The sequence below is a fragment of the Ambystoma mexicanum genome, chromosome 6q (assembly GCF_040938575.1).
Source record: "Ambystoma mexicanum isolate Mex_15411 chromosome 6q, UKY_AmexF1_1, whole genome shotgun sequence".
Classification (NCBI taxonomy): Eukaryota; Metazoa; Chordata; class Amphibia; order Caudata; family Ambystomatidae; genus Ambystoma; species Ambystoma mexicanum.
Window position 1 is genome coordinate 1,542,509,062 of NC_090937.1, and position 288,358 is coordinate 1,542,797,419.

Below are 288,358 nucleotides of genomic sequence, written 5' to 3' on the forward strand. Positions count from 1 at the left end.
TCCGCCAGCAACCTTTCAGTGGGAACTTTCTTCTAGGAGCCCTGCCCACAGGTTACGTTTACAACAGACCACTCCTTCTTAGGGTGGGGTGCAATGCTGCGTCACATCAGGTGTATGATCTATGGATGCCCCAGGACAGAATGTCTCATATCAATTACCTAGAGCTCCCAGCAGTTTTTCTGGCATTGAAAGCTTTTCAGCCCACTACCATCAACAAAGTGGTGCGAATATGCACAGACAATTCTGTAGCTATGTTCTACATCAACAAGCAGGGTGGCACCAGGGCTCCTCCTCTGGTGCGTCTAGCTATCCAGATTTGGCATTGGGCAGACCCGCACAATGTCTGGCTACAGGCCATGCACATTCCGGGCCAGATCAATGTTGCGGCAGATTCCCTGAGCCACCAGTCTGTGGCGAATAAGGAGTGGGAAATGAACAGCAATATTCTTACCAAGCTTTTCCAGCAATGGGGTACTGCTATGGTGCACCTCTTTGTGATGGCAACGAACAGAAAACTACCACTTTATGCTTTCAGGGACAATCTTGGAGCATCATCCTTGGGACAACATGAAGGCGTATGCCTTCCTGCCTTTGAACACGCAGGATTGCCTCCAACTGCACTCTCCACTTCATAGCCCCTTGTTGGCAAGCCAGGTTCCGGCTTTTGGAGCTGCAGCATATATCGATATGCAACCCGATCAGGTTGCCACAGATTCCCAACCTCCTTCACCTAGTGGCACCCCTCCCTGCAATCCTTCAGCTTGGGGGCCTGGTACCGGAGTTCAGGTCCTTAGCGTATTAACCTTTCAGAGGATAATATGTGCATAATTCAGGCGGCACATAAGCCTTCTAAGAGGGCTGAGCACAAAAGTAAATGGCTTCATTTTTGTAATTGGTTTCTAGCAAAACAGTTTGATCCTTGACAAGCTTCTGTTGACCGTGTCTTGGCTTTTATATCAGACCTTGCGGCCTCTAGCACGTCTTATCATGCAGAACATGTATATCAGCCAATGGCAGCTTATTTATCTAATGACAGTTGCTCTTTTTCACTAGAAACCCCAGTAATCAAGAGGCACTTCACACGTCTTCTTCACCTCTTTCCGCCGGTCAGGTGGTCCTCAACACTTTGTGTCACAAGCCATTTGTATCTATGGCCACTACCGAGCTCAAGTTACTTTCTTGATTTTGGTAACATCTGCAAATAGAATAAGTGAGCTTCAAGCTCTCTCTGTCGAACACATGTTCCTAACTTTCCACAAGGATAAGGTTGTGCTTTGCACGCATCCTTCGTTCCTTCCAAAAATTGTCGCAGAGTTCCACATAAATCAATCAATATCCTTACCGGTTTTCTTTCCGCATCCAGTCCCAGCTGCAGAAAGGGTGCTACATAACCTAGACGTCAGAAGAGCTCTGAGGTTTTACCTCGACAGAACAAGTTCTTCACAACTCTTTGTTACTCTTGGTGACCCAAAAGGGAAACTGGCTTCGAAAGCGTCGATCTCACGCTGGATCGCTTCGTGCATCTCAGAGACTTACAAAATTCAAGGCCTTCAACCCCCAAAGGGCATTCATGCACATTTGGTCCGTTGAAAAGCGGCTGCTGTTGCCTTCCACAAATATGTCCCTTGGGAGTCCATAGCCAAGGTGGCTACGTGGACTTCCCCTTTGGCTTTTTGCAGACAGTGTTGTCTTGACCTGAGCTCCCGTGCTGATGCCCAGTTTGGCCAGGCAATTATTAAGAACCTGTTCCAGTAAGAGAAATGTCCATCCTCCCGTTTCTTTGGTCAGGGCTTGGGAATCACCCAAAAGTATGGAGGAAAGAGGACAGGATGTAGGAGTATAACAAAGTTACTTGCCCTAGTGACTACCTTTCTGCTAGCCTTAGTCCTCTTTCCTCTCTATGCTCGACTTCCCCTCTAATATGTATCTGTCATGACCCACAGAACGCGCCCCTTCTGGACTTCCTGGTCCTTATCGCGACAAGGCTTGTATTCATTGTTTCTTCCAACATGGCCGTATCACATGACATGCCTCGCACCAGCCTTCACGGCGGATGTTGTATGTCCCATAAATGTGCCACGCCCCTGCGGCCCCGCGCGTCTCAATGCTATTGCGAAGTAGCGATCAGACGTGTGCTCCGTAGCTCGTGGTATTGTATCCTTTGCTTCTTCCAGCTTCCCCATCCTAGTCCCTTTCCTTCTTTTCTCGGTTACTGGACTCGTGTGCTTGTTGCGCACCCTGTTACTTTCCCGGACTCCTGGATCCCTGCATCCCGGAACCTTGAACGCACGCTGGAGTCGGAAGAGACTTGTGCAGCTTTATTCAAGACTCGATCAGTTCGCAAGAAGGCATCGACCAAGAAATCCAGCAAAGATCGAACTCAGGTGAGAAGGGGGGAACTCCTTGACAGTATCCTCTATTTTTCTAACGATCCTTTGACATTTGGCAATCAAAAAGGACTGAAGGGTGATGCGCGGGGTGGAGCTCAGGAAGGCGGGGTTAAGGTCACGTGCGATGGCCCCACGTAAAAAATAAAAGAAGGACAAACAATTATTTTTGATGCTTCAAAAGTTCTCCTGTCCCGCCCCGAAGGACGTAATGTCCCAAAAGTATGGAGGAAAGGGGACTAAGGACTAGTAAGGTAGTCACTCCGGTGAGTAACTTTAATAATATGAGACATAATGTGATGTAAAAAGAGATTACCCACAGAATGGCCTACTCAAACAAAATACAATTTTATTTTTATTACTAATGTGTTACAGTTTATAAATACATTTCTTACATCTTACAAATTATATGTATACATTATCCACTGAAAAAAGCCAAATTACAAATTCATAAAAACATGCTAAGAACCATATACAAATGCCTAAAATGTAATCAGTAAAATCATTTCTAAAACATTCTTTTATTTACAACCATGAATAACCAATCTGTATTTCTACCTCTAGGTATATACATAAGTTGTTTCATTACCTTTCGTTACTCTTAACTCAGATGGAGATATCCAGTCTTTTCTCAATCTCTAACCAAACATTGTACATTGCTATTAAACCTTTCAATTTTGTGGAATTCAAGATACGCCACCAGAAGATTTCCTCCCTAATGTGTTCAATCCTGTGCACAAAATCCCCATAGTATCTGGAATAGATATTTATCATTTTTGAGCAGCAAGTCAGAACATGTAGCCCCGTCTCAATTATTACTTTGTCCTCACATAATCGACAGCATCGCTCCTCTATCCTTACTTATTTATTACCCCAGTGTTTTCAAGTACTGGTAAATAATTAATCCTAACAAGTAATATAAATCTTCGAAGTCTGATGCTTGGACATAGATTTAGATAATGTTGAGGTTTTTTATATGTATATAAAATGTATTTTACAAATTGGTATTTTCTCAGCTGTTCTAGATGAGTGTAGTTGTTAATCCAATCAGCCAAGTCAACTTTCTTTGACAGAGCAGATTTAGCTGCTGGGGTAAATATCTCCTGGCTACATTTCCAGTTTATCATATGCATACCATTTCCAGTACTGGTTTTTAAGATCAATCTCTTCGCCTCCATACGCAATTCTTGCCACAATGAGACCAGCAATTGATTACTAGAGGTACTGTTGAGCTTCAAATAAAATTCTGTCCTTTTCTTAACTACCATTGATTTCAGGGAAAACAACCCCAACTCCAGTCTGATAATGGCCATAGGAATACAAGATGGGAGTCCCAGCACTTTTCTCCAAAATGTACCCTCCACAACCTGTAACCACTTTAAATCAATTTTTTGAAGGGCCTCAAGGCCATATATCATCATCGGTGTAAACACCTGTTGGAACAAATGCCGTGCAGCCCAAATGCTAAATCCCCCATGAGTTATAGTGAAATGATAGACTAAGGCTGTTATTTGAGCTGCCCTTATTTTACGTACTTGAACACAATGCACGTAGTCATTAGTCATCTCAAACTCAATGCCTAGATATCTATAGGAAGGAGTATAGCATATGATCGATTCCAGGACCTCAAGTCTTACACGTGCAAACTTTTTGTTAGCGAAGACCATAACTTGAGTCTTTTCCAGGTTAATTTCCAACTCATTATTTTTACAATATACCCAGAGAGCTTCCGCCGATCGTCGCAGACCACTGAATGTGTGGTCAAGGATGACAAGATCGTCAGCGTAGGCGAGTACCGGGCATCTGTCCACACCAATTCGCGGGGCACAATTATTGACCTTATCAAAAACTAAAGGGAGATCATACACAAATAAGTTATATAGCGTTGGTGCAGTGACACACCCCTGTTTGACCCCCCGATTTTGAACAACTTGAGCAGTCATATTACCCTGTGTATCAAGTTTTAAGCAGATCATGTAAGAGTCTAAGATAATACATTAGACCTTCAGGGCATCCCAACAGTTCTAATTTAGCCCAAAGCAGCTCTCTTCTTACTCTGTCAAAAGCTGCTTTAAAATCCACAAATAAAGCATATATCGGGGGGTTCCCCTTACTTCTAGCATTCATACACAGGGTATCAAGAATAAATAAATTATGCGTAGTTGAGTAGCCTTGCCTAAAACCACTCTGGAATTGGTAGAAAAGTCCTTTCTGATCGATCAGTTTGAAGTTCTTTTAATAGGACACTGGCTAAAATTTTGCTAGTGCAATCTAACATGGACAGTAATCTATAATTCGTTGGCTCTAGCTTGTCTCCCTTTTTATGTATGGGGATCAGTATTGCCTTACACCATGAATCAGGAATTTTACCTTCACGGACGACTTTGTCAAATAAGATCTTTAAAAGCTCTGCCCAGAACCTCGGCTTGCTTTTCAAGGTTATATTTGCCAAGCCGTTCGGCCCCGGGGCTCTGGATGTATTTAATACTTTTATTTTGTCAATAAGTTGATTAATCGAAATCGAGAAAGGAGGCACAGGAGGTATAATCTTACTTATAGGGTTGACTCTGTCATCCGTCTCGATGTTGCGCTCTAACAGAAATGTTTCCCATCTCAGGGCACTAATAGGATTAATCATAGAGATTGTCCTGTTGCCCCGAGCCTCCCCAAGGATAGCCCAGATATTGCGCGTATTCTTAGTGCAGAATATACGCACCGTGTCCTGCCACTGCTTAAGTTTATTTAAGTGTCTTTTTGTTTGATCCAGCTTTTATACTTATTCTTAAGCAATCTACTCGATATAAGGAAGGACTGCATATTGGGAGAAGAGATCTTAGCTTTGCGAATTCCTATTCTAAGTACTCTCTTAGCATCCCTAATTTCTGAGTCATACCCATTTATCATCTTATGCTTGGACCATGCTAGTCCCATGTTTACAGAAGCGTATTTAGTTGAAAAAGTTGCTATCCAGGCCTCAATATTGTTTATCTCTGTTATATGGAGAGCAGCTTTAGCTATATTTTTCTCAGACCAGCTTATACGTGTGGCAGCATGATTCACCCTCAGAGTACCCAGCGATTTAAATGCATGTTTACTTATATACAGGGTAATTGTTAATGAGAGTGAAGCATTGTCACTCCACTCATTCTCTAATACAAGGAAGTCTCTAACCAAGATAGCCAGTGCAGGGGTAACAAAAATATAATTATGGGTACTCTTACTTATACTGTTCCCCCAGGTTTCTTTACCTGGATTGTCCCCCATCGATCTTCCATTAATCATTTCCATATCCCAGAATTTGAAAAAGCTCAAGCACTGCAATCCCTCCATATCAGTTCTCAGCTGGTGCATATTGCTCTCAACCCTTAATAAAGGATTACTCGTAGACCACTTACCACCCCCCATGCGACAATTAAAGTCCCCCATAATTGCAATCAGTTTGTTTCCCTGCTTAATAGACCATTTAATCATAGTCTCATGCAAGGATTCTTGGATTGCTTCGGTGTGGGTCGCACCAGGTGGGGAGTACAAAGTGATTATCAAGATGTTTACTATGTGATCCACAGACCATAATTCAAATTCTACGGCAAGCACAAATTCACCTAAATTAGTCTCAATCTGGCGGGATTTTACATTATGCTTAATTCCCACGATCAAGCCCCCGTAAGGTCTTCCCCTAGCCCCTTATTCACAAAAGATTGATAAACTGCATATCCATTTATCACAACTTGAGAGGTTAACCATGTTTCCTGTAGACAAAAACAGGGGAATGTAGTCATTAAAGTTAATGAGCCTCCTGTTTGAAAAAGATGGTTAAAACCCCTACAATTCCACGACATAATAGCAAAATTTCAATCTTTGTTGAGGACCCCCGGTAATGCTTCCACCAACCACTTCAAAGCGTTCTGAATATCCTCTATCTGCGGAGGTCTCTCTTTCGTTACCACAGGAATTGGGGTGTTACTCTTTGTCTCCACAATCTTCTTTCTGGGACATTTATGGTCTTCTTTTCCGGGATCAGCGTCCAATTGTACATCCACCTCCACTAGGTTGTCTTTATAAGATCTCAATAGCTGTATAGTAGCATGGAATTTGCAGTGAATAGCAGAAACGTTAGTATTCACACAGGTCAGAGGTTCAATAAATTCAAAGTCCTCAGATCTAAGAACTCTCAATTGAGGAATTGAATGTAGTCTAGTAAGTAACTCTGTTCTTGTGAGCCAATCTGATTCATTCTTTTGATAGAGGTTCTTGATTATACATATATTCCTCTTGCTTCCCTCCTGACTCATCTCAGCCTCTTTCATAGATAAGCTGTCATTCTCTCTTCTCGGAGAGATCATACTTCTGCTTCGCGGAGTGGAGGAGATCTTGTCGGGGTCTTCTTCCATAAATGAATCTGGTAAGACAATAGAGTTTTCTACAACACTATTAACTTCATTGGGCTTTTCCGGAATCAACCAGCTGGTTAGGCGGCCCTCTGTCATCAGCTTGCGTTTCTTTTCCCGTGTCACTTTTTTTCTAGCTTTTTTTGTGATCTTAGTAGGTGCAGGAGATAGAGTTATTGAGGCTGGAACACATGGTCTCTTCTTCATGGGTGCCCTTCTGGCCATTCTCTTCTGCTTTCGGGAGAAAAAGATCTCAGAATTAGTCGGCTCCTCTATATCATGCACCGAGTTCGCATTATTTTCTGGTTCTGCTTCCACCGTAGCCATCGCAGCTGACAAATTATTCTCTGCGTTGTCGTTCACATCGCGGTTAGCTTCATTTACCGTAGTCATATTATTGGTATTTTCCAAAATGTGTCCACACATTTTTAATAATATTTTAAGGGCAAATTGCAGTGACGCCACCGATGCTTGTAACTCTTTCAACCCACACGTCGAGGTGTAGGAGTCATTCAATGGGTCCACTTCAGACTGGTCCACTAGTGCTTCTAGATTCGGTGATGCGGATAACCTAGCTGCCCCATTTGGTGATTGCGTCAAATTTGATAACTGGATATTCACAGCCTGTGCTTCTGCAATATTCATGACTGCTGGAGTCATCTGCCTTTGTATTGAGATGCACATATCCAGTAAGGAGTTATTGTCTATCTCCTCGTTTAAAGTCTGTTCCAGAGAATGATTCTCCAGATCGATCTGTGGAACAACAGATTGTTCTTGTGGAGGGTTTCCCTCAGCTGAGAGATTGGGATGAAAAAAGGAAGCAATCCCTCCCGTTGATACCGGGAGTAGTTTTTTGCCTTTACCCATCTTGTTATCAATTCCCAGCAATGGACCTTCCTCTTTAGTCTTGCGCAGATTATATCCAGGGCCCATAGAATAGGTAGTCATTCTCTCTCAGTCTGTTTCTTTGCGCAGTCCCACAAGGTATAGTAGGTATCACTTCTATCAGTGATATACCGTAGATCTCACTTGTTAATTATATAGAATCAACTAGCTTCACACCGTGGGATGAGAAACCTCGTCTACACAGACAGTAGTCAGTAATATGCAGCGTTCTCGCCTGTACTGTTTAGTCCCGGGGATCAAAGGATTTTTTCCTGCAGTCTCCCCATCATATCACAGTTTTGTCTCCTTTACCTCAGTTCACAGTTACCTATAACACCTTGTCAGTTTTATCTAGAATGATTTGGTGAAAGATAAACAGTAAGTGTTTACGATATAGAAATACTATCCACTCAGGGCACTCACCCTGTGATGTGAATGTAGTAATATAAGTAGTAGTAGTAGCTTTGGCCAGGCACAACTCGAGGCAGCCATGAGATCTGTCTCACTTCACCTCACCTTCCGCCCAGATTTTCTCAATACCTCCCCCTGGTCATCATCAATAAGTACCAGTGATGAAGTGCTTGTGCCCATGGAGCGGAAAACACCCTAAGTCCAGCTCAATAAGCTTATGGTCGCCTATCAAGCAGAGCGTAGTACTCAGGATGCAGGGCAATCACTATTCTCTTACCCGTCACTCCTGACAGTCTGATTATCAGGTCAGCAGGGTCACGCCGCATGCATCAAGCACGGCACTATTCAGCGCCCCTTAATCTACCTTTGCCGCCCCTCATGGGGTGAATTCCTCGGCAGAGCGGTGTCCTCCGCGGAGCGGTATACCGCGTCCCAGGTTTCGCGTCCGCATTTGGCACAGTAAGCCGCCGCAGCTCTGCCGATTTGAGGAAAGGACCTCTCAACGTCCCTCACCAGCGTACTACGGCAGGAAACAGGGAGGAAGGAGGAATCAAGCCGCACCTCGTACACGCCCCCTAGTCACAGGATCGTAGGATCACAGAGGCCACTTCCGATTCCGATGTATCCAATTCTGTCAATACACAGAGCCCCCAGAGCTCTTACGGAAAGCAAATCCTATTCAATCCTATTCAAACTACAATTGAAAATACACATCCATCTGAAGGATTACACTACAGAGAGGTGGTTACTCAATGGAATAAAACAATTGTAACATAGCCTATACATTTAGAGGAGTGAGAAACAAATTACTTAACAAATCTAATGCAAGCAAAAAGGAGGCTATAACCCAACCATACGGGCTCATACTGGTGCACACAAACATGTATCAACAGATTAGGGCAGGCCCATGAATCTCTTCATTGAGGCCATTGGTGTGTGTAGAAAGCCTGTGGATCCAAATCTGTTCAAGTCTAAAAAACCTACTTGAAATGGATAATGATGAAGGTCTGGTATGAGCTTGTCTATAACCGTCCACGGTAGGTCTTAATCCATATGTCGAGACTCAATTAAATGTTTGACCAGTGGGGCTGCAGTTTAGATCTGTGTTCCCCAATAAGGACACCAACTGGTCTGGCTGTCAATCCAATGTACAGTATATTGCGCGAGCAACAGATGGAATAAGTCGCACATTTATATTGACAATTAGTATGATTTTTAAGCACCCACATGAACTCGTGTTCAAACACCAAATTTTGGGTAAAAGGACATGCTGCACATTGCCCACATGGGTGATGCCCAGAGACAGGGTTATTTGGTAAATTCCAAGCTCTAGTAATGGTGTTTTCAATATAGGTAGATTGGTGTCTGAAATAAGCAACCCCGATACCGAATGTTATGCCCCCTCTATAGGGCAAACAGTGGTAAATGTTGAAATATTGCAACAGCAACAGGTCTGAATAAGGTGCCAATGTTTTTTAACAATTGTTTGACCTGGTTAGTGTGCTGTGAAAATGTAGTCACACACACAATACAGTCCCCTCCATTCTGTCTCCTCTTTGCGGTAAAAAGTGCACAAATATCAGTATACCAGGACCTCTTTGTGGCCCATTTAAGTAATTTAAATGGGTAACTCCTCTGCCGAAGTCTATCAATCAAGTTTTTGGCATGTTCGGCATAGTCTAATTTAAAAGTACATGTATGCCTAATTCTCAAAAATTGGCTGTAGGGGAGATTATTCTGTAATGCTTGTGGATGATTACTGAAATATAACAACATAGAGTTACGGTCAGTCCACTTTCGATATAACTTTGTGAACAGCATCAGTCCCAATGTTTCCCAATGATAATATCCAGAAATGAAATTGATTGACTGATTGATTGATTACTTGATTGAGAATGTATATTGTGCATATCCTTCCGGAAGCAAGCAGGAGCCTGCATCTATGTGCAGTTGTTACAATCCTTTCCAACTAGCATAGTGAAAACTCACTGGAAAATGAGAGAAGTGGACAGACAGCAGATTTTTTCCAGATGAACGCAGTAGGATTTTATTTTAGATATCAAGTACTTAGGGGCTGTTTCAAAGATGCATCTGTGTATGAGGAGCAGTGATCTAAACTCAGTTCTCTTGTAGACTGGCAGCCATGGTAGTCTCCTCCGATGGATAGAAATAGGGGACATTTTTGGGAGATTATATAACAGTCTGATAGAAGTATTCTGGGCCACCTGTATTCATTGAAGTTCACTATCACTATCAGGTGCTCCCAAAAGGAGCGTGCCACAGTAATCTAGCCTGGAGTTAATCATTGTACCCACAACCACAGTCCGAGCTGAGTCGGGAATAAGTTGCGAAATGGGTTTGAGGAGCCTAATTTGATAGAACACAGACATGACCACTTATGAAACATGGGCATTATAGCCCAATGATGCTTGCCAGATGCATCCGAAATTTTTTACCTTGTCTGAGAAGGATGTTGTTGTGTCAAAAGTGCTGAAAAAGATGTATTTTCGTGATAGTTTCTAAGATGATGTGTTGACCTAAACACTATTACCTCTGTTTTGGAGGGATTGAGCTGAAGGTTGTACTTGCTTCATCCAATATTTAATCTTGTTAGCACAGGCCAAAACACGTTCAATCACATCCGGTACAGATTTTTCAACCTTGTTGGCCGTTACTACCGTTAATCACCAGCTCCAGGGACTAGTGATCATAACCAATTCAGACTATGTCCGAGATGGATTTGTAGAGCATTTAGTGAACTGGAACATCAGAAGTGTGCTTTGTACTGACAAAAAGCCCCTGAAACATGGGAAGCTTATCCAAAAAATAGACGATTTAGTAACATCAAATAATATGAAAATAAAGGGGGACACCAAAGTTGAAGGTCCTGATAAAACAGTAAACGATGTCGCCGAAGAACTCACCAAATCTGGAGAAAATCAGGGTGTATACAATAACATCGAAGATCTCCTTTGGGAAATACAATTGCAAGCAGTGACTTGATCACAAACCCAAGATGAAAATGAGCCTTCTATTCTGCAGTGGAGTAGAGATGCTCCAGACCAAGATTTAACTTCATACAAAAAGAAGATCCAACTATAGGATGATTCTATCAATATCTAGAGGACCCTGAAAAAGTTCCCTTATGTGAACTTGACTGGAAAGGGAAGGCGGATCTCAAGTTTTTAGGAGATTTGAAAAGATGCTCAAAATTCAAGACAGACTTTTGATTAGGAAATGCTATTCTGGTTATGATCACTGGATGATACCTACATCAGTCAAAAGCATAATGATTAATTACGCCCATGACGCAGTAACGGCTGGTTATCTGGGATTTCGAAAAAGACAATGGAAATCCTATGTGAGATCGCTTGTTGGCCACACATGGGTCGAGCATTGACTATTTATTTAAAGGGGTGTCTAGTGTGTGCTCAGTTCCAACCGAGTTCTCCCACTCACTGGGCTCTTCTTTAAAAGAGAGCAAAGACCCTACCATGTTCTGATTTTCAGATCCACTTTAATGGTCCATTGATGCACCCTTCATGTGTCAATACATTTCAAAGCAAAAGTTATTAACAAACCACAAATTCTCTCATTTCAGCCTCCCTCAGAAAATTGAGTCTGACTGAAGTAGTCACTTCATCAGTGAAGTAATGACAAAAATGTTGGAAATTCTCAAAGTGAAGAGAACATTTAATATCTCTACCATCCAGCATCTAGTGGTCATTGGAGCGATACAATAAACCCATAGTAGGAATCTTAAAGACGTTAGTTGTAGATTCTGACCCCAGCTAGAACATATGGTCATCATTTGTCCTGGTGACTCTAAGATCTACACCCACTTTTGCCACAAAAAATGTCCTTATTTGAACTCATGACTGGTAGGAAAATGGGTGGGCAGTCATAATTTCGAAAAAAAAATGTCGACAGACAAAAATGTCGACAAAAAAATGTCGAAAAAAAAAATGTCGACTTTCGTTTTTTTAAATTATATATTTATTTTAGGGGTTCGGGAGTTAAAAAAAAGGGAAAAATTTTAAAAAAAAAATTAAAAAAGGGGGGTTGGGGGGGAACCCCCCCCATTTCGAAAAAAAAATGCATTGAAAAAAAAGTCGACATTTTTTTTTTCGACATTTTTTTTTCTAAATTTTGACTTTCGACATTTTTGTAGTCGAAATTATCACTATGAACCAGGAAAATGGTCTTGCTTCAACATCTCTTATACCGAACACATACAGACATTGATCAACGCCTCTACCACTCATGAATACATAATAAAACAGAGAAAACACCTCCAAAATGCTATGCCCAGAGTAACCTTGAAAGAGCTGCAGTACGTACCAAAACCTACCATGACCAGTGGATTGCCAGAAAAGAGTACCAAGTATGTGATAAAGTTTATCTTTATAATTACAAAAAAATAAGTCTAAGGAATGAAAATGACTTGCCACTTGGCAGGGATCATATGCGATCATAGAGAAGATCTCCCCCATTGCCTATAAAATCAGAATCTTAAAGGGGGAACAGGCTGAAGAATGTTGGATTCATGTGAACCAGCTAGAAGCCTGCCACCCATGAAATGCTCTTCATCAGATCGAGGAATCACTTCGTCCTCCTGATCACATTTATTCTGACCATACCATGGAATCTCCTATAAAGAGGTACGTATGAATGATTAGACTGAAAGGAAGAATGTTTGAAAATTAACAAAAATTGATAAAAAATGATCATTACTTGCATTCATAACTTGTATGTTGTATAGTCGACAGAGTACGATAGCTGAGAACAGGGAATCATAAAAGTGTAGACAAATAAAATACTGTGCTTCTGTCACACAAAGCCAGCCTTTCTACCCCTCTAAAAGTCAGATTGACATCTGGGATTCCAGCCTCCTGGACCCCAGGAAAAGAAGCGGGTAAAACAAAGGAAATGGGCATTGAGTGACCACATGACCCAATGAAGGAAATGTTGGTGGCAGCCATAGTGCCCCTCTCTGAAGAGAAGAACATCGAACTCCCACCGTGGAGGAGAAAGCAAGGACGGTAGGACAACAACAAACAGGTGTATTTTGCAAGATTATGTTTTTATTTAATTTATTTATTGGAAATTTTTATGGCGCCTACACACACATGTTTCCAGGCAATACAACACAAAAAGGGGGGGCTGGCATAGGGAAAAACAACAGTGACGGTCGTACTAGGCCTTGTGACGTTCTTACCGAGAAATTGCATAGAGCAAAAAGTTCAAGGGAGGGAATGGGAGTAGGTGGCAAGGCTGGGGAGCAGGCATTGGGAGTAGAAGTGCAGGATGGGGGGCCCAGGGGTCTGAGCAAGTACAAGTGAGGCCACAAGGGAAATGTGCAAGGGAAGTGGGAAGGGAAAAGTGTGAACGATGGGGTGGACCAGAATCAGGCAGGTCCAGGAAGGGTGCCCAATGGCAATTGCTGTAGGGATGCTCGGGGTATTGGTCAAGGTGGTCCTGGCCCACTATACAACTCATAAGGATCCAAACGCCGGTCGCAGCAGCAGAGGGACGTAAGCATTGGAGGGGAGAGAAGGAGGAGAAAAGGAGAGTCTTGAGCAGTTTCTGGAACTTAAAAAGATCCGACTCAAGTCTGAGGGAAGCAGGAAGACCATTCCAGAGGGAGTGTCCTGCTGAGGAAAGAGATCCTCTGCTTGTAGATGCATCTGGCCTCCAGAGAGTTGTAGCTAGAGGACAGAAGAACTCTACCAGGGAAGTATTTAGGGAGGGCAAGCTGGATGTAGAGAAATCTCCAGACCCAGACAGCTTGTGGATGATGCAAAGGGTCTTGAATTTGATCCTTGCAATCACCTGGATACAGTGGAGAGATTTTCGGGATGGAGAGAAGCGGCCCCTGGGCTTGAGGCCAATGATAAGTCTTGCAGCCCTATTCTGGATTATTTGGAGAGGGTGATGGGAGGAAAGAGGCAGATTGAGGAAGAGGCTGTTGCACTAGTCCAGCCTAGTGATAACCAGAGCTCTGGAGACATTTAACTGAACTGGAAGACCCCAGCCCTTTAAGACAAGGTAGCAATACCCTTGAGATGGATGGGGTTGCAGAAGTTACTCAAACATCAATAAATGAAACGACTCAGGTAGTTGGCAAAAAGAGAACTGTTTTAATATCAATTATCTAAAACAGGGAGTACAACAGACATCAACGGACGTCTCAGCGTAAGATCTCTCATTGCATCTTAAAAAAAGCATTCTTTTATAGCAAAAAATCATCATTGATAATGTCAACCTACGTATTTACTAACGTCATCCTATGTGGCAAACTACAAAAACCTATTGGCTATTGTGATAGGTTCTTGAGGCACATCTAAGCATATGATCCATACTAGTCTAAGAGAGTGAGAGAAAGTGATTGGTTTCTTAACATCAGATGGGGCAACTAAGCCCTCCCCTTAAACAGGTCCCTATAAACGTCACTAAATACACAATGTCCCATTGGCTACACAAACTACAGGACCCTTAATCACGCGGGTCCCTACAGTTGGTTGGCACTCTAACCTCTGTCAGTACTTTTCCAACTACGTTAGCAGCACGCAGGCTGGTCTTCCAGGTGCTGGTGAGCTAGTCTTAACCATAGCTTCCCACCAATTAGCATAATCATCTATCATCACCTCAGTGGTCTGCTGTTGATTAAAGCTTTGAACTTGTCCTTGAGAGTGTTTTTTGCACTAGAGAATCCAGGTTAAGTGAAGGCATGCTCTGCCCTCATGAGTAGGTGTGGTCGTTATGTTCATCCAACTTCATCCTTCCACGTGACTGAAGACCACAAAATCGAGCTCCAGTGCATTAAAAATACTATTTTCTAATAGACCTCTGACGTCTTCCTTGTTTTTGTCCATGTTTTATGAACAAGAATTTCGTTCTTTTACACGATTTGTATCCAATATCAGCTCACCCAAGCCTGATAAGACCTTGGCTTCCTGAGGCTCATCCAGCCTCGCCTTTCTGAGATCTGCTTCTGTAATTCAATTGCTTTTTCAACTGCAACACACTGGAAAAGAGGCCTTCCTTTTTAAGTCGAGCTCTGCTATAGTATGTAGTGGAAACATCAATTCCTTACTCATTTCAATAAATGTATATGTTGGTGCATGCCGCAATCTATTCACTATAAAGTTAGCCACAAGAATATTTTGTCTGCGTGCGTTTCTTTGCATCTGTATACAAGTAAAATAACTTGATATCTTATTCGTTTCTGTAGCATTAGTTTCTTCACATATCTTTGATACTTTCTTGATGCCTTACAGACTATCTGCATTCTCTTGTTCCTGCATCTCTTGCATGTATGTCAGCTTGCTTCATGTAACGGTGATGGTAGTGACGTCACCATTCTTCCCTTCCATTCATTGGTCCTGCTTCTTCTGGAATTTCATTCAAATGGCCATCATACTGTCGTGTATGCAGGTATGGCTTTCTCAATGGGAACCTTGCTTTCAGGATTCTCTTCGGTATCAGTATTTTCACTGGTACAACACGTGTCTCAAACACTGGTTCGCAACATATAGGCAATAGGGGCGGTTGAGGTGGGGGTACTTGGCTCCTTCTCTACAGAACTTCTGGGGGAAGGCAAGGAAAGGGAGAATGCATCTGAGGAGCTGAAGCTGAAAGTTGGACTTCTTGACAAGTTCTGTGATGTGCAGAGAGGAGAGAGAGGAGTCAAATATGACCCCAAGATGTTTAGCCTCACAGGAGGGTGAGGGGAAGGGACCAGGGCGGGTGGCCAGCGATTGGGTGGAAACAGAGAGCAGGTGTCCCAATAAGCAGGTGTCCCAATGAGAAGGATCTAAGTCTTGGTAGCATTAAGACAGATATCGTTAGCAGAACACCAAGCTTGAATAGCAGTCAGGCAGTCAGGTATGAGAGAGGAAGGGGAAGAGGTAGGGGATGGACGCTTAAGGGAAAACTGAGTGTCATCAGCATAGCAGTGGAACTGAGGAGAGAAGGTCGAGATCAAATAGGTCTGGGGGGCAAGGCAGATGTTGAAAAGCCAAGGCGATAGGATAGAGCCCTGAGGGACGCCTCAGGTAGAGATTGTGGTGGAGGAAAGGAAAGGTCCCAATTGCACTTGGGAAGTATGGTTTGAGAGGAAGGAGGTCAGCCATGCCAGTGCCTGGTCCATGATGCCAAGGGTTTCACAGAGACGATTTATGAGGATGGCATGATTGACAGTGTCAACGGCAGAGGAAAGTTCGAGAAGCATTAGAAGACAGGGAGCGTTTTATTCAAGGTTTAGGAGCAGGTCTTCACAAGTGTTCAGGAGAGCAGTTTCCATGCCCCTGCCTTATAAAGTCCCAGATGTTACGCCCTTCTCTTGGAAATGTAAATTCCAGAAGAGGGAGGTAGAAGATTTTATAGATAATACATTTGAGGCCTAGAATAAATAAAATGGGAAAAGGTCCTACTGGTAAAAACCAGGGAAATATAATGTACCAACATTGCCATCTATTAGGGATTTCATCCTCTTGGTTGCTGTCAGGCTGAAAGGGGAAACCTGTCAAATTTCAGATTGTTCTAAAATGTTGGGTTATTATTGTGAAAGTAATTTATTTCAAAGCCCGACTTAATAATACCAATGTATATAGGCACATTTTCTTTCAGCCATTGTGCAACTCACACAATATGTATAAAGTGTATTTCCAGCAATGCCATGTTGAAAATGTGTTGTGCAGTGCACAGGACTTCTTGGCAATGCATATCTCTCCCATGTGTGAAATCCTGTGCTCAAGATTTCAAGCTCAAGGGGTCATTTATATCCGGATTCAGGTTTGAGTAGAGAAAACAGTAATGTTTTAAGGGTTCCAAGAATGAACCATGCAACATGTGAAAGGCAGTCCCAGAATTAAAGTAGCAATTTTGCTGGGATTACTACAGGGAATATTATAAGCCATTTAATCAAAGGTTTACAATTGGATTTCTTCAAATGTCTTTACAATTTGAATAGCACATGTGAAGATAATGACATTACAGCAACAGTTGTATTCCAGTCAATTATTCTGCCATGTTAATAATTAATTCAAACTATTTAAAACTCAAATAGTGGATATGCTATTGAATTTCATTTAGCTGTGTGATGTACATTGAAAAGATAGGTCTGCATTTACAAATGAAGAAATTAAACCCAAAAGAGAAGGAATGAAAGAGCAGGGTGGAATTGCATTTTAAGTTTCTCTTCTCACATGTAGACATACCTGAAAGTTCTTGGCCTCCAGATCAGTTGGAACAAGATAGAAAATAATTACACTCTCGTCCACTGCATTCAACACATGCTGTCAGAATAGGAAAACGCCATAAATTGTCAAATTATCTTCAGGCATGCACTGATGGGACCAAGCCTTGCTTTCAAAGAGATGTCTCATGTTTTACATCACATAAACTCATGGGCCAAATCCATTAGTAAGGAGAGGTCAGTAGAGAAGGTAACAGGCAGCCAGATGTCTAGCATTATTATTCATTTATGTTTTTATATACAGGAGGATTAATGCTCTTTTGATCATAAAAGAACGTGCAATAGATATATCAGATTTGATGGAAGCAGTGAGCTTCTTACAATGGGGTGAGTTTGAGGGACATTCTGACTTGGTTGTGGAGGGTTGTAAATGGAAGAGTCACACTGGGGACAATATATAACTAGGCATACATAGATTAAGGAAAACCAACATTGGACATTTCTAAGTGCAGGTAGGCGGTATGGCCAGCTGTGCTTGGGATGAGACCATGCTGGGTGAAGTGCTAGATTGGAGGCAGAGGAAGTGAGGTACAGAGGCATGTTAGAGGCGAGGGAAAAAATACAGCTAGCAGGTAGATGAGAGGTAGGATAAGAGGGTAACTCAGAGGCCGAGGAGGTAAGTTTTAGTTTGGTTTTGATCAAATCCATGTGGACTGTTTCTCAAATGTCCGGGGGAAGAGAATTCCATTCAAGTGGAGCAAGAATAGACAAAGAGCGGAAGTGAGAGGAAGCACAGGGAGGGCAAGGAGCCACAAGGGTAGTCGAGGAGGCAGAGTGGAGATTACGAGAAGGCTTATAGAGTTGGATAGAGGAGGATAGATACAGTCGAGCCTTACCATGGATAGATTTAGGTACCAAGAGAAGACATTTAAATCTGGCCCTGCTTTGCCTCGTCAGCCATCCATCCTAGTGGTTGTATGAGGAAGTAGGTGCCAAGTGAGAGATTCAAAGAGAGTCCTGGTAGTGAAGTTAATGATCTTGTCGGGAATACAGAAAGCATAGTTGGGGAGACTAAAGAGGATGCTGGCGCAGTAGTTCAGTTTAGAGCAGACAGGAGTGGTTAAGAAATGCTTGGCATGTTGAAAGGAAGGAGGTGTCTGATTTTCCAAATAGTTAGGCAGATAAGGCGGGCTGCTATTACAGTTTTGGAGATGAAAGCAGAGAAGTTGTTTTGGATGACGCTGAGGTTTCTAGCTGAAGAATAGTAGGGGACTGTGTCAGGTGGAAACTGCATTGGCAGAGGAAGAGATGAGTCAGTTTTTGGCATGGAAGAAGAGAACCTGTGTTTTGGCATAGTTTAATATCAGCAAGTGCAAAGCCATCTAATATTTAATGGCAAAGAGATAGTTGGACATTTTGGTAGAGAGATCAGAGGAGAATTCAGGAAAAGAGACAATGGCCCTCATTACGACCCTGGCGGTAAGGGGTTTACGCCAGCGTTAGCTGCGCCGACCCCTTACCGCCAACTACGAGTTCCCATAGCGCCATGGTCATTTTTCCGCCCGCTTTTTGCGGGCGTAAAAATCCATGGCGCTATGGGACCTTGATGTTAATTACGCCACCGTAATTTACGGTGGCGTAATTAACGCCTTCCCCACTCCCATTGAGCCCTATGGGGCCGAAATGGGAATGGGGAAGGGTAAATGGGTCAATGGGGACTTACCGCCCCGCCGACCTCGGAATGGGGCGGTAAGTCCGCCATCCGCCATGGCGTAAAGGGACTTTACGCCATGGCGGAAAAGTCCGCCGATGGCGGAAAAAATCCGCCAGGGTCGTAATGAGGGCCAATGATTTGGGTGTTGTCCATGAAGAGTTGGTACGAGAACCCAAAGTAGGAGATTAGTGCCCTAAGAGCAGAGGTATAGAGTGTAACGAGGAGCGGGCCCAAGAGAGAGCCTTGTGGAACACCAACAGTTAGAGGAGTGAGTTGGGAGGTGTTGTTGCTCCAAGAGACAGAGAATTTGTGAGGTGTGAGCTAGGAATCAATCCAGACAAGGGCTCGATTGTGTATCCCAAGAAGAAATAGAGTATTCAGGAGATCAGAATGATCGATAATGTCAAAGGCAGCAGACAGGTCAAGGAGAATTAGGATAGAGGAGAGGTTGGAGTGATTAGCAGAAGCAATGAAGTTGGACACGTTCATGAGAGCAGTTTCTGTGGAGTGACAGGAGCGGAAGCCGGCTTGTAGTGGGTCACAAAGGTTGTGGATATCTAAGAAATTGGTAAGACGGTTGAACACAACCCTCTCACACATTTTAGAGTAGTGCGGAAGGAGAGAGACAGGACGAAAGTTAGCCGGTAAGTTTGGATCAGCCCCTTGCTTTTTTAGGAGAGGAATGACTGTTGTTGTTTTGAGAACAGAGGGAAAGCAAGTAGAGTCAAAGGACACGTTGAAGAGATCAGCGAGGTGAGAGCCCACTAAAGGGGCAATAGGCCTGACTATCTGAGGAGCAAGAGGGTCTGATAAGCCAAAAGAGGGGTTAACCTTCATCAATAGCAATAGGACTTTGTCAGTATTAGTGTGACTAAAGTGGGATATAGAGGCAGAAGATGATGGTAGAGTAGGCGGAGTGTAAAATGTAGGAGGGAGTGTGAGGAAGGTCAGGAGAGAGTCTCTAATTTTTGAAATTTTTGCTGCAAAGTATTCAGCTAGGTCATTATCTGTGGGAATGGAGTTGATAGTCATAGACTTAGGAGGAGTGATTTTAGGGTGCGATGTAGCCAGCGAGGATGGTTGGAGAGAGAGTAAATGATGGATAGCTAGAATTACCTTTTTGCTCTGTCAAGAGTAGACTTAAGAGAGTTGAAGGCAGAGAGGTAGACTTAGGAGGAGTGAGTTGAGGGTGCGCTGTAGCCGGCGAGGATGGTTGGAGTGAGAGTAAATGATGGATAGGTAGAATTCCCTTTCTGCTCTATCAAGAGTGGACCTGAGAGAGTTCAGGGCAGAGAGGTAGAGCTGCAGGTCCTCATGTAAGTGGGTGTGCCTCCATTTACACAGAGGCCGATGCATATCTGTACGGAGAGAACATATGAATAGAGTTGTCCATGGTTGAGGAGGCTGTGACTTAGGGGTGAAAGTAAGCAGTAGGAAGTGAGAGGAGAATGAGTCATATAGTAGGGATTGGAAGCTGGAGAAGGCAGTGTTGTTGGAAGAGGCATTGGGTGTGAAGGAGGAGAATGATAACTGTAGGTCAGAGAGAAAGTGGGGAATGGAAGACTATTTCCATGTCCTTTTAGTAATAGGTGAATCAAGTGGTGGAAAGGTCCGAGGCTGGAAAGGAGATGGTAGTGGAAACAATTGAGTGATCAGATAGCGATGGTGTGACAATAGTATTAGTGGCTGAGAGAGAGGTGGAGATGAATAAGAGGTCCAAAAAGAGTTATCCCCTGTGTGTGTAGGTACGTTATAGAGTGGAGTGGAGAGTGTGGTCACTAAGAAAAGACTGAAGTTCAGATGTCTGAGAAGTGATTGGAGAGGGAAGGTTAAAGTCACCTAAGAGAATGAGGTGATGTTTAGTGATAAGAGAATCAAGGAGTGACACAAGATCATCAAAGAAGTGTCCACTGGGACCAGGAGGGTGATAGATGGAGATGATGTGAGCTGAGTGAGGCAGAGCAATAAACGATGGTGAATTCAAAAGAGGTAGGAGAGGACGTCACATTAGAGATATGTGAGTCATCGATGCGGGAAGAGAGTAGGTGTCCAATACCTCCACCGAAGCCAGTCAGTCGGTGATAATTTGAAATTGTATAGGGACGCCAGAGTGACAGTGTCAGATGGAGAAATCCAGGTTTCAGTGATCTGAATGACACCTGGCCTAGTAGGATTGTTGTCTGTCTTCCCTCTGTTCCCCCTTTCTTGCCTTGTCTCGCCTTGAAACACTTGTATAAAGGCACGTTACAAATGCCATATCATATCATATCATAGCAAGGCCTAAGGGAGAAGAGCTGGAGTGAAGGTAGTCAGTAATAAAGGAAGTTGTGTTGCATACAGACGTAGCATTTCAGAGTGCAATGATTAGTTAATGAGGGAAGGAAGAGTAGAGAAGCAAAATCTCAGAGGAAGATCGGCGAGGTGGATAGGTGTAAGAGGAGGTATGGTTAGCTCATTGGCTTTGTTTGTTGGAAGAGAGATGGAGTAGTGGCTATTTCAAGTTGTGAGTTTTATATTAGGGATAGGAAACGAGTTGTAGCGTGATTGGAGAAAGCATATGGAGAGGTGAGCAGCAGGAGCAGCAGTGAATACATTATAGGTGAGTAGCACAGTGTGGAGTGACAGTACAGTAAATAGGAAGCTTGGAGTACTCACAGGCTCAACTGAGAGAAAGGCAAAAGCAAAGGCTCCTAGGCCAAGAGGCAAAGAGGCCAGTCAACAGCTAGTCTTCCTCCGTCAATGTTACGCACCTAACGGGGATGCCCCTGGCTGGATGCCCCTCCCTAGGGAGTTCAGAAGGGACGACACATGCTCTTGTCACCTGATCACCTAGTCCAGCAGTGGCTGGTCTCTCTGATATTGTCCCTGGTGTTGCTGGAATGAGGTGATGTCTTCCTGATTGGTATTCCAAGAGGAGCATCTTGGGGCCTTCAACTGAAAAAATTGGGTTCATCCATTAGCCAGTTGCCATGGATTAGTCAGGATATGGTAAATGAAGGTATGTACAACCAAGAAATGTAACTTTCAATAAGTTGTGACATAAATAGCAAACATTTAGGAAGTATGTCAACTCTGCCCTCTTCTAGGAACTGCTGCACTTTCCCATGAAAGCAAACTCAATGTATTCACATGAACAAAATAATGCATCAAATGTGCAAAAAGGAAATTATGCCTTGTATCATCATGCAATATTAGCTTTATATGAACCTTTGATATATTTTACTTCAAAGAAAGCTCTATCAGAATATTGAAACAAATTAAATATTGTAATTTTGAAAGTGGCTCAAAATTGCAAAAACTTGTAAAATCATCCAAAATGATCAGAATTCCATCATTTCATATGTCAAAATGTTCACCTCAATGAAATATATGTTTCATTAAGTTAGCAAAGATATCAGAAATGAGAGCATAAAAAACTAAATTAACTTCTCTGAAGAAAGAATAAGACCCCTCCCACCTTTTTGGTCATGTGGAAGACAAACCACTCTGTGACAAAAAGCAAGGGTTGGATTGAGAGGGAAATATAATGTGATGCTCGTAAGAATGAAAGGGCGAAGACTGGATTATTGAATATTGAGAAAGAAAGAGACAGGAGGGGAACAAACTGGAGTTTGGAGAGAACAATGGCAGATTCCACTCTGAGGTGGGAGACTGGCCCATTGAGTAAGGGAATCCAGAGCAGCCCATAGAAGGATTTCCAGCCCAAGCAGGAGAATTGACTTACAAACAAGCCCCCTAAAATGAGGGTTTTGTTGATGGAATGGTGCCTACCCGACGGGGTCCCTGGCAGGTTAACCCAAAATCAGAAGCTACAGCTTGAAAAGTAAATCAAAAGAAACCCATTCCCCAAAAGGGACAACATTTAATCAGGGTAAATTCTGGGAAGGGAAAAGGGTGAGGAATGCCAATGGGGCATACTATAAAAACTGGAACACTGGTGTTGATAAATGCATGCACTGTGTTTCTTCATTTAGATAAAAAATAGGATTTGAGGTGTGGTTTGTTTTAGACTCATTCCCCTTTGCAATGAAAAACACAATTCAAAACTGAAAACATGTTGGCTGCCACTTTAAAGTGGGATTGTCTTGGTGAAGTTACATTTTAGATGAGAATATAGGTAGGGGTTTAAACTGGTACAGAATCACCAGTTGGTTATAGTGCCATGCAAGTGCTTTCACCTGGAATATCATGCAGTTAATGCCACCAGCGGAGATCATAGTATAGACTGGCCAAAATGTATGCTCAAAGAATTAATCTTTTTAGCAGTCAGGTGTAGTGGAGGAGGGGAGAATTGGAAGTACATATCTCGAGCCCATAAATATTGAGAGACCGAAAGCCTTACGTGCAGGCCCCTTTGAAAACCATGCATGTTTCCAGATAGAATGGAATCCATTAATGTGCAAGGAAAGTCATGTATACACACATTCATGTTTAGTAAAAGCCACATACACACAGATATAGAAAACTGCACCCACACTTTCAGCAAACATAATATACATGTGGCTTCAGAATAGAAAATATCTTGATTCCCTGGGACAGTATTTATGAATGCAAACTTACATGAGCCAATGCAAACAAGTCACTTTTTCCATGTAAATGGCGTAACGCATAGCCCTATGTTAGCTAGTCCTTGCTTATGTCAACTGGCATCAACATGATTAATATATTCACTATCCCTCACATGCACAGGGGAGTTGGTGCGTATCTATACTCTGTTTATTGGCGTAATTTTCTCCAGTGCCACACATTTGGTATCAGTATAAAGTGTCTAATTCAGAAATCTGAGGCAGAAATGAATGAGTTATTTAATTCGCATTATACTTTAATGTCGAGAATACTGAAGAAGGTCCCTTTTGCTCTATTTAAGCAAACCACTACTATAATTAATGTTTATTTTATATATTTAACAATATAACATTATTTCTACCTTTGTCTCGTATGTTTGCCGATATCTTCTGGTTTTCCTTTTTATTTCATACTTGAACACTGGTAAGCTCAATTATTGATATTTTATTTGACATTTATAGAGAATAGATTGTGAGATCTTTTGGCTACTTCAATAATAACACATATTTATATTTTATCATAATAGGTACTGAAGCAAAAATGGTGAAAGCAACATATATTGGGCCTCACTAGAGCAGAAACCAGCTTAACCATCATGGTTTTCTTTATAATTTGGAGCAATATAAAAAAACAAATCCTAGTGGAAATGCATTAATTATTCTAAAGGTGAACGTAGGGGAAGAGCTTGTCTGCTAATGATTTGATCATTTTTGTAAGGGATCATAACCACAAACCAATCACTTGCAAGATAGAAATAAAAAAAAAGAATCTGCTAAAAAGGAAGGCATCTACTGAGGCAAGCACAAGTGGCCAAGTGGTCAGACAAATAGCGAAGTACCACCACATTTTGCTGCTGAAATGCCTTGCACCGATTTACTGAAATGTCAAGTAATTTATCAAAGAATGTTGGAAACTGATGTACCAAAAATCCCCCAAACTACCAAAGAGTTTATCATTGCAGAAAATGTAAAAGTTATACTACAGAGAGACAATTTCTTATACTTTGACTGCATGGATGTTCTGAACAGGTTTCTATTTTTTTTAACAAAACATAACTTGGACAGATTAGGAAATAGTCAAAACTGGTTGATGGATGGTACTTTTAAAAATTGCCCAAAACGTTTCACACAATTATATACTATTCATGGCGATCTTGACGATGAGTTTTTTCCATTTATTTATGTCCCAATGTCCAAAACAAATAAAAAAGGATACCGGGAGCCATTCAGGATAATAAGAGAAAGCATCCAGAAACATTTGGGGGGTAATTCATAGAATTCAGCGCACATGTGGCGCACGCGGCTGGCGCACAGTGTGCGCGTGCGAATCCCTGCGCCAGCCGCGTGCGCTAAAATCCAATTCCGTGCACAGCGTATTCATGGATTCCAGCCACCAAAACCAGCCGTGGCGCACAGTGGCGCAGCGACCCTGCAGCAGCGCCAGTTACGCCCCCAAGAACGCCTCTCGTGCAGGGAAAAGCCATCAATATACCCTGGACCAGCACAGCAAGCGGGCTACGTGTATCACTGGGGTGCGCGGGAAGTACCTCACGCGATTGGCCCCGTGCGAGCAGGGTACGCGTATTTCAGGGGTGCGCTGGAAGTTCCACACGCGATTTCATCATGGTACGTGTATTTCAGGGGTGCGCGGGAATTTCCACACGCGATTGGGCCCGTGCAAGCAGGGTACGCGTATCTCAGGTGTGCACGGGAAGTTCCACACGCGATATCAGCAGGGTACATGTATTTCAGGGTGCAGGGGAAGTTACACACGCGATTCCAGCAGGCTACGTGTATTTCAGGGGTGCGTGGGAATTTCCTCACGCGATTGGGCCCGTGCGAGCAGGGCACGCGTATCTCAGGGGTGGCCGGGAAGTTCCACACGCGATTCCATCAGGGTACGTGTATTTCAGGGTGCGGGGGAAGTTTCACACGTGAAATCAGCAGGGTATGTGTATTCCAGGTATGCGCGTGAAGTTCCACACGCGATTCCATCAGGGTACGTGTATTTCGGGGTGCGCGTGAAGTTCCACACGCGATATCAGCAGGGTACGTGTATTTCGGGGCGCGCGTGAAGTTCCACACGCGATATGAGCAGGGTACGTGTATTTCAGGGTGCAGGGGAAGTTACACACGCGAAATCAGCAGGGTACGTGTATTCCAGGGGTGCGCGGGAAGTTCCACACGCGATTCCATCAGGGTACGTGTATTTCGGGGTGCGGGGGAAGTTCGACACGTGATTCCATCAGGGTACGTGTATTACAGGAGTGCGCGGGGAGCACCACACGTGAATTGCACGTGTGGGCCCTCCCAGGTGTTCCCTCTACACCCTCCACGGCCCCTGCAGGTGGCTCACACCACAGGGGCGTACCCTGCACATGTCCTGCAGGAACCCCATCCACCATGGCCATGCACCCCAGCCAACCCACATGTCAACTTGCACAACTGCCCACCAACGCATGTCCACCTGCACCCCCAGCCACCAGGGGCACCCTCCACAGGCCCCCACCCATGTCTCCCACCCCTCCACCCCCCAGCAGTGCAGGGGCTTCCAACACCAGGCCCCCACCGATGTCTACCACCACCCCCAACCCCCAGCCACCAGGGGCAGTCTCCACCAGGCCCCCACCCATGTCTCCCACCACCCCCTCCCCCCAGCAGTGCAGGGGCACCCTCCACCAGGCCCCCACCCATGTCTACCACCACCCCCACCCCCCAGCCACCAGGGGCAGCCTCCACCAGGCCCCCACCCATGTCTCCCAGCACCCCCACCCCCCAGCAGTGCAGGGGCACCCTCCACCAGGCCCCCACCCATGTCTCCCACCACCCCCACCCCCCAGCACTGTGGGGCACCTGCCACCAGGCCCCCACCCATGTCTTCCACCACCCCCACTACCCAGCCACCAGGGGCAGCCTCCACCAGGCCCCCACCCATGTCTCCCACCACCCCCACCCCCCAGCAGTGCAGGGGCACCGTCCACCAGGCAACCACCCATGTCTACCACCACCCCCACCCCCCCAGCCACCAGGGGCAGCCTCCACCAGGCACCCACACATGTCTCCCAGCACCCCCACCCCCCAGCAGTGCAGGGGCACCCTCCACCAGGCCCCCACCCATGTCTCCCACCACCCCCACCCCCCAGCACTGTGGGGCACCTGCCACCAGGCCCCCACCCATGTCTCCCACCACCCCCACCCCCCAGCCACCAGGGGCAGCCTCCACCAGGCCCCCACCCATGTCTCCCAGCACCCCCACCCCCAGCAGTGCAGGGGCACCCTCCACCAGGCCCCCACCCATGTCTACCACCACCCCCACCCCCCAGCCACCAGGGGCAGCCTCCGCCAGGCCCACACCCATGTCTCCCACCCCCACCCCCCAGCAGTGCAGGGGCACCCTCCACCAGGCCCCCACCCATGTCTCCCACCACCCCCACCCCCCAGCCACCAGGGGCAGCCTCTACCAGGCCCCCACCCATGTCTCCCAGCACCCCCACCCCCCAGCAGTGCAGGGGCACCCTCCACCAGGCCCCCACCCATGTCTCCCACCACCCCCACCCTCCAGCACTGTGGGGCACCTGCCACCAGGCCCCCACCCATGTCTCCCACCACCCCCACCCCCCAGCCACCAGGGGCAGCCTCCACCAGGCCCCCACCCATGTCTCCCACCCCCCACCCCCCAGCAGTGCAGGGGCACCCACCACCAGGCCCCCACCCATGTCTACCACCATCCCCACCCCCCAGCCACCAGGGGCAGCCTCCACCAGGCCCCCACCCATGTCTCCCAGCACCCCCACCCCCCAGCAGTGCAGGGGCACCCTCCACCAGGCCCCCACCCATGTCTCCCACCACCCCCACCCCCCAGCACTGTGGGGCACCTGCCACCAGGCCCCCACCCATGTCTCCCACCACCCCCACCCCCCAGCCACCAGGGGCAGCCTCCACCAGGCCCCCACCCATGTCTCCCAGCAGTGCAGGGGCACCCTCCACCAGAACCCCACCCATGTCTACCACCACCCCCACCCCCCAGCCACCAGGGGCAGCCTCCACCAGGCCCCCACCCATGTCTCCCACCCCTCCACCCCCCAGCAGTGCAGGGGCACCCACCACCAGGCCCCCACCCATGTCTACCACCACCCCCACCCCCCAGCCACCAGGGGCAGCCTCCACCAGGCCCCCACCCATGTCTCCCACCACCCCCACCCCCCAGCAGTGCAGGGGCACCCTCCACCAGGCCCCCACCCATGTCTACCACCACCCCCACCCCCCAGCCACCAGGGGCAGCCTCCACTAGGCCCCCACCCATGTCTCCCAGCACCCCCACCCCCCAGCAGTGCAGGGGCACCCTCCACCAGGCCCCCACCCATGTCTCCCACCACCCCCACCCCCCAGCACTGTGGGGCACCTGCCACCAGGCCCCCACCCATGTCTCCCACCACCCCCACCCCCCAGCCACCAGGGGCAGCCTCCACCAGGCCCCCACCCATGTCTCCCACCACCCCTACCCCCCAGCAGTGCAGGGGCACCGTCCACCAGGCAACCACCCATGTCTACCACAACCCCCACCCCCCAGCCACCAGGGGCAGCCTCCACCAGGCACCCACACATGTCTCCCAGCACCCCCACCCCCCAGCAGTGCAGGGGCACCCTCCACCAGGCCCCCACCCATGTCTCCCACCACCCCCACCCCCCAGCACTGTGGGGCACCTGCCACCAGGCCCCCACCCATGTCTCCCACCACCCCCACCCCCCAGCCACCAGGGGCAGCCTCCACCAGGCCCCCACCCATGTCTCCCAGCACCCCCACCCCCAGCAGTGCAGGGGCACCCTCCACCAGGCCACCACCCATGTCTACCACCACCCCCACCCCCCAGCCACCAGGGGCAGCCTCCGCCAGGCCCACACCCATGTCTCCCACCCCCCACCCCCCAGCAGTGCAGGGGCACCCTCCACCAGGCCCCCACCCATGTCTCCCAACTCCCCCACCCCCCCAGCCACCAGGGGCAGCCTCTACCAGGCCCCCACCCATGTCTCCCAGCACCCCCACCCCCCAGCAGTGCAGGGGCACCCTCCACCAGGCCCCCACCCATGTCTCCCACCACCCCCACCCCCCAGCACTGTGGGGCACCTGCCACCAGGCCCCCACCCATGTCTCCCACCACCCCCACCCCCCAGCCACCAGGGGCAGCCTCCACCAGGCCCCCACCCATGTCTCCCACCACCCCCACCCCCCAGCAGTGCAGGGGCACCGTCCACCAGGCAACCACCCATGTCTACCACCACCCCCACCCCCCAGCCACCAGGGGCAGCCTCCACTAGGCCCCCACCCATGTCTCCCAGCACCCCCACCCCCCAGCAGTGCAGGGGCACCCTCCACCAGGCCCCCACCCATGTCTCCCACCACCCCCACCCCCCAGCACTGTGGGGCACCTGCCACCAGGCCCCCACCCATGTCTCCCACCACCCCCACCCCCCAGCCACCAGGGGCAGCCTCCACCAGGCCCCCACCCATGTCTCCCACCACCCCCACCCCCCAGCAGTGCAGGGGCACCGTCCACCAGGCAACCACCCATGTCTACCACAACCCCCACCCCCCAGCCACCAGGGGCAGCATCCACCAGGCACCCACACATGTCTCCCAGCACCCCCACCCCCCAGCAGTGCAGGGGCACCCTCCACCAGGCCCCCACCCATGTCTCCCACCACCCCCACCCCCCAGCACTGTGGGGCACCTGCCACCAGGCCCCCACCCATGTCTCCCACCACCCCCACCCCCCAGCCACCAGGGGCAGCCTCCACCAGGCCCCCACCCATGTCTCCCAGCACCCCCACCCCCAGCAGTGCAGGGGCACCCTCCACCAGGCCACCACCCATGTCTACCACCACCCCCACCCCCCAGCCACCAGGGGCAGCCTCCGCCAGGCCCACACCCATGTCTCCCACCCCCCACCCCCCAGCAGTGCAGGGGCACCCTCCACCAGGCCCCCACCCATGTCTCCCAACTCCCCCACCCCCCAGCCACCAGGGGCAGCCTCTACCAGGCCCCCACCCATGTCTCCCAGCACCCCCACCCCCCAGCAGTGCAGGGGCACCCTCCACCAGGCCCCCACCCATGTCTCCCACCACCCCCACCCCCCAGCACTGTGGGGAACCTGCCACCAGGCCCCCACCCATGTCTCCCACCACCCCCACCCCCCAGCCACCAGGGGCAGCCTCCACCAGGCCCCCACCCATGTCTCCCGCCCCCCCACCCCCCAGCAGTGCAGGGGCACCCACCACCAGGCCCCCACCCATGTCTACCCCACCCCCCAGCCACCAGGGGCAGCCTCCACCAGGCCCCCACCCATGTCTCCCAGCACCCCCACCCCCCAGCAGTGCAGGGGCACCCTCCACCAGGCCCCCACCCATGTCTCCCACCACCCCCACCCCCCAGCAGTGCAGGGGCACCCTCCACCAGGCCCCCACCCATGTCTCCCACCACCCCCACCCCCCAGCACTGTGGGGCACCTGCCACCAGGCCCCCACCCATGTCTCCCACCACCCCCACCCCCCAGCCACCAGGGGCAGCCTCCACCAGGCCCCCACCCATGTCTCCCAGCAGTGCAGGGGCACCCTACACCAGGCCCCCACCCATGTCTACCACCACCCCCCAGCCACCAGGGGCAGCCTCCACCAGGCCCACACCCATGTCTCCCACCCCCCCACCCCCCAGCAGTGCAGGGGCACCCTCCACCAGGCCCCCACCCATGTCTCCCACCACCCCCACCCCCCAGCCACCAGGGGCAGCCTCCACCAGGCCCCCACCCATGTCTCCCAGCACCCCCACCCCCCAGCAGTGCAGGGGCACCCTCCACCAGGCCCCCACCCATGTCTCCCACCACCCCCACCCCCCAGCACTGTGGGGCACCTGCCACCAGGCCCCCACCCATGTCTCCCACCACCCCCACCCCCCAGCCACCAGGGGCAGCCTCCACCAGGCCCCCACCCATGTCTCCCACCCCCCCACCCCCCAGCAGTGCAGGGGCACCCACCACCAGGCCCCCACCCACGTCTCCCAGCACCCCCACCCCCCAGCAGTGCAGGGGCACCCTCCACCAGGCCCCCACCCATGTCGACCACCCCCCCACCCCCCAGCAGTGCAGGGGCACCCTCCACCAGGCCCCCACCCATGTCTCCCACCACCCCCACCCCCCAGTCACCAGGGGCACCTGCCAGCAGGCCCCCACTCATGTCCAACTCATGTACCCCTGCACCCCCACCCCCCAGCACTGTGGGGCACCTGCCAGCAGGCCCCCACTCATGTCCAACTCATGTACCACTGCACCCCCACCCCCCAGCACTGTGGGGCACCTGCCAGCAGGCCCCCACCCATGTGCAACTCATGTTCCCCACCACCCCCACCCCCCAGCACTGTGGGGCACCTGCCAGCAGGCCCCCACTCATGTCCAACTCATGTACCCCTGCACCCCCACCCCCCAGCACTGTGGGGCACCTGCCAGCAGGCCCCCACTCATGTCCAACTCATGTACCCCTGCACCCCCACCCCCCAGCACTGTGGGGCACCTGCCAGCAGACCCCCACCCATGTGCATCTCATGTTCCCCACCACCCCCACCCCCCAGCACTGTGGGGCACCTGCCAGCAGGCCCCCACTCATGTCTAAATCATGTACCCCTGCACCCCCAGCACTGTGGGGCACCTGCCAGCAGGCCCCCACCCATGTCTCCCACTACCCCCACCCCCCAGCACTGTGGGGCACCTGCCACCAGGCCCCCACCCATGTCTCCCACCACCCCCACCCCCCAGCAGTGCAGGGGCACCCTCCACCAGGCCCTCGCCCATGTCCCATCCATGCCCCCCTGCACCTGGGTCCCACCAATCCCCAATCATGTCCGTAATGGCCATCCTCCCCTGCCAAAAGGCCCAACGAACTATCACATCCACCCACATATCAAAGGCAATTACATGTTACACACCCAATGTAAATAATGCAAATGAACACATGTCTGTCACACACAATGGCTGCAAGTGAATGTCAAAACACCCAATATGACATGCATGAAAGCAATGAGATGATACGACACATTGAAGGATGAAAATATAAATGTATTCAAAATCAACTAGAATGGAAATGAAATGAGAAAACCCACAAAGCAAAACAACCAAAAGAAGATGAATGTCCATGAAAAAAATCATAAATGGTGTCCAAAGTCACAGTCAGAAAAGAAATCCAAGGGTAAATGATAAACAAAAACCATTGCTCCATGGCGATGAAAAAACTCCATAAAAAAGAAAAATCCATTGAAGAACTATTTACAAGATAATCCCGGGTCCATGAGCCCAACCAAATGAAACCTAACTATGACAACTAACTAAAAACTGAACTACATACAAAAACGTGGCGCATTGTCCAATCGCAACCAAATAAAAACAAAAATAAAGGAAACCTAACGCTAACTATATAACTATATACAAAGGCGGCAGGCAAGTCCAGCGGCTCACTCCGTGGTGTTCTGGGCCAGGGCATCATCGAACTCCTGTTCGATGTCCCGGAGGCGGTCCTGTTCCATGGCCCCGAGGGTCCGCAGGGACGACGCCGTCTCCTCCTCCAACCCCCTGCGGATTGCCTCGAGGCACTCGGCCCGCCTCAGGGCCCTCCGCATGGAGTTCTCCGCCCTGACCATTGTGAGCCGCGCCTCTTCCGCCCGCCGCCGCTCCGCACCTATCTGCTGGCCCAACCGCTGCCACACAGAAGACACACCCCGTCCTGGGTCCACCTGCCCTCCGGCCGATGCCTTCCCCTCCGATGTTGAAGGCCCCGAGCCTTCATGGCTCCCACCACGTTGCTGCTGCTGCTGTGCCTCTGCCCGTGCACTGCCTCCTGCTGCCTGCACATCCTCCGCCGGCTGGGGTGCAGTTGTTGATGTGGCCACCCCTGCTGGATGTCCGACTCCCGACTGTGGCAGGGATGCCTCCTCCACCAGCCTGGCCGCACCATCAGAGACAGCTCCACAGGGCACCCAGGTGACAGATGGGTGGGAAGATGGCACAGAGGACGACTGGCGCGTAGGGGGTCCAGTTGAGGAGGGGGTCGGAGCAAGCCCCATCAGACGGAGGAATCCGGCCTGTGTGACCTGTCCCAGCAGGCTGACGTGGTCAACGAGCCATTCGAGATGACGTGCAGTCTCTTCATGAAAAGACTGCAGGTCACCTCGCATGGCCCGTTGACGCAACGCCACACCAGCCAGGACAGGCTCAACCCGGACCTGGATAGCCACGTCCGCAGGCAGAGGAAGGCCAGTTGACGTGAGCTCATCCCCTGCCTGAAAACGGGTCTGGACGTAAGCATCCCTGCTGGTGCAAGATGATGCAGGGACAGGATCGGGGACAGGATTGCACACAGGCACCTCCGCGGCGGCCTGTGCTGCCTCCTGTCCCTGGTCCTGCACTGCACCACTAGCACCAGTGGGATCCCCACCTCCAGACCCCGTCTGTGGTGCTTGCACGGCCTCCTCCTCCACCCAACCCCCCACCAACCTGGATGACTCCGTGCCATCTTCCCCTGTTGGGCCCTGTGGGGTCCCAGCTGCCCCTTCTGCTGCCGAGGAGTCCAACTCCAACCTCCGCCTCTTGGACCTCCCCCCGGCAGCTGCGGCCTGGGACGCGGCACCGGACTCCTCACTCCCCGACGAGATGACAACCTGGGAGGGGAGCCGGGCCTTGCGTCTCTGGCTGGCGGTGGGATCCCCGCCGCTGTGCTCCACAGCACCTTCTCCGCCCTCTTCATCAGTTGACGCTGCAGACAGGGAGAAACAAAACACAGGCCTCAGGGCACTGTACAATGGACACATAAACACATGACAGTTGTACATGAGTGGCATTGGCAAACCTCAGACATGTTATCACAATCCCAACACACATGTCATTACAACTCGCACACATGAGCCATACCACAGCCATATCGCAACTGCCACCACCATCCATACACATACAACAGCATGAGCAGCCAAAGGTGAGCCAGACATCACATGCAACACAGGAAGTGCACCACCCATGTACACACACCACCACACTTGCATGCATGTGTACACCTCTGCCAAGTGTCGCACTGTTCAGACGGGCATCCATGTCACATCTGCCAATCAGGCTTCCACATACCGCTGTCACATGCATCCATGTTGCATCACTGTTGCACCCTTGTCAAATAAACACACATGCACATGTACACAGTGCTGATACATGCAGCCAAAAACAACATACATGCGTGACATCACGGACATGTCTACTTACATACACATTCATCCAAACATGTGTGCCCACACAACTGCATTTGGCATGCAAGCCTACACACACAAGCACCATCCATGTCTCACACATTACAGCCCTTGCATGTGTCAGCCCCACGGCCCTGTACACCCCCACCCATACTCGACCCCATACAAACAGATGTGCAACCTGCACAATACTGAATAATCACCACACGCACTGCTCACAATCAGGATGCATGTACACTCACCTCTCGACTCCAGACGGGTCTGCTTCTCTAGGACCTGGACGTGGAGCGCTGGGGATATGTGTTCCAGGACCCTCATCTGTTCTTCTGACAAGTGGCCCCGGCTCCCCTTGGCATCCGCTGCCTTCAAGAGGCGCCGGGCCTTGTTCAGGGTCCTGGACCTGAAGTCCTCCCAGCGCTTCCTGACATGTTGTAAGTCGCGGACTGCCACCCCCTCCGCGTTGATGGCAGTCACGGTGTCAGTCCAGATCCGAGTCCGTCCTTCCTTGTCGGCGCGGGAACTTCCGAAGAGGGCATCATACTACCCCAGGACTTGCTCCACCAGGACACCAACTTCGGTGGAACTGAAGCTGGTTCCCCTCCGCCTCTCTGGCCGGGGGTTGTCAGTGGTCACAGATGGTGTTTGCCCCGACATGACAACCCCAGAGGCAGGAGTGGGTGGGCAACTGGGTCCTGGGGCTGGGCTGTGGAGCGATGGAATCCCAGTCGGGAGTCTTCGGTTCCAGCAGGGGTGGTCACAGCAACAGCACCCCTGGCTGATGTGCAGGCAGCAAATGGCAGTGCACGTGGGCAGCAGGCAGTCAGGCAGCAGCAGATGGCAGGTGGGAGCGTGGCCAGCTTGATACGGAGTGATTTGGCACGTGAAAAATCTGCACATCAGCGTGTAATTCGAGGAAAGGCCCTTAGCGCGTAAGCGCGTCTGCACGCATACGCATTTTAATTGGACAGAAGGCCCCTCAAGCGCAAGCGCCCCTGTGACGTGACGCGTACAGACGTGCATGGGCATTTCAGCGCGCGTGAAAAACTGCACGTCCGCGTGTAATACGAGGAAAGGCCCTTAGCGCGTATGCACGGCAGCACGCATATGCAATTTCATTGGACCAAAGGCCCTTAGCGCGTGAGCGCGTCTGTGACGTGACGCGCGCAGGTGTTTCCCTCATTGCACGTGATGACAGAACACACGTGGATTTCCACCAATCGCGTGTGAAAGTTCCCGGCACCCCGGAACACACGTACCCAGGCTAATTGCGTGTGGAACTTCCCACGCACCCCGAAACACACGTACCCAGGCCAGTTGCGTGTACGCTCACTCCCCTCCGATCACACGCGATGACACTCGGACCGTATCCGAATACGGGAAACCCGCGCACGGCAAAAGACGTGCACAGGCGTCAACGCGTCTGGCACATGAAGGCAGGCGGAAGCGTCCCCGCGCACATCATAAAAGTGCGCGCAAACAACAAACGCGTATATACAGCTACGATGAATGCCCCATTTGTCGCTGCACTGATCGTGGGACACCGCAGGAGGAGGAGAATAGACAGGGCACGCATTTTCACACCACGGACGAGCCTTTTTGGGATGCCTGACGACCAGGTCTATGGCAGGTATAGGTTTCCACCCCATATCATCCTAGACCTGGTCAGGGAGGGGGAAGATGACCTCACATCCCCCACCCTTTGCTCCCAAGCATTGAGCCCCTTGGAGAAGCTGCTCAATGTCCTGCATTTTTTGGCCACTGGGTCATTTCAGCTGACCACTGCCATAGTGGGGGGGGTCTCACAGGCCACGCAGTCACGCTGCCTACACCAGGTACTGGCAATCATGACAGCGCGCCCCTCAGTCCGCAGGCACATATACATGCCCAGAACACCCGCAGAAAGGTAGGCCGTTGTCCTGGATTTTTTCAGGGTGGCACACTTCCCAAAAGTGCTCGGTGCCATAGATTGCACCCACGTGGCCCTACGTCCACCTAGGGCCATTGAGCACATCTACCGAAACCACAAGCACTGGCATTCCATCAATGTACAGGTGGTATGTGATGCAAAGGGAATCATCACCTCTGTCTATGCAAACTACCCTGGCTCCACCCATGACAGTTTCATATACAGAATGTCCGCCCTGAGCCGGGCCCTGGAAGCTGGGCAGCATGGCGACACATGGCTCCTAGGTCAGTACAAATGCCCTTGCACATGCATGCAAGTCACACACAGACAAATATCCAAACCCTAATAATCTCAACTATTATCACCTCCACAGGGGACAGTGCCTACCCTCTGAGCAACCACATGATGACACCAATCCGGAACCCCACCACACCACCCCAGGTAAGATACAACGCCGCCCATATTGCAACCAGGGGCATAGTGGAGCGCACATTCGGATTGCTCAAGTCACGTTTCCGCTCCCTTGACCGCTCTGGCGGGCAGCTACTCTATGCACCACCAGTAGTGTGCAGGATCATTGTGGCAGCATTTGTCCTGCACAATGTTGCAACATGGCAGGGCGTCCCGGTGGACATGGTGGTGCCCCCACATCCCCAACCACAGGCACAGGCGCTGCCCATGGGAGGGGACAGGGCACGTGGCGAGGAAGCCCGGACCCAGCTTGTGGCCACATTTTTTCACCTAAACTCCCACCCCTGCGGAGTGCACACAGGCCTGGCACATACCAGGTGACAATCGATGATGACAAAGAGACAGTTAACTGTCACAACCCTACCACCCTGAGAAAGTTGCCATGGAAGTGCCACATCGTCTGCATCCCTAGCTACTTAAACACAGCTATCCTGTGTGACCAAAAGGCACACATATGACATATGACATGATATGGGCCATACACAAGTATTCCAAGGCGCAATGAGGCAGGGAGGGGGGAACAAGGGAACACAGAGAACGCTACTACTAGGCCAGGTGTCATTGGGATCGTGCAAGTGCAGGGGTAGGGGGAATGGGAAAAGTGCAAGGGGAAGGGTGGGGGCGAGTCCAGTACAGGGGAAGTAGCCCAAAAAAATAATACATAGGTCGCCTGGTGGCAACTACAAAGGTAAGTGCAGACAAGTGCTGGGAAGGGAGGGCTGTAGGGATAGAGAGACAGTACTGCAGTGCAGGGGTTGCCAGGGAGGCAGTGCAAGTGGAGAGTGGCTGAGCCAGGGACCGAGGTCGGTGAGAGTGGCCCAGTTGCAGCTCCTGTGCAGTTCCGGTGGAGAATTCTGCAAGGGAGAGGCAGACAGTAAGCAGAAGCAAAGAGGAAGGTCTTGAGGTGCTTCCAGAACTGGAGATGATTCCCCTCAAGTTCAAGTCAGGCCGGAAGTCTGTTCCAGGGGGAGGGTCCTGCTGCGGAGAGAAATCTACCCCCAGCTAGTTGCTCTGAGAAGCGGATGACCCGGACATGCAAGGTGTGCATCACACACACCTGCAAACCAGGCCATGGCCATCACTGTCATGTCACTCAAACCCTCCCAAACATCAACATGACATGGCACGCAATACCCATACACCAATGCAGTAACGATAAGGTACACATTGCCATGTCCTAAATGCACAGTGGCATCGGACACTGCTGCCTGACCCGGAATCAGATGAAATGACAGACCAACAACCTCCCACCCAAAATAAGTCATTTCCAAATGCATTACAACAGTCGTAGACGTAACATCACAATGAATGCCTGTCTACATGCACATTATGCATTGCAAAATCAACACTGCAGCTCATGTGTGCAGTGTCCTACTCCTGCATCACACTGCTCAGCGCACAGCTCAGTGAACAGCCATTGTGTGTGATGCACACCCTGAGCATCACATCTAAGTGACAGACCACGTCAAACATCAAATTAGGCATGTACTGGATCCATGATCGGTCACAGAACATGTGCTGCCAGGACACAGTGGGCACCAGAAGGCAAACAGTGTACACCTGGATATGCAAGGGTGGGAGTACATGTAGTGCATCAGAGTGCAAGTGTGTGGTTCTGCAAGGACATGCACTGAACATATGCATGTGCACTCAAGTGACCATCAGTCTTCCCTACACATCACATGTGAACATCCACCATGTGTACACCCCAGCATGTCAAACCACAACTATCCCCTCGCACCTGAAAGGAAAACACAACACATGAACAGGCATTGATCAGCAGAACACAACATGTACATAGGATACCACCATTACTATGTCAGAGTTCCCATCACACTGCAGGGCAAGGCAACTATCAACAACAACCCCCCCTCCCTCACAAATGACCATGACCCACTGAACAACTGCACCTGGGTCATGGAGCCTCCAAACCTCAATTCCACCTGGCCACAGGATCACCTTTACCCTTCGTCACCATCTCCCACCTTGTGTGTAAAAAGATGCCTGAACCCTCAGAATCCACACTCATTTCCAAAATCACAAAATCGAAGGCATAAAAACGAACCCGAACACCCTCCAGTAGATGACTTGACGTAGCAGTACCTCACAAAGGCCAAGTACTACCACAATGATGCAACAACCAAGGTAGCACAGCAAAACAATGTCACGACAGGATGTGAGACATGTGTGGTACATAACATAGGATGATGCACCATGAATGGATGTGTACTGTCAGAGGTCCCCTGTACAGGCGCGGGAGTGTCACGAAACAACCACCCCCACCATGTCCCGGGTGCCTGCAAGGTCAAACTCACACAGGCCCCTGAGACCCTGGTGGGGAAGGAGGTTCAGGGATATGCAGTCGGGACAGGTGTTGACACACTGGATGACTGGAATGAGCGGCAGGAGAGGGGAGGAGGAATGACACATGAAACTAGGGAATGCACGAAATGTACAACCTGCATGAACACATACACAATCCAAACAGACTTGGACATCATTGTCATGGCCTTCTGTAGTCCAGGCTCAGGAGTGGTACGAACCAACCACCCCCTCTAGGGTTTTGGCGCCTGCAAGTTCGGGGCTTACACAGGCATCCGCAACCCCAGTGGGGAAAGGGGGTCAGGGAACGTTGCTTGGATAGGCACGGGAAGCAGGAACACTGGGTAGAGGGTACAGGTTTCAAAATGGCATAGTATCACGGGTGATTAGGGAGAAAAAAACATACCAAATTGAACCACACATACATCCATGCATCAGTACACTCCCCAGCAAGCCTATGCAGAGCAGTTCGTAAGATAAACAACAAGGCACTTAGCTCTGGTTTTGAGTGCTGGCCTCCTGCCTGCGCACTCTCAGGTCCGGTTACAGGAGCACTGAAATGCTGCAAAGAGAGACACAGTCAACAACCTGTATGTGCCAATTGCACAAAAACACAACACCAAACATGCCCCATAGCAACAGACTACTCTACAAACAGACAATCTGTGGTTGATTCTTCGTACCCATATATAACATAACCCCTGTGATGGGTCATACAGAGTCAATGCAGTAAGGCAGCCGCTGCTGGATGCGTGGCAAATGGAACACCAATGTGTCACAATTCACACAACATGCAATGTTCCCTGGGTAAGCAGACAGACCCATATAGCAAGCCATGACTACAGAGGAAGTTGCGTACAACCATGACCGAAACAAAGTTGGCAGTGCATTTATCATGAAGTACGTGGAAAAGACATGCACTGCACCCGAGTATGTCCCTTGCTGTATGTCCCTGTGAGCTGCCCCTTTCCATGTCTCGGAAGGCTACATGGTTGATACAAGTGGCTCAATGGACCTTGGTGTACCGGAGGGTATGTGCCACTGCCCCTGCATGTGTCCCAGACAACCCTACTATCAGCAGCCATCAGTCCACAAACACATCTGAGCTGCATTGTGTGCTTCAACACCAATATTCGTCTAAGCTCACCTTCAGTGCTGTGACTAAGCCTGCATGTGCAACTCGCCTGGTGCAAGCTTTGCTGTGTCGTGGCCCCCCTGTGATGCTCACCTTGCCTGGAGTTCCTTGGAACATGTCAGCAGTTCTAGGATGTGGGTCTGCAATCACTGTGCCTCTGCTTCTGCACACATGTGCATGTGGGCACCAACAAACGGGTCCAGAATTCCGTCGTCCAATGGGACATGTCTGCTGGCAAAGGTGCTCTGGAGGCTCATCCCCCTGCAGAAAGGGCATGAAACACATGATTAATGCTTCAAAGTCAACAGTGGATGCCTTCAAAAGCCACAAAGCACCGCACCGTCACATGAAAGCACAATAGACTAGCAATTTTAAACTAAATCAACTATTAACTAATTACACTAACTATGGAAAACCTACATTGCCTATTTAAACTAACTATCAAACAGAAACTTAACTAACTAAACTAAAAGAAAAATCAAAAATGGCCACATACGACCCGGGGGGGAGGGGAGGCACCCAGGAGGGGGGAGGTACAGGGTGCTGCTCAATATCCACATGCGATGATGCTGAGCCAAAAAAAAATCCTCCATGGGCTCAACGCCTGCACAGCACGACCTATGTGGGAGATAGTTGGTCGTCCGAGTCTGGCTCATCCTGGAAAGGAGGACGTGGCACAGTAGCCTGGCCACGCCTAGCCGCAGCTTGCCCCTCGTCGGCAGCAAGTCTACCGGACGGGTGAGCCTGGTTCTGTGTGGCGATGTGACGTAGGTCTGCATGCAGAACCTCCCGTGATACACGTGCTTCCTCTTGCAAGGTAGCACGTGTAACACAGAGTTCCTCCTGCAAGGCCTGGCTGGACAACCGCTGCACCTCCCGGCAAGCCTGTAGCTCAACCGAGATGGTACACTCAAGCTGTGCAAACCTCTCCTCTGCCTGCTGCCTCTGGGACATCATAAGGACACCCAGAGTAGATCTGAGGGAAGCATACTCCTCCCTCAGGGCATCCATGTGCGCCTCTGCGTGAGCAGCAATTGCTTGACGCAGAGACGACATTTCAGCCTGGCGTGCCCTGTCTGAGGCCGCCATGCCCAGCCTGAGCGAGTGGGCCGTGGACCGTGCCGCCTGCTGCTGGAGAAGCACCTGCCTAGCAGTGGGGAGCACAGATTGAGCCACACGCTCCATGCTCTCAGCTATGTTCTCCATTGCTGCCCCCTGCCGTTCGGAATTGGCAGTCATGTCTTGCTCCCACTCAGTATACAGCGGTTGCGCGTGGCGACCGCGTTGCCGGGCTTGACACCTGCGGGACCCAAGGACCGGGGGACCTCGCTGTGTTGGCACCGCCTGCGGCTGCACGACTACATTCCCCCGTCGACGTGATGTCCCAGGCACATCAGTGACTGGTGTGGAGGGTGACCCTGCGTCCCGATCCACCACGGGCGGAGGAACCAAGACTGTCTGATCCCTCAGTGCAGGGGTCGCAGACAGAGGAGTGTCCACATCAGAATCACTCACCCCTGACACATGGACTTGATGGTCATCCAACTCAACATGGACGTCAGAGTCGTCATCAATGCTGGAATCATAGGCAGCCAGAGACAAGATGGACTGCAGCACTTGGGGGTTTTCGTGGCCTACCACCCCACGACCCCCACTAGTGCCGGGTTGATGTGGCGTTACCAACCCTGTGTCTGGCATGACAACACCATCCTCTGCCTCCATTGCGTCATCACCTGAAAAATAGAGAGGAAAAGGTCAATACACATGTCAGAAGCACACGACACACACACACACCGACAGCAAAGGCATCAGGCAGACATGTGACACACAACATATGACCTGGCATGCATGCTGGGTCTACTTTGAATAGCTTCTGTGATCAGACCTGTTGAAAGGTGGCAGTTTCCATAGAAGTGGGTCTATGCAGTGCAGAAAATGTGTACGCAACTCACTACCTACATGTACAAGCACTACATGGTGTGTGCCAGGAAATGTGAAGGCAGTGCAATGTCAAATTCAGACATCACGTGCATTGTGCATTCAATGTGTACCATGTCTAGAAGCCAAGCACCCCTCCACCCCAGTACCAAAGCAGGGATGCCTAGCATGGTATCAAAAGGCTGACCATACACCTGTGTATTGACAGGCAGTGTTGACTGGCATCAACAGCTTAATGTGATTCAAATTACAACACTGCAAATGATGCTGGGACAGTGGGCAGGACACATGATGGAAACTCCGGAGGCCGCCCACGTGTGAAGAAGACACAACAAGAGTTGGACAGAGTCATTGGCCATTGAACAGGCTGAGGCCTGTGAGCCACACAGATTGTCAGAGCCTAAATATGTGTGCAACGCAGGACTGAGGCACAGTTGACATGGGAAGGCTGATGAGATGGCAGGCAATCTATGTAACCAAGGACTTATATTACAGTGATCATCCAGTCAAGGACACATAGGGGCATGCGTGCAATGCACATGTAGCATGAATGGGCACTTATCTCCCTGCGGGACATCTGACCCATGCACAGTACAAGTGAGATACCCTGCATCGAGTACTAAGGCTGTACACCACGGCATATGTCTGGCAGATTCTACGCTGGAAGTTAGCATCTACACAGGACACATGAACAAGAAAGTACACATTGGCAAGATTGAAGCAGACCAGTGCAAAGGTGGAACTGGGGTGCAGAGTGGCGGAGGAGGGGCAAGGGAGCATGCCTACATGGAGTCCCGCATGCAGGCAGAGGAGACATGCATGACGGTAGCATTGCATTACTTACACATCAGAACCATGTACACGTCACATGTAGCAGCAATCATGCACAACACATCCCACAAGTGAAACACACACGTCCTCAACAAACACGCATCAACACTCACTGGACTGGGCATCAAAGTCCAGCTTCTCTCCCACTCCTTCGACCAATTCAGGTGGTATGAACTCGGCAACGAGAGCCTCATGTGGAGTGAGTTCTTCCTCCTCTGGTGCAGGCCCACCGCCAGTCACCAAAGTCAAGTTGTAATTTGAGGCATGCTTGGCCTTAGTGCTGCGCTTGATGTCATTCCAACGCTTTTTGCACTCCTGCGCCGTGCGCACCTCATGGCCGAATGAACTGACATGTTCCGCAACATGCTTCCAGTGGGTGTCACGTTGGGCAGCCGTGTTCTGGCTATTGGCACCCACTAGCATGTGATGGCTGTGGCCCCGCACGTAGTACACGAGGAAGTCCAGTTCCTGCTTACAGAAAGGCTTCTTCCTCGACGTGCAGGAGGTTGTGGCTGTGTGTGGGGTCCCAGCCTGTGCTGCAGGTGCAACCTTCCTCCTCTTGGACTGTGGCGCAGACCCTGGCTGGCTAATGCCGCCCTGACCAGTATGGCCAGTGGGTTCGGTGGATTGAGCCAAGGGAGTGGCAGGTGGAGGGATGACCAGAGGCCTGACTTGTGTCAGTGGCAGCTGGGTGCCCACTAATGGACCCTGCGCAGCAACATCAGCTGTGGCAGGGTCGTTGGCCGCAACGGTCCTGGTTGGCAGACTCACACCCGGGGTGCTGTTGGGTGCATCTGCCCCTGCACTTGCCAACACCCGGCTGTTCGGGGCATCAGATGACATGACCGCCCCAGGGACACGTGTCTTGGTCTGAGCAGCCCGGCCTGCCCCTATGGTTTCCCCCCTGGCCTGTTGGAGATCTACCAAGGGCTCTTCAAGTGCCAACGCACCCTGCGCTGGCAGACCCTGAGCCTGGGTGGCGGTGTCCACAGCTGCACCTGCAGCTACCACTACCCTTGGGCCCGTGGCAGTCGATGGAACGGACTGCCGGGTCATATGGGTGCCAGTGCCAGATGCAGGAGCTGCATCCCCCGGAACCACAGGGGGTGGTGGCATTGCTGCACCGACACATGGCACAACATTGTGCTCAAGTGGCGCACCCCTGCCTCTTCCCCCTCTGTGGCTGCCCTGGACACCCTGGAGTCCCCCTACTCCCTGGTCACCATGGCCACGTCCCCGACCACGCCCGCCACGAGGAGTACGCCCAGCTGAGGCGCCCCTCACCTTTGGTGGCCTCCCAACCATGGCACAGATGTAGTAGTGCTGGCACAGATGGAGTGGTGCCAATGGGAGGTGTACACCACAATTGACCTGGGCAATTGGGGTGAAGGGGGTGGGAAGCAAGATGTTAACAGCCCCCCTGCACCTGCAAGGCTGTATGTGACCCCGGTGATGTGGTGACGGGTCACGCAATGCTCAGGCACCCCAAAACTGCAGTAAAACTGTGCACGCAACCCTGCAGCCTACGTGCATGGATTCAACCTCCCGCAGTACGCGGTGGCACCCAGTAACACGAATAACGCGTACGCGTGGGACACGCAGGCTACTATGACATCGAAAATGGGTGCGATACACAGGGGCACCCGCAGTGGGAAAAAGAGCGTGTGTGACTCACCGTTTGACTAGAGCGATGCAGAAAAACACGCGTAGCCAATACCCCCGCCAAAAGAAGAGATATGTCCTTGATAGCTGTGAAGTTGTGATGGCGCGCGAAACAACAGGAAGCAGCAACACACGTCGGTCTCCACGAAAGGCACGTACAGCGAACTGCTGGGCCCGCTCACCTTTAACCCGTGCTGAGGGAAACGTATTACACGCGGACTTGCAGTTTTTCACGCGCGCGTTACGCGCATGGGCCTTTCCTCGTATTACACGCGGACGTGCAGTTTTTCACGCGCGCGTAACGCGCATGGCCCTTTCCTCGTATTACACGCGGACATGCAGTTTTTCAAACGCGCTGAAATGCCCATGCACGTCTGTACGCGTCACGTCACAGGGGCGCTAGCGCTTGAGGGGCCTTCTGTCCAATGAAAATGCGTATGCGTGCAGACACGCTTACGCGCTAAGGGCCTTTCCTCGAATTACACGCTGACGTGCAGATTTTTCACGTGCCAAATCACTCCGTATCAAGCTGGCCACGCGTAAACACACAGAAGACCACGCTCCTGCCCAGAAGGCCGAACTACTGCCCCCCAGAGCCCCGAGCACGCTCCCACCTGCCATCTGCTGCTGCCTGACTGCCTGCTGCCCACGTGCACTGCCATTTGCTGCCTGCACATCAGCCAGAGGTGCTGTTGCTGTGACCACCCCTGCTGGAACCGAAGACTCCCGACTGGGATTCCATCGCTCCACAGCCCAGCCCCAGGACCCAGTTGCCCACCCACTCCTGCCTCTGGGGTTGTCATGTCGGGGCAAACACCATCTGTGACCACTGACAACCCCCGGCCAGAGAGGCAGAGGGGCACCAGCTTCAGTGCCACCGAAGTTGGTGTCCTGGTGGAGCAAGTCCTGGAGCAGTATGATGCCCTCTTCGGATGTTCTCACGCCGACAAGGAAGGACGGACTCGGATCTGGACTGACATTGTGACTGCCATCAACGCGGAGGGGGTGGCAGTCCGCGACTTACAACATGTCAGGAAGCGCTGGGAGGACTTCAGGTCCAGGACCCTGAACAAGGCCCGGCGCCTCTTGAAGGCAGCGGATGCCAAGGGGCGCCGGGGCCACTTGTCGGAAGAACAGATGAGGGTCCTGGAACGCATATCCCCAGCGCTCCACGTCCAGGTCCTAGAGAAGCAGACCCGTGTGGAGTCGAGCGGTGAGTGTACATGCATCCTGATTGTGAGCAGTGCGTGTGGTGATTATTCAGTATTGTGCAGGTTGCACATCTGTTTGTATGGGGTTGAGTATGGGTGGGGGTGTACAGGGCCGTGGGGCTGACACATGCGAGAGCTGTAATGTGTGAGACATGGATGGTGCTTTTGTGTGTAGGCTTGCATGCCAAATGCAGTTGTGTGGGCACACATGTTTGGATGAATGTGTATGTAAGTAGAAATGTCCGTGATGCCACGCATGTATGTTGTTTTCGGCTGCATGTATCAGCACTGTGTACATGTGAATGTGTGTGTATTTGACAAGGGTGCAACAGTGATGCAACATGGATGCATGTGACAGCGGTATGTGGAAGCCTGATTGGCAGATGTGACATGGATGCCCGTCTGAACAGTGCGACACTTGGCAGAGGTGTACACATGCATGCAAGTGTGGTGGTGTGTGTACATGTGTGGTGCACTTCCAGTGTTGCATGTGATGTCTGGCTCACCTTTGGCTGCTCATGCTGTTGTATGTGTATGGATGGTGGTGGCAGTTGCGATATATGGCTGTGGTATGGCTCATGTGTGCGAGTTGTAATGACATGTGTTTTGGGGATTGTGATGACATGTCTGAGGTTTGCCAATGCCACTCATGTACAACTGTCATGTGTGTATGTGTCCATTGTACAGACCTGCAGTCTTTTCATGGAGAGACTGCACGTCATCTCGAATGGCTCGTTGACCACGTCAGCCTGCTGGGACAGGTCACCCAGGCCGGATTCCTCCGTCTGATGGGGCTTGCCACTCATGTACAACTGTCATGTGTGTATGTGTCCATTGTACAGTGCCCTGATGCCTGTGTTTTGTTTCTCCCTGTCTGCAGCGTCAACTGATGAAGAGGGCGGAGAAGGTGCTGTGGAGCACAGCGGCGGGGATCCCACCGCCAGCTGGAGACGCAAGGCCCGGCTCCCCTCCCAGGCTGTCATCTCGTCGGGGAGTGAGGAGTCCGGTGCCGCGTCCCAGGCCGCAGCTGCCGGGGGGAGGTCCAAGAGGCGGAGGTTGGAGTTGGACTCCTCGGCAGCAGAAGGGGCAGCTGGGACCCCACTGGGCCCAACAGGGGAAGATGGCACGGAGTCATCCAAGTTGGTGGGGGGTTTGGTGGAGGAGGAGGCCGTGCAAGCACCACAGACGGGGTCTGGAGGTGGGGATCCCACTGGTGCTAGTGGTGCAGTGCAGGACCAGGGACAGGAGGCAGCACAGGCCGCCGCGGAGGTGCCTGTGTGCAATCCTGTCCCCAATCCTGTCCCTGCATCATCTTGCACCAGCAGGGATGCTTACGTCCAGACCCGTTTTCAGGCAGGGGATGAGCTCACGTCAACTGGCCTTCCTCTGCCTGCGGACGTGGCTATCCAGGTCCGGGTTGAGCCTGTCCTGGCTGGTGTGGCGTTGCGTCAACGGGCCATGCGAGGTGACCTGCAGTCTTTTCATGGAGAGACTGCACGTCATCTCGAATGGCTCGTTGACCACGTCAGCCTGCTGGGACAGGTCACCCAGGCCGGATTCCTCCGTCTGATGGGGCTTGCTCCGACCCCCTCCTCAACTGGACCCCCTACGCGCCAGTCGTCCTCTGTGCCATCTTCCCACCCATCAGTCACCTGGGTGCCCTGTGGAGCTGCCTCTGACGGTGCGGCCAGGCTGGTGGAGGAGGCATCCCTGCCACAGTCAGGAGTCGGACGTCCAGCAGGGGTGGCCACATCTACGACTGCACCCCAGCTGGCGGAGGATGTGCAGGCAGCAGGAGGTAGTGCACGGGCAGAGGCACAGCAGCAGCAGCAACGTGGTGGGAGGCATGAAGGCTCGGGGCCTTCGACATCGGAGGGGCAGGCATCGGCCGGAGGGCAGGAGGACCCAGGACAGAGAGTGTCTTCCGTGTGGCAGCGGTTGGGCCACGCCATAGATGCGGAGCGGCAGCGGGCGGAAGAGGCACGGCTCACAATGGTCAGGACGGAGAACTCCATACGGAGGGCCCTGAGGCGGGCCGAGTGCCTCGAGGCAATCCGCAGGGGTTTGGAGGTGGAGACGTCGACGGCCCTGCGGACCCTCAGGGCCATGGAGGAGGACCGCCTCCGGGACATTGAGGAGGAGTTCGATGATGCCCTGGCCGGTAACATCCACAAGTGAGCCGTGAAACTAGCCCGCTGCCCTTGTACATAGTTTCTAGGTAGTGTTAGGTTTCATTTTTGTTTTTATTTTATTTGGACCTTTCGGACATTGGCCACATTTTTGTGTATAGTTTATTTTATTAGTTAGTGTAGTTAGATAGGTTTCCTTTATTTTGTTGGGATAATGGACCCTGGATTGTTCCCATGTACATAGTTGACAGTTGGATTGTATTTTTTTTTCTATTTTTGACCATGGAGCAATGGCTTTCTTTTTCATTTCCCATTGGATTTTGTTTTGTGGACATCGACTTAGGACAATACTTTGGATTTTTATTTTTGGTTTTGCTTTTTTTGACGGACATGCTTCTTTTCATTTTTGTACATTCACGTTTCTGTTTCTTCTTTTTTAATTCTATTGATGTTTCCTTTAATACATATTATTTTTGGTGAACTTCAATGTGTGGTATCTCATTGGTTTCATGCATTTCATGATATGTGTTTTGAGATTCACTGACACCCATTGGGTGTATGTGAGGGAAATGTGTTTGTTTCGGAACTTGCAATTGGTGTTCTGTGATGTAATTGCAAATTATGAGTGGGTGGATGCAATACTCGGGTGGGTGTTTTGCATTTGGAGGCTGACCATAGGGACCAGGGATCTAGATTGTGATGACATGTTGGCTGGGGAACATGAGTTGCACATGGGTGGGGGCCTGCTGGCAGGTGCCCCGCAGTGCTGGGGGGTGGGGGTGGTGGGGAACATGATTTGGACATGGGTGGGAGCCTGCTGGCAGGTGCCCCTGGTGACTGGGGGGTGGGGGTGGTGGGAGACATGAGTGGGGGCCTGGTGGAGGCTGCCCCTGGTGGCTGGGGGTGGTGGGAGACATGGGTGGGGGCCTGGTGGAGGCTGCCCCTGGTGGCTGGGGGATGGGGGTGGTGGGAGACATGGGTGGGGGCCTGGTGGAGGCTGCCCCTGGTGGCTGGGGGATGGGGGTGGTGGGAGACATGAATGGGGGCCTGGTGGAGGCTGCCCCTGGTAGCTGGGGGGTGGGGGTGGTGGGGAACATGAGTTGGACATGGGTGGGGGCCTGCTGGCAGGTGCCCCTGGTGACTGGGGGGTGGGGGTGGTGGGAGACATGAGTGGGGGCCTGGTGGAGGCTGCCCCTGGTGGCTGGGGGATGGGGGTGGTGGGAGACATGGGTGGGGGCCTGCTGGCTGGTGCCCCTGGTGGCTGGGGGGTGGGGGTGGTGGGAGACATGGGTGGGGGCCTGGTGGAAGCTTCCCCTGGTGACTGGGGGGTGGGGGTGGTGGGAGACATGGGTGGGGGCCTGGTGGAGGCTGCCCCTGCACTGCTGGGGGGATGGGGGTGGTGGGAGACATGGGTGGGGGCCTGGTGGAGGCTGCCCCTGGTGACTGGGGGATGGGGGTGGTGGGAGACATGGGTGGGGACCTGGTGGAGGGTGCCCCTGGTGACTGGGGGGTGGGGGTGGTGGGAGACATGAATGGGGGCCTGGTGGAGGCTGCACCTGGTGGCTGGGGGGTGGGGGTGGTGGGAGACATGAGTGGGGGCCTGGTGGAGGGTGCCCCTGGGGGCTGGGGGGTGGGGGTGGTGGGAGACATGGGTGGGGGCCTGGTGGAGGCTGTCCCTGGTGGCTGGGGGATGGGGGTGGTGGGAGACATGGGTGGGGGCCTGGTGGAGGCTGCCCCTGGTGGCTGAGGGGTGGGGGTGGTGGGAGACATGAGTGGGGGCCTGGTGGAGGGTGCCCCTGGTGGCTGGGGGGTGGGGGTGGTGGGGAACATGAGTTGGACATGGGTGGGGGCCTGCTGGCAGGTGCCCCTGGTGACTGGGGGGTGGGGGTGGTGGGAGACATGAATGGGGCCCTGGTGGAGGCTGCCCCTGGTGGCTGGGGGGTGGGGGTGGTGGGAGACATGAGTGGGGGCCTGGTGGAGGGTGCCCCTGGTGGCTGGGGGGTGGGGGTGGTGGGAGACATGGGTGGGGGCCTGTTGGAGGCTGCCCCTGGTGGCTGGGGGATGGGGGTGGTGGGAGACATGGGTGAGGGCCTGCTGGCAGGTGCCCCTGGTGACTGGGGGGTGGGGGTGGTGGGAGACATGGGTGGGGGCCTGGTGGAGGCTGCCCCTGCACTGCTGGGGGGATGGGGGTTTTGGGAGACATGGGTGGGTGCCTGGTGGAGGCTGCCCCTGCACTGCTGGGGGGCTGGGGGTGATGGGAGACATGGGTGGGGGCCTGGTGGAGGCTGCACCTGGTGACTGGGGGATGGGGGTGGTGGGAGACATGGGTGGGGGCCTGGTGGAGGCTGCCCCTGGTGGCTGGGGGGTGGGGGTGGTAGTAGACATGGGTGGGGGCCTGGTGGAGGCTGCCCCTGGTGGCTGGGGGGTGGGGGTGGTGGGAGACATGGGTGGGGGCCTGGTGGAGGCTGCCCCTGGTGGCTGGGGGATGGGGGTGGTGGGAAACATGGGTGGGGGCCTGCTGGCAGGTGCCCCTGGTGACTGGGGGGTGGGGGTGGTGGGAGACATGGGTGGGGGCCTGGTGGTGGCTGCCCCTACACTGCTGGGGGGGGGTGGGGGTGGTGTGAGACATGGGTGGGGGCCTGGTGGAGGCTGCCCCTGGTGGCTGGGGGATGGGGGTGGTGTGAGACATGGGTGGGGGCCTGGTGGAGGCTGCCCCTGGTGGCTGGGGGATGGGGGTGGTGGGAGACATGGGTGGGGGCCTGGTGGAGGGTGCCCCTGGTGGCTGGGGGTGCAGGGGGACATGCGTTGGTGGGCAGTTGTGCAAGTTGACATGTGGGTTGGCTGGGGTGCATGGCCATGGTGGATGGGGTGCCTGCATGACATGTGCTGGGTAGGCCCCTGTGGTGTGAGCCACCTGCAGGGGCCGTGGAGGGTGTAGAGGGAACACCTGGGAGGACCCACACGTGCAATACACGTGTGCTGCTCCCCGCGCACCCCTGTAATACACGTACCCTGTTGATATCGCGCACCCCTGTACTACACGTACTCTGATGGAATTGCGTGGGATACTTCCCCCGCACCCTGAAATACACGTACCCTGATGAGATCGCGTGTGTGACTTCCCGCGCACCCCAGGAATACACGTACCCCGCTCAATCGCATGTGTAACTTCCCGTGCAACCCCGAAATACATGTACCCCGCTCAATCACGTGTGTAACTACCCGCGCACCCCCGATATACACGTACCCCGCTCAATCGCGTGTGTCACTTCCCTCGCGCCCCCGAAATACACGCACCCCGCTCCCCCAGGCCCGATCGCGTGAAAATGTTCACGCAAACCCCTGAAATACACGTAGCCCGCTCCCCCAGGCCCGATCGCGTGAAAATGTTCACGCGAACCCCTGAAATACACGTAGCCCGCTCCCCCAGGCACAATCGCGTGTAAATGTTCACGCGAACCCCTGAAATACACGTAGCCCGCTCCCCAGGCCAGATCGCGTGTGTGACTTCCCGCGAACCCCCGGAATACACGTACCCCGCTCAATCGCGTGTGTAACTTCCCGCGCAACCCCGAAATACACGTGCCCCGCTCGCACAATTGCTGTATGTTGCCACTTTTGTAATGCGCAGGGACGCTACCGCCTGCCTTCGTGTGGCGGACGTGTTTCGGCTTGTGCGTGTCTTTCGCTGTGCGTGGCTTTGCCCTATTCGATTCCATGAATACGTGTGGTTCGGGTGCGTGTGGGCGTTCTGTCTGCTTCCCTGCAGTACATCCCCAGTTGCGCCCTTGTTTTCGCGAGTTGTTCCCCATTCCGCGAGTTACGCCCCGTGTTCCGCCCACTTTCTAGTGTATGCGCCGAGGTTGTGCGCTTTCACTGTGCGCGTCGCGCACGTCTTTCGGGATTTTGCAGTGACGTGTGCGCCATGCACGGGTTTGGCGCACATCCCGAGGACAACACGCGCAGGGCCTTCCATGAATCGCACGCGTGCGCGTGCGCCTGTTTTTTTGCGCTTGCGCCTGCTTGCGCAAAGATTTTCGGCGCACGTTTGTTCCATGAATTGGCCCCTTAATGATGCCAAATCTTGCTGCATGTATTTTGAATTGCCTACAAATAAAGCTGTCAAGCAAATATGTCCTTCCATTGACATCTAAGGGTGTTATTTTCATTATTGTCAGGCGTTGTGTAGAAACATATAGAAACATGGACTTCACAATAAATATTGAACCGATAGTGAGTTCCAACAATATGTCCGTAAGTTTTGTGCACTAAACCTTTTACCTACTCAAGAGGTAATTACTGACTACATTTCCATTATACAAGAAAGCTATTACCAGAGAAATGGAAGTGAATTATTTTGAATATACGTGGATCGGATCGCAAACTAGATTCAGTAGAAAAATTGAGATTTGGAACTGTTCAGATCCAAATTTGAGTGGTTCTCCCAAGACAAATAATACACTTGAAGGGTGGAATAACATTCTCAATGTTGCCATGGAACACTCCAAGCCATCCATTTGGAAATGTGTACAGGTATTACAAATTGAACAAGGTATGCAGGAGAAGAGTATTATAAAAAAATGAGTGGACAAAAACTGCACAACAGAAAAACAAAACTATTCAGAGTATTGAAGGAGATTGCAGAGAAATACTCCACATTAAGTTTATCAGACTATAAATTGAGCATGGCTTTCAATGCAAACTTCATTGATTTATAAATGACTGTAGATCAAGTAGATCAAGAACTGAAAAAAAACTGTTGTTCTTATTTGCTTGTTTATTCGTTATCCAGTTACAATCTATACATGCCAAATCAGTTTAAATGTGCTCAAGTTATAATTTTATGATTAATCCTTTTTTGTATATTTTTGTGTTCAACTCATAGAACTTGTACAATAAAAACTGCCTTTATTTGCAAAATAACTTTTGAAGAAAATAACTGTGGGAAAAGAAACAAGAAAATAGAATGTGTAATGATACAGATCAAAATAACAGCAACGCATACAGTATATAAGTATGTTAACAAAACATGCAGTTCTTAAAGAAAAGGTAAGTATATTTGTGTGCATAATGTGGTGTGCTGAACATGATTATGAAATGCATTAATTTCTTAAAATAATTTTGAATTTAACATTTAGATGTGGGCATTTGCTTCGTGAACAATGCTGCACAAGTTACTAATTATAACAATTTAGTATGGGTTTTTGTCGTCATTCATAAAACGTTACTAATTGTAGTTTGATGCCGGTTTACACGTTTTGCTGATTTTATTTACTTTTCCGATGTTGCATACTGTGTTCAAATCGTGCCGCCAATGTCAATGAAAGGTTCCTTTCATTTCAAAAGGCAGAGTGTAATTGCAAAATCCCAACGTAATATTGTTTTGTGTTCCCGTATAATAGTATTTTCCACATTGCATTCTTGCTCTCATATTGTTTGTTCCCTCATTAAAGTCAAAGACTAATTGCGGGTTAAATACTAACATCTTACTGCCTTTTTGAAATGGCTGTTTATATACACGCGTTTGTGATGGCACAACTTTGTGTTCAATAAGTAATTTTTCTTTCAAAACAATGCTTATTAAAAGTGTAATTAATGTGTGTGTTTTTAGTATGGAATAAATGTTTGAAATTTCCTGCCGTACATGATTTTCGTAAAGTTGAAATTTGATTTGTCCCTATGTACTTTTTTCCCGACATTTTCACGTCCATCCAGAATATTTTAGTGAGACCGTGGTGATGTTCAGAGAAGGGAGCAGTGCTAAACAGAAATGTCACTAGGTATTGTGTTGACTAGAATATAGCATATTTATATGGAGATTTCTATGATTAAAAGTGAATGCCTCTGTGTATCATGGTAAGATTCATATAGGCAGTTACAATTCAGTTTTTATATATCATATTGTAGTTGGCTCCAGGGTAAAACTGAAGACCCAGTTCTCTGAAAATAACTATTCTTTTAAATAAATGACGATTTACGAATACCTCACTGTCTGCTCTTTATCACAAATTGTGTGGTGGGATTGCGTGAGACAATATTAAAATATATGAATATCGTCAACATAGAGGTGGGGCTCATAAGCCGGGATCTTACTTTGATGACATCGTCGATGTACTTTCATTAATGTAGTGCATAATACAGAATGTGAACAGAGAGCACACAGTTTGAGAGTTTCCACTGGGGCATGGAATTAGATGGTTCCTTTTTGTATAGTCCCATAGAATGTGCAGACAGTGTTGGTTATTTTGCACAGCTAAAATTTATGGTTTTTTAAAGAAAAGGTTATATTGTCTATGCTTATTGAGTAGCCATGATATCACAGCGCACAGAGCAGACTTGGATGCAGATATTGACCATGCAATAAGCAGATATTTCATGCACAGAAAATAGTAGACACTTGATTTCAAAACTTTGAGGTCAGACATGAGACAGATTATTGAAAGCGAGGACCCAGATGTTTGGGGCACAATAAGGCCCACTAGATGAAGCCCTCCCAAAATTGTACAGGACCTCCACAAAAGCTGAGAAAAAAAAGAATCTTGTGAATCTTTCTTCCCTCCTTTTTACCTTCAAATGGTGGAAAATAGATTGTCGATAATTAATTGCACCATGTGACACAAAAAACACACGCACTTCTGCAGATTTAGCATTGGTGCAAGAAGTCAAACAGTGCTTAGAGGCCAAACACACAGGCCGTAATGATGTTCATAATGCAGAGTACCCTAGCTAAGCAAGCCAAATAAATGATCATCTTGAGAGGTGAAATAACTATGCACATAAGTAAACATAGCTGCTGCTTGACAAAACAGTCATACGTGGGCTCACTTGAACGTACGAACCAGAGCTTGCTTTGTTGACTGTGAAGTCAGGAATAGTTTTACGATAGTGGAATATGACTTCCTATGGATCATCAACCAGCATAACAGTTACATTATTTTATATGCATTTTAACATGCCAGATCCTTTAGCCGATCCTTGGGCCTTAGTAAAACAATGTTATATATAACTTAAGGACACAATCCCACTGAACATAAACATTGTTTACCCCTTACATCTTAATATTTCGATGAAGAATGATACCAGCTCACTAAATGGCAGGTTCCAATGGGCAGAGATATTTGGTCCTTGTTTCTTGCACCCAGAGCCAAAATAGATTGAGAAGAGAAAACATACTCTGCAACAAATTGGCATTCAATACATATCCGGGGTCATTAAATGGTGGAATTTGATTCTATGACCTTACATGCGGCATCATGATAACAGAATTATCAAGATTAGATAATTTACGCTAAAGAGGCATTTACAGAATACCATTTTGTATCATTGTGTAACTGATTACAGAGCTCCCTAGTCAGAAAATCAATTACATAAATTGAGTGGAGCACAAAACATAGGCATACCTGTTCCAGACCTTGCTCAAATCTATGTGATGGACATACCTCTAGAGTAAATTCGCCAGTTAACACATTGAAAGCCATCAACAAATAGTGTATTGTTAGGAAAGATTTCATTTATGTGTAATTTTCTCTCCATTTGTGGATCTCCCAAACTTTTTGCTTTTGTTTGGATATCCTATCCTGACCTTTTCCAGTGGAGACACAGCCTTCAGCTGCGCTCCCCTGAGCTTTTGCTAACTTGTTATTGGGAAAATGACACGTCTTTCAGACTGTCAGTACTGGGAAACTATGTTTCCCTTAGTCTTTGACTATGCTGCCATTTCTTAGTAACTTTTAAACAGTGCACAATGTACCTTCCAGTACCGTGCACTGTTTTATGGCACTAGACACCCTTGAAGGATTTTGTTTTGGTGATTGTACAAGTGTGCCTGGGACTAACTGGTGGCAGCAGTTACTTTTTATAAGTGTTTTACTTCTTTTTACTGACTCACATTGCGTTTAGTGCGTTTGGTTCAAAACTGTGGTCTGGTCCGAAAATGGCCGAGTTGCAATGTCTTTTGTTCTGTCCTATGGGCATTTTGTCCCTTGCCTTCACCCAGGTCGAGAAAACCCGGGTTTTCCTTATTTGGGCATGCAGCCTCCTGCGAAAACCGATCTCTTTCGGTGGCTTATGCCTGTCACGTGTGTGTGTGGCCAGGAAGCGGGCTGGGACTGTCTACACTACTGGTGCCAGGATGTCTGGAGTACCTCAATGACTGGGACCACCATGGACCATGACTGGTCCATGACTGGGATGCCTGCAGGAGAGCAGATCTTCGATTGGAAGTCCTCGATTTTGTTGCAAATCTAATCTTTGATAAGAGAAGGGGCTCTGCATCCATTCCAGGTTGATCATCTGAGTTCTCCCCAAACTACAGAAGGAACCAAGCCTCCTGCATGCAGAAACAGACTTGTGAAACCGCTGCAGACGCTTCGGAAGGTTTTGGCACCCTTCACCCTCTGCTGTCCGGTTGGACCCTTGCTTTCTTCCTCAAACTAGAAGGCCTGCAAAGGCACTTTACCACTTTGGAGAGGTGGGAACAACTACTATCGGCACCCCCTTCCTACCCACTGAACGAGCCCCTTGGGAACTGTTCCTTGGCAATCCAGTGCACTGTCCAGCTCTATCACAAGGTATCCCACAGAATCGCTGCTCTCTCGAATGGAAGCTCGAAACTAGGGCCATTGTTTGCTTGTAGTTCTGTGCCCTCTCCTGCCAAATTTGGCAGGCCTAGCTTCTCTATGTCCCGAAAGAGTGCGTAACGCTGCCCGCATCTGTGATTCCCGTGTCACTACCTGTTGGTGACAGTTGCTGTAAGTGCATTGCTGTTCTGCTCTCCTGTGCCCTGAAGCTTGCTGCACCAGAATTTTCTTCATACCGCCTTTGGAAGATGAGAAAAGGCAACTGTCCCATCACGGATGATCATTCTATCCCACAGCCCTTGAGGTCCAGAGTGCCGCAAATCTGCAGGACTCAAACCTACTAGCAACCTCGACTAAACTGGCAAAGTTTGGTCTGGAATGTGCGGAGGGTCGGTGAGTACTCGCATCACTTACCAGTGGCCCCCTGGCACAACCGATCCCTTTTACGCATGAATATCCCCTTAATGTATTCGATCTTAGCGAGGGTAGCCTGCGCTCTCTAGCTATTATCCCCATTTCAAAACTGGTCTGCCGCCAAGGGCAGAACTGTCATGATCTCTGCTTCCAAAAGGTCAGGGTTTTCCCAACTCCCTTGGAAGCAGATCCATAACCCAGGTTCCGAGTGCCAACCAGTCCCAATTGGGACCTTTTGGACCCAGTCCTGGCGCCAGTGGCACCAGGCTCATAAATATGCCAAGTCCCAGCGCTGGAAGCGCCGGGCTCATAATTCTTGGGTGGACTTACCTGCAGCAGACCATGCTGCTTACTTGCCTGCCAGTTGAGCCTCTGATCCTCTTCTGTTTGGAACTACTTTTCCTGTTGGGTGGGGCAGGAGCCACTCCCTAGATTCAGAACACTGGAACTCTTCTGGAAAGCAGGAACTCTTTTCTTACCTAGGCGTGGCTGTGGAAGGAGACACCTAAGCACTACAGGAGGCTATTTAAACCACACCCGATGGATGAATCTTGCTTTGCGTTATTCTGCATCCTCTGCAGCAGAACGCTCATCGTGTCTTCTGTATCTGATCCTGGGCCTAAGGAAAAAGGCTTACCATCCTGAATCCAGTCTTCAGCAACACCTATAAAGACAAGAAAGAACAGGTTAGCATTACGGTCTTCAGTGACAGCTCTTCGCTTACCTGGTCCATCGGCTGTCACCAACGCCTCGCGCTGCATTCCGGCATCTGAAAGACAAAGGCTTACCTACTCTTCGTGCGCTCCGGAGGTCTTCACACTGCATTCCGGCATCTGAAAGACAAAAGCTTACCAACTCTTCGCACGCTCCGGAGGCCTTCGGCGCTGCATCCCGCATCTGAAAGACAAAACAAGGTGCGTTTAAAGACATTGGGAACTTTAATACTCACGTGCCATTACTCCTTTCCACATCTAACCCAGTGGGTATTCCGGCACCCTGCAGCCGCTCCGAACTTGTACCTGCAAAATAAAAAGACAGTTAGAGCGCATCGTGAAGCAGGCAACAAGCGCTTACTTACGTGCTTTCAGGCGCTTCTATTCATCACACAGGCTCCATCTTCAACTCACTTCAGCCCGTCATCCGCCATCGTCGGAACCCTGCAAAACAAGAGACATCATTACTAAAGACTTTAAAGACATTAGAATTACTCGAAACTTACCGTTCGTGCAGTAAACGACGGACAGCAGTCCTCTGAAGTCAAGAGGCCTGCTCCCCTTATCCAGTGAAGAAACTGCTTACAGCACCCTGCCCCGAGGCAGATGGAGAGCACAGCGTTCACTTACCTAAGGTGAGAGCGTTAACCTTTGGGGTTCTACAGGAGAAGAGAAGGGGAAGAAGAGAGAGACATTCAATAACCCAGTTCCTTAATCCCATATTTTCTATCTGCAGACATCTTACCCTTCGAGTCAGACATACAGTGCACAGAGGTCCAGCCCAAAGAGCCAGCCGTGTGTTACACATCACCTTTGAAGATACGGTATACGCCCAGTCAAGACCGGCGCCTCTACGGGAATCAGGTGAGCGTTACAAGAACCTACTCGAATAGAGGGAATCAATTCTTCATCGCCTCAAGCCCCTTCCTGACTTGCTGCAGCCCTCCCAAGATGACCCACTTTTTGTTTCAACTGCGCGAATGTGCGCTTTTATGCACAACTGGACTGTTGAGCACAAGGGTCCCCACTTCTTAGGGCTGGACTCAAAGTTAGGGAACGACTCCAAAGAATTGTCTAATGCTCCTAGTGTGTTAACTCGGTACAGCGTCCTTTCATCGCCTGCCTGTACATCCCCAGGCTTTTTAACGTGCACATTCCATTGAATGTGCTCATTGAATTTTTTAGGGGGGTGGGAAAGGGCAGATAAGGGTTTGGGCAGGTGGGCAAAATCAAAAAATAAGTGTGGGAGCAGAGCTTGGCGGGGTGCCCCTCTCTCGCCCCCCAATAAAACGAAAAAAAGAACGATGAGCACATTCGATGGAATGTGCACGTTAAAAAGCCTGGGGATGAACAGGCAGGCGATGAAATGACATGGAACCATTAACTCAACCCTCTCTTTACAGGTTGTGGATGTGTTGTACTGCTGTGTCGAATTAGGAAACGTAATGTATATATGTTATTTAGTATAAGGATTTTGTGTGATAACTGTTTTACTTACATAACTAAAGTTTACTTGTGCTGACAATAAATGCATAGATATTTTTTCATATACACTTGTCTAAGAGTAATTTGTGGTTTGTTACTGTGTGTGCTCATTGTGGGCTGCTGATCACTCTCACCTCTCCGGAGATTTAGGGGGTCATTACGACCTGGGCGGTAAGGGATACCGCCCGGTGCTGGTAATTCCTTACTGCCCTATTCCGAGGTCCCTTGGCGGGGACCGTAAGGAATGTGTGGTCTGACCACACGTCCCTTACGGGTCCCGGTAAGGGACCAGGGCGCTAATAATGGCCTTGCAAGTTGCGAGCCCGTTATTAGCGCCCTCCCCATTCCCATTGAGCCCTATGAAAGCTCAAATGGGAATGGGGAATGGTTTGTTCAAAGGGGATTTACCGGTCCCGCCAGGGTCAGACTACACCGGTAAGTCCCCATTGAACAACACCGGACACGGGCACGGTATGGGAGGCAGCCATGGAGCTAATAGCTCCATGGCTACCGCCTAGGTCGTAATGACCCCCTTAGTCTTGACCGCCTGCCAAGTTACCTAGATTGGTCTGGCTTGTCCAGGAGGTTCCCCTGTTTCACTAAACCGAGGGTGGCCTCTTAGACTTCTGCCCACCAGGTCAGAGTTTAAAAATCCATCTTAACATCACATAAGAAATTAAAGTCTACCCTGATCAAGACTGGACCAATATAAGAGAAGTGCTTTGACCCAGTGGCGAAACTGGTTGGGTTTCTTTGTGTAAAAGGCAAAAGAGGCTATTGTTAATAAACATTAACTAATACATGTGGATTTGTACCAGATCTATTTGAAGAAATGAACTATACCCATAGTTTCAACAGAGGATAGAAACACAGTTGAATGGAATAACTGCATGATCCTCGTTTCCCAAAACAGTGTATATTTGACTGATGGCATGACTGCTGCATGTGGGATCACTATCACTGGCTGTTTGATTATATAGTGATGCTTTAAACCACACATTTAGCTGATTGTTAGTCAAATATAATTGTGGTACAATTCATGGTGGTGATAGTGTTACACAACCTTATATAACTGTCTTGGTGGATTATAAATTCTATGGAAAAGGAAAAAAGGGGAGAAATTGTTGTGGACTGTTTAGGGTTGTAATCGTGCAATGCCTCTAGTGGCAGGTTTGTGACAGCCCAAATATAAATTTACAGATGAACATATTGAACGACAGAGCATGTTTAGAATGTGGCATATCACCACTCTTTATTTCAAAGTACTTAATGTATCAATTCTTCTAAGGCAGATTGCCAAACTTTTTGTTTGTCAATGTTTACATTAGTTAGTAAACACAGCAGGTATGACGCTTCCTGTGTAGCCCATCACTTCCTGCCGGGCCCAACCCAGGAAGTGTCTCATCTGCATTTGATGGCAACCCCCTCGCTGATAATCTGGGAGTCCTAGGCACAATGCAAGAGGGGCTGAGGAAAGGGTTCATGGATTCTGGTATCAACTAGGGAGTCCTGGTTGCACTCCCTCTTTTTTGATATAATATGAGAGTATTGGTAGGGGGCCGCCTCCTTTACTACACACTGTGGTTAGTGAGATGAATAGTGATGGTGGGTCCGTTTCTGGAGGAAAGTGAGGTAGTGACTTTCCAGTCCCAGGCCTCGGGGCCACTGAAAATCTATGGTATGATATGATATGATATGGCATTTGTAACGCGCCTATACACAAGTGTTTCAGGGCGCGACGAGGCAGGGAGGGGGGAACAAAGGGGAGACAGACAACGATCCTACTAGGCCAGGTGTCATTCAGATCGTGCAAGTGCAAGGGTAGAGGGGAAGGGAAAAGTGCAAGGGGGAAGGGAGAGGGGAAAGTGCAGTACAGGGTTAGTAGAATACAACATAAATAATAAGGGCCAGCTGGTGGCAAGTGCAAGATAAGTGCAGATAAGTGCTGGGAGGAGGGGCTGTAGGGATACAGAGACAGTCACGAAGTGCAGGTGTTGCCAGGCAGGCAGTGCAGGGCAGAGAGGCTGGGCCAAGGACCGAGATCGGTGAGTGGCCCAGTTGCAGATTCAGTGCAGTTTCAGTAATTTAGCATGGGAGAGGGGTAGAGAAAGCAGAAGCAAAGAGGAAGGTTTTGAGGTGCTTCCGGAACCGGAGATGGTTCTCTTCAAGTTTCAGGGAGGCAGGAAGGCTGTTCCAGAGGCAGGCCCCTGCTGCGGAGAGAGATCTACCCCCAACTCGTTGCTTGGAGAAGTGGCTGACCCTGAGGGAGTTGGAGGCGGATGAGCGAAGAGCTCGAGAAGGAAGATATTTAGGAAGAGAGAGCTGAAGGTATTTTGGACCCAGGCCCCAGAAGGCATTGTGGACAATGCAGAGTGTTTTGAACTTTATCCTCGCAGCCACTGGGAGCCAGTGTAGCAATTTCAGTCCTGGAGAGATACGGTCCCTGGGCTTGAGGCCAAGGACAAGTCTCGCAGTCCTGTTCTGGATGAGTTGCAGAGGGGGGAGAGTAGAGGGAGGCAGATTTAGATAGAGGCTGTTACAGTAGTCCAGCTTCGAGAGAACCAGGGCTCTGGAGACAGTGAGCTTCTGGGGGAAGGAGAGGAAAGGAAGGATACCTCTGAGGAGGTGCAGCTGGTAGTGTGACTTCTTAGAGACATCAGATATGTGAGGAGAGAAGGAGAGTGTGGAGTCGAAGATGACCCCGTGGTTTTTTGCCTTGCAGGTAGGAGCAGGAAGAGGGCCAAGAGAGGCCGGCCAGAGAGCTGCAGGGAAGGAGGGAGTGGGTGTGCCGATGAGTAGAATCTCAGTCTCACTGGCATTAAGTCATTGGCAGCACACCATTCCTGGATAGCAGAAGGACAGTCAGAGATGAAGGAAGGAGAAGAGGAGGCCGAGGGTAGCCTGAAAATGAGCTGGGTATCATCCGCAGAGCACTGAAAGTTGGGTCAGAGAGCTGCGATGCGGTGGGCAAGGAGTGCCAGGTACTGGTTGAACAGCCAGGGAGAGAGGTTAGATCCCTGGGGGACACCACAGGTAGAGAAAAAGATGTCAGAGAGGGAGGACCCCAGTTGGACCCGGGAGGGTCGATTGGAGAGGAAAGAGGTCAGCCACGCCAGAGCCTAACCAGTGATACCCAGGTTATCACGGAGACAGTTGAGCAGGATGGCATGGTTGACAGTATCAAAGGCAGAAGAGAGATCGAGAAAAATGAGAACACATGGAGTGTTAGAGTCAAGGTTCGAGAGCAGGTCCTCAAGGATGTTCAGGAGAGCAGTTTCTGTGCTTCTGGCAGCTCTGAAGCAAGACTGGTGGTCATGAAGACTACCAACAGATTCAGCATGGAGATTAAGCTGGGAGATGGCCAGTTTCTCCAGGAGCTTGCCCAGGAAGGGAGTGATGGAGATTGGGCGATAGTTAGCCGGGCAGGAGGGGTCAGAAGAGGGTTTCTTAAGAAGAAGGTGCACAAGGGAGTGCTTAAAGGGGGATGGGAAGCCTCCATAGGGAAATATTGTTGGGAAATATTGTGGAAGTAATTTATTTCAAAGCAGACTTCTTAACACAAATGTATAGTAACATATTTTCTTTCAGCCACAGAAAATGTATAAAATGTATTTCCATCGTCGCCATCTTGAAAATGTGTTGTGTAGTACACAGGCCTTCTTGGCAATGCATATCTCTGCCATGTGTGAAATCCTGTGCCAAAAATATCAAGCTCAAGAGGTAATTCATTTGGGGTTGCAGCTTTGATTTGAGAAAACTGTAAAGTTTAAAGTGTTCCAAGAATGAACCATGTAACATGTGAAAGGCAGTCCAGAATTAAAGTAGTTATTTTGCAGGGATTACCACAGGGACTATCATAAACCAGGTATACAACTGGATTTCTTCAAATGTTTTTCCACTGTGAATAGCACACATAAATATGAGGACATTAAAGCAAAAGTTGTATTCCAGTCAATTATTCTACCATGTTAGTAATTAATTAAAACTTTATTGTTTAAAATTCAAGAACAGGAGTGGAAATGCTATTTCATTTAACGTGTCTTTGTGATGTTTATTGAAAAGATAGGTCTCCATTTATAAATGAGGAAATTAACAGAAACAAGAGCAGAATGAAAGAACAGAAGGAAATTGCATTTTAAGTGTAGAATACTTGAAGAGTTCAGGGCCTACAGTCCAGTTGGAACTGGATAGAAAATAATTACAGGTTGGGGGGGGCGTTGTTGAGCAGCCCAGGAAATGGCTGCTTAGTCTATGTGCTCCGTTGTTGCCCACCAGATTCTGCCGAAATCGGCACTCATCCTATATATTCCTTACCAACTGTGCCACGATTTGTCTTTCGAAAACCTCCTTTCCGTGTGTCCGTGGTTTCTAGAAGAATCGGGGCCTGGATACTGAGAAACGGCTATCCGACTCTGCAGCGGATTGCGGCCTCCCCTCTGGCCATCGCCATTGGCGTCACGCGGCCGCCTGCTGCGTCTCCCCGCCTGGTGGCGCCGAGTTGCCGGATGCTCGGAGCCGCTTGCCACATATACCTCGAGGCACTCGGTGGTCGCGGGAATCTGGTTCCCTGCTCGCATCGGAGATGCGGGCGGACTAGCTCAGCGACCATAAATGCTGCCCCTGTAACTGAGGGGGCGGGCGCCGGCTCAGTTGCCGCCGCTGGGCTTCATCGTGAGCGGCCTGCTGCGGAATAAGGGGGAGAAGAGAGCAGAGCCACTGTACACACACTAGCTCTCCCTTCCCAGCAAACCAAGTGCATGGGCGGCGGTGTCGGCGATCTGCTTCGGCCGCAGAATACAGGAGGTGGCCCCCCCGTGTCTCTCTGCGGCGCTGTCCTACGGCTACCGAGGATCCTCCAGCACGGCCCCCGGTGGCACGCTTCACCTGGGGAGGCGCACGGCCTCCGTCGCGTACATCTGCTGTGGGACGACGGCGTTGTCCTGCCTCCAGCTGCCAACCTTCCCATCAGCCCTGGGTCCGGGCCCGACCTCGCCTGGTGCACTATCCTGAATCGGTGGACACGCTGGTCCAGCCGCCCCAAAGGCTGCAAGGTGGGTGCTGGGGGTGCTGGGGGCCTTATTGTCCCTCTCTGTTTCACCCCGCTGGACCCCCCTCACCTACCCAGCTACTCGTACTTCGCCCAGTGAGCCCTGATACAGCTGAGGCGAGACTGCTTACCCAGGGCCCGCCCTGCTCCTCCCAGCCCTCCTGCCCACAGTGCCTGGTGGCCAACTGCCAGAGCCAGACATTGCACAAAACCCTTGACCGCTCTCTGAATACTGTGCCTCGCTGATTGTGAGCCTATCAAACCAACGAAGTGGGCAACTGTGACAGCGGACTGAACTGCCGCCGCTAGGCTCCAATTGGCATCTCCTGCGGCCTACCCCACTTCGAGGGGCTCACCATATCCTGGAGCTGCGAAACTCCCATGACTGAACTAGGTCTGGAGGGGTGACATCGAGAGGGGAAACGCCCCATTCTATCAATATACATAGCTGTAAACAATGCCATCTCTTCGCCTTGGTGTGCACCCCCACCCAACCTGCTAACAGCTCAAGCTCAGCGCGCCCTAACATACCTCGAGGCGACACTGCCACACAGAAGCTTGCTTGATCCCCCCAGCTCTCTTAACCCATTGGGCCTGCGACTACAACAGTGCGCCTGCGGAGGCCATCACTACATAGCCCGCCGGGCTGCCCCTGACCCACGGTCGCTCCGCTTTCACTGTCCATCCACAGATTGCTCACTTCCAACTCTTGGGGGTAAATACCAGTACCACCAAACGTGGGCTACCTACACGGTGCACCGTCTGGCCTGTTACCGCTCCCCGTGCGGGTCGCCGGAAACGCAGCCGCCACCAACCCATCAAGCTAGGCGCTGCTCCCCACCACAGCAATGTCCAACAGATCGCGAGGGGTTGGCAAGGTAGGTGCCATGGACAAGTTCACCAAGGAGGCTCCCAGGGCTTCCCCCTCCACAACACAAGAGGATGGCGATGTTATGCCGGACCCCCCACACCCGGACTTGACTGCGATGATGGAGTCCATGGCCAAAAACTTTGCGGCTTTCCATGAAAAACTGGATGATATTAATGCGAATGTAGCCTCCTTAAGAGCTAAACTCTACCAACATGGGTCCAGGATTGCCGACGCGGAGCAAAGAATAGGAACCGATGAGGATAATGTTCATACCCTACAAAACACAGTCACTGAGGTTGTCCGCGACATGAAACAGGTCAAAGCTAAGTGCGATGAGCTTGAATTAAGATCTTATAGAAACAACATTCGTATAGTGGGGGTCCCTGAATCCGCCCTAAAAGGTCGTATGGAACTTGCGGTCGAACAACTTATCAAAGACCTCCTGGACAACCCCGAGCTCTCACCTTTCTTCACAATCAAAAGAGCACATCGCTCACTGGCACCCCGGCCTAAGCAAGGTGACTTCCCTAGACCAATAATTGCTAAATTGCTGAGTTATAAAGACAGGGACCACATACTCCGCCTGGCCAGAGAGAAAGGGAAGTTAAGGCTGGACTCACAAATCATCAGGATTTTTCCAGACCTTTCAAATGGAGCGACGCCAATTCGGAGGGGTGAAAAAAATGCTAAGAGACAGGAAAATTGATTATGCTATGCTCTTTCCGGCTCGCCTAAAATTCACCCACCGCAATAAACTGTACTTTTTCACAGTCCCAGAAGAGGCGGTCAAATTTATAGAGGCGCATATCCCATTGGTGGATCCCCAAGAGGAACCTAAGGATGACGACTAACACCAGGACCCCTGGCCCCCAACTGCTGACCTCAGCGGCTCTGGCCATCCTACTAACTCCCTCCCCGTTGGGTCGATGACCCCCCCCTCTCCGTTCTTCTCTGGGCCTTACTGTGCCCATACAAGAGCGCATCAAGAACTCAACTTTTGTGAGGGGACACATTCTCAATTCTCCAGACTATAGTACTGTACGCTGTGCCCGAACATCAATACAGTGGCCTATGGCAATATCTGCTTAGCTTGCTTTACCTAAGAACGTAATGTTTTGCCTTGTAACCTCAGTTTCATCAGCCGTTCAAACTTTACTGTGGTTTCACCATATTATGTCAATGCTTTTCCCTGCCTGCCTAAAATTCACCTATTGTAACAAGCTCTACTTAGTATCCTCGCTTTGCAACCTTACTTTCATCTGCTGATCTTCAGATTTATGTGGTATTATCGAAACTTGTATTACTACATGTGGGCAGAACGGCAACTACAGCCCCCACTGCAGCTGCAATTCCCTCTGAGTCTAAATGTTTGTGTTTTAGCCCCGGTTGGGCGATTTCCCCTGCGTTGTGAAGTTGGGGATGGCACGCAGGTGTTCACTCTAAGGGTGGGTATCTACACACTGCTGGTTGGGCCAGGGCGGTGAGGGTGGGGGGTGACGAAGTTGGGGTAGGTTGTATACAAAATGGCGGGAAGTTTGAGACCGGTTCTAAAAAGAGGCACTCTTATGCCATTGCAGCACACATGGCGTCTGTCAGTTGCAGATCCTTTGCCTGGATGTCCCGTAAGTTGTCTATATGGCGATCAAAATGATGACATGGAATGTTTGGGGGCTGACAAATTTCTCGAAGTCTCGTAGGATCGCGTATTATGCACAAAGGCACAGGCTCAAGGTCCTCCTACTACAGGAGACACACGCTCTGAAACACTTTTCATCTACAATAGCACAGACCTGGGGTCTCAATAGATACTATACCCAATACTCCACCCAAGCTAGGGGAGTTCTGACCCTTATCCATAAGTCCGTAAACTTCATACTCCACACATCCCACATCGACACGGAAGGCAGATATGTGATCCTACACTGCACTTTGGCGCACGAAGAATGTTTGCTGGTCAATTTATATGCGCCCAATACTGACTCCCCCGAGTTTATTGACTTTGTGACCGCCATTCTTATGAGATATCTAGACGTCCCCATCATATGGGGGGGGACATGAATCTGATACTTGATAATGTCCTAGACAGAACAACGACCACTCGCAGAACCACAACTCGAGCGGCCAAGCGACTCCTCATACACATGGAATCTCTGAATTTACACGATATATGGAGAACGCTCCACCCCCATGAAAGGCTCTATACTTTCTATTCAACGGTTCATGACAGCTCCTCAAGAATAGATTTGTTCCTATTGTCTGGCAACTTTGTGGGTAGGGTCTCAGATGTCAGGATCCTCGCACGCACGCCATCTGACCATTCCCCTGTGCTCCTGCAGATCCAACTCGGCAACACAAAGCCGACACGACCCGCCTGGCGCTTTAAATCCGCGACCCTGTCTGACATTGTCTTCAAAGCTGAGATCCTAGCGGACATAACCACATTCTTTGAAAATAACAGAGCATCTGACACACCTAAAGGGATCAGATGGGAGGCATTTAAGGTTTACATAAGAGGGATGTGCATCGCTAGGGAAGCTGGAGTCCTGAAAGATATAAGGCAAGCCCTAAACAATTCTGAAACTAAGCTTAAAGCCCTAGAACAGGAATACCTCTCCACTCCGACCCCGATAACCCTAGCTGGGATCAGATCAGAACTGGAACAGTTTGAGTCACATGCCATGAGAGAGGTGCAATACCATGCTCGCCCTATTGCTGCCCGCAGATATGGAGAAGGAGACAGACCGGGTAGAACCCTGGCCAGGCTGGTGCGTGCGGAGGGTGGTAAGACCCATATTGATAGCATTATAGATGAGAATGGGGTGAAGCACTGGTCAGACCAATCCATTCTAGACACATTCGCTAGCGTTTATGCCAATCTATATGGTCCCCAGCCTGAACACTCAGCTCAGGACTTGGACGACCTGCTGGAAAGCATTCCTATGACCCTTATCTCCCAGGACACCAGGGAAAGACTAGACACTCCGTTCACCTTGGATGAGATAGTCCAGGTGATATCAGACCTCCCCAAAAACAAGGCTCCTGGCCCAGATGGGCTCACCTCTGAGTTCTACCAGGAGCACGTGGCCATATTGGCACCAGTGCTACACGGAGTCTGGGCAGAATCGCTTCGATTAAACATCCTCCCCCCTCCTTAAGGGAAGCCTTAATAATAGTCCTCCCCAAGCCAGGAAAACCCCCAGATGAGTGCGGGTCCTACAGGCCCCTATCCCTTATTAACACTGACATGAAAATCTTTGCCAAGATAATCGCAAACAGGTTTCTCCCTTTCATGTCCCACATGGTCCATGCGGACCAGAGTGGATTCATTCCCGGTCGATCCACGGCACTCAACATCCGCCGCCTATTTAATGTGATGTCCAGAATTGACCCGAACGCTGATGCTATGGCGGTAACACTAGATGCCCAAAAGGCTGTTGATATGGTCTCATGGCAATATCTATGGGTCGTGCTGGAAAAAATGGGTTTGGGGCCAAATATGATCTCTTACATAAAGCTCTTATACACGGGTCCACTAGCTAGGGTCCTGGTAAACTCTGTTCCCTCCTCTCCATTCACACTACACCGTGGTACTCACCAGGGTTGTCCATTCTCCCCCCTCCTTTTTGCGCTCGCTATCGAACCCATGGCTGACCATGTAAGAGGGCGTCACACCAATAAAGGCATTCGGTTACTCTATACACCGGAAATCATCTCACTTTACGCGGATGACATGCTCTTGTATATTAGAAACCCCTCCACATATCTGGACCCGATCATCCGTGACATTACCAAAATAGGCACGTACACCGGTTTCACAATCAACTATTCTAAATCTGAAATTTTCCCTCTCACTATAGCAACTCAACAACCGGCATGAGAGTACCCCCTACGCTGGTGCCCGGGTGGAGTCAGGTATCTGGGGATACAGGTGTCACTGACCAAAACTTCCCTACTAACAGACAACTCCGAGGCTATGGCTCAGCTCGTCGTCTCCAAGTTCTCCAGATGGCGCAATCTACCACTATCCCTGGCGGGCAGACTCTCTCTAATAAAGATGATAGTGGTCCCAAAGCTCCTCTACGTCTTCACTAACGTACCAGTCTGGCCCGGGATGACTTTAAGAGGCTCCATTCGGAGTGCGCCCAATTTCTATGGCACTCGGGTTCGGTCCGCAAGAAGGGGAAACACATGACTTTACCCTATGATAAAGGGGGACTCACAGCCCCAGACCTCCGTCTGTACTGGAACGCGGCACAGGCCCAACACACCTCTCATTGGTTCACTTTCCAGAATCCGCCCCCGCATGTAAAACTTGAGAAACTAGCGGGGGGAGGGACCAACATCATGACCCTAGTTTTGCACCGCACGTTCCAAACAGACGCCCAGGCAGACCCGGTGGCCACCACAATCAGGGCTTGGAGTGGTATCCTCTGCTCTGAGCATCGAGCAACACCTATAGTATTAGTGGCTTCCTATATGGCATTTTCCCGGACTCTCCCCCACACATGACCAACACCTCTCATGACACTGGGAGAATCTGGGCTACTGAGCACTTGCTGACCTCTTCCCTGATGGTACATTTGTCACCCCTCAAACATGGTGAACAGAACACCCCAACTCTTTACTCGAGACGTTACAGTACTACAGGCTTAGAGCAGCGGTACAAGCAATGTGGCCCTCATACCCAGACGAACCCCCAGACTCGCCCGAACTCCAATATATAGCAAACTCTGCAGGCGCCAAGGGTATAATATCCAATTTGTACAAAATACAGCTGGAGAAAATGGTGGATAAGTCTCTCAAACCAGGTGAAGCATGAGCTAGGGAGCTTGAAACCGAAATAACCGATGAACTGTGGGGCAAAATGTGCGCACACACGCGCAGGGTCTCCCTTAGCGCCAGATTCCGCTGCATACAATTCAAACTCCTCAACAGGCTCTATTATACACCGTACAGAGTGGCGAAATTCACACGTACCCCGACTCATATATGCCCTAAATGCAAATCCTGCGAAGCAGATCACATACACATGTTCTGGTCCTGTGCTGCAATCAACACGTTCTGGGTGGCTGTGACGGAGGCGCTGTCCAAAATAATTGGTTCCCCGGTGGATATGGACCCACTTGCTCTGTTGTTTGGTATCTGGGAAGGGGAAAATGTAAGGAAAATGTCAAAATGTTTAAATGTAAGCGCCATTGTTGCCAAAAGATGTATATTGCAATGCTGGAAGCGCCATAATCCCCCCACCCTTATGATGTGGCTGAAAGCCCTTACCTGGATACAAATGTGCGAAGAAGAATACATTGGATCCCTGCCAATCTCATCACGGCCAAAAAACGTGTGGACAGAATTCTGTGGCTACCTGAACAATAGAGACGAAGTGGAAGGGAGGTCTACTCCCCCAACTGTACAGCCCAACACGCCATGTGTAGAATAACTCTCCTTCCCTTTTTTTCTTTTGGCGCCTCTCCAAGACATCAAACGTCCCTATCCTGAGATGCTGAATTAAGTCATGTTGCGCTGCCTTTTGTGATGATATGTTGCTAGATTATTGGTATGTAATCTGTGCTGTGCCTGTCTTATCTTTCTGCCAATAAACAAAAGTTTTAAAAAAAAAGAAAATAATTACAGGTTATAGTCGTTCCAGATCGTTTTTATGATTATCTGAGATTCCCCTCCATTGTATTCAACACAGGCATTCAGAGTATGAAAACACCATGGCACTAGACCTTGGTTTCATGCTTTACTTCACATAACTCATGGGCTGAATCCATCAAAGTAAAGTATAAGCAATTGCTCTGAGCTAGCAAGTCCCCATATTACTCCCCATGAGTTAATTTATCTACTAACCCTTTCTAGCCCCACCCCAACTAATGACCACAAGGGTGTGCAATCCTATGTCTGTTCTGGTCATTTCTTATGAATATGCTATATTGGCTTCATGTAGGGTTGGGCATATATGGGAACTTTATTTCTTTTCCTTTCCATTAAGGTTAGTTACATCGTGTTACGTCAAAGGCTTGGGGGTCAATTCATGGAGCAAGCGTGCGCCGAAAATCCCAGCGCAAGCAGGCGCAAGGTAGCGCAAGCGTGAGAAACGCAGCGCACGGGCACACGTGCGATTCAAGGAAGACGATGCGCGTGTTTCCCCGCTGTCCGTGCGCCCAATCTTGCAATGGCGCACGCAGGCACACACGGCGTGCGCTACGCGCACAGCAAAAGCACACATAGCGCGGCGCACACAACCAAAGTGGGCGGAACAGTGGGCGTAACACGCGGAATGGGGAATAACGCGTGAAAAAGAAGGCGTAACTGGGGAAGTACTGCAGGGAACTTCACGGAACGCCCACACGCACGCCAACAACCCGTATTCATGGATTCGAATACGGGAAACCCGCGCACGGCAAATGACGCACACAGGCGTCAACGCGTCCGCCACACGAAGGCAGGCGGAAGCGCCCCGCGCACAGAATAAAAGTGCGCGCAAACAACAAACACGTATATACAGCTACGATGAATGCCCCATTTGTCGCAGCACTGATCGTGGGACACCGCAGGAGGAGGAGAATAGCCAGGGCACGCATTTTCGCACCGTGGACAAGCCTGTTTGGGATGCCTGATGACCAGGTCTACGGCAGGTATAGGTTTCCACCCCATATCATCCTAGACCTGGTCAGGGAGTGGGAAGATGACCTTACATCCCCCACCCTTTGCTCCCAAGCATTGAGCCCCTTGGAGAAGGTGCTCAATGTCCTGCATTTTTTGGCCACTGGGTCATTTCAGCGGACTACTGCCATAGTGGGGGGGGGTCTCACAGGCCACGCAGTCACGCTGCCTACACCAGGTACTGGCAATCATGACAGCGCGCCCCTCAGTCCGCAGGCACATATACATGCCCAGAACATCCGCAGAAAGGCAGGCCGTTGTCCTGGATTTTTTCAGGGTGGCACACTTGCCCAAAGTGCTCGGTGCCATAGATTGCACCCATGTGGCCCTACGTCCACCTAGGGCCACTGAGCACATCTACCGAAACCGCAAGCACTGGCATTCCATCAATGTACAGGTGGTATGCGATGCAATGGGAATCATCACCTCTGTCTATGCAAACTACCCTGATTCCACCCATGACAGTTTCATATACAGAATGTCCTCCCTGAGCCGGGCCCTGGAAGCTGGGCAGCATGGCGACACCTGGCTCCTAGGCGAGTACAAATGCCCTTGCACATGCATGCATGTCACACACACACACACACATAAATACACAAACCCCAATAATCACAACCATTTACACCTCCCCAGGGGACAGTGCCTACCCTCTGAGCAACCACATGATGACGCCAATCCGGAACCCCACCACACCACCCCAGGTAAGATACAACGCCGCCCATATTGCACCAGGGCCATAGTGGAGCGCACATTCGGAGTGCTCAAGTCATGTTTCCGCTCCTTTGACCGCTCTGGCGGGCAGCTACTCTATGCACCACCAGTAGTGTGCAGGATCATTGTGGCAGCATGTGTCCTGCACAATGTTGCAACACGGCAGGGCGTACCGGTGGACATGGTGGTGCCCCCACATCACCAACCACAGGCACAGGCGCTGCCCATGGGAGGAGACAGGGCACGTGGCGAGGAAGCCCGGACCCAGCTTGTGGCCACATTTTTCACCTAAACTCCCACCCCTGCGGAGTTCACACAGGCCTGGCACATACCAGGTGACAATTGATGATGACAAAGAGACAATCAACTGTCACAACCCTAACACCCTGAGATAGTTGCCATGGAAGTGCCACATTGTCTGCATCCCTAGCTACTTAAACACAAGCTATCCTGTGTGACCAAAAGGCACACATATGACATGACATGATATGGCCTATACACAAGTATTTCAAGGTGCGATGAGGCAGGGAGGGGGGAACAAGGGAAGACAGACAACGATACTACTAGGCCAGGTGTCATTTAGATTGTGCAAGTGCTGGGGTTGGGGGGAAGGGAAAAGTGCAAGGGGAAGGGGGGGGTGCAGTACAGGGTAAGTAGACTAAAAAACAAATACATAGGCCAGCTGGTGGCAACTGCAAAGGTAAGTGCAGACAAGTGCTGGGAAGGGGGGGCTGAAGGGATAGAGAGACAGTCCCGCAGTGCAGGGGTTGCCAGGGAGGCAGTGCAAGTGGAGAGTGGCTGGGCCAGGGACCGAGGTCGGTGAGAGTGGCCCAGTTGCAGATCCAGGGCAGTTCCAGTGAAGAATTTAGCAAGGGAGAGGGAGAGAAAAAGCAGAAGCAAAGAGGAAGGTCTTGAGGTGCTTCCGGAACCGGAGATGGTTCTCCTCAAGTTCCAGTGAGGCAAGAAGGCTGTTCCAGAGGGAGGCCCCTGCCGCGGAGAGAGATCTACCCCCAGCTAGTTGCTTTGAGAAGCGGATGACCCTGACATGCAAGATGTGAATCACACACACCTGCAAAACAGGCCATGGCCATCACTGTTATGTCACTCAAAGCCTCCCAAAGCACAACATGACATGGCAAGCAATACCCATACACCAACACAGTAACAATAAGGTACACATTGCCATGTCGAAAATGTACAGTGGCATCAGACAATGATGCCTGACATGGAATCAGATGAAATGACTGACCAACAACCTCCCACCCAAAATAAGTCATTTCCAAATGCATTACAAGAGTTAAAGACGTAACATAACAATGAATGCCTGTCTACATGCACATTGTGCATTGCAAAATCAACACTGCAGCTTCTGTGTGCTGTGTCCAACTCCTGCAACACACTGCTCAGCGCACAGCACAGTGAACAGCCATTGTGTGTGATACACATCCTGAGCATCACATCTAAGCGACAGACCACATCAAAAAGCAAATTAGGCATGTACAGAATCCATAATTGGTCACAGAACATGTGCTGCTGGGACACAGTGGGCACCAGAAGGCAAACAGTGTACACGTGGATATGCAAGGGTGGTTGTACATGTAGTGCATCAGAGTGCAAGTGTGTGGGTCAGTAAGGACATGCACTCAACATATGCATGTGCAATCAAGTGATATCAGTGTCCTCTACACATCACATGTGAACATTCACCATGTGTACACCCCAGCATGTCAAACAACTATCCCCTCGCACCTGAAAGGTAAACACAACACATGAACAGGCATTGATCAGCAGAACACAACATGTACATAGGATACCACCATTACAATGTCAGGGTTCCCATCACATTGCAGGGCAAGTCAACTATAAACAACAACCCCCCCCTCCCTCACAAATGACCATGACCCACTGAACAACTGCAACCCTCAATTCCACCTGGCCACAGGATCACCTTTCCCCTTCGTCACCATCTCCCATCTTGTGTGTAAAAAGGTGCCTGCACCCTCAGAGTCCACACTCATTTCCAAAATCACAAAATCCAAGCCAGAAAAACTAACCAGAACACCCTCCAGTAGATGACTTGACGTAGCAGTACCTCACAAAGGCCAAGTACTACCACAATGATGTAACAACCAAGGCAGCACAGTAAAACAATGTCACAACAGGATGTGAACCATGTGTGGTACATAACATAGAATGATGCACCATGAACGGATGTGTACTGTCACAGGTCCCGTGTACAGGCACGGGAGTGTCATGAAACAACCACCCCCACCGTGTCCCGGGTGCCTGCAAGGTCAAACTCACACAAGCCTCTGAGACCCTGGTGGGGAAGGAGGGTCAGGGATATGCAGTCGGGACCGGTTTTGGCACACTGGATAACTGGAATGAGTGGCAGGAGAGGGGAGGAGGAATGACACATGAAAGTAGGGAATGCACGAAAATGTACTACCTGGATGAACACATACACAATCCGAACAAATTTGGACATCATTGTCATGGCCTTCTGTAGTCCAGGCTTAGGAGTGGCACGAACCAACCACTCCCTCTAGGGTTTTGGCGCCTGCAAGTTTGGGGCTTACACAGGCATCCACAACCCCAGCGGGGAAAGAGGGTTAGGGAACGTTGCTTGGATAGGTACGGGAAGCAGGAACACCGGGTAGAGGGTACAGGGTTCAAAATTGCATAGGATTCCGGGTGATTAGGGGGAAAAAACATACCAAATTGAATTACACATTCATCCATGCATTAGTGCACCCCCCAGCAAGCCTATGCAGAGCAGTTTGAAAGAAAAACAACAAGACACTTAGCTCTGGTTTTGAGTGCTGGCCTCCTGCCTGCGCACTCTCAGGTCCGATTACAGGAGCACTGCAATGCTGCAAAGAGAGCCACAGTCAACAACCTGTACGTGCCCATTACACAAAAACACACCACTAAACATGCCCCATAGCAACAAACTACTCTACAAACAGACAATCTGGTGTAGATGCTTCGTACCCATATATAACATTACCCCTGTGATGGGTCATACACAGTCAATGCAGTAAGTCAGCCGCCAGTGGGTGCGTGGAAAATGGAACACCAATGTGTCACAATTCACACAACATGCAATGTTCCCTGGGTAAGCAGACAGACCCATATAGCAAGGCATGACTTCAGAGCAAGTTGTGTACCACCATGACCGAAACAAAGTTGGCAGTGCATTTATCAAAATGTACATGGAAATGAAATGCACTGCACCCGAGTATGTCCCTTGCTGTATGTCCCTATGAGCTGCCCCTTTCCATGTCTCGGAAGGCTACATGGTTGATACAAGTGCCTCAATGGTTTTGGTGTACCGGAGGGTATGCGCCACTGCCCCTGCAGGTGTCCCAGAAAACCTTACAATCAACAGCCATCAGTCCACCAACACTCTGAGCTGCATTGTGTGCTTCAACACCAATATTCGTCCAAGCTCACCCTCAGTGCTTTGACTAAGCCTGCATGTGCAACTCGCCTGGTGCAAGCTTTGCTGTGTTGTGGCCCCCCTGTGCTGCTCACCTTGCCTGGAGTTCCTTTGAACAAGTCTGCAGTTCTAGGATGTAGGTCTGCAATCCCTGTGCCTCTGCTTGTGCACACATGTGCATGTGGGCACCAACAAACGTGTCCAGAATTCCGACGTCCCATGGCCATGTCTGCTGGCAAAGGTGCTCTGGAGGCTCATCCCCCTGCAGAAAGGGCATGAAACACATGATTAATGCTTTAGAGTCATCTGTGTGTGTCTCTTCAGGCATCTCATTACTTGACCATGTCAGAGAGTTACATCAGAAATCACACCATCAGTCCGTCTTTCACATCCAAAGTGTGGAACACACTATCTACGGCATGAATTGCAAAAAGCACGTGTACAGTAAAGATAAGAAACATATTACACAATGCATAGCAATGAATGTACACATTAATCATGAAACACCCCATCTAGCAAAAGCTGAACAGTGGACAATAACACCGAAATCATCCCCACTAGGGGTGTAAACACAAGTCACACAGCACCAGACATGCCACAGATATGACAGTCCAAAGCCCTTGTGTAATAGGTTGTGACACCGAACCATCCTTGCGAACCCATGGATAAGGGAGGCAGGAGTGGCATATGTGAGTCAAGGACCCCAAGCAGCAAACACATACACAAGACAAGCCTGAAGGGCCCAGCTGGAACAGACAGTGGATGCCTTCAAAAGCCACAAAGCACTGCACCGTCACATGAAAGCACAATAGACAAGCAATTTTAAACTATATTAACTAATTACACTAACTATGGAAAACCTACATTACCTAATTAAACTAACTATCAAACAGAAACTTAACTAACTAAACTAAAAGAAAAATCAAAAATGGCCACATACGACCCGGGGGGGAGGGGAGGCTCAGCATCATCCACATGCGATGATGCTGAGCCAAAAAAAAAACTTCCATAGGCTCAACGCCTGCACAGCCCGACCTATGTGAGAGATAGATGGTCGTCCGAGTATGGCTCATCCTGGAAAGGAGGACGTGGCACAGTAGCCTGGCCACGCCTAGCCGCAGCTTGCCCCTCGTCGGCAGCAAGTCTGCCGGACGGGTGAGCCTGGTTCTGTGTGGCGATGTGACGTAGGTCTGCATGCAGAACCTCACGTGATACACGTGCTTCCTCTTGCAAGGTAGCACGTGTAACACGGAGTTCCTCCTGCAAGGCCTGGCTGGACAACCGCTGCACCTCCCGGCAAGCCTGTAGCTCAGCCGAGATGGTACGCTCAAGCTGTGCAAACCTCTCCTCTGCCCGCTGCCTCTGGGACATCATAAGGACACCCAGAGTGGATTTGAGGGAAGCATACTCCTCCCTCAGGGCATCCATGTGCGCCTCTGCGTGAGCAGCAATTGCTTGACGCAGAGACGACATTTCAGCCTGGCGTGCCCTGTCTGAAGCCACCATGCCCGGCCTGAGCGAGCAGGCCGTGGACCGTGCCGCCTGCTGCTGGAGAAGCACCTGCCAAGCAGGGGGAGCACAGATCGGGCCACACGCTCCATGCTCTCAGCGATGTTCTCCATTGCTGTCCCCTGCCGTTCTGAATTGGCAGTCATGTCTTGCTCCCACTCAGTATACTGCGGTTGCACGCGGCGACCGCGTTGCTGGGCTTGACCCCTGCGGGACCCAAGGACCGGGGGTCCTCGCTGTGTTGGCATCGCCCGCGGCTGCACGACTACATGCCCCCGTCAACGTGATGTCCCAGGCACATCAGTGACTGGTGTGGAGGGTGACCCTGCGTCCCGATCCACCACGGGTGGAGGAACCAAGACTGTCTGATCCCTCAGTGCAGGTGTCGCAGACAGAGGAGTGTCCACATCAGAATCACTCACCCCTGACACATGGACTTGATGCTTATCCAACTCAACATGGACGTCAGATTCGTCATAAAGGCTGGACTCATAGGCAGCCAGAGACAAGATGGACTGTAGCACTTGGGGGTTTTCGTGGCCTACCACCCCACAGCCCCCACTAGTGCCGGGTTGATGTAGTGGTAACAACCCTGTATCTGGCATGACAACACCATCCTCCGCCTCCATTGCGTCATCACCTAAAAATAGAGAGAAAAAAGGTCACTACACATGTCAGAAGCACACAACACACACACACACCGACAGCAAACGCATAAGGCAGACATGTGACACACAACATATAATCTGGCATGCATGCTGGGTCAACTTTGAATTGCTTCTGTTATCAGACCTGTTGAAAGGTGGCAGTTTCCATGGAAGTGGGTCTATGCAGTGCAGAAAATGTGTACGCAACTCACTACATACATGTACAAGGACTCCATGGTGTGTGCCAGGAAATGTGAAGGCAGTGCAATGTGAAATTCAGGCATCACGTTCATTGTGCATTCAATGTGTACCATATCTAGAAGCCAAGCACCCCTCCACCCCAGTACCAAAGCAGGGATGCCTAGCATGGTATCAAAAGGCTGACCATACACCTGTGTATTGACAGGCAGTGTTGACTGGCATCAACAGCTTAATGTGATTCAAGTGAAAACACTGCAAATAATGATGGGACAGTAAGCAGGACACATGATGAAAACTCTGGATGCCGCCCATGTGTGAAGAAGACACAACAACAGTTGGACAGAGTCATTGGCCATTGAACAGGCTGAGGCCTGTGAGCCACACAGATTGTCAGACCCTAAACATGTGTGTAACGCAGTACTGAGCCACAGTTGACATGGGAAGGCTGATGAGATGCCATGCAATGTATGTAACCAAGGACTTGTATTACAGTGATCATCCAGTCAAGGACACATAGGGGCATGCGTGCAATGCACATGGAGCATGAATGGGCATTCATGTCCCTGCGGGACATCTGACCTATGCACAGTACAAGTGAGATACCCTGCATTAAGTACTAAGGCTGTACCACACGGCATATGTCTGGCAGATTCTGCGCTGGAAGTTAGCATCTACACAGGACGCATGAACAAGAAAGTACACATTGGCAAGATTGAAGCAGACCAGTGCAAAGGTGGAACTGGGGTGCAGAGTGGCGGAGGAGGGGCAAGGGAGCATGCCTACATGGAGTCCCCGCATGCAGGCAGAGGAGACATGCATCACGGAAGCATTGCATTACTTACACATCAGAACAATGTACACGTCACATGTAGTGGCAATCATGCACAACACATCCCACAAGTGAAACACACACGTCCTCAACAAACACGCATCAACACTCACTGGACTGGGCATCAAAGTCCAGCATCTCTCCCACTCCTTCGACCAATTCAGGTGGTATGAACTCTGCAACGAGTGCCTCATGCAGAGTGAGCTCTTCCTCCTCTGGTGCAGGCCCACCACCAGTCACCAGAGTCAAGTTGTAATTAGAGGCACGCTTAGCCTTAGTGCTGCGTTTGATGTCATTCCAAAAAAGGATCACATTATTTCATCGAGGTCTGCGCCGAGAACTTACAGACATGCTAGCCCAAATAGTAAATCCACCCCAAGTCTGCGCGGAGTACATAGACCTTGTGGTCCAACTTGATCACAGACTTCAAAATAGAAAAGCAGATCGATCCAAGTTTGAAACCAGAGTGTTGATCAAAACTCACGCTAACCCCAAGAGTACCGACGTTTCAGAACCTATGCAAATCGGTGGAGTTAAAGGACCGTTAACGCAGAAGGAACGGGAGAGAAGGCGGCAAAATCAATTATGTCTCTATTGCGGGGCTTCTGGTCACTTTCTACGAGATTGTCCGGTAAAACCACCTAAGAAGGTGGTTGGAGCCACTGACAACAATTTAACAGAACCTGATTCGGGAAACGACCAAGCCCGACAAGCGTAGAGGTCCGCTTGCCGAGCTTGAAAACAAACTCTTTGACCTCGCATTTCATCATGCCAATGGTCCTCGTGGATCCGAAACAGCCTCGGTGGTTGCATGCTATAAAGGCATACATCGACAGTGGAGCTATTGGAAACTATGTAGATTGTGAATTGGCCTCCAGGATTAATCTCCCTCTCCGTCCGAAAACTAACAAGGATGTCATTACTACAGTTGATGGAACCGAAATAGCCTCAGGGCCGGTAACTCATTCCACTACAGAAGTGACACTAGTGGGTCAGGATGGACATCGGGAAGCTATTGTGTTTGACGTAATCAAGGCCCCACAGTTTCAAGTAATTCTAGGAATTCCTTGGTTAGAAACACATAATCCTCAAATAGACTGGCGAGCTAAGAGAATAACCTTTCCTGATTGTGAACAAACTTGTTATCCAAGAAATCCAAATATGGGCCTGGCCTCAGTAACTTCCGCCACTATACAACTACCGACGTTTTCCAAAAAGAACAGGCCAACGCGTTACCTCCCCACCGGTCGTACGATTGTCAAATCGATCTGGTACCCAATGCTCAACCGCCTTGTAGTAGGATTTATGCTCTTACTGAACCTGAGAACCTTCATTTGCGTCAGTATTTAGATCAGTACCTTGCCAATGGTTTTATTCGCCCGTCAAAGTCTCCTGTTTCCTCAGCTCTGTTCTTCGTGCCGAAAAAAGAAGGTGACCTTAGAACATGTATTGACTACCGCGCCCTAAATCAAATAACGATTAAGAATCGTTATCCTCTGCCTCTGATCCCTGAACTTCTCGACCAGGTAAAAGATGCTTGTATGTACACCAAGTTAGATCTCCGCAGAGCTTATCACCTGGTGCGCATAAAAGAAGGTGACGAATGGAAGACTGCATTCCGCACCAAATATGGGCTCTTTGAATATCAGGTGATGCCCTTCGGATTGTGCAACGCACCTGCCGCCTTTCAATACTTTATGAATGATGTTCTTCGGGAACTTATCGATGTTGTGTCGTATATATCGACGACATCCTGGTGTACTCCTCTTCGGAATACGATCACAGAAAACATGTCAGGGCAGTTCTTGAAAAATTGCACCAGCACAAACTGTTTGCAAAACTCGAAAAATGCGTTTTTCATACCACAGAAGTCGAGTTTCTCGGATTCATCCTGACACCTAAAGGAGTCCGAATGAACTCGCGAAAGGTGGACGCCATCCTCAAATGGCCATCTCCTAGCTCTATGAAGGGGGTTCAGAGCATGCTTGGTTTTGCCAATTTTTATCGAAGATTCATCCCGGAATTTTCTCGAGTGGTCCAACCCATCACAGCTCTCTTACAGAAGAATAAACGCTTCGAATGGACTCATGAGGCAGAACAGGCCTTTCAAGACCTAAAGACTAAATTCACCTCTGCACCTGTGCTGAAGCATCCACGCCCAGATCTCCCTTACATTGTTGAAACCGACGCATCCAGCTTAGCCATGGGAGCTGTCCTGTCTCAAAGGGATCCAATAACTAACCAACTACACCCTGTAGCCTTTTGGTCCAGAAAATTCTCGGCTCCTGAAATTAATTACGCAATCACTGACAAGGAGTTACTAGCTATTAAGTCCGCCTTCAAAGCTTGGCGTCATTACCTCCTCGGCGCAAGACACACCATCACGGTAGATTACAGATCACAGAAATTTGCAATATTTAAAGACGGCCAAAGCCCAATCATCTCGTCAACTCCGATGGGCTTTATTCTTTGTGGAATTTGATTTTGTAATCACATATCGCCCTGGTTGCAAGAATGACAAAGCGGACGCTTTGTCCCGGATTGGGATGGAAGAAACAAATTCGAGCTTAGAACCTGTACCGATTATACCTGAACAGAGAATTTTGGGTTTGACCTCTTTACAAACTATTGAGGACGTTCAAACTCGAGTTAAACAACTATTAGACTCCACAGCCTTACAAGAATGGAGCCAAAGGGGTCACACTTTTCCGTTAATAACGATTTACCGTACTTCCAGGGGCGATTATTTCTGCCTAACAAAGAACTGCAAGAACTCGTTATTGCCCATTATCATGATACATTAATGGAAGGACATCCTGGTATCGCTAAAACTGAGGAAAAGATCAAACGACAATTCTGGTGGCCATCCTGGAGAAAAGACATAAAATCTTTTGTGATGTCTTGTGGAGTTTGCGCCCAAAATAAAGGTCAAAAGAAAAGACCAGCCGGTCTTCTACAACCTTTGGATATTCCACCGGCACCTTGGGACACCTTGTCGATGGACTTTATTACCGACCTGCCTCCTTGCTATGGATACAATACTATCTTGGTGATTGTGGATCTCTTCTCCAAAATGGCCCATTTTATCCCTTTAAAAGGGTTACCCTCAGCCTTCATCTTGGCCAAGGAATTTCTGGAGAACATAGTTCGTATGCATGGTTTTCCATCCATATTAGTCTCAGATCGAGGAAGCCAGTTTATTTCCCATTTTTTGAGGAAATGTTGTCAACTGGCGCAAATTGATGTATGACTATCCATCAGTCACCATCCCCAAACCGATGGCCAAACTGAGAGAACTAACCAAACCCTTGAACAATATCTTCGGTGTATGTTGCACCAATCTGAATGCAATTGGAAAGACATTCTTTGGATCGCAGAATATGCATATAACAATTCTGTATATTCTGGAACAGGACAAACCCCTTTTTACACCTTGTATGGTCATCATCCTCGAACCTCAGACCTGGACCCTCCTCAAAACCTGGAAATGCCTACGGTAGATCATTTGCATTCCACGATAACCCGAGCTTTCAAAGAAGCTACGACTGATCTTCAGCAAGCCAAGAGAAAGTACAAAGAAAATGCTGATTTACATCGAAGTGAAGCACCTCCGTACCAAATAGGGGACCAGGTGTGGCTAGCAACTAGACATTTACCTCTCAAAGGATCGCAGACTTTCAACCCCAGATACATAGGACCCTATCCCATCAAAGCTATAATCAACCCGGTGGCCTTTAAACTCGATATACCAGCGAACATGCAAATTCATCCTGTTTTTCACGCCTCACTGTTGAAACCGGTGCAACCAGGAACCAGACTGATGAAACCACCAGAACCAATTCAGATTGATGGGGAATTAGAATTTGAAGTTAAATACATATTGGATTCCAAGGTGTTAAAGTCAAAACTCTTCTATCTAGTTGATTGGAAGGGGTATGGACCTCAGGAGAGATCTTGGTAACCAAGTGACCATGTACACGCGCCGCGATTAATACAAAAATTCCACCGAAAATTCCCAAACAAGCTAAAACCCCCGGAGAGAACAACCTTGGGAGGGGCCTTGGGAGGGGGTACTGTCATGATGCCTACCTCCAAGGAGCCAGACCAGGCCCAGCTACCCCAGAGGCAGACATCATGTCCCCGAGGGAAGTCTCAGCAGCCCCGAGTAGGGGCCCTTTGGACTCAGTCCTGGCGCCTTTGGCGCCAGGCTCATATTGGACAACAGTCCTGGTGCCATAGGCGCCAGGTTCATAAAAGATGACTTTGTGTTTAAAGGTGCTTGTGTGTAAACTTACCTGATGCAGACCATGCTGCAACTTCCGGGCCATCTAGAGGCCTGAATGGGACTACTTTATCTTTGGGGACTACTTAACCACACGGGTGTGGCCGGAGGAAGAATACATACCTGAGAGGAAGGATACATACCTGGAACTACTTTGAAGGCTATTTAAGCCACGCCCAAGCAGCAACTCACGCTTCGCGTTGTTTTGCATCTAGCAGCTGGATGCTCACCCTGTCTGCTCCTGCATCCTGACTTCTGCCACGCCCGCCAGCATCCTGGAACACCTGCAAAGGGAGAAGAGAAGAGAATAGGTGAAAGAAGAGTCCTTACCTGCTAAATCCGCATTCCGGAGACATTTCGCCGACAATCCTGAAAAGGAAGACATTCATTTTAAAAGCACATCGCATCGATTGCTGCAGCGCCGCATTCCACTCACCTTTACTAGGCGCCTCCATGTTCATCAGCGACCATCTGGATCCGCAGCCACATTTCAGCGCCTAGGGAGAAAAAGACAAGAACAAAGGTGAGCTAGGGAAGAGAATAAGAAAACCTTAATTTGCCATCATAAGACTTACCTGTTGGGTCATTCCCACTTCATTTCGGGTCGGTCCTGCATCCTGGCATTTCCGGACCCCGGCCCCTAAGGGGAAAAAAGAGACATCAGCGTTAGTGAGCGAATGCTAAGATATTACCTGAACGCTCATTAAAGACTTACCTGATATCTACTGGAACTGCACCTCTCACTTCGGGTCGGTGCCATATCTCCGGCATTTCCGAACCCCGGCCCCTATGGGGAAAAAAGACACAAGCATTAGTGCATTAATGCAAGGACACTAAAGGAACCTCTCATCAAACAACTCACCTGAGTTTCCTTCGTCGGTTCCATTGCTCATCTCGGAATCTTTGTTCAGCACCTGAAATAGAGACAACGGACAATTATTATTTCGGGCTCATACTTATAAACAGAATTCTCACCGTACTTTACCGGGAAGGTCAAGCAAACTTGAACTCTCTACTATCCATGATCCAGTGAAGTAACTGGATTACAACGCGCCCCTGCATCAGAAGCAGGATGGAGAGCTCATCCTTTCAGACCCTAAGGTGAGACTTCACGGGGAATCGCAGAAGGGTTTCGTGGAGGGTGAGAAGGGAGTGGGAGGCTTACACATTATCCCGCAGATTGTTAATACTCACTTTTCACACACAGAAGGATATTTCTGTGAGCCAGACAAGCCAGATTTGAGGGTCCGGTCCTGTCCATCTTCCGAGTCCTGCGCTTCACCATAGAAGAGGCAACAGCACTCCAAACCAGGCCTGCGCCTCCGTGGGAGTCAGGTGAGCGTAACAGACAGGTCACCCAGGCCGGATTCCTCCGTTTGATGGGGCTTGCTGCGACCCCATCCTCAACTGAACCCCCTTTGCGCTAGTCGTCCTCCGTGCCATCTTCCCACCCATCAGTCACCTGGGTGCCCTGTGGAGCTGCCTCTGACGGTGCGGCCAGGCTGGTGGAGGAGACATCCCTGCCACAGTCGGGAGTCGGACGTCCAGCAGGGGTGGCCACATCAACGACTGCACCCCAGCCAGCGGAGGATGTGCAGGCAGCAGGAGGCAGTGCACAGGCAGAGGCCCAGCAGCAACGTGGTGGGAGCCATGATGGCTCGGGGCCTTCGACATCAGAGGGGCAAGCATCGGCCAGGACAGAAAGTGTCTTCCGTGTGGCAGCGGTTGGGCCACGCCATAGTTGGGGAGCGGCAGCGGGCGGAAGAGGCACGGCTCACGATGGTCAGGGCGGAGAACTCCATGCGGAGGGCCCTGAGGCGGGCCGAGTGCCTCGAGGCAATCTGCAGGGGGTTGGAGGTGGACACGTCGACGGCCCTGCGGACCCTCGGGGCCATGGAGGAGGACCGCCTCCGGGACATTGAGCAGGAGTTCGATGATGCCCTGGCCCGGGACATCCAAAAGTGAGCCGTCGGACTAGCCCGCTGCCCTTGTAAATAGTTCTGTAGTTAGTGCTAGGTTTCCTTTGGTTTTGCATTTTTTTTGGACCTTTTGGACAATGGGCCACATTTTTGTATATAGTTTGTTTTTATTAGGTAGTGTTATTAGATAGGTTTCATTTCTTTTGTTGGGATCATGGACCCTGGCTTGTTCATCTGTATATAGTTGACTGTTGGATTTTTTTTTTTTTTTACAATTTACCCATGGAGCAATGGCTTTCAATTATAATTTTCCATTGGATTTTCTTTTGTGGACTTTGACTTATGATTTTTGGTTTTGCATTATTTCACGGACATGCTGCTTTTTTTTTTTTTTAATTCCCATTTCTGTTTGTTTATTTTTGATTCAATTTATGTTTCCTTTAATACATATTTTTTGTTCAAACTTCAATGTGTAGTATCATCTCATTGGTTTCATGCATATCATGATATGGGTTTTGAGATTCACTGACACCCATTGGGTGTATGTGAGGGACATGTGTTCATTTCCAAACTTTCAATTGGGGTTCTATCATGTTATTGCCATTTCTAAGTGGGTGGATGCAATACTCGGGTGGGTGTTTGGCATTTGGAGGCTGACCATAGGTACCAGGGATCTAGATTGTGATGACATGGTGGCTGGGGAACATGAGTTGGGGCCTGGTGGCGGGTGCCCCACAGTGCTGGGGGGTGGGGGTGCAGGGAAACATGAGTTGGACATGAGTGGGGGCCTGCTGGCAGGTGCCCCACAGTGCTGGGGGGTGGGGGTGCAGGGGAACATGAGTTGGACATGAGTGGGGGCCTGCTGGCAGGTGCCCCACAGTGCTGGGGGGTGAGGGTGCAGGAGAACATGAGTTGGGGGCCTGGTGGAGGGTGCCCCACAGTGCTGGGGGGTGGGGGTGCAGGGGAACATGAGTTGGGGGCCTGGTGGAGGGTGCCCCACAGTGCTGGGGGGTGGGGGTGCAGGGGAACATGAGTTGGACATGAGTGGGGGCCTGCTGGCAGGTGCCCCACAGTGCTGGGGGGTGGGGGTGCAGGGGAACATGAGTTGGGGGCCTGGTGGAGGGTGCCCCACAGTGCTGGGGGGTGGGGGTGCAGGGGAACATGAGTTGGGGGCCTGGTGGAGGGTGCCCCACAGTGCTGGGGGGTGGGGGTTCAGGGGGACCTGAGTTGGACATGAGTGCGGGCCTGGTGGAGGGTGCCCCACAGTGCTGGGGGGGTGGGGGTGCAGGGGAACATGAGTTGGGGGCCTGGTGGAGGGTGCCCCACAGTGCTGGGGGGTGGGGGTGCAGGGGAACATGAGTTGGACATGAGTGGGGGCCTGCTGGCAGGTGCCCCACAGTGCTGGGGGGTGGGGGTGCAGGGGAACATGAGTTGGACATGAGTGGGGGCCTGCTGGCAGGTGCCCCACAGTGCTGGGGGGTGGGGGTGCAGGGGAACATGAGTTGGGGGCCTGCTGGCAGGTGCCCCACAGTGCTGGGGGGTGGGGGTGCAGGGGAACATGAGTTGGGGCCTGATGGCAGGTGCCCCACAGTGCTGGGGGGTGGGGGTGCAGGGGAACATGAGTTGGGGGCCTGGTGGAGGGTGCCCCACAGTGCTGGGGGCTGGGGGTGCAGGGAAACATGAGTTGGGGGCCTGGTAGAGGGTGCCCCACAGTGCTGGGGGGTTGGGGGTGCAGGGGGACATGAGTTGGACATGAGTGGGGGCCTGGTGGAGGGTGCCCCACAGTGCTGTGGGGTGGTGGTGCAGGGGGACATGAGTTGGACATGAGTGGGGGCCTGCTGGCAGGTGCCCCACAGTGCTGGGGGGTGGGGGTGCAGGGGGACATGAGTTGGACATGAGTGGGGGCCTGGTGGAGGGTGCCCCACAGTGCTGGGGGTGGGGGTGCTGGGGGACATGAGTGGGGGTGCAGGCTATTCCCCTGTGGTGTGGGCTGCCTGCAGGGGCCATGGAGGTTGTGGAGCGAACACCTGGGAGGACCCACAAGGCCAATTCACGTGTAGTACTCCACAGAACCCCTGAAATACACGTACCCTGCTGATATCGCGTGTGAAACTTCCCACGCACCCCAAGATACACGTACCCAGGACATTCGCGTGTGGAACTTCCAGCGCACCCCAGTAATACACGTACCCTGCTGATATCGCGTGTGAAACTTCCCGCGCACCCCGAGATACACGTACCCAGGACATTCGCGTGTGAAACTTCCCGTGCACCCCAAAATACACGTACCCAGGACATTCGCGTGTGGAACTTCCAGCGCACCCCTGATATACACGTACCCTGCTGAATTCACGTGTGAAACTTCCCGCGCACCCCTAATGTACACGTACCCTGATGGAATCGCATGTGGAACTTCCCGCGCACCCCTGAAATACACGTACCCAACTGAAATAACGTGAGGTACTTCCCGCGTACCCCAGTGATACACGTACCCCGCTTGCCGTGCTGGTACAGGGTTAGCGCAGCCCTTTGCGCTGGATTGGGGATTTTGATGCCTTTTTTCCTGCGCAAGGGGCGTTCTTGGGGGCGTAACTGGCGCTGCTGCAGGGTCGCTGCGCCACTGTGCGCCACGGCTGGTTTTGGGGCTGGAATCCATGAATACGCTGTGCGCGGAAATGTATTTTGGCGCACGCGGCTGGCGCAGGGATTCGCACGCGCACACTGTGCGCCAGCCGCGTGCCCCACTTGTGCGCTGAATTCTATGAATTACCCCCTTGGAAACCAAGTATTCCCTCCTCATCTGTTAGCATTCCTAGTTTTCATAACTGTAGCACCTTTATATTAACTGCATGAAACCAGCACCTTATTTCATATTGCTGCAATTTATTTCAGAATTATTATGCAGTTAATGGTTCAGTCTGTATTGTGTGGCCTCCATTAGTCTATAAGGTAATGCAAAAAGAAGCAGAGCTGATACGAAAGCTCAGGGGGTGAGCACTCCCTGCTGAGATCTGAGTCTTAGCATGCAAATCACAGCAAGCTCCTTTTAGACTTGTATGGAACCATCATTTTATTCAAATTTTCCATCAAACAAGTAAACAAACAATTACTTCAACATAAACAAACAAAACCTCCTAAAATTCAACGATAATTAAACCATAACCCTCCCCACAATCAATCAAACATCAATATAAAGTCCAAACCTAAGATCTAGGGATAAAAAAAAAAAATAGTACATATTTCCTTATACCTTATAAAACACAATAGACCGATATTAATAATTTCAGGTAATATATACATACACACGCATAAATATAAATATACAGGAAATTGAAAATGTACTTATCTTATGTTCTAACTTCTCCTTGTGACATATGCTCAGTCCAGATCCAAATTCAAAAAGGCACCCCACATTTTCTGAAACAGGGCTTCTGCATTGTAAGGACCAATTTTTCAATATTGCAAATTGAGAACATTTCTTCCACCCAAGAGTTCAATGTCAGAAATCCATTCTGTTATAAGAGGCGTCACGAGATCGCTAGTTACCTTTTCTTCCTGGGGAGCGAGGAGACGAGGCTGCCAGTCTGTCGATGGATCTTCGCAAAGATGAAAGAGCAACGCGGGGAACCGACCCAACACCCTCCTGACAATGAATGACAGGATTGAGCTGAACCAGCTCCCAACGTCACGGGTAGCACTTCTCTGTATTTGCGTGACGTCAGGACAGTGAAAACACTGACAGAGAAGGCCAGGTGAAGTCCTCTTCGGTACCAGCAGTTCGAGGGACGGATCTTCGGTAATTCCTCGGTGGTAGTAATGGCACAGATACCGGCAGGGCACAAGACCAGTAGAAAAGGAAATGGGGAGGCAGACCCTTCAAGGAGGAAGAAGGAGTTGGGGAAGAGAACGAACACCCCAGGACCGGACCCCTTCCCAACCAAGGAATGGAGCAGGACTAGAGAGGAACCCAGGCAGGGACCTACCTAACCCCAAGGACCAAGTACCAGACTGGAACCCAAAGGGGCAAGTAACAAGGCAGGGCAGGGCACAAGGAACACAGCAAAGGTAGAAATAGGAACAGGACAGGAGCAGAAAAGAGACTCAGGCAGGATTGGGCTCCTGGAGCGTGTACACGGAACAAACCGCGTTGAGACGCGTTGTTTCCGTGTCTGCGAAGGCTATTTATAGCCTGGGACCAAAGTGAGGCCTGGAACGCAAGCCGCTGTCACTGCGCATGCGCGAAACGTCGGATACTGACGTTCCGCGCATGCGCAGGACATTCAAGATGGCCGCGCCCAGGGAGCCGGGAGCCCGGACCGCGGTACGCCAAGGAGAAAGGCGCCAACGCGGATACAATCTCCAGGAGGGAGACCGCCGCAGCTGAGGACCGCGACCCCCAGACCAGGTGAGTGGCGCGCGCTGCGTGACACATTCGAATTCAATTTTTTGCCACTAAAGTCCCTTTTAAATCCAGGTTACGTGATGGTGACATAAGTCCTCCAATATCATTTCTTCTCCCAGGATCTATGTCTCAAAGTCAAAATGCAAATCTTCATTCACTACTCAGTCTGGTAATTCCTCTTCAACAATCTCTCACCTTGTAACATTCCCAGAATATATGCCCATTTTACCTCGAGCATGGCCACACCCCAACAAGTGTCTGTCAGAATCAAACCTTGCTTATGCATTCAGACCAGTGTCCAAAATACTCTGTTCAAGATCTTTACTTGACGTGCTCTCCCTTCTATATTTAATGACATCCTCTTGATGTTTCCACACTGAGCTTCCTTCTTCCGTGCGTCATTTTCTCATTTAGACATGCCGACCATGCTGCCAAGACCTTTTTTATTTCCTTCTGTATACCTACTTAACAGGTTGTACATCTTAGATACCATCTTAGATGCCATTTTCTCATGACTGTCTATTTTCTTAATAATATTCATTAAATCTGAATTGTCTAATTTTGGCAGATTCACTGCACGTTTCCAACTCCTATATTCGCCATAAGTGCAGTCAGATAAGTTGTATTCTACTTTTATTTCTTGAAATGTTTTCTATCTTTCTCCTTCAAATAAATCTTTGTTTTTTTTAATTCCTCATACATACCAATTTATCGAGAATATTGTTTTGTTCTTTATTTTAATTACTGGATTCAACCATATTGAAAAAGTGTTCATTAGACCTGCCCTCACTTTCAATGCTACTTCAAACGCCCTCCATGTAGTTCTCAAAAACTCAGTCAAAGCAGAGCGATTCCCACAATCTGCACTGGAAGTTGATAGGACTGCCCATGTGTACGACGGTCCTACCATGCAAGCCTCTCTGATTGCCCATTCATCCCCTGCTTCTACAATGAACGGCATAATATGTCACAACATGAATGCTTGTTGGTAACGCTCAAGGTTTGGGATGTTTAATCCCCCCCCCCTATCGTTCTGTAGTTGTAGCTTCCACAGCTTCAGTTTCGGTATCTTTTTATCCCACAAAAATTATTCGATTAGACTATCCAACTTCTTCAACATTGATTTCTTCACTGGTAGAAGGATCATACGCATGACATAGGTCATATTTGGTGTTAAAATCATCTTAATAGCATTTACTTTGCCTCCAATGACAGTTTAAGTGAATCCCAGCCCTCTATTTCCAATGTTATTTTTTGTATTATCAAGTCCATGTTTAGGCCCATCATTTTATTGATATTCTTTGTGATCCAAATTCCCAAATATTTCATCTTAACCGGGCACCATCTGAAGCCATAGCTCTTTATCAACTTTCCATTGGTCTACTGAGTACAAGGCAGAGTGTCCGATTTGAACCAATTTATCTTATAGTTTGACACCAAACCAAATTCCTCAATCAATTTCATCAGCCAGTGGTTACATTGAAATCACAAAGAGCAAAGGGGATAGTGGCCATCCTTGGCGTGTCCCACACTACAAGTCAAATTTGCCTGATATTCTTCTGTTCGTGTTAATCTCTGCTGTGAGATTTGTAGAAAGCACTCTAATCCAACTCAGGTATTCAGTACTGAAATTCATCTTCTCCATTGTTCTCAGCAGAAACTCCGAGCGAACTCGATCGAAAGCTTTTTCTGTGTCTTGGGACAAAGCCACTGAATCCATTTGCAGTTTGTGGGACTCTTCCAAGGAAAATAACAACTTTCGCATGTTAGAAGCCGAAACTCTTCCTTTTATAAAAACCTGCTTGGTTTGGAGGTATAAATTCAGGAGAATCTTTTCCAATCTATTTGCTAGGATTTTGGATAATATTTTTCTATCTGAGTTAATCAAACTAATAGGTCTATAACTACCTGGGTCCAACCCCGGAAGATCTGGTTTTAGTATGAATGATATTGTAGCATGTCTAAGTGTAGGCGGTAAAATACCAATTTTTTTACAATTTGTAAACATGTCTCTGAGCAGAGTTAGACCATCCGGCCCTGGGCATTTTCCTAAATTCAAGCTTCAAATTGCCTTCTTAACTTCTTCCAAAGTTATTTCCATGTCTACAATGTCTTTCTCTTCTGCTGATGAAAATGGATCCACCCGATCTAGGTCAACGCTCTTGGATTCACTATATAAATGTGTATAGAAGTGTTTAAATACTTCATTTATTTCTCTTGGATCCCGAGTCACCCTTTGATCCCCTTTTATTGCACCTATTCCTCTGTTTGTCTCTCTTACCCTCAAACAATGAGCCAGTAACCGCCCGCATTTCTCGCCTCCTTTACAATATCTACATTTTGTTCTGAAGATTGCAAACTTTGCCTTCTCACTTATAATTTTGTTCACATCATATTTGAACCTCATTAACCTTACCTGTTTCCCTTTATCTGCCAAACCCATCAGTACCTTCTCTAATTCTTAAATTGAGACACTTAGTGATCGCATTTCTTCGTCTCTTTTTCTCTTTTTAATTCCAGACACTCTCCTGGCTACCCCTCGCATCACACACTTAAAACCCTCCCACACAGTATCAATCCCCACGTCACCATTCACATTCGCTTTAAAATATTGTTCTGCTTTCTTCACTAAAATATTCCTCAGTTCCTCATCTCTCAAAACTGTGGTGTTCATTCTCCAAATCCTTGTTGTTCCTGACGAATGATTGAGTGGAAGTTCCAATCTAATGGGTGCATGGTCTGAAATGACGATACTCTCAATCTCACAACTTTTAAAGTTTTGTGCCACCACCCCTAAGGCCAACAGATTGTTTATTCTTGAATAGATAATATGAACCCCCTGAGTGGAAAGTATACTCCCTCCCTATCCGATGTTATAATCTCCAAACATCTGTCAGTCCTAAATCCTGCATTAATAACTCCAACGCATCTCTATCTTTTTTTCCTTCCATCCCTTAAAATCTGACTACTTCTATCCAAAACTGGGTCCACCACCAGATTAAAATCCCCCCCCCCGCCAACAGGTTATTCCCCCATATGTCTAATAGAAGAAGACCCAATCCAGTAATAAATGGCCCACTGTTAATGTTAGGAGCATAGATGTTACATATTGTAAAATCCAATTCCTGGATTTGAATCAAAACTGATAGCCAGCGACCGTCCTTATCTGTCTTAGATCCTGTAATAGTTCCCGCAAAGTTCTTATTAAATAATGTTGAAACTACTCTTGAATTTGAAGAGTACGTTGAATGGTACATCTGCCTTGCCCAACATCTCTCAAACTTACAGCCTCTGCCTCTGTTAAATGTGTTTCCAGTAAAAAAATTAATATCTGCTTTTAAATGTTTTAAATGCAATACTATTGTTTCCTTTTAATTGGGTTATTCAAGCCATTTATGTTCCATGACACAATATGCAAAGAATCAATAATATTTTTCCTAGGAACTGCCATAACCAAAGTAATGTCCCTGGCCGAACTTAAACCAAATAATGATACAAAAAGAAAACAAAATAAAAATATTAACGAAAGCAAAACATGTGTAAAATTAGAATTAACTAGACTTAACTAGGCTTAACTTAAAAACATAACTCGGGGCTGAACTGAGATTGAGAACAAATCTTGTAACTGTGTTCACCTTTACCTAACCAAGCTTGCCTCTCCCCAAATCCCTAAAACAATTATCATATTTTCAAAATCTATTCCAAAAAGGATTATTTTGTTATCTCTTTTCCAAACTCTTCTTTTTCAAATGGTAACGCTAACTCCATTAACTATGTACAAATATTTAGTCACAATAGTTATCTTCTCATATCTTTGGACAAATATTATTCTCTCCTCTACTTCTGACATTGTTTGCTTAGTTGGAGAATGTAATAAAACGAATATGTCTATAATCCCTTAACCCCATAGGGAATCATCTAAAATAGCCAACACGTAACGATCAAAACCCGTATGTAGAACAAACCATCCTTCCAAATTTGATTTGAAGGACCCTTAACGCGTGCAATATTGTGATTGGTTTTAAATATTACCAATCAGATTCAACCACAAATGGGTACACATGTTGACCTTTGTATGTTGCTGTGTATACATGTTTTGAACTGTGTGTCTATTATTCATGCATAGTGATTTTGTTTTATGCAGCAAAGTGTTTCAAGTGCCAACCCAGATACCTTATATTTAGGGTTTATAAGAAGCCACAAAACCTATGTCCCCATTGCCATAAAGTAATTCCAATTGGGACTTGCAGTAGAGGTCAGCATCATAATAGAAACATCTAAGCAGACAGGAATATGTAAACATGCATGTCAATTACACGATTTCAAATCCGAAAAAGCAGGAAGTGTAACTGTGAGCAGAGAAATATTTTGCACTCATTCTAAACCTGCTGACATAATGTGACAAGGGTGCCGCAGAGCAATTGCATGGAGTAACTGCGACTACTAAAATTAGGATTTTCCAAGTTTCACTGGAACTGGCTTTAAATCAAAGATCATACCCAGAAAGCATTTATTTCCCTGACAAACTGCTTTTTGCAATAGTATTGCAGATATTTAGCACCTGAACAGTTTATCCTATGAACTATTATATCGCTCCACAATTTCTCCCTTAAAAGCTGTGTGTCGTCGGAGGAACAATTATAAGTGGTGCAGCACCATTTCTTTTGATATATCGTAGACTTACTTGGTGGAAAGTTTAACAGATGCTGTGGAGATACAAACAGGGTAATTCATAGAATTTCGCAGAAAAGTGTCGCAAGTGGCTGGCGCAGAGTGTCCGTGTGCGATTGTCTGCGCCAGGCGCGTGCGCTAAAACCGATTTCCGCGCACAGCGTATTCATGGATTTTAGGCTCCCAAACCAGTCGTGGCGCTGAGTATCGCAGCAACCCTGCAGCAGCGCCAGTAACGCCCCCAAGAACGCCCTCGCGCAAGGAAAAGCCATCAAAATCGATAAATCATCGCAAAGGGCTGCGCTAACCCTGGACCAGTTTACAGGGCTGCCAAACAAGGAACGCAAAGCGGGTAACGTTTATATCAGGGGTACGTGGGAAGTTTTACACGCGATTAGCCAGGGTACGTGTATTACAGGGGTACGCGGGAAGTTTTACACGCGATTGGCCAGGGTACGTGTATTACAGGGGTACGCGTGAAGTTTTACACGCGATTAGCCAGGGTACGTGTATTACAGGGGTACGCGGGAATTATCACACGCGATTTGGCTGGGTACGTGTATTACAGGGGTACGTGGGAAGTTTTACACGCGATTTGGCTGGGTACGTGTATTACAGGGGTGCGCGGGAATTATCACACGCGATTTGGCCAGGTACGTGTATTACAGGGGTGCGCGGGAATTATCACACGCGATTTGGCTGGGTACGTGTATTACAGGGGTGCGCGGGAAGTTACACACGCGATTAGGCTGGGTGGGTCCTCACAGGTGTTCCCTGTACACCCTCCACGGCCCCTGCAGGCAGCCCACAAAACAGGGGACTACCCTGCACACCTGCTCATGTCCCCCAGCACCCCCACCCCCCAGCACTGTGGGCCACCCTCCACCAGGCCCCCACTCATGTCCCCTTGCACCCCCACCCCCCAGCAGTCATGGGGCAGCCTCCACCAGGCCCCCACTCATGTCCCCTTGCACCCCCACCCTCCAGCAGTCATGGGGCACCCTCCACCAGGCCACCACTCATGTCCCCCATCACCCCCACCCCCCAGCCACCAGGGTCAGCCTCCACCAGGCCCCCACTCATGTCCCCTATCACCCCCACCCCCCAGCAGTGCAGGGGCAGCCTCCACCAGGCCCCCACTCATGTCTTGCACCACCCCCACCCCCCAGCAGTGCAGGGGCAGCCTCCACCAGGCCCCCACTCATGTCCAACTCATGTCCCCCTGCACCCCCACCCCCAGCAGTGCAGGGGCACCCTCCACCAGGCCCCCACTCATGTCTCCCACCACCCCCACCCCCCCAGCAGTGTGGGGCAGCCTCCACCAGGCTCCCACCCATGTCTCCCACCACCCCCACCCCCCAGCCACCAGGGGCAGCCTCCACCAGGCCCCCACTCATGTCTCCCACCACCCCCACCCCCCAGCAGTGCAGGGGCACCCTCCACCAGGCCCCCACTCATGTCTCCCAGCACCCCCACCCCCCAGCATCCAGGGGCACCCTCCACCAGGGCCCCACTCATGTCTCCCACCACCCCCACCCCCCAGCAGTGCAGGGGCAGCCTCCACCAGGCCCCCACTCATGTCCCCCTGCCCACAGGCCCTGACAATCCTCAAGCATGTGCCTCATGGCCAGCCACCACAGCCCAAAGACACAACCAAGTATTACATGTGCCCATGTGTCATGATGCCTACCCCCGGAGCATCAGGCCAGGCCCAGCACCCCCGGAAGCAGGCATCATGCCCTCGGGTAAAAGCCCAGCGGCCCCTTATAGGGACTCTTTGGACTCAGTCCTGGCGCCTTTGGCGCCAGGCTCATGTTGGACATCAGTCCTGGTGCCATAGGCGCCAGGCTCATAAATGGAGGTGTTTTGTGCACTTACCTGATGCAGACCATGCTGCACGCTTCAGGCCTCCCTGAGACCTGAAAGGGACTATTTTTTCATAGGGACTATTTTTTCACTCGGGCGTAGCCAGGGAAGGATACATACCTAGTTGGGGAAGGATACATACCTGGGACTTCTTTGGAGGCTATTTAAGCCACGCCCAGACAGCAGCTCATGCTTCGCGTTGTTCTGCTTCCTGCAGCTTAACGCTCACCGTGTCTGCTCCTGCTCCTGGACTACAGCCACGCCCGTCTTGAACCTGGAAGACCTGCAAGGAAGGAAGAGAAGAGAAAGGTGAAAACCAAGGATTATTTCAAGCTTCTTACCTGCATCCGGAATCTTCTCGCCAGCATCCCTGAAGGAACACTTCAATTTAAAAGCATCGCGTTGCTCGCTGCAGCGCCACGCTTCACTCACCTGTCCTGTCCTCGAGACATCTCCCGGCTCCATCGCGGCTGTCAGCATCGGACGCCACATCTCTGCACCTAGGGGAGAGAGGAAGAAACAAAAGGTGAGCAGAAGGACACACAGAAGGAAAGCCTGATTAACAGCCATAATACTTACCGGCTTTTCTTCCACATTTCGGGTCGGCGCCGCCCCGTTGGCAGGTACCGTACCCCGGCCCCTATGGGGAAAGGACTAGAGACATTTCAGAGGAATGATAAGGACATCTAGAGGGATCGCCCTCATTACTACTCACCTCGGCAGGTTAACCCCTCGACGCATCGCCTCCATTCTGCACCTGAAATAAAGGACAGATCACAGGTGAGAAAGACAGCATAAAGGGGGCCTCACTTGAACTTTGAACTTTCATACTTACGGCGCATCGCTCAGGAAAGTCAAGTGGATTTTTCCAGCGCCATTCTGAAAACCAGTGAAGTAACTGGACGAACGCGCGCCCCTGCACCAGAAGCAGGATGGAGAGTTCAACCTTCCAAACCATAAGGTGAGCTTAAACCGGGTTTGGAGGAATAGAGAGGAACTGAGGGGGGACGGGGGGCGCTAGCACACCATTCTGCAGACTGTTAATCCCCTTTCTCATCTGCAGAAGGATATTCCTACGGGCCAAGGAAGCACGATTTGGAGGTTCTGTCCAATCGGTGTTCTGGGTCCTGCGCATCACGCTAGAAGAGGCCGCAGTAATCCAGACTAGATCAGCGCCCCATTGGGAACCAGGTGGGCGTTACAGAACGCGAAGCCTCCCTACAAATTCCCACCCAGGCGCTATGGAAACTTCTGAGACTGACCAACTGGCCCAACTACTGGGGGAATTACGGGCCGAGGTACACGCCGCTCGTCAAGAGACTAATGCCCTCAGAAGAGAAGTGATTGTAACAAGGGAAAGGACTGATGACCTGGCTAGACAGCTTTTGCAAGGTCAAGCTGGACAAACTCCTTTACCCGGTTCCGGGGGGAACCCCACTCCTGTGGTTTCCAGTAGCCCTGTGCTGATTAATCTACCTGCAAACATGCCGCTGGCCCCACCCGAACGCTTTGCTGGGGACCCCAAACAATTTGCCGTATTCATGAATCAGTGTCGTTTGCACTTCCTATGCAGACCCGGGGCCTTCCCTAACGATCAGACCAAGGTAGCCTTTGTGTTGTCATATCTCAGCGGCTGTGCTGCCGATTGGTCAGTCCCACTGGTAACTCAAGATGACCCGATTCTTCGTGATTTTCAAGGATTTCAAACAAGCATGGAAAGGTTATTTGCTCGACATTCCCAGGGACAGGCTCTGGATGACGAACTTCTATCTCTGCGACAGGGTAATCAAGATCTTCTATCCTACATTGCAACCTTCAATAGACTAATTGTGGAAACAGGTTGGCCAGAGGATAAACGAATCACGTTATTCTATCGAGGTCTACGCGGAGAACTTAAAGATGTCCTGGCAAAAGTTGTAAATCCGCCCCAAGAATGCACTGAATATATAGACTTAGTGGTCCAGTTGGATCACAGGCTGCAAAACAGAAAAACAGATCGGTCCAAGTTTGAAACCCGGGTGTGGGCCAAAACCCACGCTAACCCCAAGGGGGCTGATGCCTCGGAGCCTATGCAAATCGGAGGAGTTAAAGGACCCCTAACTCAAAAAGAACAGGAAAGAAGACGACAGATGCAATTATGCCTTTATTGTGGGTCCTCAGGACACTTTCTACGAGATTGCCCGGTTAAGCCGCCCAAGAAGGTGGTAGGAGCCGCTGATAAAATCCATGGAAACTCTGTATCGGGAAACGACCACGCCCGGCAAGCGTAGGGGTCCGCTTGCCGAGCTTGAAAACTAACTCAGACCTCGCATTTCATTGTGCCAATGGTCCTCATAGATCCGGAACAGCCAAAACGGTTGCATGCTATAAAGGCATACATCGATAGCGGGGCTATAGGAAACTATGTGGATCGAGAATTGGTCTCTAGGATAAACCTCCCTCTGCGTCCTAAAACCAGCAAAGATGTCATCACCACTGTAGATGGAACCGAAATTGCCTCTGGACCGGTAACACATTCCACAGCTGAGGTGACACTTGTAGGTCCGGATGGCCATCGGGAGGCAGTTATGTTTGATGTGATCAAGGCTCCACAGTTTCAGCTTATTCTCGGAGTCCCTTGGTTAGAGACACATAATCCTGGAATTGATTGGCGAGCGAAGAGAATAACCTTCCCGGATTGTGCACAAACCTGCTACCCAGAAAATCCAAAGATTAATCTAGCATCAGTAACCTCTGTCCCCGTGCAACTACCTCCAGAGTACCAAGACTTTCAGGACGTCTTCCAAAAGGAACAGGCCAACACGTTACCTCCCCACAGATCGTACGATTGCCAAATCGATCTGGTGCCCGGTGCAAAACCCCCTTGTAGCAGGATTTACGCCCTTACTGAACCTGAGAATCTGCATTTGAGACAATATTTAGATCAATACCTCGCCAATGGTTTCATTCGCCCGTCAAAGTCCCCGGCATCTTCAGCTTTGTTCTTCGTGCGTAAAAAAGAGGGCGACCTTAGGACTTGTATCGATTACCGCGCATTGAACAAGATAACTGTTAAAAATCGTTACCCTCTGCCTCTGATCCCTGAACTCCTTGACCAGGTGAAGGACGCTTGCATATACACCAAGTTAGATCTCCGGGGGGCTTATCATCTGGTACGAGTAAAAGAAGGCGACGAATGGAAAACGGCCTTCCGTACAAAATATGGACTATTCGAATACCAGGTGATGCCTTTCGGGTTGTGCAACGCGCCTGCTGCCTTCCAATTCTTCATGAATGATGTCCTTCGGGAACTCATCGATGTCTGTGTTATCGTGTATATTGATGACATTCTTGTGTACTCCTCTTCGGAATCTGATCACAGAAAACATGTCAGGGCCGTCCTAGAGAAACTGCCCCAGCACAAACTGTTTGCCAAGCTGGAAAAATGTGTTTTCCATACCACCGAGGTTGAGTTTCTCGGATTCATCCTGACACCTAAAGGGGTCCGAATGGATTCACGGAAAGTGGATGCCATCCTCAAATGGCCATCAGCTAGTTCAGTGAAAGGTGTCCAAAGCATGCTTGGTTTTGCCAACTTTTATCGCAGGTTTATCCCGGAGTTTTCACGTGTGGTGCAACCCATCACTGCACTCTTGCGAAAAAAATAAACGTTTTGAATGGACCGAGGAAGCCGAACAGGCCTTTCAGGAGTTGAAAACTAAGTTCACGTCCGCACCTATTTTGAAGCACCCGCGTCCTGATCTCCCATATATAGTCGAAACCGACGCGTCCAGCTTAGCCATGGGAGCTGTCCTGTCTCAGAGAGACCCTGAAACCAACCAACTGCACCCCGTAGCATTTTGGTCCAGAAAGATCTCACCGCCGTAGATAAATTATGCGATTACCGATAAGGAACTATTAGCCATTAAGTCTGCCTTTAAGGCTTGGCGGCATTATCTCCTCGGCGCCCGGCATACCTTCACCGTGATCACTGATCACCGAAATTTACAATATTTAATAACTGCCAAGGCCCAATCGTCTCGACAGCTCCGATGGGCTTTGTTCTTTGCTGAGTTTGATTTTGTAATCACCTACCGCCCCGGTTCAAAGAATGGTAAGGCGGACGCTCTATCCCGAATTGGAATGGAAGAAATAGACACAAACTCAGAACCTGTGCCGATAATTCCCGAACAAAGAATTTTGGGAATAACCACTTTACAAACCCTTGAAGACATTCAAGCACGAGTAAAACAAGTCCTGGACTCTTCAGCCTTGCAGGATTGGATCAAAAAGGGGTCTAACTTTTCAGTCAAGGATGGCTTACCTTACTTCCAAGGACGCTTATTTTTGCCAGAAAAGGAATTGCAAGAACTGGTTATTTCCCGTCATCATGACACCCTGATGGAAGGACATCCTGGCATTGCCAAAACTGAGGAAAAGGTTAGACGACAATTCTGGTGGCCTTCCTGGCGAAAGGATATTAAATCTTTCGTGATGTCCTGTGGAGTTTGTGCCCAAAACAAAGGTCAAAAGACAAATCCCGTCGGTCTTCTTCAGCCCTTAGACATTCCACCAGCACCTTGGCACACCCTGTCACTAGATTTTATCACGGACCTGCCCTCTTGTAATGGTTACAATACTATTCTGGTCGTGGTGGATTTATTTTCCAAAATGGCCCACTTTATTCCGTTGAAAGGATTACCTTCAGCCTTTGTTCTTGCCAAGGAATTCCTCGAGAATATCATCCGTTTGCATGGATTCCCGTCCATACTAGTCTCCGATCGGGGAAGCCAGTTTATTTCTCATTTTTGGAAAAAGTGTTGTCAGCTGGCACAAATCGACGTAAGACTCTCGACCAGCCACCACCCACAGACCAATGGTCAGACGGAGAGAACGAACCAAACCCTTGAACAATTTCTACGATGTATGTTGCACCAATCGGAGGGTAATTGGAAGGATATTCTGTGGGTAGCTGAATATGCTTATAATAACTCGATACACTCTAGAACGGGTCAAAGCCCCTTTTTTACCCTATATGGACATCACCCTCGTACTTCAGACTTGGACTCACCTTCGAGCCTTGAAATGCCCGCAGTGGATCATTTGCATTCTACGATAACTCAAGCCTTCAAGGATGCAACTGCACATTTGCAACATGCGAAAGAGAAATACAAAAAGAATGCGGATCTACATCGAAAGGAGGCGCCTCCGTACCAAATTGGGGATCAAGTATGGTTGGCTACCAAACACTTATCGCTCAAGGGACCTCGAACTGTTAATCCAAGGTATTTAGGCCCTTACTCAATCAAAGCTATAATTAACCCAGTAGCAGTCAAGCTCGATCTACCAGCCAACATGCGGATTCACCCCGTTTTTCATGTGTCACTTTTGAAACCAGTACAACCAGGAACCAGATTAATAAAGCCACCAGACCCAATCCTGATAGATGGAGAGCCAGAATTCGAAGTAAAGAACATTTTGGATTCCAAAATCTTAAAATCAAAGCTTTTCTATCTAATTGATTGGAAAGGGTACGGGCCTCAGGAAAGGTCTTGGGAACCCAGTGGTCACGTACATGCACCTCGGCTGGTAAAAAGGTTCCATCTGAATTTCCCAAACAAACCGAAACCTCCAGAAGGAACGACCTTGGGAGGGGCCTTGGGGGGGAGTGCTGTCATGATCCCTCCCCCCGGAGCATCAGGCCAGGCCCAGCACCCCCGGAAGCAGGCATCATGCCCTCGGGTAAAAGCCCAGCGGCCCCTTGTAGGGACTCTTTGGATTCATTCCTGGCGCCTTTGGCGCCAGGCTCATGTTGGACATCAGTCCTGGTGCCATAGGCGCCAGGCTCATAAAGGGAGGTGTTTTGTGCACTTACCTGATGCAGACCATGCTGCACGCTTCAGGCCTCCCTGAGACCTGAAAGGGACTATTTTTTCAAAGGGACTATTTTTTCACTCGGGCGTGGCCAGGGAAGGATACATACCTAGTTGGGGAAGGATACATACCTGGGACTTCTTTGGAGGCTATTTAAGCCACGCCCAGACAGCAGCTCATGCTTCACGTTGTTCTGCTTCCTGCAGCTTAACGCTCACCGTGACTGCTCCTGCTCCTGGACTACAGCCACGCCCGTCTTGAACCTGGAAGACCTGCAAGGAAGGAAGAGAAGAGAAAGGTGAAAACCAAGGATTATTTCAAGCTTCTTACCTGCATCCGGAATCTTCTCGCCAGCATCCCTGAAGGAAGACTTCAATTTAAAAGCATCGCGTTGCTCGCTGCAGCGCCACGCTTCACTCACCTGTCCTGTCCTCGAGACATCTCCCGGCTCCATCGCGGCTGTCAGCATCGGACGCCACATCTCTGCACCTAGGGGAGAGAGGAAGAAACAAAAGGTGAGCAGAAGGACACACAGAAGGAAAGCCTGATTAACAGCCATAATACTTACCGGCTTTTCTTCCACATTTCGGGTCGGCGCCGCCCCGTTGGCAGGTACCGTACCCCGGCCCCTATGGGGAAAGGACTAGAGACATTTCAGAGGAATGATAAGGACATCTAGAGGGATCGCCCTCATTACTACTCACCTCGGCAGGTTAACCCCTCGACGCATCGCCTTCATTCTGCACCTGAAATAAAGGACAGATCACAGGTGAGAAAGACAGCATAAAGGGGGCCTCACTTGAACTTTGAACTTTCATACTTACGGCGCATCGCTCAGGAAAGTCAAGTGGATTTTGCCAGCGCCATTCTGAAAACCAGTGAAGTAACTGGACGAACGCGCGCCCCTGCACCAGAAGCAGGATGGAGAGTTCAACCTTCCAAACCATAAGGTGAGCTTAAACCGGGTTTGGAGGAATAGAGAGGAACTGAGGGGGGCGGGGGGAGCTAGCACACCATTCTGCAGACTGTTAATCCCCTTTCTCATCTGCAGAAGGATATTCCTACGGGCCAAGGAAGCACGATTTGGAGGTCCTGTCCAATCGGTGTTCCGGGTCCTGCGCATCACGCTAGCAGAGGCCGCAGTAATCCAGACTAGATCAGCGCCCCTGTGGGAACCAGGTGGGCGTTACACCATGATACTACTCCAATGGAAACAATGTAAATCAACACATGTGTCTCACACACACACAATGGTTGCAAGTGAACCTGAAAACCCATATCATGACATGCATGAAAACAATTAGATGAAACCACACATTGAGGAATGAAAAAGTCCAAATAATGTATTAAAAACAACAGCAATGGCAATCAAAATTAACCAAAATACACAAGTAAAAAAATAACAAAATTAAGCTGGCTGTCCCTTTTCAAATTAAAATCAATAAATGATAATCCAAAAAAATATCTTCCAAAGTTCAAGTCCATGAAAAGGAAATGAAGGGAAAAAAGAAATATAAAACCATTGCTCCATGGGAACAAATATTCATAGTAAAAAAAATATCCAAATCCAAAGTCCAACTATGTACAAAGTATTCAGGGTCCATCATCCCAAGAGAAGAAATGAAACCTACCAAAAAACCTATCTAAAATGGAACTATATACAAAAGGTGGAGCAGTGTCCGTCGACTCCAAATAAAAATAAACTACAAAGGAAACCTATCACTAAATAACTATATACAATGGCGGCGGGCCAGTCCAGCGGCTCACTTAGTGGTGTTCCAGGCCAGGGCATCATCGAACTCCTCGTCTATGTCCCGGAGGCGGTCCTGTTCCATGGCCCCGAGGGTCCGCAGGGACGCCGACATGTTCACCTCCAACTCCCTGCGGATTGCCTCGAGGCACTCGGCCCGCCTCAGGGAGTTCTCCGCCCTGACCATCGTGAGCCGCACCTCTTCCGCCTGCCGCCGCTCCGCATCTATGGCGTGGCCCAACCGCTGCCACACGGAAGACACTTCCCGTCCAGGGTCCTCCTGCCCTCTGGCCGATGCCTGCTCCTCCGATGTTGAAGGCCCCGAGCTATCGTGGCTCCCACCTACAGCCTCCTGCTGCTGCAGCTGCTGCTGTCCATGTGCCCTGTCCGATGGTGCCTGCACATCCTCCTCCAGCTGGGGTGCAGTCGTTGATGTGGCCACCCCTGCTGGACGTCCGACTCCCGACTGTGGCAGGGATCTGTTGTCCACCAGCCTGGCCGCACGGTCGGAGGCAGCTCCACAGGGCACCCAGGTGACACATGGGTGGGAAGATGGCATGGAGGACGACTGGGGCATAGGGGGTTCTGTGGAGAAGGGGGTCGGAACAAGGTCCAGGAAACGGAGGAATCCAGCCCTGGTGAGTTGTCCCAGTGGGTCAACGCGGTCAACGAGCCATGCGAGAAGACGTGCAGACTCATCATGAAAAGACTGCAGGTCAGCTCGCATGGCCCGTTGACGCAACGCCACCCCACCCTGGACAGGCTCAACCTGGTGCAGGATAGCCACATCCGCAGGGAGAGGAAGGCTAGGTGTTGTAAGCCAATCCTCTCCCTGAGAACGGGTCTGGAGGTAGGCATCCCCGCTGGTGCAAGATGATGCAGTGACAGGAGCAGGGACAGGATTGCACACAGGCACCTCCGCGGCGGCCTGTGCTGCCTCCTTTCCCTGATCCTGCACTGCACCACTAGCACCAGTGGAATCCCCACCTCCAGGCCCCGCCACTGTCGCTTGCATGGCCTCCTCCTCCACCAAACCCCCCACCAACCTGGATGACTCCGTGCCATCTTCCTCCGTTGGGCCCTGTGGGGTCCCAGCTGCCCCTTCTGCTGCCGAGGAGTCCAACTCCAACCTCCGCCTCTTGGACCTCCCCTTGGCAGCTGCGGCTTGGGACGCGGCACCGGACTCCTCACTCCCCGATGAGATCACAACCTGGGAGGGGATCCGGGCCTTGCGTCTCAAGCTGGTGGTGCGACCCCTTCCGCTGTGCTCCACAGCACCTTCTCCGCCCTCTTCATCAGTTGACGCTGCAGACAGGGAGAAAGAAAACACAGGCATCAGGGCACTGTAAAATGGACTCATACACACATGACAGTTATACATGAGTGGCATTGGTAAACCTCAGACATGGCATCACAATCCCCAACACACATGTCATTTCAACTTGCACACATGAGCCATACCACAGCCATATTGCAACAGCCAGCACCATCCATTCACATACAACAGCATGAGCAGCCAAAGGTCATCCACACATCACATGCAACATAGGGAGTACACTACACATGCACACACAACACCAAACTTGCATGCATGTGTACACCTCCGCCAACTGTCGCAGTGTTTTGATCGACATCCATGTCACACCTGACAATCATTCCTCCACATCCTGTGCCATGCAAGCCCACACACACAAGCACCATCCATGTGTCACACATGAGACCCCTCGCATGTGTCACCCTCACGGCCCTGTACACCCCCCCCTACTTGGCCACATAAAAATACATGTTCAACCTGCACACTCCTGGCACACCACCACACGCACAGCTTACAATCAGTATGCATGTATACTTACCGCTCGACTCCAGATGGGTCTGCTTCTCAAGGACCTGGATGTGGAGCGCTGGGGATATGCGTTCCAGGACCCTCATCTGATCTTCCGACAAGCGGCCCCGGCGCCCCTTAGCATCCGCTGCCTTCAGGAGGCGCCGGGCCTTGTTGAGGGTCCTGGACCTGAAGTCCTCCCAGCGCTTCCTGACACGTTCGTAGTCGCGGACTGCCACCTCCTCCGCGTTGATGGCAGTCACGATGTCCATCCAGATCCGAGTCCGTCCTTCCTTGTCGGCGCGCAACCTTCCGAAGAGGGCATCATACTGCCCCAGGACATGCTCCACCAGGACACCAACTTCGGTGGCAGTGAAGCTGGTGCCCCTCTGCCTCCTTGGCCGGGGGTTGCCACTGGTGCCAGATGTTGCAGTGCCCGACATGGCAACCCCAGAGGCAGGAGTGGGTGGGCAACTGGGTCCTGGGGCTGGGCTTTGGGGCGATGGAAAAGCAGTCGGGAGTCTTCGGTTCCAGCAGGGGTGGTCACAGCAACAGCACCCCTGGCTGATGTGCAGGCAGCAAATGGCAGGGCACGTGGGCAGCAGGCAGTCAGGCAGCAGCAGATGGCAGGTGGGAGCGTGCTCAGGGCTCTGGGGGGCAGTAATTTGGCCTTCTGGGCAGGAGCGTGGTCTTCCGTGTGTGAACGCGTGGCCAGCTTGATACGGAGTGATTTTGCACGTGAAAATCCAACACGTCTGCGTGTAATTCGAGGAAAGGCCCTTAGCGCGTAAAAGCGTCACCAGCGTATGCGCGTCTATGAAGTCACGTGCACGTTGAATAGGGCACACGTTGGAAATGTTGCGTGTTAAAAAAATGAAAGACACGTCCGAGTGTCAAAGCGTGTAATTGGTGGAAATGGCCTTAGCCCGTACACGCGGAAGTGACAAAGCGTGTAATTGGTGGAAATGGCCCTACACGCAGAAGTGACAAAGCGTGCAATTGGTGGAAATGGCCTTAGAGCGTACACGCGGCAGTGACAAAGCGTGTAATTGGTGGAAATGGCCCTACACGCAGAAGTGAGAAAGCGTGTAACTGGTGGAAATGGCCCTAGCCTGTACACGCCGCGTAAGTGACGCTGGACGTGTGGGCCTGCATAAAAGAACACCATTTCCTTGTACGTGCTTTTCGTGGAGAGCGAGTGGGTGAATTCTGTACTTCATGTCGTTTCACACGCGATTTACTTCACGGCGTTTCAAGTTCGTACTCCCTGTTACCTCTGACAGCTTTTTCTCTTTTTTCTCTTTTTCTGGTTTTCCTGGGCCTGTTCCCTCAAACAGTGTTCCCTTCTACTGTTGTCCTGTCTCCTCAGACAGCATACAAATCTTCTTTTGGCGGGGGTGTTGCCAACCAAACGCGCTTCTTTTTCACGCTCTTTTTCCTGGCAGACGGTGAGTCACGCACGTATCTAACATCTGTGCTTGCCCCGTGTGTTTCCTACCCCTTCAGAGGTCATTCTGGACTGCGTGTGACACGCATACATTCATTCTTGTGTTACTGGGTGCCACAGCGTAGTGCAGGTTTTTTTTTCCGCACACGTGGTCTAGGAGGGGTTGCGTGCACGTCATATCCCTTTTTTGGGCTTCCTGTGCGTTGCGTGACCCGTCATCTTTCCCCAGGGGTCACATTCAGCCTTGCCAGAGCACTAGGGTACAATTACCATCTGGTACCCAACCCCTTAGACCCCCAATTGCCCAGGACAATAGTTTACAGCCACTCCCATACGCACATTAACATCAGTGCCATGGTTGGGAGGCGAGGAATCCGTAAGGGTGGCAAAGGTGGACGAGCCACAAGTGGTGGCCGTGGTGGATCCGGTAGGGGACGTGGTCGTTACTTGCAGGGTGACCCTGTCCCCCCATGTGTGGAGGACCAGTCAAGGGCACCCATAATCCCCCCCCCCTGGTTGAGGCTGATGTGGCTGACACCATCCATGCTCAGCCCTTGTTGGACCAGCCCATTATGGCACCAGACCTGGCTGACTCCATGGCTGACTTCCAGGTCAGCAGGCCTATGACACGTGCGCCGGTGCACGTTGATGTCATCAGGCCACGTGGATCAGGGGCAGCAAGGTCATCTGCTGCCCCAAGTAGGCAGGGTGGAGAGGCTGCAGGGGCAGCTGCGGCTCCATCCACCCCAGCTCTCACACACCCAGCCAGGACAGTGTCGGTCCTAGTCCATCCTGCTGACATTCCCCCTGGCACCATTACACTTGAGCCAATGCCTGCACCAACCCCCATGCTGAGTGTGCAATCCCACACTCCTGATACAGAGTCCACCAGGGCTCCTGCCCCTAGTGTCCAGAGCGGCGTAGGACACTCAGGATCACCACCACCTTCCAAGCGGAAGAGGAAGAGTGCTCGTCCGGCACAGGCTGATGCCCCAGACACGGCTACACAGTCCGGCCCGTCGAGGAAGCCCAGCTTCACGGATGCCGAACTGAATGCACTTGTCGAGTATGTGTCCGCACATGATAACGAGATGGTCATTGTTGCAGGATCCAAGACCACACCTGCACAACGCCAGGCACACTGGCAGAACGTTGCGGACATCGTAAGTGCCCTTGGAATCGTGAGGAGCACAGCCAATGATAGCTATAAGCGCTGGAATGACCTAAAGCGCAGGGCAAACAATAAGCTGGCCTCAAGTCATGCCGCAACTCTAGTGACTGGAGGTGGGTCTCCAGTAGAAGACATGGAACTCACTCCACATGAGTCAGTCGCTGGGACCTACGTCACAGCGGAACAGATCCAAGGCGTGGGAGATCTGCCTGATTATGAGGCATTGTCCGGTGAGTGCACATGCATGTGTGTGTCATCCATGTGCATGGTGTGTGTGTGAGGGCTTCTGTTTGTGTGCCAGGTGAGGGTGTGTACACCTGAGTCGTTTGGGTCACCCATGTGCTTCATGCAATACATTCTGCGCAGCAGCATTTGGCCATAGCAGTATCCCTTCTGCCAACAGTAGACATATAGCCCAACAGCACGCCAGTTGCCCTTGAAGTGTCACCTTGCACCAACATTGTTGCTTATTTTTCACTGTTCATTCAGGCAGATTGTTTGCATTCCACCACTTTTACTAGGCATTTCTCAGTCCTCTAGTCACATGTCTGACATTGCTATGGTAAAGTGGAGTGACTTTGTTACCTGGATATCATTTGTTTAGACATGTCCCTGTGCAATCGGACCATTTTGGACTGGCAGCTCCAGGTGAAAAATCAGACCTGTTTGAATTAGAAAAGCTATTACATGAGGGAACCGGACTGAATGAATAAGTGCTGCCCTCCTCTCCATCTTCACTCAATAGCAATGGTACATGCCATCTGTGTGATGGCATGTGTATTTCACCTGGCAATCACAGGCCAATGTGTGATGCCACTGCTAGGCAGCATGCAGCAAATGTGTTCATCTTCCATCTTGGTGTCATCAATGTGTGCCATTTGCCTCCCCTTCATACGCAGTGAGGGTGCATGCATGGGAGGGTTTTAGTCATGTGGGACATATGTCAATCAAGTACTGGTTCTGTTGCTTCTCAGCCCTCATTATGTGCCATGGTGCTAATGCCTGTTTCCATTTGTTTGCTTTTATGTCTTTGCAGGGGAAGACGCACCTGATACTGCTGGGGTTGTGGAGATGGTGCAGACCCAGGAGGGGTCCGGGGGCCGACCGACCACCAGTGAGGGACGTGGTGTGGTGGTGGGTGAGAACACACAACTGCTGCAGGTCGTGCTCTCAAGGGATGTCTCTGGCTGCACCTCCCCCGAGCTGTACTCAGGTGTTGATTCGGATGATGAGACCTACGTGCCGTCGCAGGTGAGTGTTCCTGGGAGGGATTCTGTTCTGTCCCACCCACCTGCACCAGGGTCAGAACCCTCAATGGGGATGTCAGTGTTGGCAGCTACGCCTTTGGTGGTTACGGATGCAGGGTCACACTCCGCGACATCTGATCCTGTTCCTGGGCCAGCAGATCAGAGGGGGAATGCAGTCCTGCAGCCTCAGGCAGTGCCGGCACAGCAAGGCGCAGTTCGCCTTGCCCCAGACAGTTGTGGTGCCCGCCGACGTGGTGGCCGTACGCCACCTGGCAATACCGCATGGGAGCAATCCATTTACGGTATGGCAACCCAACAGGCAGCATCATCAGAGATGATGGCTCAGGCCATGGATAGGGTGGCCAATTCCATTGTCCCCCCCGAAAGGCTGATGGAGCGACTACAGCAGGCAACCGACTCCATCTGCCAGTCACACAGGGAGGACATGTTGGCGTCCAACAGGGACAGGCGGGCGGCACTGGCGACTCTGCAGGAAGCCATCTCCATAGAGTCCCAGGGCCACAGGGAAGCCCTGAGGCTGGAACTCCTTCACCTCAGGACGACTCTTGTTGAGCTTGAGGCTTCAACAAACCGAAGGACAGAACAGCAGCTGGAGCGTCTCACCAGTACGCTCTCAGCTGAGATGCAGGCAACTAGGGCGGAGGTCCAGGCATCCCGTGAGTTGTTGCATGGGGACCTCCGCACACTCATCCTCCAGAACAAGACCTACCACACCCGCATGCTTGCAGCCATGGAGGAACAGACTAGGGCCTTGCATGGGCTGCCTCCCATAGTGCAACCACCTCCGGATGCAGCTGCACAGGGTGATAATAGCGACAGCAGTGATACTCCCACAATAGGGTAGCCGTGTGGGCCATGAGCCCATGGAGGTGTTTTTTCTTTGCAAGATCCACACAGGTGGGTTTTGGTGTGCACCCTGTCCTCGGACCTCCTGGGTGGGCTCCCCAACCCCCCCGGGCCCATTAATGGCCATTTTTGATTTTTTTTTTTCTTTTTTTAATTTATTTGGGACAATGTGTTGCCTTGTGTGGCTCCCGTGGGCATACGCTGCATTGTGGCTGGGCACATGCAGGCTTGTCATGTATTTGGTTCAGATGCTTGGGTTTATGTCACATACACCCCTCCTGCTTCCCGTTTCCATGGGCTTGCAAAGGGTGTGCCCAAGTGACATTGACGTACATGGTGACATTGGACTCCCACTACATGTGTGGGCAGTCTAGTCAATACTGTGTATACATTACTAGTGCATATTGCTGTTGTGTTGTACACTGCATGTTGCATTGATGTGTAACTCATCATCCGTGTCTACCTCCTAATTTGCAGGTCCTTTCCTCATGTCTACACAAGACCCTCTAAATTGGAGATGGGGTACATGTTGTCAGCAGTGCACCTACTACTCTACATGGCGGCAACACCATACAGTTGGAAGTGGTGGGAGTGCAGGCATTTCCAGGTGGTGAGACTACTAATTCCTTACATTCGTAATTTCATGTTAATGGTAGTTTTGAGGGTCAGTAGATGATAAGTGTTTTTGCGAAATACCTGCTCAAGTGTGTTGTTGGTCCTGCATTACTGTGAGCATTTCAGGTGTCGCGAGTTTCAATTAGGGACACTGTACATTGTGACACTTGTGTCATGTTGTGGGGATTACTTTGTTTACCTGCACATAGCATGACATGGCACGGTGTGTCGTGTGGCGGTGCTGGGGATGGGTTGGGTGACATGGCACTGTCCTCATGTTGCATTTTGCAAGTGGGTGTTCATTTTAGCTGCATGAATGTGTTTTTTCACGAAACTGCATTGGTGGTGTCTGTGTAGGTAGGGATGTACACATTGTAACACTTCCAGGTGAACAATCTCAGGCTGATATGGTTTTGACGGTTGATTCTCCAGACATTCAGGATCAGTGTCAGGTTGAGTCATCATTGATTATCAGATGGTATGTGCCAGGGCAGTGTGCACTCCACAGGGGTGTGATTTCTATGTGAAGTAATTAGCCACTAGCTGTGTACGGGCTGCCTCCCCCGTGCCCTTTCCCCTCCCATGCGCAGCGGGCGTGCATGTGGTTGGGGATGTGGGGGCACCATCATGTCCACAGGCAGGCCCCGGCGTGTTGCAACGTTGTGCAGGACACATGCTGCCACTATGATCCTGCACACTACTGGGGGAGCGTATAACAGCTGCCCGCCAGAACGGTCAAGGGAGCGAAAGCGTGACTTAAGCACTCTGAATGTGCGCTCCACTATGCCCCGGGTTGCAATGTGGGCTGTGTTATATCTTACCTCCGGTGGCGTGGTGGGGTTCCGAATTGGCGTCATCATGTGGGGGCTGAGAGGGTAGGCACTGTCCCCTGTGGAGGTGGTGATTGGTATCATTGGTGGGGTTGTGACCTTGCTCAGTATCTGACATGCATGCATGTGCAGTGGCATTCATACTCACCAAGCAGCCATGTATTGCCATGCCGCCCAGCTTCTAGGTCCCGGCTTAGGGTGGACATTCGGTAAATGAAGCTGTCGTGGGTGGACCCGGGATAGTTGGCATATACTGAGGTGATGATTCCCTTGGCATTACATACTACCTGCACGTTGATGGAATGCCAGTGCTTGCGGTTCCTATAGATGTGCTCAGATGCCCTGGGGGGACGTAGAGCCACATGGGTGCAGTCAATGGCACCTAGCACTTTGGGGAATCGTGCCACACCGTAAAAATCCAGGGCGGCAGCATGCCTTTCTGCATGTGTTCTGGGCAGGTATATGTGCCTGCGGACTGATGGGCGTGCAGTGATGATGTTCAAGACCTGGTGTAGGCTGCGTGACTGCGTGGCCTGTGACACCCCACCCACTATGGCGCTTGTCCGCTGAAATGACCCAGTGGCTAAGAAGTGCAGTACATTGAGGACCTTCTCCAGGGGGCTGAGTGCTTGGGAGCACAGGGTGGGTGATGTGAGGTCATCCTCCCACTCACTCACCAGGTCCAGTATTATGTGTGGTGGAAACCTGTACCTCCCATACACCTGGTCATCAGGCATCCAGAAAAGGCTGGTTCTGGTTGTGAATATTCTGGCCCTGACTATCCTCCTCCTCCTCCTCTGGTAGCCCACGGCCACTGCTGCTAGGAACGGTATATTCATCCTGGCGTCTGAGCTTTTTTTTTATTTTTGCGCGCAAATTTATGCGTCGCGGGTCGACGTATGCCTGCTTCCTACTGGCGTACGTGTTTCTTTGCGCGTGTTGTAGGCAAGCGTGTGAAACTTCCCGCGCACCCCGGAATACACGTGCACTGATGTACTCGCGTGTGAAACTTCCCGCGCACCCCTGAAATCCAGTACCCAGGCCAATTACGTGTGGAAATTCCTGCGCACCCCGGAATACACGTGCGCTGATGTACTCGCGTGTGAAACTTCCCGCACACCCCTGAAATCCAGTACCCAGGCCAATAGCGTGTGGAATTTCCCGCGCACCCCGGAATACACGTGCGCTGATGTACTCGCGTGTGTAAGTGCCCGCGCACCCCTGAAATACACTTACATAGGCCAATCGTGTGTACGCGCACTTTTGTCCAATTACACGCAATGACACTCTGACGTGCAGTCTTTCCACGTATGCTCCGTCATCATGTGCTATGAGGGAAACACCCGTGCGGGTCACGTCATAGAATCGCGTATCGCCAAATCACTCCGTATCAAGCTGGCCACGCGAAAACAGACGGAAGACCACGCTCCTCCCCAGAAGGCCGAATTACTGCCCCCCAGTGCCCCAAGCAGCCTCCCACGTGCCATCTGCTGCTGCTGCCTGCCTGCCTGCCTGCTGCCACCGTGCCCTGCCATTTGGTGCCTGCACATCAGCCATCTGCAGGGGTCCAGTTGCTGTGTCCACCCCTGCTGGAACTGAAGACTCCCGACTAGGATAACATTGCTCCACAGCCCAGCCTCAGGACCCAGTTGCCCACCCACTCCTGCCTCTGGGGTTGCCATGTCGGGCACTTCCACATCTGGCACCAGTGTCAACCCCAGGCCAGAGGGGCAGAGGGGCACCAGCTTCACTGCCACCGAAGTTGGTGTCCTGGTGGAGCATGTCCTGGGGCAGTATGATGCCCTCTTTGGATCGTCCCGCGCCAGCAAGGAAGGACGGGAGAGGATCTGGGACGACGTAGTGGTTGCCATCAACGCGGAGGGGGTGGCAACCCGCGACGTCCAGAAGATCAAGAAGCGCTGGGAGGACTTGAGGTCCAGGACCCTCGTGAAGGCCTGGCGCCTTGTGGAGGGGGGCCGGGGCCGCATGAGTTCCATCCAGATGAGGGTCCTGGAACGCGTACGCCCAGCGCTCCACGCCCAGATCCTTGAGAGGGAGACCCGTCTGGAGTTGAGCGGTAAGTGGCCAAGTATTGCTGTGTGAGACAGGGCATGTTGCGGTGTGCTGGTTGTCTGATACTTGCCTGTATGTGTGACATAGGCCATGTATGCATGTATGTGTGCAGGGACATCATGGTAATGCATTTGCGACCAGTGATGTGTGAACCACATGGTTGTTGCATGTGTTTAAATGCGACATGGGGAGCCCGATGCAGATTTTACACATGAGGGCATGCCAGTCTCTGTTCCTGGACATGGGTGGGGGTGAGGGATGGGTGCTGATGCCAGGTACATATATGGTAGCCATGTCTGTGTGCCTGACCTGCATGTCTGTGACTTGTGAATGCCATGGATGCATGACACATGTGTGTGACAATGCACAGATTCACTGATGCAGCCTAGTTATCCTTGTATCCGCTGTGTTTGGGGTGTCTGAGGTGAAGTGTGTGCATGTGATAGGCATGACCCATGATGCATGTGAGTTCCATATCATTGTATGTTTCAAGAGTCCATTGGACATGTATGGAAATGTCCATGGCATGCACCATGCCTGTTACTGTGTGTGTTTTGCCTGGACTGACCCATGTGTTGTGGAGGGACATGATGGAAGTGTACTTTGACAGTGGTACTCATCTGCTATTGCTTCCTGTCTAGGGGACCATTGAACAGTACCCTGATGCTTGTGTTCTATGTCTCCCTCTATGGAGCGGCTAGTGAAGAAGAGTGCGGAGACGGCGCTGTGGAGCAAGGCGGCGGGGATGCCCCCACGGCTGCAGCGGAAGGGGTGGGTGAGCCCCCACAGGGGCCTGCTACGGCGGAAGACGGTGAGGAGCCATCCAGGTTGGTGGTTTCCACAGAGGAGGAGGAGGCCGCCACTGAGGCACACATGGGGCCTGGTGGGGGCATTCCTGCTGGTGCAAGTGGTGCAGTCCAGGGATAGGGCCAGGAGGCAGCACAGGTCACCGTGGAGGGGCCTGTGCATGTCGCTGTCCCTGACCCTGTGAGTGCACCACCATGCACCAGCAGGGATGCCCCGTCCCAGGCCCATCCGCAGGTAGAGGGGATGTCCATGTCACCTGACTCCCCTCCACCTGCGGACGAGGGGACCCATGGCCGTATGGAGAAGGTCCTGATTGGGGTCACGAAGCGCGCGGGTGCAATTCGTGATGACGTGCGTGCTTCCCGGGAGGAGCACGCACGTCATCGCAAAGAGCACCGTGCCAACGTGGCCCAATTGGGATCTTCCATGTTCGGGGGTTTCCTGCATGCGGCAGCGAATCTGGCGGCCCTCTCCTCCTCTGGAGGCTATACGCCGGTCGTTCTCCTTGCCGTCTTCCGGCCCAGATGCCACCAGGGCCCCCTGTGGACCTGCCCTGACCAATGCAGCCAGCTCGGTGGGGATCCCATCCCTGCCACAGTCGGGAGTCGGAGGTCCAGCAGGGGTGGACACCACAGCAACTGTACCCCAGCAGATGGAGGATGTGCCGGCATCATCAGGCAGGGCACGTGCACGACGGCGTCAGTGGATTCCATCAGCCTGGATGCCATCGTGCTGGCAGAGGCAGTTGCGTCGGAGGCAGCAGCAGAGTCAACGTGGGAGGCATCATGGCTCGGGGCCATCAACATCGGAGGGGCAGGCATCGGCCGGAGGGCAGGAGGACCCAGGACAGGAAGTGTCTTCCGTGTGGCTGCGGTTGGGCCAGCAGATAGGTGCGGAGCGGCGGCGGGCGGAAGAGGCGCGGCTCACGATGGTCAGGGCGGAGAACTCCATGCGGAGGGCCCTGAGGCGGGCCGAGTGCCTCGAGGCAATCCGCAGGGGGTTGGAGAAGCAGATGGCGTCGTCCCTGCGGACCCTTGGGGCCATGGAACAGGACCGCCTCCGGGACATAGACGAGGAGTTTGATGATGCCCTGGCCCGGAACACCACGGAGTGAGCCGCTGGACTTGCCCGCCGCCTTTGTATATAGTTCTTTAGTTTTAGGTTTCCTTTGTTTCTTCTTATGATTTGGAGTCGACAGACACTGATCCACTTTTTGTATATAGTTGCATTTTAGTTAGGGATTTTTGTAGGTTTCTTTTGTTCAGTTGGGCTCATGGACCCTTGGATGTTTTGTACATAGTTCTTCATTGGATTGTTTGATTATTTTTTCTTTTTATTTATTCACCATGGAGCAATGGTCTTTGCATTTATTTTTCTCTCTCTGATTGATTTTATTTTTAATGTGACTTTGGACAACATTTTTTTGGATTTGGATTTGTATTTTTTACTTTTTTGGATGGACATGCAGCTTATCTTTTTTTCATTGCCATTGTAGTTTGTTTCATTTCATTTGCATTCAATTTTTTTTAATACAAATTTTTGTTTTCATACTTCACTGTGTGGTATCATCTCATTGGTTTCATGCATGTCATGTTGGGTGTTTTCCCATTCAATTGCAACCATTGTGTGTGATGGACATGGGTTCATTTGCTTTATGAACAATGGGGGTGTAACATGTAATTTCCATTTCCATGTGGGTGAATGGGTTACTTGGTAGGGCCTTTGGGCTATGGAGGCTGACCATAACGCACATGTTTGGGGATTGTGAGGACCTGGGTGCAAGGGGACATGGGTGGGGGCCTGGTGGAGGGTGCCCCACACTGCTGGGAGGGTGGGGGTGGTGGGAGACATGAGTGGGGGCCTGGTGTAGGCTGCCCATGGTGGGTGAGGGGTGGGGGTGGTGGGAGAAATGGGTGGGGGCCTGGTGGAGGCTGCCCCACACTGCTGGGGGGTGGGGGTGGTGGGAGACATGAGTGGGGGCCTGGTGGAGGGTGCCCCTGGATGCTGGGGGGTGGGGGTGGTGGGAGACATGAGTGGGGGCCTGGTGGAGGCTGCCCCACACTACTGGGGGGGTGGGGGTGGTGGGAGACATGAGTGGGGGCCTGGTTGAGGGTGCCCCTGCACTGCTGGGGGGTGTGGGTGGTGGGAGACATGAGTTGGACATGAGTGGGGGCCTGGTGGAGGGTGCCCCTGCACTGCTGGGGGGTGGGGGTGGTGGGAGAAATGAGTGGGCGCCTGGTGGAGGGTGCCCCTGGATGCTGGGGGGTCGGGGTGGTGGGAGACATGAGTGGGGGCCTGGTGGAGGCTGCCCCACACTGCTGGGGGGGTGGGGGTGGTGGGAGACATGAGTGGGGGCCTGGTGGAGGGTGCCCCTGCACTGCTGGGGGGTAGGGGTGCAGGGGGACATGAGTGGGGGCCTGGTGGAGGGTGCCCCACACTGCTGGGGGGTGGGGGTGGTGGGAGACATGAGTGGGGGCCTGGTGGAGGGGCCCCTGCACTGCTGGGGGGTGTGGGTGCAGGGGGACATGAGTGGGGGCCTGGTGGAGGGTGCCCCTGCACTGCTGGGGGGTGGGGGTGGTGGGAGACATGAGTGGGGGCCTGGTGGAGGGTGCCCCTGCACTGCTGGGGGGTGGGGGTGGTGGGAGACATGAGTGGGGGCCTGGTGGAGGGTGCCCCTGGATGCTGGGGGGTGTGGGTGGTGGGAGACATGAGTTGGACATGAGTGGGGGCCTGGTGGAGGGTGCCCCTGGATGCTGGGGGGTGTGGGTGGTGGGAGACATGAGTGGGGGCTTGGTGGAGGGTGCCCCTGCACTGCTGGGGGTGGGGTTTGTGGGAGACATGAGTTGGACATGAGTGGGGGCCTGGTGGAGGCTACCCCTGCACTGCTGGGGGGTGGGGGTGGTGGGAGACATGAGTGGGGGCCTGGTGGAGGCTGCCCCTGGATGCTGGGGGGTGGGGGTGGTGGGAGACATGAGTGGGGCCTGGTGGAGGGTGCCCCACACTGCTGGGGGGGTGGGGGTGGTGGGAGACATGAGTGGGGCCAGGTGGAGGGTGCCCCACACTGCTGGGGGGGGTGGGGGTGGTGGGAGACATGAGTGGGGGCCTGGTGGAGGCTGCCCCTGCACTGCTGGGGGGTGGGGGCGGTGGGAGACATGAGTGGGGCCCTGGTGGAGGCTGACCCTGCACTGCTGGGGGGTGGGGGTGGTGGAAGACATGAGTTGGACATGAGTGGGGGCCTGGTGGGGGCTGCCCATGGTGGCTGGGGGGTGGGGATGATGGTAGACATGGGTGGGAGCCTGGTGGATGGTGCCCCACACTGCTGGGGGGGGTGGGGGTGGTGGGAGACATGAGTGGGGGCCTGGTAGAGGCTGCCCCTGCACTGCTGGGGGGTGGGGGTGGTGGGAGACATGAGTAGGGCCCTGGTGGAGGATGCCCCTGCACTGTTGGGGGGTGGGGGTGGTGGAAGACATGAGTTGGACATGAGTGGGGGCCTGGTGGGTGCTGCCCATGGTGGCTGGGGCGTGGGGATGGTGGTAGACATGGGTGGGAGCCTGGCGGAGGCTGCCCCACACTGCTGGGGGGGTGGGGGTGGGTGGGAGACATGAGTGGGGGCCTGGTGGAGGGTGCCCATGCACTGCTGGGGGGTGGGGGTGGTGGGAGACATGAGTGGGGGCCTGGTGGAGGCTGCCCCTGCACTGCTGGGGGGTGGGGGTGGTGGGAGACATGAGTGGGGGCCTGGTGGAGGGTGCCCCTGGATGCTGGGGGGTGGGGGTGGTGGGAGACATGAGTGGGTGCCTGGTGGAGGGTGCCCCACACTGCTGGGGGGGTGGGGGTGGTGGGAGACATGAGTGGGTGCCTGGTGGAGGGTGCCCCTGGATGCTGGGGGGTGTGGGTGGTGGGAGACACGAGTGGGGGCCTGGCGGAGGCTGCCCATGGTGGGTGGGGGGTGGGGGTGGTGGGAGACATGGGTGGGGGCTGGTGGAGGGTGCCCCTGCACTGCTGGGGGTGGGGGTGGTGGGAGACATGAGTGGGGGCCTGGTGGAGGCTGCCCCTGCACTGCTGGGGGGTGGGGGTGGTGGGAGACATGAGTGGGGGCCTGGTGGGGGCTGCCCCTGCACTGCTGGGGGGTGGGGGTGGTGGAAGACATGAGTTGGACATGAGTGGGGGCCTGGTGGGGGCTTCCCATGGTGGCTGGGGGGTGGGGATGGTGGTAGACATGGGTGGGAGCCTGGTGGAGGCTGCCCCACACTGCTGGGGGGTGGGGGTGGGTGGGAGACATGAGTGGGGGCCTGGTGGAGGGTGCCCCTGGATGCTGGGGGGTGGGGGTGGTGGGAGACATGAGTGGGGGCCTGGTGGAGGCTGCCCCACACTGCTGGGGGGGTGGGGGTGGTGGGAGACATGAGAGGGGGCCTGGTGGAGGCTGCCCATGGTGGGTGGGGGGTGAGGGTGGTGGGAGACATGGGTGGGGGCCTGGTGGAGGCTGCCCCTGCACTGCTGGGGGGTGGGGGTGGTGGGAGACATGAGTGGGGGCCTGGTGGAGGGTGCCCCTGGATGCTGGGGGATGGGGGTGGTGGGAGACATGAGTGGGGGCCTGGTGGAGGCTGCCCCACACTGCTGGGGAGGGTGGGGGTGGTGGGAGACATGAGTGGGGGCCTGGTGGAGGGTGCCCATGCACTGCTGGGGGGTGGGGGTGACGGGGGACATGAGTGGGGGCCTGGTGGAGGGTGCCCCTGCACTGCTGGGGGTGGGGGTGGTGGGAGACATGAGTGGGGGCCTGGTGGAGGGTGCCCCTGCACTGCTGGGGGGTGGGGGTGGTGGGAGACATGAGTGGGGGCCTGGTGAGGGTGCCCCTGGATGCTGGGGGGTGGGGGTGGTGGGAGACATGAGTTGGACATGGGTGGGGGCCTGGTGGAGGGTGCCCCTGGATGCTGGGGGGTGGGGGTGGTGTGAGACATGAGTGGGTGCCTGGTGGAGGGTGCCCCTGGATGCTGGGGGGTGGGGGTGGTGGGAGACATGGGTGGGGGCCTGGTGGAGGGTGCCCCTGCACTGCTGGGGGGTGGGGGTGGTGGGAGACATGAGTGGGGGCCTGGTGGAGGCTGCCCCTGCACTGCTGGGGGGTGGGGGTGGTGGGAGACATGAGTGGGGGCCTGATGGAGGCTGCCCCTGCACTGCTGGGGGGTGGGGGTGGTGGGAGACATGAGTGGAGGCCTGGTGGAGGGTGCCCCTGGATGCTGGGGGGTGGGGGTGGTGGGAGACATGAGTGGGGGCCTGGCGGAGGCTGCCCATGGTGGGTGGGGGGTGGGGGTGGTGGGAGACATGAGTGGGGGCCTGGTGGAGGCTGCCCATGGGTGGGGGCCTGGTGGAGGCTGCCCCACACTGCTGGGGGGGTGGGGGTGGTGGGAGACATGAGAGGGGGCCTGGTGGAGGCTGCCCATGGTGGGTGGGGGGTGGGGGAGGTGGGCGACATGGGTGGGGGCCTGGTGGAGGCTGCCCCTGCACTGCTGGGGGGTGGGGGTGGTGGAAGACATGAGTTGGACATGAGTGGGGGCCTGGTGGGGGCTGCCCATGGTGGCTGGGGGGTGGGGATGGTGGTAGACATGGGTGGGGGCCTGGTGGAGGCTGCCCCACACTGCTGGAGGGGTGGGGGTGGTGGGAGACATGAGAGGGGGCCTGGTGGAGGCTGCCCATGGTGGATGGGGGTGGTGGTGGTGAGAGACATGGGTGGGGGCTTGGTGGAGGCTGCCCCTGCACTGCTGGGGGGTGGGGGTGGTGGGAGACATGAGTGGGGGCCTGGTGGAGGGTGCCCCACACTGCTGGGGAGGGTGGAGGTGGTGGGAGACATGAGTGGGGGCCTGGTGGAGGGTGCCCCTGCACTGCTGGGGCGTGGGGGCGCAGGGGGACATGATTGGGGGCCTGGTGGAGGGTGCCCCTGCACTGCTGGGGGGTGGGGGTGGTGGGAGACATGAGTGGGGTCCTGGTGGAGGGTGCCCCTGCACTGCTGGGGGGTGGGGGTGGTGGGAGACATGAGTGGGGGCCTGGTGGAGGGTGCCCCTGGATGCTGGGGGGTGGGGGTGGTGGGAGACATGAGTTGGACATGGGTGGGGGCCTGGTGGAGGGTGCCCCTGGATGCTGGGGGGTGGGGGTGGTGGGAGACATGAGTGGGTGCCTGGTGGAGGGTGCCCCTGGATGCTGGGGGTGGGGGTGGTGGGAGACATGAGTGGGGGCCTGGCGGAGGCTGCCCATGGTGGGTGGGGGGTGGGGGTAGTGGGAGACATGGGTGGGGGCCTGGTGGAGGGTGCCCCTGCACTGCTGGGGGGTGGGGGTGGTGGGAGACATGAGTGGGGGCCTGGTGGAGGCTGCCCCTGCACTGCTGGGGGGGTGGGGTGGTGGGAGACATGAGTGGGGGCCTGGTGGAGGGTGCCCCTGGATGCTGGGGGGTAGGGGTGGTGGGAGACATGAGTGGGGGCCTGGCGGAGGCTGCCCATGGTGGGTGGGGGGTGGGGGTGGTGGGAGACATGAGTGGGGGCCTGGTGGAGGCTGCCCCTGCACTGCTGGGGGGTGGGGTCGTGGGAGACATGAGTGGGGGCCTGGTGGAGGGTGCCCCTGGATGCTGGGGGGTGGGGGTGGTGGGAGACATGAGTTGTGCATGAGTGGGGGCCTGGTGGAGGGTGCCCCTGGATGCTGGGGGGGTGGGGGTGGTGGGAGACATGAGTGGGGGCCTGGTGGAGGGTGCCCCACACTGCTGGGGGGGTGGGGGTGGTGGGAGACATGAGTGGGGGCCTGGTGGAGGCTGCCCATGGTGGGTGGGGGGTGGGGGTGGTGGGAGACATGGGTGGGGGCCTGGTGGAGGCTGCCCCTGGTGGCTGGGGGGTGGGGGTGGTGGGAGACATGAGTTGGACATGAGTGGGGGCCTGGTGGAGGCTGCCCCTGCACTGCTGGGGGGTGGGGGTGGTGGGAGACATGAGTGGGGGCCTGGTGGAGGGTGCCCCTGGATGCTGGGGGGTGGGGTGGTGGGAGACATGAGTGGGGGCCTGGCGGAGGCTGCCCATGGTGGGTGGGGGGTGGGGGTGGTGGGAGACATGGGTGGGGGCCTGGTGGAGGCTGCCCCTGGATGCTGGGTGGTGGGGGTGGTGGGAGACATGAGTGGAGGCCTGGTGGATGGTGCCCCTGGATGCTGGGGGTTGGGGGTGGTGGGAGACATGAGTTGGGCATGAGTGGGGGCCTGGTGGAGGGTGCCCCACACTGCTGGGGGGGTGGGGGTGGTGGGAGACATGAGTGGGGGCCAGGTGGAGGGTGCCCCTGGATGCTGGGGGGTGGGGGTGCTGGGTGACATGAGCAGGTGTGCAGGGTAGTCCCCTGTGGTGCCGGCTGCCTGCAGGGGCCGTGGAGGGTGTACAGGGAATACCTGGGAGCACACAGCCAAATCGTGTGTAGAAAATTTCCTGCGTACCCCTGTCATACACGTACCCAGCCCAATCGCGTGTGGAAATTCACGCGCACGTACCCTGCCAAATCGCGTGTGGTACGTCCCGCGCACCCCTGAAATCCACGTACCTTGCCAAATCGCGTGAGACTTCCCGCACACCCCTGAAATCCACGTACCCTGCCAAATCGCGTGTGAGACTTCCCGCGCACCCCTGAGATCCACATACCCAGACAAATCGCGTGTGGAAATTCCGCACACGTACCCGGCCAAATCGCGTGTGGAACTTCCCGCGCACCCCTGAAATCCACGTACCCTGCCAAATCGCGTGTGAGACTTCCCGCGCACCCCTGAGATCCACGTACCCAGACAAATTGCGTGTGGAAATTCCCGCGCACGTACCCGGCCAAATCGCGTGTGGAACTTCCTGCGCACCCCTGAAATCCACGTACCCTGCCAAATCGCGTGTGAGACTTCCCGCGCACCCCGGAATACACGCACACGTTATTTTTCAGTCAGCGGGTGCCCGTGTTTGTGGGTACCCCTTTGCACGTCATTTGTCCTGGAGGGCCACAGTATAGTACATTCATCATGGCTGTATATAGGTGCTATTTGTTGGCGCACTTTTGGCGCACATTTATTACAGGCGCAGAGACGCTACCACCTGCTTTCTTGTGGCGGTCGTGTTTGTGCCTGTGCGCTGGTTTGACCGTGCGCTTTTTTGCCCTATTCGATTCCATGAATACGGGTAGTAGGCGAGCGTGTGGGCGTTCCGCGCACTTGCACCCTGTACTTCCCCCGTGACGCCCACATTTTGGCAAGTTGTTACCCATTCCGAGTGTTACGCCCCGTGTTCCACCTACTTTTGTTGTGTGCGCTGCGCTATGTGCGATTTTCGCTGCGGCCTGTGCGATTTTCGCTGTGACCTGGCGCACGCCGTTAGATGGCCTGTGCGCCAACGTGCGCCGCGCACTTTTTTAGCGCACATCCGATGGTTTTCTCGCGCACGGCCTTCCATGAATCGATGTGCGCTGCTTTTCGTGCGATTTTCGCACTTGCACTGCGATTTTCGCTATTCCACTGCGAATCGCATGTTTTTGGCCACTTGCACCGCGCTAATTATTCCATGAATCGGCCTGAAAATCTGTAATTGTCGTTTGGATAATAATAGTTGCATATAGAAAAATGTTCAATGTACAGCACTTTGTGAAAAAGCCTTAAATAAATAGCAGTAGTAGTATTTATTATGTAGGATGGGAGGACTGGAGGGAAAATGTTGGTTGATCGAATTACGTTTCCCTTCGATGGTATCTTGCTAGATACATTAATTGCTTTTCATAATGCACGATTGTGTTGTTTTTTAACAAGCATTAATTCCGATAAAAGAATTACAAAAAACACTTTTGAAGACCGCAGGACAGATAAAGCTGCTAACGCGATTCACACCTGCTAAACCCCCCAGCAGGCCCCAAGAGCTTAGGTGAGCTCTTAACTTGATGAGCAATCTTCCAGCTTGACGTTTTAACGACCAGGCAGGACGTAAAGCTGGGTCAGCACCATTCATACCCCGTAAATAACATGCTGGTAGTGTATCCCATTTAACTGGTATCAGGCCAAAATACTGACTAGAAAATGCTGTGCATTATGCATTTTCAAAAATCGAAAAATTGAGCGGGGGACAAGAAATGTTATTAAAAAGGAGATTTATTTTGGCCCTGCAACGCCATCTTCAACCCACGGAAGTGAGAGGAAGTGACACCACGTGGACAGAGATGAGTCGCAGCACACATAGGCCCTCATTACGACCCTGGCGGAAAGGGGAAAACGATGGCGGAAATGCAATACCGCCATCGAAAAGCGCTCGGTGCGACTATGACCCGTCACCGCAAAGTACGAAGCCATTAGCGACACCGTAGTGAACGCCAACGCTAACTGCACTAAGCACGCGCGCGCGCACCATGCCAAACCGCAAACACCACCATGGTGCAACGGTACGGCAATTCCGACCCTAGCGGACATGTACCTAACGCCATCAGGCATGGCGGAATGGACCATTCCGCCATGGCTAGAAATACGGCATCGTGAACCAACCGTAAATGGCCCACTGAGTGCCTGTACTCCACTCCCTGGCCACATTGCACAACTCCTGGCAGGCGCAATGTACTCACACCATGCAACCAGTGAAATCTACAATTCACCCATGCATGCCAACGTAGAAATGCATGCAGGTGTTCGAAGCGCCCCGTGAGTGGGCATCCATGTACGGCATTTCACCATAGCCGTACTGATGCAGCACAGGCATGTGAAGGTACAAGACATCAAAATGGAAATCAAGAACACATGACACAAAACAACAGTAGTCCCCCATCGCTTGCCACCAGCGCAAGGCAACATCCAAAACAGCATCCTGAGGGGGATTGCACCAGACCTGTACTCTTGCCAGTAAACAAACCAACCATCAGCAGAAGCATGTACCACACAAGTTGGCAGAGTGACTGAGCAGCCAGGCACATCCCAAGAGGGGCCGATGGGAGCTGCAGGGCACAGATGGCATGAATACAGAAGCTATTCCAATGGACATGACCCCAGTCCCCCTCCAACAAACGCACGCAAACACAGGCACCTGTGACCAGCCACATTCTGAACATCCCATCATACCATCAATCGACCTGGCTGACAGGCACCAGTCGGCCAAAAGCCAATCCCCCGCCCCTGAACAGCACATCATGTAAACAGTCACAATGGCAGCCCCTATCCGTGACCACACTGTGCTACGTAGGCAAAAGCGGCCAGTACTGTACCACACAACTCAACTCAGAAGGCGGAACACAATGCAGATCATCTCGCAATACATACCGCCACAAATCGAAAATCGCCACATCACCTGCAAAGAATAACGCAACACGCCAAATATCGGAATACAATTTAAATGCACATCCAAATGACAAAGGCCTCACAGCAATTTGTAAAATAACACCAAAACATCCATCATCACCGAGGGCTGCATCTGCAATAATTGACCAGCTTCCACTTGTGTGACGCCCTGTACCATCATGGCACACAGGGCCAACATCAACGTTCCAAAAGGCAACATGGAAGCGGCAAGAACCGCAGGTCCGTCCCATGAGGCAGGCACTAGTCCAGCTGAAAGGCCGAAATGTTGCACCTAGCCACCAGAACAGCGTAAGGGCATGTGGCCCATTGGCGATCGTCCCATAAGATCGTAATGCTGCTCCACTGATTCACCCGAAGCTGCAGGTGTCGAGAGTAAAAACCATCTGGAGGAGTGGCGTACAGATGGCATCTGCAATAGGGCAGGAGATACCTGTCACCAAAATGAAACACAAATTAACCGATTGCACTACATGACACATGATGCATCACTATCTTCATTCAACACACCAAATCCACACCCATATGCATGCTAGGCCACTCCAAAGGAATATACACACCCCTAAATCAGTATCGATACATAACGAAACCAATCGAGGTTAATACACCATTGGCAACGCCGGTTACTGTGCATGCGTCCGTCAAGATAGAACCCATGACATGGGATTAGTAACGTGCCTAGACACAAGTGTATGAAGGCGCGTCGAGACAGGGAGGATCCGACAAGGGCAGATAGACGTAAGTCCCACTATGGCAGCCTTGCATCACATAGCGCAGGGGAAGGGGATTGAATCAAAAAACACATGTACATGGCAGACCCTAAATGGAATCATCTGTCCATGCATCCATTCATCATTCCCTCATCCCGCAATGAAAACGCATGAACATTCACTCACATAATATGTGAAACTTCCATCGCGTCTGTGCGTAATGCAGTCTGCAAAAACCACTGTGCTCCTGGCCGGATCTGTAGTGTCGTGAAGCTAGATGGACTTGGGAACGTCCTGCCTTATCGTCCACTACGCTATTGCGCATCCCATTCAATTCATGTCATTCATTGCTTGCTCGTTATGGGCCCTGTCCCAAGGACATTCAACAATAGAACGTTACATTTCCAGGCAGACCTGTGGGCGTCTCCTCACCGCTACTTCGCAACCAAAAATCCTGGCCTTCGAATTCCACACTTGCAACATTACGTCGAAAAGGCTTCTGTGAACGCTTGCATTCACAATTACATCAATGTAGTGCGGCTGTGTGTCATAATGCTAACTGGCTGCAATCACAAATGGGACGCCACGCCCGTCGGTGAAGTACGATACTGTGCTGCATGAGGGTCGGCCATCGATCGAGCCCTACATACCACTGACTCTTCACAGGTATGTAAGCGGCTGCAATCATAGCATGTGTAACAATGGGAGCATAGCATGAAAATCAGTCAAAGTACATCACACTGCCATCGGGATTTGATACATGATTCCAACCCCAAGATGCCATGCGGCCAAATGCAGCCTTACGTGCGGGACGTGCTCGGCCAGAAGGGATTGCATCTGCCACAGATTCATTCAATCAGCACAGGTGGAGGCCATACAGGCCGACAGCACATATATAGCAGACCCAAACCCCTCCCACAACCACTCCCACTCCAAAATGCTACCGGCAGGACTAGCGATGTTGGGCCTGGGGCACCAGATAGCACTGCAAGTGCTACAACTACAAGAAGACGACGAACAACAACAGGTACAACAACCGGGCGCACAGGGGAGACGGAGGAGAAGGAGGAGGAGGAGGGCAAGGCAGGGTCAGCAAGGCCCACAAGCACTGCCACTACCACCACGCAGGCGGCCCGCAATCCCACGCCTCCGAGCTGATCCGTTCAACCTCACTGCTGAGCAGATCCACACCCTCTACCGTTTGGACCGGGACACCATAATCGCCATTGTGGACATGACACATGCTGACCTCGTGAGCATGATAGATAGCCCAACCGCCATCCCACCCCTACTGAAGGTGGTGTCTGTACTCCACTTCCTGGCCACAGGCACCTACCAGCACACAGTGGGACAGTTGCATGGCATTTCACAGCCACTGTTCTCACGGACACTCTCCCAAGTGCACGATGCCCTCCTGAAGCACGCCGACGACCACATCACACTACCACGCACGTACCAGGAGATTACCAACGCAAAGGTGGGATTCCATGCACTTGGCGGCATCCCGGGTTGCATTGGTGCCATCGACTGCACCCATGTTGAATTGGTTGTCCCACATGCCATGGAGGTCCAGTACCGCAACCGGAAACAATTTCATTCAATCAATGTGCAAATGGTGTGTGACTCCAACAAGATCTTTACGCATTGTTGTGCCAGATTTCCAGGATCTACCCATGATTCTATGGTCCTGAGGAACACAAGAATACCACGCTACATGGAGCGACACGCAGGGCACAGATCCTGGCTACTCGGTGAGTCTCATTCCATGCATGACATCGTGGCCCATTTGATGCGTCAATGACCTTGCAGGAGGGGGGGGGGGCTACTTAGCACTATCATTCCACTGACACCCTTTATTCGTCCCATACAGGTGATGCCGGGTATCCACTGAAGAGATGGCTCCTTACACCAATCCGGAACCCACAGAACCAGCATGAGGAGGACTACAACCATGCCCACTCACGTAGCCGTGTGGTCATTGAACAGGCATTCGGCCTACTGAAGGCTCGTTTCCGCAGCCTCAGCAGGTCTGGCGGGGCACTCATGTACAGCCATGAGAGGGTTTCTAAGATGGTCATGGCATGTGTCATGCTGCACAACATGTGCATACGTAGGAATGTGCCCATGCCCCCTGACGCTGTACTGCATGCACCTGAAGATGATGATGATGAGGGTGGGGATGTGGAGGGACGCCAGGGAGTCCATGAGGCACAGGATGCACGTGCAATCCGACAGAGCATCATAGATGCATGCTTCTAGCAACCACGCATGGTGCCTATTACACGGAAAGGGGACCTGTGGCACTGTGTGTGTGTAGTACACGCACATAGTGGACTGTACGCCTATGAAGGCCTCGTACGCAAATATCAATGTCCACACATGTCATTGGATGATAATGAAGTGCTGTATTGTTAATGTGATTTGATTCATACACCCTATGGACCCGCCACCCAGTGAAGCCCAACACACCCCCTCCACCCTACTTCCTCCCCCCCCAACACCAGTGTCCAGATATGCATGCTGCCCGTGGGTAGACGCTATTGCAAGCCCCCTCTACGGGTATCAGGGGCACCCCTGCCCGTGGAGCGCAGGTTCCTGCCAGATCTGCGTTGGGGGCTGCCCTGGACGGAACTTGCCACGGATGACGTCTCTGCCTGCTCGCGTCCATGCATGTCTCTGAGGGTTTGTGAGAGCTCCGAGAGCACACGGCGCACAGCAGCAAGTTCAGCACAAACGTCTTTGGACGTCGCATGCAGTTCCCCCCTCAGGCTCTCGGTGCTTTTCTCCATTTGTGCTCTCAGGCTCTCGGTGCTTCTCTCCATTTCTCCCCTGAGGCTCTCACTACTTTTCTCTATTTGTGCCCTGAGTGTCTCGGTGGATGTTTCCATGGCTGCCCTGGAACCCCCGCATTCATTTGCATGGTCCTTGAGTAGCGTGGACGCTTCCTGCTGTTGCTCGATCAGCAGGTCGAGGGACTGTTGCCTCTGCTGGGCCATGGACATTTGCGGTGGTGTGACAGGGGGGCTGCTCAACACATGTTGCCTTGGCACAGGACTTGTGGGGGTTGGCCAGTCGTCGTCTTCAGGGTGCCCCTGCGTGGTTTCGTCATGGTGTAGGGGATGGAACATGCAGGGGGATTGGGAAAGGTCATGGATGGTACCTACGTCGCCAGCACTGTTTTCCGTGTCGGAGCATGCTGGCATGACAGCTGTGTCACCTATGGTGCTGCTACCACCAGAGGCAGTGCCATCAGATACGTTCTTTGGGGGGACCTGTGGTGCTGGGGTTGTGGACTTGCTGGCTGCTGGGGTGCCTGTTGCAGTCCCCTCCAGTGTGCTGGCACTTGATTCCTGCTGCTGCCGTGTCTTGATCCTTGCACCTGAGGTGGAGGCTCTTGGGACGTTGGTCCTGGCCCTCTTTGCAGGCGTGCTGGTAGGGGTGTCCTGCAGCTCGTCGTTGGTATCGGACCCTGTGGTGGAGTAAAGAGGGGCGAGCGTTAGTTATGGGTCTGTCGGATTTGGAATGGCAACGTGTCAAATGCATTGGGGTGGTACATGAGGCTGATATGGGACTGGGCCTTGGAGGTGGTCTCATTTTCGTGTGGATTGAGGATGCATTCATTTGGCTGCCTGCAGTTAGGGGGTGCATGCTGCACATGTAGGGGTTGTTTATGGCATCTTGATTAATTTGTTTATTCATTCTGACTTTTAGAGGGCGCTGTCAGGGCAAAGTATGTATTGCACTATGGGGTCACATGGTACTGCACATGTTCGTGGTTTGTGGATTTCGCATTGTTTCTCTTGGCAAACCTACCTGATTCTCCGGATGTCGGCACTCCTTTCTCCATCCCTCCGACTCCCTCTATGCTCTCCACTCCTATGGTGGAGGCGCAGATCTCCTCCCAGGGGGTCAACTTGATGGGCGACTCTGATCCCCCCCCGGTAGCTGTGGCGATGTTCCTGTTCGCAGAAAGTATGCTGCGTACGCGGATCCGCAGGTCGTCCCACCGCTTGCGACATTGCTGTGGCGTGCGGGGTGTTGTCCCCACCGCACTTACGCGCTGTGCCACAAGGGCCCATATGGCCTTCTTGTTGGCAAGGGCCGTCCTGGTCATTTGACTGGAGAAGACGACGGCGCCATTTTCCTGCAGGGTCTCGGTCAGCACGGTCAGTTCCTCTCGGGAGAAGTGGACCTGCCGCTTGCGATCACACGCTTTCTTGGCTACCTTTCCCATATTTATTTTTTGAACTGGGGTTGCTAACGGGTTGGGATGTGTGTCAGGGTCGGATTTTTAATGGTTGTGTTGGGATTCGGATTTTATAGTTGTGCGGCGTGCTGTTTCCCGTTCCGGCCACATGCTTTTACTTCCGTTTCCGTATATTTATGGTGCCCGTAATTTGCGGTGCCCGCTCATTACGGTGCCCGCTCATTACGGTGACCGCTAAGATGGGTGGCGGTATTGCACCTGGTGCAGCGTACGGCGGCGGTAAGGGCCGTTTTGGGGTCATTTCCGCCATCGCAGCCTTTCGGATTCCGCCATGGCGTAATGCTCGTGCCCGATGGGTCGTAATTAGCCGCACTTTGCTCCTTCGTGCAATGGCGGAAACGCTATTTACGCTGTTGCGGTCCGGTCAGTCAATTTCCGCAAGGGTCGTAATGAGGGCCATAGAAGTGTGCCGCAGAAAGGTAGGGAATGAAGGTACAGACAGGTTTCAACTGCGGGGCAAAGTGATCTATGTGATCACTGTGCTGTAATTATTTATTTATTATTTATTTATACATTTATATTGCGCCGAAGCATACAGATATCAGGGGGCACCCAAAAAGACAAGAGAGCAGTATAAAACAGGACGCATGATCAGCTTAACTAGGAATATGATAGACTGGATCATTAACGATCACTTGAAAAGGTGCGTTTTCAGCATTTACCCCAAAAATGTGTAGTTCCTTTCGAGCCTTAGTTCGATTGGAAGTCTATTCCAATTTTGGACTGCTTTCCCAGGGAAAGCCCTGCCCAGACCATTAGACCATTTAAAAATCGGGCACTTGATCTGACCCAGAGCCTCTTGTTTTAAGGATGTTGTTGGGACATATTAGGTGTTCCTTTCTTTGAGGTAGGCTGGGGCATGCCCAAACAAACATCTGTGTACTAGTGCCATGCTTTTGAAGTGTATCCTATCCTTGAGAGTGAGCCAGTGGAGAGCTGTTCTGTCATTGGTAATATGCCCTCTCCTTGTTTTCCTCTTTATTATTCCAACAGCATGGTTTAGAATAATCTGGCGTTTGGTTAAGCAACCCTTGCTTGCACCTAACATCGGTGTATTTCCATGATCTAGCCGAGATAGAATTGTTGCTCTAACTATGGTAGCACAGTTCTCCTCACTTAAGTGGGGTCGAATAGATTTAAAGAGGCGGAGATAGTACTGACAATTCTTGTGTAGATGCGTGACTTGTGCTTCGGCACCCATCGAGGCCTCTAAGAATAAGCCAAGGGTTTTCACTTTCTCACTCACAGTAATGGAGGAGCCTTTGATGGTGAAAGACTAAAACTCTGGCCTAAGTTTAGCTCTAGCTTGGAGTGAGCCAAAGATCACCATCTCTGTCTTCCTCCCATTCAAACACATCCAGTTCCTCTCTATCCAAGCTTCAATGATGTTATAAATGGCTGCTAACTTGGCACTCTCATTGATGTAGCAACCGCTTAGTTCCACCACCAACTGGGTGGCATCTGCCTAGTTCGTGAAATAAGCTCTGATGTTATCGAGGACTGTGCCCAGACACGTCAGGTAGAGGTTGAACAAAAGCAGGGATAGACTAGAGCCTTGCGGAATGCCACAATTTATGGGTGTTTTGCTAGAGAATGTTTCCCCCCAATGGATCTTAGACTTCCTACCTGATATGATAGAAACTACCCATTTAGTGGCTTCAGGGAAGCAGTTAGTCACATTTTCCAGAACCCACTCGAGCTGTCTGTGATCTAACAGATCAAAGGCTCTGCTCAGATCTAATAGCACAAGTATACCCGTTTTGCCTTTGTCCATAATGCTCAACATATGGGTTTGGATGGCGACATTATGGGCGGCGCAGAGATACACATTTTTTTTTATTTTTATTTTTATATTTATTTGTAAAGCGCAACCTAGCCCTGGAGCAAATGAACGCTAGTCTTACAAGTTACACAGGCATGAAATATACAGGCAATACATAAGCCATAGATATGGCATACAGTATGCATGATTTACAAGTAATCTTACAAATTACACAGGCATGAAATATACAGGCAGTACATAAGCCATAGATATGGCACACAATTTACATGATTTACAGGCAAGAATTTGCAGGTTGTATAGGCAGGAGTAATACATATGGGCATCGGTAAGGCAAGGATTATGTAGCAGATATATTGTATATAAATGAATACAGTCTATAGTATAGAGCAGATCTTTACAGAGGTGTTGAGTGAGGGTGGGATGTTGAGAGAATTATTTTAGGAGAGCGGACTGGTTGATGTCCTGCTCACAGAACCAATTTTTTACCTTCAAGCAGAATTGCGCGAAGGATGGTTCTTCTCTAATGGAGATAGGGAGAGCATTCCAGTTCTTTGCCGCAAGAATTGGGAAGCTGCCTCCACCTGCACGTTGTTGGTAAAATCGTGGGATGGAGACACAATGCATTTGTGCGGTTCTGGTAGGTCGAGGTGTGGTGTGAGAAAGTGTCAGAAAGGTAGGTGGGTGCCTAGTTGTAGAGACACTTGAGAGTGAGGGAGAGTGACTTCAAATCTATCCTTTGCTTGATATTAAGCCACTTTATAGTCTCTCTGGTAGTTGTGATATTCTGTTTTCTAGGAATGTTGCATGCCGATCTGACGCCATTATTTTGCATGACTTGCATTTTGTTGATATTCTGTTGAGATGTGCCTAGGTAGAGCGCATTGCAATAGTCAAGTTTTGATAAGACTAATGCTCTTGCTACTGAGGTGTAGTTAGTCGATGTTAGGTAGGGCCGGCAGGCCATGATAAGCTTACAAGTATAAGCCGTAACACACATACATTTAACTTACATAGTCAACTTTACTTAGAGAAACCATTTTGTCTTGTGTTCAAACTATGATGTCCCTTCTAGCGAAAGGGCGACTTCTTCTATTGATTCGTGATAGGGGTACCAGAAACATTAAGATGGCTGGTTGGTTCCTATAGCGCAGCGGTCTGCAACCTTTGACTTTCTAGATGTTTCAAACTACAACTCCCATTAACCCTAGCTAGCATAGTGAATGGTTAGGCATGCTGGGGAGCATAGTCCAGAACATCTGCAAAGCTACAGGATGCAGATCCCTGCTTTGGGACATCGGGTACTGCGACAACCATGATGTAATAAGCCGACTCTGACATTTAAATTATTATGCTGTAGGATATCAAACTATTGTGTGTGCACACAATGTTTTTTTGTACTATGTAAATACAAAACCCATTCTGCAGAGTGTATCCTTTTATCCTTTGTCAATTAATTCCTTCAGTTGTGAATGCCATCATTGTCAATCTAACATTTAAAAAGGCCCCATATTGAGACTAAACGCTGAGTACTGCCTTCGTGTTTGAAATTCACTGTGCCCATTCTCAGCCCTTTTTACGCTGATTAAGAGCAAATTGCTGAGTCCTAATCACAACCAATTACCTGTCTTATAATAATAACTTGGATTCAGAATATGATGATACGTTCAGCGCAAAAATAATGAAAATAAAGCTGCGTTCTGGTCGTTAGACTTTCAAAAACAAGTCCCCTGCGGCACAAAAAATGCGTATTTTCTAGCCAAAAGTTTCAGTTTTATGCAAATCTGACTCAAGAGTTTGCGGCTCTATCGAAGTTTAGTCTAGTGTGTGTCTTACAAGAGCAAATAGTTTCTGTTACATGGTTCACGATGCGCCTTGAAACACTTGTGTATAGGCGCGTTATAAATGCCATATCATATCAATATAATGACTTTTTAGGGGCGCCAATAAAAAGACACGGGCTAAAATGTATATCTTGTCCACAGTTGCATGTAGATCTCTTTTTCTTCGTTAATCCTATTTGTTTTTTAATTCATGATTTATTGATTTTATGTTGTTGCTGTCAAGCATTGGAAATAGCTATGAAACTAGAGGTGTACCTTCACTGGATTTTGGTAACCACTAGGTATTCAAGAGAGACAAGCCATGCAGCTGCTAGGCCTGTTTTCTTGAATTACTTGTAACAACAGAAAATGTGTTGCCTAATTATAGGTAATCACGGAGTGAATCTGTCTGTGGGTATACATTATTACAGTCTCTAAACATGAAAATAATGCGATGTACATAAAGAGTGTTTTACTGCTTTGTAAAATGAGTGACTGAAGAGAGTCAGTGCAGAAAAAATAACATATGGCTCTCATGATTAGTTATTTATAATTAACAAAAGACAATCAACAAAATGACTGAAGCAGATTTTCCAGCAATTACTGTAAATGAAACAATGAAACAATAGACATATACAAACAACACTTTGTGTGATAATTCAAGTTCATTATTCTGGGATGAAAGAAATTTCAGCATTTGTCCATGAATAAGTTTATATAGTGCATATGATTTTGCTAATCGATCAAATGCAACGGGGGTCCTTTCTTAAAAAGGTCCATAAGTTGTGCAGGGTCTTTTTGGACAAGATATCTGGTTGTTAGCCAACGTGATCCAAAGTTGGTAGGTAGGAATGGCTTTACAGGTAAGTTACTGTTCCCTGTAGTTGTCACGTTTCGGCGGTAGTGGTTAGGGGTTGGGTCCGCCTTCATCAGGGCTGTGAATCTGAGACCCTGTAGGGGGGACATAGATTGTGGTGAGATTGATTGTATACCCTTAATGTCCCTATTATTGGGACCGGAATTGTGGTTAAATTTGTTCTCCTAGCGACCGGGTTACAAACTTACTTGCCGGTACGCATTTTCTCAAGCGTTTGGTGTGGTCATATGTCGTGAAGAGGAGGAAGCCGTGATAACTCCGGAACAGGGATATAGTTGCTAGACTATGATTTGCTAGTTTGTCAATGTGCCGAGTTTTCAAAAGCGGTCTCGTAGCTGTTGAAAATGAACAAGTAATGCCATCAGGACATTTTCGATCCTGAATAATCAACGTTTTGATTGTTATTTATTTTTACATGGGTTAAGGTTTCCAGCATGCAAGAATAAAAGTTGACCTATCTTGTTTCATTGTATTTCCCGTGATCAAGTTGGGTAAAGAATAGTGATTTAAAAGGGGTACGTGATAGTTTGTGTGGAAACATTAATGGAAGGGTAGTGCACGTTAGTGCTGGTGTTGTACTGCCTACATCACATCTCATTTTGTTCACAATGGTGATTCGCCGTGATTCATGCGTGTTAGGCATTAGTTGTAAATGCAATTCAGACAGACGGAGGACGTCTGTTGTGTGATGCCGTAGCTACGAGCTCACCTTGTTAGTCTGCTTTAAGTGACGAATGAGGCAGCATCAAGATGGGGGATGGTAGTTAAATTGTCACTGCTGTGTTTATTAATTTGATGAATTTAGTAATCCTCATATGCGTGGCTCAATTGGATTTGTTGGGAGATGTGGTAACTGGTCCAAAAGACCCAGTTAGCCATAAACCATGTTATGGAGGTGCATATAGGTAGTCACAAAATGAGAGAGTATCTGGTCCACATCATTGGTCATTAGGTGATGGGTTGGAAGACTTCGTTCAGGCCGTGATGGTAGGTATCCAGCCTGTGAATCCATCGGGCTTCCTTTTTATTGAGACTATGTTGGATATCTGGTCCACCCTTGACTTTTTCAATCACCCACCGTAGGATGTCATTGGGGGTATGGTTAAAGTTGAGGAAATGTTCAACCAAGGGTGCAGTCGTATTTTTACATCTGATTTTGGATCTGTGTTCAGATATTCTTATATTAATGGCTCGGGATGTTTGGCCGATATATCTGAGAGCACATGGGCATTCTATGCAGTACACTACATTCTGACTTTTACAGTTCGTCAAATCTCGGAGTGTCCAAGTGCGGGTGCCAATTTGGAAGGAACTCATTTTTTTGGTAAATTTACATGCTACACAGTTGCCACATGGGTGGTGTCCTTGCAAGGGTCGAAGGGTTCGAGTAGTGTTTGCAACAGGTTGAAAGAGTTAATGTACAAGGTGCTCTTTCAAGTTCTTTCCTCTTCTATATGCGAATCTTGGGGCAGGATCCCCAGGCATATTCAGGCGTGCAATGTGCCAGTGTTTATTGATAATTTGTTTGATTTTTGAAGTATGTGCTCCAAATGTGACAACACATGTTAGTTGTGACTCCTGAGAAGCTACGTTCTCTTGTTCTGTTTGGAGAAGATTTTCGTGAGTACAATTGCGGGCTCTCCTATTGGCTATATGTAGTTGTTTCTTAGGATATCCCCTGGCTAGAGGCGTGTGGTCAGGTTCTGGGCATGATGTTTGTAATCGTCTATAGAAGAGCTGTTTCGGCGTATTCTTAGGTATTGTCCATAGGGTAAGTTATTTCTGGTGTGTGCCGGATGGTTGCTGGTATAGTGAAGAAGAGTATTTCGGGCAGTTGTTTTTCTGTACAAGTTACATAGTAACATTCCATTCTCCGAACGGATCGAAAGGTCCAAGAATTTGATCTCCTTGTTACTTTTTTCCATCGTGAATTGAATATGTGGATTACATGTATTCAACCAATTCCAAAAGTTGTTAAGTTCAATTGAGCTGCCGGTCCAGATGAAGATCACATCATCGATATAACGATGCCAATGGCCGATGTTGGTTAGCCAGTTATTTCGGTGGGAGAGTACAAAGTCCTTCTCAAATTTCGCCATAAACAAAATGGCTAGACTGGGTGCAAAGGCTGCGCCCATAGCTGTGCCTTTAGTTTGAAGATAGATGGTGTTGTCGAAGGTGAAAAAATTCCGTTGTAATGCAATCGTCATGATTTCTACGATGAAGTTCACCGGGGTCCTGGTGCTGGGGGGATTTAGGGTAAACCATTCCCTTATACTTTCAATCGCATCTTCTTGAGGGATACTGGTATAAAGTGATTTGATGTCCATAGTGACCAATATTTGTTCTTGAGGGTTAAAGTCCAGAGCTTCAAAGATAGTTATTGTGTGGGTAGTGTCTTGGAGATAGGTATGGGTTTGCATGCTGATCGGTTGCAGAAAGGTGTCTACGAACTTGCATAATGGTTCAATTATTGAGCCACATCCAGAGACTATCGGGCGTCCGGGTGGGTTGATGGAATCTTTATGTATTTTGGGTAGTGAATAGAAACAAGGGGTCCTGCCTGTTGGTCTGATGAGGTATTCTGCTTCCTTATCTGAGATCCATTCACGTTGTCGTGCAAAGTTCACAGCTTCTAAGATCTCTTGGGAAATTTCTCGGGTAGGATCTTTTCTGAGTATTGAGTAACTTTCTCGGTCATTAAGTAGTGCTAAGGCCATGTTTTTATATTGGTCTATGCTCATGATCACTAATCCTCCTCCTTTGTCCGCAGGCTTTATGATGATATTTTTATTTGTCTGTAGTAATGTTAGAGCTTGTTTTTCTGCTAGAGACATGTTGTGTTTGGTTTTGATGGTTTTCTTTTTTAAGCGATCCAGATCTTCCAACACACATCTTTCAAAAGTTAGGATCTCTGGTGGTATTTGGCCATCAGTTGGAGTGAATGACGATGGGTTGTGTAGTCCAGTGTCTTCATCTGTTTCTCCAGGTTCCAAATTATGGTCCTTGAATTCTTAAAAATGTTCGGACTTCCATTTCGGAGTTGTACCAGTCCGTTTGTGCTGTGGGCACAAAAGATAGGCCCTTCGTAAGGACTGTATACTCTGCTTTCGTTAGTGGAATATTTGCCAAGTTAAAGACAGGAATTTTTTCATGGTCTTGAGATATATCTAATATCGTTGTCTGCGGCGTCTGGGATGCTGGTTTATTCTTCCGCCGCGCGGTTGGATCCCCCATTGTGGCAGACCCCATTGGAAATAGAGCTACAGTGATTAGATCATTCACAATCATTGTAGGGGAAAAGCAACTGGAGAGAGAGATACGTGCATACTTAGGCCGAATACAATGGGATCGAAGTGTAAGGATTAATGAAGTTTAAAATCCCCTAAAATATTACCATACATAGGTTTAGAATATGTAACAATACCATAGTGATTACAGTAGAGTGCTCTTAAAAGGGATAGAGGAAATGAATTTAAAGCACAAGGGTTGTCACCATCTATTGATATGAAACCTTGATCCATTGACTTTCCCAAGGGACTGATCACGAGTTGGGCGGTAATCTGGTTGGGTTACCGCCCAACTTTATTAGCGTTAGTGCCCACCCGTATCACGGGTTGGGTGCTAACTGTTAATCCCCATTCCCCATACATTTTTGGCACAATTACTGCGTGGTAATACCGCTGGCGGTAATTGCCCCGAAAATTAGCTTTTTCTGCATGTTTAACCCCAGCTCTGAACTGGTGGTAACGCACCAGACTCGCGATTGGGCAGACCCTTAAATGCGGCGGTAACAGAGTTACTGCCGCATCTAAGGGCTACCGCCCAACTCATGATCAGGCCAAGAGACCAATAACGTTTTACTAGTTGACTGGATCAGCCTGAATATTTCCAAAAGTGTTATCTGCCCAATAGTAAAAACACTGGGAAGACTAGTGCAAATCCGTCCAGCAGTTCAAAGGTTATGAAGTGTGCAAAAAAGGTGCGTTTTTTTACTTTTTGCATTGATTTTCTTATTGGACATGTGTGTTGGTAAAATAGGGTGAGTGGTGTGGGTGTCTGTGCATGCGAAAGTTTTTATGTGTGTCCCCGCATGTACACAAGTGTAGGTGCATGTGATTAACCGTGGAAGTGCCCATGGGCAAGGGCGGCTATGTTGGCACATATTCTGGGCACAGGTATTATGAACCTTATAAGCACCAGTAATATATAATGGGGCACCAGTGTCCAACTTGGACAAGTGCCTATTAGGCCATGCTGACAGTCCTAATGTGTGTTAAAGTGTCATGATGGGCTATATTTGGGCACAGCCCACATGGCCATATCTCTTTGAACTGGCCATGTTGCTAGGCATTGTGGGAATAGGTATTATTGATATTATAAGTACAGGTGCTGTATATGTTACGCACCAGCATCCAGTTTGAATAAGCCGTCTAGGCATATGATGGGGAAAGAGGCCTCATGTATTTTAAAGTGGCTTGCTGCTATATATTTTGGTACAGCCAGCAAGACCACTTGTTTTACAGGGCCACGTTGGTATATATTGTGGACGCAGGTGTCATGAACCTTTCAGTGGCATGCTAGCACATATTTTAGCACATGTGAAAACAAAGGTAAAAACCCTTCAGTGTATACCTGGGTCTAATTTATGATCTAGACATTCTTTAGAAATACTTTTTGAATGGCAGAGTTGGCCTTGTGAAAGGCACCTCTACCAAGTACCTCTTACTGGCTGGCTTCAATGTGAAAAGAGTACACTAAGGGCACATTTGCGCATCAGCATCAAGTTAAATGGCTTGAAATCCTGTGGTTCTGATCAGTGTTGGTTCACAGATTACTCCATTTGATTATATTGACACCTCGTTCTAAACAAATTATGAGCTCTAATACATCTTAGTTCATAGATATTATAGTGTGGCGGTTGCCGCACAATAGTTGAGTATTCTGATACATAGGAATCCAGTAAAATTAATTGCTAATAACTTTTGACTAGCATGATGGATTTGGCTGAAATTTTCAAAACAAACAATTAAAAAATGAAAAGGTTATTAAGAAAGTAAAAAAATACTGTTTCGGCTTACTCCCATTCATTTTCTCATAGAGAAAATGTAAAAATGTCTGCGCAGTGGACCAGGTATAAAACAACTTGGGCATGAGACATTGACTCGATTTTCGGGAGGGGTCTGGGGTTTTTGCATCCAGTGGTTTTTTAACCATTTGACGGAGAAGAAAGTCCCCACTTCTCCCAAAATTATAGCTATATCTCCTATGGTGCTTTGCAGAAATGAAAAGTCGGCCATTTTGTTTTTGTTTGATGCAAGAGATAACTGCTGTTATAATGGGAATAGCCGCGACTAGCCGAAAATAAAAATAGCAAAAAATATCATTTGAAGGAGGAAAAAGAATGCAGTGGCATCATGATAGAGGTTGGGAGCTGGAAGAGGACACCATGTGAAATTGGGAGGTTTGGGAAGGTCTGGGGACAAAGTTCAGAGCACGAAGGTTTTCGTACCGGGGTCATTTGTAGTACATTGCTTATATAACCGCTGTTATGGCAAAAACAGTTTTTTTAAAAAGAGAGAGCGTTAAAAAAATTTTATTAATACAAACAAAGTGGAATTTTACAGTTACAGTGAGGTGGCGTTATTGGGTGTGGCTTAAGGATATAGCTACTGAGTTACTTTAAGGAACTGAATGGTGCAATAAGGCCATGGCTGGTAGCCCATTAGTGTTTTAGAATATAAAGTCGGCACGAACAAAGGCTGGGCTCACTGGACAGGTCCAAAGACCCTGGCTCGTGGACCCGAATGGCATGTGTAATAGCCACATCCAAAGGGTGTGGCCGTCTAGTGGGCCCAAAAGAAACAAATTGGGGGAACATGCACAGTGGACATAGCCATGGCTGTTGGACTGGTAGTGTTTTGAAATATACAGTGGGCACGGCCAAAGACCGTGCTCACTGGCTAGTGGTCCTGAAACACATGTTTAGTGGCCATGGACACCTAGCGGGTCCAAAGAAAACATATTGGGGGGAACTTGTACCATGGACAAGGCCGAAGGCCATGGCAAGCCGCCTGTGCAAAAACTATGGTAAAACTTTAGTTAAGGTGTAGTTCAGTTGAGCAGATTTCACGCAATGAAACCCTTGAAATCCAGCGGATGTGGGAAGTCATGACCAGCTTAGCCTGGCGCATTTCCATTGAAAAGCCCATAAGCACATACATATTATAAGAGAAGGGATTCACAATGACATATAAAATGGCATTAGGGGGAATATAGCATTATGGGAGACATCAATGGGAACATGCTGAGTTAAGCTGGTCATGACTTCCCACATTGAAGAATTTACCAATCTGCTCAAATTAACTACACCTTAACTAAAGTTTTTTCAGTGAATATATATATATATATATATATATATATATATATATATATATATATATATATATATATATATTCAGTGAAAAAACTTTGTTAAAGAGACGCTATGGTTAAATTGCACTAATTAAAACCTATCAAATTCAGTGAAAAAACTGTTTTAAAGGGATAGTATGGTTACAAGTAAAACTGAAAAACCTCAGATATTTGCCAGTTATGGTAAGCGAAGCAACCATAACTCATGCCACTACAGTGCACTGCTAAGACTAACCCCCAGGATATCAATGATGACATCTCAAATGTCATTGATGACATCATTGTTAAAGTCGTGATATACTTTAATTAATTTGGGATTCCCACCCCTGAATGGCATGCACCTGGATGCATGAGCATCTGATCCCCTGTGCCCTCAGAACACTGCTTCTGTCCGCAGATGTCCATAAACGTGAGATGCACTTTTAATTAGTTTGAGGGTCCCACTCATGTCCTGCGGAAACATGGGCGCGTGCGCATCTGCTCCCCTTTGCCCTCCGAACATCGCACCTGCCTGGAACTGTCTGCTTGCACGTGTCACACTTTTAATTAGTTTAGGGGTCCCAACCCTGCCTTACAGACACCTGGGCGCATGGGCACACTGCATCCCACACAATAGGTGACCTACAGACAGCCCCGTCCTATCCACGGATGTCTGGGGACATCAACATGTGACTGCACCCACACTGAGCATCAGGACTATCCGCGGACACTGTACTTACCCCCAGACAGTTTAAAAGTGCATTTATGCCCAATCCAGGGTGTTTTAAGCAGAATCTACACCCTTGCAGAGGTCCCAGACCATGCCCCGGTCTATCTAGAGAATATTTGTAACTTTTTTAGACCTGTCTGGGGCTCAAAGTGTATGCAGAGTGCGCAACTGTCAGCGGAGCGTACTCCTATAAAAGGCCACACCCCACTGCTGCTCCTAATTGTGTTTTTTGCTGACCAAGCCAGAACACTGCTACAGATTGCTGTTTCTGGTGTGCTGCTTTTGGTGTGCTGCTTTTGAGCTGCAATGGCATCCATGGCTGCTGCATCAGCACTACCTCCACCACAACCACCATTACCATCTGGAGGGCCTGGAGAGGGGAACAGGCGTGGTGATGCAGAGGGCGATCAAGAAGATGAAGAGGATGAGGAAAACCATGTTACCAGCTGCCAGCATGAGTCTTGGGTGTGGAGGCTCTTTACCACTTTTCCATTGTTGGAGGGTACCCAAAGTGCATGCGGCCAAGGTTCGATGCACTGAGTGCAATGTTGTACTCAGTCGTGGAAAGCCTGGGCTGTATAGCTATGGGTCCACCGCCATGCGGCAACACCTAAGGTCAACAGCAGTTTGGAGGGTGGTCCATTTTGAAGGCGGTAGCAGGTTGATATCCTCTGTTGAATCCTCAACATCTGCTCCTGCTACCACAAGAGACACTCCTGTGGGGCAGCGGATCCCTGAACGTGCCTCGCAGGTCATACTTGACACAGTGAATCCTTACCTTTTGAGTGTCAATGTACTCTGTATGCACTGTTATGCAGTACTCTGCAGGGGGGAGCGGTTTTGAAGTGCTTTTGAGGCTACAGTCTGAGAGCATGAGAAATAGAAGTACCAAAAGAAGGTGCAGGGCCCTGCGCAGCCTCTGAAGCCTGCAGACATCCCAAAAAGTGGCTGGTGGTGCCATCAAAAACATTGCACTCTTTTGCGTGAAAGTGGTGGCTCTGAAAAGAGCCTTTTTTTATTTTTTATTTTGAAAGTGTTTTCGAAGTTGTAAAGTAGGCAACAGCTACTGCAAAATGCTTGCAACATTTGCAAAAAGGGCTGCAAAGATGGAGTCCATCTCTGTGAAAAATATTGGTGCTATGAAATGTAGTGTTTTCATTATCGATGGACGACATGCCAACATCTCTCAAAAATGCACAAACATCTTTGTTGAGATTGCACCTCGCTTTCTCCATTTGCGGACAAAATGAACTGGAGCTCAGCCACGTATGTCTCTGGGCAATGCGAGAAAAAATAACTCGGGAGTTCGGGAACATGTCCATGATTTTCACAAAGGCCTCCTTCATCACAATCTGGAGTGAAATTCCAGTGACATGGCCTAAACTGTTTCTTCCAAAATGAACAATGATAATGTTCGGATGTTGGAGCGTGACCGAATTGCCATAAAATGGGAGCAAGTCCACCCACTTCATGCTGCACATGCCATACCGTTTACATCAACATGAGGAAATCCAAGTTGTTCAGCCACTCCACACTGCTCTGCATACACCTTCAACCAATGGATCCACGAATCCCCCAAAATCCACACACTCTGCCTCCTGAAAAATACAGCCAAAGCCATAGGCATTACCACTCGTCTCAGCAAACAGACCTTCAGCCACACTCTCTCCTTGCATAGCACACCCAGGAAACCTTATTGGCCAATCCCGTGGGCTCCCGAGACCCATTTCCATGCATGGCATCCTCCAGAGCCCTGGATGTAGCACGTGCTATCTGCGGTCTACCGCAAGGTCCACAGACAGATTGTCAAATTCATGGGGGTGGGGTGAGAAATTAAACCCAAGGCAAGGTATGTTCTCTTTAGTGTTGGCTCTGAAAAGAGCCTTTTTTGTAAGGGGCTTGTAAACAAATACCTTTTTAAAAAAAATGTTTTGGCTTCTCTCTTCTTTTCTTCCTGACAGACTTGCATGAACCTCTTTAAACCATCTCTTACATTGTAAAGGAAAATGGCATTTCCACTGTCGAACAAAGAAATGCCATCTGCAGTAAAAAAAAGTTCACAATTAATGTTCTCATTCTCAAAAGAGAGCACCCCATCAATACACAAAAATGAAGGCATGCCTCTGTTCACAACACACCTTCCCACATCTTGCTGAGGACAGAAGACATTGTGTGAAAATACAAACTTTGCACATGGAAAAAGCAGCATCAGTGCCTTCACCAAGTCCTTCAGTGCACTCAGCAAACTTACTGCACTGATATAACCCAAATGCAGTCCTCCACAGTGCACCACAAGAACATCTGGAGTATTGAAAGTGGCCATATCTCAACAAAGTGTAAGCACTCCTTGCACATTGCAGCCAGGCATACCACACCACAAAGCCTCCACTCTCTGAAAGCCAAGATTGGCAGAAATTCCACTTTTCTCTGCATACCTCTGCAGATCACTCACAAAGCAATCTCCTATCATCCGCACACTGACTCTCTCCATCCCTGCAACCACTGCCATCTTCACTACACACAACAATGATAAAAGGTATTACCCTCTCTACCTAAACAGCACAACCAGAATACCTGACTGGCTTATCCCCACAGTCCACTTTCAATACCAGACATTCTGAAAAGACCTCAATGTGGCACGCCCTGTCCGCGGACTACCGCGGTGTCCACGGACCCCGTAACACAGTGACCCCGGATGACGGGTCCTTTAAGACGAAGTAACAGTATCTGAGATGGATGGGCATGCAGATCTTACTCAAACATCAATAATTATATTTTATTTTATTTTTTTATTTTATAACTGTGTTTTACCAGTTTTTACAAAAATGTCTCACCATGTTATCCACTGATTATTTCTTTAAGTTTCTGATTAAAAAGTTCTAAACCCTTCATTTGGTTAGGATTTATTTTGATACAATGAATTCAGGTCAAGGCTCTCCAAAAAGTTTCCAACCGTGATCACCGGCTTTCGGTTTACCCCATCCATCGAGTAAGCCCACCAATAATCTTCATCCAGCATGCAAAAATTTGAGTATAGGTGATCTAGGTGGGTTTTTCTATTAGAGGCTAGTGCCGGGCATTTAAGGAAGAGATGCTTCAGGTTTTCAATTGAGTGCATATCTGTACAAAAGCGGCAAGCATTTGCGCCCATTTTTTCCCTGATTCCCAAGATTTAATTTGTTTTTAAGGTGTTTAATCTTGCTCTCAAGAAAATGTAACAGGTTTTCTTGTTTGGGAACTTTAGTAGGTAGTTGATGGGCTCATTCAGTTTTTGGGCATATGGCAGCAAGTGCGCAATGCACTTTTAGCTCATGGCCTTCTCCAACGTGCTACACCAATCTGTTTCCTTAAATTTTTTGGCAGTTTTTCTTGGATATGTCAGAAGTTCCTCTTCCAAACTTCCTATTTCTCCCAGAATTGCACGATTTTTGTTAGTACAATTTATCAGCATTTTATTGGATCTTTTCTCAATTACTTTGTGTGTAAGAGCATAGATATTTTACTTGGAAGATTGTATTTTCTTGTATAACATCAGACCGTTGAGATCTACATTTTCTTTAAGAGATGTAAGACTTAGCTCTCTTCTAATCAGAGCCACCGGTGTAGATGGAGGGAGGCGTAGCAGTTTCCTCCACAAAGAGCCTCCCAGCTTGTTCCAAATGTTGTCAGGAATCATCGGCATTGCTTCCCCTCCAAAGGTAAGTGCTGGGACCACTTTAGCTTTATAGAATGTAATTGCTGCTTTCAGCAAAAAGCGCCCAAACTTTTGTCCATCCAAATCATCTGGTTTGTCAAGCCTTTGTTTTTGAGGATCAACGTTTCTTACGTCAGTGATTCATGCACTTTATTACTGAAGGTGACTCCAAGGAATCTGAAAGTTCAGACTTTTTCTAGGCAATCTTTTGCTAGGAACCACGCACTGTTCTTTTCGCCTCGTGGGTTTTTCTAGACACATTACTTTGGTCTTTCCCGTGTTACTCTCTAGGTTGTTAATCTTGAGGTATTCATGTAGATTATCCAGTTTTCTTTGTAACCCAATCTTGGTTTGATCAATTAGGATGATATCATCCGCATATAGCAACCTGCTAACTTTTTCAGTACCCAGAGTAGGCGGGAAAGCTTTAACACTTTATTCTGTGTTCTGATAATCTCCTGTATAAGCGTTGTACAGCGCTGATGCCAGAGGGCATCCTAGCTTGACTCCACGATAGGTGTCGATGTTTGTTGAGAGTAGTCCTGCACCATTAAGACGAACTCTCATTGAGGTCTGCGAGTAAAGTTCTTTTGATCGGTGCCAACAGGGATTTTGGACAGTTCCAATTGAGAAGTTTCCTCCACAGTTTGTCTCTATTGACTTTGTCAAATGCTTTTGACAGATTGATAGAAGCCAAGAACACATGAGGTGAGCCTTCCAGTACTTTAGCCTTAAAAATACTGAGTATGAATATGTTGGCCGTTGTTCCAAGGTTTTTTGTAAAACCTGTGTGAAAGGGATGATCTGATCCTTCGGATGACAAAACCCATGCTTTGAAGTTATCCAAGAGGAAGGAACCAAAAAGGTTCCCAATACTATCAAGCAGGGCGATGGGACGGTAGTTTTTTGGGTCACATCTGTCCCCTGATTTGTATATCGGTACCACATTAGCAGTTTTACAAGGAAGGGGTATTAATCTTGTTGACAAACAAAATTAAAATATTTCGGTCACAAGTAGGGACCATAGACAAGGGTTTGTCTTCAAGTCCATATTTGACAGTCCGTCTGGTCCTGGGGCACGAGATGTTTTAAGTTTTTTAATTTTTTCTTCGATGTTGGTTCTATCAAGGTCAATGTCCCATTTGTCAGTATCCCCAACGGGTTCCGAAGGTGAGTAAGGAAGTGCACCGAAGAGATTTGAAAAGTGTGTAGTCCATGTCTTTTCGGTCACAATGCTCACTAAGGCATCTTGGGTTAACTCTCCTGTGGTTGATATTAATGACCAAGTGCTTTTCTTTTGGCTCGTCTCAGGGTTAGTCTCTTTTCCTTGAGGGTCAAATTATTATTATGATGAGTTTATGTCGATGCTTTACCGCCCATTTTTGGCACTTGATAGAGTAGCAAAAGAGGGCGGTAATCCGTGAGGGTTGGATCCTCTTTTTGCTTTTCAAACTTCTTAGCTTGACAGTATCGCTTAGCTATATCGGTGATTGCTGTGGCTTTGATCCGCAAACAAGTTCCCTTGATGTTAGTCTCCATGTTAGCCAACATTGAAGGACAAGGAGGGTTGCTGGTAGGGGAAGTAGTTTTCCATGTTGTTAGCAAAATGTTGTGGTCGCTATGCAACGTGCGGATGATCCTAAAGAGAGTAACCTTAATTAAGAGATCTTGGGAGATGTATATGTGATCTAAGACTGCCTGATGTCCTGCTAATTCCAAGGTTGAGATGTCAGGTTCGGTAGGTTTTTTTAGGCAATGTAAACTGTGCATGTCATAGGCTTCCATGACTGTTGCCCACTTGTTTCCTCTGATTATGGCTTCTGGGATTATTAAGCCTTTTCTTGGCTGAAGTTGAGTTTTTGGCAGGTGTGTTTTTGTATCTTTTCAGTGCAATTTTAGAATTCAAATCTCCGCATATAATCGTACTATCTATTGTGTGGTCACTTCCCGCCTTGTCTAAGATTCCTTCAATCTTAGGATTAATGTTTCTGCAGAGAATTCTTTCGGGTTCCAATAGATATTTATCACGAGATATGTGATTCCTTTCCATGAGTTGGTAGTGGGTTGAGTTAGAAATCATCTCATTAAGGTGGCCAGTATATGAGGTTCATTTTTTAGTACTTTCTCTAGTTGGAGATCGCAGCCTATTCGGATTGCTGTGGGTAGCCCTGCCCTTGGTCTGTCGGCTGGTCCTTGCAAAGCTTGGGAAAAGGCGATCTCAAAACCATCGATCAAAGGCTTGTTTAGCATCCATATTTCTTGGAGACAGAAAATGTCAAATGACCCTAGGTTGATATCAGAGGTGTTCGCCAAGTGTGAAAAGCCTTGGGTGTTCCATGAACCTAGGGTCAGACGGTTGGCATCATCCATTTTGGGCAAAATTGTGGTGTTATAATCGTCTCCCAGCCTAGCTGCTGGTTGCTAGGATCTTGGCTCTGCTGCTAAGGCTCTTGGGAGCCAGGCCCAGTGTTTTAGTTCTTCTTCTATGTGAGTCTCTTTCAGGGCGTTCGTGGAGTCCATATGTCTCTGCTTTGATTTGTCCTGGTCAATCGTTGTATTCCAGTTTTTGTGTGGGCCTTCCAGCACCCGTTAATTTCCAGTGAATTGGTGCATGATTGGCTTCTTTGGACCATCAAAGGGGGAGTTTGTTTGCTCTTGGTAACTCCCAATGTACTGTTATGGTCTCCGTTTTGACTCTTTCTCGTCGGTCTCTAGTCCTGCTACGGTCCCTTCTCTTTTCAACGAACCGACTTGAGGAGTATTTACTTTTGTTCTGTAAACAGGGTCTCCAATTTACATGCTCCTTGGTTTGAAGAGTATACAAGTCATGAGTTCTACATCTTTGACCGGAGGTTGGTCTATTTGTCTTATACCTACGATCTGATACTTTCTGTTTCGGAATTTGCTGGTTTTCATGAGAGGTAGCTCGGTTCCTTGAATCATGGTTCTTGCATTCTTTGAGATCATAGCCCAGTGATCTTAATTTGTTTTTGACCTCAATTAGCAGGGTCTTCGTAATTGGAGAGTTTATGTGGACATAAATACTGTCTATGAAGTCAACATCTGTAAATTCTATGATGGTGATCTCCTCTGACGAAAGGTTTCGGAGTGATGAAATGGTCAAAATGGTTTTTCTATTTATAATGAAAAAGGGATCTTCTTTGCAAATGCATTCTAGCGAGAAGGTACAGGTATTTGTGGTTCTTTCTGAATTAAGTAATGTTGCTCTTTCTTTTCTTCTATCGTCGCTATTTTCCCTTGCAGTATGCTGATGTGTGGATCTTCTTGATGTCCTTGAGCTTGTGGCTCTTTGTATTCTGGGAGGTTTTTCTCATCTCCCACTATTATTAGCTTTGGATCGAGTTTGAGGTAGAGGTCTGTTTGAAATAGAGCGACTTTTTGATCTTTGATTTGTGTGCACTCTGGAGCTCCATCTCGAAGGAATCCTTTTTGGAGAGTTGGGCTTGGGCTTATGCTTTTCTCCTCTCAGCAATGTCACTCTATCTGGCAGACAGGGGTGAAGCTTTGACTGTTCTTTTTTCGTTAAACATTGAGCTGGGGGATATTTGTTTAATCTGGGGTCCTTTTTCTTTGCAAGAAGTTTTGTAACTCGGGGGCATATGCCTCAATTTGCTTTCCTTTTGCCTCTTAGTAGATCTCTGGATTCCAAGTCATTTGTGTCCTTAGGGACTGTATCAGAATTTAGAGCAGCTTCCATGAGTTCACTTTCCGTAGGTGATGATATGCTGCTTTCTAAGTCCAAGGCATTATCAGCGTGGGTAAGTGGTGCCCTGTCTTGAGTACATCAGGTGTTAGAGGCGAGTCTTTTCTCAAAAGTCGAGCAAGTTTGTTTTAATGTTGACACTACTTTGATGTTGGTGGTTGTTGTTCGGCCACCTTGGCCTCGTGATTTAGCGAATGGAATATCTGAGGGTCTCTCATTATCTTTTAGAATTGAGAAGTAGGTTGTCCAGACAATGCAGCCATTTTTTCCTAGTAGGCTCTTTTTTTCCATTAGATGTTGCTGCGCAGGCTCAGTCAGGCGAGTCTCCTTTGGTTTTGATAAAAGTGATTTTGAAGAACTAGGACCCGAAAGTTTTCTTGGGTCCGGCAGCTGAGCTGGACTTGCTACTATAGGATGGACCTTGAGTTTGGATTCTGACAAAGAACCTCCTGTAAACAGAAAAGATTTAGTAGGAATCTCTTCTGTTTGTGTGGCCATTGAAGATCTTGCTAGGTGTTTGGGCTACTCAGTCTGTGAGGAAACTTCCCTCGTAATAAGTTTGCTACTTTTGTTTTGAGGTAATATATCCTTCAAGAAATGTTAATCTTGTTTGTAGGTATGCGATTAAGGTCAGTTGGTCTTTTGATGTATTGCTGAGGGCTTCATAAAGCTTTGTAAAAGCGGCCAGTGCAATTGTCAGGGTTGACATGATGGAGAATAGATCTGTTCTTTTGGAAGGAGTAACAAGGCCAGTTTCCCCCGCGATTTCATTCATTCTTGAGGGCTTCCTCAGAGTTTTTGTGGCAGGAAAAATGGTTTGAGATTCTCAGTTGGCCGTGGTGTTATCTGGTCTTAAAGGGTCGGGTTTGGTGGAGAGCTCACAAACCGGGTTTTGGAGATGGTTGGATTCTAATGGTTTGGAACACTCCTTCATCTCCTCTTGAGGTAGGTTATGTTCAGCCGGAGTGTTAACCTTCTCAGAGTTTGGGGTCTCTTGGGCAGTTTCTAACGTCCTCGGTTTTAGGTTTAGATGGGCTATGGGAGTCTTCATAGCTGGTTGGCCGACAGGTTTGTTGCTGGTTTGCATTGAGGCAGTGGCCCCCAAACCAGGGTGGAGACTTTACCTTCCTTTAACGGCCAAGGATTCATGTGCCATTTTTTCAGAAATGGCATTTTACTCAGTAAATAATTTTTGTCATTTTGTTTTTGTCATGACCCAGGATGAGAAGGAGTTCTAAAGTCAGATTCGATAGTCAACTCATGACACGTACCCAGTAATTCTGGTTCCGACATCTCATCCTTTTCTGTTGCCTGGATTTTTCTTTTTTCGAAACAAATAATTTAGAGAGTGTTTCTGTGGTGAGAGCACCAGGTGAAAAAGTTCAGTTTCTTTTTCTCTTTACGTTTTTTATGGATCGATGGTCGCAGATGTTTAATGCATTGTTTTATTTGTCTTTGAGGTCTTTCCACTTTCGGTAGAGATGATTTGTTAAACCTTGTGGAATTGGCAACTGTTGGTGTCGAGTATTGACCCTTCTTGTTGATGGTATGTTGAACGGTGATCTGTGAGTCACTGTTAATAGTGGGTGTCTCAATGTCTTCGTCCGAGTATTCTATAGTGGAGTATGAGCAGTCGTCAATTGCAGATTCCTTGTCATTTATGTATCTGTTGAGGGACTAGACAAGTCAGCCTGGGCGGAGACAGGATGGATGTCGATTATGGTTGTCCCCCTTGATATAGGGACAACGGTCTGGCCCTCTGGTAAGTTTTCAGAGGGAGAAGAGCACCCGTCCTCCACGCCCAATATTGCTGGCCACCCGAAAGCCAATTCACGGGTTTGGGGGAGCCGGGTGCCAAAGGCATCCTGCCTGATGTTAATACCCCCTGGACTGGATTTTGTTTGCGATCCAGCGTAGCCCCCTGGACCACTTGAGTGGCGGGTTCGGTCTCCGGATGGACCGGAACGCTGCCAAATTCCCTCCGCTCCCGTCCAGAGGCTTTGCCTCCACCTCCAGTACCAGACCCATGACAGCGATGCCTCTCGTCGCCTATGTGGCAGGCTGCAGACTGGGGGACCGGTGTCTGTTTGACTGGAGGGCCTCCAATGTCAGGACAGTGAGTGATGGAACAGGATAGGAAATATTTTCGACAATCGCCTGATCAAATGTTCCAAGCATCGGCATAGATTTTTCTGGCGAGTGCTCCTCTAGGCTGGAGACTATCGTATCAGTCAGCTTCATGCTGTGTTTACAAGTGCTGGAGGGAGGCGCTTCTTCCTTTTTCCACAGGGTCGTCTAGATGCTTGCTCAGTGTCGGTGTCAACTCGTAGTAAGGCATTTCTTGAAATTAGATGACTAAGCCTGCAGTAATATAAGGGTTGGGATGCAGGTCCTCTGCCTCCGGCAGCATAGCTGTACTTTAACCGAAGGGGTCACTGCTGGCATCCATTAACTTGGCTGTGGTGGAAGTTGTGGCTAACACACTAAACAGGCTGTTTGGCTACTAGGCTTTGTCCTTTGAGTTTGCTGGTGCCTTTTTCTGGCGAGATAGCGACATCAACAGGCTGCGGTGTTCTAAGCCGCTGTTTTCGCTACACGTCCATTGTATCAGCCAGTGGCCTTTTATTCGCCAAGCAGCCGGGTGGACATTTTCTTTGCCAGTGGGCCACGGGGTAGCCACGGACTGCCACAGACTGCGAGCACCTCAGCGGGCACCTCAGTAAGCAGCTCTGTGGCCGCTGCGCATGAAGTTAGAAAACAGACTGCTCTGAGTGAGGTTTCCCACAGACTGCAAGCACCTAAAAAAAATAATACATCAATAATCAGACCGACTCAAGAAGTTGGCAAAAGGATAAGCTGTTTTAATAACAGGTCTTTAAAACAGGAAGTACAACGGGCATCAACAGACGCTGCACAGACTTATCTCAAAGTATTTTATAAAAAACAACACTTATATACTAAATATTCGTAATGAGTGGTGTCAGGATACGTGGCAAAATAAGAAAACCCACTCAGGATTATAGTTGGTCAACGGGGAACATCTACATATACTTTCTGTGGGCTATGAATCTCTAAGGTCAGGTGGGCAACTAAACCCATGCCAAGTGCAAGTTACCTTCCGTGTCATTAACATATACGACATGTCATTGGCTTTTCAAACTACAGGGTTCCTTAATACGTGGCACTCTATAATTGGTGGGCACGCAAGTAGCCTTCTGGAAGATTCCACAACTGGGACTCCAGGTGCTGGGGGGTTTGGCCTCGTCATCCCTCCCCACCCAATTAGCCCAACATCCATCATCACTCCTGCGGTCTGCCATTCAATAAATATGCTCACTGCACCTGGGAAAAAAAGGGACTGCAGCATGGTCTTATCTTCTGGTCTCGGTGTAGCTCGACCTATAGTCTATTCTCTTCAACACTCAGTCTATTCTCATCTGATCACATGACTTGAGACCACATTTTTTATCTCTTTGTTACATTTCAATACCTTTAAATGTAGACATCTTGGCACCCTCAATGGTTTTCATTATACCTCAAACAGAAGCTAAGCTTGCGTCTCACGTTTTTGTTTCTTCTAAAGTACATGGCTAGGTTCTTGGCGGCCCCAACTCTCGGCACTGGGCAGGCAAGCCTTTCTTGAATCTTCTTTCAAGTCAGCTATTATTCTGCTGTGCCAAGCTCCCAATTCCTCCATTCATGGGTTCCAAGTTTGCTAAACGTGCGTTTTGGAACATCCAGATTCTATACATTCCTACGTATATACAATCTATTCACTAACTAGCCAGCCTCACGATTACTTCCGTTACTACGTCTGTACAATTGTAAAATGGTTTTGCATTTTCTTCATTGTTTCTCCGCACATGCAATCTTTATTTCAGGGGTGAAATGTTACATACTTCATTACTTCGCCATCAGATTCTATAGGGTCTATATCCTTGCTTCATTTATATCTCTTCTGTGTGCGTCACCTCAGCTTCATGTGACGTCACCACTTCTTTCTTCTTTCATTTTCACACTTCTTCCAGAACTTCCTTCAGAAGGTCACCATTTCTTTGTGGATACATATAGGGTTTTCTCAATGGATACTTTGTTTCAAGGAATTTTCGCGGTATTGGTATTCTCACTGGTACTGCACATGTCGCAATTTCCGGTTGCCAACATATAGGCAAAGTAGGGGCAGAACTTCTTGTAGAGGTACTTGGCTCCTCCTCTACAACAGGACAGCACTTCTTCCCTTTCTACTCTCTTTTTGCAGTACTCCCTCATTGGCTACTGTGTGTGGTCGGGTCTGTGGCTCAGTGGACTAATGCATCCACTTGAGGGACTTGTGTTTGACCTCATGGTTACAGTTCAAATCGAGACAGCCACTCAGCCCTTCATCCTTCCGAGGTCGATAAAATGACTACCATTAAGTTGGGTAACAATACAAATCTGTTATTAGCGCCCAGATGCCCCTTCGGGGTAAACGGGCGCTTTACAAATACGCCTGTTATGTCATGTTATGTTATGTTATGTTACTGTTAAGCAGTCACATACCCATCACAGCCAAGAACTCTACATCTAACTCTGTCATCTCAGTTCAACAATGCAGATGTACTGTTCAACACTCAGAGAACAGGTCTCCTGTGATTCCCAAGCACCTGCATAAAAAAGTACTGTAAAAGAATTCTACTTCCAGATTTATCCACATCTGCATCTAGCAACACAAAATACAGGTATTCAAATATTTTGTAAAGTTAATTTCCAACTCTTTTTCAAATGCATATAAACAGGGTTCCTGCCACTTACCCTGCATAACCTACTCAATAAACATACTCTAATTTATCTCATCTCCTGACATCCAGTGGCAGTTACTCACAATGTTGTGTACTGAGAAAGTTTTCTTTTAATGAGCACTTTCATAACAGTTTCAAAACACACATTTCAATTTCAGCAACAATCTCTGTGATTGTTTTACAACAGAAAGTGGCCTCTCAAGTGGCCTGTTTAACCTGGAAACGCTCATCCCTGCTTCCATGAACCACGAGTGAACAGAACAGAAGAAATTCATCTCTGAATAAGGGGTCTACTGTCAATTACATTTGGCCACGCCCACCAAAGGGGAGGACCTTATATAAACCAGTGGCCGTGTGCCATCAGTGCGCGCGCCTCAGCAAGTGACCTCTCAAGTGGCCTGTTAAACCTGGAAGCGCTGGTCCCTGCTGTCTGTGATCCACGAGTGAACAGAACAGAAGAAATGTGTCTCTGAATACGAGGTCTACTGTCAATTACATTTGGTGAATGTTAATAACCTTAGAGTTATCTTACTTGTGGTCCAAATAACGTTATATATAATGTTAATATAGCGTTCCTTTTGTGTAATCCTAGGCCACGGCCACAAAAGGGGAGGACCTTATATAAACCGGAGGCCACGCGCCATCAGCGCGCGCCTCTGCAAGCGGCCTCTCAAGTGGCCTGTTTAGCCTGTTTGGTCTGTGCGGGCTAGTGGGTATTATCTAGGATTAAGTGCACTCTGTTTAACAATGCATTATGTGTGTCTAGAGCATGTTCAATGTACCACAAAGTAGTAGATTGTTGATACAATTTTGTCGAGTGAAATATAACTTAGAGTCAAAGAACTTACACAAAGTGGTATGCAAGGCATTTGTATAAGCAATGAGCTCGAGGAACGTTAAGAAAAAAAACATCAACCTATTACCAAATCTAACCATTACTACCCGTAGAGCTGGCATGGTGCATGCAGCAGCAGTTGTAACGCCTATACCTGGGCAAAATGATACAGATGATGAGATACTACAATGCGCTCAAGCATGCTCGGCAGGAGATGGATACTTTAAAAAGGTGAGATGGAGGCGAATATCGGCCCCTCGCAATCACTGTTTTGTGAAGGGGAGGAAGACACTTCCATTAACAAGGTGAATTCCCATGACTCTAAGAGCATGTCAGCAAGCGATCTGTTTACAGATGCTCCCCCATTTTTGGAACAGATGAAATCTCCCTACTTTGTCTTACACAGCATTTAGAAACCATAGAAGAATGTCCCAATAACTGCGATTGTAACGCCTCAAGTGAGAAATATAAGTTCGATATTATGGTTGCTGAACTTAAAATGCATTCAGGTATCCTTAAAGAAATAGTCATGGCTTTAACAGCTTTGCCTGACTTATGTAGAAGGTTGATGGCGGAATGGCGTATCAAACCCAATCAAGATGAAAATGCTGGGTTAAAAGATACATCACCGCCCTTGGATGGTTTATTAGGTAAAACCAAAACAAACGATGCTCAGGAAGTAATAGAAGGGGCTTCACCCAACTTAATTCAGAAAGAGGATGGGAGGCTAAGTGTCCCTCAGACAGTTATTGACTGTGGAAATTCAAACAACAGCAAGAGCGTACTAAGTGAAAATCTGAATCTCCCAGAATCAAAAACATCTAAGAAAAAAGAAGAAAAAAAAAAGAGGCGCTGAGGAAGAAAAATATGAATGCCATCAAGAATCTAATCATGTCTTCCAGGAAGTTTATGCGTGGCATGGACTTGAGGAAAGACTTGGCAATGTTTAATAAAGAAAGAGAAGCTCAAAAAGCGAGCAAGGAATGGGTGGAGGATAAGGCGTCAGCAGTTGACTCGATGAACAATAAGTCCAAAAGTAGAGAAAATGTCATAGAGGTGAATGATGATGGTACTTATACAGAGGCCACTGTTAATCTATTTGATGCAATGAAGCAGAACAGGATGGAGACGCAAATAGAAAGGAATCTAAATAAACTGGAACGAGGGATGCCAGATATATTTGATATTTTTAAAAACCCAGAGGTGAAGTCCCAACCCAATACACCAATATCGGCAAAAATGACATCACCTTTAACACCAAAAAATCAAAATGGTAAAATTATAACTTTGGCAGATGACCCCCCTCTAGATGAGGTTGAAGTTAGAAAGCCTGAGAAGGGGGGGTTCAAAAGACATCTGTTACGCTCACCTGGCTCCTACAGGGGCGTCGATCTGAATTGGACAGCTGCGGTCTCCACCAATGTGACGCGTAGTGTCGAGATGACGGACTGGGTCGCCTACCTAGCTTCGTTTGCTTGGCCCGTAGGAATATTCTTCTGCAAGTGGAGAAAGGGAATTAACCACCCGTGGAGTTGAGCGTTAACCCCACCCCCCACTCCCGCTGTTCTCCCCACTGATCACCTTTGATGTCCCCTCTAATAGTCTCACCTGATGGTTTGGAAAGATGAGCTCTCCATCCTGCATTGAGCGCAGTGGCGCGTCGATAACCAGTTGCTTCACTGTCTCGAAGGAATTGGTGAGTTCCAGAACAATATTGACTCTGAGATTCCAGCCAAGACACCGTAAGTATGTAGTTCGTAAGAGTTCAAATGTCTGATTTTCACTCTTGTCCGATTCCTTGCAGGTTGCAGCTTGAACCTAGCGAAGAGTTCACCGTGGCAACCGGTAATATTCAGGTAAGAATTTGTATTATCCAACACAGTTCGATAAAATAATGTCAATATGTAACCTGTTGCTTTCTCCCTTATTCAGGCGCTGAGAGAAAGTATGAAGTCTCGGGGAATAATGCCTCCGGTGTTAAAATCAGGTAAGTCTATTGAGGTGAGGAGGTTTCCCCTTGTTTGTCCCTTTGTTTCACCTTGCTGTCCTTTTGTTTCCCCTTAAGGGCCAGGGTTCGGCAAAGATGCAGTGGAAGCTGCGCTGACCCGTGAAGAGGAATAGTACCCCCGGTGGTAAAATCAGGTAAGTCTATGGGGGGTAACTAATATTGCCTCTGTGTATTCCCTTGGCCCACCTTGCTGTTCTTGTCTTCCCCTTAGGTGCCGGAGTGCGGCGGGAACATGCAGAAGGATGCGGTGGAATGTGAAGATGCTGGGAAGGCCGGTGAGTTCAGAGCGGCGCTGCAGCAGGCGAGGCGACGCGCATAAAATAACTTCTTTCTTCCAGCTCGAAGGCGCGATGGATCGGGAATTCAGGTAAGGATCAAAGGTATTGCTCTTGTTCTAACCTTTTCTCCTTCTTTCTCCCTTTTTCTAGGAGTTCCAGACTCGAGGTGGGCGTGGCAGAAGACTGGATGCAGACTTGCAGGCACGGTGAGCGTTACGCTGCTGGATGCAGAATAACGCGAAGCGTGTGCTGCTCTTCGGCCGAGGTTTAAATAGCCTCTTAAGTAGTCCCAAGGTAATTATTACTCCCCAGCCCCACCCGAGTAAAAAATAGTCCCTAGTAAAGTAGTCCCTTCCAAGCCTCTTTTGGCTTCGAGTTCTTGTAGTATGGTCTGCCTCAGGTAAGTTTGCAGCATGGTCTGCATCAGGTAAGTTTTAATCTATGAGCCTGGCGCCTACGGCACCAGGACTGACGCTCCATATGAGCCTGGTGCCATAGACGCCAGGACTACACCCAAATAGCCCCTAGCAGGGGTTGTTGGGCTTGAATGGGATAACTTGATGCCTGCTTCCGGGGTTGCTGGACTTGGTCTAGGTCCCCGGGGGTAGGCATCATGACAGCACTCTCCCCCAAGGCCCCTCCTAAAGTCGTTCTTCCCTGTGGTTCGGTTTGTCTGGTTGAATTTCGGTGGAATTTTGGTGGAATTTCTTCACCAATCGGGGTGCATGAACATGGTCACTAGGTTCCCATGACCTTTCCTGTGGTCCGTAACCTTTCCAGTCGATTGAATAAAAAAGTTTTGACTTCATCAGCTTGGAGTCCAGGATGTTCTTAACTTCAAATATCGGTTCCCCGTTGTGATGCTGGAAATGCATCTGAGGGACAGGGCCTCTGAATCCTTGTCCTTTTTCTGTTTCTACCTTGTGTTCTGTCATGTTTTCTGCCCCGGAGTCCATGTGGGACTCCTGGCAGTGCAGCTCTCTCTTTTGGTTTGGTGAACAGACCCATGGGATACCCTTATGGCACCCATGGGTAGGGGGTACAACCCTGTGCCCCTAGTGTATGTTTTTGGGCACCTGTGGGTGGCCCACAGAGCAGGGTATGGGCTGGTGGCAGCTCCATGCTGAATCTGCCAGGTGCTCTGAGTGTCCTCCATTTTGGGACACCCAGGCCCTGCCATTGGGATCAGTTGATTCCTGATAGAAACAAGATGGCCCCTGTGGCCTCTTGCTTTCTATTGCCTGTTGTCTTGTTTTTCCCAAAGTCCTGGGAAGCCCTGTCTCTGTCCCTTCCCCCTGACTGGCTGTTGGGTGGAAGTTCCATGTATGGTATTGTGGTGAAGGCCCAGCTAGACTGGCTGGAGCCTTCCCAGTGTCTGTATGTTGTGGGTACCTCCTGTGGGTGGGACCTGGGTGAATGGAGTGTGTGACCAATATGCACTCCTTGTTGTGGTTGTCTGGTTTCTGGCATGTGAGACAAAGACTGAGACAGCCCTGCCCGAAACTGGCCTGAATGCAGTGTGTAGTGTTGAATGGCTGGGTACTTGTCCCAATCCACATTCCTTGTTGTGAGTGTCTGGAAGGGAGGAGTGTGGCCTGAATGCACTGTGTGCCTGATTGGCTGACTGACTGCATGAATGGCCTGCAGTATGATTGGCTGCTGAGTGTGTGCCAGCAGCGTGGATGAGAGTGAGGATAGTATATCTGGGGACCTCTCACCACTGGAGATGTGTTCAGTTCAGAAGTGTTCAGAAGCTGAGTCTCCACTCAAGAGTAACTGGAACTGCTGATCCTCGACGTCCAGCTGGAAGAAGAAGACTTGCTGTGGCATTTGCTTCGACCGATCTGAAGGCTGTCGAAATTCGTCGAGGGCTGACCCGAGAGAGGACCTGGTAAGGCGCCCTCTTCCCGTGCTCCGAGGGACCATCGAGCACCGCTCCATCTTCGCCGAAGCGCCCTGGAAGACAGATCCTCGAAAGGCTGTCGACCCAAGACGGGACCGCCGAGGAGATCGAAGTGAAGCACCCGGACATCGACGCCGTCGAAGTCCATTGCCGTCGACCAGGGTTCGCAGGTTTGTGGAACCGCTGGAGGCCCGTCGAAGTTGTGTTGCCCAGCCGTGGGAACCACTTGACGCTGTGCCGCCGACGACCGGAGCCGTCCGCTCCATTGCCTAAGAACATCCAATCGAAGGACTCTCTCGACCGCATCGTCGACCGCTTATCCTGCCGGAGAAAGTCGAGGACGACCAACGCGCCGAGGAGAAACCTGCCGGTGGGTTTCCCGCCACCCGACGACCTCAAAGACTCGGACGACTCGACGCCCTTGCTGGGCTCCCGTCTCTACAATCTTTGCGGTCCAGAACTATTGTCATCGAGGTGCCCCGCACACCTCCGCCTTGCAGGACGCCGACGCCCCGACGCCGACGAGCACCGCTCGGACGAAGCTGCCGCCTCTTCGACATCGTTCTGCCTCATTTGTCGACGGACTTTCGACGCCCCGTGCCTCCCGCTTGGAAGGGAAGGCATTCAAGAAGGGCCGTCGATTCCCCGTCGCCGAACAGCGAGTCCCTCGACGCTTGTCGACGCCTCTTCGAGGAACTCGACTCCACCAGGTACATTGGGGGGGTAAAAACCTTATAGAGGAAAATAAGACTTGCAGAGCAATATATGGACTGGGCTTGTGCTATATCTTTCTTTACAGGTTGCCCAGGTGGGGGGATCTCCACACAGAACTGTGCCTAGTGGTAGGGGTCAGTATTCTGCCTATTGCTCAACCATCTTATTTTCTCTCCTCTCTCTATTGCTGGTTTCACTCTATTGGTCTGTGTGATATTGTACAGTATTGTTCATGCACTTCAATGAGATCTAGGGTGGTACCACTTTAGAATTGTAAATATTTGTCATTGTAGATTTTGCCAGAGTACAAAGTGAGTTATCATGATAAATGTATATAACCTTAACTTTTGATCATATAAAGACTGTGTTCTAACCAATACAGAGTGTGGATATTCCTTTGTGGGGGGCTTGGGGATACACTGTACTTAAGAACCAGCCTGCATCACCTCCTGAGAAGCTAGGCCTTGATTGCTCGACCATTGCTACCGAATAGAGAATCTTGGCTGGGGTCTCCTGTGCCTCTCCTCCACCATATAGGGAGTGGGAGTACAGACACCCCCCACCGGTCGTTGAGATCCGTTCTCTCACACTGGTGGCAAGCGGTGGGATGCTTATGGTTTTAAGAATCAGTGTATAACCGTGCCACTTACAAAGGATATTTGCCCTTTATTGAATTGAAGTTTAGTTGTGTACAAGGTAACTGCATTACAAACAATGGAGTCTATTGCGAATGGCAAATTAACTCGGATGAGCTTGGAGGCTCTCCAGAGTGCTTGTGAAGCTAGGGAGTTAGACTTTGTGGATAAGTCTAGGGCTGAGCTGATAGCTGCCCTGGTGGACTACCAGACTGATAGTGAAACTCTTGATGAGGGGGGGAATGCAACCAATGAGGACTCTGCCCCTGGGGTTTCAGCTGAATCTGTTTCTGGGAATGCCGCCATTCCTGCTGCCTCTGTTCCAAACTCCAGCAATTCCTTAGAACTTGAGTTATTGAGGATGAAATTGGCCTTTGAATACCGCAAGTTGGAGATAGATGCTGAGCTTAAGAAAGAGGAGTTGGCTCAACAAGTTGCACTCAAAAATAAGGACCTTGAACTCAAGAGCCAGGACACTGAATGTCAGAGGATCCAGCTAGAGAAAGCTAGAGTGGAGACTTCAGCTAGATCCAGTGAGAGTGTCAGGTCCCCAGCCACCAAGTTTATGAAAGATTTGGTTGGTGTATTTGTGGAGGGTTCGGATATCCTCCAATGGATTGAAGCGTTTGAAATGGCTTGTGAAATTCATGATGTGGATAAAAGAGATTGGGCGAAGTGTTTGTTAAGCAGAGTGCCTCAAACTGGGTATGACTGTATTCTGAAGCTGAGTGTGGAAGAAAGGGGTCAGTACGAGTGTATGAAGTCTGCTTTGATTGCCAAGTTCGGCAAGACACCTACCCAATACCTTAGAAGGTTCAGGGATCTTAAGAAAAAGTAGAATATGTCTTGGGTTGACTGGGTGAGTGCTGCGCACATGAACATGATGGGGTGGATCGATGGATACAAGGTTAAGACTTTTGTTGAATTGTCCCACCTCTTGTTTTTTGAGCATTTCTCTGAAGCCTGTTCACCAGAGCTGCGTCAGTATGTGGCTGACCAGAACATTTTGGACCCCTTTAAGCTGGCTAGGTTGGCTGACAAGTGGGTCTCCCACCGGGTGTCCCCTAAGGACTCCAGTGGGAAGGACAAGGATAAAGAGAAGGGGGCCTCTCAGAAAGCTGAGGAGTCCCCCAAGCAATCACAGTCGGGTAAACCAAAACCTTCCTCTCCTAAGACCCAAAAATCTAGTGGGGATAAGTCATCTGGGGGTGGGAATAAGAGTAGTGGTCCACCTGCTGCAAAGCAGGCTCCCAGTGGTTCCAGTACCGTACCCCGCACTCCTAGCACTTGTTGGGACTGTGGAGCTCTGGATCACAAAAGGGGTGACCCCAAGTGTAAAGGTAAGGCACTTGGAGTACAGGCTGTCAGCCTGACCTACCCTTACCCCGTGTCTGAGGTGGAGGCCACTGTCCTCCCCTCCTCTGCCGGGATCACATTTGGTGCTCCGGTGGAGATTTCCTTAGTGTCCCTTGGGGCCTGGGACCAGTACGCGGAAGTACTGGCGACTATCCCACAGAACACCCGTAGGTTTTTGAGAAGTGTCCTCTTGAATGGCCAGCCTTCTACTGGTTTGAGAGACACTGGGGCAAGCATGACAGTGGTGGACAGGACCCTGCTCAGGCCAGAGGACTATGAAGGTGCTCCTCTGCAAACCACCAGGTTAGCTGGTGGGCCTCCCAAATTATCACCTGTAGCCTTAGTCACACTCATGATTGGAGACAAGACAGCGAAGCTTCCTGTCCTGGTTCAGGACAATGTCCCTGCTAACATTTTGTTAGGGAATGATCTAGTAGAGTTGGGGTTGATCTCGGATGGTCTTCCCATGACTGCTGCTGCCGTCACTAGATCACAGGTGACATCGGGTCTGGCTGTGGGTCAGATACCCGAGCCAAAGGCGAGGCATAAGGCGAGAAGGAGGAAGACCAAGAAGGCCACCCCTGTGGAGGGAGCACCTTCTCTTCCTGCCGCACCCATTGGGATCCATGCTCCGGACGGGCTGGGTCCAGTGGAAAACCCAAACTCAACTCCTTTGGGAGAAGAGGCAGAAGACTCTCCTGTGGGAGAGGTTCTTAACCCGGAGGATCATCCCGACCTTCAATGCTTGTTAGCTGAAGGGGGACCCTCCCGGGCGGACTTCTGTAAGGGACAGAGAGAGTGCCACTCTCTCGAGGGACTGAGGAAACAGGCCCTGGCCCAGGCACAAGGAGAGGTGCCTAGGAATTTCCGGATTCATTGGGAGGGTGAGCTCCTTGTTAGTGAGCCCACTAAGCCTGAACCTGGTGCCCGCAAGAGGTTGGTGGTACCCCAGGTTTACAGGCCCTTCCTACTGCAGTTGGCGCATGAGGTGCCCTTGGCTGGTCATCTTGGGACCAAGAAGACTAAGCAGAGGCTCTCTGCCCATTTCTACTGGCCACGAATGGGAGTAGAGGTGGAGTCCCACTGCAGGACCTGCCCAACTTGTCAGTTGTCTGGCAAGACTGGAGGCAGTGTCATTGCCCCACTGCAGCCGTTGCCAGTGGTTGGCACCCCATTTGAGAGGGTGGGCATCGACATCGTCGGTCCCCTTGACCCTCCCACTTCAGGTGGACATCGGTTCATCCTGGTCTTGGTAGATCATGCCACCAGGTACCCTGAGGCGATACCCCTTCGGACGGTCACGGCCAAGGTGGTTGCCCGGGCTCTCCTGGGCATTTTCACCCGTGTTGGATTCCCCAAGGAGGTTGTCTCTGACAGAGGATCCAACTTCATGTCGAGTTACATGAAAACCATGTGGAAAGAGTGCGGGTTAACCTACAAGTTCTCCACCTCTTACCACCCCCAGACCAATGGTCTGGTTGAGAGATTTAATAAAACTCTCAAGGGCATGCTAGGGGCTTTGGAAGAACCCCTAAGGAGAAAATGGGATCTCCTCCTGCCATGCCTGCTGTTTGCTTACAGGGAGGTACCGCAAGAGGGTGTTGGTTTTAGCCCCTTTGAGTTACTCTTTGGACATCCCGTAAGGGGGCCCCTCACCTTGATCAGAGAAGGCTTGGAAGCCACCCCTCCGGGTCCCGCCAAGCAAGTGGGGGACTATGTGTTAGGCCTCAGACGGAGGATGACACAGATGATGGGTCAGGCAACAGCAAATCTCAAGGCCAGCCAGGAATACTGGCATGACCTTAAAGCCTCGCAAGTGGATTGGACTCCGGGACAGGAAATCCTTGTGATGGAGCCTACCAAGCCTAGGGCTTTGGCAGACAAGTGGACTGGACCCTTCAGGATCATCTCCAAGATGGGCAAAGTCAACTATCTGGTTGACATGGGAGCCCCTGGGGTAGCTCCTCAGCTATTCCATGTCAACAGGCTCAAGCCTTTCCACAGGCGAGCGGAAGTCTCATGTCTCTTGCTAGCTTCTGGGCAAGAAGAGGATGAGAGTGAGCCCCTTCCTGATTTGCTGCATAGCAACCCTCAGGATGGCTCAGTGGAGGGAGTACATCTCTCTCCAGATTTGACAACAGAGCAACAGAGGGCCTGTAGGGCTTTGCTCCAACAGTATGCCTCTCTGTTTTCACTGAAGCCAGGCCTTACACCGTGGTGTAAGCACGAAATTGACACTGGTGACAGTGTACCTGTCAAAAGCAGGTGCTACCGTATGTCAGATACCGTTAAGAACCACATCCAGGCTGAGGTCGCCAAGATGTTGGATCTGGGTGTTATTGAACCCTCAACCAGTCCCTGGTCCAGTCCAGTGGTCCTTGTCCCCAAGGCAAGTTCCCAGGCGGGTACCAAGGATTGGAGGTTCTGTGTGGACTACCGAGGAGTCAATGCCGTCACCAAGACTGACGCACACCCATTGCCCCGGGCTGATGAGCTCGTGGACACCATAGGTGCTGCCAAGTTTGTGAGCACCTTTGACCTTACCTCAGGCTATTGGCAAATAGCTCTGACGGACCATGCCAAGGAAAAGACGGCCTTCTCAACACCTGAGGGACTCTACCAGTTTAGGGTCATGCCTTTTGGGTTGAAGAATGCCCCTGCCACCTTCCAGAGATTGGTCAATCATGCGCTCAGTGGGCTGGAAGCCTTTTGTGTGGCTTACTTAGACGACATTGCCGTCTACAGTTCCACCTGGGAAGAGCATTTGACACATCTGGATAGGGTGTTGCAGGCCTTGAAAAGGGCTAACCTCACTATCAAGGCTACCAAGTGCCAGATAGCTCAGGGGAAAGTTACCTATCTTGGTCATGAGGTAGGAGGGGGTCAAATCCAACCTCTTGCCAGTAAAGTACAGGATGTACAGAACTGGGAGACTCCCACTACTCAAACCCAGGTGAGAGCCTTTTTGGGCCTCACTGGGTACTATCGCAATTTCATGGCAGACTATGGAACCATAGCTGCACCTCTGACCGCTCTAACGTCACCCAAGCAGCCTAGGAAGGTTACTTGGACCGAAGACTGTCAGAGGGCCTTTGATGGCTTGAAAGAAAGTCTGTGTAGGGCGCCTGTGTTGAGTGCGCCTGACTACAGCCGACCCTTTATCGTCCAGACGGATGCCTGCGACACTGGAATTGGAGCTGTCTTGTCCCAGTTAGATGACAAAGGGAGAGAACACCCTATCATATTCATCAGTAGACAACTCAAGGGTAGAGAACTTAGGTGGGCTACTGTTGAAAAGGAGTGTTTTAGTATAGTTTGGAGCCTAAGGCGTTTTAGGCCCTACCTTACGGGGTCTACCTTCAAGGTCCAAACAGATCATAAGCCCCTGAAGTGGCTTATGCAGATGAAGGGTGAGAACCCGAAATTGCTCAGGTGGTCCATTAGCCTGCAAGGGCTAGACTTCACCATAGAGCACCGACCAGGGAAGAGTCACGATAATGCAGATGGCCTTTCCAGAAGGTATGTTGACCGTCTGGATGAGGGTGTCTATCCCGTGGGAGATTAGACACCCTCCACCTCAGTCTGGGGGGGGCGACTGTGATGCTGGAAATGCATCTGAGGGACAGGGCCTCTGAATCCTTGTCCTTTTTCTGTTTCTACCGTGTGTTCTGTCATGTTTTCTGCCCCGGAGTCCATGTGGGACTCCTGGCAGTGCAGCTCTCTCTTTTGGTTTGGTGAACAGACCCATGGGATACCCTTATGGCACCCATGGGTAGGGGGTACAACCCTGTGCCCCTAGTGTATGTTTTTGGGCACCTGTGGGTGGCCCACAGAGCAGGGTATGGGCTGGTGGCAGCTCCATGCTGAATCTGCCAGGTGCTCTGAGTGTCCTCCATTTTGGGACACCCAGGCCCTGCCATTGGGATCAGTTGATTCCTGATAGAAACAAGATGGCCCCTGTGGCCTCTTGCTTTCTATTGCCTGTTGTCTTGTTTTTCCCAAAGTCCTGGGAAGCCCTGTCTCTGTCCCTTCCCCCTGACTGGCTGTTGGGTGGAAGTTCCATGTATGGTATTGTGGTGAAGGCCCAGCTAGACTGGCTGGAGCCTTCCCAGTGTCTGTATGTTGTGGGTACCTCCTGTGGGTGGGACCTGGGTGAATGGAGTGTGTGACCAATATGCACTCCTTGTTGTGGTTGTCTGGTTTCTGGCATGTGAGACAAAGACTGAGACAGCCCTGCCCGAAACTGGTCTGAATGCAGTGTGTAGTGTTGAATGGCTGGGTACTTGTCCCAATCCACATTCCTTGTTGTGAGTGTCTGGAAGGGAGGAGTGTGGCCTGAATGCACTGTGTGCCTGATTGGCTGACTGACTGCATGAATGGCCTGCAGTATGATTGGCTGCTGAGTGTGTGCCAGCAGCATGGATGAGAGTGAGGATAGTATATCTGGGGACCTCTCACCACTGGATATGTGTTCAGTTCAGAAGTGTTCAGAAGCTGAGTCTCCACTCAAGAGTAACTGGAACTGCTGATCCTCGACGTCCAGCTGGAAGAAGAAGACTTGCTGTGGCATTTGCTTCGACCGATCCGAAGGCTGTCGAAATTCGTCGAGGGCTGACCCGAGAGAGGACCTGGTAAGGCGCCCTCTTCCCGTGCTCCGAGGGACCATCGAGCACCGCTCCATCTTCGCCGAAGCGCCCTGGAAGACAGATCCTCGAAAGGCTGTCGACCCGAGACGGGACCGCCGAGGAGATCGAAGTGAAGCACCCGGACATCGACGCCGTCGAAGTCCATTGCCGTCGACCAGGGTTCGCAGGTTTGTGGAACCGCTGGAGGCCCGTCGAAGTTGTGTTGCCCAGCCGTGGGAACCACTTGACGCCGTGCCGCCGACGACCGGAGCCGTCCGCTCCATTGCCTAAGAACATCCAATCGAAGGACTCTCTCGACCGCATCGTCGACCGCTTATCCTGCCGGAGAAAGTCGAGGACGACCAACACGCCGAGGAGAAACCTGCCGGTGGGTTTCCCGCCACCCGACGACCTCAAAGACTCGGACGACTCGACGCCCTTGCTGGGCTCCCGTCTCTACAATCTTTGCGGTCCAGAACTATTGTCATCGAGGCGCCCCGCACACCTCCGCCTTGCAGGACGCCGACGCCTCGACGCCGACGAGCACCACTCGGACGAAGCTGCCGCCTCTTCGACATCGTTCTGCCTCGTTTGTCGACGGACGTTCGACGCCCCGTGCCTCCCGCTTGGAAGGGAAGGCATTCAAGAAGGGCCGTCGATTCCCCGTCGCCGAACAGCGAGTCCCTCGACGCTTGTCGACGCCTCTTCGAGGAACTCGACTCCACCAGGTACATTGGGGGGGTAAAAACCTTATAGAGGAAAATAAGACTTGCAGAGCAATATATGGACTGGGCTTGTGCTATATCTTTCTTTACAGGTTGCCCAGGTGGGGGGATCTCCACACAGAACTGTGCCTAGTGGTAGGGGTCAGTATTCTGCCTATTGCTCAACCATCTTATTTTCTCTCCTCTCTCTATTGCTGGTTTCACTCTATTGGTCTGTGTGATATTGTACAGTATTGTTCATGCACTTCAATGAGATCTAGGGTGGTACCACTTTAGAATTGTAAATATTTGTCATTGTAGATTTTGCCAGAGTACAAAGTGAGTTATCATGATAAATGTATATAACCTTAACTTTTGATCATATAAAGACTGTGTTCTAACCAATACAGAGTGTGGATATTCCTTTGTGGGGGGCTTGGGGATACACTGTACTTAAGAACCAGCCTGCATCACCTCCTGAGAAGCTAGGCCTTGATTGCTCGACCATTGCTACCGAATAGAGAATCTTGGCTGGGGTCTCCTGTGCCTCTCCTCCACCATATAGGGAGTGGGAGTACAGACACCCCCCACCGGTCGTTGAGATCCGTTCTCTCACACCCGTCTACAAGGATGGGGTCTGGTGGCTTGGTTAGTCTTGTCCCTGGTTTCACTGGCTTCAAAAGTGACACATGAAAGACGGGGTGAATTTGCATATTAGCAGGTAAGTCCAACTTGACAGCCACCGGGTTGATAATGGCCTTAATAGAGTAAGGTCCCAAATATCTGGGGTTAAAGGTCTGTGTTCCCTTTAGAGGTATATGTTTTGTGGCTAACCATACTGGGTCCCCAATCTGGTATTGTGGAGTATCACTTCTATGACGATCAGCATCTTTCTTGTATTTTTCTTTCACCTGTTTTAAATGTGCAGTTGCTTCCTTAAAGGCTTGTGTAATCGTAGCGTGCAGATGGTCCACTGCAGGCATTTCTAAGTGTTGGGGTGAGTCAAGGTCTGAGGTTCGAGGATGGTGCCCATATAAGGTATAAAAGGGGCTTTGTCCAGTTCCAGAATGTACTGAATTATTGTATGCATATTCGGCGATCCAAAGAATGTCCTTCCAATTACTCTCAGTCTGATGTAACATACAACGCAGGTATTGTTCGAGAGTCTGGTTGGTCCTCTCCGTTTGACCATCGGTTTGGGGGTGGTGACTGGTCGATAACCTCACATCGATTTGCGCCAATTGACAACATTTTTTCTAAAAATGTGAAATGAATTGACTGCCCCGGTCAGAGACCAATACGGACGAAAATCGGTGTATGCGAACAATGTTTTCGAGGAACTCCTTGGCCAGGATTGAAGCTGAAGGTAATCCCTTTAAAGGAATAAAGTGGGCCATCTTGGAAAAAAGATCCACAATAACTAGAATGGTGTTAAATCCATTGCATGGGGGTAGATCAGTAATAAAGTCTAACGATAAGGTGTGCCATGGTGTAGGCGGAATGTCTAAAGGTTGTAAGAGTCCAGCTGTTTTTTTCTTTTGACTATTGTTTTGGGCGCAAATGCCACAAGACATCACAAATGATTTAATATCCTTTCGCCAGGTGGGCCACCAGAATTGTCTCTTAATTTTAGCTTCAGTTTTTGCAATACCTGGGTTCCCCCTCCATTAGGGTATCATGATAACGGGAAATGACTAGCTCTTGTAGTTCCTTGTGTGGCAGAAATAGCCACCCTTGGTAATAAGGCAGGTATTTGGTGACAGAGTAGTCCGGGCCTTTCTTTACCCAGTCCTGCAGGGCTGTAGGATCAAAGAGTTGCTGGATCTTTACCTGAATGTCCTCTAGTGTCTGTAGAGTTGTCATGACAAGAATCCTTTGTTCAGAAATTATATGTACTGGTTCCGGGTTCTGCCTATTCGGGATAAGGCGTCTGCTTTACCATTCTTACAACCTGGTCGATAGGTTATCACGAAATCGAACTCGGCAAAGAACAATGCCCATCGGAGTTGGCGTGACGATTGGGCCTTGGCTGTCTTTATTACTGTAAATTCTGGTGATCAGTGATCACAGTAATGGTATGCCTGGCACCGAGAAGATAGTCCCACCAAGCCTTGAAGGCAGATTTAATGGTTAATAACTCCTTGTCGGTAACCGCATAGTTTAACTCGGGTGCCGAGAACTTTCTGGACCAAAATGCTACTGGGGGAAGCTGGCCAGTTTCAGGGTCCTTTTGAGACAGGACAGCTCCCATGGCTAGACTGGATGCATCAGTTTCCACTACGTATGGAAGTTCAGGGCGCGGGTGCTTTAATACAGGTGCAGACGTGAATTTCGCTTTCAGCTCTTAGAAGGCATTTTCAGCTTCTTCAGTCCACATAAAGCGTTTATTTTTTCGCAAGAGTGCTGTGATGGGATGTACAACATGTGAAAAATCCGGGATGAATCGGCGGCAGAAATTGGCAAAGCTGAGCATGCTTTGTACTCCTTTAACTGAACTTGGTGATGGCCACTTAAGGATTGCGTCCACCTTTCGTGAGTCCATTCAGACTCCTCTTGGGGTCAGGATAAACCCAAGGAATTCAACTTCTGTGGCATGAAAAACGCATTTTTCCAGTTTTGCATATAGTTTGTGCTGGCGCAATTTCTCAAGGACTGCTCAGACGTGCTTCACATGGTCAGATTCTGAAGAGGAGTATACTAGAATATCATCGATTTATACAACACAAACGTCAATGAGTTCACAACATCGTTCATGAAGTATTGGAAGGCTGCTGGTACATTGCACAACCCGAAAGGCATCACCTGGTATTCGAATAACCCATACTTAGTGCGAAAAGCAGTCTTCCATTCGTCGCCCTCTTTTATACGTACCAGATGGTATGCCCCCCAGAGATCGAACTTAGTGTATATGCAAGCGTCCTTCACTTGGTCAAGTAGTTCAGGGATCAGAGGCAATGGGTATCGGTTCTTAACAGTTATCTGGTTCAATGCACGGTAGTCTATGCACGTTCTGAGGTCACCTTCCTTTTTGGGCACGAAGAACAACGCTGAAGATGCAGGGGACTTGGATGGGCGAATGAAGCCATTAGCAAGGTACTGGTCTAAGTATTGTCGTAGGTGAAGGTTCTCAGGTTCCGTAAGGGCGTAGATCCTGCTACAAGGGGGTTGTGCACCGGGTATGAGATCGATTTGACAATCGTACGATCTGTGAGATGGTAAGGTGTTTGCCTGTTCTTTTTGGAAGACATCCTGCAATTCTTGGTTTTCTGGAGGTAGTTGCATGACTGCTGTGGTTACTGTGGCCAGGCCCGCATTCAGATTTTTCTTTGGGTAACAGGTTTGTGCACAATCCGGGAAGGTTATTCTCTTCTCTCGCTAATCAATTCAAGGATTATGTGTTTCCAACCAAGGTATCCCCAGTATTATTTGGAACTGTGGGGCTTTGATTATATCATACACAATAGTCTCTTGATGCCCATCCTGACCCAATAGTGTCATGTCTGCGGTGGAATGAGTTACAGGCCCAGAGGCAATTTCAGTTCCATCGACTGTGGTGAATACATCTGAGGTGGTTTTTCGGCAGAGAGGTAAATTCATCCTGGAAGCCAATTCGTAGTCCACATAGTTTCCTATGACCCCGCTATCAATGTATGCCCTTACTGCGTGCGTACGCGATGGCTGCCTTGGATCTACAAGGACCATTGGTATGATGAAATGCGAGGTCTGAGTATCCTTCTTCAAGCTCGGCAAGCGGACCTCTATGCTTGACGGGCGTGGTCGTTTCCCGAGTCTGGCTCCATATGGCTTTTATCAGCAGCTCCTACCACCTTCTTGGGTGGTTTTACAGGGCAATCCCGTAGAAAACGCCCAGAAGCTCCACAATATAGACACAATTTCATTTGCCGTCTCCTTTCTCTTTCCTTCTGGGTTAAGGGTCCTTTAACCCCTCCGATTTGCATGGGTTCTGAAGCATCTGCTCCTTTGGGGTTACCGTGGGTTTTGACCAACACCCGATTCTCAAACTTGGCTCGATCAGCCTTTCTGTTCTGAATTCTGTGATCTAACTGGACCACTTAATCTATATATTCATCGCAGTCTTGAGGTGGTTTCACGACTTGAGCCAAGACATCCTTGAGTTCTCCTCGAAGCCCTCGATGAAATAACGTGATTCGTTTTACCCCAGGCCATTCAGTTTCCACTATCAACCTATTAAAGGTCGCGATGTAGGATGGAAGGTCCTGCCTACTCTGAAAAGCAATGTGGAAATTTGGTCGATAATACCTAGGGGGTAATTCATAGAATTCAGCGCACAAGTGGCGCACGCGGCTGGCGCACAGTGTGCGCGTGCAACAGTCTGCGTCAGCCGCATGCACAAAAATCCATTTCCACGTACAGCGTATTCATGGATTTTAACTATCTATTAACAGCCATGGCGCAGAGTGGCGCAGCGACCCTGCAGCAGTGCCAGTTACGCCCCCAACCCGTCCCCATGCACCATGCACAGCGCACAAATCCCGTCCATGGCCCTCAGGCCAGTGGACCAGCATACAGGCCCCCAAACATGAAAACACCTGTAAAACTCCCCGCACACCCCTCCGAATACACGTACACCCTTGCGCAGGGAGAATCACACGCGATTTGCCCTGTGCGAGCGGGGTACGTGTATCAGTGGGGTTCACGTGGAGTTCCACACGCGATTGGCCCTGTGAGAGCGGGGTACGTGTATTACTGGGGTTCGCGTGGAGTTCCACACGCGATTGGCCCTGTGCGAGCGGGGTATGTGTATTACAGGGGTTCGCGGGGAGTTCCACACGCGATCGGCCCTGTGCGAGCGGGCTACATGTATTACTGGGGTTTGCAGGGAGTTCCACTCGCGATTGGCCCTGTGCAAGTGAGATACGTGTATTACTGGGGTTGGCGTGGAGTTCCACACGTGATTGGCCCTGTGAGAGCGGGGTACGTGTATTACAAGGGTTTGTGGGGAGTTCCACACACGATTGGCCATGTGCGAGCGGGGTACGTGTATTACAGGGGTTCGTGGGGAGTACAACACGCGATTGGCCCTGTGCGTGCTGGGTACGTGTATTACTGGGGTTCGCGTGGAGTTCCACGCGCGATTGGCCCTGTGCAAGCAGGGTACATGTATAACTGGGGTGCGCGGGGAGTTTCACATGCGATTGGCCCTGTGCAAGCGGGGTACGTGTATTACTGGGGTTCGCGGGGAGTTCCACACGCGATTGGCCCTGTGAGAGCGGGGTAGGTGTATTACTGGGGTCTGCGGGGAGTTCCACACGCGATTGGCAATGTGAGAGCGGGGTACGTGTATTACAAGGGTTCGCAGGGAGTTCCACACACGATTGGCCCTGTGCGAGCGGGGTACGTGTATTACTGGGGTTTGCGTGGAGTTCCACACGTGATTGGCCCTGTGCGAGCGGGGTACATGTATTACTGGTGTGCGCAGGGATTTTCACACGCGATTGGCCCTGTGCGAGCGGGGTACATGTATTACTGGTGTGCGCAGGGATTTTCACACGCCATTGGCCCTGTGCGAGTGGGGTACGTGTATTACTGGGGTTTGCAGGGAGTTCCACACGCGATTAGCCCTGTGCGAGCGGGGTACATGTATTACTGGGGTTCGCATGGAGTTCCACACACGATTGGCCCTGTGAGAGCGGGGTAGGTGTATTACTGGGGTTCGCAGGGAGTTCCACACTCGATTGGCCCTGTGCAAGCGGGGTACATGTGTTACTGGGGTTCACGGGGAGTTCCACACGCGATTGGCCCTGTGCGAGCAGGGTATGTGTATTACTGGGGTTTGCGTGGAGTTCCACATGCGATTGGCCCTGTGAGAGCTGGGTAGGTTTATTACAGGGGTTCGCAGGGGCTTCCACACGCGATTGGCCCTGTGCGAGCGGGGTACGTGTATTACTGGGGTTCGCGTGGAGTTCCACATGCGATTGGCCCTGTGAGAGCGGGGTACGTGTATTACAGGGGTTTGCAAGGAGTTCCACACTCGATTGGCCCTGTGCAAGCGGGGTACATGTATTACTGGGGTTCGCGTGGAGTTCCACACGCGATTGGCCCTGTGCGAGCAGGGTACGTGTATTACTGGGGTTTGCGTGGAGTTCCACATGCGATTGGCCCTGTGAGAGCGGGGTAGGTGTATTACAGGGGTTTGCAGGGGCTTCCACACGCGATTGGCCCTGTGCGAGCGGGGTACATGTATTACTGGGGTTCGCGGGGAGTTTCACACGCGATTGGCCCTGTGCGAGCGTGGTACGTGTATTACTGGGTTTGCGGGGAGTTCCACACGCGATTGGCCCTGTGCGAGCGGGGTACATGTATTACTGGGGTTCGTGTGGAGTTCCACACGCGATTGGCCCTGTGCGAGAATGGTACGTGTATTACTGGGGTTTGCGGGGAGTTCTAGACACGATTGGCCCTGTGCGAGCGGGGTACATGTATTACTGGGGTTCGTGTGGAGTTCCACACGCGATTGGCCCTGTGCGAGTGGGGTATATGTATTACAGGGGTTCGCGGGGAGTTCCACACGCGATTGGACCTGTGCGAGCGGGGTACGTGTATTAATGGGGTTCACGTGGAGTGCCACACGCGATTGAAGTTCCACACGCGATTGGCCCTGTGCAAGCAGGGTACGTCTATTACAGGGGTTCGTGGGGAGTTCCACACGGGATTTGCCCCGTGCAAGCGGGGTACATGTATTACTGGGGTTCGCCTGGAGTTCCACACACGATTGGCTCTGTGAGAGTGGGGTACGTGTATTACTGTGGTTCGCGTGGAGAATAACACGCGATTGGCCCTGTGCGAGCAGGGTACGTGTATTACAGGGGTTCACGGGGAGTTCCACACGCGATCGGCCCTGTGCGAGCGGGGTACATATATTACAGGGGTTCGCAGGGAATTCCACACGCGATTGGCCCTGTGCGAGCGGGTTACGTGTATTACTGGGGTTGCCGTGGAGTGCCACACACGACTGGCCCTGTGAGAGCGGGGTACGTGTATTACAAGGGTTCGCGGGGAGTTCCACATGCGATTGGCCATGTGCGAGCGGGATACATGTATTACAGGGGTTTGCGGGGAGTTCCACACGCGATTGGCCCTGTGCGAGCGGGCTACATGTATTACTGGGGTTCGCGTGCAGTTCCACACGCGATTGGCCCTGTGCGAGCGGGGTACATTTATTACTGCGGTGCGTGAGGAGTTTCACACGTGATTGGCCCTGTGCGAGCGGGGTACGTGTATTACTGGGGTTCGCGGGGAGTTCCACACGCGATTAGCCCTGTGCGAGCAGGGTACATGTATTACTGGGGTTTGCGGTGAGTTTCACACACGATTGACCCTGTCCGAGTGGGGTACGTGTATTACTGGGGTTCACGAGGAGTTCCACACGCAATTGGCCCTGTGCGAGCGGGGTACATGTATTACTGGGGTTCGCGTGGAGTTCCACACACGATTGGCTCTGTGAGAGCGGGGTACGTGTATTACTGTGGTTCGCGTGGAGAATCACACGCGATTGGCCCTGTGCGAGCGTGGTACGTGTATTACTGGGGTTCACAGGGAGTTCCACACGCGATTGGTCCTGTGCGAGCAGGGTACATGTATTACTGGGGTTGGCGTGGAGTTCCACACGCGATTGGCCCTGTGCGAGCGGGGTATGTGTATTACAGGGGTTCGCGGGGAGTTCCACACGATTGGACCTGTGCGAGCGGGGTACATGTATTACTGGGGTTCGCAGGGAGTTTCACACACGATTGGCCCTGTGCGAGTAGGGTGCGTGTATTAATGGGGTTCGCGTGGAGTGCCACACGCGATTGAAGTTCCACACGCGATTGGCCCTGTGCAAGCGGGGTACGTCTATTACAGGGGTTCATGGGGAGTTCCACACACGATTGACCCTGTCCAAGTGGGGTACGTGTATTACTGGGGTTCGCGAGGAGTTCTACACGTGATTGGCCCTGTGCGAGCGGGGTACATGTATTACTAGGGTTCGCGTGGAGTTCCACACACGATTGGCTCTGTGAGAGGGGGGTACATGTATTACTGTGGTTCGCATGGAGAATCACACGCGATTGGCCCTGTGCGAGCAGGGTACGTGTATTACAGGGGTTCTCGGGGAGTTCCACATGCGATCGGCCCTGTGCGTGCGGGTTACATGTATTACAAGGGTTCGCGGGTAGTTCCACATGCGATTGGCCATGTGCGAGCGTGGTACGTGTATTACAGGGGTTCGCGGGGAGTTCCATACGCGATTGGCCCTATGCGAGTGGGGTACATGTATTACTGGGGTTCGCGTGGAGTTCCACACGCGATTGGCCCTGTGCGAGCGGGGTACATTTATTACTGGGGTGCGTGGGGAGTTTCACACGCAATTGGCCCTGTGCGAGCGGGGTACATGTATTACTGGGGTTCGCGGGGAGTTCCACACGCGATTAGCCCTGTGCGAGCGGGGTACATGTTTTACTGGGGTTCGCGTGGAGTTCTACACACGATTGGCCCTGTGAGAGCGGGGTAGGTGTATTACTGGGGTTTGTGTGGAGAATCACACGCGATTGGCCCTGTGCGAGCGGAGTACGTGTATTACTGGGGTTCACGTGGAGTTACACACGCGATTGGCCCTGTGCGAGCGGGGTACGTGAATTACTGGGGTTCGCGTGGAGTTCCTCATGCGATTGGCCCTGTGAGAGTGGGGTACGTGTATTACAGGGATTCGCGGGGAGTTCCACACTCGATTGGCTCTGTGCGAGCGGGGTACATGTATTACTGGGGTTCACGGGGAGTTCCACACATGATTGGCCCTGTGCGAGCGGGGTACGTGTATTAATGGGGTTTGCGTGGAGTTCCACATGCGATTGGCCCTGTGAGAGCGGGGTAGGTGTATTACAGGGGTTCGCAGGGGGTTCCACACGCGATTGGCCCTGTGCGAGCGGGGTACATGTATTACTGGGGTTCGCGTGGAGTTCCACACGCGATTGGCCCTGTGCAAGCAGGGTACGCTTATTGCAGGGGTTCACAGGGAGTTCCACACGCGATGGGCCCCGTGCGAGCGGGGTACATGTATTACTGGGGTTTGCAGGGAGTTCCACACGTGATTTGCCCTGTGCGAGCGGGGTACGTGTATTACAATGGTTCGCGGGGAGTTCCACATGCGATTGGCCATGTGCGAGCGGCGTACATGTATTACAGGGGTTCGCGGGGAGTTCCACACGCGATTGGCCCTATGCGAGTGGGGTACATGTATTACTGGGGTTTGCGGGGAGTTCCACACGCGATTAGCCCTGTGCGAGCGGGGTACGTGTATTACTGGGGTTCGGGTGGAGTTCCACATGAGATTGGCCCTGTGAGAGCGGGGTACATGTATTACAGGGGTTTGCATGGGGTTCCACACGCGATTGGCCCTGTGCGAGCGGGGTACATGTATTACTGGGGTTCGCAGGGAGTTTCACACGAGATTGGCCCTGTGCGAGCGTTGTACGTGTATTACTGGAGTTCGGGGGGAGTTCCACACGCGATTGGCCCATGCGAGCGGGGTACATGTATTACTGGGGTTTGCGTGGAGTTTCACACGCGATTGGCCATGTGCGAGCGGGGTACGTGTATTACAGGTGTTCGCGGGGAGTTCCACACGCGATTGTCCCTGTGAGAGCGGGGTAGGTGTATTACAGGGGTTTGCAGGGGGTTCCACACGCGATTGGCCCTGTGCGAGCGGGGTACATGTATTACTGGGGTTCGCCGGGAGTTTCACATGCGATTGGCCCTGTGCGAGCGTTGTACGTGTATTACTGGGGTTCGGGGGGAGTTCCACACGCGATTGGCCCTTTGCGAGCGGGGTACATGTACTACTGGGGTTCACGGGGAGTTCCACACGCGATTGGACCTGTGCGAGCGGGGTACATGTATTACTGGGGTTCGCAGGGAGTTTCACACACGATTGGCCCTGTGCGAGCGGGGTACGTGTATTACTGGGGTTTGCATGGAGTTCCACATGCAGTTGGCCCTGTGTGAGCAGGGTACGTGTATTAATGGGGTTCGCGTGGAGTTCCAAACGCAATTGAAGTTCCACACGCGATTGGCCCTGTGCGAGCGGGGTACGTCTATTACAGGGGTTCGTGGGGAGTTCCATACGCGATTGGCCCTGTGCGAGTGGGGTACATGTATAACTGGGGTTTGCAGTGAGTTTTACACACAATTGACCCTGTCCAAGTGGGGTACATGTATTACTGGGGTTCGCGTGGAGTTCCACACGCGATTGGCCCTGTGCGAGCAGTGTACATGTATTACAGGAGTTCACGGGGAGTTCCACATGCGATTGGCCCTGTGCGAGTGGGTTACGTGTATTACTGGGGTTGGCGTGGAGTTCCACACGGGATTGTCCCTGTGAGAGCAGGGTATGTGTATTACAAGGGTTCACGGGGAGTTCCACATGCAATTGGCCATGTGCGAGCGGGGTACGTGTATTACAGGGGTTCGCGGGGAGTTCCACACGCGATTGGTCCTGTGCGAGCGGGGTACATGTATTACTGGGGTTCGCGTGGAGTTCCACACGCGATTGGCCCTGTGCGAGCGGGGTACATTTATTACTGGGGTGCATATGGAGTTTCACACGCGATTGGCCCTGTGCGAGCGGGGTACGTGTATTACTGGGGTTCGCGGGGAGTTCCACATGCGATTGGCCCTGTGAGAGCGTGGTAGGTGTATTACTGGGGTTCGCGGGGAGTTCCACATGCGATTGGCCCTGTGAGAGCGTGGTAGGTGTATTACTGGGGTTCGCGGGGAGTTCCACACGCGATTGGCCCCGTGCGAGCGGGGTACGTGTATTACTGGGGTTCGCAGGGAGTTCCACACGTGATTGGCCCTGTGCGAGCGGGGTACATGTATTACTGGGGTTTGCGGGGAGTTTCACACGCGATTGGCCCTGTGAGAGCGGGGTAGGTGTATTACAGGGGTTTGCAGGGGCTTCCACACGCGATTGGCCCTGTGCGAGCGGGGTACATGTATTACTGGGGTTCGCGGGGAGTTTCACACGCGATTGGCCCTGTGCGAGCGTGGTACGTGTATTACTGGGTTTGCGGGGAGTTCCACACGCGATTGGCCCTGTGCGAGCGGGGTACATGTATTACTGGGGTTCGTGTGGAGTTCCACACGCGATTGGCCCTGTGCGAGAGTGGTACGTGTATTACTGGGGTTTGCGGGGAGTTCTACACGCGATTGGCCCTGTGCGAGCGGGGTACATGTATTACTGGGGTTCGTGTGGAGTTCCACACGTGATTGGCCCTGTGCGAGCGGGGTATATGTATTACAGGGGTTCGCGGGGAGTTCCACACGCGATTGGACCTGTGCGAGCGGGGTACGTGTATTAATGGGGTTCACGTGGAGTGCCACACGCGATTGAAGTTCCACACGCGATTGGCCCTGTGCAAGCAGGGTACGTCTATTACAGGGGTTTGTGGGGAGTTCCACACGCGATTGGCCCTGTGCGAGCGGGGTACATGTATTACTGGGGTTTGCAGTGAGTTTCACACACGATTGACCCTGTCCGAGTGGGGTACGTGTATTACTGGGGTTCGCGAGGAGTTCCACACGGGATTGGCCCCGTGCGAGCGGGGTACATGTATTACTGGGGTTCGCCTGGAGTTCCACACACGATTGGCTCTGTGAGAGTGGGGTACGTGTATTACTGTGGTTCGCGTGGAGAATAACACGCGATTGGCCCTGTGCGAGCAGGGTACGTTTATTACAGGGGATCACGGGGAGTTCCACACGCGATCGGCCCTGTGCGAGCGGGGTACATGTATTACAGGGGTTCGCAGGGAATTCCACACGCGATTGGCCCTGTGCGAGCGGGTTACGTGTATTACTGGGGTTGCCCTGGAGTGCCACACACGACTGGCCCTGTGAGAGCGGGGTACGTGTATTACAAGGGTTCGCGGGGAGTTCCACATGCAATTGGCCATGTGCGAGCGGGATACATGTATTACAGGGGTTTGCGGGGAGTTCCACACGCGATTGGCCCTGTGCGAGCGGGCTACATGTATTACTGGGGTTCGCGTGGAGTTCCACACGCGATTGGCCCTGTGCGAGCGGGGTACATTTATTACTGCGGTGCGTGGGGAGTTTCACACGTGATTGGCCCTGTGCGAGCGGGGTACGTGTATTACTGGGGTTCGCGGGGAGTTCCACAAGCGATTAGCCCTGTGCGAGCAGGGTACATGTATTACTGGGGTTTGCGGTGAGTTTCACACACGATTGACCCTGTCCGAGTGGGGTACGTGTATTACTGGGGTTTGCGAGGAGTTCCACACGCAATTGGCCCTGTGCGAGCGGGTTACATGTATTACTGGGGTTCGCGTGGAGTTCCACACACGATTGGCTCTGTGAGAGCGGGGTACGTGTATTACTGTGGTTCGCGCAGAGAATCACACGCGATTGGCCCTGTGCGAGCGTGGTACGTGTATTACTGGGGTTCACAGGGAGTTCCACACGCGATTGGTCCTGTGCGAGCAGGGTACATGTATTACTGGGGTTCGCGTGGAGTTCCACACGCGATTGGCCCTGTGCGAGCGGGGTATGTGTATTACAGGGGTTCGCGGGGAGTTCCACACGATTGGACCTGTGCGAGCGGGGTACATGTATTACTGGGGTTCGCAGGGAGTTTCACACACGATTGGCCCTGTGCGAGTAGGGTACGTGTATTAATGGGGTTCGCGTGGAGTGCCACACGCGATTGAAGTTCCACACGCGATTGGCCCTGTGCAAGCGGGGTACGTCTATTACAGGGGTTCGTGGGGAGTTCCACACGCAATTGGCCCTGTGCGAGCGGGGTACATGTATTACTGGGGTTTGCGGTGAGTTTCACACACGATTGACCCTGTCCAAGTGGGGTACGTGTATTACTGGGGTTCGCGAGGAGTTCTACACGTGATTGGCCCTGTGCGAGCGGGGTGCATGTATTACTAGGGTTCGCGTGGAGTTCCACACACGATTGGCTCTGTGAGAGGGGGTACATGTATTACTGTGGTTCGCATGGAGAATCACACACGATTGGCCCTGTGCGAGCAGGGTACGTGTATTACAGGGGTTCTCGGGGAGTTCCACATGCGATCGGCCCTGTGCGTGCGGGTTACATGTATTACAAGGGTTCGCGGGTAGTTCCACATGCGATTGGCCATGTGCGAGCGTGGTACGTGTATTACAGGGGTTCACGGGGAGTTCCACACGCGATTGGCCCTATGCGAGTGGGGTACATGTATTACTGGGGTTCGCGTGGAGTTCCACACGCGATTGGCCCTGTGCGAGCGGGGTACATTTATTACTGGGGTGCGTGGGGAGTTTCACACGCGATTGGCCCTGTGCGAGCGGGGTACATGTATTACTGGGGTTCGCGGGGAGTTCCACACGCGATTAGCCCTGTGCGAGCGGGGTACATGTATTACTGGGGTTCGCGTGGAGTTCCACACACGATTGGCCCTGTGAGAGCGGGGTAGGTGTATTACTGGGGTTTGTGTGGAGAATCACACGCGATTGGCCCTGTGCGAGCGGAGTACGTGTATTACTGGGGTTCACGTGGAGTTACACACGCGATTGGCCCTGTGCGAGCGGGGTACGTGAATTACTGGGGTTCGCGTGGAGTTCCACATGCGATTGGCCCTGTGAGAGTGGGGTACGTGTATTACAGGGGTTCGCGGGGAGTTCCACACTCGATTGGCTCTGTGCGAGCGGGGTACATGTATTACTGGGGTTCACGGGGAGTTCCACACATGATTGGCCCTGTGCGAGCGGGGTACGTGTATTACTGGGGTTTGCGTGGAGTTCCACATGCGATTGGCCCTGTGAGAGCGGGGTAGGTGTATTACAGGGGTTCGCAGGGGGTTCCACACGCGATTGGCCCTGTGCGAGCGGGGTACATGTATTACTGGGGTTCGCGTGGAGTTCCACACGCGATTGGCCCTGTGCAAGCAGGGTACGCTTATTGCAGGGGTTCACGGGGAGTCCCACACGCGATGGGCCCCGTGCGAGCGGTGTACATGTATTACTGGGGTTTGCAGGGAGTTCCACACGTGATTTGCCCTGTGCGAGCGGGGTACGTGTATTACAATGGTTCGCGGGGAGTTCCACATGCGATTGGCCATGTGCGAGCGGGGTACGTGTATTACAGGGGTTCGCGGGGAGTTCCACACGCGATTGGCCCTGTGCGAGTGGGGTACATGTATTACTGGGGTTTGCGGGGAGTTCCACACGCGATTAGCCCTGTGCGAGCGGGGTACGTGTATTACTGGGGTTCGGGTGGAGTTCCACATGCGATTGGCCCTGTGAGAGCGGGGTACGTGTATTACAGGGGTTCACATGGGGTTCCACACGCGATTGGCCCTGTGCGAGAGGGGTACATGTATTACTGGGGTTCGCAGGGAGTTTCACACGAGATTGGCCCTGTGCGAGCGTTGTACGTGTATTACTGGAGTTCGGGGGGAGTTCCACACGCGATTGGCCCTGTGCGAGCGGGGTACATGTATTACTGGGGTTTGCGTGGAGTTTCACACGCGATTGGCCATGTGCGAGCGGGGCACGTGTATTACAGGTGTTCGCGGGGAGTTCCACACGCGATTGTCCCTGTGAGAGCGGGGTAGGTGTATTACAGGGGTTTGCAGGGGGTTCCACACGCGATTGGCCCTGTGCGAGCGGGGTACATGTATTACTGGGGTTCGCCGGGAGTTTCACATGCGATTGGCCCTGTGCGAGCGTTGTACGTGTATTACTGGGGTTCGGGGGGAGTTCCACACGCGATTGGCCCTTTGCGAGCGGGGTACATGTACTCCTGGGGTTCGGGTGGAGTTCCACATGCGATTGGCCCTGTGAGAGCGGGGTACGTGTATTACAGGGGTTCACATGGGGTTCCACACGCGATTGGCCCTGTGCGAGAGGGGTACATGTATTACTGGGGTTCGCAGGGAGTTTCACACGCGATTAGCCCTGTGCGAGCGGGGTACATGTATTACTGGGGTTCGCGTGGAGTTCCACACACGATTGGCCCTGTGAGAGCGGGGTAGGTGTATTACTGGGGTTTGTGTGGAGGATCACACGCGATTGGCCCTCTGCGAGCGGAGTACGTGTATTACTGGGGTTCACGTGGAGTTACACACGCGATTGGCCCTGTGCGAGCGGGGTACGTGAATTACTGGGGTTCGCGTGGAGTTCCACATGCGATTGGCCCTGTGAGAGTGGGGTACGTGTATTACAGGGGTTCGCGGGGAGTTCCACACTCGATTGGCTCTGTGCGAGCGGGGTACATGTATTACTGGGGTTCACGGGGAGTTCCACACATGATTGGCCCTGTGCGAGCGGGGTACGTGTATTACTGGGGTTTGCGTGGAGTTCCACATGCGATTGGCCCTGTGAGAGCGGGGTAGGTGTATTACAGGGGTTCGCAGGGGGTTCCACACGCGATTGGCCCTGTGCGAGCGGGGTACATGTATTACTGGGGTTCGCGTGGAGTTCCACACGCGATTGGCCCTGTGCAAGCAGGGTACGCTTATTGCAGGGGTTCACGGGGAGTCCCACACGCGATGGGCCCTGTGCGAGCGGTGTACATGTATTACTGGGGTTTGCAGGGAGTTCCACACGTGATTTGCCCTGTGCGAGCGGGGTACGTGTATTACAATGGTTCGCGGGGAGTTCCACATGCGATTGGCCATGTGCGAGCGGGGTACGTGTATTACAGGGGTTCGCGGGGAGTTCCACACGCGATTGGCCCTGTGCGAGTGGGGTACATGTATTACTGGGGTTTGCGGGGAGTTCCACACGCGATTAGCCCTGTGCGAGCGGGGTACGTGTATTACTGGGGTTCGGGTGGAGTTCCACATGCGATTGGCCCTGTGAGAGCGGGGTACGTGTATTACAGGGGTTCACATGGGGTTCCACACGCGATTGGCCCTGTGCGAGAGGGGTACATGTATTACTGGGGTTCGCAGGGAGTTTCACACGAGATTGGCCCTGTGCGAGCGTTGTACGTGTATTACTGGAGTTCGGGGGGAGTTCCACACGCGATTGGCCCTGTGCGAGCGGGGTACATGTATTACTGGGGTTTGCGTGGAGTTTCACACGCGATTGGCCATGTGCGAGCGTGGTACGTGTATTACAGGGGTTCACGGGGAGTTCCACACGCGATTGGCCCTATGCGAGTGGGGTACATGTATTACTGGGGTTCGCGTGGAGTTCCACACGCGATTGGCCCTGTGCGAGCGGGGTACATTTATTACTGGGGTGCGTGGGGAGTTTCACACGCGATTGGCCCTGTGCGAGCGGGGTACATGTATTACTGGGGTTCGCGGGGAGTTCCACACGCGATTAGCCCTGTGCGAGCGGGGTACATGTATTACTGGGGTTCGCGTGGAGTTCCACACACGATTGGCCCTGTGAGAGCGGGGTAGGTGTATTACTGGGGTTTGTGTGGAGAATCACACGCGATTGGCCCTCTGCGAGCGGAGTACGTGTATTACTGGGGTTCACGTGGAGTTACACACGCGATTGGCCCTGTGCGAGCGGGGTACGTGAATTACTGGGGTTCGCGTGGAGTTCCACATGCGATTGGCCCTGTGAGAGTGGGGTACGTGTATTACAGGGGTTCGCGGGGAGTTCCACACTCGATTGGCTCTGTGCGAGCGGGGTACATGTATTACTGGGGTTCACGGGGAGTTCCACACATGATTGGCCCTGTGCGAGCGGGGTACGTGTATTACTGGGGTTTGCGTGGAGTTCCACATGCGATTGGCCCTGTGAGAGCGGGGTAGGTGTATTACAGGGGTTCGCAGGGGGTTCCACACGCGATTGGCCCTGTGCGAGCGGGGTACATGTATTACTGGGGTTCGCGTGGAGTTCCACACGCGATTGGCCCTGTGCAAGCAGGGTACGCTTATTGCAGGGGTTCACGGGGAGTCCCACACGCGATGGGCCCCGTGCGAGCGGTGTACATGTATTACTGGGGTTTGCAGGGAGTTCCACACGTGATTTGCCCTGTGCGAGCGGGGTACGTGTATTACAATGGTTCGCGGGGAGTTCCACATGCGATTGGCCATGTGCGAGCGGGGTACGTGTATTACAGGGGTTCGCGGGGAGTTCCACACGCGATTGGCCCTGTGCGAGTGGGGTACATGTATTACTGGGGTTTGCGGGGAGTTCCACACGCGATTAGCCCTGTGCGAGCGGGGTACGTGTATTACTGGGGTTCGGGTGGAGTTCCACATGCGATTGGCCCTGTGAGAGCGGGGTACGTGTATTACAGGGGTTCACATGGGGTTCCACACGCGATTGGCCCTGTGCGAGAGGGGTACATGTATTACTGGGGTTCGCAGGGAGTTTCACACGAGATTGGCCCTGTGCGAGCGTTGTACGTGTATTACTGGAGTTCGGGGGGAGTTCCACACGCGATTGGCCCTGTGCGAGCGGGGTACATGTATTACTGGGGTTTGCGTGGAGTTTCACACGCGATTGGCCATGTGCGAGCGGGGCACGTGTATTACAGGTGTTCGCGGGGAGTTCCACACGCGATTGTCCCTGTGAGAGCGGGGTAGGTGTATTACAGGGGTTTGCAGGGGGTTCCACACGCGATTGGCCCTGTGCGAGCGGGGTACATGTATTACTGGGGTTCGCCGGGAGTTTCACATGCGATTGGCCCTGTGCGAGCGTTGTACGTGTATTACTGGGGTTCGGGGGGAGTTCCACACGCGATTGGCCCTTTGCGAGCGGGGTACATGTACTCCTGGGGTTCGGGTGGAGTTCCACATGCGATTGGCCCTGTGAGAGCGGGGTACGTGTATTACAGGGGTTCACATGGGGTTCCACACGCGATTGGCCCTGTGCGAGAGGGGTACATGTATTACTGGGGTTCGCAGGGAGTTTCACACGCGATTAGCCCTGTGCGAGCGGGGTACATGTATTACTGGGGTTCGCGTGGAGTTCCACACACGATTGGCCCTGTGAGAGCGGGGTAGGTGTATTACTGGGGTTTGTGTGGAGGATCACACGCGATTGGCCCTCTGCGAGCGGAGTACGTGTATTACTGGGGTTCACGTGGAGTTACACACGCGATTGGCCCTGTGCGAGCGGGGTACGTGAATTACTGGGGTTCGCGTGGAGTTCCACATGCGATTGGCCCTGTGAGAGTGGGGTACGTGTATTACAGGGGTTCGCGGGGAGTTCCACACTCGATTGGCTCTGTGCGAGCGGGGTACATGTATTACTGGGGTTCACGGGGAGTTCCACACATGATTGGCCCTGTGCGAGCGGGGTACGTGTATTACTGGGGTTTGCGTGGAGTTCCACATGCGATTGGCCCTGTGAGAGCGGGGTAGGTGTATTACAGGGGTTCGCAGGGGGTTCCACACGCGATTGGCCCTGTGCGAGCGGGGTACATGTATTACTGGGGTTCGCGTGGAGTTCCACACGCGATTGGCCCTGTGCAAGCAGGGTACGCTTATTGCAGGGGTTCACGGGGAGTCCCACACGCGATGGGCCCTGTGCGAGCGGTGTACATGTATTACTGGGGTTTGCAGGGAGTTCCACACGTGATTTGCCCTGTGCGAGCGGGGTACGTGTATTACAATGGTTCGCGGGGAGTTCCACATGCGATTGGCCATGTGCGAGCGGGGTACGTGTATTACAGGGGTTCGCGGGGAGTTCCACACGCGATTGGCCCTGTGCGAGTGGGGTACATGTATTACTGGGGTTTGCGGGGAGTTCCACACGCGATTAGCCCTGTGCGAGCGGGGTACGTGTATTACTGGGGTTCGGGTGGAGTTCCACATGCGATTGGCCCTGTGAGAGCGGGGTACGTGTATTACAGGGGTTCACATGGGGTTCCACACGCGATTGGCCCTGTGCGAGAGGGGTACATGTATTACTGGGGTTCGCAGGGAGTTTCACACGAGATTGGCCCTGTGCGAGCGTTGTACGTGTATTACTGGAGTTCGGGGGGAGTTCCACACGCGATTGGCCCTGTGCGAGCGGGGTACATGTATTACTGGGGTTTGCGTGGAGTTTCACACGCGATTGGCCATGTGCGAGCGGGGCACGTGTATTACAGGTGTTCGCGGGGAGTTCCACACGCGATTGTCCCTGTGAGAGCGGGGTAGGTGTATTACAGGGGTTTGCAGGGGGTTCCACACGCGATTGGCCCTGTGCGAGCGGGGTACATGTATTACTGGGGTTCGCCGGGAGTTTCACATGCGATTGGCCCTGTGCGAGCGTTGTACGTGTATTACTGGGGTTCGGGGGGAGTTCCACACGCGATTGGCCCTTTGCGAGCGGGGTACATGTACTCCTGGGGTTCGCGTGGAGTTCCACACGCGATTGGCCCTGTGCGAGCGGGGTACATGTATTACAGGGGTTCACGGGGAGTTCCACACGCGATTGGACCTGTGCGAGCGGGGTACATGTATTACTGGGGTTCGCAGGGAGTTTCACACACGATTGGCCCTGTGCGAGCGGGGTACGTGTATTACTGGGGTTCGCATGGAGTTCCACACGCAGTTGGCCCTGTGTGAGCAGGGTACGTGTATTAATGGGGTTCGCGTGGAGTTCCAAACGCAATTGAAGTTCCACACGCGATTGGCCCTGTGCGAGCGGGGTACGTCTATTACAGGGGTTCGTGGGGAGTTCCATACGCGATTGGCCCTGTGCGAGTGGGGTACATGTATTACTGGGGTTTGCAGTGAGTTTTACACACAATTGACCCTGTCCAAGTGGGGTACATGTATTACTGGGGTTCGCATGGAGTTCCACACGCGATTGGCCCTGTGCGAGCAGTGTACATGTATTACAGGAGCTCACGGGGAGTTCCACATGCGATTGGCCTTGTGCGAGTGGGTTACGTGTATTACTGGGGTTGGCGTGGAGTTCCACACGCGATTGGTCCTGTGAGAGCAGGGTATGTGTATTACAAGGGTTCACAGGGAGTTCCACATGCGATTGGCCATGTGCGAGCGGGGTACGTGTATTACAGGGGTTCGCGGGGAGTTCCACACGCGATTGGTCCTGTGCGAGCGGGGTACATGTATTACTGGGGTTCGCGTGGAGTTCCACACGCGATTGGCCCTGTGCGAGCGGGGTACATTTATTACTGGGGTGCATATGGAGTTTCACACGCGATTGGCCCTGTGCGAGCGGGGTACGTGTATTACTGGGGTTCGCGGGGAGTTCCACATGCGATTGGCCCTGTGAGAGCGTGGTAGGTGTATTACTGGGGTTCGCAGGGAGTTCCACACGCGATTGGTCCCGTGCGAGCGGGGTACGTGTATTACTGGGGTTCGCAGGGAGTTCCACACGTGATTGGCCCTGTGCGAGCGGGGTACATGTATTACTGGGGTTTGCGGGGAGTTTCACATGCGATTGGCCCTGTGCGAGCGGGGTACGTGTATTACTGGGGTTCGCGGGGAGTTCCACACGCGATTGGCCCTGTGCGAGTGGGGTACATGTATTACTGGGGTTTGCAGTGAGTTTTACACACGATTTACCCTGTCCAAGTGGGGTACATGTATTACTGGGGTTCGCGTGGAGTTCCACACGCGATTGGCCCTGTGCGAGCAGGGTACATGTATTACAGGAGTTCACGGGGAGTTCCACACGCGATTGGCCCTGTGCGAGTGGGTTACGTGTATTACTGGGGTTGGTGTGGAGTTCCACACGCGATTGTCCCTGTGAGAGCGGGGTACGTGTATTACAAGGGTTCACGGGGAGTTCCACATGCGATTGGCCATGTGCGAGTGGGGTATGTGTATTACAGGGGTTCGCGGTGAGTTCCACACGCGATTGGTCCTGTGCGAGCGGGGTACATGTATTACTGGGGTTCGCGTGGAGTTCCACACGCGATTGGCCCTGTGCGAGCGGAGTACATTTATTACTGGGGTGCATATGGAGTTTCACACGCGATTGGCCCTGTGCGAGCGGGGTACGTGTATTACTGGGGTTCGCGGGGAGTTCCACACGCGATTGGCCCTGTGAGAGCGTGGTAGGTGTATTACTGGGGTTTGCGGGGAGTTCCACAAAAGATTGGCCCCGTGCGAGCGGGGTACGTGTATTACTGGGGTTCGCAGGGAATTCCACACGTGATTGGCCCTGTGCGAGCGGGGTACATGTATTACTGGGGTTTGCGGGGAGTTTCACATGCGATTGGCCCTGTGCGAGCGGGGTACGTGTATTACTGGGGTTCGCGGGGAGTTCCACACGCGATTGGCCCTGTGCGAGTGGGGTACATGTATTACTGGGGTTTGCGTGGAGTCGAACACGCGATTGGCCCTGTGAGAGCGTGGTAGGTGTATTACTGGGGTTTGCGGGGAGTTCCACACACGATTGGCCATGTGCAAGCGGGATAAGTGTATTACAGGGGTTCGCAGGGAGTTCTACACGCGATTGGACCTGTGCGAGCGGGGTACATGTATTACTGGGGTTTGCGGTGAGTTTCACACACGATTGACCCTGTCCGAGTGCGGTACATGTATTACTGGGGTTCGCGAGGAGTTCCACATGCGTTTGGCCCTGTGCGAGCGGGGTACATGTATTACTGGGGTTCGTGGGGAGTTTCACACACGATTGGCCCTGTGCGAGCGGGGTACATGTATTGCTGGGGTTCGCGAGGAGTTCCACACGCGATTGGCCCTGTGCGAGCGGGGTACATGTATTACTGGGGTTCGCGTGGAGTTTCACACGCTATTGGCCCTGTGCGAGTGGGGTACGTGTATTACAGGTGTTCGCGGGGAGTTCCACATGCGATTGGCCCTGTGAGAGCGGGGTAGGTGTATTACAGGGGTTTGCAGGGGGTTCCACACGCGATTGGCCCTGTGCGAGCGAGGTACATGTATTACTGGGGTTCGTGGGGAGTTTCACATGCGATTGGCCCTGTGCGAGCGTTGTACTTGTATTACTGGGGTTCGGGGAGAGTTCCACACGCGATTGGCCCTGTGCGAGCGGGCTACATGTACTACTGGGGTTCGCGTGGAGTTCCACACGCGATTGGCCCTGTGCGAGCGGGGTACATGTATTACAGGGGTTCGCGGGGAGTTCCACACGCGGTTGGACCTGTGCGAGCGGGGTACATGTATTACTGGGGTTCGCAGGGAGTTTCACACACGATTGGCCCTGTGCGAGCGGGGTATGTGTATTACTGGGGTTCGCATGGAGTTCCACACGCGGTTGGCCCTGTGTGAGCAGGGTACGTGTATTAATGGGGTTCACGTGGAGTTCCAAACGCAATTGAAGTTCCACACGCGATTGGCCCTGTGCGAGCGGGATACGTCTATTACAGGGATTCGTGGGGAGTTCCATACGCGATTGGCCCTGTGCGAGCGGGGTACATGTATTACTGGGGTTTGCAGTGAGTATTACACCCGATTGACCCTGTCCGAGTGGAGTACATGTATTACTGGGGTTCGCGTGGAGTTCCACACACGATTGGCTCTGTGAGAGCGGGGTACGTGTATTACTGTGGTTTGCGTGGAGAATCACACGCGATTGGCCCTGTGCGAGCAGGGTACATGTATTACAGGGGTTCACGGGGAGTTCCACACGCGATTGGCCCTGTGCGAGTGGGTTACGTGTGTTACTGGGGTTGGCTTGGAGTTCCACACGCGATTGTCCCTGTGAGAGCGGGGTACGCGTATTACAAGGGTTCGCGGGGAGTTCCACATGCGATTGGCCATGTGCGAGCGGGGTACGTGTATTACTGGGGTTCGCGGGGAGTTCCACACGCGATTGGCCCTGTGAGAGCGTGGTAGGTGTATTACTGGGGTTCGCGGGGAGTTCCACACGCGATTGGCCCCGTGCGAGCGGGGTACGTGTATTACTGGGGTTCGCAGGGAGTTCCACACGTGATTGGCCCTGTGCGAGCGGGGTACATGTATTACTGGGGTTTGCGGGGAGTTTCACACGTGATTGGCCCTGTGCGAGCGGGGTACGTGTATTACTGGGGTTCGCTCGGGAGTTCCACACGCGATTGGCCCTGTGCGAGTGGGGTACATGTATTACTGGGGTTTGCAGTGAGTTTTACACACGATTTACCCTGTCCAAGTGGGGTACATGTATTACTGGGGTTTGCGTGGAGTTCCACACGCGATTGGCCCTGTGCGAGCAGGGTACATGTATTACAGGAGTTCACGGGGAGTTCCACACGCGATTGGCCCTGTGCGAGTGGGTTACGTGTATTACTGGGGTTGGTGTGGAGTTCCACACGCGATTGTCCCTGTGAGAGCGGGGTACGTGTATTACAAGGGTTCACGGGGAGTTCCACATGCGATTGGCCATGTGCGAGCGGGGTACGTGTATTACAGGGGTTCGCGGGGAGTTCCACACGTGATTGGTCCTGTGCGAGCGGGGTACATGTATTACTGGGGTTTGCGTGGAGTTCCACACGCGATTGGCCCTGTGCGAGCGGGGTACATTTATTACTGGGGTGCATATGGAGTTTCACACGCGATTGGCCCTGTGCGAGCGGGGTACGTGTATTACTGGGTTTCGCGGGGAGTTCCACACGTGATTGGCCCTGTGAGAGCGTGGTAGGTGTATTACTGGGGTTCTCGGGGAGTTCCACACGCGATTGGCCCCGTGCGAGCGGGGTACGTGTATTACTGGGGTTCGCAGGGAATTCCACACGTGATTGGCCCTGTGCGAGCGGGGTACATGTATTACTGGGGTTTGCGGGGAGTTTCACATGCAATTGGCCCTGTGCGAGCGGGGTACGTGTATAACTGGAGTTCGCGGGGAGTTCCACACGCGATTGGCCCTGTGCGAGTGGGGTACATGTATTACTGGGGTTTGCGTGGAGTCGAACACGCGATTGGCCCTGTGAGAGCGTGGTAGGTGTATTACTGGGGTTCGCGGGGAGTTCCACACACGATTGGCCATGTGCAAGCGGGATAAGTGTATTACAGGGGTTCGCAGGGAGTTCTACACGCGATTGGCCCTGTGCGAGCGGGGTACATGTATTATTGGGGTTTGCGTGGAGTTTCACACGCGATTGGCCTTGTGCGAGCGTGGTACGTGTATTACTGGGGTTCGCGGGGAGTTCCACACACGATTGGCCCTGTGCGAGCGGGGTACATGTATTACTGGGGTTCGTGTGGAGTTCCACACGCGATTGGACCTGTGCGAGCGGGGTACATGTATTACTGGGGTTTGCGGTGAGTTTCACACACGATTGACCCTGTCCGAGTGCGGTACATGTATTACTGGGGTTCGCGAGGAGTTCCACACGCGTTTGGCCCTGTGCGAGCGGGGTACATGTATTACTGGGGTTCGTGGGGAGTTTCACACACGATTGGCCCTGTGCGAGCGGGGTACATGTATTGCTGGGGTTCGCGAGGAGTTCCACACGAGATTGGCCCTGTGCGAGCGGGGTACATGTATTACTGGGGTTCGCGTGGAGTTTCACACGCTATTGGCCCTGTGCGAGCGGGGTACGTGTATTACAGGTGTTCGCAGGGAGTTCCACATGCGATTGGCCCTGTGAGAGCGGGGTAGGTGTATTACAGGGGTTTGCAGGGGGTTCCACACGCGATTGGCCCTGTGCGAGCGGGGTACATGTATTACTGGGGTTCGTGGGGAGTTTCACATGCGATTGGCCCTGTGCGAGCGTTGTACATGTATTACTGGGGTTCGGGGAGAGTTCCACACGCGATTGGCCCTGTGCGAGCGGGGTACATGTATTACAGGGGTTCGCGGGGAGTTCCACACGCGGTTGGACCTGTGCGAGCGGGGTACATGTATTACTGGAGTTCGCAGGGAGTTTCACACACGATTGGCCCTGTGCGAGCGGGGTACGTGTATTACTGGGGTTCGCATGGAGTTCCACACGCGGTTGGCCCTGTGTGAGCAGGGTACGTGTATTAATGGGGTTCACGTGGAGTTCCAAACGTAATTGAAGTTCCACACGCGATTGGCCCTGTGCGAGCGGGGTACGTCTATTACAGGGGTTCGTGGGGAGTTCCATACGCGATTGGCCCTGTGTGAGCGGGGTACATGTATTACTGGGGTTTGCAGTGAGTATTACACCCGATTGACCCTGTTCGAGTGGAGTACATGTATTACTGGGGTTCGCGTGGAGTTCCACACACGATTGGCTCTGTGAGAGCAGGGTACGTGTATTACTGTGGTTTGCGTGGAGAATCACACGCGATTGGCCCTGTGCGAGCAGGGTACATGTATTACAGGGGTTCACGGGGAGTTCCACACGCGATTGGCCCTGTGCGAGTGGGTTACGTGTATTACTGGGGTTGGCGTGGAGTTCCACACGCGATTGTCCCTGTGAGAGCGGGGTACGTGTATTACAAGGGTTCGCGGGGAGTTCCACATGCGATTGGCCATGTGCGAGCGGGGTACGTGTATTACTGGGGTTCGCGGGGAGTTCCACACGCGATTGGCCCTGTGAGAGCGTGGTAGGTGTATTACTGGGGTTCGCGGGGAGTTCCACACGCGATTGGCCCCGTGCGAGCGGGGTACGTGTATTACTGGGGTTCGCAGGGAGTTCCACACGTGATTGGCCCTGTGCGAGCGGGGTACATGTATTACTGGGGTTTGCGGGGAGTTTCACACGCGATTGGCCCTGTGCGAGCGGGGTACGTGTATTACTGGGGTTCGCTCAGGAGTTCCACACGCGATTGGCCCTGTGCGAGTGTGGTACATGTATTACTGGGGTTTGCAGTGAGTTTTACACACGATTTACCCTGTCCAAGTGGGGTACATGTATTACTGGGGTTCGCGTGGAGTTCCACACGCGATTGGCCCTGTGCGAGCAGGGTACATGTATTACAGGAGTTCACGGGGAGTTCCACACGCGATTGGCCCTGTGCAAGTGGGTTACGTGTATTACTGGGGTTCGCGTGGAGTTCCACACGCGATTGGCCCTGTGCGAGCGGGGTACATTTATTTCTGGGGTGCATATGGAGTTTCACACGCGATTGGCCCTGTGCGAGCGTGGTACGTGTATTACTGGGGTTCGCGGGGAGTTCCACACGCGATTGGCCCTGTGAGAGCGTGGTAGGTGTATTACTGGGGTTCGCGGGGAGTTCCACACGCGATTGGCCCCGTGCGAGCGGGGTACGTGTATTACTGGGGTTCGCAGGGAATTCCACACGTGATTGGCCCTGTGCGAGCGGGGTACATGTATTAATGGGGTTTGCGGGGAGTTTCACATGCGATTGGCCCTGTGCGAGCGGGGTACATGTATTACTGGGGTTCGCGGGGAGTTCCACACGCGATTGGTCCTGTGCGAGTGGGGTACATGTATTACTGGGGTTTGCGTGGAGTCGAACACGCGATTGGCCCTGTGAGAGCGTGGTAGGTGTATTACTGGGGTTCGCGGGGAGTTCCACACACGATTGGCCATGTGCAAGCGGGATAAGTGTATTACAGGGGTTCGCAGGGAGTTCTACACGCGATTGGCCCTGTGCGAGCGGGGTACATGTATTATTGGGGTTCGCGGGGAGTTCCACACATGATTGGCCCTGTGCGAGCGGGGTACATGTATTACTGGGGTTCGCGTGGAGTTCCACACGCGATTGGCCCTGTGCGAGCGGGGTACGTGTACTACAGGGGTTTGCGGGGAGTTCCACACGCGATTGGACCTGTGCGAGCGGGGTACATGTATTACTGGGGTTTGCGGTGAGTTTCACACACGATTGACCCTGTCCGAGTGCGGTACATGTATTACTGGGGTTCGCGAGGAGTTCCACACGCGTTTGGCCCTGTGCGAGCGGGGTACATGTATTACTGGGGTTCGTGGGGAGTTTCACACACGATTGGCCCTGTGCGAGCGGGGTACATGTATTACTGGGGTTCGCGAGGAGTTCCACACGCGATTGGCCCTGTGCGAGCGGGGTACATGTATTACTGGGGTTCGCGTGGAGTTTCACACTCTATTGACCCTGTGCGAGCGAGATACGTGTATTACAGGTGTTCGCGGGGAGTTCCACATGTGATTGGCCCTGTGAGAGCGGGGTAGGTGTATTACAGGGGTTTGCAGGGGGTTCCACACGCGATTGGCCCTGTGCGAGCGGGGTACATGTATTACTGGGGTTCGCGGGGAGTTTCACATGCGATTGGCCCTGTGCGAGCGTTGTACGTGTATTACTGGGGTTCGGGGGGAGTTCCACACGCGATTGGCCCTGTGCGAGCGGGGTACATGTACTACTGGGGTTCGCGTGGAGTTCCACACGCGATTGGCCCTGTGTGAGCGGGGTACATGTATTACAGGGGTTCGCGGGGAGTTCCACACGCGGTTGGACCTGTGCGAGCGGGGTACATGTATTACTGGGGTTCGCAGGGAGTTTCACACACGATTGGCCCTGGGCGAGCGGGGTACGTGTATTACTGGGGATTGCATGGAGTTCCACACGCGGTTGGCCCTGTGTGAGCAGGGTACGTGTATTAATGGGGTTCACGTGGAGTTCCATACGCAATTGAAGTTCCACACGTGATTGGCCCTGTGCGAGCGGGGTACGTCTATTACAGGGGTTCGTGGGGAGTTCCACACACGACTGGCTCTGTGAGAGCGGGGTACGTGTATTACTGTGGTTCGCGTGGAGAATCACACGCGATTGGCCCTGTGCGAGCAGGGTACATGTATTACAGGGGTTCACGGGGAGTTCCACACGCGATTGGCCCTGTGCGAGTGGGTTACGTGTATTACTGGGGTTGGCGTGGAGTTCCACACACGACTGGCTCTGTGAGAGCGGGGTACGTGTATTACTGTGGTTCGCGTGGAGAATCACACGCGATTGGCCCTGTGCGAGCAGGGTACATGTATTACAGGGGTTCACGGGGAGTTCCACACGCGATTGGCCCTGTGCGAGTGGGTTACGTGTATTACTGGGGTTGGCGTGGAGTTCCACACGCGATTGTCCCTGTGAGAGCGGGGTACATGTATTACAAGGGTTCGCGGGGAGTTCCACATGCGATTGGCCATGTGCGAGCGGGGTACGTGTATTACAGGGGTTCACGGGGAGTTCCACACGCGATTGGCCCTGTGCGAGCGGGGTACATGTATTACTGGAGTTCGCGTGGAGTTCCACACGCGATTGGCCCTGTGCGAGCGGGGTACATTTATTACTGGGGTGCATATGGAGTTTCACACGCGATTGGCCCTGTGCGAGCGGGGTACGTGTATTACTGGGGTTCGCGGGGAGTTCCACACGCGATTGGCCCTGTGAGAGCGTGGTAGGTGTATTACTGGGGTTCGCGGAGAGTTCCACACACGATTGGCCCTGTGCGAGCGGGGTACGTGTATTACTGGGGTTCGCAGGGAGTTCCACACGTGATTGGCCCTGTGCGAGCGGGGTACATGTATTATTGGGGTTTGCGGGGAGTTTCACACACGATTGGCCCTGAGCGAGCGGAGTACGTGTATTACTGGGGTTTGCATGGAGTTCCACACGCGGTTGGCCCTGTGTGAGCAGGGTACGTGTATTAATGGGGTTCGCGTGGAGTTCCACACGCGATTGAAGATCCACACGCGATTGGCCCTGTGCAAGCGGGGTACATGTATTACTGGGGTTTGCGGTGAGTTTCACACACGATTGACCCTGTCCGAGTGCGGTACATGTATTACTGGGGTTCGCGAGGAGTTCCACACGCGTTTGGCCCTGTGCGAGCGGGGTACATGTATTACTGGGGTTCGTGGGGAGTTTCACACACGATTGGCCCTGTGCGAGCGGGGTACATGTATTACTGGGGTTCGCGAGGAGTTCCACACGCGATTGGCCCTGTGCGAACGGGGTACATGTATTACTGGGGTTCGCGTGGAGTTTCACACTCTATTGACCCTGTGCGAGCGAGATACGTGTATTACAGGTGTTCGCGGGGAGTTCCACATGTGATTGGCCCTGTGAGAGCGGGGTAGGTGTATTACAGGGGTTTGCAGGGGGTTCCACACGCGATTGGCCCTGTGCGAGCGGGGTACATGTATTACTGGGGTTCGCGGGGAGTTTCACATGCGATTGGCCCTGTGCGAGCGTTGTACGTGTATTACTGGGGTTCGGGGGGAGTTCCACACGCGATTGGCCCTGTGCGAGCGGGGTACATGTACTACTGGGGTTCGCGTGGAGTTCCACACGCGATTGGCCCTGTGTGAGCGGGGTACATGTATTACAGGGGTTCGCGGGGAGTTCCACACGCGGTTGGACCTGTGCGAGCGGGGTACATGTATTACTGGGGTTCGCAGGGAGTTTCACACACGATTGGCCCTGGGCGAGCGGGGTACGTGTATTACTGGGGTTTGCATGGAGTTCCACACGCGGTTGGCCCTGTGTGAGCAGGGTACGTGTATTAATGGGGTTCACGTGGAGTTCCATACGCAATTGAAGTTCCACACGTGATTGGCCCTGTGCGAGCGGGGTACGTCTATTACAGGGGTTCGTGGGGAGTTCCACACACGACTGGCTCTGTGAGAGCGGGGTACGTGTATTACTGTGGTTCGCGTGGAGAATCACACGCGATTGGCCCTGTGCGAGCAGGGTACATGTATTACAGGGGTTCACGGGGAGTTCCACACGCGATTGGCCCTGTGCGAGTGGGTTACGTGTATTACTGGGGTTGGCGTGGAGTTCCACACACGACTGGCTCTGTGAGAGCGGGGTACGTGTATTACTGTGGTTCGCGTGGAGAATCACACGCGATTGGCCCTGTGCGAGCAGGGTACATGTATTACAGGGGTTCACGGGGAGTTCCACACGCGATTGGCCCTGTGCGAGTGGGTTACGTGTATTACTGGGGTTGGCGTGGAGTTCCACACGCGATTGTCCCTGTGAGAGCGGGGTACATGTATTACAAGGGTTCGCGGGGAGTTCCACATGCGATTGGCCATGTGCGAGCGGGGTACGTGTATTACAGGGGTTCACGGGGAGTTCCACACGCGATTGGCCCTGTGCGAGCGGGGTACATGTATTACTGGAGTTCGCGTGGAGTTCCACACGCGATTGGCCCTGTGCGAGCGGGGTACATTTATTACTGGGGTGCATATGGAGTTTCACACGCGATTGGCCCTGTGCGAGCGGGGTACGTGTATTACTGGGGTTCGCGGGGAGTTCCACACGCGATTGGCCCTGTGAGAGCGTGGTAGGTGTATTACTGGGGTTCGCGGAGAGTTCCACACACGATTGGCCCTGTGCGAGCGGGGTACGTGTATTACTGGGGTTCGCAGGGAGTTCCACACGTGATTGGCCCTGTGCGAGCGGGGTACATGTATTATTGGGGTTTGCGGGGAGTTTCACACACGATTGGCCCTGAGCGAGCGGGGTACGTGTATTACTGGGGTTTGCATGGAGTTCCACACGCGGTTGGCCCTGTGTGAGCAGGGTACGTGTATTAATGGGGTTCGCGTGGAGTTCCACACGCGATTGAAGATCCACACGCGATTGGCCCTGTGCAAGCGGGGTACGTCTATTACTGGGGTTCGCGAGGAGTTCCACACACGATTGGCCCTGTGCGAGCGGGGTACATGTATTACTGGGGTTCGCAAGGAGTTCCACACGCGATTGGCCCTGTGCGAGCGGGGTACATGTATTACTGGGGTTCGCGTGGAGTTTCACACGCGATTGGCCCTGTGCGAGCGGGGTACGTGTATTACAGGTGTTCGCGGGGAGTTCCACACGCGATTGGCCCTGTGAGAGTGGGGTAGGTGTATTACAGGGGTTTGCAGGGGGTTCCACACGCGATTGACCCTGTGCGAGCGGGGCACTTGTATTACTGGGGTTCGCAGGGATTTTCACATGCGATTGGCCCTGTGCGAGCGTTGTACGTGTATACTGGGGTTCGGGGGAGTTCCACACGCGATTGGCCCTGTGCGAGCGGGGTACATGTACTACTGGGGTTCGCGTGGAGTTCCACACGCGATTGGCCCTGTGCGAGCGGGGTACATGTATTACAGGGGTTCGCGGGGAGTTCCACACGCGATTGGACCTGTGCGAGCGGGGTACATGTATTACTGGGGTTCGCAGGGAGTTTCACACACCATTGGCCCTGTGCGAGCGGGGTACGTGTATTACTGGGGTTCGCATGGAGTTCCACACGCGGTTGGCCCTGTGTGAGCAGGGTACGTGTATTAATGGGGTTCGCGTGGAGTTCCAAACGCAATTGAAGTTCCACACGCGATTGGCCCTGTGCGAGCGGGGTACGTCTATTACAGGCGTTCGTGGGGAGTTCCATACGCGATTGGCCCTGTGCGAGCGGGGTACATGTATTACTGGGGTTTGCATGGAGTTCCACACGCGGTTGGCCCTGTGTGAGCAGGGTACGTGTATTAATGGGGTTCGCGTGGAGTTCCAAACGCAATTGAAGTTCCACACGCGATTGGCCCTGTGCGAGCGGGGTATGTCTATTACAGGGGTTCGTGGGGAGTTTCACACGCGATTGGCCCTGTGCGAGCGGGGTACGTGTATTACTGGGGTTCGCGGGAGTTCCACACGCGATTGGCCCTGTGAGAGCGTGGTAGGTGTATTACTGGGGTTCGCGGGGAGTTCCACACACGATTGGCCCTGTGCGAGCGGGGTACGTGTATTACTGGGGTTCGCAGTGAGTTCCACACGTGATTGGCCCTGTGCGAGCGGGGTACATGTATTACTGGGGTTTGCGGGGAGTTTCACACACGATTGGCCCTGAGCGAGCGGGGTACGTGTATTACTGGGGTTTGCATGGAGTTCCACACGCGGTTGGCCCTGTGTGAGCAGGGTACGTGTATTAATGGGGTTCGCGTGGAGTTCCATATGCGATTGAAGATCCACACGCCATTGGCCCTGTGCAAGCGGGGTACGTCTATTACTGGGATTTGCGGTGAGTTTCACACACGATTGGCCCTGTCCGAGTGCGGTACATGTATTACTGGGGTTCGCGAGGAGTTCCACACACGATTGGCCCTGTGCGAGCGGGGTACATGTATTACTGGGGTTCGCGAGGAGTTCCACACGCGATTGGCCCTGTGCGAGCGGGGTACATGTATTACTGGGGTTCGCGTGGAGTTTCACACGCGATTGGCCCTGTGCGAGCGGGGTACGTGTATTACAGGTGTTCGCGGGGAGTTCCACACGCGATTGGCCCTGTGAGAGCGGGGTAGGTGTATTACAGGGGTTTGCAGGGGGGTTCCACACGCGATTGACCCTGTGCGAGCGGGGCACTTGTATTACTGGGGTTCGCAGGGAGTTTCACATGCGATTGGCCCTGTTCGAGCGTTGTACGTGTATTACTGGGGTTCGGGGGAGTTCCACACGCGATTGGCCCTGTGCGAGCGGGGTACATGTACTACTGGGGTTCGCGTGGAGTTCCACACGCGATTGGCCCTGTGCGAGCGGGGTACATGTATTACAGGGGTTCACGGGGAGTTCCACACGCGATTGGACCTGTGCGAGCGGGGTACATGTATTACTGGGGTTCGCAGGGAGTTTCACACACCATTGGCCCTGTGCGAGCGGGGTACGTGTATTACTGGGGTTCGCATGGAGTTCCACACGCGGTTGGCCCTGTGTGAGCAGGGTACGTGTATTAATGGGGTTCGCGTGGAGTTCCAAACGCAATTGAAGTTCCACACGCGATTGGCCCTGTGCGAGCGGGGTACGTCTATTACAGGGGTTCGTGGGGAGTTCCATACGCGATTGGCCCTGTGCGAGCGGGGTACATGTATTACTGGGGTTTGCAGTGAGTTTTACACACGATTGACCCTGTCCGAGTGGGGTACATGTATTACTGGGGTTCGCGTGGAGTTCCACACACGATTGGCTCTGTGAGAGCGGGGTACGTGTATTACTGTGGTTCGCGTGGAGAATCACACGCGATTGGCCCTGTGCGAGCAGGGTACATGTATTACAGGGGTTCACTGGGAGTTCCACACGCGATTGGCCCTGTGCGAGTGGGTTACGTGTATTACTGGGGATGGTGTGGAGTTCCACACGCGATTGTCCCTGTGAGAGCGGGGTACGTGGATTACAAGGGTTCGCGGGGAGTTCCACATGCGATTGGCCATGTGCGAGCGGGGTACGTGTATTACAGGGGTTCGTGGGGAGTTCCACACGCGATTGGCCATGTGCGAGCGGGGTACATGTATTACTGGGGTTCGCGTGGAGTTCCACACGCGATTGCCCCTGTGCGAGTGGGGTACATTTATTACTGGGGTGCATATGGAGTTTCACACGCGATTGGCCCTGTGCGAGCGGGGTACGTGTATTACTGGGGTTCGCGGGGAGTTCCACACGTGATTGGCCCTGTGAGAGAGTGGTAGGTGTATTACTGGGGTTCGCGGGGAGTTCCACACGCGATTGGCCCTGTGCGAGCGGGGTACGTGTATTACTGGGGTTCGCAGGGAGTTCCACACGTGATTGGCCCTGTGCGAGCGGGGTACATGTATTACTGGGGTTTGCGGGGAGTTTCACATGCGATTGGCCCTGTGCGAGCGGGGTACGTGTATTACTGGGGTTCGCAGGGAGTTTCACATACGAGTGGCCCTGTGCGAGCGGGGTACGTGTATTACTGGGGTTCGCATGGAGTTCCACACGCGGTTGGCCCTGTGTGAGCAGGGTACGTTTATTAATGGGGTTCGCGTGGAGTTCCAAACGCAATTGAAGTTCCACACGCGATTGGCCCTGTGCGAGCGGGGTACGTCTATTACAAGGGTTCGTGGGGAGTTCCATACGCGATTGGCCCTGTGCGAGTGGGGTACATGTATTACTGGGGTTTGCAGTGAGTTTTACACACGATTGACCCTGTCCGAGTGGGGTACGTGTATTACTGGGGTTCGCGTGGAGAATCACACGCGATTGGCCCTGTGCGAGCAGGGTACATGTATTACAGGGGTTCACGGGGAGTTCCACAGGCGATTGGCCCTGTGCGAGTGGGTTACGTGTATTACTGGGGATGGTGTGGAGTTCCACACGCGATTGTCCCTGTGAGAGCGGGGTACGTGTATTACAAGGGTTCGCGGGGAGTTCCACATGCGATTGGCCATGTGCGAGCGGGGTACGTGTATTACAGGGGTTCGTGGGGAGTTCCACACGCGATTGGCCCTGTGCGAGCGGGGTACATGTATTACTGGGGTTCGCGTGGTGTTCCACACGCGATTGGCCCTGTGCGAGCGGGGTACATTTATTACTGGGGTGCATATGGAGTTTCACACGCGATTGGCCCTTTGCGAGCGGGGTACGTGTATTACTGGGGTTCGCGGTGAGTTCCACACACGATTGGCTCTGTGAGAGCGTGGTAGGTGTATTACTGGGGTTCGCGGGGAGTTCCACACGCGATTGGCCCTCTGCGAGCGGGGTACGTGTATTACTGGGGTTCGCAGGGAGTTCCACACGTGATTGGCCCTGTGCGAGCGGGGTACATGTATTACTGGGGTTTGCGGGGAGTTTCACATGCGATTGGCCCTGAGCGAGCGGGGTACGTGTATTACTGGGGTTCGCTTGGAGTTCCACACGCGATTGGCCCTGTGCGAGTGGGGTACATGTATTACTGGGGTTTGTGTGGAGTCCAACACGCGATTGGCCCTGTGAGAGCGTGGTAGGTGTATTACTGGGGTTCGCGGGGAGTTCCACACACGATTGGCCATGTGCAAGCGGGATATGTGTATTACAGGGGTTCGCAGGGAGTTCTACAAGCGATTGGCCCTGTGCGAGCGGGGTACATGTATTATTGGGGTTCGCGGGGAGTTTCACACGCGATTGGCCCTGTGCGAGCGTGGTACGTGTATTACAGGGGTTTGCGGGGAGTTCCATACGCGATTGGCCCTGTGCGAGCGGGGTACATGTATTACTGGGGTTCGCGTGGAGTTCCACACGAGATTGGCCCTGTGCGAGCAGGGTACGTGTATTACAGGGGTTCGCGGGGAGTTCCACACGCGATTGGACCTGTCCGAGTGCGGTACATGTATTACTGGGGTTCGCGAGGAGTTACACACGCGATTGGCCCTGTGCGAGCGGGATACATGTATTACTGGGGTTCGCGTGGAGTTCCACACACGATTGGCTCTGTGAGAGCAGGGTACGTGTATTACCATGGTTCGCGTGGAGAATCACACGCGATTGGCCCTGTGCGAGCAGGGTACGTGTATTACAGGGGTTCAGGGGGAGTTCCACACGCGATCGGCCCTGTGCGAGCGGGGTACATGTATTACTGGGGTTCGCAGGGAGTTCCACACGTGATTGGCCCTGTGCGAGCGGGGTACATGTATTAATGGGGTTTGCGGGGAGTTTCACATGCGATTGGCCCTGTGCGAGCGGGGTACATGTATTACTGGGGTTCGCGGGGAGTTCCACACGCGATTGGTCCTGTGCGAGTGGGGTACATGTATTACTGGGGTTTGCGTGGAGTCGAACACGCGATTGGCCCTGTGAGAGCGTGGTAGGTGTATTACTGGGGTTCGCGGGGAGTTCCACACACGATTGGCCATGTGCAAGCGGGATAAGTGTATTACAGGGGTTCGCAGGGAGTTCTACACGCGATTGGCCCTGTGCGAGCGGGGTACATGTATTATTGGGGTTCGCGGGGAGTTCCACACATGATTGGCCCTGTGCGAGCGGGGTACATGTATTACTGGGGTTCGCGTGGAGTTCCACACGCGATTGGCCCTGTGCGAGCGGGGTACGTGTATTACAGGGGTTTGCGGGGAGTTCCACACGCGATTGGACCTGTGCGAGCGGGGTACATGTATTACTGGGGTTTGCGGTGAGTTTCACACACGATTGACCCTGTCCGAGTGCGGTACATGTATTACTGGGGTTCGCGAGGAGTTCCACACGCGTTTGGCCCTGTGCGAGCGGGGTACATGTATTACTGGGGTTCGTGGGGAGTTTCACACACGATTGGCCCTGTGCGAGCGGGGTACATGTATTACTGGGGTTCGCGAGGAGTTCCACACGCGATTGGCCCTGTGCGAGCGGGGTACATGTATTACTGGGGTTCGCGTGGAGTTTCACACTCTATTGACCCTGTGCGAGCGAGATACGTGTATTACAGGTGTTCGCGGGGAGTTCCACATGTGATTGGCCCTGTGAGAGCGGGGTAGGTGTATTACAGGGGTTTGCAGGGGGTTCCACACGCGATTGGCCCTGTGCGAGCGGGGTACATGTATTACTGGGGTTCGCGGGGAGTTTCACATGCGATTGGCCCTGTGCGAGCGTTGTACGTGTATTACTGGGGTTCGGGGGGAGTTCCACACGCGATTGGCCCTGTGCGAGCGGGGTACATGTACTACTGGGGTTCGCGTGGAGTTCCACACGCGATTGGCCCTGTGTGAGCGGGGTACATGTATTACAGGGGTTCGCGGGGAGTTCCACACGCGGTTGGACCTGTGCGAGCGGGGTACATGTATTACTGGGGTTCGCAGGGAGTTTCACACACGATTGGCCCTGGGCGAGCGGGGTACGTGTATTACTGGGGTTTGCATGGAGTTCCACACGCGGTTGGCCCTGTGTGAGCAGGGTACGTGTATTAATGGGGTTCACGTGGAGTTCCATACGCAATTGAAGTTCCACACGTGATTGGCCCTGTGCGAGCGGGGTACGTCTATTACAGGGGTTCGTGGGGAGTTCCACACACGACTGGCTCTGTGAGAGCGGGGTACGTGTATTACTGTGGTTCGCGTGGAGAATCACACGCGATTGGCCCTGTGCGAGCAGGGTACATGTATTACAGGGGTTCACGGGGAGTTCCACACGCGATTGGCCCTGTGCGAGTGGGTTACGTGTATTACTGGGGTTGGCGTGGAGTTCCACACACGACTGGCTCTGTGAGAGCGGGGTACGTGTATTACTGTGGTTCGCGTGGAGAATCACACGCGATTGGCCCTGTGCGAGCAGGGTACATGTATTACAGGGGTTCACGGGGAGTTCCACACGCGATTGGCCCTGTGCGAGTGGGTTACGTGTATTACTGGGGTTGGCGTGGAGTTCCACACGCGATTGTCCCTGTGAGAGCGGGGTACATGTATTACAAGGGTTCGCGGGGAGTTCCACATGCGATTGGCCATGTGCGAGCGGGGTACGTGTATTACAGGGGTTCACGGGGAGTTCCACACGCGATTGGCCCTGTGCGAGCGGGGTACATGTATTACTGGAGTTCGCGTGGAGTTCCACACGCGATTGGCCCTGTGCGAGCGGGGTACATTTATTACTGGGGTGCATATGGAGTTTCACACGCGATTGGCCCTGTGCGAGCGGGGTACGTGTATTACTGGGGTTCGCGGGGAGTTCCACACGCGATTGGCCCTGTGAGAGCGTGGTAGGTGTATTACTGGGGTTCGCGGAGAGTTCCACACACGATTGGCCCTGTGCGAGCGGGGTACGTGTATTACTGGGGTTCGCAGGGAGTTCCACACGTGATTGGCCCTGTGCGAGCGGGGTACATGTATTATTGGGGTTTGCGGGGAGTTTCACACACGATTGGCCCTGAGCGAGCGGGGTACGTGTATTACTGGGGTTTGCATGGAGTTCCACACGCGGTTGGCCCTGTGTGAGCAGGGTACGTGTATTAATGGGGTTCGCGTGGAGTTCCACACGCGATTGAAGATCCACACGCGATTGGCCCTGTGCAAGCGGGGTACGTCTATTACTGGGGTTCGCGAGGAGTTCCACACACGATTGGCCCTGTGCGAGCGGGGTACATGTATTACTGGGGTTCGCAAGGAGTTCCACACGCGATTGGCCCTGTGCGAGCGGGGTACATGTATTACTGGGGTTCGCGTGGAGTTTCACACGCGATTGGCCCTGTGCGAGCGGGGTACGTGTATTACAGGTGTTCGCGGGGAGTTCCACACGCGATTGGCCCTGTGAGAGTGGGGTAGGTGTATTACAGGGGTTTGCAGGGGGTTCCACACGCGATTGACCCTGTGCGAGCGGGGCACTTGTATTACTGGGGTTCGCAGGGATTTTCACATGCGATTGGCCCTGTGCGAGCGTTGTACGTGTATACTGGGGTTCGGGGGAGTTCCACACGCGATTGGCCCTGTGCGAGCGGGGTACATGTACTACTGGGGTTCGCGTGGAGTTCCACACGCGATTGGCCCTGTGCGAGCGGGGTACATGTATTACAGGGGTTCGCGGGGAGTTCCACACGCGATTGGACCTGTGCGAGCGGGGTACATGTATTACTGGGGTTCGCAGGGAGTTTCACACACCATTGGCCCTGTGCGAGCGGGGTACGTGTATTACTGGGGTTCGCATGGAGTTCCACACGCGGTTGGCCCTGTGTGAGCAGGGTACGTGTATTAATGGGGTTCGCGTGGAGTTCCAAACGCAATTGAAGTTCCACACACGATTGGCCCTGTGCGAGCGGGGTACGTCTATTACAGGCGTTCGTGGGGAGTTCCATACGCGATTGGCCCTGTGCGAGCGGGGTACATGTATTACTGGGGTTTGCATGGAGTTCCACACGCGGTTGGCCCTGTGTGAGCAGGGTACATGTATTAATGGGGTTCGCGTGGAGTTCCAAACGCAATTGAAGTTCCACACGCGATTGGCCCTGTGCGAGCGGGGTACGTCTATTACAGGGGTTCATGGGGAGTTTCACACGCGATTGGCCCTGTGCGAGCGGGGTACGTGTATTACTGGGGTTCGCGGGGAGTTCCACACGCGATTGGCCCTGTGAGAGCGTGGTAGGTGTATTACTGGGGTTCGCGGGGAGTTCCACACACGATTGGCCCTGTGCGAGCGGGGTACGTGTATTACTGGGGTTCGCAGTGAGTTCCACACGTGATTGGCCCTGTGCGAGCGGGGTACATGTATTACTGGGGTTTGCGGGGAGTTTCACACACGATTGGCCCTGAGCGAGCGGGGTACGTGTATTACTGGGGTTTGCATGGAGTTCCACACGCGGTTGGCCCTGTGTGAGCAGGGTACGTGTATTAATGGGGTTCGCGTGGAGTTCCATATGCGATTGAAGATCCACACGCCATTGGCCCTGTGCAAGCGGGGTACGTCTATTACTGGGATTTGCGGTGAGTTTCACACACGATTGGCCCTGTCCGAGTGCGGTACATGTATTACTGGGGTTCGCGAGGAGTTCCACACACGATTGGCCCTGTGCGAGCGGGGTACATGTATTACTGGGGTTCGCGAGGAGTTCCACACGCGATTGGCCCTGTGCGAGCGGGGTACATGTATTACTGGGGTTCGCGTGGAGTTCCACACGCGATTGGCCCTGTGTGAGCGGGGTACATGTATTACAGGGGTTCGCGGGGAGTTCCACACGCGGTTGGACCTGTGCGAGCGGGGTACATGTATTACTGGGGTTCGCAGGGAGTTTCACACACGATTGGCCCTGGGCGAGCGGGGTACGTGTATTACTGGGGTTTGCATGGAGTTCCACACGCGGTTGGCCCTGTGTGAGCAGGGTACGTGTATTAATGGGGTTCACGTGGAGTTCCATACGCAATTGAAGTTCCACACGTGATTGGCCCTGTGCGAGCGGGGTACGTCTATTACAGGGGTTCGTGGGGAGTTCCACACACGACTGGCTCTGTGAGAGCGGGGTACGTGTATTACTGTGGTTCGCGTGGAGAATCACACGCGATTGGCCCTGTGCGAGCAGGGTACATGTATTACAGGGGTTCACGGGGAGTTCCACACGCGATTGGCCCTGTGCGAGTGGGTTACGTGTATTACTGGGGTTGGCGTGGAGTTCCACACACGACTGGCTCTGTGAGAGCGGGGTACGTGTATTACTGTGGTTCGCGTGGAGAATCACACGCGATTGGCCCTGTGCGAGCAGGGTACATGTATTACAGGGGTTCACGGGGAGTTCCACACGCGATTGGCCCTGTGCGAGTGGGTTACGTGTATTACTGGGGTTGGCGTGGAGTTCCACACGCGATTGTCCCTGTGAGAGCGGGGTACATGTATTACAAGGGTTCGCGGGGAGTTCCACATGCGATTGGCCATGTGCGAGCGGGGTACGTGTATTACAGGGGTTCACGGGGAGTTCCACACGCGATTGGCCCTGTGCGAGCGGGGTACATGTATTACTGGAGTTCGCGTGGAGTTCCACACGCGATTGGCCCTGTGCGAGCGGGGTACATTTATTACTGGGGTGCATATGGAGTTTCACACGCGATTGGCCCTGTGCGAGCGGGGTACGTGTATTACTGGGGTTCGCGGGGAGTTCCACACGCGATTGGCCCTGTGAGAGCGTGGTAGGTGTATTACTGGGGTTCGCGGAGAGTTCCACACACGATTGGCCCTGTGCGAGCGGGGTACGTGTATTACTGGGGTTCGCAGGGAGTTCCACACGTGATTGGCCCTGTGCGAGCGGGGTACATGTATTATTGGGGTTTGCGGGGAGTTTCACACACGATTGGCCCTGAGCGAGCGGGGTACGTGTATTACTGGGGTTTGCATGGAGTTCCACACGCGGTTGGCCCTGTGTGAGCAGGGTACGTGTATTAATGGGGTTCGCGTGGAGTTCCACACGCGATTGAAGATCCACACGCGATTGGCCCTGTGCAAGCGGGGTACGTCTATTACTGGGGTTCGCGAGGAGTTCCACACACGATTGGCCCTGTGCGAGCGGGGTACATGTATTACTGGGGTTCGCAAGGAGTTCCACACGCGATTGGCCCTGTGCGAGCGGGGTACATGTATTACTGGGGTTCGCGTGGAGTTTCACACGCGATTGGCCCTGTGCGAGCGGGGTACGTGTATTACAGGGGTTTGCAGGGGGTTCCACACGCGATTGACCCTGTGCGAGCGGGGCACTTGTATTACTGGGGTTCGCAGGGATTTTCACATGCGATTGGCCCTGTGCGAGCGTTGTACGTGTATACTGGGGTTCGGGGGAGTTCCACACGCGATTGGCCCTGTGCGAGCGGGGTACATGTACTACTGGGGTTCGCGTGGAGTTCCACACGCGATTGGCCCTGTGCGAGCGGGGTACATGTATTACAGGGGTTCGCGGGGAGTTCCACACGCGATTGGACCTGTGCGAGCGGGGTACATGTATTACTGGGGTTCGCAGGGAGTTTCACACACCATTGGCCCTGTGCGAGCGGGGTACGTGTATTACTGGGGTTCGCATGGAGTTCCACACGCGGTTGGCCCTGTGTGAGCAGGGTACGTGTATTAATGGGGTTCGCGTGGAGTTCCAAACGCAATTGAAGTTCCACACACGATTGGCCCTGTGCGAGCGGGGTACGTCTATTACAGGCGTTCGTGGGGAGTTCCATACGCGATTGGCCCTGTGCGAGCGGGGTACATGTATTACTGGGGTTTGCATGGAGTTCCACACGCGGTTGGCCCTGTGTGAGCAGGGTACATGTATTAATGGGGTTCGCGTGGAGTTCCAAACGCAATTGAAGTTCCACACGCGATTGGCCCTGTGCGAGCGGGGTACGTCTATTACAGGGGTTCGTGATATGATATGATATGATATGATATGATATGATATGATATGATATGATATGATATGATATGATATTTGTAACGCGCCTATACACAAGTGTTTCAAGGCGCGACGAGGCAGGGAGGGAGGGAAACAAGGGGAAGACAGACAAACGATCCTACTAGGCCAGGTGTCATTCAGATCGCGCAAGTGCAGAGGTAAGGGGAAAAGGAGAAAGTGCAGGGGGAGGAGGTGGGGGGGAAGTGCGGTACAAGGTAAGTAGCGTAAAAATAAATAAATAATAAATAATAAATAAAAGGGCCAGCTGGTGGCAAAGTGCGAGGTAAGTGCAGAGCAAGTGCTGGGAAGGGGGCTGTAGGGATGCAGTGACAGTCCCACAGTGCAGGGGGAGCCAGGGAGGCAGTGCAAGTGGAGAGTGGCTGGGACCTGGACCGAGGTCGCTGAGAGTGGCTCAGATGCAGGTTTAGTGCAGAATTCAGTGGGGAGTTAAGCAGGTTTAGCAGGGGAGAGGGAGAGAGAAGGCAGAAGCGAAGAGGAAGGTTTTGAGGTGCTTCCGGAACCGGAGATGGTTCTCCTCAAGTTTCAGGGAGGCAGGAAGGCTGTTCCAGAGGGAGGCCCCTGCTGCGGAGAGAGATCTACCCCCAGCTCGTTGCTTCGAGAAGCGGCTGACCATGAGGGAGTTGGAGAAGGATGAGCGAAGGGCTCGTGAAGGAAGATATTTAGGAAGAGAGAGTTGAAGGTATTTAGGCCCCAGGCCCCAGAAGGCCTTGTGGACAATGCAGAGGGTTTTGAACTTAATCCTCGCAGCCACTGGGAGCCAGTGAAGAGATTTCAGTCCTGGAGAGATACGGTCCCTGGGCTTGAGGCCAAGGACAAGTCTCGCAGTTCTGTTCTGGATAAGTTGCAGAGGGCGGAGAGTGGAGGCAGGCAGATTAAGATAGAGGCTGTTAGGGGGGGAGTTTCACACGCGATTGGCCCTGTGCGAGCTGGGTACGTGTATTACTGGGGTTCGCGGGGAGTTCCACACGCGATTGGCCCTGTGAGAGCGTGGTAGGTGTATTACTGGGGTTCGCGGGGAGTTCCACACACGATTGGCCCTGTGCGAGCGGGGTACGTGTATTACTGGGGTTCGCAGTGAGTTCCACACGTGATTGGCCCTGTGCGAGCGGGGTACATGTATTACTGGGGTTTGCGGGGAGTTTCACACACGATTGGCCCTGAGCGAGCGGGGTACGTGTATTACTGGGGTTTGCATGGAGTTCCACACGCGGTTGGCCCTGTGTGAGCAGGGTACGTGTATTAATGGGGTTCGCGTGGAGTTCCATATGCGATTGAAGATCCACACGCCATTGGCCCTGTGCAAGCGGGGTACGTCTATTACTGGGATTTGCGGTGAGTTTCACACACGATTGGCCCTGTCCGAGTGCGGTACATGTATTACTGGGGTTCGCGAGGAGTTCCACACACGATTGGCCCTGTGCGAGCGGGGTACATGTATTACTGGGGTTCGCGAGGAGTTCCACACGCGATTGGCCCTGTGCGAGCGGGGTACATGTATTACTGGGGTTCGCGTGGAGTTTCACACGCGATTGGCCCTGTGCGAGCGGGGTACGTGTATTACAGGTGTTCGCGGGGAGTTCCACACGCGATTGGCCCTGTGAGAGCGGGGTAGGTGTATTACAGGGGTTTGCAGGGGGTTCCACACACGATTGACCCTGTGCGAGCGGGGCACTTGTATTACTGGGGTTCGCAGGGAGTTTCACATGCGATTGGCCCTGTTCGAGCGTTGTACGTGTATTACTGGGGTTCGGGGGAGTTCCACACGCGATTGGCCCTGTGCGAGCGGGGTACATGTACTACTGGGGTTCGCGTGGAGTTCCACACGCGATTGGCCCTGTGCGAGCGGGGTACATGTATTACAGGGGTTCACGGGGAGTTCCACACGCGATTGGACCTGTGCGAGCGGGGTACATGTATTACTGGGGTTCGCAGGGAGTTTCACACACCATTGGCCCTGTGCGAGCGGGGTACGTGTATTACTGGGGTTCGCATGGAGTTCCACACGCGGTTGGCCCTGTGTGAGCAGGGTACGTGTATTAATGGGGTTCGCGTGGAGTTCCAAACGCAATTGAAGTTCCGCACGCGATTGGCCCTGTGCGAGCGGGGTACGTCTATTACAGGGGTTCGTGGGGAGTTCCATACGCGATTGGCCCTGTGCGAGCGGGGTACATGTATTACTGGGGTTTGCAGTGAGTTTTACACACGATTGACCCTGTCCGAGTGGGGTACATGTATTACTGGGGTTCGCGTGGAGTTCCACACACGATTGGCTCTGTGAGAGCGGGGTACGTGTATTACTGTGGTTCGCGTGGAGAATCACACGCGATTGGCCCTGTGCGAGCAGGGTACATGTATTACAGGGGTTCACGGGGAGTTCCACACGCGATTGGCCCTGTGCGAGTGGGTTACGTGTATTACTGGGGATGGTGTGGAGTTCCACACGCGATTGTCCCTGTGAGAGCGGGGTACGTGTATTACAAGGGTTCGCGGGGAGTTCCACATGCGATTGGCCATGTGCGAGCGGGGTACGTGTATTACAGGGGTTCGTGGGGAGTTCCACACGCGATTGGCCATGTGCGAGCGGGGTACATGTATTACTGGGGTTCGCGTGGAGTTCCACACGCGATTGCCCCTGTGCGAGTGGGGTACATTTATTACTGGGGTGCATATGGAGTTTCACAAGCGATTGGCCCTGTGCGAGCGGGGTACGTGTATTACTGGGGTTCGCGGGGAGTTCCACACGTGATTGGCCCTGTGAGAGAGTGGTAGGTGTATTACTGGGGTTCGCGGGGAGTTCCACACGCGATTGGCCCTGTGCGAGCGGGGTACGTGTATTACTGGGGTTCGCAGGGAGTTCCACACGTGATTGGCCCTGTGCGAGCGGGGTACATGTATTACTGGGGTTTGCGGGGAGTTTCACATGCGATTGGCCCTGTGCGAGCGGGGTACGTGTATTACTGGGGTTCGCAGGGAGTTTCACATACGAGTGGCCCTGTGCGAGCGGGGTACGTGTATTACTGGGGTTCGCATGGAGTTCCACACGCGGTTGGCCCTGTGTGAGCAGGGTACGTGTATTAATGGGGTTCGCGTGGAGTTCCAAACGCAATTGAAGTTCCACACGCGATTGGCCCTGTGCGAGCGGGGTACGTCTATTACAAGGGTTCGTGGGGAGTTCCATACGCGATTGGCCCTGTGCGAGTGGGGTACATGTATTACTGGGGTTTGCAGTGAGTTTTACACACGATTGACCCTGTCCGAGTGGGGTACGTGTATTACTGGGGTTCGCGTGGAGAATCACACGCGATTGGCCCTGTGCGAGCAGGGTACATGTATTACAGGGGTTCACGGGGAGTTCCACAGGCGATTGGCCCTGTGCGAGTGGGTTACGTGTATTACTGGGGATGGTGTGGAGTTCCACACGCGATTGTCCCTGTGAGAGCGGGGTACGTGTATTACAAGGGTTCGCGGGGAGTTCCACATGCGATTGGCCATGTGCGAGCGGGGTACGTGTATTACAGGGGTTCGTGGGGAGTTCCACACTCGATTGGCCCTGTGCGAGCGGGGTACATGTATTACTGGGGTTCGCGTGGTGTTCCACACGCGATTGGCCCTGTGCGAGCGGGGTACATTTATTACTGGGGTGCATATGGAGTTTCACACGCGATTGGCCCTTTGCGAGCGGGGTACGTGTATTACTGGGGTTCGCGGTGAGTTCCACACACGATTGGCTCTGTGAGAGCGTGGTAGGTGTATTACTGGGGTTCGCGGGGAGTTCCACACGCGATTGGCCCTCTGCGAGCGGGGTACGTGTATTACTGGGGTTCGCAGGGAGTTCCACACGTGATTGGCCCTGTGCGAGCGGGGTACATGTATTACTGGGGTTTGCGGGGAGTTTCACATGCGATTGGCCCTGAGCGAGCGGGGTACGTGTATTACTGGGGTTCGCTTGGAGTTCCACACGCGATTGGCCCTGTGCGAGTGGGGTACATGTATTACTGGGGTTTGTGTGGAGTCCAACACGCGATTGGCCCTGTGAGAGCGTGGTAGGTGTATTACTGGGGTTCGCGGGGAGTTCCACACACGATTGGCCATGTGCAAGCGGGATATGTGTATTACAGGGGTTCGCAGGGAGTTCTACAAGCGATTGGCCCTGTGCGAGCGGGGTACATGTATTATTGGGGTTCGCGGGGAGTTTCACACGCGATTGGCCCTGTGCGAGCGTGGTACGTGTATTACAGGGGTTTGCGGGGAGTTCCATACGCGATTGGCCCTGTGCGAGCGGGGTACATGTATTACTGGGGTTCGCGTGGAGTTCCACACACGATTGGCTCTGTGAGAGCAGGGTACGTGTATTACCATGGTTCGCGTGGAGAATCACACGCGATTGGCCCTGTGCGAGCAGGGTACGTGTATTACAGGGGTTCAGGGGGAGTTCCACACGCGATCGGCCCTGTGCGAGCGGGGTACATGTATTACTGGGGTTCGCAGGGAGTTCCACACGCGATTGGCCCTGTGCGAGCAGGTTACGTGTATTACTGGGGTTGGCGTGGAGTTCCACACGCGATTGTCCCTGTGAGAGTGGGGTACGTGTATTACAAGGGTTCGCGGGGAGTTCCACATGCTATTGACCATGTGCGAGCGGGGTACGTGTATTACAGGGGTTTGCGGGGAGTTCTAAATGCGATTGGCCCTGTGCGAGCGGGTTACATGTATTACTGGGGTTCGCGTGGAGTTCCACACGTGATTGGCCTTGTGCGAGCGGGGTACATTTATTACTGGGGTGCGTGGGTATTTCACACGCGATTGGCCCTGTGCGAGCGTGGTCTGTGAATTACTGGGGTTCGCAGGGAGTTCCACACGCGATTGGCCCTGTGAGAGCGTGGTAGGTGTATTACTGGGGTTCGCGGGGAGTTCCACACGCGATTGGCCCTGTGCGATGGGGTACATGTATTACTGGGGTTCGCGGGGAGTTCCACACGCGATCGGCCCTGTGTGAGTGGGGTACATGTATTACTAGGGTTCGCAGGGAGTTCCACACGCGATCGGCCCTGTGTGAGCGGGGTACCTGTATTACTGGGGTTTGCAGGGAGTTTCACATGCGATTGGCCCTGTGTGAGCAGGGTACGTGTATTACTGGGGTTCGCGGGGAGTTCCACACGCGATTGGCCCTGTGCGAGCGGGGTACATGTATTACTGGGGTTCGTGTGGAGTTCCACACGCGATCGGCCCTGTGTGAGCGGGGTACATGTATTACTGGGTTCGCAGGGAGTTCCACACGCGATTGGCCCTGTGCAAGCGGGGTACATGTATTACTGGGGTTTGCGGGGAGTTTCACATGCGATTGGCCCTGTGCGAGCGGGGTACGTGTATTACTGGGGTTCGCGTGGAGTTCCACATGCGATTGGCCCAGTGCGAGCGGGGTACATGTATAACAGCGGTTCGCGGGGAGTTCCACACGTGATTGGCCCTGTGCGAGCGGGGTACATGTATTACTAGGGTTCGCAGGGAGTTTCACACATGATTGGCCCTGTGCGAGCGGGGTACGTGTATTACTGGGGTTTGCGTGGAGTTCCACACGTGGTTGGCCCTGTGTGTGCAGGGTACGTGTATTAATGGGGTTCGCGTGGAGTTCCACACGCGATTGAAGTTCCACATGCATTTGGCCCTGTGCAAGTGGGGTACATGTATTACAGGGGTTCGCGGGGAGTTCCACACGCGATTGGTCCTGTACGAGCGGGGTACATGTATTACTGGGGTTCGCGGGGAGTTTCACACATGATTGGCCCTGTGCGAGCGGGGTACGTGTATTACTGGGGTTTGCGAGGAGTTCCACATGCGATTGGCCCTGTCCGAGCGGGGTACATGTATTACTGGGGTTCGCGTGGAGTTCCACACACGATTGGCTCTGTGAGAGCGGGGTACGTGTATTACTGTGGTTCGCGTGGAGAATCACACACGATTGGCCCTGTGCGAGCGGGGTTCGTGTATTACAGGGGTTCGTGGGGAGTTCCACACGCGATCGGCCCTGTGCGAGCGGGGTACATGTATTACTGCGGTTCGCAGGGAGTTCCACACGCGATTGGCCCTGTGCGAGCGGGGTACATGTATTACAAGGGTTCGCGGGGAGTTCCACACGCGATTGGCCATGTGCGAGCGCGGTACATGTATTACAGGGGTTTGCGGGGAGTTCTAAATGCGATTGGCCCTGTGCGAGCGGGTTACATGTATTACTGGGGTTCGCGTGGAGTTCCACACGTGATTGGCCCTGTGCGAGCGGGGTACATTTATTACTGGGGTGCGTGGGTATTTCACACGCGATTGGCCCTGTGCGAGCGTGGTCCGTGTATTACTGGGGTTCGCAGGGAGTTCCACACGCGATTGGCCCTGTGAGAGCGTGGTAGGTGTATTACTGGGGTTCGCGGGGAGTTCCACACGCGATTGGCCCTGTGCGATGGGGTACATGTATTACTGGGGTTCGCGGGGAGTTCCACACGCGATCGGCCCTGTGTGAGTGGGGTACATGTATTACTAGGGTTCGCAGGGAGTTCCACACGCGATCGGCCCTGTGTGAGCGGGGTACCTGTATTACTGGGGTTTGAAGGGAGTTTCACATGCGATTGGCCCTGTGTGAGCGGGGTACGTGTACTACTGGGGTTCGCGGGGAGTTCCACACGCGATTGGCCCTGTGCGAGCGGGTTACATGTATTACTGGGGTTCGTGTGGAGTTCCACACGCGATCGGCCCTGTGTGAGCGGGGTACATGTATTACTGGGTTCGCAGGGAGTTCCACACGCGATTGGCCCTGTGCAAGCGGGGTACATGTATTACTGGGGTTTGCGGGGAGTTTCACATGCGATTGGCCCTGTGCGAGCGGGGTACGTGTATTACTGGGGTTCGCGGGGAGTTCCACACCCGATTGGCCCTGTGCGAGCAGGGTACATGTATTACTGGGGTTCGCGTGGAGTTCCACACCCGATTGGCCCTGTGCGAGCAGGGTACATGTATTACTGGGGTTCGCGTGGAGTTCCACACGTGATTGGCCCTGTTCGAGCGGGGTACATGTATTACTGGGGTTCGCAGGGAGTTTCACACACGATTGGCCCTGTGCGAGCGGGGTACGTGTATTACTGGGGTTTGCGTGGAGTTCCACACGTGGTTGGCCCTGTGTGTGCAGGGTACGTGTATTAATGGGGTTCGCATGGAGTTCCACACGCGATTGAAGTTCCACATACATTTGGCCCTGTGCAAGTGGGGTACATGTATTACAGGGGTTCGCGGGGAGTTCCACACGCGATTGGTCCTGTACGAGCGGGGTACATGTATTACTGGGGTTCGCGGGGAGTTTCACACACGATTGGCCCTGTGCGAGCGGGGTACGTGTATTACTGGGGTTTGCGAGGAGTTCCACATGTGATTGGCCCTGTCCGAGCGGGGTACATGTATTACTGGGGTTCGCGTGGATTTCCACACACGATTGGCTATGTGAGAGCGGGGTACGTGTATTACTGTGGTTCGCGTGGAGAATCACACACGATTGGCCCTGTGCGAGCGGGGTTCTTGTATTACAGGGGTTCGTGGGGAGTTCCACACACGATCGGCCCTGTGTGAGCGGGGTACATGTATTACTGCGGTTCGCAGGGAGTTCCACACGCGATTGGCCCTGTGCGAGCGGGGTACATGTATTACAAGGGTTCGCGGGGAGTTCCACACGCGATTGGCCATGTACGAGCGTGGACATGTATTACAGGGGTTCGCGGGGAGTTCCACCTGCGATTGGGCCTGTGCGAGCGGGGTACATGTATTACTGGGGTTGGCGTGGAGTTCCACACGCGATTGGCCCTGTGAGATCGGGGTGCGTGTATTACAAGGGTTTGCGGGGTGTTCAACACGCGATTGGCCATGTGCGAGTGGGGTACATGTATTACAGGGGTTCGCGGGGAGTTCCACACGCGATTGGCCCTGTGTGAGCGTGGTAGGTGTATTACTGGGGTTCGCGTGGAGTTCCACACGCGATTGGCCCTGTGCGAGCGGGTTACATTTATTACTGGGGTGTGCTGGGAATTTCACACGCGATTGGACCTGTGCGAGCGGGGTACGTGTATTACTGGGGTTCACGGGGAGTTCCACACGCGATTGGCCCTGTGTGAGCGTGGTAGGTGTATTACTGGGGTTCGCGGGGAGTTCCACACGCGATTGGCCCTGTGCAAGCGGGGTACATGTATTACAGGGGTTCACGGGGAGTTCCACAGGCGATTGGCCCTGTGCGAGTGGGTTACGTGTATTACTGGGGATGGTGTGGAGTTCCACACGCGATTGTCCCTGTGAGAGCGGGGTACGTGTATTACAAGGGTTCGCGGGGAGTTCCACATGCGATTGGCCATGTGCGAGCGGGGTACGTGTATTACAGGGGTTCGTGGGGAGTTCCACACGCGATTGGCCCTGTGCGAGCGGGGTACATGTATTACTGGGGTTCGCGTGGTGTTCCACACGCGATTGGCCCTGTGCGAGCGGGGTACATTTATTACTGGGGTGCATATGGAGTTTCACACGCGATTGGCCCTTTGCGAGCGGGGTACGTGTATTACTGGGGTTCGCGGTGAGTTCCACACACGATTGGCTCTGTGAGAGCGTGGTAGGTGTATTAATGGGGTTCGCGGGGAGTTCCACACGCGATTGGCCCTCTGCGAGCGGGGTACGTGTATTACTGGGGTTCGCAGGGAGTTCCACACGTGATTGGCCCTGTGCGAGCGGGGTACATGTATTACTGGGGTTTGCGGGGAGTTTCACATGCGATTGGCCCTGAGCGAGCGGGGTACGTGTATTACTGGGGTTCGCTTGGAGTTCCACACGCGATTGGCCCTGTGCGAGTGGGGTACATGTATTACTGGGGTTTGTGTGGAGTCCAACACGCGATTGGCCCTGTGAGAGCGTGGTAGGTGTATTACTGGGGTTCGCGGGGAGTTCCACACACGATTGGCCATGTGCAAGCGGGATATGTGTATTACAGGGGTTCGCAGGGAGTTCTACAAGCGATTGGCCCTGTGCGAGCGGGGTACATGTATTATTGGGGTTCGCGGGGAGTTTCACACGCGATTGGCCCTGTGCGAGCGTGGTACGTGTATTACAGGGGTTTGCGGGGAGTTCCATACGCGATTGGCCCTGTGCGAGCGGGGTACATGTATTACTGGGGTTCGCGTGGAGTTCCACACGAGATTGGCCCTGTGCGAGCAGGGTACGTGTATTACAGGGGTTCGCGGGGAGTTCCACACGCGATTGGACCTGTCCGAGTGCGGTACATGTATTACTGGGGTTCGCGAGGAGTTACACACGCGATTGGCCCTGTGCGAGCGGGATACATGTATTACTGGGGTTCGCGTGGAGTTCCACACACGATTGGCTCTGTGAGAGCAGGGTACGTGTATTACCATGGTTCGCGTGGAGAATCACACGCGATTGGCCCTGTGCGAGCAGGGTACGTGTATTACAGGGGTTCAGGGGGAGTTCCACACGCGATCGGCCCTGTGCGAGCGGGGTACATGTATTACTGGGGTTCGCAGGGAGTTCCACACGCGATTGGCCCTGTGCGAGCAGGTTACGTGTATTACTGGGGTTGGCGTGGAGTTCCACACGCGATTGTCCCTGTGAGAGTGGGGTACGTGTATTACAAGGGTTCGCGGGGAGTTCCACATGCTATTGACCATGTGCGAGCGGGGTACGTGTATTACAGGGGTTTGCGGGGAGTTCTAAATGCGATTGGCCCTGTGCGAGCGGGTTACATGTATTACTGGGGTTCGCGTGGAGTTCCACACGTGATTGGCCTTGTGCGAGCGGGGTACATTTATTACTGGGGTGCGTGGGTATTTCACACGCGATTGGCCCTGTGCGAGCGTGGTCTGTGAATTACTGGGGTTCGCAGGGAGTTCCACACGCGATTGGCCCTATGAGAGCGTGGTAGGTGTATTACTGGGGTTCGCGGGGAGTTCCACACGCGATTGGCCCTGTGCGATGGGGTACATGTATTACTGGGGTTCGCGGGGAGTTCCACACGCGATCGGCCCTGTGTGAGTGGGGTACATGTATTACTAGGGTTCGCAGGGAGTTCCACACGCGATCGGCCCTGTGTGAGCGGGGTACCTGTATTACTGGGGTTTGCAGGGAGTTTCACATGCGATTGGCCCTGTGTGAGCAGGGTACGTGTATTACTGGGGTTCGCGGGGAGTTCCACACGCGATTGGCCCTGTGCGAGCGGGGTACATGTATTACTGGGGTTCGTGTGGAGTTCCACACGCGATCGGCCCTGTGTGAGCGGGGTACATGTATTACTGGGTTCGCAGGGAGTTCCACACGCGATTGGCCCTGTGCAAGCGGGGTACATGTATTACTGGGGTTTGCGGGGAGTTTCACATGCGATTGGCCCTGTGCGAGCGGGGTACGTGTATTACTGGGGTTCGCGTGGAGTTCCACATGCGATTGGCCCAGTGCGAGCGGGGTACATGTATAACAGCGGTTCGCGGGGAGTTCCACACGTGATTGGCCCTGTGCGAGCGGGGTACATGTATTACTAGGGTTCGCAGGGAGTTTCACACATGATTGGCCCTGTGCGAGCGGGGTACGTGTATTACTGGGGTTTGCGTGGAGTTCCACACGTGGTTGGCCCTGTGTGTGCAGGGTACGTGTATTAATGGGGTTCGCGTGGAGTTCCACACGCGATTGAAGTTCCACATGCATTTGGCCCTGTGCAAGTGGGGTACATGTATTACAGGGGTTCGCGGGGAGTTCCACACGCGATTGGTCCTGTACGAGCGGGGTACATGTATTACTGGGGTTCGCGGGGAGTTTCACACATGATTGGCCCTGTGCGAGCGGGGTACGTGTATTACTGGGGTTTGCGAGGAGTTCCACATGCGATTGGCCCTGTCCGAGCGGGGTACATGTATTACTGGGGTTCGCGTGGAGTTCCACACACGATTGGCTCTGTGAGAGCGGGGTACGTGTATTACTGTGGTTCGCGTGGAGAATCACACACGATTGGCCCTGTGCGAGCGGGGTTCGTGTATTACAGGGGTTCGTGGGGAGTTCCACACGCGATCGGCCCTGTGCGAGCGGGGTACATGTATTACTGCGGTTCGCAGGGAGTTCCACACGCGATTGGCCCTGTGCGAGCGGGGTACATGTATTACAAGGGTTCGCGGGGAGTTCCACACGCGATTGGCCATGTGCGAGCGCGGTACATGTATTACAGGGGTTTGCGGGGAGTTCTAAATGCGATTGGCCCTGTGCGAGCGGGTTACATGTATTACTGGGGTTCGCGTGGAGTTCCACACGTGATTGGCCCTGTGCGAGCGGGGTACATTTATTACTGGGGTGCGTGGGTATTTCACACGCGATTGGCCCTGTGCGACCGTGGTCCGTGTATTACTGGGGTTCGCAGGGAGTTCCACACGCGATTGGCCCTGTGAGAGCGTGGTAGGTGTATTACTGGGGTTCGCGGGGAGTTCCACACGCGATTGGCCCTGTGCGATGGGGTACATGTATTACTGGGGTTCGCGGGGAGTTCCACACGCGATCGGCCCTGTGTGAGTGGGGTACATGTATTACTAGGGTTCGCAGGGAGTTCCACACGCGATCGGCCCTGTGTGAGCGGGGTACCTGTATTACTGGGGTTTGAAGGGAGTTTCACATGCGATTGGCCCTGTGTGAGCGGGGTACGTGTACTACTGGGGTTCGCGGGGAGTTCCACACGCGATTGGCCCTGTGCGAGCGGGTTACATGTATTACTGGGGTTCGTGTGGAGTTCCACACGCGATCGGCCCTGTGTGAGCGGGGTACATGTATTACTGGGTTCGCAGGGAGTTCCACACGCGATTGGCCCTGTGCAAGCGGGGTACATGTATTACTGGGGTTTGCGGGGAGTTTCACATGCGATTGGCCCTGTGCGAGCGGGGTACGTGTATTACTGGGGTTCGCGGGGAGTTCCACACCCGATTGGCCCTGTGCGAGCAGGGTACATGTATTACTGGGGTTCGCGTGGAGTTCCACACCCGATTGGCCCTGTGCGAGCAGGGTACATGTATTACTGGGGTTCGCGTGGAGTTCCACACGTGATTGGCCCTGTTCGAGCGGGGTACATGTATTACTGGGGTTCGCAGGGAGTTTCACACACGATTGGCCCTGTGCGAGCGGGGTACGTGTATTACTGGGGTTTGCGTGGAGTTCCACACGTGGTTGGCCCTGTGTGTGCAGGGTACGTGTATTAATGGGGTTCGCGTGGAGTTCCACACGCGATTGAAGTTCCACATACATTTGGCCCTGTGCAAGTGGGGTACATGTATTACAGGGGTTCGCGGGGAGTTCCACACGCGATTGGTCCTGTACGAGCGGGGTACATGTATTACTGGGGTTCGCGGGGAGTTTCACACACGATTGGCCCTGTGCGAGCGGGGTACGTGTATTACTGGGGTTTGCGAGGAGTTCCACATGTGATTGGCCCTGTCCGAGCGGGGTACATGTATTACTGGGGTTCGCGTGGAGTTCCACACACGATTGGCTATGTGAGAGCGGGGTACGTGTATTACTGTGGTTCGCGTGGAGAATCACACACGATTGGCCCTGTGCGAGCGGGGTTCTTGTATTACAGGGGTTCGTGGGGAGTTCCACACACGATCGGCCCTGTGTGAGCGGGGTACATGTATTACTGCGGTTCGCAGGGAGTTCCACACGCGATTGGCCCTGTGCGAGCGGGGTACATGTATTACAAGGGTTCGCGGGGAGTTCCACACGCGATTGGCCATGTACGAGCGTGGACATGTATTACAGGGGTTCGCGGGGAGTTCCACATGTGATTGGCCCTGTCCGAGCGGGGTACATGTATTACTGGGGTTCGCGTGGAGTTCCACACACGATTGGCTATGTGAGAGCGGGGTACGTGTATTACTGTGGTTCGCGTGGAGAATCACACACGATTGGGCCTGTGCGAGCGGGGTACATGTATTACTGGGGTTGGCGTGGAGTTCCACACGCGATTGGCCCTGTGAGATCGGGGTGCGTGTATTACAAGGGTTTGCGGGGTGTTCAACACGCGATTGGCCATGTGCGAGTGGGGTACATGTATTACAGGGGTTCGCGGGGAGTTCCACACGCGATTGGCCCTGTGTGAGCGTGGTAGGTGTATTACTGGGGTTCGCGTGGAGTTCCACACGCGATTGGCCCTGTGCGAGCGGGGTACATTTATTACTGGGGTGTGCTGGGAATTTCACACGCGATTGGACCTGTGCGAGCGGGGTACGTGTATTACTGGGGTTCACGGGGAGTTCCACACGCGATTGGCCCTGTGTGAGCGTGGTAGGTGTATTACTGGGGTTCGCGGGGAGTTCCACACGCGATTGGCCCTGTGCAAGCGGGGTACGTGTATTACTGGGGTTCACGGGGAGTTCCACACGCAATCGGCCCTGTGTGAGCGGGGTACATGTAATACTGGGGCTCGCGTGGAGTTCCACACGCGGTTGGCCCTGTGTGTGCAGGGTACGTGTATTAATGGGGTTTGCATGGAGTTCCACACGCGATTAAAGTTCCACACGCGATTGGCACTGTACAAGCGGGGAACGTGTATTACAGGGGTTTGCAGGGAGTTCCACACGCGATTGGCCCTATGCGAGCGGGGTACATGTATTACTGGCGTTCGCAGGGAGTTTCACACACGATTGGCCCTGTGCGAGAGGGGTACATGTATTACTGGGGTTCGCGTGGAGTTCCACACGCGGTTGGCCCTGTGTGTGCAGGGTACGTGTATTAATGGGGTTTGCGTGGAGTTCCACATGCGATTGAAGTTCCACACGCGATTGGCACTGTGCAAACGGGGAACGTGTATTACAGGGGTTTGCAGGGAGTTCCACACGCGATTGGCCCTGTGCAAGCGGGGTATATGTATTACTGGGGTTCGTGGGGAGTTTCATACACGATTGGCCCTGTGCGAGCGGGGTACATGTATTACTGGGGTTCGCGAGGAGTTCCACACGCGATTGGCCCTGTGCGAGCAGGGTACATGTATTACTGGGGTTAGCGTGGAGTTCCACACACGATTGGCCCTGTGCGAGCGGGGTACGTGCATTACTGGGGTTCGCGGGGAGTTCCACACGCGATTGGCCCTGTGCGAGTGGGGTACATGTATTACTGGGGTTCGCGTGGAGTCCAATACGCCGTTGGCCCTGTGAGAGCGTGGTAGGTGTATTACTGGGGTTCGCGGGGAGTTCCACACACGATTGGCCATGTGCAAGCGGGATACGTGTATTACAAAGGTTCGCAGGGAGTTCTACACTCGATTGGCCCTGTGCGAGCGTGGTACCTGTATTACTGGGGTTCGCGGGGAGTTCCACACGCGATTGGCCCTGTGCGAGCGGGGTATATGTATTACTGGGGTTTGCGTGGAGTTCCACACACGATTGGCTCTGTGAGAGCGGGGTACATGTATTACTGGGGTTGGCGTGGAGTTCCACACGCGATTGGCCCTGTGAGAGCGGGGTGCGTGTATTACAAGGGTTCGCGGGGAGTTCCACACGCGATTGGCCATGTGCGAGTGGGGTACGTGTATTACAAGGGTTCGCAGGGAGTTCTACACTTGATCGGCCCTGTGCGAGCGGGTACATGTATTATTGGGGTTCGTGGGGAGTTTCACACGTGATTGGCCCTGTGCGAGCGTGGTACCTGTATTACTGGGGTTCGCGGGGAGTTCCACACGCGATTGGCCCTGTGCGAGCGGGGTACATGTATTACTGGGGTTGGCGTGGAGTTCCACACACGATTGGCTCTGTGAGAGCGGGGTACGTGTATTACTGTGGTTTGCGTGGAGTTCCACACGCGATTGGCCCTGTGAGAGCAGGGTGCGTGTATTACAAGGGTTTGCGGGGTGTTCAACACGCGATTGGCCATGTGCGAGTGGGGTACGTGTATTACAGGGGTTCGCGGGGAGTTCCACACGCGATTGGCCCTGTGTGAGCGTGGTAGGTGTATTACTGGGGTTCGCGTGGAGTTCCACACGCGATTGGCCCTGTGCGAGCGGGGTACATTTATTACTGGGGTGTGCTGGGAATTTCACACGCGATTGGACCTGTGCGAGCGGGGTACGTGTATTACTGGGGTTCACGGGGAGTTCCACACGCGATTGGCCCTGTGTGAGCGTGGTAGGTGTATTACTGGGGTTCGCGGGGAGTTCCACACGCGATTGGCCCTGTGCAAGCGGGGTACGTGTATTACTGGGGTTCACGGGGAGTTCCACACGCAATCGGCCCTGTGTGAGCGGGGTACATGTAATACTGGGGTTCGCGTGGAGTTCCACACGCGGTTGGCCCTGTGTGTGCAGGGTACGTGTATTAATGGGGTTTGCGTGGAGTTCCACACGCGATTGAAGTTCCACACGCGATTGGCACTGTACAAGCGGGGAACGTGTATTACAGGGGTTTGCAGGGAGTTCCACACGCGATTGGCCCTGTGCGAGCGGGGTACATGTATTACTGGGGTTCGCAGGGAGTTTCACACACAATTGGCCCTGTGCGAGCGGGGTACGTGTATTACTGGGGTTCGCGTGGAGTTCCACACGCGGTTGGCCCTGTGTGTGCAGGGTACGTGTATTAATGGGGTTTGCGTGGAGTTCCACACGCGATTGAAGTTCCACACGCGATTGGCACTGTGCAAACGGGGAACGTGTATTACAGGGGTTTGCAGGGAGTTCCACACGCGATTGGCCCTGTGCAAGCGGGGTACATGTATTACTGGGGTTCGTGGGGAGTTTCATACACGATTGGCCCTGTGCGAGCGGGGTACATGTATTAATGGGGTTCGCGAGGAGTTCCACACGCGATTGGCCCTGTGCGAGCAGGGTACATGTATTACTGGGGTTAGCGTGGAGTTCCACACACGATTGGCCCTGTTCGAGCGGGGTACGTGCATTACTGGGGTTCGCAGGGAGTTCCACACGCGATTGGCCCTGTGCGAGTGGGGTACATGTATTACTGGGGTTCGCGTGGAGTCCAACAGGCCATTGGCCCTGTGAGAGCGTGGTAGGTGTATTACTGGGGTTTGCGGGGAGTTCCACACACGATTGGCCATGTGCAAGCGGGATACGTGTATTACAAAGGTTCACAGGGAGTTCTACACTCGATTGGCTCTGTGCGAGCGTGGTACCTGTATTACTGGGGTTCGCGGGGAGTTCCACACGCGATTGGCCCTGTGCGAGCGGGGTACATGTATTACTGGGGTTCGCGTGGAGTTCCACACACGATTGGCTCTGTGAGAGCGGGGTACGTGTATTACTGTGGTTTGCGTGGAGAATCACACGCGATTGGCCCTGTGCGAGCGGGGTACGTGTATTACAGGGGTTCGTGGGGAGTTCCACACGCGATCGGCCCTGCGCGAGTGGGGTACATGTATTACTGGGGTTGGCGTGGAGTTCCACAAGCGATTGGCCGTGTGACAGCGGGGTGCGTGTATTACAAGGGTTCGTGGGGAGTTCCACACGCGATTGGCCATGTGCGAGTGGGGTACATGTATTACAAGGGTTCGCAGGGAGTTCTACACTCGATCGGCCCTGTGCGAGCGGGGTACATGTATTATTGGGGTTCGTGGGGAGTTTCACACGTGATTGGCCCTGTGCGAGCGTGGTACCTGTATTACAAGGGTTTGCGGGGTGTTCAACATGCGATTGGCCATGTGCGAGTGGGGTACGTTTATTACAGGGGTTCGCGGGGAGTTCAACACGCGATTGGCCCTGTGTGAGCGTGGTTGGTGTATTACTGGGGTTCGCGTGGAGTTCCACACGCGATTGGCCCTGTGCGAGCGGGGTACATTTATTACTGGGGTGTGCTGGGAATTTCACACGCGATTGGACCTGTGCGAGCGGGGTACGTGTATTACTGGGGTTCACGGGGAGTTCCACACGCGATTGGCCCTGTGTGAGCATGGTAGGTGTATTACTGGGGTTCGCGGGGAGTTCCACACGCGATTGGCCCTGTGCAAGCGGGGTACGTGTATTACTGGGGTTCACGGGGAGTTCCACACGCAATCGGCCCTGTGTGAGCGGGGTACATGTAATACTGGGGTTCGCGTGGAGTTCCACACGCGGTTGGCCCTGTGTGTGCAGGGTACGTGTATTAATGGGGTTTGCGTGGAGTTCCACACGCGATTGAAGTTCCACACGCGATTGGCACTGTACAAGCGGGGAACGTGTATTACAGGGGTTTGCAGGGAGTTCCACACGCGATTGGCCCTGTGCGAGCGGGGTACATGTATTACTGGGGTTCGCAGGGAGTTTCACACACGATTGGCCCTGTGCGAGCGGGGTACGTGTATTACTGGGGTTCGCGTGGAGTTCCACACGCGGTTGGCCCTGTGTGTGCAGGGTACGTGTATTAATGGGGTTTGCGTGGAGTTCCACACGCGATTAAAGTTCCACACGCGATTGGCACTGTGCAAACGGGGAACGTGTATTACAGGGGTTTGCAGGGAGTTCCACACGCGATTGGCCCTGTGCAAGCGGGGTACATGTATTACTGGGGTTCGTGGGGAGTTTCATACACGATTGGCCCTGTGCGAGCGGGGTACATGTATTACTGGGGTTCGCGAGGAGTTCCACACGCGATTGGCCCTGTGCGAGCAGGGTACATGTATTACTGGGGTTAGCGTGGAGTTCCACACACGATTGGCCATGTGCAAGCGGGATACGTGTATTACAAAGGTTCGCAGGGAGTTCTACACTCGATTGGCCCTGTGCGAGCGTGGTACCTGTATTACTGGGGTTCGCGGGGAGTTCCACACGCGATTGGTCCTGTGCGAGCGGGCTACATGTATTACTGGGGTTCGCGTGGAGTTCAACACACGATTGGCTCTGTGAGAGCGGGGTACGTGTATTACTGTGGTTTGCGTGGAGAATCACACGCGATTGGCCCTGTGCGAGCGGGGTACGTGTATTACAGGGGTTCGTGGGGAGTTCCACACGCGATCGGCCCTGCGCGAGTGGGGTACATGTATTACTGGGGTTGGCATGGAGTTCCACACGCGATTGGCCCTGTGAGAGCGGGGTGCGTGTATTACAAGGGTTCGCGGGGAGTTCCACACGCGATTGGCCATGTGCGAGTGGGGTACGTGTATTACAAGGGTTCGCAGGGAGTTCTACACTCAATCGGCCCTGTGCGAGCGGGGTACATGTATTATTGGGGTTCGTGGGGAGTTTCACACGTGATTGGCCCTGTGCGAGCGTGGTACCTGTATTACTGGGGTTCGCGGGGAGTTCCACACTGGATTGGCCCTGTGCGAGCGGGGTACATGTATTACTGGGGTTCGCGTGGAGTTCCACACACGATTGGCTCTGTGAGAGCGGGGTACGTGTATTACTGTGGTTTGCGTGGAGAATCACACGCGATTGGCCCTGTGCGAGCGGGGTACGTGTATTACAGGGGTTCGGTGGGAGTTCCACACGCGATCGGCCCTGCGCGAGTGGGGTACATGTATTACTGGGGTTGGCGTGGAGTTCCACATGCGATTGGCCCTGTGAGAGCGGGGTGCGTGTATTACAAGGGTTCGCGGGGAGTTCCACACGCGATTGGCCATGTGCGAGTGGGGTACGTGTATTACAGGGGTTTGTGGGGAGTTCCACATGCGATTGGCCCTGTGTGAGCGTGGTAGGTGTATTACTGGGGTTCGCGTGGAGTTCCACACGCGATTGGCCCTGTGCGAGCGGGGTACATTTATTACTGGGGTGTGCTGGGAATTTCACACGCGATTGGACCTGTGCGAGCGGGGTACGTGTATTACTGGGGTTCACGGGGAGTTCCACACGCGATTGGCCCTGTGTGAGCGTGGTAGGTGTATTACTGGGGTTCGCGGGGAGTTCCACACGCGATTGGCCCTGTGCAAGCGGGGTACGTGTATTACTGGGGTTCACGGGGAGTTCCACACGCAATCGGCCCTGTGTGAGCGGGGTACATGTAATACTGGGGTTCGCGTGGAGTTCCACACGCGGTTGGCCCTGTGTGTGCAGGGTACGTGTATTAATGGGGTTTGCGTGGAGTTCCACACGCGATTGAAGTTCCACACGCGATTGGCACTGTACAAGCGGGGAACGTGTATTACAGGGGTTTGCAGGGAGTTCAACACGCGATTGGCCCTGTGCGAGCGGGGTACATGTATTACTGGGGTTCGCAGGGAGTTTCACACACGATTGGCCCTGTGCGAGCGGGGTACGTGTATTACTGGGGTTCGCGTGGAGTTCCACACGCGGTTGGCCCTGTGTGTGCAGGGTACGTGTATTAATGGGGTTTGCGTGGAGTTCCACACGCGATTGAAGTTCCACACGCGATTGGCACTGTGCAAACGGGGAACGTGTATTACAGGGGTTTGCAGGGAGTTCCACACGCGATTGGCCCTGTGCAAGCGGTGTACATGTATTACTGGGGTTCGTGGGGAGTTTCATACACGATTGTCCCTGTGCGAGCGGGGTACATGTATTAATGGGGTTCGCGAGGAGTTCCACACGCGATTGGCCCTGTGCGAGCAGGGTACATGTATTACTGGGGTTAGCGTGGAGTTCCACACACGATTGGCCCTGTGCGAGCGGGGTACGTGCATTACTGGGGTTCGCGGGGTGTTCAACACGCGATTGGCCATGTGCGAGTGGGGTACGTGTATTACAGGGGTTCGCGGGGAGTTCCACACGCGATTGGCCCTGTGTGAGCGTGGTAGGTGTATTACTGGGGTTCGCGTGGAGTTCCACACGCGATTGGCCCTGTGCGAGCGGGGTACATTTATTACTGGGGTGTGCTGGGAATTTCACACGCGATTGGACCTGTGCGAGCGGGGTACGTGTATTACTGGGGTTCACGGGGAGTTCCACACGCGATTGGCCCTGTGTGAGCGTGGTAGGTGTATTACTGGGGTTCGCGGGGAGTTCCACACGCGATTGGCCCTGTGCAAGCGGGGTACGTGTATTACTGGGGTTCACGGGGAGTTCCACACGCAATCGGCCCTGTGTGAGCGGGGTACATGTAATACTGGGGTTCGCGTGGAGTTCCACACGCGGTTGGCCCTGTGTGTGCAGGGTACGTGTATTAATGGGGTTTGCGTGGAGTTCCACACGCGATTGAAGTTCCACACGCGATTGGCACTGTACAAGCGTGGAACGTGTATTACAGGGGTTTGCAGGGAGTTCCACACGCGATTGGCCCTGTGCGAGCGGGGTACATGTATTACTGGGGTTCGCATGGAGTTCCACACGCGGTTGGCCTGTGTGAGCAGGGTACGTGTATTAATGGGGTTCGCGTGGAGTTCCAAACGCAATTGAAGTTCCACACACGATTGGCCCTGTGCGAGCGGGGTACGTCTATTACAGGCGTTCGTGGGGAGTTCCATACGCGATTGGCCCTGTGCGAGCGGGGTACATGTATTACTGGGGTTTGCATGGAGTTCCACACGCGGTTGGCCCTGTGTGAGCAGGGTACATGTATTAATGGGGTTCGCGTGGAGTTCCAAACGCAATTGAAGTTCCACACGCGATTGGCCCTGTGCGAGCGGGGTACGTCTATTACAGGGGTTCGTGGGGAGTTTCACACGCGATTGGCCCTGTGCGAGCGGGGTACGTGTATTACTGGGGTTCGCGGGGAGTTCCACACGCGATTGGCCCTGTGAGAGCGTGGTAGGTGTATTACTGGGGTTCGCGGGGAGTTCCACACACGATTGGCCCTGTGCGAGCGGGGTACGTGTATTACTGGGGTTCGCAGTGAGTTCCACACGTGATTGGCCCTGTGCGAGCGGGGTACATGTATTACTGGGGTTTGCGGGGAGTTTCACACACGATTGGCCCTGAGCGAGCGGGGTACGTGTATTACTGGGGTTTGCATGGAGTTCCACACGCGGTTGGCCCTGTGTGAGCAGGGTACGTGTATTAATGGGGTTCGCGTGGAGTTCCATATGCGATTGAAGATCCACACGCCATTGGCCCTGTGCAAGCGGGGTACGTCTATTACTGGGATTTGCGGTGAGTTTCACACACGATTGGCCCTGTCCGAGTGCGGTACATGTATTACTGGGGTTCGCGAGGAGTTCCACACACGATTGGCCCTGTGCGAGCGGGGTACATGTATTACTGGGGTTCGCGAGGAGTTCCACACGCGATTGGCCCTGTGCGAGCGGGGTACATGTATTACTGGGGTTCGCGTGGAGTTTCACACGCGATTGGCCCTGTGCGAGCGGGGTACGTGTATTACAGGTGTTCGCGGGGAGTTCCACACGCGATTGGCCCTGTGAGAGCGGGGTAGGTGTATTACAGGGGTTTGCAGGGGGTTCCACACGCGATTGACCCTGTGCGAGCGGGGCACTTGTATTACTGGGGTTCGCAGGGAGTTTCACATGCGATTGGCCCTGTTCGAGCGTTGTACGTGTATTACTGGGGTTCGGGGGAGTTCCACACGCGATTGGCCCTGTGCGAGCGGGGTACATGTACTACTGGGGTTCGCGTGGAGTTCCACACGCGATTGGCCCTGTGCGAGCGGGGTACATGTATTACAGGGGTTCACGGGGAGTTCCACACGCGATTGGACCTGTGCGAGCGGGGTACATGTATTACTGGGGTTCGCAGGGAGTTTCACACACCATTGGCCCTGTGCGAGCGGGGTACGTGTATTACTGGGGTTCGCATGGAGTTCCACACGCGGTTGGCCCTGTGTGAGCAGGGTACGTGTATTAATGGGGTTCGCGTGGAGTTCCAAACGCAATTGAAGTTCCGCACGCGATTGGCCCTGTGCGAGCGGGGTACGTCTATTACAGGGGTTCGTGGGGAGTTCCATACGCGATTGGCCCTGTGCGAGCGGGGTACATGTATTACTGGGGTTTGCAGTGAGTTTTACACACGATTGACCCTGTCCGAGTGGGGTACATGTATTACTGGGGTTCGCGTGGAGTTCCACACACGATTGGCTCTGTGAGAGCGGGGTACGTGTATTACTGTGGTTCGCGTGGAGAATCACACGCGATTGGCCCTGTGCGAGCAGGGTACATGTATTACAGGGGTTCACGGGGAGTTCCACACGCGATTGGCCCTGTGCGAGTGGGTTACGTGTATTACTGGGGATGGTGTGGAGTTCCACACGCGATTGTCCCTGTGAGAGCGGGGTACGTGTATTACAAGGGTTCGCGGGGAGTTCCACATGCGATTGGCCATGTGCGAGCGGGGTACGTGTATTACAGGGGTTCGTGGGGAGTTCCACACGCGATTGGCCATGTGCGAGCGGGGTACATGTATTACTGGGGTTCGCGTGGAGTTCCACACGCGATTGCCCCTGTGCGAGTGGGGTACATTTATTACTGGGGTGCATATGGAGTTCCACACGCGATTGGCCCTGTGCGAGCGGGGTACGTGTATTACTGGGGTTCGCGGGGAGTTCCACACGTGATTGGCCCTGTGAGAGAGTGGTAGGTGTATTACTGGGGTTCGCGGGGAGTTCCACACGCGATTGGCCCTGTGCGAGCGGGGTACGTGTATTACTGGGGTTCGCAGGGAGTTCCACACGTGATTGGCCCTGTGCGAGCGGGGTACATGTATTACTGGGGTTTGCGGGGAGTTTCACATGCGATTGGCCCTGTGCGAGCGGGGTACGTGTATTACTGGGGTTCGCAGGGAGTTTCACATACGAGTGGCCCTGTGCGAGCGGGGTACGTGTATTACTGGGGTTCGCATGGAGTTCCACACGCGGTTGGCCCTGTGTGAGCAGGGTACGTGTATTAATGGGGTTCGCGTGGAGTTCCAAACGCAATTGAAGTTCCACACGCGATTGGCCCTGTGCGAGCGGGGTACGTCTATTACAAGGGTTCGTGGGGAGTTCCATACGCGATTGGCCCTGTGCGAGTGGGGTACATGTATTACTGGGGTTTGCAGTGAGTTTTACACACGATTGACCCTGTCCGAGTGGGGTACGTGTATTACTGGGGTTCGCGTGGAGAATCACACGCGATTGGCCCTGTGCGAGCAGGGTACATGTATTACAGGGGTTCACGGGGAGTTCCACAGGCGATTGGCCCTGTGCGAGTGGGTTACGTGTATTACTGGGGATGGTGTGGAGTTCCACACGCGATTGTCCCTGTGAGAGCGGGGTACGTGTATTACAAGGGTTCGCGGGGAGTTCCACATGCGATTGGCCATGTGCGAGCGGGGTACGTGTATTACAGGGGTTCGTGGGGAGTTCCACACTCGATTGGCCCTGTGCGAGCGGGGTACATGTATTACTGGGGTTCGCGTGGTGTTCCACACGCGATTGGCCCTGTGCGAGCGGGGTACATTTATTACTGGGGTGCATATGGAGTTTCACACGCGATTGGCCCTTTGCGAGCGGGGTACGTGTATTACTGGGGTTCGCGGTGAGTTCCACACACGATTGGCTCTGTGAGAGCGTGGTAGGTGTATTACTGGGGTTCGCGGGGAGTTCCACACGCGATTGGCCCTCTGCGAGCGGGGTACGTGTATTACTGGGGTTCGCAGGGAGTTCCACACGTGATTGGCCCTGTGCGAGCGGGGTACATGTATTACTGGGGTTTGCGGGGAGTTTCACATGCGATTGGCCCTGAGCGAGCGGGGTACGTGTATTACTGGGGTTCGCTTGGAGTTCCACACGCGATTGGCCCTGTGCGAGTGGGGTACATGTATTACTGGGGTTTGTGTGGAGTCCAACACGCGATTGGCCCTGTGAGAGCGTGGTAGGTGTATTACTGGGGTTCGCGGGGAGTTCCACACACGATTGGCCATGTGCAAGCGGGATATGTGTATTACAGGGGTTCGCAGGGAGTTCTACAAGCGATTGGCCCTGTGCGAGCGGGGTACATGTATTATTGGGGTTCGCGGGGAGTTTCACACGCGATTGGCCCTGTGCGAGCGTGGTACGTGTATTACAGGGGTTTGCGGGGAGTTCCATACGCGATTGGCCCTGTGCGAGCGGGGTACATGTATTACTGGGGTTCGCGTGGAGTTCCACACGAGATTGGCCCTGTGCGAGCGGGGTACGTGTATTACAGGGGTTCGCGGGGAGTTCCACACGCGATTGGACCTGTCCGAGTGCGGTACATGTATTACTGGGGTTCGCGAGAAGTTACACACGCGATTGGCCCTGTGCGAGCGGGATACATGTATTACTGGGGTTCGCGTGGAGTTCCACACACGATTGGCTCTGTGAGAGCAGGGTACGTGTATTACCATGGTTCGCGTGGAGAATCACACGCGATTGGCCCTGTGCGAGCAGGGTACGTGTATTACAGGGGTTCAGGGGGAGTTCCACACGCGATCGGCCCTGTGCGAGCGGGGTACATGTATTACTGGGGTTCGCAGGGAGTTCCACACGCGATTGGCCCTGTGCGAGCAGGTTACGTGTATTACTGGGGTTGGCGTGGAGTTCCACACGCGATTGTCCCTGTGAGAGTGGGGTACGTGTATTACAAGGGTTCGCGGGGAGTTCCACATGCTATTGACCATGTGCGAGCGGGGTACGTGTATTACAGGGGTTTGCGGGGAGTTCTAAATGCGATTGGCCCTGTGCGAGCGGGTTACATGTATTACTGGGGTTCGCGTGGAGTTCCACACGTGATTGGCCTTGTGCGAGCGGGGTACATTTATTACTGGGGTGCGTGGGTATTTCACACGCGATTGGCCCTGTGCGAGCGTGGTCTGTGAATTACTGGGGTTCGCAGGGAGTTCCACACGCGATTGGCCCTGTGAGAGCGTGGTAGGTGTATTACTGGGGTTCGCGGGGAGTTCCACACGCGATTGGCCCTGTGCGATGGGGTACATGTATTACTGGGGTTCGCGGGGAGTTCCACACGCGATCGGCCCTGTGTGAGTGGGGTACATGTATTACTAGGGTTCGCAGGGAGTTCCACACGCGATCGGCCCTGTGTGAGCGGGGTACCTGTATTACTGGGGTTTGCAGGGAGTTTCACATGCGATTGGCCCTGTGTGAGCAGGGTACGTGTATTACTGGGGTTCGCGGGGAGTTCCACACGCGATTGGCCCTGTGCGAGCGGGGTACATGTATTACTGGGGTTCGTGTGGAGTTCCACACGCGATCGGCCCTGTGTGAGCGGGGTACATGTATTACTGGGTTCGCAGGGAGTTCCACACGCGATTGGCCCTGTGCAAGCGGGGTACATGTATTACTGGGGTTTGCGGGGAGTTTCACATGCGATTGGCCCTGTGCGAGCGGGGTACGTGTATTACTGGGGTTCGCGTGGAGTTCCACATGCGATTGGCCCAGTGCGAGCGGGGTACATGTATAACAGCGGTTCGCGGGGAGTTCCACACGTGATTGGCCCTGTGCGAGCGGGGTACATGTATTACTAGGGTTCGCAGGGAGTTTCACACATGATTGGCCCTGTGCGAGCGGGGTACGTGTATTACTGGGGTTTGCGTGGAGTTCCACACGTGGTTGGCCCTGTGTGTGCAGGGTACGTGTATTAATGGGGTTCGCGTGGAGTTCCACACGCGATTGAAGTTCCACATGCATTTGGCCCTGTGCAAGTGGGGTACATGTATTACAGGGGTTCGCGGGGAGTTCCACACGCGATTGGTCCTGTACGAGCGGGGTACATGTATTACTGGGGTTCGCGGGGAGTTTCACACATGATTGGCCCTGTGCGAGCGGGGTACGTGTATTACTGGGGTTTGCGAGGAGTTCCACATGCGATTGGCCCTGTCCGAGCGGGGTACATGTATTACTGGGGTTCGCGTGGAGTTCCACACACGATTGGCTCTGTGAGAGCGGGGTACGTGTATTACTGTGGTTCGCGTGGAGAATCACACACGATTGGCCCTGTGCGAGCGGGGTTCGTGTATTACAGGGGTTCGTGGGGAGTTCCACACGCGATCGGCCCTGTGCGAGCGGGGTACATGTATTACTGCGGTTCGCAGGGAGTTCCACACGCGATTGGCCCTGTGCGAGCGGGGTACATGTATTACAAGGGTTCGCGGGGAGTTCCACACGCGATTGGCCATGTGCGAGCGCGGTACATGTATTACAGGGGTTTGCGGGGAGTTCTAAATGCGATTGGCCCTGTGCGAGCGGGTTACATGTATTACTGGGGTTCGCGTGGAGTTCCACACGTGATTGGCCCTGTGCGAGCGGGGTACATTTATTACTGGGGTGCGTGGGTATTTCACACGCGATTGGCCCTGTGCGAGCGTGGTCCGTGTATTACTGGGGTTCGCAGGGAGTTCCACACGCGATTGGCCCTGTGAGAGCGTGGTAGGTGTATTACTGGGGTTCGCGGGGAGTTCCACACGCGATTGGCCCTGTGCGATGGGGTACATGTATTACTGGGGTTCGCGGGGAGTTCCACACGCGATCGGCCCTGTGTGAGTGGGGTACATGTATTACTAGGGTTCGCAGGGAGTTCCACACGCGATCGGCCCTGTGTGAGCGGGGTACCTGTATTACTGGGGTTTGAAGGGAGTTTCACATGCGATTGGCCCTGTGTGAGCGGGGTACGTGTACTACTGGGGTTCGCGGGGAGTTCCACACGCGATTGGCCCTGTGCGAGCGGGTTACATGTATTACTGGGGTTCGTGTGGAGTTCCACACGCGATCGGCCCTGTGTGAGCGGGGTACATGTATTACTGGGTTCGCAGGGAGTTCCACACGCGATTGGCCCTGTGCAAGCGGGGTACATGTATTACTGGGGTTTGCGGGGAGTTTCACATGCGATTGGCCCTGTGCGAGCGGGGTACGTGTATTACTGGGGTTCGCGGGGAGTTCCACACCCGATTGGCCCTGTGCGAGCAGGGTACATGTATTACTGGGGTTCGCGTGGAGTTCCACACCCGATTGGCCCTGTGCGAGCAGGGTACATGTATTACTGGGGTTCGCGTGGAGTTCCACACGTGATTGGCCCTGTTCGAGCGGGGTACATGTATTACTGGGGTTCGCAGGGAGTTTCACACACGATTGGCCCTGTGCGAGCGGGGTACGTGTATTACTGGGGTTTGCGTGGAGTTCCACACGTGGTTGGCCCTGTGTGTGCAGGGTACGTGTATTAATGGGGTTCGCGTGGAGTTCCACACGCGATTGAAGTTCCACATACATTTGGCCCTGTGCAAGTGGGGTACATGTATTACAGGGGTTCGCGGGGAGTTCCACACGCGATTGGTCCTGTACGAGCGGGGTACATGTATTACTGGGGTTCGCGGGGAGTTTCACACACGATTGGCCCTGTGCGAGCGGGGTACGTGTATTACTGGGGTTTGCGAGGAGTTCCACATGTGATTGGCCCTGTCCGAGCGGGGTACATGTATTACTGGGGTTCGCGTGGAGTTCCACACACGATTGGCTATGTGAGAGCGGGGTACGTGTATTACTGTGGTTCGCGTGGAGAATCACACACGATTGGCCCTGTGCGAGCGGGGTTCTTGTATTACAGGGGTTCGTGGGGAGTTCCACACACGATCGGCCCTGTGTGAGCGGGGTACATGTATTACTGCGGTTCGCAGGGAGTTCCACACGCGATTGGCCCTGTGCGAGCGGGGTACATGTATTACAAGGGTTCGCGGGGAGTTCCACACGCGATTGGCCATGTACGAGCGTGGACATGTATTACAGGGGTTCGCGGGGAGTTCCACCTGCGATTGGGCCTGTGCGAGCGGGGTACATGTATTACTGGGGTTGGCGTGGAGTTCCACACGCGATTGGCCCTGTGAGATCGGGGTGCGTGTATTACAAGGGTTTGCGGGGTGTTCAACACGCGATTGGCCATGTGCGAGTGGGGTACATGTATTACAGGGGTTCGCGGGGAGTTCCACACGCGATTGGCCCTGTGTGAGCGTGGTAGGTGTATTACTGGGGTTCGCGTGGAGTTCCACACGCGATTGGCCCTGTGCGAGCGGGTTACATTTATTACTGGGGTGTGCTGGGAATTTCACACGCGATTGGACCTGTGCGAGCGGGGTACGTGTATTACTGGGGTTCACGGGGAGTTCCACACGCGATTGGCCCTGTGTGAGCGTGGTAGGTGTATTACTGGGGTTCGCGGGGAGTTCCACACGCGATTGGCCCTGTGCAAGCGGGGTACATGTATTACAGGGGTTCACGGGGAGTTCCACAGGCGATTGGCCCTGTGCGAGTGGGTTACGTGTATTACTGGGGATGGTGTGGAGTTCCACACGCGATTGTCCCTGTGAGAGCGGGGTACGTGTATTACAAGGGTTCGCGGGGAGTTCCACATGCGATTGGCCATGTGCGAGCGGGGTACGTGTATTACAGGGGTTCGTGGGGAGTTCCACACGCGATTGGCCCTGTGCGAGCGGGGTACATGTATTACTGGGGTTCGCGTGGTGTTCCACACGCGATTGGCCCTGTGCGAGCGGGGTACATTTATTACTGGGGTGCATATGGAGTTTCACACGCGATTGGCCCTTTGCGAGCGGGGTACGTGTATTACTGGGGTTCGCGGTGAGTTCCACACACGATTGGCTCTGTGAGAGCGTGGTAGGTGTATTAATGGGGTTCGCGGGGAGTTCCACACGCGATTGGCCCTCTGCGAGCGGGGTACGTGTATTACTGGGGTTCGCAGGGAGTTCCACACGTGATTGGCCCTGTGCGAGCGGGGTACATGTATTACTGGGGTTTGCGGGGAGTTTCACATGCGATTGGCCCTGAGCGAGCGGGGTACGTGTATTACTGGGGTTCGCTTGGAGTTCCACACGCGATTGGCCCTGTGCGAGTGGGGTACATGTATTACTGGGGTTTGTGTGGAGTCCAACACGCGATTGGCCCTGTGAGAGCGTGGTAGGTGTATTACTGGGGTTCGCGGGGAGTTCCACACACGATTGGCCATGTGCAAGCGGGATATGTGTATTACAGGGGTTCGCAGGGAGTTCTACAAGCGATTGGCCCTGTGCGAGCGGGGTACATGTATTATTGGGGTTCGCGGGGAGTTTCACACGCGATTGGCCCTGTGCGAGCGTGGTACGTGTATTACAGGGGTTTGCGGGGAGTTCCATACGCGATTGGCCCTGTGCGAGCGGGGTACATGTATTACTGGGGTTCGCGTGGAGTTCCACACGAGATTGGCCCTGTGCGAGCAGGGTACGTGTATTACAGGGGTTCGCGGGGAGTTCCACACGCGATTGGACCTGTCCGAGTGCGGTACATGTATTACTGGGGTTCGCTAGGAGTTACACACGCGATTGGCCCTGTGCGAGCGGGATACATGTATTACTGGGGTTCGCGTGGAGTTCCACACACGATTGGCTCTGTGAGAGCAGGGTACGTGTATTACCATGGTTCGCGTGGAGAATCACACGCGATTGGCCCTGTGCGAGCAGGGTACGTGTATTACAGGGGTTCAGGGGGAGTTCCACACGCGATCGGCCCTGTGCGAGCGGGGTACATGTATTACTGGGGTTCGCAGGGAGTTCCACACGCGATTGGCCCTGTGCGAGCAGGTTACGTGTATTACTGGGGTTGGCGTGGAGTTCCACACGCGATTGTCCCTGTGAGAGTGGGGTACGTGTATTACAAGGGTTCGCGGGGAGTTCCACATGCTATTGACCATGTGCGAGCGGGGTACGTGTATTACAGGGGTTTGCGGGGAGTTCTAAATGCGATTGGCCCTGTGCGAGCGGGTTACATGTATTACTGGGGTTCGCGTGGAGTTCCACACGTGATTGGCCTTGTGCGAGCGGGGTACATTTATTACTGGGGTGCGTGGGTATTTCACACGCGATTGGCCCTGTGCGAGCGTGGTCTGTGAATTACTGGGGTTCGCAGGGAGTTCCACACGCGATTGGCCCTGTGAGAGCGTGGTAGGTGTATTACTGGGGTTCGCGGGGAGTTCCACACGCGATTGGCCCTGTGCGATGGGGTACATGTATTACTGGGGTTCGCGGGGAGTTCCACACGCGATCGGCCCTGTGTGAGTGGGGTACATGTATTACTAGGGTTCGCAGGGAGTTCCACACGCGATCGGCCCTGTGTGAGCGGGGTACCTGTATTACTGGGGTTTGCAGGGAATTTCACATGCGATTGGCCCTGTGTGAGCAGGGTACGTGTATTACTGGGGTTCGCGGGGAGTTCCACACGCGATTGGCCCTGTGCGAGCGGGGTACATGTATTACTGGGGTTCGTGTGGAGTTCCACACGCGATCGGCCCTGTGTGAGCGGGGTACATGTATTACTGGGTTCGCAGGGAGTTCCACACGCGATTGGCCCTGTGCAAGCGGGGTACATGTATTACTGGGGTTTGCGGGGAGTTTCACATGCGATTGGCCCTGTGCGAGCGGGGTACGTGTATTACTGGGGTTCGCGTGGAGTTCCACATGCGATTGGCCCAGTGCGAGCGGGGTACATGTATAACAGCGGTTCGCGGGGAGTTCCACACGTGATTGGCCCTGTGCGAGCGGGGTACATGTATTACTAGGGTTCGCAGGGAGTTTCACACATGATTGGCCCTGTGCGAGCGGGGTACGTGTATTACTGGGGTTTGCGTGGAGTTCCACACGTGGTTGGCCCTGTGTGTGCAGGGTACGTGTATTAATGGGGTTCGCGTGGAGTTCCACACGCGATTGAAGTTCCACATGCATTTGGCCCTGTGCAAGTGGGGTACATGTATTACAGGGGTTCGCGGGGAGTTCCACACGCGATTGGTCCTGTACGAGCGGGGTACATGTATTACTGGGGTTCGCGGGGAGTTTCACACATGATTGGCCCTGTGCGAGCGGGGTACGTGTATTACTGGGGTTTGCGAGGAGTTCCACATGCGATTGGCCCTGTCCGAGCGGGGTACATGTATTACTGGGGTTCGCGTGGAGTTCCACACACGATTGGCTCTGTGAGAGCGGGGTACGTGTATTACTGTGGTTCGCGTGGAGAATCACACACGATTGGCCCTGTGCGAGCGGGGTTCGTGTATTACAGGGGTTCGTGGGGAGTTCCACACGCGATCGGCCCTGTGCGAGCGGGGTACATGTATTACTGCGGTTCGCAGGGAGTTCCACACGCGATTGGCCCTGTGCGAGCGGGGTACATGTATTACAAGGGTTCGCGGGGAGTTCCACACGCGATTGGCCATGTGCGAGCGCGGTACATGTATTACAGGGGTTTGCGGGGAGTTCTAAATGCGATTGGCCCTGTGCGAGCGGGTTACATGTATTACTGGGGTTCGCGTGGAGTTCCACACGTGATTGGCCCTGTGCGAGCGGGGTACATTTATTACTGGGGTGCGTGGGTATTTCACACGCGATTGGCCCTGTGCGACCGTGGTCCGTGTATTACTGGGGTTCGCAGGGAGTTCCACACGCGATTGGCCCTGTGAGAGCGTGGTAGGTGTATTACTGGGGTTCGCGGGGAGTTCCACACGCGATTGGCCCTGTGCGATGGGGTACATGTATTACTGGGGTTCGCGGGGAGTTCCACACGCGATCGGCCCTGTGTGAGTGGGGTACATGTATTACTAGGGTTCGCAGGGAGTTCCACACGCGATCGGCCCTGTGTGAGCGGGGTACCTGTATTACTGGGGTTTGAAGGGAGTTTCACATGCGATTGGCCCTGTGTGAGCGGGGTACGTGTACTACTGGGGTTCGCGGGGAGTTCCACACGCGATTGGCCCTGTGCGAGCGGGTTACATGTATTACTGGGGTTCGTGTGGAGTTCCACACGCGATCGGCCCTGTGTGAGCGGGGTACATGTATTACTGGGTTCGCAGGGAGTTCCACACGCGATTGGCCCTGTGCAAGCGGGGTACATGTATTACTGGGGTTTGCGGGGAGTTTCACATGCGATTGGCCCTGTGCGAGCGGGGTACGTGTATTACTGGGGTTCGCGGGGAGTTCCACACCCGATTGGCCCTGTGCGAGCAGGGTACATGTATTACTGGGGTTCGCGTGGAGTTCCACACCCGATTGGCCCTGTGCGAGCAGGGTACATGTATTACTGGGGTTCGCGTGGAGTTCCACACGTGATTGGCCCTGTTCGAGCGGGGTACATGTATTACTGGGGTTCGCAGGGAGTTTCACACACGATTGGCCCTGTGCGAGCGGGGTACGTGTATTACTGGGGTTTGCGTGGAGTTCCACACGTGGTTGGCCCTGTGTGTGCAGGGTACGTGTATTAATGGGGTTCGCGTGGAGTTCCACACGCGATTGAAGTTCCACATACATTTGGCCCTGTGCAAGTGGGGTACATGTATTACAGGGGTTCGCGGGGAGTTCCACACGCGATTGGTCCTGTACGAGCGGGGTACATGTATTACTGGGGTTCGCGGGGAGTTTCACACACGATTGGCCCTGTGCGAGCGGGGTACGTGTATTACTGGGGTTTGCGAGGAGTTCCACATGTGATTGGCCCTGTCCGAGCGGGGTACATGTATTACTGGGGTTCGCGTGGAGTTCCACACACGATTGGCTATGTGAGAGCGGGGTACGTGTATTACTGTGGTTCGCGTGGAGAATCACACACGATTGGCCCTGTGCGAGCGGGGTTCTTGTATTACAGGGGTTCGTGGGGAGTTCCACACACGATCGGCCCTGTGTGAGCGGGGTACATGTATTACTGCGGTTCGCAGGGAGTTCCACACGCGATTGGCCCTGTGCGAGCGGGGTACATGTATTACAAGGGTTCGCGGGGAGTTCCACACGCGATTGGCCATGTACGAGCGTGGACATGTATTACAGGGGTTCGCGGGGAGTTCCACATGTGATTGGCCCTGTCCGAGCGGGGTACATGTATTACTGGGGTTCGCGTGGAGTTCCACACACGATTGGCTATGTGAGAGCGGGGTACGTGTATTACTGTGGTTCGCGTGGAGAATCACACACGATTGGGCCTGTGCGAGCGGGGTACATGTATTACTGGGGTTGGCGTGGAGTTCCACACGCGATTGGCCCTGTGAGATCGGGGTGCGTGTATTACAAGGGTTTGCGGGGTGTTCAACACGCGATTGGCCATGTGCGAGTGGGGTACATGTATTACAGGGGTTCGCGGGGAGTTCCACACGCGATTGGCCCTGTGTGAGCGTGGTAGGTGTATTACTGGGGTTCGCGTGGAGTTCCACACGCGATTGGCCCTGTGCGAGCGGGGTACATTTATTACTGGGGTGTGCTGGGAATTTCACACGCGATTGGACCTGTGCGAGCGGGGTACGTGTATTACTGGGGTTCACGGGGAGTTCCACACGCGATTGGCCCTGTGTGAGCGTGGTAGGTGTATTACTGGGGTTCGCGGGGAGTTCCACACGCGATTGGCCCTGTGCAAGCGGGGTACGTGTATTACTGGGGTTCACGGGGAGTTCCACACGCAATCAGCCCTGTGTGAGCGGGGTACATGTAATACTGGGGTTCGCGTGGAGTTCCACACGCGGTTGGCCCTGTGTGTGCAGGGTACGTGTATTAATGGGGTTTGCATGGAGTTCCACACGCGATTAAAGTTCCACACGCGATTGGCACTGTACAAGCGGGGAACGTGTATTACAGGGGTTTGCAGGGAGTTCCACACGCGATTGGCCCTATGCGAGCGGGGTACATGTATTACTGGCGTTCGCAGGGAGTTTCACACACGATTGGCCCTGTGCGAGAGGGGTACATGTATTACTGGGGTTCGCGTGGAGTTCCACACGCGGTTGGCCCTGTGTGTGCAGGGTACGTGTATTAATGGGGTTTGCGTGGAGTTCCACATGCGATTGAAGTTCCACACGCGATTGGCACTGTGCAAACGGGGAACGTGTATTACAGGGGTTTGCAGGGAGTTCCACACGCGATTGGCCCTGTGCAAGCGGGGTATATGTATTACTGGGGTTCGTGGGGAGTTTCATACACGATTGGCCCTGTGCGAGCGGGGTACATGTATTACTGGGGTTCGCGAGGAGTTCCACACGCGATTGGCCCTGTGCGAGCAGGGTACATGTATTACTGGGGTTAGCGTGGAGTTCCACACACGATTGGCCCTGTGCGAGCGGGGTACGTGCATTACTGGGGTTCGCGGGGAGTTCCACACGCGATTGGCCCTGTGCGAGTGGGGTACATGTATTACTGGGGTTCGCGTGGAGTCCAATACGCCGTTGGCCCTGTGAGAGCGTGGTAGGTGTATTACTGGGGTTCGCGGGGAGTTCCACACACGATTGGCCATGTGCAAGCGGGATACGTGTATTACAAAGGTTCGCAGGGAGTTCTACACTCGATTGGCCCTGTGCGAGCGTGGTACCTGTATTACTGGGGTTCGCGGGGAGTTCCACACGCGATTGGCCCTGTGCGAGCGGGGTATATGTATTACTGGGGTTTGCGTGGAGTTCCACACACGATTGGCTCTGTGAGAGCGGGGTACATGTATTACTGGGGTTGGCGTGGAGTTCCACACGCGATTGGCCCTGTGAGAGCGGGGTGCGTGTATTACAAGGGTTCGCGGGGAGTTCCACACGCGATTGGCCATGTGCGAGTGGGGTACGTGTATTACAAGGGTTCGCAGGGAGTTCTACACTTGATCGGCCCTGTGCGAGCGGGTACATGTATTATTGGGGTTCGTGGGGAGTTTCACACGTGATTGGCCCTGTGCGAGCGTGGTACCTGTATTACTGGGGTTCGCGGGGAGTTCCACACGCGATTGGCCCTGTGCGAGCGGGGTACATGTATTACTGGGGTTGGCGTGGAGTTCCACACACGATTGGCTCTGTGAGAGCGGGGTACGTGTATTACTGTGGTTTGCGTGGAGTTCCACACGCGATTGGCCCTGTGAGAGCAGGGTGCGTGTATTACAAGGGTTTGCGGGGTGTTCAACACGCGATTGGCCATGTGCGAGTGGGGTACGTGTATTACAGGGGTTCGCGGGGAGTTCCACACGCGATTGGCCCTGTGTGAGCGTGGTAGGTGTATTACTGGGGTTCGCGTGGAGTTCCACACGCGATTGGCCCTGTGCGAGCGGGATACATTTATTACTGGGGTGTGCTGGGAATTTCACACGCGATTGGACCTGTGCGAGCGGGGTACGTGTATTACTGGGGTTCACGGGGAGTTCCACACGCGATTGGCCCTGTGTGAGCGTGGTAGGTGTATTACTGGGGTTCGCGGGGAGTTCCACACGCGATTGGCCCTGTGCAAGCGGGGTACGTGTATTACTGGGGTTCACGGGGAGTTCCACACGCAATCGGCCCTGTGTGAGCGGGGTACATGTAATACTGGGGTTCGCGTGGAGTTCCACACGCGGTTGGCCCTGTGTGTGCAGGGTACGTGTATTAATGGGGTTTGCGTGGAGTTCCACACGCGATTGAAGTTCCACACGCGATTGGCACTGTACAAGCGGGGAACGTGTATTACAGGGGTTTGCAGGGAGTTCCACACGCGATTGGCCCTGTGCGAGCGGGGTACATGTATTACTGGGGTTCGCAGGGAGTTTCACACACAATTGGCCCTGTGCGAGCGGGGTACGTGTATTACTGGGGTTCGCGTGGAGTTCCACACGCGGTTGGCCCTGTGTGTGCAGGGTACGTGTATTAATGGGGTTTGCGTGGAGTTCCACACGCGATTGAAGTTCCACACGCGATTGGCACTGTGCAAACGGGGAACGTGTATTACAGGGGTTTGCAGGGAGTTCCACACGCGATTGGCCCTGTGCAAGCGGGGTACATGTATTACTGGGGTTCGTGGGGAGTTTCATACACGATTGGCCCTGTGCGAGCGGGGTACATGTATTAATGGGGTTCGCGAGGAGTTCCACACGCGATTGGCCCTGTGCGAGCAGGGTACATGTATTACTGGGGTTAGCGTGGAGTTCCACACACGATTGGCCCTGTTCGAGCGGGGTACGTGCATTACTGGGGTTCGCAGGGAGTTCCACACGCGATTGGCCCTGTGCGAGTGGGGTACATGTATTACTGGGGTTCGCGTGGAGTCCAACAGGCCATTGGCCCTGTGAGAGCGTGGTAGGTGTATTACTGGGGTTTGCGGGGAGTTCCACACACGATTGGCCATGTGCAAGCGGGATACGTGTATTACAAAGGTTCACAGGGAGTTCTACACTCGATTGGCTCTGTGCGAGCGTGGTACCTGTATTACTGGGGTTCGCGGGGAGTTCCACACGCGATTGGCCCTGTGCGAGCGGGGTACATGTATTACTGGGGTTCGCGTGGAGTTCCACACACGATTGGCTCTGTGAGAGCGGGGTACGTGTATTACTGTGGTTTGCGTGGAGAATCACACGCGATTGGCCCTGTGCGAGCGGGGTACGTGTATTACAGGGGTTCGTGGGGAGTTCCACACGCGATCGGCCCTGCGCGAGTGGGGTACATGTATTACTGGGGTTGGCGTGGAGTTCCACAAGCGATTGGCCGTGTGACAGCGGGGTGCGTGTATTACAAGGGTTCGTGGGGAGTTCCACACGCGATTGGCCATGTGCGAGTGGGGTACATGTATTACAAGGGTTCGCAGGGAGTTCTACACTCGATCGGCCCTGTGCGAGCGGGGTACATGTATTATTGGGGTTCGTGGGGAGTTTCACACGTGATTGGCCCTGTGCGAGCGTGGTACCTGTATTACAAGGGTTTGCGGGGTGTTCAACATGCGATTGGCCATGTGCGAGTGGGGTACGTGTATTACAGGGGTTCGCGGGGAGTTCAACACGCGATTGGCCCTGTGTGAGCGTGGTTGGTGTATTACTGGGGTTCGCGTGGAGTTCCACACGCGATTGGCCCTGTGCGAGCGGGGTACATTTATTACTGGGGTGTGCTGGGAATTTCACACGCGATTGGACCTGTGCGAGCGGGGTACGTGTATTACTGGGGTTCACGGGGAGTTCCACACGCGATTGGCCCTGTGTGAGCATGGTAGGTGTATTACTGGGGTTCGCGGGGAGTTCCACACGCGATTGGCCCTGTGCAAGCGGGGTACGTGTATTACTGGGGTTCACGGGGAGTTCCACACGCAATCGGCCCTGTGTGAGCGGGGTACATGTAATACTGGGGTTCGCGTGGAGTTCCACACGCGGTTGGCCCTGTGTGTGCAGGGTACGTGTATTAATGGGGTTTGCGTGGAGTTCCACACGCGATTGAAGTTCCACACGCGATTGGCACTGTACAAGCGGGGAACGTGTATTACAGGGGTTTGCAGGGAGTTCCACACGCGATTGGCCCTGTGCGAGCGGGGTACATGTATTACTGGGGTTCGCAGGGAGTTTCACACACGATTGGCCCTGTGCGAGCGGGGTACGTGTATTACTGGGGTTCGCGTGGAGTTCCACACGCGGTTGGCCCTGTGTGTGCAGGGTACGTGTATTAATGGGGTTTGTGTGGAGTTCCACACGCGATTAAAGTTCCACACGCGATTGGCACTGTGCAAACGGGGAACGTGTATTACAGGGGTTTGCAGGGAGTTCCACACGCGATTGGCCCTGTGCAAGCGGGGTACATGTATTACTGGGGTTCGTGGGGAGTTTCATACACGATTGGCCCTGTGCGAGCGGGGTACATGTATTACTGGGGTTCGCGAGGAGTTCCACACGCGATTGGCCCTGTGCGAGCAGGGTACATGTATTACTGGGGTTAGCGTGGAGTTCCACACACGATTGGCCATGTGCAAGCGGGATACGTGTATTACAAAGGTTCGCAGGGAGTTCTACACTCGATTGGCCCTGTGCGAGCGTGGTACCTGTATTACTGGGGTTCGCGGGGAGTTCCACACGCGATTGGTCCTGTGCGAGCGGGCTACATGTATTACTGGGGTTCGCGTGGAGTTCAACACACGATTGGCTCTGTGAGAGCGGGGTACGTGTATTACTGTGGTTTGCGTGGAGAATCACACGCGATTGGCCCTGTGCGAGCGGGGTACGTGTATTACAGGGGTTCGTGGGGAGTTCCACACGCGATCGGCCCTGCGCGAGTGGGGTACATGTATTACTGGGGTTGGCATGGAGTTCCACACGCGATTGGCCCTGTGAGAGCGGGGTGCGTGTATTACAAGGGTTCGCGGGGAGTTCCACACGCGATTGGCCATGTGCGAGTGGGGTACGTGTATTACAAGGGTTCGCAGGGAGTTCTACACTCGATCGGCCCTGTGCGAGCGGGGTACATGTATTATTGGGGTTCGTGGGGAGTTTCACACGTGATTGGCCCTGTGCGAGCGTGGTACCTGTATTACTGGGGTTCGCGGGGAGTTCCACACTGGATTGGCCCTGTGCGAGCGGGGTACATGTATTACTGGGGTTCGCGTGGAGTTCCACACACGATTGGCTCTGTGAGAGCGGGGTACGTGTATTACTGTGGTTTGCGTGGAGAATCACACGCGATTGGCCCTGTGCGAGCGGGGTACGTGTATTACAGGGGTTCGGTGGGAGTTCCACACGCGATCGGCCCTGCGCGAGTGGGGTACATGTATTACTGGGGTTGGCGTGGAGTTCCACATGCGATTGGCCCTGTGAGAGCGGGGTGCGTGTATTACAAGGGTTCGCGGGGAGTTCCACACGCGATTGGCCATGTGCGAGTGGGGTACGTGTATTACAGGGGTTTGTGGGGAGTTCCACATGCGATTGGCCCTGTGTGAGCGTGGTAGGTGTATTACTGGGGTTCGCGTGGAGTTCCACACGCGATTGGCCCTGTGCGAGCGGGGTACATTTATTACTGGGGTGTGCTGGGAATTTCACACGCGATTGGACCTGTGCGAGCGGGGTACGTGTATTACTGGGGTTCACGGGGAGTTCCACACGCGATTGGCCCTGTGTGAGCGTGGTAGGTGTATTACTGGGGTTCGCGGGGAGTTCCACACGCGATTGGCCCTGTGCAAGCGGGGTACGTGTATTACTGGGGTTCACGGGGAGTTCCACACGCAATCGGCCCTGTGTGAGCGGGGTACATGTAATACTGGGGTTCGCGTGGAGTTCCACACGCGGTTGGCCCTGTGTGTGCAGGGTACGTGTATTAATGGGGTTTGCGTGGAGTTCCACACGCGATTGAAGTTCCACACGCGATTGGCACTGTACAAGCGGGGAACGTGTATTACAGGGGTTTGCAGGGAGTTCAACACGCGATTGGCCCTGTGCGAGCGGGGTACATGTATTACTGGGGTTCGCAGGGAGTTTCACACACGATTGGCCCTGTGCGAGCGGGGTACGTGTATTACTGGGGTTCGCGTGGAGTTCCACACGCGGTTGGCCCTGTGTGTGCAGGGTACGTGTATTAATGGGGTTTGCGTGGAGTTCCACACGCGATTGAAGTTCCACACGCGATTGGCACTGTGCAAACGGGGAACGTGTATTACAGGGGTTTGCAGGGAGTTCCACACGCGATTGGCCCTGTGCAAGCGGTGTACATGTATTACTGGGGTTCGTGGGGAGTTTCATACACGATTGTCCCTGTGCGAGCGGGGTACATGTATTAATGGGGTTCGCGAGGAGTTCCACACGCGATTGGCCCTGTGCGAGCAGGGTACATGTATTACTGGGGTTAGCGTGGAGTTCCACACACGATTGGCCCTGTGCGAGCGGGGTACGTGCATTACTGGGGTTCGCGGGGTGTTCAACACGCGATTGGCCATGTGCGAGTGGGGTACGTGTATTACAGGGGTTCGCGGGGAGTTCCACACGCGATTGGCCCTGTGTGAGCGTGGTAGGTGTATTACTGGGGTTCGCGTGGAGTTCCACACGCGATTGGCCCTGTGCGAGCGGGGTACATTTATTACTGGGGTGTGCTGGGAATTTCACACGCGATTGGACCTGTGCGAGCGGGGTACGTGTATTACTGGGGTTCACGGGGAGTTCCACACGCGATTGGCCCTGTGTGAGCGTGGTAGGTGTATTACTGGGGTTCGCGGGGAGTTCCACACGCGATTGGCCCTGTGCAAGCGGGGTACGTGTATTACTGGGGTTCACGGGGAGTTCCACACGCAATCGGCCCTGTGTGAGCGGGGTACATGTAATACTGGGGTTCGCGTGGAGTTCCACACGCGGTTGGCCCTGTGTGTGCAGGGTACGTGTATTAATGGGGTTTGCGTGGAGTTCCACACGCGATTGAAGTTCCACACGCGATTGGCACTGTACAAGCGTGGAACGTGTATTACAGGGGTTTGCAGGGAGTTCCACACGCGATTGGCCCTGTGCGAGCGGGGTACATGTATTACTGGGGTTCGCAGGGAGTTTCACACACGATTGGCCCTGTGCGAGCGGGGTACGTGTATTACTGGGGTTCGCGTGGAGTTCCACACGCGGTTGGCCCTGTGTGTGCAGGGTACGTGTATTAATGGGGTTTGCGTGGAGTTCCACACGCGATTGAAGTTCCACACGCGATTGGCACTGTGCAAACGGGGAACGTGTATTACAGGGGTTTGCAGGGAGTTCCACACGCGATTGGCCCTGTGCAAGCGGGGTACATGTATTACTGGGGTTCGTGGGGATTTTCATACACGATTGGCCCTGTGCGAGCGGGGTACATGTATTAATGGGGTTCGCGAGGAGTTCCACACGCGATTGGCCCTGTGCGAGCAGGGTACATGTATTACTGGGGTTAGCGTGGAGTTCCACACACGATTGGCCCTGTGCGAGCGGGGTACGTGCATTACTGGGGTTCGCGGGGAGTTCCACACGCGATTGGCCCTGTGCGAGTGGGGTACATGTATTACTGGGGTTCGCGTGGAGTCCAACAGGCCATTGGCCCTGTGAGAGCGTGGTAGGTGTATTACTGGGGTTCGCGGGGAGTTCCACACACGATTGGCCCTGTGCGAGTGGGGTACATGTATTACTGGGGTTCGCGTGGAGTCCAACATGCCATTGGCCCTGTGAGAGCGTGGTAGGTGTATTACTGGGGTTCGCGGGGAGTTCCACACACGATTGGCCATGTGCAAGCGGGATACGTGTATTACAAAGGTTCACAGGGAGTTCTACACTCGATTGGCTCTGTGCGAGCGTGGTACCTGTATTACTGGGGTTCGCGGGGAGTTCCACACGCGATTGGCCCTGTGCGAGCGGGGTACATGTATTACTGGGGTTCGCGTGGAGTTCCACACACGATTGGCTCTGTGAGAGTGGGGTACGTGTATTACTGTGGTTTACGTGGAGAATCACACGCGATTGGCCCTGTGCGAGCGGGGTACGTGTATTACAGGGGTTCGTGGGGAGTTCCACACGCGATCGGCCCTGCGCGAGTGGGGTACATGTATTACTGGGGTTGGCGTGGAGTTCCACAAGCGATTGGCCCTGTGACAGCGGGGTGCGTGTATTACAAGGGTTCGTGGGGAGTTCCACACGCGATTGGCCATGTGCGAGTGGGGTACATGTATTACAAGGGTTCGCAGGGAGTTCTACACTCGATCGGCCCTGTGCGAGCGGGGTACATGTATTATTGGGGTTCGTGGGGAGTTTCACACGTGATTGGCCCTGTGCGAGCGTGGCACCTGTATTACAAGGGTTTGCGGGGTGTTCAACACGCGATTGGCCATGTGCGAGTGGGGTACGTGTATTACAGGGGTTCGCGGGGAGTTCCACACGCGATTGGCCCTGTGTGAGCGTGGTAGGTGTATTACTGGGGTTCGCGTGGAGTTCCACACGCGATTGGCCCTGTGCGAGCGGGGTACATTTATTACTGGGGTGTGCTGGGAATTTCACACGCGATTGGACCTGTGCGAGCGGGGTACGTGTATTACTGGGGTTCACGGGGAGTTTCACACGCGATTGGCCCTGTGTGAGCGTGGTAGGTGTATTACTGGGGTTCGCGGGGAGTTCCACACGCGATTGGCCCTGTGTGAGCGGGGTACATGTAATACTGGGGTTCGCGTGGAGTTCCACACGCGGTTGGCCCTGTGTGTGCAGGGTACGTGCATTAATGGGGTTTGCGTGGAGTTCCACACGCGATTGAAGTTCCACACGCGATTGGCACTGTACAAGCGGGGAACGTGTATTACAGAGGTTTGCAGGGAGTTCCACACGCGATTGGCCCTGTGCGAGCGGGGTACATGTATTACTGGGGTTCGCAGGGAGTTTCACACACGATTGGCCCTGTGCGAGCGGGGTACGTGTATTACTGGGGTTCGCGTGGAGTTCCACACGCGGTTGGCCCTGTGTGTGCAGGGTACGTGTATTAATGGGGTTTGCGTGGAGTTCCACACGCGATTGAAGTTCCACACGCGATTGGCACTGTGCAAACGGGGAACGTGTATTACAGGGGTTTGCAGGGAGTTCCACACGCGATTGGCCCTGTGCAAGCGGGGTACATGTATTACTGGGGTTCGTGGGGAGTTTCATACACGATTGGCCCTGTGCGAGCGGGGTACATGTATTACTGGGGTTCGCGAGGAGTTCCACACGCGATTGGCCCTGTGCGAGCAGGGTACATGTATTACTGGGGTTAGCGTGGAGTTCCACACACGATTGGCCCTGTGCGAGCGGGGTACGTGCATTACTGGGGTTCGCGGGGAGTTCCACACGCGATTGGCCCTGTGCGAGTGGGGTACATGTATTACTGGGGTTCGCGTGGAGTCCAACACGCCATTGGCCCTGTGAGAGCGTGGTAGGTGTATTACTGGGGTTCGCGGGGAGTTCCACACACGATTGGCCATGTGCAAGCGGGATACGTGTATTACAAAGGTTCGCAGGGAGTTCTACACTCGATTGGCCCTGTGCGAGCGTGGTACCTGTATTACTGGGGTTCGCGGGGAGTTCCACACGCGATTGGCCCTGTGAGAGCGGGGTACGTGTATTACTGTGGTTTGCGTGGAGAATCACACGCGATTGGCCCTGTGCGAGCGGGGTACGTGTATTACAGGGGTTCGTGGGAAGTTCCACACGCGATCGGCCCTGCGCGAGTGGGGTACATGTATTACTGGGGTTGGCGTGGAGTTCCACACGCGATTGGCCCTGTGAGAGCGGGGTGCGTGTATTACAAGGGTTCGCGGGGAGTTCCACACGCGATTGGCCATGTGCGAGTGGGGTACGTGTATTACAAGGGTTCGCAGGGAGTTCTACACTCGATCGGCCCTGTGCGAGCGGGGTACATGTATTATTGGGGTTCGTGGGGAGTTTCACACGTGATTGGCCCTGTGCGAGCGTGGTACCTGTATTACTGGGGTTCGCGGGGAGTTCCACACCCGATTGACCCTGTGCGAGCGGGGTACATGTATTACTGGGGTTCGCGTGGAGTTCCACACACGATTGGCTCTGTGAGAGCGGGGTACGTGTATTACTGTGGTTTGCGTGGAGAATCACACGCGATTGGCCCTGTGCGAGCGGGGTACGTGTATTACAGGGGTTCGGTGGGAGTTACACACGCGATCGGCCCTGCGCGAGTGGGGTACATGTATTACTGGGGTTGGCATGGAGTTCCACACGCGATTGGCCCTGTGAGAGCGGGGTGCGTGTATTACAAGGGTTCGCGGGGAGTTCCACACGCGATTGGCCATGTGCGAGTGGGGTACGTGTATTACAGGGGTTTGTGGGGAGTTCCACATGCGATTGGCCCTGTGTGAGCGTGGTAGGTGTATTACTGGGGTTCGCGTGGAGTTCCACACGCAATTGGCCCTGTGCGAGCGGGGTACATTTATCACTGGGGTGTGCTGGGAGTTTCATACTTGATCGGACCTGTGCGAGCGGGGTACGTGTATTACTGTGGTTCGCGGGGAGTTCCACACGCGATTGGACCTGTGCGAGCGAGGTACGTGTATTACTGGGGTTCGCGGGGAGTTCCACACGCGATTGGCCCTGTTAGAGCTTGGTAGGTGTATTACTGGGCTTTGCGGGGAGTTCCACACGCGATTGGCCCTGTGCGAGCGGGGTACGTGTATTACTGGGGTTCACGGGGAGTTCCACACGCGATCGGCCCTGTGTGAGCGGGGTACATGTAATACTGGGGCTCGCGTGGAGTTCCACTCGCGATTGGCCCAGTGCGAGCGGGGTGCGTGTATTACAGCGGATTGCGGGGGGTTCCACACGCGATTGGCCCTGTGCGAGCGGGGTACATGTATTACTGGGGTTCGCAGGGAGTTTCACACACGATTGGCCCTGTGCAAGCGGGGTACGTGTATTAATGGGCTTCGTGTGGAGTTCCACACGCGATTGAAGTTCCACACGCGATTGGCACTGTGCAAGCCGGGAACATGTATTACAGGGGTTCGCGGGGAGTTCCACACGCGATTGGCCCTGTGCGAGCGGGATACATGTATTAATGGGGTTCGTGGGGAGGTTCACACACGATTGGCCCTGTGCGAGCGGGGTACATGTATTACTGGGGTTCGCGAGGAGTTCCACAAGCGATTGGCCCTGTGCGAGCGGGGTACATGTATTACTGGGGTTAGCGTGGAGTTCCACACACGATTGGCCCTGTGCGAGTGGGGTACGTATATTACTGGGGTTCGCAGGGAGTTCCACACGCGATTGGCCCTGTGCGAGTGGGGTACATGTATTACTGGGGTTCGCGTGGAGTCCAACACGCGATTGGCCCTGTGAGAACATGGTAGGTGTATTACTGGGGTTCGCGGGGAGTTCCACACACGATTGGCCATGTGCGAGCGTGGTACGTGTATTACTGGGGTTCGCGGGGAGTTCCACACGCGATTGGCCCTGTGCGAGCGGGGTACATGTATTACAGCGGATCGCGGGGGGTTCCACACGCGATTGGCCCTGAGCGAGCGGGGTACGTGTATTACTGGGGTTCGCTTGGAGTTCCACACGCGATTGGCCCTGTGCGAGTGGGGTACATGTATTACTGGGGTTTGTGTGGAGTCCAACATGCGATTGGCCCTGTGAGAGCGTGGTAGGTGTATTACTGGGGTTCGCGGGGAGTTCCACACACGATTGGCCATGTGCAAGCGGGATATGTGTATTACAGGGGTTCGCAGGGAGTTCTACACGCGATTGGCCCTGTGCGAGCGGGGTACATGTATTATTGGGGTTCGCGGGGAGTTTCACACGCGATTGGCCCTGTGCGAGCGTGGTACGTGTATTACAGGGGTTTGCGGGGAGTTCCATACGCGATTGGCCCTGTGCGAGCGGGGTACATGTATTACTGGGGTTCGCGTGGAGTTCCACACGAGATTGGCCCTGTGCGAGCGGGGTACGTGTATTACAGGGGTTCGCGGGGAGTTCCACACGCGATTGGACCTGTCCGAGTGCGGTACATGTATTACTGGGGTTCGCGAGGAGTTACACGCGCGATTGGCCCTGTGCGAGCGGGATACATGTATTACTGGGGTTCGAGTGGAGTTCCACACACGATTGGCTCTGTGAGAGCAGGGTACGTGTATTACCATGGTTCGCGTGGAGAATCACACGCGATTGGCCCTGTGCGAGCAGGGTACGTGTATTACAGGGGTTCAGGGGGAGTTCCACACGCGATCGGCCCTGTGCGAGCGGGGTGCATGTATTACTGGGGTTCGCAGGGAGTTCCACACGCGATTGGCCCTGTGCGAGCAGGTTACGTGTATTACTGGGGTTGGCGTGGAGTTCCACACGTGATTGTCCCTGTGAGAGTGGGGTACGTGTATTACAAGGGTTCGCGGGGAGTTCCACATGCTATTGACCATGTGCGAGCGGGGTACGTGTATTACAGGGGTTTGCGGGGAGTTCTAAATGCGATTGGCCCTGTGCGAGCGGGTTACATGTATTACTGGGGTTCGCGTGGAGTTCCACACGTGATTGGCCTTGTGCGAGCGGGGTACATTTATTACTGGGGTGCGTGGGTATTTCACACGCGATTGGCCCTGTGCGAGCGTGGTCCGTGAATTACTGGGGTTCGCAGGGAGTTCCACACGCGATTGGCCCTGTGAGAGCGTGGTAGGTGTATTACTGGGGTTCGTGGGGAGTTCCACACGCGATTGGCCCTGTGCGATGGGGTCCATGTATTACTGGGGTTCGCGGGGAGTTCCACACGCGATCGGCCCTGTGTGAGTGGGGTACATGTATTACTAGGGTTCGCAGGGAGTTCCACACGCGATCGGCCCTGTGTGAGCGGGGTACATGTATTACTGGGTTCGCAGGGAGTTCCACACGCGATTGGCCCTGTGCAAGCGGGGTACATGTATTACTGGGGTTTGCGGGGAGTTTCACATGCGATTGGCCCTGTGCGAGCGGGGTATGTGTATTACTGGGGTTCGCGGGGAGTTCCACACCCGATTGGCCCTGTGCGAGCAGGGTACATGTATTACTGGGGTTCGCGTGGAGTTCCACATGCGATTGGCCCAGTGCGAGCGGGGTACATGTATAACAGCGGTTCGCGGGGAGTTCCACACGTGATTGGCCCTGTGCGAGCGGGGTACATGTATTACTAGGGTTCGCAGGGAGTTTCACACATGATTGGCCCTGTGCGAGCGGGGTACGTGTATTACTGGGGTTTGCGTGGAGTTCCACACGTGGTTGGCCCTGTGTGTGCAGGGTACGTGTATTAATGAGGTTCGCGTGGAGTTCCACACGCGATTGAAGTTCCACATGCATTTGGCCCTGTGCAAGTGGGGTACATGTATTACAGGGGTTCGCAGGGAGTTCCACACGCGATTGGTCCTGTACGAGCGGGGTACATGTATTACTGGGGTTCGCGGGGAGTTTCACACATGATTGGCCCTGTGCGAGCGGGGTACGTGTATTACTGGGGTTTGCGAGGAGTTCCACATGCGATTGGCCCTGTCCGAGCGGGGTACATGTATTACTGGGGTTCGCGTGGAGTTCCACACACGATTGGCTCTGTGAGAGCGGGGTACGTGTATTACTGTGGTTCGCGTGGAGAATCACACATGATTGGCCCTGTGCGAGCGGGGTTCGTGTATTACAGGGGTTCGTGGGGAGTTCCACACGCGATCGGCCCTGTGCGAGCGGGGTACATGTATAACAGCGGTTCGCGGGGAGTTCCACACGCGATTGGCCCTGTGAGAGCGTGGTAGGTGTATTACTGGGGTTCGCGGGGAGTTCCACACACGATTGGCCATGTGCAAGCGGGATACGTGTATTACAAAGGTTCGCAGGGAGTTCTACACTCGATTGGCCCTGTGCGAGCGTGGTACCTGTATTACTGGGGTTCGCGGGGAGTTCCACACGCGATTGGCCCTGTGCGAGCGGGGTACATGTATTACTGCGGTTCGCAGGGAGTTCCACACGCGATTGGCCCTGTGCGAGCGGGGTACATGTATTACAAGGGTTCGCGGGGAGTTCCACACGCGATTGGCCATGTGCGAGCGCGGTACATGTATTACAGGGGTTTGCGGGGAGTTCTAAATGCGATTGGCCCTGTGCGAGCGGGGTACATGTATTACTGGGGTTCGCGTGGAGTTCCACACGAGATTGGCCCTGTGCGAGCGGGGTACGTGTATTACAGGGGTTCGCGGGGAGTTCCACACGCGATTGGACCTGTCCGAGTGCGGTACATGTATTACTGGGGTTCGCGAGGAGTTACACACGCGATTGGCCCTGTGCGAGCGGGATACATGTATTACTGGGGTTCGCGTGGAGTTCCACACACGATTGGCTCTGTGAGAGCAGGGTACGTGTATTACCATGGTTCGCATGGAGAATCACACGCGATTGGCCCTGTGCGAGCAGGGTACGTGTATTACAGGGGTTCAGGGGGAGTTCCACACGCGATCGGCCCTGTGCGAGCGGGGTACATGTATTACTGGGGTTCGCAGGGAGTTCCACACGCGATTGGCCCTGTGCGAGCAGGTTACGTGTATTACTGGGGTTGGCGTGGAGTTCCACACGCGATTGTCCCTGTGAGAGTGGGGTACGTGTATTACAAGGGTTTGCGGGGAGTTCCACATGCTATTGACCATGTGCGAGCGGGGTACGTGTATTACAGGGGTTTGCGGGGAGTTCTAAATGCGATTGGCCCTGTGCGAGAGGGTTACATGTATTACTGGGGTTCGCGTGGAGTTCCACACGTGATTGGCCTTGTGCGAGCGGGGTACATTTATTACTGGGGTGCGTGGGTATTTCACACGCGATTGGCCCTGTGCGAGCGTGGTCCGTGAATTACTGGGGTTCGCAGGGAGTTCCACACGCGATTGGCCCTGTGAGAGCGTGGTAGGTGTATTACTGGGGTTCGCGGGGAGTTCCACACGCGATTGGCCCTGTGCGATGGGGTACATGTATTACTGGGGTTCGCGGGGAGTTCCACACGCGATCGGCCCTGTGTGAGTGGGGTACATGTATTACTAGGGTTCGCAGGGAGTTCCACACGCGATCGGCCCTGTGTGAGCGGGGTACCTGTATTACTGGGGTTTGCAGGGAGTTTCACATGCGATTGGCCCTGTGTGAGCGGGGTATGTGTATTACTGGGGTTCGCGGGGAGTTCCACACGCGATTGGCCCTGTGCGAGCGGGGTACATGTATTACTGGGGTTCGTGTGGAGTTCCACACGCGATCGGCCCTGTGTGAGCGGGGTACATATATTACTGGGTTCGCAGGGAGTTCCACACGCGATTGGCCCTGTGCAAGCGGGGTACATGTATTACTGGGGTTTGCGGGGAGTTTCACATGCGATTGGCCCTGTGCGAGCGGGGTACGTGTATTACTGGGGTTCGCGGGGAGTTCCACACCCGATTGGCCCTGTGCGAGCAGGGTACATGTATTACTGGGGTTCGCGTGGAGTTCCACATGCGATTGGCCCAGTGCGAGCGGGGTACATGTATAACAGCGGTTCGCGGGGAGTTCCACACGTGATTGGCCCTGTGCGAGCGGGGTACATGTATTACTAGGGTTCGAAGGGAGTTTCACACATGATTGGCCCTGTGCGAGCGGGGTACGTGTATTATTGGGGTTTGCGTGGAGTTCCACACGTGGTTGGCCCTGTGTGTGCAGGGTACGTGTATTAATGGGGTTCGCGTGGAGTTCCACACGCGATTGAAGTTCCACATGCATTTGGCCCTGTGCAAGTGGGGTACATGTATTACAGGGGTTCGCGTGGAGTTCCACACGCGATTGGTCCTGTACGAGCGGGGTACATGTATTACTGGGGTTCGCGGGGAGTTTCACACATGATTGGCCCTGTGCGAGCGGGGTACGTGTATTACTGGGGTTTGCGAGGAGTTCCACATGCGATTGGCCCTGTCCGAGCGGGGTACATGTATTACTGGGGTTCGCGTGGAGTTCCACACACGATTGGCTCTGTGAGAGCGGGGTACGTGTATTACTGTGGTTCGCGTGGAGAATCACACACGATTGGCCCTGTGCGAGCGGGGTTCGTGTATTACAGGGGTTCGTGGGGAGTTCCACACGCGATCGGCCCTGTGCGAGCGGGGTACATGTATTACTGCGGTTCGCAGGGAGTTCCACACGCGATTGGCCCTGTGCGAGCGGGGTACATGTATTACAAGGGTTCGCGGGGAGTTCCACACGCGATTGGCCATGTGCGAGCGCGGTACATGTATTACAGGGGTTTGCGGGGAGTTCTAAATGCGATTGGCCCTGTGCGAGCGGGTTACATGTATTACTGGGGTTCGCGTGGAGTTCCACACGTGATTGGCCCTGTGCGAGCGGGGTACATTTATTACTGGGGTGCGTGGGTATTTCACACGCGATTGGCCCTGTGCGAGCGTGGTCCGTGTATTACTGGGGTTCGCAGGGAGTTCCACACGCGATTGGCCCTGTGAGAGCGTGGTAGGTGTATTACTGGGGTTCGCGGGGAGTTCCACACGCGATTGGCCCTGTGCGACGGGGTACATGTATTACTGGGGTTCGCGGGGAGTTCCACACGCGATCGGCCCTGTGTGAGTGGGGTACAGTTATTACTAGGGTTCGCAGGGAGTTCCACACGCGATCGGCCCTGTGTGAGCGGGGTACCTGTATTACTGGGGTTTGAAGGGAGTTTCACATGCGATTGGCCCTGCTTGAGCGGGGTACGTGTATTACTGGGGTTCGCGGGGAGTTCCACACGCGATTGGCCCTGTGCGAGCAGGTTACATGTATTACTGGGGTTCGTGTGGAGTTCCACACGCGATCGGCCCTGTGTGAGCGGGGTACATGTATTACTGGGTTCGCAGGGAGTTCCACACGCGATTGGCCCTGTGCAAGCGGGGTACATGTATTACTGGGGTTTGCGGGGAGTTTCACATGCGATTGGCCCTGTGCGAGCGGGGTACGTGTATTACTGGGGTTCGCGGGGAGTTCCACACCCGATTGGCCCTGTGCGAGCAGGGTACATGTATTACTGGGGTTCGCGTGGAGTTCCACATGCGATTGGCCCAGTGCGAGCGGGGTACATGTATAACAGCAGTTCGCGGGGAGTTCCACACGTGATTGGCCCTGTTCGAGCGGGGTACATGTATTACTGGGGTTCGCAGGGAGTTTCACACACGATTGGCCCTGTGCGAGCGGGGTACGTGTATTACTGGGGTTTGCGTGGAGTTCCACACGTGGTTGGCCCTGTGTGTGCAGGGTACGTGTATTAATGGGGTTCGCGTGGAGTTCCACATACATTTGGCCCTGTGCAAGTGGGGTACATGTATTACAGGGGTTCACGGGGAGTTCCACACGCGATTGGTCCTGTACGAGCGGGGTACATGTATTACTGGGGTTCGCGGGCAGTTTCACACACGATTGGCCCTGTGCGAGCGGGGTACGTGTATTACTGGGGTTTGCGAGGAGTTCCACATGTGATTGGCCCTGTCCGAGCGGGGTACATGTATTACTGGGGTTCGCGTGGAGTTCCACACACGATTGGCTATGTGAGAGCGGGGTACGTGTATTACTGTGGTTCGCGTGGAGAATCACACACGATTGGCCCTGTGCGAGCGGGGTTCTTGTATTACAGGGGTTCGTGGGGAGTTCCACACACGATCGGCCCTGTGTGAGCGGGGTACATGTATTACTGCGGTTCGCAGGGAGTTCCACACGCGATTGGCCCGGTGCGAGCGGGGTACATGTATTACAAGGGTTCGCGGGGAGTTCCACACGCGATTGGCCATGTACGAGCGTGGTACATGTATTACAGGGGTTCGCGGGGAGTTCCACATGCGATTGGCCCTGTGTGAGCGGGGTACATGTATTACTGGGGTTGGCGTGGAGTTCCACACGCGATTGGCCCTGTGAGATCGGGGTGCGTGTATTACAAGGGTTTGCGGGGTGTTCAACACGCGATTGGCCATGTGCGAGTGGGGTACATGTATTACAGGTGTTCGCGGGGAGTTCCACACGCGATTGGCCCTGTGTGAGCGTGGTAGGTGTATTACTGGGGTTCGCGTGGAGTTCCACACGCGATTGGCCCTGTGCGAGCGGGGTACATTTATTACTGGGGTGTGCTGGGAATTTCACACGCGATTGGACCTGTGCGAGCGGGGTACGTGTATTACTGGGGTTCACGGGGAGTTCCACACGCGATTGGCCCTGTGTGAGCATGGTAGGTGTATTACTGGGGTTCGCGGGGAGTTCCACACGCGATTGGCCCTGTGCAAGCGGGGTACGTGTATTACTGGGGTTCACAGGGAGTTCCACACGCAATCGGCCCTGTGTGAGCGGGGTACATGTAATACTGGGGTTCGCGTGGAGTTCCACACGCGGTTGGCCCTGTGTGTGCAGGGTACGTGTATTAATGGGGTTTGCATGGAGTTCCACACGCGATTAAAGTTCCACACGCGATTGGCACTGTACAAGCGGGGAACGTGTATTACAGGGGTTTGCAGAGAGTTCCACACGCGATTGGCCCTATGCGAGCGGGGTACATGTATTACTGGCGTTCGCAGGGAGTTTCACACACGATTGGCCCTGTGCGAGAGGGGTACATGTATTACTGGGGTTCGCGTGGAGTTCCACACGCGGTTGGCCCTGTGTGTGCAGGGTACGTGTATTAATGGGGTTTGCAGGGAGTTCCACACGCGATTGGCCCTGTGCAAGCGGGGTACATGTATTACTGGGGTTCGTGGGGAGTTTCATACACGATTGGCCCTGTGCGAGCGGGGTACGTGTATTACTGGGGTTCGCGGGGAGTTCCACACGCGATCGGCCCTGTGTGAGTGGGGTACAGTTATTACTAGGGTTCGCAGGGAGTTCCACACGCGATCGGCCCTGTGTGAGCGGGGTACCTGTATTACTGGGGTTTGAAGGGAGTTTCACATGCGATTGGCCCTGCTTGAGCGGGGTACGTGTATTACTGGGGTTCGCGGGGAGTTCCACACGCGATTGGCCCTGTGCGAGCGGGTTACATGTATTACTGGGGTTCGTGTGGAGTTCCACACGCGATCGGCCCTGTGTGAGCGGGGTACATGTATTACTGGGTTCGCAGGGAGTTCCACACGCGATTGGCCCTGTGCAAGCGGGGTACATGTATTACTGGGGTTTGCGGGGAGTTTCACATGCGATTGGCCCTGTGCGAGCGGGGTACGTGTATTACTGGGGTTCGCGGGGAGTTCCACACCCGATTGGCCCTGTGCGAGCAGGGTACATGTATTACTGGGGTTCGCGTGGAGTTCCACATGCGATTGGCCCAGTGCGAGCGGGGTACATGTATAACAGCAGTTCGCGGGGAGTTCCACACGTGATTGGCCCTGTTCGAGCGGGGTACATGTATTACTGGGGTTCGCAGGGAGTTTCACACACGATTGGCCCTGTGCGAGCGGGGTACGTGTATTACTGGGGTTTGCGTGGAGTTCCACACGTGTTTGGCCCTGTGTGTGCAGGGTACGTGTATTAATGGGGTTCGCGTGGAGTTCCACATACATTTGGCCCTGTGCAAGTGGGGTACATGTATTACAGGGGTTCACGGGGAGTTCCACACGCGATTGGTCCTGTACGAGCGGGGTACATGTATTACTGGGGTTCGCGGGCAGTTTCACACACGATTGGCCCTGTGCGAGCGGGGTACGTGTATTACTGGGGTTTGCGAGGAGTTCCACATGTGATTGGCCCTGTCCGAGCGGGGTACATGTATTACTGGGGTTCGCGTGGAGTTCCACACACGATTGGCTATGTGAGAGCGGGGTACGTGTATTACTGTGGTTCGCGTGGAGAATCACACACGATTGGCCCTGTGCGAGCGGGGTTCTTGTATTACAGGGGTTCGTGGGGAGTTCCACACACGATCGGCCCTGTGTGAGCGGGGTACATGTATTACTGCGGTTCGCAGGGAGTTCCACACGCGATTGGCCCTGTGCGAGCGGGGTACATGTATTACAAGGGTTTGCGGGGAGTTCCACACGCGATTGGCCATGTACGAGCGTGGTACATGTATTACAGGGGTTCGCGGGGAGTTCCACATGCGATTGGCCCTGTGTGAGCGGGGTACATGTATTACTGGGGTTGGCGTGGAGTTCCACACGCGATTGGCCCTGTGAGATCGGGGTGCGTGTATTACAAGGGTTTGCGGGGTGTTCAACACGCGATTGGCCATGTGCGAGTGGGGTACATGTATTACAGGGGTTCGCGGGGAGTTCCACACGCGATTGGCCCTGTGTGAGCGTGGTAGGTGTATTACTGGGGTTCGCGTGGAGTTCCACACGCGATTGGCCCTGTGCGAGCGGGGTACATTTATTACTGGGGTGTGCTGGGAATTTCACACGCGATTGGACCTGTGCGAGCGGGGTACGTGTATTACTGGGGTTCACGGGGAGTTCCACACGCGATTGGCCCTGTGTGAGCGTGGTAGGTGTATTACTGGGGTTCGCGGGGAGTTCCACACGCGATTGGCCCTGTGCAAGCGGGGTACGTGTATTACTGGGGTTCACGGGGAGTTCCACACGCAATCGGCCCTGTGTGAGCGGGGTACATGTAATACTGGGGTTCGCGTGGAGTTCCACACGCGGTTGGCCCTGTGTGTGCAGGGTACGTGTATTAATGGGGTTTGCATGGAGTTCCACACGCGATTAAAGTTCCACACGCGATTGGCACTGTACAAGCGGGGAACGTGTATTACAGGGGTTTGCAGAGAGTTCCACACGCGATTGGCCCTATGCGAGCGGGGTACATGTATTACTGGCGTTCGCAGGGAGTTTCACAGACGATTGGCCCTGTGCGAGAGGGGTACATGTATTACTGGGGTTCGCGTGGAGTTCCACACGCGGTTGGCCCTGTGTGTGCAGGGTACGTGTATTAATGGGGTTTGCAGGGAGTTCCACACGCGATTGGCCCTGTGCAAGCGGGGTACATGTATTACTGGGGTTCGTGGGGAGTTTCATACACGATTGGCCCTGTGCGGGCGGGGTACATGTATTACTGGGGGTCGCGAGGAGTTCCACACGCGATTGGCCCTGTGCGAGCAGGGTACATGTATTACTGGGGTTAGCGTGGAGTTCCACACACGATTGGCCCTGTGCGAGCGGGGTACGTGCATTACTGGGGTTCGCGGGGAGTTCCACACGCGATTGGCCCTGTGCGAGTGGGGTACATGTATTACTGGGGTTCGCGTGGAGTCCAACACGCCGTTGGCCCTGTGAGAGCGTGGTAGGTGTATTACTGGGGTTCGCGGGGAGTTCCACACACGATTGGCCATGTGCAAGCGGGATACGTGTATTACAAAGGTTCGCAGGGAGTTCTACACTCGATTGGCCCTGTGCGAGCGTGGTACCTGTATTACTGGGGTTCGCGGGGAGTTCCACACGCGATTGGCCCTGTGCGAGCGGGGTACATGTATTACTGGGGTTCGCGTGGAGTTCCACACACGATTGGCTCTGTGAGAGCGGGGTACGTGTATTACTGTGGTTTGCGTGGAGAATCACACGCGATTGGCCCTGTGCGAGCGGGGTACGTGTATTACAGGGGTTCGTGGGGAGTTCCACACGCGATCGGCCCTGCGCGAGTGGGGTACATGTATTACTGGGGTTGGCGTGGAGTTCCACACGCGATTGGCCCTTTGAGAGCGGGGTGCGTGTATTACAAGGGTTTGCGGGGAGTTCCACACGCGATTGGCCATGTGCGAGTGGGGTACGTGTATTACAAGGGTTCGCAGGGAGTTCTACACTCGATCGGCCCTGTGCGAGCGGGGTACATGTATTATTGGGGTTCGTGGGGAGTTTCACACGTGATTGGCCCTGTGCGAGCGTGGTACCTGTATTACTGGGGTTCGCGGGGAGTTCCACACGCGATTGGCCCTGTGCGAGCGGGGTACATGTATTACTGGGGTTCGCGTGGAGTTCCACACACGATTGGCTCTGTGAGAGCAGGGTACGTGTATTACTGTGGTTTGCGTGGAGAATCACACGCGATTGGCCCTGTGCGAGCGGGGTACGTGTATTACAGGGGTTCGGTGGGAGTTCCGCACGCGATCAGCCCTGCGCGAGTGGGGTACATGTATTACTGGGGTTGGCGTGGAGTTCCACACGCGATTGGCCCTGTGAGAGCGGGGTGCGTGTATTACAAGGGTTCGCGGGGAGTTCCACACGCGATTGGCCATGTGCGAGTGGGGTACGTGTATTACAGGGGTTTGTGGGGAGTTCCACATGCGATTGGCCCTGTGTGAGCGTGGTAGGTGTATTACTGGGGTTCGCGTGGAGTTCCACACGCAATTGGCCCTGTGCGAGCGGGGTACATTTATCACTGGGGTGTGCTGGGAGTTTCATACGCGATCGGACCTGTGCGAGCGGGGTACGTGTATTACTGTGGTTCGCGGGGAGTTCCACACGCAATTGGACCTGTGCGAGCGAGGTACGTGTATTACTGGGGTTCGCGGGGAGTTCCACACGCGATTGGCCCTGTTAGAGCTTGGTAGGTGTATTACTGGGCTTTGCGGGGAGTTCCACACGCGATTGGCCCTGTGCGAGCGGGGTACGTGTATTACTGGGGTTCACACGCGATCGGCCCTGTGTGAGCGGGGTACATGTAATACTGGGGCTCGCGTGGAGTTCCACTCGCGATTGGCCCAGTGCGAGCGGGGTGCGTGTATTACAGCGGATCGCGGGGGGTTCCACACGCGATTGGCCCTGTGCGAGCGGGGTACATGTATTACTGGGGTTCGCAGGGAGTTTCACACACGATTGGCCCTGTGCAAGCAGGGTACGTGTATTAATGGGCTTCGTGTGGAGTTCCACACGCGATTGAAGTTCCACACGCGATTGGCACTGTGCAAGCCGGGAACATGTATTACAGGGGTTCGCGGGGAGTTCCACACGCGATTGGCCCTGTGCGAGCGGGATACATGTATTAATGGGGTTCGTGGGGAGGTTCACACACGATTGGCCCTGTGCGAGTGGGGTACATGTATTACTGGGGTTCGCGAGGAGTTCCACAAGCGATTGGCCCTGTGCGAGCGGGGTACATGTATTACTGGGGTTAGCGTGGAGTTCCACACACGATTGGCCCTGTGCGAGTGGGGTACGTATATTACTGGGGTTCGCAAGGAGTTCCACACGCGATTGGCCCTGTGCGAGTGGGGTACATGTATTACTGGGGTTCGCGTGGAGTCCAACACGCGATTGGCCCTGTGAGAACATGGTAGGTGTATTACTGGGGTTCGCGGGGAGTTCCACACACGATTGGCCATGTGCGAGCGTAGTACGTGTATTACTGGGGTTCGCGGGGAGTTCCACACGCGATTGGCCCTGTGCGAGCGGGGTACATGTATTACAGCGGATCGCGGGGGGTTCCACACGCGATTGGCCCTGAGCGAGCGGGGTACGTGTATTACTGGGGTTCGCTTGGAGTTCCACACGCGATTGGCCCTGTGCGAGTGGGTTACATGTATTACTGGGGTTTGTGTGGAGTCCAACATGCGATTGGCCCTGTGAGAGCGTGGTAGGTGTATTACTGGGGTTCGCGGGGAGTTCCACACACGATTGGCCATGTGCAAGCGGGATATGTGTATTACAGGGGTTCGCAGGGAGTTCTACACGCGATTGGCCCTGTGCGAGCGGGGTACATGTATTATTGGGGTTCGCGGGGAGTTTCACACGCGATTGGCCCTGTGCGAGCGTGGTACGTGTATTACAGGGGTTTGCGGGGAGTTCCATACGCGATTGGCCCTGTGCGAGCGGGGTACATGTATTACTGGGGTTCGCGTGGAGTTCCACACGAGATTGGCCCTGTGCGAGCGGGGTACGTGTATTACAGGGGTTCGCGGGGAGTTCCACACGCGATTGGACCTGTCCGAGTGCGGTACATGTATTACTGCGGTTCGCGAGGAGTTACACACGCGATTGGCCCTGTGCGAGCGGGATACATGTATTACTGGGGTTCGCGTGGAGTTCCACACACGATTGGCTCTGTGAGAGCAGGGTACGTGTATTACCATGGTTCGCGTGGAGAATCACACGCGATTGGCCCTGTGCGAGCAGGGTACGTGTATTACAGGGGTTCAGGGGGAGTTCCACACGCGATCGGCCCTGTGCAAGCGGGGTGCATGTATTACTGGGGTTCGCAGGGAGTTCCACACGCGATTGGCCCTGTGCGAGCAGGTTACGTGCATTACTGGGGTTGGCGTGGAGTTCCACACGCGATTGTCCCTGTGAGAGTGGGGTACGTGTATTACAAGGGTTCGCGGGGAGTTCCACATGCTATTGACCATGTGCGAGCGGGGTACGTGTATTACAGGGGTTTGCGGGGAGTTCTAAATGCGATTGGCCCTGTGCGAGCGGGTTACATGTATTACTGGGGTTCGCGTGGAGTTCCACACGTGATTGGCCTTGTGCGAGCGGGGTACATTTATTACTGGGGTGCGTGGGTATTTCACACGCGATTGGCCCTGTGCGAGCGTGGTCCGTGAATTACTGGGGTTCGCAGGGAGTTCCACACGCGATTGGCCCTGTGAGAGCGTGGTAGGTGTATTACTGGGGTTCGCGGGGAGTTCCACACGCGATTGGCCCTGTGCGATGGGGTCCATGTATTACTGGGGTTCGCGGGGAGTTCCACACGCGATCGGCCCTGTGTGAGTGGGGTACATGTATTACTAGGGTTCGCAGGGAGTTCCACACGCGATCGGCCCTGTGTGAGCGGGGTACCTGTATTACTGGGGTTTGCAGGGAGTTTCACATGCGATTGGCCCTGTGTGAGCGGGGTACATGTATTACTGGGGTTCGTGTGGAGTTCCACACGCGATCGGCCCTGTGTGAGCGGGGTACATGTATTACTGGGTTTGCAGGGAGTTCCACACGCGATTGGCCCTGTGCAAGCGGGGTACATGTATTACTGGGGTTTGCGGGGAGTTTCACATGCGATTGGCCCTGTGCGAGCGGGGTACGTGTATTACTGGGGTTCGCGGGGAGTTCCACACCCGATTGGCCCTGTGCGAGCAGGGTACATGTATTACTGGGGTTCGCGTGGAGTTCCACATGCGATTGGCCCAGTGCGAGCGGGGTACATGTATAACAGCGGTTCGCGGGGAGTTCCACACGTGATTGGCCCTGTGCGAGCGGGGTACATGTATTACTAGGGTTCGCAAGGAGTTTCACAAATGATTGGCCCTGTGCGAGCGGGGTACGTGTATTACTGGGGTTTGCGTGGAGTTCCACACGTGGTTGGCCCTGTGTGTGCAGGGTACGTGTATTAATGGGGTTCGCGTGGAGTTCCACACGCGATTGAAGTTCCACATGCATTTGGCCCTGTGCAAGTGGGGTACATGTATTACAGGGGTTCGCAGGGAGTTCCACACGCGATTGGTCCTGTACGAGCGGGGTACATGTATTACTGGGGTTCGCGGGGAGTTTCACACATGATTGGCCCTGTGCGAGCGGGGTACGTGTATTACTGGGGTTTGCGAGGAGTTCCACATGCGATTGGCCCTGTCCGAGCGGGGTACATGTATTACTGGGGTTCGCGTGGAGTTCCACACACGATTGGCTCTGTGAGAGCGGGGTACGTGTATTACTGTGGTTCGCGTGGAGAATCACACACGATTGGCCCTGTGCGAGCGGGGTTCGTGTATTACAGGGGTTCGTGGGGAGTTCCACACGCGATCGGCCCTGTGCGAGCGGGGTACATGTATTACTGCGGTTCGCAGGGAGTTCCACACGCGATTGGCCCTGTGCGAGCGGGGTACATGTATTACAAGGGTTCGCGGGGAGTTCCACACGCGATTGGCCATGTGCGAGCGCGGTACATGTATTACAGGGGTTTGCGGGGAGTTCTAAATGCGATTGGCCCTGTGCGAGCGGGTTACATGTATTACTGGGGTTCGCGTGGAGTTCCACACGTGATTGGCCCTGTGCGAGCGGGGTACATTTATTACTGGGGTGCGTGGGTATTTCACACGCGATTGGCCCTGTGCGAGCGTGGTCCGTGTATTACTGGGGTTCGCAGGGAGTTCCACACGCGATTGGCCCTGTGAGAGCGTGGTAGGTGTATTACTGGGGTTCGCGGGGAGTTCCACACGCGATTGGCCCTGTGCGACGGGGTACATGTATTACTGGGGTTCGCGGGGAGTTCCACACGCGATCGGCCCTGTGTGAGCGGGGTACCTGTATTACTGGGGTTTGAAGGGAGTTTCACATGCGATTGGCCCTGTGTGAGCGGGGTACGTGTATTACTGGGGTTCGCGGGGAGTTCCACACGCGATTGGCCCTGTGCGAGCGGGTTACATGTATTACTGGGGTTCGTGTGGAGTTCCACACGCGATCGGCCCTGTGTGAGTGGGGTACACGTATTACTGGGTTCGCGGGGAGTTCCACACGCGATTGGCCCTGTGCAAGCGGGGTACATGTATTACTGGGGTTTGCGGGGAGTTTCACATGCGATTGGCCCTGTGCGAGCGGGGTACGTGTATTACTGGGGTTCGCGGGGAGTTCCACACCCGATTGGCCCTGTGCGAGCAGGGTACATGTATTACTGGGGTTCGCGTGGAGTTCCACATGCGATTGGCCCAGTGCGAGCGGGGTACATGTATAACAGCAGTTCGCGGGGAGTTCCACACGTGATTGGCCCTGTTCGAGCGGGGTACATGTATTACTGGGGTTCGCAGGGAGTTTCACACACGATTGGCCCTGTGCGAGCGGGGTACGTGTATTACTGGGGTTTGCGTGGAGTTCCACACGTGGTTGGCCCTGTGTGTGCAGGGTACGTGTATTAATGGGGTTCGCGTGGAGTTCCACACGCGATTGAAGTTCCACATACATTTGGCCCTGTGCAAGTGGGGTACATGTATTACAGGGGTTCGCGGGGAGTTCCACACGCGATTGGTCCTGTACGAGCGGGGTACATGTATTACTGGGGTTCGCGGGGAGTTTCACACACGATTGGCCCTGTGCGAGCGGGGTACGTGTATTACTGGGGTTTGCGAGGAGTTCCACATGTGATTGGCCCTGTCCGAGCGGGGTACATGTATTACTGGGGTTCGCGTGGAGTTCCACACACGATTGGCTATGTGAGAGCGGGGTACGTGTATTACTGTGGTTCGCGTGGAGAATCACACACGATTGGCCCTGTGCGAGCGGGGTTCTTGTATTACAGGGGTTCGTGGGGAGTTCCACACACGATCGGCCCTGTGTGAGCGGGGTACATGTATTACTGCGGTTCGCAGGGAGTTCCACACGCGATTGGCCCTGTGCGAGCGGGGTACATGTATTACAAGGGTTCGCGGGGAGTTCCACACGCGATTGGCCATGTACGAGCGTGGTACATGTATTACAGGGGTTCGCGGGGAGTTCCACATGCGATTGGCCCTGTGCGAGCGGGGTACATGTATTACTGGGGTTGGCGTGGAGTTCCACACGCGATTGGCCCTGTGAGATCGGGGTGCGTGTATTACAAGGGTTTGCGGGGTGTTCAACACGCGATTGGCCATGTGCGAGTGGGGTACATGTATTACAGGGGTTCGCGGGGAGTTCCACACGCGATTGGCCCTGTGTGAGCGTGGTAGGTGTATTACTGGGGTTCGCGTGGAGTTCCACACGCGATTGGCCCTGTGCGAGCGGGGTACATTTATTACTGGGGTGTGCTGGGAATTTCACATGCCATTGGACCTGTGCAAGCGGGGTACGTGTATTACTGGGGTTCACGGGGAGTTCCACACGCGATTGGCCCTGTGTGAGCGTGGTAGGTGTATTACTGGGGTTCGCGGGGAGTTCCACACGCGATTGGCCCTGTGCAAGCGGGGTACGTGTATTACTGGGGTTCACGGGGAGTTCCACACGCAATCGGCCCTGTGTGAGCGGGGTACATGTAATACTGGGGTTCGCGTGGAGTTCCACACGCGGTTGGCCCTGTGTGTGCAGGGTACGTGTATTAATGGGGTTTGCATGGAGTTCCACACGCGATTAAAGTTCCACACGCGATTGGCACTGTACAAGCGGGGAACGTGTATTACAGGGGTTTGCAGGGAGTTCCACACGCGATTGGCCCTATGCGAGCGGGGTACATGTATTACTGGCGTTCGCAGGGAGTTTCACACACGATTGGCCCTGTGCGAGAGGGGTACATGTATTACTGGGGTTCGCGTGGAGTTCCACACGCGGTTGGCCCTGTGTGTGCAGGGTACGTGTATTAATGGGGTTTGCGTGGAGTTCCACACGCGATTGAAGTTCCACACGCGATTGGCACTGTGCAAACGGGGAACGTGTATTACAGGGGTTTGCAGGGAGTTCCACACGCGATTGGCCCTGTGCAAGCGGGGTACATGTATTACTGGGGTTCGTGGGGAGTTTCATACACGATCGGCCCTGTGCGAGCGGGGTACATGTATTACTGGGGTTCGCGAGGAGTTCCACACGCGATTGGCCCTGTGCGAGCAGGGTACATGTATTACTGGGGTTAGCGTGGAGTTCCACACACGATTGGCCCTGTGCGAGCGGGGTACGTGCATTACTGGGGTTCGCGGGGAGTTCCACACGCGATTGGCCCTGTGCGAGTGGGGTACATGTATTACTGGGGTTCGCGTGGAGTCCAACACGCCGTTGGCCCTGTGAGAGCGTGGTAGGTGTATTACTGGGGTTCGCGGGGAGTTCCACACACGATTGGCCATGTACGAGCGTGGTACATGTATTACAGGGGTTCGCGGGGAGTTCCACATGCGATTGGCCCTGTGCGAGCGGGGTACATGTATTACTGGGGTTGGCGTGGAGTTCCACACGCGATTGGCCCTGTGAGATCGGGGTGCGTGTATTACAAGGGTTTGCGGGGTGTTCAACACGCGATTGGCCATGTGCGAGTGGGGTACATGTATTACAGGGGTTCGCGGGGAGTTCCACACGCGATTGGCCCTGTGTGAGCGTGGTAGGTGTATTACTGGGGTTCGCGTGGAGTTCCACACGCGATTGGCCCTGTGCGAGCGGGGTACATTTATTACTGGGGTGTGCTGGGAATTTCACATGCGATTGGACCTGTGCAAGCGGGGTACGTGTATTACTGGGGTTCACGGGGAGTTCCACACGCGATTGGCCCTGTGTGAGCGTGGTAGGTGTATTACTGGGGTTCGCGGGGAGTTCCACACGCGATTGGCCCTGTGCAAGCGGGGTACGTGTATTACTGGGGTTCACGGGGAGTTCCACACGCAATCGGCCCTGTGTGAGCGGGGTACATGTAATACTGGGGTTCGCGTGGAGTTCCACACGCGGTTGGCCCTGTGTGTGCAGGGTACGTGTATTAATGGGGTTTGCATGGAGTTCCACACGCGATTAAAGTTCCACACGCGATTGGCACTGTACAAGCGGGGAACGTGTATTACAGGGGTTTGCAGGGAGTTCCACACGCGATTGGCCCTATGCGAGCGGGGTACATGTATTACTGGCGTTCGCAGGGAGTTTCACACACGATTGGCCCTGTGCGAGAGGGGTACATGTATTACTGGGGTTCGCGTGGAGTTCCACACGCGGTTGGCCCTGTGTGTGCAGGGTACGTGTATTAATGGGGTTTGCGTGGAGTTCCACACGCGATTGAAGTTCCACACGTGATTGGCACTGTGCAAACGGGGAACGTGTATTACAGGGGTTTGCAGGGAGTTCCACACGCGATTGGCCCTGTGCAAGCGGGGTACATGTATTACTGGGGTTCGTGGGGAGTTTCATACACGATCGGCCCTGTGCGAGCGGGGTACATGTATTACTGGGGTTCGCGAGGAGTTCCACACGCGATTGGCCCTGTGCGAGCAGGGTACATGTATTACTGGGGTTAGCGTGGAGTTCCACACACGATTGGCCCTGTGCGAGCGGGGTACGTGCATTACTGGGGTTCGCGGGGAGTTCCACACGCGATTGGCCCTGTGCGAGTGGGGTACATGTATTACTGGGGTTCGCGTGGAGTCCAACACGCCGTTGGCCCTGTGAGAGCGTGGTAGGTGTATTACTGGGGTTCGCGGGGAGTTCCACACACGATTGGCCATGTGCAAGCGGGATACGTGTATTACAAAGGTTCGCAGGGAGTTCTACACTCAATTGGCCCTGTGCGAGCGTGGTACCTGTATTACTGGGGTTCGCGGGGAGTTCCACACGCGATTGGCCCTGTGCGAGCGGGGTATATGTATTACTGGGGTTCGCGTGGAGTTCCACACACGATTGGCTCTGTGAGAGCGGGGTACGTGTATTACTGTGGTTTGCGTGGAGAATCACACGCGATTGGCCCTGTGCGAGCGGGGTACGTGTATTACAGGGGTTCGTGGGGAGTTCCACACGCGATCGGCCCTGCGCGAGTGGGGTACATGTATTACTGGGGTTGGCGTGGAGTTCCACACGCGATTGGCCCTGTGAGAGCGGGGTGCGTGTATTACAAGGGTTCGCGGGGAGTTCCACACGCGATTGGCCATGTGCGAGTGGGGTACGTGTATTACAAGGGTTCGCAGGGAGTTCTACACTCGATCGGCCCTGTGCGAGCGGGGTACATGTATTATTGGGGTTCGTGGGGAGTTCCACACGCGATCGGCCCTGCGCGAGTGGGGTACATGTATTACTGGGGTTGGCGTGGAGTTCCACAAGCGATTGGCCCTGTGACAGCGGGGTGCGTGTATTACAAGGGTTCGTGGGGAGTTCCACACGCGATTGGCCATGTGCGAGTGGGGTACATGTATTACAAGGGTTCGCAGGGAGTTCTACACTCGATCGGCCCTGTGCGAGCGGGGTACATGTATTATTGGGGTTCGTGGGGAGTTTCACACGTGATTGGCCCTGTGCGAGCGTGGCACCTGTATTACAAGGGTTTGCGGGGTGTTCAACACGCGATTGGCCATGTGCGAGTGGGGTACGTGTATTACAGGGGTTCGCGGGGAGTTCCACACGCGATTGGCCCTGTGTGAGCGTGGTAGGTGTATTACTGGGGTTCGCGTGGAGTTCCACACGCGATTGGCCCTGTGCGAGCGGGGTACATTTATTACTGGGGTGTGCTGGGAATTTCACACGCGATTGGACCTGTGCGAGCGGGGTACGTGTATTACTGGGGTTCACGGGGAGTTTCACACGCGATTGGCCCTGTGTGAGCGTGGTAGGTGTATTACTGGGGTTCGCGGGGAGTTCCACACGCGATTGGCCCTGTGCAAGCGGGGTACGTGTATTACTGGGGTTCACGGGGAGTTCCACACGCAATCGGCCCTGTGTGAGCGGGGTACATGTAATACTGGGGTTCGCGTGGAGTTCCACACGCGGTTGGCCCTGTGTGTGCAGGGTACGTGCATTAATGGGGTTTGCGTGGAGTTCCACACGCGATTGAAGTTCCACACGCGATTGGCACTGTACAAGCGGGGAACGTGTATTACAGAGGTTTGCAGGGAGTTCCACACGCGATTGGCCCTGTGCGAGCGGCGTACATGTATTACTGGGGTTCGCAGGGAGTTTCACACACGATTGGCCCTGTGCGAGCGGGGTACGTGTATTACTGGGGTTCGCATGGAGTTCCACACGCGGTTGGCCCTGTGTGTGCAGGGTACGTGTATTAATGGGGTTTGCGTGGAGTTCCACACGCGATTGAAGTTCCACACGCGATTGGCACTGTGCAAACGGGGAACGTGTATTACAGGGGTTTGCAGGGAGTTCCACACGCGATTGGCCCTGTGCAAGCGGGGTACATGTATTACTGGGGTTCGTGGGGAGTTTCATACACGATTGGCCCTGTGCGAGCGGGGTACATGTATTACTGGGGTTCGCGAGGAGTTCCACACGCGATTGGCCCTGTGCGAGCAGGGTACATGTATTACTGGGGTTAGCGTGGAGTTCCACACACGATTGGCCCTGTGCGAGCGGGGTACGTGCATTACTGGGGTTCGCGGGGAGTTCCACACGCGATTGGCCCTGTGCGAGTGGGGTACATGTATTACTGGGGTTCGCGTGGAGTCCAACACGCCATTGGCCCTGTGAGAGCGTGGTAGGTGTATTACTGGGGTTCGCGGGGAGTTCCACACACGATTGGCCATGTGCAAGCGGGATACGTGTATTACAAAGGTTCGCAGGGAGTTCTACACTCGATTGGCCCTGTGCGAGCGTGGTACCTGTATTACTGGGGTTCGCGGGGAGTTCCACACGCGATTGGCCCTGTGAGAGCGGGGTACGTGTATTACTGTGGTTTGCGTGGAGAATCACACGCGATTGGCCCTGTGCGAGCGGGGTACGTGTATTACAGGGGTTCGTGGGAAGTTCCACACGCGATCGGCCCTGCGCGAGTGGGGTACATGTATTACTGGGGTTGGCGTGGAGTTCCACACGCGATTGGCCCTGTGAGAGCGGGGTGCGTGTATTACAAGGGTTCGCGGGGAGTTCCACACGCGATTGGCCATGTGCGAGTGGGGTACGTGTATTACAAGGGTTCGCAGGGAGTTCTACACTCGATCGGCCCTGTGCGAGCGGGGTACATGTATTATTGGGGTTCGTGGGGAGTTTCACACGTGATTGGCCCTGTGCGAGCGTGGTACCTGTATTACTGGGGTTCGCGGGGAGTTCCACACCCGATTGGCCCTGTGCGAGCGGGGTACATGTATTACTGGGGTTCGCGTGGAGTTCCACACACGATTGGCTCTGTGAGAGCGGGGTACGTGTATTACTGTGGTTTGCGTGGAGAATCACACGCGATTGGCCCTGTGCGAGCGGGGTACGTGTATTACAGGGGTTCGGTGGGAGTTACACACGCGATCGGCCCTGCGCGAGTGGGGTACATGTATTACTGGGGTTGGCATGGAGTTCCACACGCGATTGGCCCTGTGAGAGCGGGGTGCGTGTATTACAAGGGTTCGCGGGGAGTTCCACACGCGATTGGCCATGTGCGAGTGGGGTACGTGTATTACAGGGGTTTGTGGGGAGTTCCACATGCGATTGGCCCTGTGTGAGCGTGGTAGGTGTATTACTGGGGTTCGCGTGGAGTTCCACACGCAATTGGCCCTGTGCGAGCGGGGTACATTTATCACTGGGGTGTGCTGGGAGTTTCATACTTGATCGGACCTGTGCGAGCGGGGTACGTGTATTACTGTGGTTCGCGGGGAGTTCCACACGCGATTGGACCTGTGCGAGCGAGGTACGTGTATTACTGGGGTTCGCGGGGAGTTCCACACGCGATTGGCCCTGTTAGAGCTTGGTAGGTGTATTACTGGGCTTTGCGGGGAGTTCCACACGCGATTGGCCCTGTGCGAGCGGGGTACGTGTATTACTGGGGTTCACGGGGAGTTCCACACGCGATCGGCCCTGTGTGAGCGGGGTACATGTAATACTGGGGCTCGCGTGGAGTTCCACTCGCGATTGGCCCAGTGCGAGCGGGGTGCGTGTATTACAGCGGATTGCGGGGGGTTCCACACGCGATTGGCCCTGTGCGAGCGGGGTACATGTATTACTGGGGTTCGCAGGGAGTTTCACACACGATTGGCCCTGTGCAAGCGGGGTACGTGTATTAATGGGCTTCGTGTGGAGTTCCACACGCGATTGAAGTTCCACACGCGATTGGCACTGTGCAAGCCGGGAACATGTATTACAGGGGTTCGCGGGGAGTTCCACACGCGATTGGCCCTGTGCGAGCGGGATACATGTATTAATGGGGTTCGTGGGGAGGTTCACACACGATTGGCCCTGTGCGAGCGGGGTACATGTATTACTGGGGTTCGCGAGGAGTTCCACAAGCGATTGGCCCTGTGCGAGCGGGGTACATGTATTACTGGGGTTAGCGTGGAGTTCCACACACGATTGGCCCTGTGCGAGTGGGGTACGTATATTACTGGGGTTCGCAGGGAGTTCCACACGCGATTGGCCCTGTGCGAGTGGGGTACATGTATTACTGGGGTTCGCGTGGAGTCCAACACGCGATTGGCCCTGTGAGAACATGGTAGGTGTATTACTGGGGTTCGCGGGGAGTTCCACACACGATTGGCCATGTGCGAGCGTGGTACGTGTATTACTGGGGTTCGCGGGGAGTTCCACACGCGATTGGCCCTGTGCGAGCGGGGTACATGTATTACAGCGGATCGCGGGGGGTTCCACACGCGATTGGCCCTGAGCGAGCGGGGTACGTGTATTACTGGGGTTCGCTTGGAGTTCCACACGCGATTGGCCCTGTGCGAGTGGGGTACATGTATTACTGGGGTTTGTGTGGAGTCCAACATGCGATTGGCCCTGTGAGAGCGTGGTAGGTGTATTACTGGGGTTCGCGGGGAGTTCCACACACGATTGGCCATGTGCAAGCGGGATATGTGTATTACAGGGGTTCGCAGGGAGTTCTACACGCGATTGGCCCTGTGCGAGCGGGGTACATGTATTATTGGGGTTCGCGGGGAGTTTCACACGCGATTGGCCCTGTGCGAGCGTGGTACGTGTATTACAGGGGTTTGCGGGGAGTTCCATACGCGATTGGCCCTGTGCGAGCGGGGTACATGTATTACTGGGGTTCGCGTGGAGTTCCACACGAGATTGGCCCTGTGCGAGCGGGGTACGTGTATTACAGGGGTTCGCGGGGAGTTCCACACGCGATTGGACCTGTCCGAGTGCGGTACATGTATTACTGGGGTTCGCGAGGAGTTACACGCGCGATTGGCCCTGTGCGAGCGGGATACATGTATTACTGGGGTTCGAGTGGAGTTCCACACACGATTGGCTCTGTGAGAGCAGGGTACGTGTATTACCATGGTTCGCGTGGAGAATCACACGCGATTGGCCCTGTGCGAGCAGGGTACGTGTATTACAGGGGTTCAGGGGGAGTTCCACACGCGATCGGCCCTGTGCGAGCGGGGTGCATGTATTACTGGGGTTCGCAGGGAGTTCCACACGCGATTGGCCCTGTGCGAGCAGGTTACGTGTATTACTGGGGTTGGCGTGGAGTTCCACACGTGATTGTCCCTGTGAGAGTGGGGTACGTGTATTACAAGGGTTCGCGGGGAGTTCCACATGCTATTGACCATGTGCGAGCGGGGTACGTGTATTACAGGGGTTTGCGGGGAGTTCTAAATGCGATTGGCCCTGTGCGAGCGGGTTACATGTATTACTGGGGTTCGCGTGGAGTTCCACACGTGATTGGCCTTGTGCGAGCGGGGTACATTTATTACTGGGGTGCGTGGGTATTTCACACGCGATTGGCCCTGTGCGAGCGTGGTCCGTGAATTACTGGGGTTCGCAGGGAGTTCCACACGCGATTGGCCCTGTGAGAGCGTGGTAGGTGTATTACTGGGGTTCGTGGGGAGTTCCACACGCGATTGGCCCTGTGCGATGGGGTCCATGTATTACTGGGGTTCGCGGGGAGTTCCACACGCGATCGGCCCTGTGTGAGTGGGGTACATGTATTACTAGGGTTCGCAGGGAGTTCCACACGCGATCGGCCCTGTGTGAGGGAGGTACATGTATTACTGGGTTCGCAGGGAGTTCCACACGCGATTGGCCCTGTGCAAGCGGGGTACATGTATTACTGGGGTTTGCGGGGAGTTTCACATGCGATTGGCCCTGTGCGAGCGGGGTATGTGTATTACTGGGGTTCGCGGGGAGTTCCACACCCGATTGGCCCTGTGCGAGCAGGGTACATGTATTACTGGGGTTCGCGTGGAGTTCCACATGCGATTGGCCCAGTGCGAGCGGGGTACATGTATAACAGCGGTTCGCGGGGAGTTCCACACGTGATTGGCCCTGTGCGAGCGGGGTACATGTATTACTAGGGTTCGCAGGGAGTTTCACACATGATTGGCCCTGTGCGAGCGGGGTACGTGTATTACTGGGGTTTGCGTGGAGTTCCACACGTGGTTGGCCCTGTGTGTGCAGGGTACGTGTATTAATGAGGTTCGCGTGGAGTTCCACACGCGATTGAAGTTCCACATGCATTTGGCCCTGTGCAAGTGGGGTACATGTATTACAGGGGTTCGCAGGGAGTTCCACACGCGATTGGTCCTGTACGAGCGGGGTACATGTATTACTGGGGTTCGCGGGGAGTTTCACACATGATTGGCCCTGTGCGAGCGGGGTACGTGTATTACTGGGGTTTGCGAGGAGTTCCACATGCGATTGGCCCTGTCCGAGCGGGGTACATGTATTACTGGGGTTCGCGTGGAGTTCCACACACGATTGGCTCTGTGAGAGCGGGGTACGTGTATTACTGTGGTTCGCGTGGAGAATCACACATGATTGGCCCTGTGCGAGCGGGGTTCGTGTATTACAGGGGTTCGTGGGGAGTTCCACAAGCGATCGGCCCTGTGCGAGCGGGGTACATGTATAACAGCGGTTCGCGGGGAGTTCCACACGCGATTGGCCCTGTGAGAGCGTGGTAGGTGTATTACTGGGGTTCGCGGGGAGTTCCACACACGATTGGCCATGTGCAAGCGGGATACGTGTATTACAAAGGTTCGCAGGGAGTTCTACACTCGATTGGCCCTGTGCGAGCGTGGTACCTGTATTACTGGGGTTCGCGGGGAGTTCCACACGCGATTGGCCCTGTGCGAGCGGGGTACATGTATTACTGCGGTTCGCAGGGAGTTCCACACGCGATTGGCCCTGTGCGAGCGGGGTACATGTATTACAAGGGTTCGCGGGGAGTTCCACACGCGATTGGCCATGTGCGAGCGCGGTACATGTATTACAGGGGTTTGCGGGGAGTTCTAAATGCGATTGGCCCTGTGCGAGCGGGGTACATGTATTACTGGGGTTCGCGTGGAGTTCCACACGAGATTGGCCCTGTGCAAGCGGGGTACGTGTATTACAGGGGTTCGCGGGGAGTTCCACACGCGATTGGACCTGTCCGAGTGCGGTACATGTATTACTGGGGTTCGCGAGGAGTTACACACGCGATTGGCCCTGTGCGAGCGGGATACATGTATTACTGGGGTTCGCGTGGAGTTCCACACACGATTGGCTCTGTGAGAGCAGGGTACGTGTATTACCATGGTTCGCATGGAGAATCACACGCGATTGGCCCTGTGCGAGCAGGGTACGTGTATTACAGGGGTTCAGGGGGAGTTCCACACGCGATCGGCCCTGTGCGAGCGGGGTACATGTATTACTGGGGTTCGCAGGGAGTTCCACACGCGATTGGCCCTGTGCGAGCAGGTTACGTGTATTACTGGGGTTGGCGTGGAGTTCCACACGCGATTGTCCCTGTGAGAGTGGGGTACGTGTATTACAAGGGTTTGCGGGGAGTTCCACATGCTATTGACCATGTGCGAGCGGGGTACGTGTATTACAGGGGTTTGCGGGGAGTTCTAAATGCGATTGGCCCTGTGCGAGAGGGTTACATGTATTACTGGGGTTCGCGTGGAGTTCCACACGTGATTGGCCTTGTGCGAGCGGGGTACATTTATTACTGGGGTGCGTGGGTATTTCACACGCGATTGGCCCTGTGCGAGCGTGGTCCGTGAATTACTGGGGTTCGCAGGGAGTTCCACACGCGATTGGCCCTGTGAGAGCGTGGTAGGTGTATTACTGGGGTTCGCGGGGAGTTCCACACGCGATTGGCCCTGTGCGATGGGGTACATGTATTACTGGGGTTCGCGGGGAGTTCCACACGCGATCGGCCCTGTGTGAGTGGGGTACATGTATTACTAGGGTTCGCAGGGAGTTCCACACGCGATCGGCCCTGTGTGAGCGGGGTACCTGTATTACTGGGGTTTGCAGGGAGTTTCACATGCGATTGGCCCTGTGTGAGCGGGGTATGTGTATTACTGGGGTTCGCGGGGAGTTCCACACGCGATTGGCCCTGTGCGAGCGGGGTACATGTATTACTGGGGTTCGTGTGGAGTTCCACACGCGATCGGCCCTGTGTGAGCGGGGTACATATATTACTGGGTTCGCAGGGAGTTCCACACGCGATTGGCCCTGTGCAAGCGGGGTACATGTATTACTGGGGTTTGCGGGGAGTTTCACATGCGATTGGCCCTGTGCGAGCGGGGTACGTGTATTACTGGGGTTCGCGGGGAGTTCCACACCCGATTGGCCCTGTGCGAGCAGGGTACATGTATTACTGGGGTTCGCGTGGAGTTCCACATGCGATTGGCCCAGTGCGAGCGGGGTACATGTATAACAGCGGTTCGCGGGGAGTTCCACACGTGATTGGCCCTGTGCGAGCGGGGTACATGTATTACTAGGGTTCGAAGGGAGTTTCACACATGATTGGCCCTGTGCGAGCGGGGTACGTGTATTATTGGGGTTTGCGTGGAGTTCCACACGTGGTTGGCCCTGTGTGTGCAGGGTACGTGTATTAATGGGGTTCGCGTGGAGTTCCACACGCGATTGAAGTTCCACATGCATTTGGCCCTGTGCAAGTGGGGTACATGTATTACAGGGGTTCGCGTGGAGTTCCACACGCGATTGGTCCTGTACGAGCGGGGTACATGTATTACTGGGGTTCGCGGGGAGTTTCACACATGATTGGCCCTGTGCGAGCGGGGTACGTGTATTACTGGGGTTTGCGAGGAGTTCCACATGCGATTGGCCCTGTCCGAGCGGGGTACATGTATTACTGGGGTTCGCGTGGAGTTCCACACACGATTGGCTCTGTGAGAGCGGGGTACGTGTATTACTGTGGTTCGCGTGGAGAATCACACACGATTGGCCCTGTGCGAGCGGGGTTCGTGTATTACAGGGGTTCGTGGGGAGTTCCACACGCGATCGGCCCTGTGCGAGCGGGGTACATGTATTACTGCGGTTCGCAGGGAGTTCCACACGCGATTGGCCCTGTGCGAGCGGGGTACATGTATTACAAGGGTTCGCGGGGAGTTCCACACGCGATTGGCCATGTGCGAGCGCGGTACATGTATTACAGGGGTTTGCGGGGAGTTCTAAATGCGATTGGCCCTGTGCGAGCGGGTTACATGTATTACTGGGGTTCGCGTGGAGTTCCACACGTGATTGGCCCTGTGCGAGCGGGGTACATTTATTACTGGGGTGCGTGGGTATTTCACACGCGATTGGCCCTGTGCGAGCGTGGTCCGTGTATTACTGGGGTTCGCAGGGAGTTCCACACGCGATTGGCCCTGTGAGAGCGTGGTAGGTGTATTACTGGGGTTCGCGGGGAGTTCCACACGCGATTGGCCCTGTGCGACGGGGTACATGTATTACTGGGGTTCGCGGGGAGTTCCACACGCGATCGGCCCTGTGTGAGTGGGGTACAGTTATTACTAGGGTTCGCAGGGAGTTCCACACGCGATCGGCCCTGTGTGAGCGGGGTACCTGTATTACTGGGGTTTGAAGGGAGTTTCACATGCGATTGGCCCTGCTTGAGCGGGGTACGTGTATTACTGGGGTTCGCGGGGAGTTCCACACGCGATTGGCCCTGTGCGAGCAGGTTACATGTATTACTGGGGTTCGTGTGGAGTTCCACACGCGATCGGCCCTGTGTGAGCGGGGTACATGTATTACTGGGTTCGCAGGGAGTTCCACACGCGATTGGCCCTGTGCAAGCGGGGTACATGTATTACTGGGGTTTGCGGGGAGTTTCACATGCGATTGGCCCTGTGCGAGCGGGGTACGTGTATTACTGGGGTTCGCGGGGAGTTCCACACCCGATTGGCCCTGTGCGAGCAGGGTACATGTATTACTGGGGTTCGCGTGGAGTTCCACATGCGATTGGCCCAGTGCGAGCGGGGTACATGTATAACAGCAGTTCGCGGGGAGTTCCACACGTGATTGGCCCTGTTCGAGCGGGGTACATGTATTACTGGGGTTCGCAGGGAGTTTCACACACGATTGGCCCTGTGCGAGCGGGGTACGTGTATTACTGGGGTTTGCGTGGAGTTCCACACGTGGTTGGCCCTGTGTGTGCAGGGTACGTGTATTAATGGGGTTCGCGTGGAGTTCCACATACATTTGGCCCTGTGCAAGTGGGGTACATGTATTACAGGGGTTCACGGGGAGTTCCACACGCGATTGGTCCTGTACGAGCGGGGTACATGTATTACTGGGGTTCGCGGGCAGTTTCACACACGATTGGCCCTGTGCGAGCGGGGTACGTGTATTACTGGGGTTTGCGAGGAGTTCCACATGTGATTGGCCCTGTCCGAGCGGGGTACATGTATTACTGGGGTTCGCGTGGAGTTCCACACACGATTGGCTATGTGAGAGCGGGGTACGTGTATTACTGTGGTTCGCGTGGAGAATCACACACGATTGGCCCTGTGCGAGCGGGGTTCTTGTATTACAGGGGTTCGTGGGGAGTTCCACACACGATCGGCCCTGTGTGAGCGGGGTACATGTATTACTGCGGTTCGCAGGGAGTTCCACACGCGATTGGCCCGGTGCGAGCGGGGTACATGTATTACAAGGGTTCGCGGGGAGTTCCACACGCGATTGGCCATGTACGAGCGTGGTACATGTATTACAGGGGTTCGCGGGGAGTTCCACATGCGATTGGCCCTGTGTGAGCGGGGTACATGTATTACTGGGGTTGGCGTGGAGTTCCACACGCGATTGGCCCTGTGAGATCGGGGTGCGTGTATTACAAGGGTTTGCGGGGTGTTCAACACGCGATTGGCCATGTGCGAGTGGGGTACATGTATTACAGGGGTTCGCGGGGAGTTCCACACGCGATTGGCCCTGTGTGAGCGTGGTAGGTGTATTACTGGGGTTCGCGTGGAGTTCCACACGCGATTGGCCCTGTGCGAGCGGGGTACATTTATTACTGGGGTGTGCTGGGAATTTCACACGCGATTGGACCTGTGCGAGCGGGGTACGTGTATTACTGGGGTTCACGGGGAGTTCCACACGCGATTGGCCCTGTGTGAGCGTGGTAGGTGTATTACTGGGGTTCGCGGGGAGTTCCACACGCGATTGGCCCTGTGCAAGCGGGGTACGTGTATTACTGGGGTTCACGGGGAGTTCCACACGCAATCGGCCCTGTGTGAGCGGGGTACATGTAATACTGGGGTTCGCGTGGAGTTCCACACGCGGTTGGCCCTGTGTGTGCAGGGTACGTGTATTAATGGGGTTTGCATGGAGTTCCACACGCGATTAAAGTTCCACACGCGATTGGCACTGTACAAGCGGGGAACGTGTATTACAGGGGTTTGCAGAGAGTTCCACACGCGATTGGCCCTATGCGAGCGGGGTACATGTATTACTGGCGTTCGCAGGGAGTTTCACACACGATTGGCCCTGTGCGAGAGGGGTACATGTATTACTGGGGTTCGCGTGGAGTTCCACACGCGGTTGGCCCTGTGTGTGCAGGGTACGTGTATTAATGGGGTTTGCAGGGAGTTCCACACGCGATTGGCCCTGTGCAAGCACGGTACATGTATTACTGGGGTTCGTGGGGAGTTTCATACACGATTGGCCCTGTGCGAGCGGGGTACGTGTATTACTGGGGTTCGCGGGGAGTTCCACACGCGATCGGCCCTGTGTGAGTGGGGTACAGTTATTACTAGGGTTCGCAGGGAGTTCCACACGCGATCGGCCCTGTGTGAGTGGGGTACCTGTATTACTGGGGTTTGAAGGGAGTTTCACATGCGATTGGCCCTGCTTGAGCGGGGTACGTGTATTACTGGGGTTCGCGGGGAGTTCCACACGCGATTGGCCCTGTGCGAGCGGGTTACATGTATTACTGGGGTTCGTGTGGAGTTCCACACGCGATCGGCCCTGTGTGAGCGGGGTACATGTATTACTGGGTTCGCAGGGAGTTCCACACGCGATTGGCCCTGTGCAAGCGGGGTACATGTATTACTGGGGTTTGCGGGGAGTTTCACATGCGATTGGCCCTGTGCGAGCGGGGTACGTGTATTACTGGGGTTCGCGGGGAGTTCCACACCCGATTGGCCCTGTGCGAGCAGGGTACATGTATTACTGGGGTTCGCGTGGAGTTCCACATGCGATTGGCCCAGTGCGAGCGGGGTACATGTATAACAGCAGTTCGCGGGGAGTTCCACACGTGATTGGCCCTGTTCGAGCGGGGTACATGTATTACTGGGGTTCGCAGGGAGTTTCACACACGATTGGCCCTGTGCGAGCGGGGTACGTGTATTACTGGGGTTTGCGTGGAGTTCCACACGTGTTTGGCCCTGTGTGTGCAGGGTACGTGTATTAATGGGGTTCGCGTGGAGTTCCACATACATTTGGCCCTGTGCAAGTGGGGTACATGTATTACAGGGGTTCACGGGGAGTTCCACACGCGATTGGTCCTGTACGAGCGGGGTACATGTATTACTGGGGTTCGCGGGCAGTTTCACACACGATTGGCCCTGTGCGAGCGGGGTACGTGTATTACTGGGGTTTGCGAGGAGTTCCACATGTGATTGGCCCTGTCCGAGCGGGGTACATGTATTACTGGGGTTCGCGTGGAGTTCCACACACGATTGGCTATGTGAGAGCGGGGTACGTGTATTACTGTGGTTCGCGTGGAGAATCACACACGATTGGCCCTGTGCGAGCGGGGTTCTTGTATTACAGGGGTTCGTGGGGAGTTCCACACACGATCGGCCCTGTGTGAGCGGGGTACATGTATTACTGCGGTTCGCAGGGAGTTCCACACGCGATTGGCCCTGTGCGAGCGGGGTACATGTATTACAAGGGTTTGCGGGGAGTTCCACACGCGATTGGCCATGTACGAGCGTGGTACATGTATTACAGGGGTTCGCGGGGAGTTCCACATGCGATTGGCCCTGTGTGAGCGGGGTACATGTATTACTGGGGTTGGCGTGGAGTTCCACACGCGATTGGCCCTGTGAGATCGGGGTGCGTGTATTACAAGGGTTTGCGGGGTGTTCAACACGCGATTGGCCATGTGCGAGTGGGGTACATGTATTACAGGGGTTCGCGGGGAGTTCCACACGCGATTGGCCCTGTGTGAGCGTGGTAGGTGTATTACTGGGGTTCGCGTGGAGTTCCACACGCGATTGGCCCTGTGCGAGCGGGGTACATTTATTACTGGGGTGTGCTGGGAATTTCACACGCGATTGGACCTGTGCGAGCGGGGTACGTGTATTACTGGGGTTCACGGGGAGTTCCACACGCGATTGGCCCTGTGTGAGCGTGGTAGGTGTATTACTGGGGTTCGCGGGGAGTTCCACACGCGATTGGCCCTGTGCAAGCGGGGTACGTGTATTACTGGGGTTCACGGGGAGTTCCACACGCAATCGGCCCTGTGTGAGCGGGGTACATGTAATACTGGGGTTCGCGTGGAGTTCCACACGCGGTTGGCCCTGTGTGTGCAGGGTACGTGTATTAATGGGGTTTGCATGGAGTTCCACACGCGATTAAAGTTCCACACGCGATTGGCACTGTACAAGCGGGGAACGTGTATTACAGGGGTTTGCAGAGAGTTCCACACGCGATTGGCCCTATGCGAGCGGGGTACATGTATTACTGGCGTTCGCAGGGAGTTTCACAGACGATTGGCCCTGTGCGAGAGGGGTACATGTATTACTGGGGTTCGCGTGGAGTTCCACACGCGGTTGGCCCTGTGTGTGCAGGGTACGTGTATTAATGGGGTTTGCAGGGAGTTCCACACGCGATTGGCCCTGTGCAAGCGGGGTACATGTATTACTGGGGTTCGTGGGGAGTTTCATACACGATTGGCCCTGTGCGGGCGGGGTACATGTATTACTGGGGGTCGCGAGGAGTTCCACACGCGATTGGCCCTGTGCGAGCAGGGTACATGTATTACTGGGGTTAGCGTGGAGTTCCACACACGATTGGCCCTGTGCGAGCGGGGTACGTGCATTACTGGGGTTCGCGGGGAGTTCCACACGCGATTGGCCCTGTGCGAGTGGGGTACATGTATTACTGGGGTTCGCGTGGAGTCCAACACGCCGTTGGCCCTGTGAGAGCGTGGTAGGTGTATTACTGGGGTTCGCGGGGAGTTCCACACACGATTGGCCATGTGCAAGCGGGATACGTGTATTACAAAGGTTCGCAGGGAGTTCTACACTCGATTGGCCCTGTGCGAGCGTGGTACCTGTATTACTGGGGTTCGCGGGGAGTTCCACACGCGATTGGCCCTGTGCGAGCGGGGTACATGTATTACTGGGGTTCGCGTGGAGTTCCACACACGATTGGCTCTGTGAGAGCGGGGTACGTGTATTACTGTGGTTTGCGTGGAGAATCACACGCGATTGGCCCTGTGCGAGCGGGGTACGTGTATTACAGGGGTTCGTGGGGAGTTCCACACGCGATCGGCCCTGCGCGAGTGGGGTACATGTATTACTGGGGTTGGCGTGGAGTTCCACACGCGATTGGCCCTGTGAGAGCGGGGTGCGTGTATTACAAGGGTTTGCGGGGAGTTCCACACGCGATTGGCCATGTGCGAGTGGGGTACGTGTATTACAAGGGTTCGCAGGGAGTTCTACACTCGATCGGCCCTGTGCGAGCGGGGTACATGTATTATTGGGGTTCGTGGGGAGTTTCACACGTGATTGGCCCTGTGCGAGCGTGGTACCTGTATTACTGGGGTTCGCGGGGAGTTCCACACGCGATTGGCCCTGTGCGAGCGGGGTACATGTATTACTGGGGTTCGCGTGGAGTTCCACACACGATTGGCTCTGTGAGAGCAGGGTACGTGTATTACTGTGGTTTGCGTGGAGAATCACACGCGATTGGCCCTGTGCGAGCGGGGTACGTGTATTACAGGGGTTCGGTGGGAGTTCCGCACGCGATCGGCCCTGCGCGAGTGGGGTACATGTATTACTGGGGTTGGCGTGGAGTTCCACACGCGATTGGCCCTGTGAGAGCGGGGTGCGTGTATTACAAGGGTTCGCGGGGAGTTCCACACGCGATTGGCCATGTGCGAGTGGGGTACGTGTATTACAGGGGTTTGTGGGGAGTTCCACATGCGATTGGCCCTGTGTGAGCGTGGTAGGTGTATTACTGGGGTTCGCGTGGAGTTCCACACGCAATTGGCCCTGTGCGAGCAGGGTACATTTATCACTGGGGTGTGCTGGGAGTTTCATACGCGATCGGACCTGTGCGAGCGGGGTACGTGTATTACTGTGGTTCGCGGGGAGTTCCACACGCAATTGGACCTGTGCGAGCGAGGTACGTGTATTACTGGGGTTCGCGGGGAGTTCCACACGCGATTGGCCCTGTTAGAGCTTGGTAGGTGTATTACTGGGCTTTGCGGGGAGTTCCACACGCGATTGGCCCTGTGCGAGCGGGGTACGTGTATTACTGGGGTTCACGGGGAGTTCCACACGCGATCGGCCCTGTGTGAGCGGGGTACATGTAATACTGGGGCTCGCGTGGAGTTCCACTCGCGATTGGCCCAGTGCGAGCGGGGTGCGTGTATTACAGCGGATCGCGGGGGGTTCCACACGCGATTGGCCCTGTGCGAGCGGGGTACATGTATTACTGGGGTTCGCAGGGAGTTTCACACACGATTGGCCCTGTGCAAGCAGGGTACGTGTATTAATGGGCTTCGTGTGGAGTTCCACACGCGATTGAAGTTCCACACGCGATTGGCACTGTGCAAGCCGGGAACATGTATTACAGGGGTTCGCGGGGAGTTCCACACGCGATTGGCCCTGTGCGAGCGGGATACATGTATTAATGGGGTTCGTGGGGAGGTTCACACACGATTGGCCCTGTGCGAGTGGGGTACATGTATTACTGGGGTTCGCGAGGAGTTCCACAAGCGATTGGCCCTGTGCGAGCGGGGTACATGTATTACTGGGGTTAGCGTGGAGTTCCACACACGATTGGCCCTGTGCGAGTGGGGTACGTATATTACTGGGGTTCGCAAGGAGTTCCACACGCGATTGGCCCTGTGCGAGTGGGGTACATGTATTACTGGGGTTCGCGTGGAGTCCAACACGCGATTGGCCCTGTGAGAACATGGTAGGTGTATTACTGGGGTTCGCGGGGAGTTCCACACACGATTGGCCATGTGCGAGCGTAGTACGTGTATTACTGGGGTTCGCGGGGAGTTCCACACGCGATTGGCCCTGTGCGAGCGGGGTACATGTATTACAGCGGATCGCGGGGGGTTCCACACGCGATTGGCTCTGAGCGAGCGGGGTACGTGTATTACTGGGGTTCGCTTGGAGTTCCACACGCGATTGGCCCTGTGCGAGTGGGTTACATGTATTACTGGGGTTTGTGTGGAGTCCAACATGCGATTGGCCCTGTGAGAGCGTGGTAGGTGTATTACTGGGGTTCGCGGGGAGTTCCACACACGATTGGCCATGTGCAAGCGGGATATGTGTATTACAGGGGTTCGCAGGGAGTTCTACACGCGATTGGCCCTGTGCGAGCGGGGTACATGTATTATTGGGGTTCGCGGGGAGTTTCACACGCGATTGGCCCTGTGCGAGCGTGGTACGTGTATTACAGGGGTTTGCGGGGAGTTCCATACGCGATTGGCCCTGTGCGAGCGGGGTACATGTATTACTGGGGTTCGCGTGGAGTTCCACACGAGATTGGCCCTGTGCGAGCGGGGTACGTGTATTACAGGGGTTCGCGGGGAGTTCCACACGCGATTGGACCTGTCCGAGTGCGGTACATGTATTACTGCGGTTCGCGAGGAGTTACACACGCGATTGGCCCTGTGCGAGCGGGATACATGTATTACTGGGGTTCGCGTGGAGTTCCACACACGATTGGCTCTGTGAGAGCAGGGTACGTGTATTACCATGGTTCGCGTGGAGAATCACACGCGATTGGCCCTGTGCGAGCAGGGTACGTGTATTACAGGGGTTCAGGGGGAGTTCCACACGCGATCGGCCCTGTGCAAGCGGGGTGCATGTATTACTGGGGTTCGCAGGGAGTTCCACACGCGATTGGCCCTGTGCGAGCAGGTTACGTGCATTACTGGGGTTGGCGTGGAGTTCCACACGCGATTGTCCCTGTGAGAGTGGGGTACGTGTATTACAAGGGTTCGCGGGGAGTTCCACATGCTATTGACCATGTGCGAGCGGGGTACGTGTATTACAGGGGTTTGCGGGGAGTTCTAAATGCGATTGGCCCTGTGCGAGCGGGTTACATGTATTACTGGGGTTCGCGTGGAGTTCCACACGTGATTGGCCTTGTGCGAGCGGGGTACATTTATTACTGGGGTGCGTGGGTATTTCACACGCGATTGGCCCTGTGCGAGCGTGGTCCGTGAATTACTGGGGTTCGCAGGGAGTTCCACACGCGATTGGCCCTGTGAGAGCGTGGTAGGTGTATTACTGGGGTTCGCGGGGAGTTCCACACGCGATTGGCCCTGTGCGATGGGGTCCATGTATTACTGGGGTTCGCGGGGAGTTCCACACGCGATCGGCCCTGTGTGAGTGGGGTACATGTATTACTAGGGTTCGCAGGGAGTTCCACACGCGATCGGCCCTGTGTGAGCGGGGTACCTGTATTACTGGGGTTTGCAGGGAGTTTCACATGCGATTGGCCCTGTGTGAGCGGGGTACATGTATTACTGGGGTTCGTGTGGAGTTCCACACGCGATCGGCCCTGTGTGAGCGGGGTACATGTATTACTGGGTTTGCAGGGAGTTCCACACGCGATTGGCCCTGTGCAAGCGGGGTACATGTATTACTGGGGTTTGC